This window comes from Narcine bancroftii, chromosome 4 (assembly GCF_036971445.1).
Source record: "Narcine bancroftii isolate sNarBan1 chromosome 4, sNarBan1.hap1, whole genome shotgun sequence".
NCBI lineage: Eukaryota > Metazoa > Chordata > Chondrichthyes > Torpediniformes > Narcinidae > Narcine > Narcine bancroftii.
Genome location: NC_091472.1, coordinates 110,943,244 through 111,231,601, shown reverse-complemented (window position 1 = coordinate 111,231,601; position 288,358 = coordinate 110,943,244). Strand labels below are relative to the sequence as shown.

The window sequence follows — 288,358 nt, the reverse complement described above, 5'->3', positions numbered from 1 at the left end:
GTTGCACCTTTCGATTGCTATTTTCTTTCCCAGCTTGATATCTCTTGGATCTTGATTCTTTCTCTGGGTCTGTCTCTGACCACCCCATCAGTCTAAACCAAAACACGCTTTCAAACTTCACAGTGCAAATGTATTGTCAAAACTCATGCATTACATCACATACAACTCTGAGATTCTTTGTCCTGTGGGCGTGGCAGAATTTCTACCTATTAGTACTGCAAAAAAACTGTATTCAAGAAAAGATACGTATAGAAGAGAGAGAACTGTAAATAAGAAATAATTGCAAAGAAACTGTGCAATGAAGAAAATAAATATTCACTAATAAATGATGTGCAAAGTAAGAGCCCTTAAATGAGTCTCTGATTGAGTTTGTGGTTTAGGAGTCTAATGGTGTGGATCCTTGATGATTGCTGCTGCTCTCTGATAGCAGATGTTCTCAATGGTGGGGAGAGTTTTGCCCGTGTCCACAACTTTTCGCAGGGTTTTCTACTCATAAATACATAAACATACAGTAATAAATAATGAGTCTTTCTGAGTATGGTTATTCCCTACTGTTTTAGATCACATGGGCCATTGTCAATTGTCCCCAGTGTATAGTGGAATGTAGACTTCCAAAAGAGTCTGGAAAAACAACCAACTGAAAAACCTCACAAAGATAAGCGTATACAGAGCCGTTTTCATACCCACACTCCTGTTCGGCTCCGAATCATGGGTCCTCTACCGGCATCACCTACGGCTCCTAGAACGCTTCCACCAGCGTTGTCTCCGCTCCATCCTCAACATCCATTGGAGCACTTTCATCCCTAACGTCGAAGTACTCGAGATGGCAGAGGTCGACAGCATCGAGTCCACGCTGCTGAAGATCCAGCTGCGCTGGGTAGGTCACGTCTCCAGAATGGAGGACCATCGCCTTCCCAAGATCGTGTTATATGGCGAGCTCTCCACTGGCCACCATGACAGAGGTGCACCAAAGAAAAGGTACAAGGACTGCCTAAAGAAATCTCTTGGTGCCTGCCACATTGACCACCGCCAGTGGGCTGATAACGCCTCAAACCGTGCATCTTGGCGCCTCACAGTTTGGCGGGCAGCAACCTCCTTTGAAGAAGACCGCAGAGCCCACCTCACTGACAAAAGGCAAAGGAGGAAAAACCCAACACCCAACCCCAACCAACCAATTTTCCCCTGCAGCCACTGCAACCGTGTCTGCCTGTCCCGCATCGGACTTGTCAGCCACAAACGAGCCTGCAGCTGACATGGACTTTTACCCCCTCCATAAATCTTCGTCCGCGAAGCCAAGCCAAAGACATAGTGGAATGTGAGGGAAGCAAGACCATAAGCAGAAATACGCTATTCAGCCCATTGAGTCTGCTTCGGCATTAAATCATGAACTGATCCATTTTCCCATTCAGCTTGACTGCCCAGTCTTCTCCCCATAACTGGCTAATCAAGAACCTATAAATCTCTCTCTTAAATACACCTAATAACCTGGTGGCATCAAACTCCACAGATTTACCACCCTCTAGCGAAAGAAACACCTACACATTTCTGTCCTAAGTAGACACTCTTCAATCCTTCTTGTCCTAGACTCTCCAACCTTGGGAAACAACCTTTCTACATTTACTCTGTCCATGCCATTCAACATTCAAATTGTTTCAATGAGATCCTTTTCATTCTCCTAAATTCCAATGAATACAAGCCAAGGGCTGTCAAATGATCCTCATACAATAACCCTTTCATTCCCAGACTCGTCGTAGTGAACTTCCTTTGAACCTTCTCCATCGTAAACACGTCTTTAATGAGGAACCTGTTGTGCTGGGAAGAGTATCACATTTGGTGGTTTCACAGAAAGACGTGTCTGGACACAAATGTAACAATCACACGTAACTTTTATTAACATATGGGAAACAAACGGGAGGACATTAAAGCGTATACAATCACTAATGATACAGACATTCACTTCAGACATCAGTTAGACTCCAACAACAGTAAACCTATACTCATCCCCACTCACACACTATAAACAAGGACTCGTACACACGCTCCCAGTTCCCTGATCAATGTAAGTGCTTCTTTACTGCAAGTATTGATCTATCGCAATACTACAGTTCAGCTTCAGGGTAGTGCAACCCCTCCAGCAACATCCACGGTAGTGACCTGGTATGGGGAGCAGTGTCCGAGGCTTGGACCACGAGACAAAGAGAGAGAATGTGCTCTGCACTGGTGCTAAATACAGTGCTAATCTGTGCTGCTAGACAATGATCACCCTAGGTGATTTAAATTAGCCAATGGTGAGGTGTGCACTAATTAGGTGATGTGAACTTCTGAATAAGTTTCAGACACGTGATCACCTGTAATACACACATTCCAGACAGGCAGGGAGGCCGCACCTCCTCCACACACAACAGAGCCTCTCACAATATTCCGAGAGAGGTCTCACTAGTGCCTTATAAAATCAATGTTAATGCTGACTGGTTGGAGAGTGCACAGCCAGAATATTAGGTGTCGTTCCTTCTAATTTCCTCAGTTTGTCAGTGCATGAAACTATAGGTAGACATGCTGGTATGAGAAAGGTGTGTGGAATAAAAATGATTAGCCACTGAAATGTCCTTGTTATTGCAGCAGAATAAGGGTGATCAATGAAGGCTGTAGGGACCTCCCAGCCATTTAAATCTCACACTCCATACCCTTCACTTCCTATAGGTGCTGCACTTTTGTATATTGCACAACAATCTCACTATCTGCAGACTTTCCTCTTTAACCAAGTGCAGTTGTAGATGTTCCTTAGGGCAGCAGGCCAGGCTGAACCCATCGTAAATGCTTCCCAACTTTCTTGTAAAGAAGTTGCTTATGGCAGCCTCCCAGATTTTCCTATCTTATTAACAGGCTTCACATCATCAGAGAGAAGGCTCTTTCAGGTAACCAGAATACTCTGATGTAAAGCCGCATATTCTACCCCTATGCAGTTGTCGGGAGGCCACCTGAAAGAGCAGGAGGCACCTCTGAGGCGCACTTTGCAACCCTCCTCCAAGAGGGATAATCGCCAGAGCAATGAAGTCCCCCTAGGCACCTGAATGCAGCCGCCTGAAAGAGGCTGCTAAGGGGCAGGCTGATGACAATCAGCTGGTGAGCGCCTGACAGCCCCCTTCCCCGCTGTCTCTGCCCCCTGACGTGGGACATCAGGGCAGGGGCAGCCGGCGCGGGACATCAGGGCTGGAGCAGCCAGCACAGGACTACAGGGCAGGGCGGCCGGCGTGGGACGTCAGGGCTGGAGCGGCCGGCGTGGGACTACAGGGCTAGGATGACCAGTGCAGGACGTCAGGGCTGTAGCCCTGTAGTCCCGAGCCTGCCACTCCAGCCCTGATGTCCCATGCCAGCTGCCCCTGCCTTGACGTCCCGAAGGGACAGGAGCCAGAGTGCGCTCCGTGGTGCCTCTCCTGCAGCTGTCCCTTTCAGGTGGACAGTGCAGCGCTTTCAGGGCTGCCACCTGAACAACCATTCCAAAGGTCTGCATCTGCTTCTGCAGGTACATTCTTGGCAGAGAATGCACCTGAAAGCAGCTAGAGAGAAGAGCAACCACTGAAAATCGCGGGCTCCTTTTTCAACAAATGAGGAAATTTAGTAGAGCAAAATTGCATCCAATCTAGGGTAAAGCAAGCATGTAATTGATTTTCAAGTGGGATGCAATTATTAAATTTTAAATATAAATTTTATTTATAACATGGTAGTAGCCAATTCTGACAATGTAAACCATGTCACCCTATTACACCCAATTAACCATACATTTTTTGGAGAGTGGGAGAAAACCAGAAAACTCAGGGAAAACCCATGCAGATACAGAGAGAATGTAAAAACTCCTTAGAGACAGTGCCGGATTTGTACCCAAGTCACTGGTGCTGTAACAGTGCTGCATTAACCACGTTTCAGTTTATTTGCCATATTATGCTGAGTACATAAGAAGGGTCCTTCTGCGAACAGGTCACCAGACATAAAGCTGTGTAGAAAGCTCAATTTACAGAATAACAAAAAGGAAAATCATTAAATACAAGACAAAGAAAGCATAATAATACTGTTGTAGGGTTCATTCAGGAGCCTGAGAAACAGTCTTAAAGCCTGTTGGCGTGAGCGAGAGATGGAATCTCAACAGTTGATTGATATTGGAACTGATGACGATCAGGTTAATCGAGATTTGATTACTTGAATTAATTTTTATGTCTTATTTTTTGTTGTTCTGATCAGGGGAGGTGGTTCAAGTACCGATCCTTCCAAAGTCATCAACCACATTGTGGCATTTGTCACTCCCATATAATTGAGGGGGGGGAGGGGTAATACTCTTCCAGTATTTTTTTAGGGTTTTTAATTTTTTTTATTTCTTCCTTTCCTTTCTTTGAGGAGATCTTTGGTTTCATTTGTGTTGGAGCCATGGGGAGGTGCTTCATCATTTATGGTGGGGTGCTTATAGATATGACTTAATGGCAAATTAAAATTTTGCTACTTTTAATGTTAACGGGCTTAAAAATCCGATTAAGAGAAAAAGGGTATTGCCATATATTCAAAAATTGAAGGTTGATGTTACTTTTTTGCAAGAGAACATCAGAAATCAAAATGAGATTGGGTTAGACAAGTTATAGCATCTTCTTTAAATTCTAAAGCAAGATTAATAAAAAGTTATCTTTTAAATTGGACTCAGTTTTTGAGTCAGCTGGTAGGCTTTTGATTGCTAATTGTAAAATCTTCTCTGAATCTTGGACTTTAATGAATGTTTACACTCCTAATATAGATGATGAGCAATTTATGGTGGACTCCTTTTTTAATTTAAGTCAGGCATATGATAAAATTATGGTAGGGGGTGATTTTAATTGTTGCTTAGATCCATTATTAGATAAATCTCCACAATTAATATTTAGAGCAAAAATGGCTAAATAATTAATGGTGTTAATGAAAGATATGAATTTTGTGGATACATGGAGAAAGCTAAATCCTAAAGAGAAATATTTCTCAACTTATTCATTCTGTCATGATTCTTATTCCAGAATAGATTTATTTTTCGTATCAGCACAATTACAAGGCCGAATTTTGAAGGCTGAATATAAAAGCATTCACACTCTTATGCCATCTTCCCAGTGGGAGGAAGGAGAAAAGAGTGTCTGGGGTGTGATGGGCCCTTCCAGTATGTTGGCTGCCTTTTCTAAGCAGTGAGAGATGTAGATGAAGTCTAGGAAGGGGAGGGAAGTTTGCATTATAATATGAGCTGCATTACCACCTTTATTTGGTCTTTTTTAAAATATTTTATTTTAGTTTTATAATCAAACAAGTATCAAGAATTAACCATCAAAAATAAATGAAATGGAATCATTGATACAGATTGTCCAAATTTCCAAAAAAGAAAAGACCCCATCAATCTTCCCCCAAACAAAAACCCCTTAAATAGAAAATAGAAATTAGAAGAAAAGAACAGAAAGAAAAGTAATAAAGAAATAGAATAAAGAAAAGTTAGAGGAAAGAAAGAAAGTAAAAGGAACTGTTGGGATCCAGAATCCAGTTCAGATAGTCCAATTCTTTTTTCTACCTAGATCTCAAATATGGGAGAAACGGGGGATAGAGAATTCAAAAATAGTATAAGTGTCTTAAGTATTCAACCTTGTATCTGTAAATATGGCTGCCATACCTGCAAAAACATATTGTATTTTTTCCTTAAATTGAGGGTAATTTTATTAACTATGCATTTCTGCATTTTATCAGGCTATGTCGAGAAGGAAATCAGATTTCCAGGTAGCTGCAATATATTTCCTGGCTCCTGCTAATGCAATTTTAAGAAATTCTAATTGGCACTTGGACAGCCTCATTTTAGGTCTCAAGACTATAATATTTCCAAGAAGCAACAATTCTGGACTTTCCAATAATCTGGTTTAATAAAATTCTTAAATGTTCCCAAAAAGGTTTCAGTTTAGAGCATGACCAGGTAGAATGTAAGAATGTACCTGTTTCATCCGCACATCTAAAACATATATCAGATATATTAGAATTTAATTTATGCAATTTCTGCAGGGTAAAATATAGCTGATGCAAAAAATTCTATTACACCTGTCTATGTCTTACATTAATTGTATTAGTCATGCAATCCTGACATAAATCAGACCAGGTCTTATCATTAATACTGATATTCGAGTCTGAGTCACAGCTTCGTTTTGATTTATATAACTCCTGCTTAGGAGTGCCCGATTGAAGTGGAAAGTACATTTCTGATGTAAATTTCTTTGTGATCCCCTTCGAATTAGAATCTCCATTTCACTGCACTCTGGTAAAATCATGGCTTGTCCTAATTCATCTCTAAAAAAAGATCTTAATTGAAAGTACCAGAATATTGTGTTATTATGGATATTGCATTTATTTTTTAATTGTTTGAATGACATTAATTGCCCTTGTACATACCAATCTTCTTCATATCTGATCCTTTTACGGGTCCAGGCATGCAGAATTAAATTATCCATAGTTAAAGGAATTACTCTATTTTGAATCAAGGGCATTTTTGGAGTATCTTTTTCTTTGATCCAATTAAATTGTTGAATTTGTGCCAAATATTCAAAATATGCTCTATTAATGGTGCCTCCTTTCCAGCAGAAATAAATTTAGTATCCCATTTGTATATAAAGTCTTCTCCCACTTTCTCTCCAACATTGTGCAGTCCAATTTCCACCCATGAAGGCTTGTCTTTTCCATCCAAGAGTGAAGAGACAAATTTCATCTGGGCCACCTACTAGTCATATTTAAAATTTGGGAGTTGTAAACCTCCCACATAATATTTCCAAGTTAATTTTTCTATGGAGATTCTAGCTAACTTACCTTTCCAAATAAATTTCCTAAATAATTTATGCAAGTTTTGAAAAAAATTCTGCAGTAATGGCATTGGAAGAGTCTGGAAAAGATATTGTAAATGTGGGAATACATTCATTTTGATACAGTTCACCCTTCCAATCAATGTTATTGGGAGAGTTACCCGTTAATTTAAATCTTTCTTCAGCTTTAAGCAAGGGGAGTTAGTTCAATTTATACGAGTTTTTAAAATCATTTTCTACTTTGATCCCCAAATATTTAATCCCATTTATCACCCATCTGAATTGTATGTTTCTTTTACACTCTGTATAAAGTCGATCCATTAAAGATATGATCTCACTCTTATTCTAATTTATTTTGTACCCAGAGACCCACCCATAATCTTCCAGTTGCAAATGCAGTCTTTGTAGATAAGTTACAGGTTCTGTCAAATATATTAATACATCATCTGCAAAGAGATTGATCTTAAGTTCATCTTGGTTCACTCTAAACCCCTTAATCTTTGGATCCAGCTGAATGTTTCTGCCAAATGTTCTACTACCAGTACAAAGAGGACTGAAGGTAGTGGACATCCTTGTCTACTGGATCTCAATAGTGGGAATGTTAAAGATATTTGACCATTGGCCACAACTCAAGCCTTTGGCCCATTATATAGAGCTCGAATCCCATTTATAAAATTTTGTTCCCATCCAAATTTCTCCAGTAATTTAAATAAAAAGACCCATTCCAATCTATCAAAGGCCTTTTCAGTATCCAAAGCAACTGCCACACTAAATTCACGTCTTTCCTGGGATTAATGAATTACACTAAGCGGTCTTGTTACATTATCTGCTGACTGCCTTTTCTTCACAAATCCAGTTTGATAATTATTTATCAATTTAGGCAAATATTTTGTCAATCTATTTACCAAGGCCTTAGCTAGTATTTTATAGTCTGTATTTAACAAAGAAATTGGCCTATATAATGACGGTTTCACTGGATTCCTTTCTTTCTTAGGAATCACCTTTATTTACCATATTTTGTTCATCAGACAGAACAAATGATAACAATAGAGGTGAATGGTCTGACAGGATCCTCGCCTTGTACTCAATTTCCATGATTCTACCCTGTAAATGTGCAAATAGTAAAAATAAATCTCTCCTGGAGTATGAATCATGTCTATTACAGTAAAAGGAGTAGTCTCTTTGTCTCAGATGTCATTTCCTCCAGGCATCCACTAAATTCAGTTTTCTCATTGAAACTAGGGTAGCTTTAGCCATCCTTGTTCTGCCCACAGCTCTTGTTGACTTATCCAAGACTGGATCCAAACAAGAATTGAAATCACCTGCAACTATTATATTTTGATATATCTGACAGTGTACCTTAACATATCTACCTGCCAGGTCAGTTATGACATTCTGAATAGCAACTGGAAGATTCTTCTTTATTAGGATTAGTTAAAGGGTAATGCTATGACCTGGCCCACCCAATCTCTTTTCAATTTCTGATGTTCATTATCAGTTAGATGTGTTTTCTGTAGGAAGCCCAGGTCTACCCCCATTTTCTTTATTTGAGAAAGTACCTTTTTACCTTTTAACATTTTCATTTAAGCCATTTATATTAATACTCACTGATTTTATCATTTTTACCATTACTACAAAATTTAATTGTATCCTTTTCTATTGTTTTGTTCACATCTGCAACAGCTCTTACAGAGAAAAAAAAATGAAGTCAAAAGATACATTAAAACAGAAAAGGGAATAGATACTATCATATCTACAACAAATAAACCAAACCAAAAGATAACCCCCCCCCCCCCACGATCATTAGAAAAAAAGTCAAAAACACCACCCAAAATACTAATATGGGCTGTGGCAAATCCACAGACACACATTTGATGTGATGCAGACAAATCCTGAACCACCCCCCCAAACCCCCACAGAAATCAATATAAGATATATGCAATTTATGATCCTTACTTACAAGAGGAATAATCCAGTACAATGCAAAAATTACCATCTTATACTAGAATAATTACATTGCCAACTTCTAAATTTTGTCAGCTATGACCTGGCCCACTTAAAGTCAATAGCACATTTAATGTCCATAAAAAATCTGTTTTCACCATTTGGCGGCATAATCGTGAGACAAAATCATAGCCCTTTCTCCACAAAGAGCTTGAGAAGTGATGCACTGATACCTGGGTAAAAGAAAACCTTTCCCCCTTCATATACAAGTGGTGCTCCCTTTTCCTTCATTCCTTTGGCCACCGTTCTAAGAATTTTCTCATGATCCTGAAATCTTAAATATCTAATCAGTATTGAATGCAGTTTTTGGCTAAAAGAGAGGGGGGGGGCATATATAATCTATAGGCTCTTTTATTTCAACATTATTTCACACTTCATCTTGTCCCAGTATTCTCAGGATCCATTCCTGAATAAAAGTTACGGCATCGACGCCTTCAGTTCCTTCCTTAAGGCCAACAATCTTGATATAATTTCTTCTGCTACAATTCTCCAAGGCATCAATTTTGACCCAGAATTTAGTTTTTTTCTTGATCCCAAGCATTAGAATCCTTATCAAGGCTAATAACCTTCATCCATAATTTCATACTTTTCTCCACAAACTTGATCCTTTCATTTAATGATTCTATAGCTCCTTCCATCTTTGACACTACTTTTATCAATATTATCATGTTTTTTTATTTGTACTCTTTTCTCTCTTATCTAAAGCTCTTAACACATCATCTATATTATGTTTGGCTGAACTTTCCTTGCCTTCTTTTCCATTGCGCTGGCAGCTTCTTCTGTTGAGGTTGAGTATGATGAATTTGCATTCAAGCTGCCATATTGCGAGGATTCATCTTCCCAACTGAGTCCAGAGTGTTGTAGTCAACTTGCCGAATCATGCATGCACATAGTTGTGTGCATGCACAGTGATCCAGAAGGTCCTCCAGTCGCTTGCTTCATCGATAGGGCAGCAGACATCAGAGCACTGGGGCCAGGAAGAGACGGTTCTAACTGGGAGGTAAGTAGAACTTCATCCCCAGGCTTTTTAGGTTGTTGAGGGCTTTGTTTGCAGGTACCTTCTCTCTGTTAGCATGCTGTTGTAGTTGCCAGTCGTGTCTTGTTTTTCTTTAAACCCATCTCTAGGTCGGTTCAAATATCAGATGGGCAAGTAAAGTTATTAAGATATATTGTTTTATTCCTCTTTTTTCTGGGAGAGCTGGGAACTTACATCCAATCCCTCACCACATCACATGACTCCTTCCTTTGGTCTTGAGCAGAGCAGCTCTGTTTCCACTCTCTGATGCATCCAGCAAGTATGCCTTCAATGGTGTTCCTGTGTGAGGGGCAATCAAACTTCCTCAGTCTTCTAAGAAAGTGAAGGTGTTAATGCACTTGTCAAATAGAATTGAATCAATTTCTTGGCAATAAAATATCTTTTAGCCCCTTGAAGCTGTTTCTGCTTGCAATGAGATTATGCATAATCTATCAATAAGCCCACAATTGTTTCTGGTAATCCTTGTGGTTCAAAAGATTCTACCAATCTACAACAGCATGGTTACAAGCCTTTCCTGCCCACAAGCATAACCCTGCCAAATACCCCAATTAACCTACAACCCAAGTATGTTTTGAAGGGGGTGGGAGGGCACCGAAGCAAACATACACAGACACGGTGAGAATGTATAAACTCCTTACAGGAGTTGAACTTTGTGTGCAGGATGTTTAAAGGGCAAGGCAAGATCAGAAGATCTTGAGAAGCAGTGGGAGAGGTGGGTCCTCTTTTAAATTTTTCCATTGGCTAATTAGCTGTAGCCAATAGAAAGAGGGGGTGCTCAAGCAGAGCAGCTAGTGTGTGAGTGACCCAGTGAAGCTTTGGCTCCAGAGGTTTTGGCAAGGAGGCACCGATGAGGTTCAGGTAAAGCTTTTTTTTAAGTGTTTATATAAATGTGAAATTAGAGATAATTAAATAAAGTTGGCATGCAGGATCTGGTGATGTATTGTAGCTGCATGATGTGGGAGCAGGTGGTCCCTGTTGTGGTTCCTGATGACTATATCTGCAGCAAGTGATGAGCTGGAAATTGAGCTTCAAACATTGTGATTCTTAAATTATGTTATTTTTTCCAATGGAATACATTTATTCATTTCTATGTACCATTGCTGTATTCTCAGGCCATCTTCTAATTTCCAGATTGACATAATACATTTTTTTTGCTGCAGCTAAGGCTATCATAATAAATCTTTTTTGTGCTCCATCCAAATCTAGTCCAAGTTCTTTACTTCTTATATTACTTAGAAGAAAGATCTCTGGATTTTTTGGTATGTTGCTTTTTATGATTTTATTTAATACCTGGTTTAGATCTTCCCAAAACTTTTCCACTTTCTCACATGCCCAAATTGCATGTACTGTTCGAACAAATTTGGGAACAGTACATGGAACACAACAGAGAAGTCCTACCGTGGACCTCCACCATCTAAAATGACAGAAGGAGAAGAAGACGAAATGAACTGACCCAGTATGTAAAAGTAGAAGACCCAAATTTCTTGTTTATTTTCATTGTGTGATGACACTGTTTAATGGGTTTAATGTATCATATAGGTTGAACATTGAGTGGGTGGGTGAAGGAGGGAGGGAAGGGAGGGGGGAAAAGGGGAGAAAATGACACTGTATATTCAAGAGGGAAATGTTTGTGTGAATTTTGGTTAGTATGGTTCACAGTGTGAAGAATAAAAAAATTATAAAAACATTGTGATTCTGCATACCTGGACACTTTGCTTCAGGAGGCAGTCAGACCATTAGAATAGATTCCTCAAATTTAGCCTGCAGTCAGGGAAAAGAGGGGATGGCTGTGAGTGAAGCAGTTAGTGGGATCCAAGAAAGAGTGTTGGAAGAGCCTTAGCCCTTGATCTTTTCTCACAGTCTGAGATTCTTGCTCCTTGTGTAGATAAGAATGTGGGGTGCATTCAAGTTGGGGGAAGAGCAGAGAAATGAAGTGGGAATCGGGGAAAGTATAGTTAGGGGAATAAACAAAGTTCTCTGTCACAGGGATCGAGCATCCCGAAGGTTGTGTTTCTTGGTTTGTGCTCGGATTCAGAACATCTTATCTGACCTGCAGAGGAACTGTTCAAAAGGGACAGGCTCCATCTGAACCATGATGGGACCTGGATCCCGTTAAATTGCATAACTAGAACTGTAGACCGGGCTTAAAACTAAATTGTTGGGGGGGGGGGGGTAAGTGCAACAGATTGGAGAGGGATGGATGAAGTAAAAGAGAAGAGTGTAGAAAATTTAAAAACAAAAGTTTAAAAAAAGCAAGAGTAGAAGAGATAAAAATTCAATTGCAAAAGAGGCAAGGATTACCAGATTTTAAAAGTACACTGGGTAAAGGGGCACTTTATCTGAATGCCCCAAGTGTTTGAAACAAGGACAATTAATTTATGGCATAAATCAGTATGAGGAAGCTTGATTTAGTGGCCAATACAGAAATGCAGTTGCAGAGTTGAGATGATTGGGAATTAAATATCCATGGATATCCGGTAATAAGCGAGGTGAGGTAGTGCTCTCGGCTAAGGATGAGATTAGGGCAATGGTGAGAAATTATGTAAGATCTAATGAGAAAAATGTTGCGTTTATTTGCATATAGATATTAGGAACAGAAAAGGGAAAAAAATCACTGGTGGGAGTTGTCTACAGGCCACACAATAATAACATTACAGTGGCACAGGCAATAAACCAAGAAATATCAGAGCCATGCAAGGATGGGTCAGCAGTTATTGTAGGGAACTTTAACATATCAATTGGATGAATTGGGTTGGTCAAGGCAACCTTGAGAAGAACTTCATAGAATTCATATGGGATGGTTTTCTTGAACAGCATGTTACTGAACTGACAAGGGAACATGTTATTTTGGATCTGGTCCTGTGCAATGAGAAAGGTAAAATTAGCAATCTTGTAGTTAGGGATCCTCTTGGAAAGAATGATCACAGTATGATTTAGTTTATCATACAAATGGAAGGTAGAAGTAGTTCAGTCTAAAACCCATGTGTTATGCCAAAAAAAGGGAACCACATGGGGATGAGGTAGACCGAGAACACAAGCTATATTGACAGATGGTTGAGGAACAGTGGAGGACTTTCAGAGATTGTTCCTGATGCTCAACAAAAATATCTTCCAATTAAAAGCAAGGACAGTAAGGGTGGGGACTGCCAGCCAACCTCGGATAACTAAGGAAATAAAGGAAGGCATCAAACAAAGTTGCCAAGAGCAGTGGAAAACTAGAAGATTAGAACATTGAACACTACAGCTGACCCATATATCCCTTGTACTAAACCTTCCCTACCCCATAACCCTCTATTTTTCTTTCTTCCATGTGTCTGTCAAAAAAAGAGTCTCTTAATTGCCCTTAATGTTTCAGCTTCCACCACCATCCCTGGCAAGGCATTCCAGGCACCCAAAACTCTATTTATTTTTTTAAAACTTACCACTGATGTCTCCCTTAAACTTGCCTCCCCTAACTTTGTGTATCAATGTCCTCTACTGTTTGCTACTCCTGTCCTGGGAAACAGGTTCTGGCTGTCCACCTATCTATGCCTCACAATCTTGTAGACATCTATTACATCTCCTCTCATACTTCTACACTCCAAAGAGAAATGTCCCAGCTCTGCCAACCTTGTCTATAAAATGTGTTTTCCAATCCAAGCAACATCCTCTGCACCATCTCCATGGCTTCCTTCCTATAATGAGGTGACCAGAACTGAACACAATATTCTGCCTCTTCATCTAAGTCATTTATAAAAATCACAAATAGCAGGGGTCCCAGATCAGATCCCTGTGGCACTCCACTAGTCACTGGCCAAGCAGAATACTTTCCTTCCACTACTACCCTCTGCTTTCTTCCTGCAAGCCAACTTTTTATCCACACAGCCAATGTTCCACTGATCCCAGGACTCATAACTTTCTGGATGAGTCTCTCATGGGGGATTTTGTCAAAATGCCTTGCTAAATCCATATAAACCATATCTACCACCCAACCCTCATCAAATTTTTTTGTTACCTCCTCAAAAAACTCAATTAGGCTGGTGAGGCACGACCATCCCTTCACAAAGCCATGCTGACTATCCTTGAGTAGACTGCACTTCTCCAAATGCTCATAGATCCTATCCTTAAGAATCCTCTCCAACATTTTGCATACCACTGACATAAGACTCACTGGTCTATAATTCCTAGAGTTCTCACTATATCTTTTTAAAACAAGGGGACTACATTTGCAATTCTCCAATCCTCCAGCACCTCCCCTGTGGCCAAATAGGATGCAAAGATCATAGCTATGCTTCTCTCAATTCCCACACCAGCCTGGGGTATATCACGTCTGTCCCTGGGGACTTATCAATCTTGATGCTTTTAAGAAGATCCAATACTTCACGTTATTTTTCCACTCAATGCCATCAGCAAACTACACTCTGTCCCCCTGAAAGTTCTCCTAAGTCCTTCCTGCCAACCTTGTGAGCCCTTTCTGCTTCCTATATTTAACATATGCTTCCTTCTTCCTCTTGTCCAGCTGTCTCACCTGTTTCATCAACCTTGGTTCCCTTTCCTTACCATTTTTTCCTTGACCCAGTGGGACAAACCTATCTTGAAACCTGCACATGTGGTCCCTAAACTTCTTCCACATTACTTCTGTGCTTTCACTCTTGAACATCTGTTTCCAATTTATTCTCATTAGTTCCTGCCTCATCTCTTCATAATTAGCCCTTCCCCAGTTGAGCACTTTCCTATTTTGTCTGTTTTTATCCTTTTCAATTGCTATGCTGAAGCTCAGGGGATTGTGGTCACTCTCACCAAAATTTTCCCCTACCGAGAGATCCGCCACCTGACCAGGTTCATGACCCAGAACTAGATCCAGTATAGCCTCTCCTCTCGTCAGCCGGACCTTATACTGTGCCAGGAATCCTTCTTGGACACACCTGACAAATTCAGCCCCATCTATCCCTCTTGCAGTAAGGAGGTGCCAGTCAATATTAGGGAAGTTAAAATCACCCATAACTACAACCCTGTATTTCCTGCACTATTCCAAGATCTGACTGTTTATCTGTTCCTTGGTGTCCCTTGGGTTATTTGGAGTGGTATATGGACTACTCCTAGCAAAGTGATAGCTCCCTTCCTATTTCTGTCTTCCACCCATACCGACTCAGTGGATACTCCGTCTACAGCCTCCTCCCTTACTACAGCCATGATACTATCCCTGACCAGTAATGCTGTTGTCTCCCTCTCTTATTTCACATCCTATTCCTTTTAAAATGCCTAAACCCCAGTACCTGCTTCAGCTAATCCTGCCTTTCCTCCAGCCATCACTGTAACAGCCACAACATTGTAATTTCACGTACTGATCCATGCTCTAAGCTCACCCCCTTAATTCCTAATACTCCTAGTGCTGAAATAGACATTTCAACCCCCCCCCCTCCCAAACTAGCTACATTGTTGTTTTGTCCCCTACCTGTCCTTCATCACCAACTCAAAGCACTCTAATCTCTGCACCCACTTTCTGATTCCCACCTAATAGGCTCTATCAATAACTCCAAAGCCATCAAGTGAGGAACAATAGGCTTTATTATACTTTAGACGTAGCTGGCCTGATTCCAAGTGCTCGACTGAGGACAGGGAGAGGGAGGTAGACCTTTATTCCTGGGTCACCGTGGGAGGAGTTACCAGGGAGCGAGTCACCAGTGGGGGACGGGCCAGCTATCCATCAGCAGTTATATATTCGTATCACCATATTCATCCCCTCTTTTAAAACAAAAACCCTGCCGGGTTAAAAGTCCTAGAGGCTCAGCCAATTGGGTGGTCTCTTTTGCCTCTGTGACCGGCGCAGTTCCGCCAGTGGTATAATGGTTGGCTCCATTGCCGATTTTATGTCTTGAGGCTGGGGAGGGAGGGAATGAGGGATGGCTCCATTAGAGGTGAGACTTGATTGTATGTGGGGGCAGTTATGGTGGTTGGTGCAGGATCTGGACTGTATGGTGTGGTGGGTGGGGGTGGGTCGCTGACCTGCACCAAGACCCTTATGAGGGCAATATGGGTGTAAGTAGGACCTGGGTTGAAGGGGCTGGGGAGTGGTAGTGGTCTCTGGCACACTCCAGGTACCAGATCGGGACTGTCCTCATGGCCATCTGGGTACGCCACAGAGGCATGCTGAGGGTTGGTGTGTAAGAGTTGCACCTCTTTGACCAATGGGTTGGACGTGACCTCTCACATGTTTCCACAGCAAGATGGATTCCAGGGATGAGAGGCAGTGTGGTTCCAGTTGCCAACTTCCTGGGGAAGGAAAATGTGTTTATGTGGGGTTGCATTGGTAGCGATGCATAACAGAGATCGGATGGTGTGGATTGCTTTCTGTGGGACTTCCTGCCAATGCGACCCTCTCAGGCCTTTTGATTTAAGAGCCAGGAGGACAGCTTTCTGAACTGTGGCGTTTTCTCTCTCTACCTGTGGGGTTGTAGCTGGTCGTCCTACAAGTGGCGATGCCTCTAGCTAAGAGGTACCTGCTTCAGTTTGTCACTCAGAAAAGAGGACTACCCGATCACTGTGGATGTCATTTAGGTACCTGAAGAGGGCAAATATACTGAGGTGTGCTGAGATCATGTCAGGACCGGGGATGTCGAAAGAGAACCTGGAGTACTCGTCAATGACGGTCAGGAAGTATATGTTCTTGTTTGACGAGGGCTGGGGTCCCTTGAAATCGATACTGAGTCATTTAAAGGGACGTGTGGCCTTTGAGGTGCAACTTGTCAGCCCGGAAGAACTATGGGTTTCATTCCGCACAGACCCAACAATGTCTGGTCAACAACCTGACATCTTCAATGAAGTAGATTCTGGGCTTTTACAAAGTGGAACAATCTCATGCTTCTGGGGTGCAAACATCGTCATGGAGGGACTGGTAGCGGCCGAGATATGCACTGGTGCACATCCCCCTGGGTGGGGTGGGAGGGGGGGGGGGGTCATTGACCTTGCCCAACTGGTATAGGATGTCATACTTGTAGGTAGAGAGCTTGATTCTCCACCTCAGGATTTTATCATTTTTGATCTTACCCTGCAATTTGATATTGAACATGAATGTAACGGTTCGTTGGTCAGTTAGCAGGGTAAATCTCTTCCCAGTAGGTAATGATGCCAGTGACATACTGTCTCAACGATGGCCTGTGCCTCCTACTCGACATAGGAGTGCTGTGTCTCAGGATGTGAAGGGTATGGGAGAGAAAAGGCTACTGGCCTGCCTGCCTGGTTGAGAATGGCGACCAATGCGAAGTCTGAGGCATCACATTCCACCTGAAACTGGATGGATTTGTCCACGGTATGCATTGTGGCTTTGGTGAAGGCTGCTCGGGCTTCTGCTGATAAGGAGAAGGTTGTGGATCCAACCAGGGGGGAAGGCTTCATCAGCATAGTTGGGCACCCATTGGGTGTAATAGGAAAAGAACCCCAGGCACCTTTCTAGCACCCTGAGGTTGTGTGAGATCATGAGTTCCATAAGGGGTCGCATGTGATCGGGGTCATGGTGATGACACCATGTGCCACAACGCATCCAAGGAGGGCCAGGCAAGTTGTGCTAAGCACACACATCCTTGTCATAGGTCAGATTGAGGGACTTAATGATGTGGAGGAATTTGGCAAGGTTTGTCTCGTTGTCTTGCTGCTCATGGCCGCAGATGGTGACATTATCTAGGTAGGAGAATGTGGCCGTCAGTTTGCTTGTCCACCATCTGATCCATTTCCCTCTGAAATACCAAGACACCATTGGTGACTCTGAAGGGTACCCAGAGGAAGTGGTAGAGCCTGCTATCCACTTCGATCACTGTGTACTGGTAGTCTCCTGGGCGTAGGGAGATTTGGTGGTACGCCGACTTTAGGTCAATGATGGAGAACACCCTATAATGGACGATCTTGTTGACCATTTGTTCATGTAAATGCCTTGTCCTTGTATGTTCAACCCTGTTCTCACTGGCTGGCTTGTGACTCTTTTTCTTCCCCCACCCCCCCCCCACCCCCGCACCTTTATTCCCCATAAAGGCTTTCATGCCACAATTCTGCTCCCAGTTCGAGTCCTGGTCAGCTGGTCAGTGTGAGCCAGCAACTCGAGGGATGGTGCCCATCTCTAGCTAATGAAAGCCTTCAGTTCCAGTACTTCAATCTTTGGGTTAAATGATCAGGCATCAATTTTATTAGCTAGATTTTTACTTCCTTGGAACATGGACAAGTATTGTTAAAGTTGAGCTCTTGTCAAGATACAAAAAGTGCAACCAAGCCACACAGTACAATTCACAAAGACTTTATTCGAATAACTAACAGGAATGAGCAGTCTATAGTGTTGGGTAGACAAGGTCACCTCACTAAGACTGTTTGGTCTCATTCAAAGAACACAGTCACAAGGTATAATATTTAAGGTATTTTCCTGCATAGAAATTGGATAACATTTCTTTGAAGGTATTGCTACAGCTTATTATGTTTTACATTATGCATATCCTCTTCCTAAAGATTTAATCTCACGTACCAGTTATAATTAAGAATATCCTGCTGGTATACAAAAAATCAACAGAAGTCTGGAAGGTTTGCTCACAGTACACATCAGTATCAATTCTCTGGCTGCCTGATTTCTGATTTCCAAGTTACACTTGTAAATGACTAGTTTCATAGTGATCACAGATTCTTGAAGTTTACAAAGGATGAACAAAACTTCAAAGCAGAAACAATGCCATTCAGGGACGGACTGAATGGTGTTGGATGCTTATTGCAGCCTTTAGATCCTGTCTAACAGGTAGTAGTCAGTCAGTTTGATTGTGTTCAAGATCAGGCAGGCATTTTATGGCGGCAAAACTCTGCATGCCAAACTGCATGAGTTTTTCAAGCTTTGTTGGGACCAAGGAAAACTGCCTCAGGACCTTCGTGATGCCATCATCATCACCCTGTACAAAAACAAAAGCGAGAAATCAGACTGCTCAAACTACAGGGGAATCACGCTGCTCTCCATTGCAGGCAAAATCTTTGCTAGGATTCACCTAAATAGAATAATACCTAGTGTCGCCGAGAATGTTCTCCCAGAATCACAGTGCAGCTTTCGCGCAAACAGAGGAACTACTGACATGGTCTTTGCCCTCAGACAGCTCCAAGAAAAGTGCAGAGAACAAAACAAAGGACTCTACATCACCTTCGTTGACCTCACCAAAGCCTTCGACACCGTGAGCAGGAATGGGCTTTGGCAAATACTAGAGCACATCGGATGCCCCCCAAAGTTCCTCAACATGGTTATCCAACTGCACGAAAACCAACAAGGTCGGGTCAGATACAGCAATGAGCTCTCTGAACCCTTCTCCATTAACAATGGCGTGAAGCAAGGCTGCGTTCTCGCACCAACCCTCTTTTCAATCTTCTTCAGCATGATGCTGAAACAAGCCATGAAAGACCTCAACAATGAGAACGCTGTTTACATCCGGTACCACACGGATGGCAGTCTCTTCAATCTGAGGCGCCTGCAAGCTCACACCAAGACACAAGAGCAACTTGTCCGTGAACTACTCTTTGCAGACGATGCCGCTTTAGTTGCCCATTCAGAGCCAGCTCTTCAGCGCTTGACGTCCTGTTTTGCGGAAACTGCCAAAATGTTTGGCCTGGAAGTCAGCCTGAAGAAAACTGTGGTCCTCCATCAGACAGCTCCCCACCATGACTACCAGCCCCCCCACATCTCCATCAGGCACACAAAACTCAAAACGGTCAACCAGTTTACCAATCTCGGCTGCACCATTTCATCAGATGCAAGGATCGACAACAAGATAGACAACAGACTTGCCAAGGCAAATAGCGCCTTTGGAAGACTACACAAAAGAGTCTGGAAAAACAACCAACTGAAAAACCTCACAAAGATAAGCGTATACAGAGCTGTTGTCATACCCAGACTCCTGTTCGGCTCCGAATCATGGGTCCTCTACCGGCATCACCTACGGCTCCTAGAACGCTTCCACCAGCGTTGTCTCCGCTCCATCCTCAACATTCATTGGAGCAACTTCATCCCTAACATCGAAGTACTCGATATGGCAGAGGCCGACAGCATCGAATCCACGCTGTTGAAGATCCAACTGCGCTGGGTAGGTCACGTCTCCAGAATGGAGGACCATCGCCTTCCCAAGATCGTGTTACATGGCGAGCTCTCTACTGGCCACCGTGACAGAGGTGCACCAAAGAAGAGGTACAAGGACTGCCTAAAGAAATCTCTTGGTGCCTGCCACATTGACCACCGCCAGTGGGCTGATATCGCCTCAAACCGTGCATCTTGGCGCCTCACAGTGCGGCGGACAGCAACCTCCTTTGAAGAAGACCGCAGAGCCCACCTCACTGACAAAAGACAAAGGAGGAAAAACCCAACACCCAACCCCAACCAACCAACTTTCCCCTGCAATTGCTGCAACCATGTCTGCCTGTCCCGCATCGGACTTGTCAGCCACAAACGAGCCTGCAGCTGACGTGGACATTTACCCCCTCCATAAATCTTCGTCCGCGAAGCCAAGCCAAAGAAAGAGAAGAGGTGAGAATTGATTCCTGCCTGGAATGCCCTTGGTCTCTGTTTCCCCCCCACCCCCCCTCTCCCTCTCCCCCCTCCCCCTCCCCCCCACCCTCTATCTGGTAATATTCTACATTCCCTCCTTTTTACAATGAGTATGATAACAAAAAAAGGTCTGTGGCAAAAAACAAGGGTAGCTGGGAGCAGGATAGGTGTGGCAGTCAGGCATTTTGCACCAAATTTTTGCAAGTCCTGCTTCTCTCATTCAGTTCACATATCAAGGTGACAAAAAGTCATAACAATAAAGTTCTTATGTTAGAATAAAAAGTCTTTAGGCTTCAGGTGGGCCTTTTTTCTTCATTCTGTTCGGTGTATACAGCAAGGGTGTCCTTCAAGCTTTACATATCAAGGTGACAAAAAGTCATAACAATAAAGTTCTTATGTTAGAATAAAAAGTCTTTAGGCTTCAGGTGGGCCTTTTTTCTTCATTCTGTTCGGTGTATCCAGCAAGGGTGTCCTTCAAGCTTTACTGCAATCAGTGTTGTTTAACAGCACCTGGAACGGTCGTTCCTCACTGACCTCTCGATTTCTTCAGATCTCATTTCCTCACGAGGATGCAATTTTCAGATTTGATGTTAGGATATTCACCACATTCTGTTGGATTACCCTCCTTTAGTTGGACTTGATGCACCTGTGAATGCACCGCTTGAAGAAGTCTTAGTTGGATTACTCAAATATTTTCTCATGTTATGGTCTGATGATAATAATTTCATCCCCACTGGCAGTGCAGGTTTTGCTCCCAAAGTGTCCAAATTGGCAGTCCGTGGACCATCTCTGCAGCAGATAGCCCCGACTTAACCTGCAGTGTCACTCACATTTTAAATAATGCTAGGGGTGGCACCTTTCGCCAACTTTAGCCCTATTTCCTTAGTCAATTTTGCCAGTTTAATTTTTTTAATGATCTTTCGCACATTCCACTATTCCGCTGCCTGGGTTTGATGGGAGCAGTGGAAATATTGCAGGATCACCAATTCCTTATTCAATTCTTTATTTATCTCAGTTACAAAGCGAGGACCATTATCGGAGTTCAGTACCTCAGGTAGTCCATAGCAAGGAATTATTTCCCTTGATAAATTTTAAACTAATTATGAAAGCACTATCATTTTAACAATTAAAGCAGCAATATTTACAGCAATGTACTCACGACAATTCAGTAAACTCAGATCACAAAAAGTGGCCTCGTGGCAAGAGAAAAATCTCTTTTGGCGTGGTGTCCTTTTGTCAACATTGTTTTATTGGCACACAGCATTTGGGTAAACAAGGTCACCTCACTAAGACTATTTGGTCTCATTCCCACTAGCATTATTTGAATAAAATCTGTTTGAATTGCATTGTGTGGCTTGGTTGTACTTTTTGAATCTTGACAGGAGCTCGATTTTAACAGTATCTGAAATTTGACCGCCTGGAAATCGACCCAAGAGAACCCAAAGCAGCTGACAAATTCACTCTCTGGCATCGCTGCTTTGAAAGATTCCTTGCAGTCTCTGCAGACGCGATCAAGGACAACGAGGCCAAGCTCCACCTACTGTTCTCGTACATCGCGCACCAAGTCTACTGGATGGAGACGTCACGGACATCCTAAAAGGCCAATACAAGGTATAGGTGAACGAGGTCCAAGGCACGTACTTCACTCTCACAGGCAGCGACCCGGGGAGACATTCAATGATTTTGTCAGGGCCCTGCAGGAGCTTGTAATGGATTGTAACTGCAAAGCTGTGAGTGCAGAACAGCAAGCACAGCTACTGATGAGAGACGCCTGTGGAGCGGGCACCTGGTCTGAATACGTGAGGCAAAGGCTTCTTAAGCAGAAACAACTGAGCCTACCTCAAACCATCAAATTGGCCAACACCCTGGAAGTTGCCATCCATAATGCTGAATTGTTCTCCAGCAAGCATGCAGCCACCTCGTGGGGGAACACAGGTACCACCATCTTGGGAGGCAGGATCACAAACCCCCTCCTGGACCAACCTGACCTCCCGGCGTGTTATTTCTCCAGGCAGGGCAAGCGTCCGAGGAAACAGTGCCCTGCCAAGGACACCACCTGCACCAAATACTGGAAAAAAGGACACTTTGTGAAGGTCTGTAAATCAAAGCAAAGCCCCAAGCATACGTGGAATGTCACTTTCGGGGGATGGGGATGCCTGTGCGTGCTATGGAGACCACCGACCCCAACTATGATGTCACTTCCGTCTTCTCCCTCGTCACTTCCAGTGATGACATCACCCCCACTTTCTCCTTCTTCACTTCCGGCGAGCGACGACAGGGCCACATGTGAAGGCCACCATCACCACTGCCATCTTGTCGAACTACTGAATGCTAACGGAACCCCTTGGATGATGAGCTGACGCTGGCATCGGTAACCCTGGATCAACACCAACCACATCAACTCTCCAGGGCCACAATGAGCATCAAGTAAATGGCCACCCTACCTCGTGCCTATTTGACAGTGGAAGCACTGAGAGCTTCATTCATCCTAACACAGTATAGCAATGCTCCCTGGAAATGCAGTTTGTGAAATACAGCATGTCCGTACCCTTACAAACCAAATCGGCAAAAGTGCATGGTAGCTGCGAAGTAACCTTGACGGTCCAAGGCACAGAATACATTGACTTTACGCTCCTTGTACTGCCACAGCTCTGTGCACCCATTCTCTTGGGATTGGACTTCCAATGTAATTTAAAGAGCGTCACCAGGGAGAATGTGGATAGATTAGCACAAAATATAAACATGGAGAGTAAAAGTTTAAAAAAAAAAATAATTGTATTAAAACAAAAAGGGTGGCTAAAGTGAAAGTTGGACTCTTGGAAGATGAGAAGAGAGAATTGATATTGGGTAATGAGAAAATGACTGAGGCTTTGAATTACTATTTTATGTCGTATTCATGGTGGAGAACATGCCAAGGACATATGTTATGGATGGGATGGGAGGTGAAGACCTGGATATAATAGCTATCTGAAGAGGTTGAATTCTGAAAACTTGAGAATCTAAAGATAGATAAATAAATCCCCTGGTCCTGATTGAGTGCACGCCAGAGTACTGAAAGAAATTGCAGAAGTTATAGTTGAGGCTTTAGTGATAATTTACCAAAATTCTCTGGACACTGGGCAGGCCCCGATGGATTGGAAGACAGTGAATGTCATGCCACTATTCAAAAAACAATGTAGGCAAAAGGCAAGGAGCTAAAGGCCAGTTAGATTAACAGCTGTTGTTAGAAAAATGCTTGAATCTATTATTAAAGAAGAAATGGTGAGGCATCTGGGGCAAAATGGATCCATCAGGCAGACAGCATGGATTCAGCCACTGCAGATCCTGTTGAACAAATTTACTCGAGTTCTTTGAGGATATAACAAACGCAGTAGACAGAGGGGAGCAAATGGATGTTATTTACCTGGATTGTCAGAAGGTGTTCGATAAGGTGCCACATAAAAAATATACAGAAGATAAGGATGCATGGAATTGGGGGTGATGTATTAGCATGGATAAAGGACTGATTGACCAATAGAAGAGCACATGGGGTTGAAGAGCACATGGGGTTGAAGAGCACATGGGGTTGAAGAGCACATGGGGTTGAAGAGCACATGGGGTTGAAGAGCACATGGGGTTGAAGAGCACATGGGGTTGAAGAGCACATGGGGTTGAAGAGCACATGGGGTTGAAGAGCACATGGGGTTGAAGAGCACATGGGGTTGAAGAGCACATGGGGTTGAAGAGCACATGGGGTTGAAGAGCACATGGGGTTGAAGAGCACATGGGGTTGAAGAGCACATGGGGTTGAAGAGCACATGGGGTTGAAGAGCACATGGGGTTGAAGAGCACATGGGGTTGAAGAGCACATGGGGTTGAAGAGCACATGGGGTTGAAGAGCACATGGGGTTGAAGAGCACATGGGGTTGAAGAGCACATGGGGTTGAAGAGCACATGGGGTTGAAGAGCACATGGGGTTGAAGAGCACATGGGGTTGAAGAGCACATGGGGTTGAAGAGCACATGGGGTTGAAGAGCACATGGGGTTGAAGAGCACATGGGGTTGAAGAGCACATGGGGTTGAAGAGCACATGGGGTTGAAGAGCACATGGGGTTGAAGAGCACATGGGGTTGAAGAGCACATGGGGTTGAAGAGCACATGGGGTTGAAGAGCACATGGGGTTGAAGAGCACATGGGGTTGAAGAGCACATGGGGTTGAAGAGCACATGGGGTTGAAGAGCACATGGGGTTGAAGAGCACATGGGGTTGAAGAGCACATGGGGTTGAAGAGCACATGGGGTTGAAGAGCACATGGGGTTGAAGAGCACATGGGGTTGAAGAGCACATGGGGTTGAAGAGCACATGGGGTTGAAGAGCACATGGGGTTGAAGAGCACATGGGGTTGAAGAGCACATGGGGTTGAAGAGCACATGGGGTTGAAGAGCACATGGGGTTGAAGAGCACATGGGGTTGAAGAGCACATGGGGTTGAAGAGCACATGGGGTTGAAGAGCACATGGGGTTGAAGAGCACATGGGGTTGAAGAGCACATGGGGTTGAAGAGCACATGGGGTTGAAGAGCACATGGGGTTGAAGAGCACATGGGGTTGAAGAGCACATGGGGTTGAAGAGCACATGGGGTTGAAGAGCACATGGGGTTGAAGAGCACATGGGGTTGAAGAGCACATGGGGTTGAAGAGCACATGGGGTTGAAGAGCACATGGGGTTGAAGAGCACATGGGGTTGAAGAGCACATGGGGTTGACGGCAGAGGGATATAGATATGTTAACTGAATAGGCAAGGGTGTGGCAGATGTAGTGCAATGTTGGTAAATGTGAGGTTATCCACTGGAAGGAAGAATGGAAGATCATAATATTATTTAAATAGCAAATGTTTGCAGCATGCTGATGTGCAGAAAGATTTAGGAGTGCTTGTGCATGAATTGTAAGGGTTGGTTTGCAGTTGCAGGAGGCTATCAAGAGGCAAATGGAAAGTTGGCCTTCGATGATAAAGGAATTGAATTTAGGAGCAGAGAGGTTAGGCTGCAACTGTACAAGATACTGGTGAGACCACATCTGGACTACTGTATGCAGTTCTTTAAAATTTAGATATACAGCACGGTAACAGGCCATTTTGGCCCTTGAGTCAGGGCTGTCCAATTTACACCAATTAACCTACAAACCCTACTATGTTTTGAATAGTGGGAGGAAATCCCGCAGGGAAAATCCACGCAGGCATGGGGAGAATGTACAAACCCCTTACAGACAAGTGCGGAATTCGAACCCCAGTCCAGAAACTTCCCCAGATATGGATTTGAAAAAGTTTGCTGACCGGCTGCATCATGGCCTGATATAGCAGCACCAATACCTTCAAGTGGAACTCCTGGCAAAAGGTAATGGACTCAGCCCAGTATATCGCAGGCAAAACTCTCCCCACAAATCTACATGGAATACTGCCGTTGGAGAGCAACAGCAATCATTAAGGATCCACACATCACAGGACATGCTTTGCGGCAGAGAAAGAGCTGTATACATGGCTGCATCCACGGAGCACTCATGGAGAGGTTTCTCTCCTGCACGCCATTCTGGGAGGTCGGGTCCACCTTCACTTTTTCCCACAGTCTATAAATTGCATGCTATAGCGCTACCAACTTTGCCACGCTGTATAAAAGTTGTCTGCTATTGCTATTAATTTCCCCTCTCTCTGCAACTTTCCCATGGCAAAATTTATACCTTCATTTTAATCCTGCACTCATGCAAAAACTTGAGTCATTTCTATCCCAGAATGCAATTGCCCATTCTACACTTGCCTGATTGTAATGCCAGCATCTGCATATGCTAGGGCTTGTATTAGGGGGTCAACGTGATGTCAAATCATGGCAGCATTGAGAAGATTTTCATTTTACACTAGACCCTTTTTAGGCTGAGTGGCCATTAATTCCTGGGACAACTTGCAAGTGTGAAAGGGGCTAGAGTTTATTGATAAACATTAAACCTTGCTCTATAGCCTCTCATCAAACTTTAAAACATCAAGTAAATCAGAGGTTTTTTTTTTAAAAAAAACATTCTCTCAATTCTATCAACCTTAAGGCTAATAAAGTAAAGGTTACCTGTCCTGGTACCACATGGAAAAGACAATGTTTTTCAAACTCAACCTTGTGCTATTTTAAGAAGTTCTTTATCAAAACCCAAATGGAGTTCACTAGTTTAAATTGGACAAAGCCATGAAGTACAGATTATCTTTGCAAATGAATCAAGCTTCATTAAATTGGCTGACCAAACCTTCCCATTAGCAAAATCCTGGGCTGAAGGGATTCTTAGTGAAGTTATAGAGTGATGGAGTCATACAGCACAGAATATGCCCTTTTGCCCATCCACACTGACCAAGTTGGCATTCTGCGATCATCCCATCTGCTTGTGTTTGGTCCAAGTCCTTCTAAATCCTTGCTATCCACATGTCTGTTCAAATATCTTTTGAACACTGAAATTGTACTTTCAAAGCTTCCTCTAGCAGTGTTTTCCAGATGCAGACCACTCTCTGAGTGAAAAAGTTTCTCCTCAGATCCCTCTTAATCCCTCTCACTTTGAACCTATGCCCTCCAGTTCGAGAATCATGTACCTAAGGAAAAAGATTACAATCACTCGTGCAATATCATCAAGGACCTCTTCCACCTGCTCACAGCATCTTTCAGCTGCTCCTGTCGGGGAAGAGATACAGGAATATCAGAGCCAGCACCACCAGCCTAAGGAACAGTTTCTTCCCACGGGCAGTGAGAATGCTGAATGTCCAAAGAGAGCAAAAAGGGCATATTCTGTGCTGTATGACTCCATCACTCTACAACTTCACTAAGAATCCCTTCAGCCCAGGATTTTGCTAATGGGAAGGTTTGGTCAGCCAATTTAATGAAGCTTGATTCATTTGCAAAGATAATCTGTACTTCATGGCTTTGTCCAATTTAAACTAGTGAACTCCATTTGGGTTTTGATAAACAACTATCCATCCGAGACTCTTGTATGTGCAAAACAATATTTATTTAATTGATTTATTTGTGCAGATGAAATACTTCAGGATGAGTCAGATTTATTGCCACAGACATCACATACAACCCAGAGATTCCTTTTTCCTGTGGTGCGGAAGAATTACCATTAATTGGTAGTGCAAAAATAAACCGTACATACTGTAAAACATGTAAACAAACAACTGTAAACCGATAATGAATGTAATCAAACTGACAGTGCAGTACAGAGAGAGCAAAACGAAAATCAATAAAATGCACAAGTTAGAGTCCTTAAATGATTCTGAGTTTGTCATTGAGGAATCTGATGGTGGAGGGGTCGCAACTGTTCCTGCATCTGTATGTGTGTTGTATCTGATTGTGTGTATTGAACCAAGAACTGGACACATCGTTTTGGCAGGTTGTACTTGGACAATTAGATGACAATAAACTTGATTTGACTTCTCTACCTTCCCTCATGATTTAGTAATGTCATCCCTCAGCCTCTTACACTCTAGGGAATAAAGACCTGGTCTATCCAACCTTTCCCCATAACTTAACCATCTCAAGTCCTTGCAACATCCAAGTGGGTCTTCTCTGCACCGCTTTCAAACTATTGACATCCCTTTTCCAGCTGGGTGACCAAAACTGCAGACACTACTCCGAGGTGGTCTCACCAACACCTTGTCAATCTGAGTCATGTGATCCCAACATGTATACTCAATAACCTGACCAACTGAAGCAAATTTGCCAAATGCCTTCACCACCTTGCCCATCTAAATCACCAATTTCAAGGATTGATGCCCTGTACTCTTGGGTCTTTCTGTTCTATAACACTCTTTTGGGCTCTACTATGTACTGTGCAAGCCCTTCCCTGCTTTAATTTCCCAAAGTACAACATCTCACGTTTCTGAGATTGAAATTCCTTTTTCCACTCTTTGGTCCAACCTTCCCAACCAATCTGGATTCCTGCTGAAAATGTAGAAAATCCTTCCTTGCTGTCCACTAAAACACAAATGTTGATGTCCTTTGCAAATTTATTAACCAGTTAATTACATTTTCAACCATATCATTAATCTAGATAACCAAAAAACAGTGGATGAAACATCAACCCACGGGCACATCTCTGGCCACAGGCTTCTCATCTGATAAACAGCCCTCCACAACTACCCTCTGACTTCTTCCACCAAGTCCATTTTGAATTTAATTTGCCATCTGACTCCTGGATTCCATGCAATCTAACCTTCCAGATTTGCCTCATCAAAGGTCTTGCTAAAGGCCTAAATACAATGTCCACTGCCTTGCCCTGTTCAAACCCCTTCCTCACCTCTTCAAAAATCTCATGGGATGTGATTTTCCATGCTGACCACTTCTGATAAATCACTGATTCAACTCATTCCTCCCCACATTCCTGTCAACCCCACAATCCCCACCCCGCCCACTTCCCAGATTCCCAGACTCTACACACACCTAGGGTCAAGAGCCATGGACAATTCACCCACCACTGCTTTTTGTAATGTGGGGGGGATGGGAGCAGGAGATCTTGTGTAGCGGCAGCTACACACTCTTCTCCTGAAAGAACACACACAACTAGATGGGTTGAGCTCAGTGAGCAGAACTGGTTTATTGTGGGCTGCACTTATACTCCCAGCCCGGATCTGGCTGAGAACCGCGCAGGAGGGTGCTGACGTCGCCCGGGCGTCACGTGGCCCCCCCAGTGCGGGCTTCTGAGCCTCCTGCTGGGAGGAAGGGAAAACCCATTTTGGCCGACTGCCCTGCCGCGTGGCTTACAAGTGGGGCCGGTTCGCCTGTCTAGTGGTGAGCCACCACACAGCCCCCTCCCCCCCCCAAAAAACTGGCACCAATGTCCTTTTTTGCCAGGCGTCCTCGCTTCTTGGACTGGGCTACGACCACGGGCTCGGTCAGATCGAAGTGCGCTGGCTTCAGCCTGTCCACAGTAAACAGCTCCCACCTGCTGCCAATGTCCAACATGAACGTAGAGGTGGAACGCTGTACAACCCTATATGGCCCCTCGTATGGTCGCTGCAGAGGTGCCGCAGTCAGGCCTCGCCGAACGAAAACTTACTCCGCGGAAAGCAGTTCACCAAGAACGTGAGATGGGCAGATGCCATGCCTGGGCGGCGGTGGGGGTTCAAAGGAGTCAAAGCGTGCCCTGAGGTGAGGAAGTAGTTCATGTAGCGACCGCTAGGAATTGTGAGGTGCATTGACGAACTCACCAGGTAGTGCCAGCAGCGCACCATAGACTAGCTCAGCTGATGGACCGCTGAGCCCTCCGGGCAACCCATAGCTCTTGGGCCTTCTGGGTGACCTTCCTCGAGTCAGTGAAGCTCTCCTGGACTAGCAGCGGCTGGATGTCCCCGAGCATATGGTCGAGGAAAATGCGCTCGAAGAGTGGGCCGTTGGTGTGATCACCCATGAGCGCGAGCATCTCATCCATCATTTCCATCGGGGACCTGTCCCCCAGAGCGGCAAGGTGCAGCATCCGAGCGGAACACTGGTGCTTGGATAGTCTGAGGGATCCGGTAAGCACTCGCTTGATGGTCTCGTATTTGTCTTCAGCAAGTGGGTGCTGAACGAGGTGCAGCACATGTCTGGCAGTGGCAAAATCTGGTGGAGGTGAAACTGGGCCTCCACATGGCCGAACCAGGTCTCCAGCTCCTGTACCCAGAATTCAGGCTGTTTCATGACTATAGCACTGATCCCGGGGTCACTCATGTTGGGTTCAAAGAGGTTGGAACCAGTCGGGGTCACCAATTGTAGCGGCAGCTACACTGCTCCTGCAATAACACACACAACCAGACGGGTTGAGCTCAGTGAGCAGACTGGTTTATTGCAGGCTGCTGGGCTGCACTTATACTCCCAGCCCAGACCTGGCTGAGAACCACGCTGGAGGGCGCTGACATCACCTGGGCGTCACGTGGCCCCCAGTGCGGGCTTCTGAGCCCCGTGCTGAGAGGAAGGGAAAAACCCCCAATGGCACCATTTTGGCCGGCTGCCCCGCTGCGTGGCTTACAAGCGGGGTCAGTTCGCCTGCCTAGTGGTGAGCCGCCACACTTGCACAATTACAGTGAGACTGTGCCAACTTCCAAAGACAGGATTGAATCCAGGTTCCTGAAATTCTGAAGCAGCATTTACACCAGCTTTACTGTCATTTGAAATGCTTATGTGGTATAGGCCATGCAGAAATAAGTTCAAAGTTCAAATTTATTGACAGAATACATTCATGACATCACATACATCCCTGAGGTTTTTTTTGTTGCAGGTCAGGCTCAGTAATTTCTACACCAGTAACTATATAAAAAAAGGTGCTAATGCAGATGTAAATATAAATATACACTGTACCATAAGTATCTCAAATGAATCTCTACATGAGTATTGTTATCCCTTACTATTCAAGAGTCTGATAGTTGAGGAGTTGTAACTATTCCTGAACCTGATGGTATGAGTCCTGTGGCACCCATACCTCCCTCCTGATTCCAGCAGCGAGAACACGGCCTGGCTGGTGTGGATCCCTGATCATTAATATTGCTCTCCAAACAACAACATTCCACATATATGCTCAACGGTGGGGAGAGTTTTGCCTCTGATGTGCTGGGCTGAGTCCGTTACGTTTTGTTGTAGGATTTTTCACTCAAGGGTATTGGTGGCCCCACACCAGGCTGTGATGCACCACACTTTCCACCATACATCTGTAGACGTTTGCTAAGGTTCCCGATGGCACACTGAATTACATCCGCAAACTACATTCAAAGTAGAGGTGCTGTCGTACTTTCTTTGTAATAACATTTAAATGAAGGATCCAGGGTAGATCCTCTGAGATAGTGACACCCAGGAATTTGAAGTTGTTGACCCTTTCTACCTCTGACTTCCACTGCCGACTATTAGGTCATATACCTCTGGATTTCCTCTCCTAAAGTCTGCTATCAGTTTCTTTGTCCTGTTTACAATGAGTTCGAGGTCATTGTTGATACACCATTTTGCCAAGTTTTCAATCTCCTTCCTATATGCTGACTCAGCACCCCCTTTTATACAGTCCACTCCAGTGGTATCAACAGCAAACATGCATATGGTGTTGGAGTCATTGTTCTTAGCTTCACAGTCATAGATTGAATGGAGCAGGTCTCAGTCACATTCAAACAGTTGTCATAGTAATTTTAAAACAGCATAATTCTAGGCATAAATAGGCAAATTTTGAGATTTAGAGGGGATGAAGATGAGATTTTTTTCACTCAGAGGGTGGTTGAAAACTGGAGCTTACTGGCCAAGTGCCAGTAGAGGCAAAGATTCTCAATGGCATTGAAGAAGTCTCGATCAACACATGAGTTGCCAAGGCAAGGGATTATCATCAACAGGTTGGCTGGCTTGGGCAGGATGGACCTGTGGTGCTTAAATCAGTTTGCTCCATTGCCATATTCTACAGCTAGTCCAACAACAGCATTCAAGGGATTACCCCAGTATTTTATGGGGAAATTGCACTGCAATGCATCAAAATGGACACAGGATGTGAGACCCTTTTGATTTCAATGTACTGCAAAGGGGAAGTGAGGTTATATTTTTAATATAAAATGGGCATCATGGGCTAATGTCTTCACTCCATTAAGGTCACCTTTAAGAGGCGGTGCCTCAAGAAAACAGCTTCTATCATCAAGGACACTCAGGCCATGCCTTTTTCTCACTGCTACCCTCAGGAAGGAGGTACAGGAGCACTCAGCACAGTGTCTTCCCCTGTCCATCTGATTTCTGAATGAACAATGATCCTATGGAGACTTCCTCACTTTTTCTCTTTTGTTTTGCATTAGTTGTTCATTTTTAAAATCTTGCATCTACAAAATGTGTAATTGATAGTTATTTGGTGCCTTTTCTTCACAATACTGCTGCCACAGAACAACAAATTTCATCACACTTTCTGATTCTGTTATTTTCATTTGAACATGTTTTTCCTGTGGTTTGTTTCTGCAGATTGTTAAAATTATCATTTCCCTTTTGAATTATTTAAAGTTTTTTTTCTAGATACCTTCAGGTCGGATGGTTTGAAAATCCATGACAATCTCCGACAGCTTTTGCAGCTGGCCAAGCCCCCCTTTAAGCTTGAACAGCACCCCAGGGCTTTTTTTATGGGGGGAGGGGGGTTGTTACCTGAGAAGCGCAGGGAGAGTGAGGTAGGTTTTCAGTCTGCAAAGGTGCGTTGGAGGTGCTGACTTCATGCGGGGGCCCCGAGTGAGCCAGGTTATACTTGAAGGATGTTTGAAGGTGCAAAACAAATTTCAACTTGGCCAGGTGAATGCATTGATGGGTGTCAACTGGCCGTGTCCTGCTTGGAAACAATTCAGATGCCAATACATTGGGATTAATAGCAATCTCTCTCTCTCTCTCTGCTTGCAGCTCAATAATGAACTAAACGGAGTTCCGGGATTTAAAGCATTAGGTGGATGGCAGGAAGTGAAAAATCTTTGCCTTGAGGGGGTATTGTTTGGTCTCGCCGCCCTTCGCTTGGTGGGTGTGCAGCCACTCCCGAGCGGCCAGGAATCCAACCTGGCTTGAAAGCTGGACTGCGTTCGGTGTGCCATTCTTGACATAGTCCACGAGAGGTATGCTTTAGTGGAAATACCTGGAGTTTTTCCCGCCTCCCACCCCCCTCCCTGAAGGTGAGTTAACGTTTTGTGGAGGGGAGGGAGTTGAAAAAGCAGTAAAAAAAATTAAAGAAGGGACGGGCGTCAGGAACAACGTGGGGAACAAAATCCATATGCCCAGGATTAGCCCCCCCCCCCCCCCCCCGACCTACCCCCTACCTACCTTCACCCTCCCGTAAACTTTGGCGACAGACAGATCACACGTGGCAACTTATTTAAAAACTTCTCCCCTTTCTTTCTCTTCCCTTCCCACCCCCCCCCCCCCCCCACTTTGCTGCCTTGAATCCCGTTCCTTTTAATCCTCAATGGTACCTTGCTCATTTTATGTGTTTTTCTCTCTCCATTCGCTGTTTTTCTATACCTCGTTTCTCTTTTTTTTAAAACTTGTCCTTCACAGCCTACCCTTCCTGCCCCACCTGTGTATTGGGATTGTTATCAGATAACGTGTTTGCTTGTTCAATAGAGCCATTGTTAATCTCAAGATTTAATGGTCTTTACTATTTTAACAGTGGAGTTTTTTATTCCCCGTAGGCTGAGATTTAAAAAAAACATGTAATCACTTGTTCAGAAGCTAAAGTTCATCTTTGGCAGGTGGTATGAAAGCTGGGGACCAAGCAGGTCGGCAGGAATGTGGGCCACCAGGTTTACTCGTGGTGGACGTCGCTGTTGTCATTCCTGGACGGGAGACTTGGATCGTCTCGCTTCTAATTCGTGTCCTGCTGCTCTGCCCATTTGTATCGACTCATCTAGGGATACTTGGCAATAAAATGCCTTTACTGATGTTCCTTTTTATGAGTTGGATCACTTGATCCCAGCGACCACCTACCTACTTGCTGTGTTCTTCCTTTTAAACTTTTACCATCTCTTTTTTAAAGGAACCTAGAGCTTGAGGTATTTGCTAGTTAATTGTCACATGTACCAAGGAGCAGTAACAGGTGTACGGTCCACCTGAGTTGCAAGAGAGATTTTACTGTTTTGGGGTTCATCCAGGTGGGAAGAAGCTGCCCTTGTATCTAGTGGTGTGTGATCTCACTGGTGAATTTTATACATGCTGGAAGTTGGGGGGTGAAGAAAGTGGGATGGGGGGGGGGGGGGAGATAAGTTGTTTAATCCATTGGATGTATTTTTTCATAGGGGGGAGGGGGTGGCGGCAGTAGTTTTCAAACCGCCCCCAAACTCGTATTCCACCTTAAGCAATTTCCATGCCATTGGTGCTCTGTGATTAGTAAGGGATTGATTAAGGTGGTAGGTGAGAGGAAAAAGTTTGAAAACCACTTTTAATCGTCCCGAATTGACTCGTTATGTGCACGGTCTCATAACTCCAAAGGAAATGGGCCGATGATCAGTTTTCTCAAGCAAAATATTTCAGTAGCAATTGGGCCTAGAGCAGTGATTCATTACCTTCTCTTCCCACTCATATATCACCTTAAGTAATCCTTTACTAATCATAGAGCACTTATGGAATAGAGATTACTTAAAATGGTATGCGAGTTGAGGGGGGCAGTTTGAAAACCACTGATTTTAGAATTACAATACAGTAACGGGTTCTCCTGGCCTATTAGTCCGATCAACCATCAAACCCATAGGTTTTTGGAGCCTGGGAGGATATGGGAGCAAACATGGAAGGGGAGAATGTACAAACTCTTTGCAGACAATGCTGGATTTCAACCCAGATCCCTGGCACTGTAATGGCGTTGCACTAGCTGCTACGTGAACCAAGCCATGATTTAAAGTCGGAGCTAGAAATGAAAACCTCGCTTGAAACCCTCACCAAGAAAGCAACATCGCTGGAAAGAGAAATAATCAAAGGATTGCAGACCTCAAATGCTAATGGTTTGTATCCACTGGAACTGCCTGTCCTACTGAGTGTTTCCAGCATTTACTGGTTTTTCAGATTGTCAGCATCTGCAGTGGCTAAAGATTTGAAGGAAGAGTTCCATAAAATGAAGAATTGAATTATTTTTCCCTCTAAGATCAGAGCTGGGGGGGTGGGGGGTGGAAGTGCTGAGATTTTGTTGAAAAGTCTTGGATTTGAGGATCTGAGAGTTTTGGAACCTTGTATTGCTGGAGCCAGGCAAGATATTGTTAGGCACCAACTTGAAGGGAGTTGGACATAAGGATGCAAATTTTAATGTTGGAGCATGAAAGGCCAGGCAGCTTCTGCTCATGTGTGAGGACAGTGGGCGGGGTCAGAAAGAATTGTATTTGGCTGTTTCAATGTATAGTTAGTTTATGCCTCATGCATCTTGGCCAGAACAGAGTGGGGTGGTGGGTTGGGCAGGTGGGCTAGTTGACAGAGGCCCAAGATTTTGAGGGGGGGCCTACTCCCCCTGGTAGAGATAAATGGGGTGGGGTGGGGGGGAGAAGGAAGAGGAGGAGAGAGAACCCTTTGTCTTGGTAAAGAATATTGATATTGTAAAGAGAGGCAAGGGGGATCCTTTAGCACAAAAATTAAAAAAAGATTCATAAGATTAATGAAGATAAAATATGAATAAATAAATGCAGAAAACTGAAACCAACCTGTTTTAAATTTATCATGTATCTTGTGGTGGCCACACATAAATAAAAATGCATCTTTTCCCACTCACAAACTCCACAACACTCCCCATGCACTCACATCATGTGGAAAGAAGTGACTGTGTCTGCCTTGCTATCAAGCGGTAGCTCAATACAGCCAGTCTTAACCATATAACCATTTACAAAGCGGAAACAGGCCATGTCGGCCTTTCGAGTCCGCACTGATTCACTAGTACAACTCCACTAGCTCAATCCTCCCGCTCTCCGCCAATTTCTTCCAACCCCCTCACCTCCATACACATCCAACCTTCTCTTAAATGACAGAAAGGACCCTGCCACAACTATCTCATTCGAAAGATCATTCCATTCTGCCACCACTCTCTGATGGTTTCTTTGTGTTCATATATTTGTGTGTAATTGGTTTATAAATAGATATGTTACAACATCCTTACCCACTCATGACACAACATATCTTTTTATTAAATTTCAGGAAACTTGGCTTTGAGAGTTGATAAATGCTATCACTTTGAGTAGTCAGGCCTGTGAGTATTTTCAATGCTTTTTGATAAAAATATACATTATTAGGTTTTAAATTACTGTATGTTTCAGCATAAAAGTTGAGGCATGAAAGCAAATATCTCTCAAAAAAAGGGAGGTTGACTTATGTGCTAGACATACTTTTGAGACCTTAATTTCAGCTTTAAATCCAATCCATGCCGATTGGGCGTATAAGTCAACCCATGAAAAACCAAAAAAAAAGCTGACTGCAACAGATTTTCATTCATTAAGAATTTTATGGAAAACAATAACACAATTAGCACCCTTCAAAATTTACCATCATTGTCTGAAAGTAACACATTTAGAACAGTTCAAAATCACTCTCGCTGTCATCTTCTCAGGCAAAGATGGGAGCAAGCACATCCATACTCCCACTATTTAAACAGTCTGTATCTGATGAGCAAATCATCTTCCATCAATTGCACAAGAGATACCACACTTCTTGAACTATTTTATCACAGTCTCTCCTTTAACTTTGTTCCATGCCTTGAGTATGAAGTTACACAGTAAATGATTTTTCTGCACTCAACACCCATGCATTCATTAATCGTGCTCATGGTCTTTGAATGGCTAGTTCAAGCAGACATCTTGAGAGGTTGCAATATAGACTTCAAACCACCTGGGATAATTGCCAAGTAATTATTATGTTGTGCTAATCTACTATTAGTGTTCTCAGTTGAGTGGCTATGAAACATATCCCAGACCAGCAAATTCCTTTCTTTGTGTAATCCACCTGGCCACCTGTTTCACACATTGTCTATCCACAGTTTTATGCCATTTTCATCCATCCATCCTTTTTCATGAAAATGTACAAAAATACCTGCAGGGAATATTATTTTAGGATTAATTTTGCGTTTGAAGCTTACCATAGGTCTTTGTCCCGTTGGCCCCACACGATAACACCACTGTAAACCTGGTCCTTTCATGGCCTGTATTTCTGGTTTGCACAGTTTTAATACCTTTCCATTCCACTGTTCTATTGCCTATCATGTCGAAATTCATAGGGGTTTTGTCCATGTTTATGATATTTGCCAATGCAAACTGGTGTTTCTGCCAGTAATGTATAATAAGTTGGTGAAAACTTACAACTTTATGATCAAGATCTTTTAGTAGTTTCTATGCAATTTTTGTTTTTTGGTATAATACCAGATTTTTCCTGTTCATGAAACGATTGCACCAGCCGACTGTAGCCTCAAAATCACCACTGAGGTCTAGGTGCAACTTGGCCCACTGCAGTGCAAATGTTTTTTTTTCGGGTGCCTATGTAGCAATCTTGCCTCTGTTCACGTACCCTTTCTGCAATGTGATTTTCCAACTCTGGCCAATGAGTGATTCCTTTCCTTAACGAACTTTGCCTTTTTGGTATTTTTCTTAATTTTTTTTTTCTCCAATCTCTTACCCACTTCTCATATACATCAAATTTTCATGCAATGCCACAGTTGTTGGTTTTCTTGGCCACTTCTGTGATTTTCAATGTAAAACATTTCATACTTTCATCGCGAGTTGCCTTGTTTTGATGGACCCTCCATGATAGCAATCACCTCCAGCCAATGCCCAGCAGATCAATCCACACGATCTTTAGGGGTCGACATGCAAAAGGCTAACTTGGGCATCGTGATCTTTAGGGGTTGAGTTATGCACTGGTCAATGGGCCAACTCGGGTATCCCGAAAATTGGGGTTGACTTGTATGCTGAATATACCATAAAGCCATTAAAATGAGGGCTGAGAAATGGAGGTTAACTTGTACGCTAAAATATACAGTAATTGTTTCATTATTAGCTTTGTTGTTTAGTGCTGTCTTTTGTGTTTTATACGTTCATTTTTATTTTTCTTAACTGTTAATGCAAAATCCTTTTTATGTTAATATGTTTGTGAAAATCTTCTACGTCAGTAATTTTGCTACCAATAGATTTTTACAATATTGGTAGTAATATTTTATTTTTAACCAATGATAAACAAGTAAAGGAACAAAAACATTTCACACTTACATTGATACTTTTATTGGTTAATATCAAAATATTACCACCAATGTTATATCTATTGGTCAGTGGGTGAAAGCAAAATTACTGATCTAGAAGATCTTCACAATGAAAAAATACAGAGGTGATGCAGCAAAGGGACAATGTTGCAAGCAGCAATTGCAAACTCCCTATCAATTGTTGACTTCTAGCTAGACATCACCATCAATGCGAATCAGAGAATGACCACACTGATCTTGATAACCAGGCTGTTGGACCAGGACTAGCAACAGATGGTAAACTGATAGAGCAAACAGTTGCCAACCAAAACTGATAATAATGAAAAAGGGTCCGGAGCTGGTAAAGCTTTCACGGCACAAATTGACATCGGACTTACTGATAAGAGGAATAGAATTTCCACTGAATCAAAAGTTCAGGACTTTGAAGTACCAACTGATGTTCCCAAGGATAAGGATTTCCAACTCTCCTTTTTACAGTAACACTAATACATGGAGAGAAATATAAACGAGACTGGTTGTGTTGAAGTCAAGTGAAGCAATCAAGTCAATTCACGCCACCTTTATTTGTCATTCATGCCATGCTCGTGTGGTAATGGTGAGATAGTGTTTCTCCAGGACCACAGAGTGTATTTACACAATATTGTATTGTGCAACTTTTTTTGTTTTCCAAGGGGAGTATGTCTTCTAATGTAAGTGTATTAACTAGCCATCTAGGATGGAGTATTGAGAAAGGCTGGAGAAAATTAAAGGATTGGCATTCCAAGTCATAAAAATTGTAACTGACACAAGGAAAACTATATTGCATAGAAAGAAGCAATGAGCGGGGCTTCAAACTCATTTGACAATTAAATTGTTGACCAGCTCAAGGCTGAAGTAATAAATGGAAGAAAATTCTTCATTGCATTCTTTATATCATCCTATTTATGTCAGAGATTGGGCTCACTTTCTGTGGTTCTTCTGGACAAATTGGTGATAGCTATAATAGAATTATTTTGGCGTTTTCTGAACTTCTGAACTAATATGGATCAATATTAGCAGAATGCACAGCAGAATGAACCATGGCTCCAAGTACACTACCTATCAAATAAAATACAAAATGAGTTCATTGAATTCAGTGGATTATTTGAGCAAAAGAGCATGAATGAAGAAGTGAAAGCTGCAAAGTATTTCGCAATTGCTGTTGATGAAGCACCTGACTGTTCTCACAAGGAACAGTCATCCTTCAGCTTCAGATATGTGAAGAGGGAAGATGCTAGTTTTTCAACTCAAAAATGCTTCCTTGCATTTCATGAATTTTCCAAAACAACGGGTGAAGAAATTGCTGAGAAAATCTTAGATTTCTCATTCTGAACTTTGAAGACTGTGTGGGTGGAGATGGCTCCAATATGGCAGGAAAGTACAGTGGTGTGCAGGCTATCTTAAAGGAGAAGAATGAGAAATGCATTTTCTCCACTTGTGAAAATCATACCCTGAATCTCATTGGTACGGATTGAGCTGAAGCCTGCAGTGAAGCTATAACGTTCTTTGGAATCATACAGAAAATGTTCAAGTCCCCATCAGTGAGAGATACTAAAAGAACCCCTTCATGCCTCATGGCTTAAAACGTCAAAGACAAGGTGGTCAGCGAGAACTGACTGGGTCAGATCAATTGCACGGCATTTGGATTGTGTTTGAAATGCACTGGCAGAGCTGAGTGAAGTTACTAATTTGGCAGTAGGGTGTAGGTCTGATCTTCAGGTTATCAAAAAGCTGGATAGCTTTGAATGTGCACTGATGTCAACCATTTGGATTAAAGTTTTCACAATGACCCATGAGGTCAACTTGGTAATAGAATCTCATGATACCACATTAGATGCAGGAAAGGACAACATGAATCAACTACAGAAGCATGGCATGTGTCCATCAAAATTGGTGTGCCAGATAGTTTTACTACTCGCAGGGGGTACTCAACTCAAAAGGATGCTGAAAATTACTTCAAGGTGAATGTGTTCTTCAACACAACTGACTTTGTTATCGATGGCCTTTCACGCCACTTTTCTGCAGTCAGGGACACTTGTGGATTTTTTTGGTGGCACTTCAAGCTGTTCGATGAATGAGTTGTTACAAAAAACTGATCAGTTTCATCTGCGATACCTAACTCATATTTCAAGTGACATTCAGAGTGAAGTGTTTCTCCTTAAAAGAACTTTTGATGTGAATTTCAAACTCTATACTGTTACCGAAGAAAATTTATGGTCAAATATTGAACTTGAAATTGGGCAATGTTTTCCCAAATGTCCTCATGGTGTTGCACATTTTACCGTTATTGCCAGCAAGTGACATTTAATGAGAGGCGCTTCAGTGTCCTAACACAAATTAAGTCATATTTTTGGTCCACAATGGTGCAAGAACATTTGAATGGATTAGCAATTTTGAATATCAACAGTGACAAGGCAAAATTGCTTGATTTTTCTGGTGTGCGACAGAGTATATAGATATGTTTTTGGGAGTTAAATTGGGAAAGGTTTGTTAGAGTAGGTTACATACAAACAGTTTAAAACAATCTTATTTGAAATACTGGAGCTCTGCTAATGCTAGACGTATCGGCTACACAGCTTTTATAAGAGCTATGAAGGGTGCTCAAGAGACTTCACTAATGGATTGTTGTTTCCCAAAGGCAACAGATGAAAGAAATGTTAGAGCCACATATTGACTGCAGGAGAGCTTGCTGTTGTAAGAAGGTCATGTGGTTTTGTAAGCAGGGAGAGTCAAACAGGCTTTCTCTCAGAGAGAAAGAGAGAGACACACACACACAGATCACTTGTACGGTGTTACAGCCAGCAAGAGCAGCTGGAACTGGAACAGGACAAGCTGGCAAGAAGCCCTATTTTTGAAGATGGCCAGGTCAAAGGCCTTGTGGTTCATGCAAGAGGAGAGGACTGGCTGTCTAATGTTTCACTTGGAATAAGAGAAACAAAAAGGAACTCTGTGGTGACCTGAAAGAAAGAGGTTATCATCTAGAGAACCCTGAAGGGGCAGGTTTCGTCACCAAGACATTGAAGTGGCTGATGGGAGTACATCAGTTGTGGATGTCCTGGAATAACAAATATCTCTCTGAAAACCTTCAAGAACCTTCCTGAGCAGTAACCATTTATCTTTCAAGCACCAAAGCTTGGTGAACTGTATAAATGTTAAATTCTGTGCAGAGTATAAGAATTGCCTGTGACCAGTGAACTTGGAGGAATGAGAAATGAGATTGGACTGTGAACCAAATAACTTTTCTGAACTTACACATGCATCACATACGTGTCCGTTTAGAATTAGAAGGGGTTAAGTAAGTTAGTGATAAGTTAAAGTTTGATTCTGTTTTCATGTATAAAGATAATTAAAAGCAACTTTTGTTTAAGTAACCATTTGTCTTGGTGAATATCTATTGCTGCTGGGTTTTGGGGTCCTCTGGGCTCGTAACAGGTGTAATTGACGAATTTGCCCAAAGAAAAGTACGTAAAGCTTTTCTGAATGTGAAGTAGTGATGACCATTTCTAATCTGAAATTCTGAATACAGAATAAACATGAATGTACGGTTGCATCTTATTATAGTTCTGTATTCGATTGTCTTTTATACATTTTTTGAAGAAAATTGCTTACCATTGTCTTTTTTTATGTCATTCTAGTTCTTTTATTCTGTTCTGTTATTTTTAAGTACATCATGTGCACTACATGTGAATCATATGTATTTGGCACTGATTACAAAAAATGAGAAGTTTGAAATAGGGCCTATATTTCCCATCTGGTCTGGCCATATTACCAGCTTTGCATGGGCCTAATCCACCAAGATGCAATGATAGTTTGTTTTGTGAGCAGTACAGCTCGATATCTCATACGTAGTACAAGTAATATGCAGTACAGAAGTGCAGAGTTGCAGAGAGAGATCAGATGGTACAGAGCAAAAGCAACACATTATTTGTCAAATTGGGACCAAGGTTCAAGATTTCATAAATGACATTAAATACAGCCCTGAGATTCTTTTTCCTGTGGGCAAAGCAGAACTACCACTTATTGGTAGGGCAACAAAACTGTATTCTACATTCACATGTAAACAACTCCAATACAGAGAAACAAAGTTCAATAAAGTGCAAAAGCAAGTCTTTGAATGAATCCCTGATTGAGTTATGTTTTTGATGACTCTGGAGAGTGGGTAGCAACTGTTCCTGAAGTTGAGGGCATGTCTTGTGACACCTATACCTTTTTTCTGATGGTACCAATGAAATCAGACCATATGCTGGGTGACATGTATCCTTGATGATTGCTACTCCTCTCCGATGGCAGCATTCCCTGTAGATGTTGTCGATGATGGGGAGAGTTTTGCCTGTGATGTCCAAGGCTGTGTTTACCCCCTCTTGTAGGGCTTTATGCCCAGGGGGATTGTGTCCCAATACCAGGCCATGATGTAGCCGGTCAGCACAGTGTGGCAGGTGCCTGGATTAGGCTGCTGGGAATGGTAGTGGAAGTAACCATGACTAGAGTATTGACGGCATGTCCAGGTACTCTCATGAATATGTGGAAGCAGTAAGATGCTAGTTTGATTTGGTGCAGACATCGTGGCTGAAGTCTCCTTTCCTCTCCTGTATAATTTTGTGTTCTCTGCTGCATTAGAGGCTATGTCACAACCCCATGGTATGAACATTTTCCATTTCTAGAGCTGTCATTAGACCCCGGGAAGATGACATCATCCAGTGATTGTGGAACCACTTCGTGGGAGCTTCATGTTCAAGTGGATCAGCCAAGTGAAGATTTTCCATTGGAGCTTAAGCTAAGAGTAACTGGAGACTTTCATGTTGGAGGGGTCATGCTTAAATTAGTGGAACAAATTCGTAAGTGACTTTTTCTCTGAATTGTATGCACTACATTAACTTGTCTCCCAAATGAAAAAGAAAATTGTACTGCAGTCCTTTTTAAACATTTAAGAAAAACTACTAACTTCAGCAATGTTTGAAAGATTAGTAAATGGTGAAGGGTAAATGTCATCCACTCTCCACAATCTAAGTTAAATCTCATTGTTAAAGGCTAAAAAAAAATATATTTTACCTATATAGGGGTGTAACTATAGGCTACAAGTAATGGTTGGGATAATCTCATCCACCTTTGCTACTAATGTCCTGAACCTTAGTGCCTGACCCTGGACTCAGTACCTTGTAGGATTTTGAAGTCTCAATCAAGCTGCTGGTGGTTTTGAAGCAGGACGGAGGTGGAGACTTTCAAAATGGTACAGAAGAGGTTCACCAGGATGTTGTCGGATTCAAGGGCATGCATGAGTTGTGGGGAGGGGTTGGAACAGCATGGGTTATTTTCTCTGGAGGGTCGAAGGCTGAGGGGGCAACCTGATAGAGGTTTCTAAAATAATGGGAGGTGTCGATGGGTTAGACAGTCAGAATATTTTCCCCAGGGTAAAAAGTATCACAGATTGGAGGGCATGCATTAAAGGCGAGGTGGAGGATGTTTCAGAGTGGGATGAATATTTTGCACAGATAATGATGGGTGCCTGGGTTGGGCTGCCAAGTGTAGTGGTGGGCGTAGGTATGATTGTAGCATTTAAAATGTTTTTCTATATTCATGTAAAAGGATGGAGGGATATCTATCAGGTGCAAGCAATAGTTTGTTTTATTTAGACATGATGTTTGGCACTGATAAATGGGTCTGTTTCGGTGCTGTACTGTTCTATATGATCTTTTGGCTAGAGCAGTACCTACAGTTATTATTAGAGAAATGAAGTTGAAAGTCAGCATGGTTTTTATTATTATGCTGTCATTACTTAGATTTGTTTAGTGAACTACCGTTTTTGCATGTGTTTAATTAGTATGCTGTTCAATATATGCATGCTCTCCCTGTTTCACTGCTCTCCCTCATCTCTTCATGCTGGCTATCATCCCTCTTCACTCTCAGTCCTGATGCAAGGGCTTGAACTGAAACATTGACCATTCCTTTGCCTCGCAGATGTGGCCTGCACTGCTGAGTTCCTCCCGACGCTTGTCATTTCACTCCAAATTCCTGTTTCTGTTCAAACGTCTACATGGACTTTAGTAAGGCTTTTGACAAGGTCCCACAGGGAGGTTAATCAAGAAGGTTCAGACACTCTGTATTCCTGGTGAAGTTGTGAACTGGATTTGACAATGGCTGAATGGGAGAAGCCACAGAGTAGTGATGGATGATTGCTGGAGGCCTGTGACTAGTAGTGTGCCTCAGGGATCGGTGCTCGGACTATTGTTGTTTGTCATCTAGATCCATGATCTGGATGATAATGTGGCAAATTGGATCAACAAGTTTGCAGATGACACTAAGATTGGAGACATTATGGATAGCAAGGAAGGGTTTCAAAGTTGCAGAGGGATCTGGACCAGCAGGAAAAATGGCAGATGGCGTTTAATGCAGGCAAGTGTGAGGTGTTGCATTTTGAAAGGACATACACGGTAAATGGTAGGGCACTGAGGAGTGTGGTAGAACAGAGGGATCTGGGAATACAGATACATAATTCCCTGAAAGTGGCATCACTGGTGGATAGGGTTGTAAAAAACTTTTGACATATTGCCCATAAGAAATCAAAGAATTGAGTATAGGAGTTGGGATGTTATGTTAAAGTTATATAAGGCATTGGTGAGGCCAAATTTGGAGTATTGTGCACTTCTGGTCACCTAACTACAGCAAAGATATCTGATAAAAGATGGAAAGCATGCGGAGAAGATTTACTGGGATGTTGCATGGATGTCAGGAGCTGAGCTAAACAGGTTAGGACTTTATTTCCTGGAGCATAGAAGAACGAGGAGAAATTTAATGGCGTTATTTAAAATTATGAGGGGGATGGACAGTAAATGTGGATAGGCTTTTCTGCGGAGGGTAGGTAAGTTACAAACCAGAGGATGTGGGCTAAGGGTAAAAGTTTAGGGAAAATCTCTAGACAGAGAGTGATGGGGTTGTGGAATGAGTTGCCAGCTGAGGAGGTGAATGCAGGTTCAATTTTAACATTTAAGAAAAATTTTGACAGGTATATGGATGGGAGAGGTATGGAGGGGTATGGACAGTGGGACTTGGCATAAAAATGGTTGGGCACAGACTAGATGGGCTGAAGGGGCCTGTTTCTGTACTGAAATAGTCTATGGTTCCAATCTTGCCTCCTTGTAATGAAGAGTCCTGAGGTTGGTAGTTTTTACTTCAAGGCTATATGTGTGTGTATGTTTTTTTTAAACCCTTCAACATGCATGTTGAATGTAAAGGTATACAAATTGTGTGACTGAATTCCTGATAACCTTTCTTGGCTAACCTCTGGTGGCCGTGTAGACTATCACAAGAGTGCAGATGTGTAATCAAATATCTCCTGAACAACTAGCAATGGAGTGATATGAACCTTGATGAATTTCAAGAGCGTGGCCAGTCATCACCTCTTAAAATCTGGTGCTAACAATAAATTGGAGTTTAACCAAGAATATATTTACAAGGAAAGCACTTCTTTGTTCTTCTTTACTTACTAACTCATTGACTGCAATCAATCTTAATAAAATGAAACTCAAAATGCAAAGATTATTGGCATAGTGGACAGCAAGGAAAGCTTTCCACACTTGCAGGAGGATCTGGACCAGCTGAAAAATTAGAGGTGAGGTGTTGCATTTTGGAAGGATAAACCAAAGTAGGACAGGCATGGTAAATGCTAGAGCACTGAGAATTGCAGTAGAACAGAGGGATCTGGCAATGTAGTTATATAATTCCCTAAAAGTGGTGTCACAGGTAGATACAGTTATAAAGAGAGCTTTTGGCATATTGCCCTTCATAAATCAAAGTATTGAGTATAGGAGTTAGGATATTATTGTAAAGTTGTATAAGATATTGGTGAGGTCAAATTTGGAGTATCGTGTGCTGTTTTGATCACCTAACTACAGAAAAGAAATCAATAAGGTTGAAAGAGTGCAGAGAAGATTTACTAGGATGTTGTCAAGACTTCAGGAATGGAGTTACAGAGAAAAATTAAACGAGTAAGGACTCTCTGGAGTGTAGAAGACTGAGGGGAGATTTGATAGAGGTATACAAAATTGAGGGGTGTAATCAGAGTGAAGTAGGCTTTTTCCACTGAGGTTAGGTGAGATACTAACCAGAGGTCATGGGTTAAGGGTGAAGGGGGAAACATTTAGGGAGAACATTAAGGGGAACTTCTTCAGGCAGAGTGGTGGGAGTGTGGAAAAAGTTGCCAACTGAATGCAGACTCAATTTTAACATTTAGGAAAAATTCAGACGTACATGCTAAGAGGCATATGGAGAGCCAAAGGCAGAGTGCAGGACAGTGGGACAAGGCAGAATAATAGTTCAGCACAAACTAGAAGGGCCTAAGAGCTTGTTTTCTGTGCTGTAATGTTCTAAGGTTCTTCATGTAATTAGACCTTTTTCTTGGTGACATTTAGATTATGAGGAATCCAAAGAACTGTTGGTGACTGAAGCTGGAGCACTTTGTCGTAAGATATCTTTGCAGAGGAGAAAACTTTAAATGTGAAAACAAGCTTTGAAAAGCTGTTTGGTTAGAGAGTTGGCAGCAGGCAGGATGAACCAAGAGTGATTATACCACATCCCTTCTCTGCACTCCTCATGACTTTTTGCTTCAGAAGAGCTTCTCCAACCTGATGGTAAATCTTGCACAAACTATCCTATGCTCTTAGAAGGCTATTTTCTGCACTAAGTCAAGTTGCTACAAATCCTGCAGAGAACGCCTTTGGTTTTCACTTGTTCACTTTGAAATATTTGGGTGAGAGCTACCTGGCCCTGAAGTGGAGGAAAGGCCAGAATTGGTGAAGGTCAGAAGACACAGACAGCAGCAACTTTAATATACTGAGAGCAAAACTGCTGTGCCAGAGGACAGTTGCATACCAATCTGCTTTTGGTTCTGTTGGAGCTCGGTTTGCTGATGAATCAAAGAGATCTGTGGAGCTATGGGGCACTGACTGTGAATCCACAGACACTTTAACTCTGAAAGGGCTCTTTTGCTTCTTTCTCTCGTACTGTGAGGCGTGACGGGGACTACTAATGGTGATTCTTTGTCTGCCTCGTGACAGGCTAAAGTTAAAGTTTATCAGGTGTGTTACATCTTTAATGTATTATTATGAGATAATTAAAAGAGCCTTGATGGTTTTTGGGCACAGCTAACATCTGGAAGCCAACCAAAGGCTGATTCAAGATCCTAACATTTGCTATCTCTCGTGTCAACAATTTTGAATCAATCACTTTATTGGCTTCCATATGTCCAGTGTGTGCCTTACACTATCCCTCAACAGAACCAAAAGCTGATTGATAAAGAACTGTTGTCCGACACACCACTTTTTATCAACATATTTAAGTGGATGTGAATAATGCTCTTCCCCCCAATGAAGCAAAAAAAATACAGACAATAACCTGAGAAAACACAGCATCCTCAAAAGGAGTTCAAGCTACAGGGTTAATATCAAATCAGAATATTAAGCAATCAGATGTTTCTCTAAGGCACCATGCCCAGTGTCTAAAACTGAGAAAGTATTCAATTTAATGAGTAATAATTTTTCTCCCCCAGAGGGGCCCGTTGCTTTATTCAAATCAGTCTGGTTTCTCCAGTTGACGACTTTTCTGATGGGCTGGGGATATTTTCTGCAATTTCATTTCAGCTGCATGTCACAACATGGAGAGATTAAATATTGAGCAGGTGAATTTAATACTCCTGGATCCAGAAATGTTGCCCATTTTAAAGCCAATATCTTTCTTCTTCTTCTTTGGCTTGGCTTCACGGACGAAGATTTATGGAGGGGGTAAAAGTCCACGTCAGCCGCAGGCTCGTTTGTGGCTGACAAGTCCGATGCGGGACAGGCAGACACGGTTGCAGCGATTGCAGGGGAAAATTGGTGGGTTGGGGTTGGGTGTTGGGTTTTTCCTCCTTTGCCTTTTGTCAGTGAGGTGGGCTCTGCGGTCTTCTTCAAAGGAGGTTGCTGCCCGCCAAACTGTGAGGCGCCAAGATGCACGGTCAATGTGGCAGGCACCAAGAGATTTCTTTTGGCAGTCCTTGTACCTTTTCTTTGGTGCACCTCTGTCACGGTGGCCAGTGGAGAGCTCGCCATTTACAGCACGGAAACAGGCCATGTCGGCCCTTCAAGTCCGTACCCAGTTCACTTGAACAACTCCACTAGCTCCTCTGCAAACTCCTGAGGAAGTAGAGGCTTTCTTCATGATGCCATTGGTGTGTTGGTTATGCTGTTTTAATTTTTTTTAAAATCAAACTGCTACACATAATTATCAGTTTAACCTGATATCAGCTTGACAGCTGTAAATGCCAGAAGAACCTAGCAGGTCTCTCAGCATTCATAAGAGTTAAAGATATATAACTGATGTTTCAGGCCTGAGTTTCCCTTCAGGATGTGAGCAAAAAGCAGGCAGGCACCTAAATAAAAAGGCTGGGGAGAGGGAAGAAAGGGCAGGGGGAGAAGCACAGGCCAACAGATAAGATGATAATTGGACATGGATAGAAGGGAAGGAGAGAAAAGGTGAGAATTGACTGGGAGAGGGGATGGCTCTGTGAATACAACTGGAGGATAGAGTCAATGAAATGGAGGAAATTAAGGAGTCTTGCTTGTAGTATTGATTGCTCCACATAGCCAACAAAAAGGAAGACAGACCTAGGACACATGCGGGTACCCGTAGCTATTCCTTTCACTTGGTGAAAGTGGGATGAGTCAAAGGAGTTGCTGTCAAGGGAATGGTGCTTTAGAGCTTGATAACATTTCTGTTTCTGTCAGGACCCCTACATCGTAACTTTACCTCAAAAGTCCACTCTAATGCAAACAGATCACTGCTCAGTCAGAAGATTTTTTTCCTTCTGCTTTCAAAATAGCATGAAACTGCATCTTTTGCTCAGGTGAGCATTCATTAATTTGGAGGCAGGTAAAGAGTTGAGAGCTATTCCATAGTGTTCTTCAGCATGGTGGCTTTCTCGCACCTGCAGTGCCCCAAGTCAATCCTGACCACCTGCATTCTCTTTGTATGGTGTTTGCATGTTTTACTCCTCCCCGCCCCCCCCCCCCCCACCCTCCACCCCATGCTGTGACCATGTGGGTTTCCATTTGCAGCTGTAAAGTGTTCCTTGTGAGTGACAGAAATTTGGAGTTGATGAGAATCCGGAATTGGTGTGAAAGAATGCTTCATGATCAGCATGGACTTTGAGGCCTGAAGGTTCTGACTCCATGCTGTATGTCTGATGACACCATGTGAATGTTCCTTCTCCTTTAAGAAACAAATATACAGATTACATAATCACATAAAAAAAGTTTTTAATGTGGAGATTCAGCACATTAACAGCCCACAGTGCCCAAATGTACCCATGTGACCAATCAACTTCTAAACATGTCAGCCTTTGGAGCATGGGAGGAAACTAAAGCATTCAGAAGACACCTACACATTCATGGGAAAAACTTTCAAAGCAGCAGATTCTAATCTGGGTTTCTGACCCTGTAATCATGTGGTGCTAACTGTGCCACCCGATTGAATGTATGTGAGAAGTGGGAGATGTAGAATAAGTTTCTATTTAACAATAGATCACCCACCTAAAACAACTGAATAAGGCATACCAAAGCCTCAACTTTCTAAGAAATCGGAGGATATTTGGCATGTTGACAAATACTGCATCAAACTTTTTTTAAACAGGTGTACTATGTAAGTATACTGACTGGTTTCATCTTTGATCTGGTTTGCAAACACCTATGTTCAGAAAGCAGTAGAAAGTGGCAAAACTAGCTGATGGCAGAGGGGAAGAAGGTGCCTTTGTGTCATTGAATGCTCGTCTTAGGCACTAACTGTAAATATTTACCTATGCTATATATTCTTTCTATACTGGGTAATTTAATGTATACTATTGTAGTTAGTGTTCTGTGTGCACTGTGGTTGCAGCAAGAATTTCCGACATACAATACATTGTACTTGTGTGTTTGACAATCAACTCAAATGTTTGGGAACATAAATGCCTTCCAAGTTCCCTTCCGTTCACTGATTTAATTTCAATAGTGGTGTCGCAAGAAGTGGCACTTTATTTATTCATGGAATACAGGGGACATTTATTGTTCATGAGACATGGAGTGGAACATTGGTTTGGTTTGTCTCCAGATCTGTGAAGTATTGCAAATTGTCTTCTAACCATTTCTATTCCATTAGAATGTTGATGTTTAATTTAAATATTAAATCAGAGCTGAAGTAAAGCAGCTTTGAGCAAACCATATAACAATGCTAACTTTTCAAAATAGCATGAAACTGCATCTTTTGCTCAGGTGAGCATTCATTAATTTGGAGGGAGGTAAAGAGTTGAGAGCTATACCATAGTGTTCTTCAGCATGGTGGCTTTCTCGCATCTGCAGTGCCCCAAGTCAATCCTGACCACCTGCATTCTCTGTGTATGGTGTTTGCATGTTTTACTCCTCCCCACCCCCCACCCCCCCCCCCCCCCCATGAACATCTTCTGCACTGTAATTTCAGCATGGGTAATATCACTGATCATTTAAAACATTACAGCACAGTACAGGCCTTTCCGCCCACGATGTTGTGCAACCAATGTAAACCTACTCCACAACAATACAATTTTTCCCTGCCTCACATCCATAATCTTCAATTTTTCTTGCATCAGTGTTCCTATCTAAGACTTTGAATGTCCCCATTGTACTGGCCTCCACCACCACTTCTGGCAATGCATTCCAGGCACCCACCCAACCCTCAGTCAATCACATACCTCTGACATCTCCACTAAACTTTACCCCACTCACCTTAAACTGGTGTCCTCTGGTACTTGCTATTGTCAACCAAGGAAAAAGGTGATAGCTCTCCACCAGACCTCCCATAATCTTATATAGCTATATTAAATCACGACTCATCCTTCGTCACTCCAAAGAGAAAATCCCTAGCTTTGTTAACCCTGCCTCATAAGATGTGTACTCCAATCCAGGTAACATCCTGTTAAAAGTAAAACGTGAAACTCTGCAGAAACAGTGGTTGAAGTAAAAACACTCCATGCTGGAGAAACTCAGCAGATCAAACAGTGAGATTTATATACCAAAGATAAAAATACATAACTGACATTTCAGGCTTGAGCCCTTCATCAAGGTATAGAAAAATGTTGGCAGGAATCTGAATAAAAGGGTAAGGGGGGAGGTGTGGTGGCAAAGGCAGGAGGTAATAGGTGGAGAAAGGAGGGAGGGCTCAGCAGCAAGCAAGGGGAAGAGGGATGGCTAGGTGAATAGAGGGATAAGGATGGAGAGCTGATGGGGGATGGGGGGGAAGAGAGCAGGTAAGCAGCAACCAGTAAGGCCATCCAACTGGAGAGTGACCAGATGGAAAATCAGTTGTTGGTGTTCCTCCAATTTACAGGTGGTCTTGGTGGAAATAGTACACGAGATCATGGGTAGGTACGTGATTCTGGGAGTGTGACGCAGAACTGAAATGATTGGCCACTGGGAAGTGTCTGTCACTGGTGCGGAGATGTGGTTGAGGGCTGATTTGATGGGGGTTGAGGAGAAGCCACGTTTGTAGAAGAAGGCAGATGTTTCAGGAGATCTTGTCTGGAAGATCTCATCTTGGGAACATGCAGCAGAGATAGAGAAATTGAGAGAATGGAATAGAATTCTTGCAGGGGACAGGGTGTGAGGAAGTGTAGTCAAGGTAGTTGTAGGAGTTGGTGGGCTTTTATATGTTGGTGGAAAGCTTTATTCACAAAATGGAGCATAGCATCAGAAAGGGGAGAGTGTTGTTGGAGATGGATCAGGTGATTTTTGAGATTGGGGTGGAAGTTGGCTGAAAAGTGAATGAAGTATACGAGCTCATCGCAAGTGCATGAGTCAGCCCTGATGTAGTCATCAGTATAACGGAGGAAGACTTGAGTGGCCTTTCTTGTGTAGGCTTGCTGCATGGATTTCTCCACAAAGCCCACAAACAGGCAGGTGTAGCTGGGACCTATGCAGGTACCTGTGTTAGTATTAACAAAGTTGATTTGGAGGAAGTGAGATGAGTTAAAGGAGAAGTTGTTTAGAATGAGGACAAGTTCTACCAGGTGGAGGATGGTGGTGGTTGAGGGTGACTGGTTGGGTCACTGGTCCAGAAAGAAGGAAAGTGCTTTAATACCTTCTGTATGGGGGGGATGGAAGTATAAAGGGACTGGTCATCCATTGTGAAGATGAGGTGGTCCAGTTCAGGGAATATGAAGTCATTGAAGAGATGAAGGGCATGTGAGGTATTGTGGATGTAGGTGGGGAGGGATTAGACCAGGTGAGAAAAGATAATCAAGGTAAGATTAAACTAGTTCCATGGGGCAAGAGTAAGTGGAAGCAATGGGTCGACTTGGATGGTTGGGTTATGTATTGTTATGAGCTAACAACCCTTTCAATTATTTTGGGATCTAAAGTGACTTTGTTAGCACAAACACAGGAACTGCAAATGAAAATTCACCAAAAAATGGTAAATTCAAAATAATAGTTTTATTTAATTAAACTACTAACATAACATTTCTTACTTATCTTTAAATTTACTTAACTCTAAATTTAACCTGACTGTGTGTGTGTGTGTGTGTGTCCCACTCAGAAAAATCGATCTTTAAAATTTCAGCATCATTTTAATCTTGCTTGAAGGTCTTAAATTCTCCGTTCAGAAATAATTATAAAGTGCTTTTAAACACCATATCTTCAGGCTTCTTTACTCGCAATGTGGCTATTTTCTTCCATGATTAATTCACAAACCCAGACAAGAGCCATCTTCCATGATGAAGTCACAAGGTTAAACAAAGTGGCCATACAAAAATATTCCTAGTAGATATCTATCCTCTTTTCCAAAGAGACAATGAAATGGTCTTCATTATTTCAAAAGCCGCTGATTCTGCATTCCCCTTTTCCCATGAATAGCACAACAACAGCACCAATTCTGGTTGCTATAACTCAACCCTGTCTTACACAAGGTTTTAACCCCTGTGTCACATGGATTTTGACTTCTGTACTCTCCAAACTGAACTCTTCCAAGACTGAACTCAAAATGTCTAAATTTGGTAATATATTTCTCCATATCATGCAACTGTTGTATCATCACCGAGGCAAGTCCCAATACTTGGAAACTGCATGAACATAAGTTTTATTTCTACCAAAATTCTGTTCCTTTTTCAAAATCATTTCATATCCATAACAACTTCTGGGCTCATCTCTGTTCAAGAGACTTAAGTAGCTTTGACTAAAAACAGATGGCTTCCTTCAGCAGTTCTTGAATAATTAAGACCCACTTGAATCCATTAGCTCTTTCTGTCCAAGATGGTGCAACTCTGTACTCAAAAGGATGTTCATTCTCAATGGTATATCTGTAAATGTGAGACTGCCATCCGTGCGGTACCGGATGTAAACAGCGTCTTCATTGTTGAGGTCTTTCAAGGCTTGGTTCAGCATCATGCTGAAGAAGATTGAAAAGAGGGTTGGTGCGAGAACGCAGCCTTGCTTCACGCCATTGTTAATGGAGAAGGCTTCAATCTGAGGCGCCTGCAAGCTCACACCAAGACACAAGAGCAACTTGTCCGTGAACTACTCTTTGCAGACAATGCTGCTTTAGTTGCCCTTTCAGAGCCAGCTCTTCAGTGCTTGACGTCCTGTTTTGCGGAAACTGCCAAAATGTTTCGCCTGGAAGTCAGCCTAAAGAAAACTGAGGTCCTCCATCAGCCAGCTCCCCACCATGACTACCAGCCCCCCCACATCTCCATCGGGCGCACAAAACTCAAAACGGTCAACCAGATAACCTATCTCGGCTGCACCATTTCATCAGATGCAAGGATCGACAACGAGATAGACAACTGACTCGCCAAGGCAAATAGGGCCTTTGGAAGACTACACAAAAGAGTCTGGAAAAACCACCAACTGAAAAACCTCACAAAGATAAGCGTATACAGAGCCGTTGTCATACCCACACTCCTGTGACACTCCTTCCACCAGCATTGTCTCCGCTCCATCCTCAACATTCATTGGAGCGACTTCATCCCTAACATCGAAGTACTCGAGATGGCAGAGGCTGACAGCATCGAATCCACGCTGTTGAAGATCAAACTGCGCTGGGTAGGTCACGTCTCCAGAATGGAGGACCATCACCTTCCCAAGATCGTGTTATATGGCGAGCTCTCCACTGGCCACCGTGACAGAGGTGCACCAAAGAAGAGGTACAAGGACTGCCTAAAGAAATCTCTTGGTGCCTGCCACATTGACCACCGCCAGTGGGGTGATATCGCCTCAAACCGTGCATATTGGCGCCTCACAGTTCGGCGGGCAGCAACCTCCTTTGAAGAAGACCGCAGAGCCTACCTCACTGACAAAAGACAAAGGAGGAAAAACCCAACACCCAACCCCAACCAACAAATTTTCCCCTGCAACCGTGTCTGCCTGTCCTGCATCGGACTTGTCAGCCACAAACGAGCCTGCAGCTGATGTGGACATTTACCCCCTCCATAAATCTTTGTCCGCGAAGCCAAGCCAAAGAAAAAAAGAAAAAAAAATCTTTAAATGTGCTGTGACCTGTCTGTGACCCTGTACCAACTCACAGCTAACTTACTAAGAATTCAGATACAGCATTTTAACTCTACAATTTACTTTATTAAGACATTTTTTATAAAATAAATATAGTTTGACTTTAAAGATTGACATAAGTCTGTTACTCTTCCTTTGGAGAAATTTTGAACTAAAAGGCCAAAATTTTAAACTCCAATCTACCATTAGTTTTTAATAGATTTCACAGCCTGAAACAATATAATGCAAACAAATATAGCAGAAGCATATAAATTCAACATCAAGATAAGCAAATCAACAATGACACTGTCTCATAATGTCATTATAATGTCTTATACCCAAGTCATATTCTTGCAAAATTAAACTCCAGTTTAATAATGATCTTATTTTTAATCTTACTCAAAAATTATGGTCAATGTAACAATATTTAATCCCATACCAATGCAAACATATATTTCAAAATGTTGTAAGCTAATATAATAGACAATAATTATTTTCCAATAGTGGAATAATTTTTTTTCCTGTGATCTTTAAACTTTGAAACATAATCCAACAAATTCAACTGTACCTCCTCATTAACTTACTGTTCTTTTATCAACATTAAAGGTCCTCTAACTTCATGTCCAAGTAACAATTCCCTTTCTTCATCCCAATTCTTTTCATTTTCACAACAATAAGCTCTCATCATAGTTTCGAAAGTTGAATGGAACATCTCCAAATCTCCCTGAGATTCTGGGTGATATACAGACTATGCAATTTGTTCATCTTTCTATTTGTAAGCTAACTGTTGAAATATACCTGACATAAAATTATTTCCTTGATCTGATTTTATTTCTTCAGGCAAATCAAATGAACTGATTTTCTTACTAGAGCCCCAGACACAGTTTTTGCTTTAATATTCCTGAGTGGTATGGCTTCTATAAACTTGGAAACGGCACACATAAGGGTCAACAGATATTTATTTCCAGCTTTTGTTTTGGGCATTGGTCCAACACAGTCCACAATTACTTTAGAAAAATGTTATCCAAAAGCAGGCTTGTGTTTCAAAGATGCTACTGTGGGACCTTGATTAGGTTTCCCCACAACTTGACAAGAGTGACATGTCTTACAGAACCTCTCAACATCTTTTTTTTTAATTAGGCCAGTAAAATTGTTTCATGATTCTGTAGGTAGTTTCCTTTATCCCAAGGTACCCACCTAACGGTGTTTTATGAGCCATGTTCAAAATCTCATCTCTATAGGCTTTAGGAGCTACAATTGGTGAACCACTGCCCATTCTTCATTAGCAATAATCTTTTGCAATATATTTTCTCATTAATAATCCTCCTTTGAAATAATAGCCAACTGGGACTTTTTTAAATTCCCTCACCAGAGAGTCATTTCTCTCTAACTTCAGCAAGATCACCATCTTTTTGTTTTTCTATTAATTTTGATCAGGATTCTGACAAATCCTTTTTCAGCACCTGTCACAGGCTTTTAAATCATTTTGTATATCACTATCTTAATTGACACTACTTTCAAGTTTAAAATCAGAATTCTGATTTAACAAAGAAATTTTTTAAATGACTGGTGATTCACAGTTATCTCTTTGATCTCACAATCAGTTTGCTTCTACACCTGAAGCTTGTTTGTTTTAATCTCACAGCCTGTTTCTTTCTGGACCTGACAGACTGCAGCTGTTTCTCGCAAACTTTCTTTAAATCAATTTGCCCAGTATTTTTTTCACTGGCCAAGGATTTGGACATTAACTTGGGGTTGCACAGCTTTTTCCACACTGGCGACAATTGGATACTTTACTGCAGAGACAACCTTATCTCTTAAAGCAAAAGATTTAAATTCCTTCCTACTTTTATCAGCAAATTCCTTTTTGCTTCCCTGTATTTCACTCTTTTAACAGAAGCTTCTGGTGCCACTTGTTCATGCTCTCTTTCTCTTAAAGAAAAAAACATTTAGCTACCACATGTCCAGCCACCCTACAATAATTACAAAATGAACCAAAATGTTTCCCCCATTTATTTTTTACCTTATTTTGGTACTTCATGTTTACCTTTTGAAAATGAATTTTGGGCTCAAATTTCACATTGTGATAATTGTCTGCCAATGTAGCAGGATTTTGTCCCTTTTGAAAAGTTTCACTTGGCTTTAATTTAAGATCTGGATTTAACACATCATAACCAGCTGGAACTTTAACTGAATTTTTCAAAATCTAATTTTCTCTGTCAAATTCCCTTTGTTTCTTGGCTTCCTCTACCTCAAATTTAAGTTTGTGTTTCTGCAATCCAAACTCCAGTTTCTCTTTTTCTTCATCTATCCTCCGTTTCACTACCTCTCTCTCCAAACTTTTTTTTTCTCTCTCTCTAGTTCAGTGTTCTCAACCTTTTTCTACTCGCGTACCACTTTAAGTATTCCCTGTGCCATAGGTGATTGGTAAGGGATTGTTTAAGGTAGGAATAGCAGCCAGGGTGGGGACCTGCTCCTTTTGTAGAATGTAGCCAGCAGTATCCCTGATAATTTCATCTGTAAGAAGTGCATACAACTGTAACGCTTACAGACCGTGTTAGGGAATTGGAGTTGGATGAACTCTGAATCATTTGGGAGGCTCGAAGGGGTGACCAACAGGAGTTACAGGGATGCAATAACACTTGGGGGTAGGAGGAAGGTAGCTGGATGACAGTCAGGAGAGGAGAAGGGAATAGGCAGGCAGTGTTGTGGCCATTCCCCTTATCTGGGCCAGGCAGCAGCCAGACCAATAGCACCGTGCTCCGCTCTGAGCCTCGGAAGGGTGAAGTCTGATATAGCAATAGTCATAGGGGACTCGATAGTAAGAAGAACAGATATGAGATTCTGCTGCCACAAAAGACACTTGAGAATAACGTGTTGCCTCCCAAGCGCTCGGGTCCAGGATTTCCCTGAGCAGGTGCAAAATATTATTGAGTGGGAGGGTGAGCAGCTAGAGATCATGGTACATATATGCACCAATTACATAGACAGGAGTGGGGTAGAGGTCTTGCAAGGTATGTTTGGGGAGTAAGGAAAGAGGCTGTAGAGCAGGACCTCCAAGATGGTAATCTCTGGATTACTCCTGGTGCCACAAACTAAGGAAGATGGTGCAGACAAATGTGTGGCTGAAGAGAAGGCATGGGGCATCAAGTTCTTGGATTATTGGAAAATTTTCTGGGGAAGGGGTGGCCTGGCAGGGAGCTTCGCTAATGCTATGGGGGGGTGTGGGGACTAGATTTGCAGGGCAGCGGAAACCAGAGTGAAGAAGCAGAGGAAGAGGTGAATGATGCACAAGTAGGGACAGCTGTTAGGGAGTTTATGTTGAAGGACAGGCAGATGGGGAAAAATTGTAGCCTGTAGGATGAGTTGAAATGCAACAGGGCCACAGTCAAAAGTAACAAATAAAAGGTTGAAGGTTTTGTTTTTAAATTCATGCAGCATACAACATAAAGTAGATGACCGTGTAGTACAGTTTTACATTGGCAGGTATGATGTTGTGGCCATCGTGGAGTCGTGCCTGATGAATGTCATTGACGTTCAAGGATACTCAGCGCATTAAAAAGATAGGCAGGTAAGCAGAGGAGGTGGGATGGCTCTGTTGATAACAAGCAACATTGTATTATTAGAAAGGAGTGACATGGGATCAGAAGATATAGAATCATTGTGGGTTAAGTTAAGGTTAAAGACACTTTTAGCAGTTACATACAGGTATACAGATGTAGACCACAAATTAGAACAGCAAACAGAAAGGCAATGGTATGGTAGTCATGGGTGATTTTAATATGTAAGTAGTTTGGGGGGGGGGGGGGAGGGGGGAACTAGGTTGGGACTGAATCTTGGGAAAGCCTATGAGAAAACTTTTTAGAGCAGCGTTTTGATAAGCTCACTAGAGGATCGGCTGGATTGGGTGTTGTGTAATACATTAGAAGTGATTAGATTGCTTGGAGTAATGGGACAATTACAGGGTAGTAATCACAGTATGAGTCCAGTTTGAGATTTATCAAAAAGAAACTAAAGTAAGATGTGTCAGTATTTGAATGAAGTAAAAGGAATTACAGTGGCATGAGAGAGGAACTGACCAAAGTGGATTGGAAGTGAGAAAGATGGCAGAGCAGCAATGGATGTAGTTTCTTCAAGGAATGAGAAAGGTGCAGGATTAATATATCCCCCAAAAAAGAGGAAATATTCAAATAGTTAAGTGTCACGCTGTGGCTAACAAGAGAAGTCAAAGCCACTGTAAATGCAAAAGAGAGGGGATGGAAGGAAGCCACAATTATTGGGAAGATGGAGGATTCGCAAGTTTTTAAAAACTTGCAGAAAGTAAATAAAAATGTCCAATGGTCAATGATACTGGAGAAATAATAAAGGAGGTGACAGAGGAACTGAATGGGTATTTTACATCTATCTTCACTTTGGAAGACGCAATGTGCCAGATGTTGAAGGATGTCAGGGAAGGGAAATGAGTGGAGTTACTCGTTCAAGGGAGAAGGTGCTCAAAGCGGAATGATCTAAGGGTGGATAAGTCTCCTTGGTCAGATGGATTGCACCCTCAAGTTCTGAAAGAAGTAGTGGTAGAGATTGTGCAGGTATTGGTAATGCCCCTTCAGGAATCAATAGATTCTCATGTGGTTTCAAATGAATGGAAAATCTCAAATGTCACCCCACTACTGTATTCAAGAATGGAAGGAGGCAACAGATATGAAATTGAACCAAGTAGCCTCACATCAGTGGTTGGAAGATATTGGAGTTGATTGTCAAGGATGAGCTTGCATAGTATGTGGAGGCACATGACAACATATGCCAAAATCAGCATGGTTTCCTGAGGGAACATCTTGCTTGAGAAACCTATTGGAATTCTTTGAAGAAGTAATGATGTTGTGTACATAGATTTTCAGAAGGCCTTTGACAAGGTACTGCACATAGGCTACTTAACAAGATGAGAGATCATGTTATAACAGGAAACTTACTAGGGTAATAGAGCATTGACTGAATGGCAGGAAGTACAGGGATCATATTCTGCTCATCAGCCAGTTGCTAGTGGTGCTCTATAGGGGTCTGTTGGGTTGTTTATTTTTGTTGTCTATTAATGATTTGGAATATAAAATGAATGGCTTTGTGGCCAAATTTGCAGATGGTTTGAAAGTAGGTAGAGGAGCAGGTAGTGTCAAGGAAATGGGGAGGCTGCAGAAAGACTTGGACAGATCGGGAGAATGAGTAGAGAAGTGGCAAATGAAATACAATGTCAGAATGTAGACAGTTGTGCATTTTGGTAGAAAAAATTACCAACTGGAAGATGCAGACAAATCTGACAGCACGTCTGAAACAGCAAGCAGAGAATGCAGTGATTTCATTCAAATTCAAGATCCTGCTGATGGTTCTTTAAGATTTTCAATGTCTTTCTTTTTTCAATATTTTTATTAACATTGAAATTCCACATCAAAAATACAGAGTACATCAGGATATAATCAAAAGTCAAAAAGATACATTACACTTAAATCATTTCACTTCATCCAAGGAACCCCACATTCTCAATCAAACAATTACATTGTTTTAATTTTTTTTTAAAAAGAAGCTGTTTGGCCAAAAAATAATCAGAATTCTTATCAGAGTGATTAATTACCTCATTAGTCAGCACATTCTGCGTTCATATCAAATCATTGATTATGAAAGTAATTCAAAAAGGGTCCCCACAGTGTTTGAAAATTTGAATTCAAATCAGAAATTGAGCACCCAATCTTCTCTGAATTTAAACATGACATGACATCACGTAGCCACTGAGCATGAATAGGCGGAGCCATGTCCCTCCATCTGAGCAACACCGCCCGCCTAACCATAAGAGAAATAAAGGCTAATACATGCAGATCAGATGCCATTAAAGTTATGCCATTCTCTCCAGCAATACCAAATATGGGAGTTAAGGGATTAAGTATTGGACTGTGTAGACTGTCCAGTATGGATAATTTTTGGAATCAAATTCTGTTATAAAATTCTCTCCTCTTGAATCCTCACTTGGCGTATCTTTAAATAAATTAACTAATAATCTGAGAGTTAAATATGCAATTTATAAAACATTTTGGTTGAATGAGATTTTCTCTTTCTAGTCCTATTTTCTCTAATTATTTCTTTAAACCTTCCGTGATTGATGTAACTTTTCAAGAATGGATTTTCAATGTCATAACACTGAATTCCTCCCACCCCCACTCCATGTGGAATGTAATAACGATGACAGTTCCACAGTTTGTGAAATCACAGCCTTACTGTGCCAGACGATCCAAAGTTAGGATTGGATGGGGTACTTCTCGGGTAGAGTTTGAAGGTTCTTCATGTGACCATGTGGATCCTCTCCATTTGCCATGGATTCCTCTCTCATCAAATCATGGTATATAGGACAAGCTTACAGGGGTGTGGGACTAGCTCAGGATGACACCTTGGAGACTGTGTACAAGTTAGGCCAAAGGGTCTGGCTAACTCCAGCTCTGACATATAGCTTGGTAGTTTAAGTGGTGAGTGCAACATGTCTCTCACATGTTGATGAGTTAAATAGATGATGATGAAAATTTTTTAAAAACTGGAAATGATGCAGAATTAATATAAATGGGTGGTTCATGGTCAGACAGAATCTCTAATTTCCATGCAGTTTCTGAATTATTCATGGATAGCTTTGCATCCCTTTTGGATATTGGTACTCAGGCCCCAACTGTACTTCTAAACCTACAACTCTCAGTTTAAAAAAAAAATATATTTTCAACTCTATCTTCAAATTTGATGATGCCCCAGTTGTGGGCTGGGTATCAACTAACCATGCCAAGATGACAAGCTGTCACTCCTTTAGATGAAGGAAATCCTCATTGATTTCAGGTCAGTGGTCAGAGTCTATGCCCTGACAAGATTAATGACACTGAAGTCAAAGAATAGTTTGCTTCAAGTTCAAAGGAATATACATCTCTAATGACCTGACCTGGGTTTAAGCACATTACGATGGTCCATAAAATTCACCAATGCCTCTCTCCTTAGAAGACTAAGAAAGTTTGGCATAACCCCACCCCTAAGCAACTTCTACAGGTGCATATTTGCTGGGTGCATCACAGTGTGGGACAGGAGGTGCTCTGTTCAAGATCAAAAAGCGACAGAAGGTGGAGGATGGAACCCACTACATCATGCAGACATCCCTCCCCTCCATGATCCTCATCCTGTGCTGCCTAGAAAAGGTAACTAACATACTGAAGTACCCTGGACCTAATCTCTCCTCCGTCCTCTCACCTGGGAGAAGGCTTAAGAGTGATATTATGCACCAAAAGGCTTAAATACAGTATTTTTTTTCCAGCAACCATCAGGTTCTTGAATGAATCTCACACCAGTACAATCATGCTGCCCTTGATGCTAACTCCTTTTCATTGTCACTCTATACTTTGAAATTGGGCTCTTTACATGATTTGATTTCATGAATGTTATATAACCCATTCGACTGATTGCAGAAGAATCCTTCTCGCTGTACTTGTTATTTTATAACAAATTAACAGGCTAGAATTCAACTGGACAGTTTTCTACTTGTCCACACAAAGTAGAATAGCTTATTCAGCCTGTTGATTTTATCTCGGAGTAATGCCATCCCCATCTTACTTCCACTTAATGCTACTTCTCACAAGTCTATCAACTTCCCTCCCTCCTGCCCTGGTTCTGCCACCCACCACATCAGGGGTAATATGCACTGGTCAATTAACCTATCTACTCATCCCATCGTGTCTTTGGATGGGATGTGGGAGGGAACCTGGGCTGAGGGAAAACGTGAGACTATTTCATTACCTACAGAACCAATTCAAGCCTTAAGTTGACTTCAGGGGTTGGGAGGGTGAAGCAGTTCTACTGTATTCCTCCTTTTTGCTTCCTTTTGGAGCCTGGCAATGAAATGAGAGCCACACAATGTGTGGTTGGGCAACTTTCCCCCCACCTCCCCCCCCCCCACCTCCACCCCTCCCCCCTACCACCACCATCACCATGTAACCTGATCCACCCAGTAATCGGTCTTTGCAGTTGGTGTGAGCAGGAAAAATGTGGGAGTTGTAAAGCCATTTGCTGACTGTCCATTTTGCACAATAACCCAAAGTTACAAGAGAAAGGTGAGAAGAGAAATCAGAGCTGAAGTTTTGGATCTTAAAGCCTGGTATATGAGAGAACTGTCTGATTAAGATCATTGATGGATTTATTAACAAGATTTTGTTTTACCAATAGCTGTACCCCAAGATTGGTCAGACCATTGTCTATGGTGGGAACAAAAGAAAAGCTGGCTTCTGAAAACTCATTGGACTTTGGACAAGTATGGAATCCAAGCTGATGCCAAGCTGTTTTACACACCACAGCACAAGTCATTAAAGCTACAACTGCCTAATATGAAGACAGTAAGATTAAAAGTTAGTTTCTCTTCGGTGGTCTTCAAGGCAGTGGTTGATATCTGCAAGGCTTTGAGTAAGTAGAATACTTTGTTTTTTTGTATTCTAACATTCATGGGTAGAAAAATATAAGCCAGAATTTGCTGGATATTGTTGATGGAATTAAAGTCTAGGTTGTATTTTCTTTAAATTTTAGCTTTGAATTATGCTATTTGCTGAAGTCGAAATATGTTAATAGTGTGAAAGGGGACTCCTGAGTATTTTGTCCAAGGGTTAAGTTCTTTGGCTATTTTTAAAATGTATGATTTAAATAAATCCAATAAGCATACAATAGAATGGACTTGAAAAACTTTTCTGGATGATGAGAAATTATTATTGTGGATCCTTGTCAGATTGAGACATGAGAAATTGGGAAACGAGGAAATGATAGGAAAATTAAATATTTTGCCTCTCCATGGGAGAAGACACAGTAGATTGAGAACCATAGGCTGAGAATGAATGAGAAGCTTCATGAAATTGCCATTGGTTCAGGAAAATAATTGGACCCATAGAGGAGTGAAATTGCCTGTTGGACGGACATACTGCATCCCAAGAATTTAAATATTGTGGATAGAACGAATATACTAGTTGTCATTTTCTAAATTTCCATTGATTCTGGATACAATTTAGGAAATGTACCCTTGATATTTAATAGCTGATGTAGAGGGGAAAAAAAAAACATGTCACAGGTTAACAATTAGCCTGATATCAGTAGCAGGAAAAATGTTAGAATGGTTATAGGATTGAGAAGTGTCGACGTGGATTTGTAAATGGGAAATCATGTTTGACATCTGTTTTTTAAATTGTTTCTAGTAAAATATGTGAGAAGGATCCAGTGCCATGGAGAGTTTAGGATTTCAGAAGGTCTTCAATAGATATTATTGAACTTAATTGGGAAGTGTGAGAATGGAGGAAATAAACAGAATCAGTATTATTTAATAGACAGAAAATAGAGAATAGGAACAAACTGATCTTTTTGGATTGGGAAGCTGTAATGAATGGAGTACAGAACTTTTTCTTAAATGATTTGGATGAGAGGGCTAAGTTATATTTGTGTTTGATTGGTAGTGTTGGTTGTGAGGAGGATACAGAAACTTCAGGAAAATATAGATAGGATAAATGAATGGCCAAAGACACGGTAAATAAAATATAATCTGAAAAAAAAATAGGTTATTCAGATTGGAGGGGAGGGGGGAAAGTGGAAAATTGAAGTATCTTTTCAGTGGTAAAGACTTAAAAGGTGCTGGATTTGAAGCTCATTGTAAACAAATCACTGAAAGTTAACATGCAGGTAGAGTGAGCAATTACGGGGCTGGAAATCTAAATCGGATGGAAGCACTGGAAACACTCAGCAGGTCAGGCTGCAGGGAGAAGGGGCATTGTCTCCTATAGATTAAAACCAACAGGACTGGAATTATGTGTAAATAAGGTTATCTGGTCAATGAGTAAATAGGAACAGTCAGAAAATGAGAATTTGAGAAGGTTGGAGTTGCAATAGGAGGACTTGCTTGGTCGATCAGGCTGCCTCCCATGGATGATTTTTAAAAAGTGTTTTTTATTGCAAGAGGATCTGAATACTTTCTTCTATTTATTGTTTTATGTAAATACATTATATATATTTACAACATTTTAGAAGTCGATTCCAGCCATTGAAAGAGTGTGAATGAACAGAGGGACTTGGGGGTCCAAATCCATACATCCCCCAAGGTCACCACTCAGGTTGACAGGATAGTTAAGAAGGCCCATGGGATGCTGGGATTCATTAACAGAGGGATTGAATTCCAGAGTAGAAAGGTCATGTTGCAACTCTACTAATCTCTGGTGAGACCACAGTTCTGGTCACCTCATTACAGGGAGGATGAGGAAGCTATGGAGAGGGTGCAGAGAAGATTTACCAGGATATTACCTGGATTGGAAAATAAATCTTATGAGGCAAGGTTAGGCAGAGCAGGGACTTATTTCTTTGGAGCGTAGAAGGAAGAGAGGAACCTTGATAGAGGTGTATACGATTATGAGAGGCATAGATCGGGTGGACAGCCAGTGCCTGTTTTCCAGTGCAGGAATAGCAAACACCAGAGGACATGAGTACAAAGTGAAGGGAGGGAAGTTTAGGGGAGAAACCAGGAGGGTTTTGTTTTTACACAGAATTGTTGGTGCCTGTGGTGGTACATCACCAGCCTACTGCAGGGGGCAACCTCTGTACCTGCAGAAGTGTAAGGGGACAGGACAACACCTGGCTGGCTGCCAATCAGTCGGCCTGAATGGATAAAGCCCCACCTGGTCGGGTGTCAATCACCCTCCGAGATATAAGCCTGTGCCGGCCTCCCGAGGCCTCACGCTGAGTTGCTGCAGCCACAGCCAGCCTGGTTCTGTGGAGGTTTTTGTGGATTAAAGCTTGTTGCTCAGTCTTTACCTTGTGTGTGTCTGATTCTGTCTAACAGTGCACCACAGTGCCTGGAATTCCTTGTCAGGGATGATGGTGGAGACTGAAACATTAGGGACATTTAAGAGACTCTTAAACAGCCATGTGGATGGAAGAAAAATAGAAGGTGAGGGGGTAGGGAAGGTTTAATACTTTAGTTTTAATGAATATATGGGTCGGCACAACATCAAGGGTGAAGGGCCTGTACTGTGCTGTAGTGTTCTATGTGCCACCCAATTAACCTACCAATCCTGTACATTTTTGGAGAGTAGGAGATAACAGGAGCATTCAGAGAAAACCCACACAGGACATGGGGAGAATTAGCAAACTCCTGACAGGGCCAGATTCGAACCCAGGCAGCTGGCATTGTATGTGTCAAATGAAAGCAAGTTGAATCAGATTATAATAGAGAAAGAAATAAAGTGGGAGGGAAAAAAACAATGGATAAATGACACAATTTTGAAAAACGCTTGGGGCTGCTTAAAACCTCACTGAAATGCTATAATTTTTTTTCAATCTGGTTTTTGGAATAAATTTTGCATCAGGGTGATGGATTTTTCCGTTACTGTGGAGAGGTTCACTTGGTTTGGCAAATTTGAGACAGGTAACCTTCAATTGCTGCGGTGCAGATTGGGTCTGAAAATCTCACCACCCCTCTTTCACTCAGTGGTAGTTTTGGTGAAAAGTTTGTGAAACAATATTACTTTTCATGTAATTCCAATTCTTTCAGTTATTTTTTTTTGTAACCATCTCATCATACCCTTTGCAAACTGTTTGAAATGTGGAACATTTGTTGCATTGGAAGTAGTGCATTGAGTTTGAATCCCTTGATTTTGAAATAATAGGAACTGCACAATATCTTGAATAATGCTTAAATAGAACATTACAGCACCACATAGGCCCTTTGGCTCACAGTGTTGTGCTGTACTAATAAACCTGCTCAACGATCTAAACCTTCTCTAATTATCTTGCATCCATGTCCCTGTCTGAGAGTTGCTATTGTACCAGCTTCAAACACCACTCCTATCAATACTTTTCAGCTGCTCACTTCTCTCTAACATCTCTCCTAAACATTCCTCCCCTCACCTTAATCTGTCCTCTGGTATTAGCCACCGTGACCCAGGAAAAAGGTGCTAGGTATATGTGCCTCTCATAAATTTTTTGGGCGTTTAAGTCATCTCTCACTCTAAAGAGAAAAGCCCTAGCTGTGCCTCCCCTGCCTCATAAGACACATTCCCCAATCCAGTCAATATCCTAGAAAATTTCTTCTGCACCTTCACCAAAAGCTTCCACATCCTTCCTGTTATGACCAGAACTGAACATAACATTCCAATTGAGGTCTAACCAGAGTTTTATAGAGTTACCACATTACCTCATGGATCTTGAACACAATCCCCCAACAAATGAAGGCCTGCATTCCGTAAGCCTTCTTAACCACCCTATCAACCTGCAGGGCAACCTTGAAAGATCTATGGGTTTGGACCCCCCCCCCTCCACCAAGTTTCCCTCTGTTCTTTCATACTTGTTCTGTCATTACTCCACCTTCAAGTTGGACCTTCCAAAAAATGCATCTCTTCACACTGATCTGGACTGAACTCAATTTGCCACCTCTCTGCCCAACTCTGCATTCAGACTCGACCCTGTTGCAACTTGTGACAATCATCTGCACTATCTGTAACACCCCTAACCTTTGTGTTATCTGTGAACTTAATGACCCATCCTTCCACTTCTTTGTCAGGTCATTTATGAAAATCACCAAGAGCAGGGGCCACAGAACAGATACCTGTGGAATGCCACTAGTCAGTCACTGGCCTCCTGGCAGAATGCACTCCATCCACTACTGCCCTCTGCTTTCTGCAGCCAAGCCAATTCTGAATCCTCGCAGTGAAGGTTCCATGGAACCCATGCCTCAACACTTTCTGATTGAATCTACTATAGGGGAAAATGGTGGAAGAGTGCTAAAATTGAATTGTACAATGCTTAATGAGGTTTGAATTTTGTTTTAAGATGGTGGTTTATGTGACTAATATGATGATAGATGTGAAGTTAGTTGATATTTGGTGAAGGTTTATCTCTATAGAGAAAGTTTTTTTTCATCTTTTTTTTTCTCATGCTACAATTTTTTTTTAAGAATTGATTATTGTTTAAGAATTTTTGATAGACAATGTTACTAACTTTACTAATTTTTTATATTAAGTTTGAGTTAAATATATGTTTCATCTTAACTCTGTTAAATATATGCATTTAAGTTTGATTTAAATATGTTTTTTAAGTCTGATATCTTAGTATTAATTACTTTTCTTTTTGTTAGTATTTTAATCGGTTATGTTTTTGTTTTTTTTGTAAGTGGGTTTTTTTTCTCACATATTATTAACTTTATTAATTCTTCACTCTTTATTTTGGGGGGGAAAGGTGGGGTTGGACTAATTTGAGTTGGGTTATTAATGTGTAATAATTATTGGGGAGGGTATAGTTTATTTAGATTACTGATACTGTATTGTAATTTTATTATTTTATTCTTAATTTTTTTAATGTAATCCTATATGTTATTCATGTTATAAAATCTTAAATAAAGTTTAAAAAAAATCTACTATAGGGGAACTTGTCAAACACCTTAATAAAATCCATATACACCAGATCTGCCACCCTACCTTCAATTTATTTTGTCACTTCTTCAAAAAATGCAATTAAGCTCATGAGATATGGTCTACCCCCCACAATGTCACGCTAACTAGCCTTGAGCAGACAAAACTCTTCTAAGTGCTCGTAAATCCTCTCCAGTAATTTACCAACCACTGATGCAAGAACTCGTTGGACTATAAGTCCTAAAATTCTCCCTGTTACCTTTTTTGAACAAAGGACTATATTTGCCATTCTCCAATCCTCTGGTACCTCCCCCATGGCCAGGGAGAATCCAAGGGTAATTTCCAATGATCCATCAATTTTTTTCTCTCACTTCTGCAGCAAGCTGGGGCATATCTCGTTCAATCCTGGGAACCTGTCGATCTGAATGTTTTAAAAAAGATCTAGCATTTCCTTTTTCTTAATCTCAATATGCTTCAGTAAATAAATTGATCTCACATTGAACAAGGTCTGTGTCTGTGGTGAACATTGAAACAAAGTATTAAGTTAGGACCTCCTCTGCCTCCAAGCATATGTTGCTTCCTTTATCCTGAAGCAGCCCTACCTTCACCCTATTCATCCTTCTGTCCTTCAAATATGCATAAACTGCTTTGGGGTGTTCGCCTTGGTCCAACTTGCCAAGGCCTTCTCGTGGCCTCTTCTATCTCCCCATAATCCTTAAATTCCTTCCTGGCTGCACCTATTAAAGGAACAGATACAAATGGACAATGATAAATGTGGCACAAATGTATCCGTCATTCTGCGCAACCACTGTTTTGTATCCTGCTGGTTACACCTCATCTGCAGGGTGTAAGAGGTTGAAAGGGGAAATAGGTGTAGGTGATTTGGGCCTAGCCCACAATTTGGTCAGATCATAGTTTTCACTGAATCTTGTTCTCAATGAGGCTGGAATCCATGAAGAGGGTTGGATTTGCTGGCCTTTGTGCAATATCCATTAATGCCTTTACCCAGCAAATGTCCTCATCGATCTCTAATCAATATTCAATTGACCAAGGCTTCGTTGGCTTTGTATTTGAATTTTAATGTCCACCACTTAAAAAGTGCCATTCACACAAAATCTCTTGCACCTGGCTTTCAAACCACAAGAGAATCAAGCCAAGTTTATGCAAACTATTTGTATTTAGTTCTGTAGGCTGTAGTCTTCCTATATTTCTAGTGAAATGATGGTGCCCAGTACAGCTTGATATAGAAATGGCACCTCTCCTGATGTGTTATTTCCTCCCTGTGAATCCCAGGCACATTTAGAATATAAGTGACATTGGAAGTTTATAAGAATGATCTTGGGGTTAAGATGGTTAATGCTTGAGGACCTGTACTCGCCAGTGCTTAAAAGGATGAGGGAGTAACTCGCTGAAACATACCAGATATTAAAAGGGTGAGATAGAGTGGACATGGACACCCTGTTTTCAGTAGCAGGAGAGTCTAGGACCAGAGGGCAGAGTTTAAAAAATAAAAGGACATCCCCTTTGATCAGAGATGACAAGAAATTTCTTCAGCCTGTAACTGGTGAATCTGTGGAATTCATTGCGGCAGACTGCTGTAGAGGCTGTCATTAGGTTGATTGAAAGCAGAGGCTTCCAATCAGGAATGTGAGAACTGGGCAAAAACACCAACCAGTGACTTGTTGTATAGCCATTTAGTAAATTCTGATTTGGTCCTGAAATGGGTTTGCGATCAGAGGTTTTGTGTACAGTAACTAACAGTTTGAATTGACTTAAAATTTCTGTGTACAGCCTTCACACAAGAGAAAAGACGAGTAATAACCTGTCCTGAACATCAGATATTTTGTTGCAGAACAATAATGGAAAAATGTAGCCTTCAATTCTCTGATCAAATGTGGTTTGTCATTTACAGTGATGCTCATCATAACATTTATAGAAATTGGATGAGAACACTTTATTAAAAAAATAGGAAGCCATTTGGAAGATGTTGCACAGTTCTTTAGATTGATCCCGGCATTACTCGACTTCCAGTGATAATCCTGAAGTACTGTAGTACGTCATCACTGCCAATGCAGTATTACCCCTTCAAATCCAAATCAGTGCTTAATTAATTATGATTGCCTTTCAATTTGCTGGCCTGGGCTTCCATTAATCTTTTTAATTTTGTGAGTCATCGCTTTCTTTTGCACAAAATTAACCGTGATTATTTATCTACCCTTTGATAAGATTATATTCTTTTTCTTGTGTAGTAATTTGATTTATACTTATTGTTTGTTAATGTGTTTGGTGTACTTGTGCAGCCACTGCAAGCAACAATTTTGGTGCATCTATACATTGTACCCATGCTTACGACAGTAAACTCTCATCTCAACTCTGACCATAAATACCTAATTACTGAAGGAAGAAAACAAAGATGTTAACTGCTGAGGGACAGCACCAATTTATTGTACATTTCCAGAATAAATTAGTGTCCCTTGGTGAAAGAAGCACTGCAGCTGTCGAAGGTCCAACAAAATGAATTGCAAAACAATTTCCCAAAGTCTTCAAATCTTACTGAAGATATTTTTTAAATCTCCAATGCAAGTGGCAGTTTAACATCAGCCCAGAATATATTGACATAGTGTTCACCAATGGAAATAATCTGCATTCAATACACATATCTGATCTGTAGTAGCTGCAAGATTTCTGAGGTTGCATTGTAATGACTGCAGGCCAGTAATTTGGGAGCACCTATTTGTTTTTGTTCTACTCTCCAAACCCTGTTCAGGACTCTAGCCATGTTGCAGACGTGTACTGAGAAAGAGTGTCATGTCTCTTGAGTTACTTGGGAGGCTTCTTAAATAACTTTTAGAGATGTGAGATTTCATTAACAAAAAAGACTTTACTTAGTGAACCGGTGCGGACTTGAAAGGCCAACATGGCCTGTTTCCGCTCCGTAAATGGTTATATGGTTACTGATGCCTTCTGCCATCTATGGAAACTGCACATATACACCACACAGTGGTGCACTACAGTTAATACAGTTAGAAGGGTGTACTCTTACACGGTTACAAAATAGTTCACATTATCCCGACTATATAACAGAGACCTCTGAAAAGGGTTGCTTTTTTGGGGGGGAGGGGGGAGGGGAGGGTGAGGGTGCTTGTGAGTAGACTGCATGCTGTTAAGTACCCAAGCTCAAGCCCAATTAATTGCAAGCCATTTTGAGGGTTTGGTAGGCATCCAAAGCAACAAATGCATGTAATCCTCTGAGAATGGGTTGTGTGTCTGTTTAATTTGTACTCAGATGGGTTATTTTACTCATGTTCTTGCAAGTATGTTTTTAATGTAATTTTCCTGCTGGTGATTTATTTGGTTTTTTTAATGGTTAGAATTTTAATCTCCCAAGCAATTGGCTTGTATCTTTCAATCTCAAACAGTGCTCCCACATGCCTCTTACTGTCTCCCAGTGCCATTAAAAGGCTTGGATATATCTTGCATAATTCTTTTAAGCAATGGGAATAGCTGTATAGACAAACAAATGTTACCCATTTGTTACATAAACATTATAATCTTGGTTTCGTACTAAAGACCGGAAAAACAAATGTTCACTCAATGGAAATGTTTGTACTAGAATCCTATTTGGTAATTTATCCATTTGGCTTCAGCAACTTCAGGGGAAAAGTTTCAGGAGAGCCTTTGTGGAGATTTCAGGTACAAGATTTTAAATCTCCCGACTTGATGATAACTACAAAACTTGATGTGCAAAACAATATACTGCACAATTCCCGCAAATTAATTTACTTATGATGCCATAGGCACTCTGTGGTTAGCAAGGGATTTACTTAAGGATGTATGTGAATGTGGGAAAGAAACTCCTTTCCTCCCCCCCCCCCCTCCCTTCCCTGTCTCCTTTCAACCAAACATGATAAATTCTTATCTTGTCCCTTATCCTATCCAATTAACACCTTTTGTTGGCCTGGATTCCTCTACCAGCCAGCATTGTCTGAATTCTGAGACTTTCTGAGATTTCCTGCTTCTGGCTAATTCTGCTCATTCCTTTGAAGAAGGGCTCAGGCCCAAAATATCATCAATATATCTTTATTACAGATACTGAAAAGACTGGCTGAGTTCCTCCAGCATTTCGTTTTTACTACAGTCGAAGCTTCTACAGACTTTTGTGTTTCACTTAACATCAATTTAAAGTTTATCAATGTCTGGTAACCTCCTAACATCTTTCCCCCACTCTTCCCCCCCCCCCCCCACTGTTTTCCTTTATCTCTCTGGCCCCTTTCCTTTTTTTTCTCCTGCCCACAACTTTATCCAGCTACCCACTCCTTACCTTTGCTCCTATCACTTCTCTCTTAGCCCCCTGCCTTTTCCCAGCCCCTTCATCACTTTTAGCTCCTTTTTTGCCCTCCCACCTGGAGAGGGTGCAGAGAAGATTTACAAGAATGTTTGTAGCTGCACTGCTTTATAACATCTTTCAAAGAATACTCACACTCATTTTTTTTCCAGCTCACCATGAATTGACTTGCTTTTATTCTACTAGACACAACAATGAATTTTTCAACTCCCCAAACACCACCCAGCCACACCCCTCTGACCTTCTCATTGGATCACTGCCACACGGGAGATACTGACGTAATCACTCTCATCCTCCTGTAGCTGCCCCACCCCACCCTTCAAGCCATGCAAGGAGGCAACTGATTGGCACTGCCCTGCTACATAACAGTCGGAGGGTTGACAGTTTGGCCAGACCTCATACGATGGTGCAAGACCAGCAATGCATGGTCCGACTGGTAAGGGTGCAACTGGTTCTCTGACTCTGGCTCCGATGCAGAATGTGGAACATCGATATGTGCCGACTTCAACCTGTCGATGGAAGCCATGTTGGCTTTTCCATTCCTGTTGATTACAAAAGTCTTTGGGTGGACAGCATCATGTCGAAGGAATACACAAGTACAGCAGTGTAAATCATTTGGCACTACACTACAGGTGATGCCTGCCACATAGGAGAAGGTTGGAGTAATCTCATGTTTTCAACATAACTAGCCAGATCATAGAGCATTGTGCTTGGACTCAGATTCACAAACTCGCCTAGTAAGGATAACATAGCGCCATATACTAGCTCTGCCAATGAACATCAAAGATCAGCCTTTTCAGCAGTACGCACTCCAAGGATAACCATGGGCAAACATTCGCTCCACATAGATGCATCACCACCTGTTGTCAATGCTGTTTTCAATTGCAGATGGAAGCGCTTAACGAGGCATTTGTCTTGCGGATGGTAAGCCATAGTGGAAATATGGGCTGTGTCTAGAAGATCAGCAAGAGCTCAGAACAACACAGACTTGAATTAAGACCCTCGATCCATTGTAATAGTGGCCAGAACATCGAAAGATGGAATCCAGTGATCCACAAAAGCCCTAGTCTCTGCAGAGATGTTAGTGATAGGAATGACCTCCTGCCACCTGGTGGTCTGGTCTTCACACATGAGCAGATAAGTGTATCCCTGAGATGATTGAAGTGAGCCTACTGAGTCTAGGTGCACATGCTGGAAATGGAAATCTGGAACAGCAAAATCTCCCAGCTTGGACTTCTTGTGTCTGGAGATTTTAGAGCATTGACCTGGCAAGCAAGTCCTTGCCCCTAATGCAACATCCCATTTAACATGAGGCCAGATAAAATGTTCCATAACTAGTTTGACTGATTCTCTTCTACCAGGATGTGATAGAGACTCAAAAATCTCCCACTCATAGCTGTCAGCACAAAAGGCCTAAGCCTTCCTGTGGAACAATTACAGGCGAGCTTTTCACCTGATTCATCCAGGGTCACATCTTGAGACCGAAATCCAAAATGAGTGACTTCTGACCATATGTTTGAAGACAAGAATCATTTGCAGCTGAAAGAACACATGGACATATGGTGGGGGGGGGGGGGTCTGCATTCTTCAGGGGTTGGAGGGACCTCTGAAATCTCTACACTGGAATCGACAGGAAATTGAACACTTGAGAGACGGTCTTTAGGAAAAAACGGCAGCTGACCTACCCATGGGCAGCATTTGCCTCTGCTGTCCGACCTGGTTGTTTTCCGACTGCTATTTGTAGACCATGATTCCAACCAGGTAGACAGAAGGAATTTGGTTGCTTGATGGTTTTGTCAATGCCAAATACAGGATGGTGCAGTATAACCTCCTGCACCAGTTGTACCTTACACCTCAGAAACTACACGGATCAATGTCTGAGATTTCAGAAATATGTTTTAGATGTGGTGTGGAGGTGGGACCTTTTGTCTATTCAATCAGGCTGTGCTTAAAGGTGAGACCTTTTTGGGAAGACCTAGGGTATATTCTAAAACAAAAATTACAAGAGTGGATTTTCCACAGGACCTGGAGCTGTTCCTCTTGGGGAATATTGGAGAAGTGCAGTTTACACTGACTAAATTCCAAATTTCATTTGTGAATATCGCTTTGGCAGTAGCCAGGAAGTGTAGAGCGGCTTCATGGAAGTCTGACTGCCAGCTAAATACCGCACGATGGAATATGGAAACGCAGAGTTGTATTCCCCTATAGAAAATCACATATAACCTACGGAGGAAATGGGACACATTTGTTAGAGTATAGCAGTACATTGGTTCACAGATAGATTGATTCCCCCCTTTAAAATAGGGATAAGGTTAAATTATCCCATTATGACCAGAGGTGTGATTATGGAAATAGGACTTGGCGCAGATGATGAACCTGCCCTTTTCTTTTCAGGTCCTTAGTTTTCTTTTTCTTTTGAGTTTCTTTTTAGTGTTTTTTTTAATGGTGTTGCCATTGTGATTTCTTTTCAATACAAGACTTATTAGGGGTCGTGTGCCCCATGATGAGTGGGATCAAGATAAGTTTTTGGAATGTATTCACTGTGATGGGTGGGTGGGTGTGTGGTGGTTGGGACAAATACAGACTTGGGGTATGAATATGTACATCAATGGCTTTGTTTATTGGGTTTTGTAAGTCTGTGAAAACTAAAATAAAATATTTTTAAAAAGTGATTTCCATTGCTTTGCCAAAGCCTGGACTTGCATATTCAGAGCCGCTGCTTGCAGCTCCAATGCGGTTATCTTAATTTGAGAAGGCACCGTAAGTAGATGTTCCAGTTCCCTTTGCTCCTGCTGACTAGGGAAAGAAGCCAATTCTTCTATCTTCATTGCGGAGGTTGTGGACATGGAGGTTGGCATGATCTGCCAACTGATCGAGGGTGGACATTCAAAAGACACTCACCCAATGCCCTTGAATATGATGAGGTAAACATCAAAGAAACTTCGGTTTCCAAAAATTGCCTTCAACAGAGTCTGTTCCCGTTAGCCTGCACCACCTCCTCAACTAAGGCTGTCATCAGCTGGTAGATGGGCAATACAAGTCTCCCTAGATGGCTAAGTATGCTGCTGAATAGCTGCCTTAAGCCTGTCGTATGGGAGATTTCCATCTGGATCCACCAAGTCAGCCTACACTTCACAAGCAATCTGCTCTGGAAGCACTCCACAAGTAAACCATACTTCATCTTCTGACTCCTAAGTCCAAGGGTAGAGAAGTGTGCTTCAAGAACCTCATCACTATTCATTTTAAATTAGAAGGTATTGTGAACTCACAAGATCACCACTTGTAGCTGCACTGCTTTATAACAGCTTACAACAAATAAAGAATGCACACATTCGTTTTTTTCCCCAGCGCACCATGAAATCAACTTTCTTTTATTCCACTAGACACAACTCCCCAAACACCACTCAGTCACACCCCTCTGACCATCTCATTGGGTCACCGCCACATGAGTAATCCTGACGTAATCGCTCTCCTCCTCCTGCATGTTGCCAGGACTCAGGGGCATGAGATATAGGGAGAGGATGAGCAGGCTAGGGGTTTATTCATTGGAGGGCATGGGGAATGAGGGGTGATCTCATCAAGGTGTACAAAATCATGAGTGGAATAGATTGGGATGAATGTGGAATCTTTTGCTTGGAGCAGGGGAATCCATAACCAGAGGACAAAGGTTTAGGGTGGGGTGGGGGGGGAGAGAGAGATGTAACAGGAACCTGAGGGGTAACTTCTTTTAAACAGAGGGTGGTGAGTTTAAGGAATGGGCTGGCAAAATAGGTGTTTGAGACAAATACTATTCCAACATTTATTCAGTCGCTGCACAATTCTTGGGATTCTGATGAGGCATTCTGGCTGACAGTCAATTTGTTTCCCTAACCTGCTGAATTCCTCCTCATTTCATGTGTTGGAACAAATCGCCCATCTTGGACTGGGTGGTGGGATGGAAAGAGCGTGTCAGACAGTTGAGTGAAACCCTGCAGATGCTGGGAATCAGAAAGAAAAACAAAAAAAAAGGTTGGAAACCTTCAGCATCCACAGGGAGAGGGAAAACTGAGTAACAAAGAATTAAAGGCAAGCCCAGAACAGAAGTACTCGCTCTTCCTGACTCCATAATATTTTAGGCTTTATTCTGGTGGGGGGGGGGGGGGGGGGAGATTTTATGAAGGTCCATCTCAGGAATCCTTTGAAAAGTTTGACTGCAAATATCCAAAAATACTGTTCAGGTTTTGCTAAGATTTGTCAATGTTGGATTTTGAATATGGATCCATTGAATAAGTGGTTGGCTCGGTCTGTACACTCTGAATGTGTTGATGTTCTGTCATATTTAGTTCTAATTTATTTAGTTCTAATTTGACACACATTTTTATCAAATTCTTTCAGATATCCGTAGGCCTGAAGAACTCTCCCTATTGAGACCGCCACATACCATTATAAGAAGGAAGAGTAAAAAGAACAATGAACTTCCAATTAGTGAAGATATTTTAGATTTGGATCAACTGCCATTATCCCCGGGATCAGTAGGTAATTAAAATGAGCGATATTTTACAATTTGGACCAAAAAAGCTGCAGTCACTGGAAACCCAAAGCAGAGGCAAACGAAGCTTTGAAATGGAGCCACCCATTTCGATTCCCACGACAACATGCTTGTCTGTGGTCTCATGCACTGCCCAACAGAGGCCATCTACAAATTGGAGGAACAACACCATATTCCATCGAGGCACCCCGGCCCTTCTTTCTCCCACCACCCCGGCCCTTCTTTCTCCCACCACCCCGGCCCTTCTTTCTCCCACCACCCCGGCCCTTCTTTCTCCCACCACCCCGGCCCTTCTTTCTCCCACCACCCCGGCCCTTCTTTCTCCCACCACCCCGGCCCTTCTTTCTCCCACCACCCCGGCCCTTCTTTCTCCCACCACCCCGGCCCTTCTTTCTCCCACCACCCCGGCCCTTCTTTCTCCCACCACCCCGGCCCTTCTTTCTCCCACCACCCCGGCCCTTCTTTCTCCCACCACCCCGGCCCTTCTTTCTCCCACCACCCCGGCCCTTCTTTCTCCCACCACCCCGGCCCTTCTTTCTCCCACCACCCCGGCCCTTCTTTCTCCCACCACCCCGGCCCTTCTTTCTCCCACCACCCCGGCCCTTCTTTTTATTCTCCCCCACCCCCCCTCCCCATCATTTTATTTGGGCACCTGCCTGCTTTTTGCTCATAACTTAAAAGTCCTGAAATCTTTGCCTCTGTATCTTTGCCTCCTATGGATGTTATGGGACCTGTTGAGTTTTTCCAGCCCTTTTGATTATTTACTACAATCACAATGTCTGCAGACTTTCTTATTTCTCAGCAGAGAAAAATGGAAGTAGTCAACCAGTTTAGAGCATTTATGAGGAAAAGAGTGGCAAGATTTCAAATCAAGGACCTGTTGATTCTTCACAGCATTTTCTGTTTGTTTGCATGTTTAAAAGTGACTTTCCATAGAAATGTAACTGCATTCAGGCAAAGCCATTGTTTAATTTTTGTTTCTATGCAGACTGCACCTTTCTCTGTGCAGTGGTTTGTTATTTTTAATAAAGCTTTTTTTTAACGTAGATCAGAGAACTCTGAATTGGAAGATTGTTAAATTTTGCCAGGTGGATTTTTTTTTTGTAACAGTGAAATTTACTTTAAGGGCAAAAGGAAATTCAACAACAGCTTGCAGCATGAGGTGTAATTATGGATTATTTCATTATTCCTTGAATACTGAGGGAGATTTGGGGCATGAATGTACAGGCATTGTGCTCTTTTGGGGAGAGAGGGAGGGGGTAAAATAGATTGAGGTTTCTGTGCCCTGTAGGCTTCAGGTTGGGATTGGAAATAGCTTTTGTAGTAGAAAAATTGTTTGAATGTATCTCCAGTCCCTTAATTACTCAAAGAAGCATGCTTTGTCTACAATGTCTTTCTGCCCAGTGTTTGAAACCTGTCCATCCAAACATGTCCCAGCACGATATGCAAGAATTTCTTATTGATAATTAGCTACCACTGTTCCCTTCTGAACTTACTGGCTCTGTCACTACTCTTGCTAGCACTAGGTAGTATTCATCTCTCAGGCGTGACAAAAAAAGGTCGAACCATAATTCATTCCCTACCCCTTACCTTCTATGCATCTGCCTGGATATAGTGCGAATACCGAGACAGGAGTACGTCCAGCCCTCTATCTATTGTTATGGTGTGTTTCCTGAGGACACTCAAAGCTGTTGCATCTTAATAGTGATGTCAAGAAGGCATATGTTAGCCTTCATTGACCATGGGATCGAGTTCAAGGGACGTGAGGTAATGTTACCTCTACACAAGACTTTGGTTAGATCACACTTGGAATATTGTGTTCAGTTCTGCTCATCTCGTTACAGGAAAAATTTGGACGCTATCGAGGAGATTTAGAAAGATGTTGCCTGGATTGTAGATCATGCCTTATGAGGATAGGTTGTGTGAACTTGGTCTTTTATCCTTGGAGGGATAGGATGAGGGGTGACCTGATAGAAGTCTACAAGATGATGAAAAGGATTGATTGTGTGGATGTCTTTTACTTAGGGCTGAAATTTCTAACATAAGGGGGCATATGTTAGGACTAAGAATAGGGTAGTTGTAAGAGTTAAGTTCTTCACACAGATAGAGGTGGGTACATTGGATGTGCTGTTGGCAGTGGTGGTGGAGGCAAGGACAACAGGGTTTTTAAAATACAATTGGCTAGACACATAGAACTGAAAAGAATGGAGGGTTATGCAGTGGGGAAATCCTAGGCAGCTCTTAGACTAGGTTATTAGGTTAGCACAACACTGTGGGCCGAAGAGCCTATACTATGCTATAGATTTCTGTGATGTGTGTTCCTCTTCCAATTACTATGAAATACTTGGGTGCTGGGCACCTGAAGAAATGGGAATAGACCTAGGTCTGAAAGGGTCCAGCAACAAGGAGGTGGAGGAAGCCAGAGAAATACCAATGCTGCACCTAAAAACTGACATTGTAAAATGTTTTCCTTTCTTCAGGACTGCTCTGATACATATCAGAATCAGTACTGACTATCCAACCTGCCCCCCGCCCCCCCCACCCCACCTCCATTCGTGTCTACTCTTGCCTTGTGTTTCTCGCCCTTTGCAGCATTGATAAGATCAGATGCAATGTGCTGTTTGTACCCTTGCAGTTATATTTCTTCTGATGCTTCAGCACTGAAACTGGCCCTGAACAAACTATTTATCCTGTTTAACAAATTGAAGTCTGATTATCCCTTCTCTACATCTTGTCGACCTTTACCATCTCACCTCCGGTATCCAGCTTGACATCACCATCCATACGTTTTCACATGCAATATATCTGATTGGAGCCTAAGATTCCCTTCTAATATATCTTCATCCTGACCCTGCATCAGTAATTTATCCTGAATAAAATATTAGATCTCACTAACCATGTCATATTTTAAACTGATAAGGAATACCACAATACAACCTATAAATTTTATTGATTATTTGGAAGGAACTGCTGTTGATCACTGCTGCCATTTGTAATAATACAGTTATATTGAAAACTTCCTGTCCCATCATGGACTCCATCTACATCTCCCACTGCTTTGGAAACATAGTCAACAAATTTAAGGACCTATCACACCCTAGTCACACCCTGGTCACAATCTCTTCTCCCTCCTCCCAGCTTCCTTTTCATTGTAAACCTATAGTCCTTAAGTTAGATTCATAGATTGCTGCACCATAGAAACAGGTCCTTTTGCCCCTTCAAGTCTATGCTGAATTATTATTATTATTCTGTCTAATCCCATTGACCTGCACCCAATCCATAACCCTCCATGCCCCTCCCATCCATCCAAACTTTTCTTAAATGACAATCTTCACCACTTCAGCTGGCAGCTTGTTCCTCACTCCCACTACTCTCTGACTGAATGAGTTCCCCCTCATGTTCCCCTTAACCTTTTACCCTTAACCCATGTACTCTGGTGTGTATTCTCACCCAACCTCAGTGGAAAAGGCCTATTTGCATTTACTCTATCTATACTCCTCATAATTTTGTATACCTCTGTCAAATCTCCCCTCATTTTTCCACTCTCCAGTGAATAAAATGCTGACCTAACCTGTTTAACCTTTCCCTGTAACTCAGTTCTTGAAGTCCGGGCAACTTCCTAGTAAATCTTTTCTACTCTCTTTCAATTTTATTGATAGCTTCCCTGTTACGTGACAAACAAAAACTCATGGATGAAGTACTTTTCCTTTACCTGGCTGTATGAATGTTGAAGGTGACCTGTCAGTCTGCTTGCAGAAGAACCCTTCTAGGTACTTTGTGCCAAATTAACTTAAAACCATTATCTCCTGCCTCTCTGTTGGGCAATATGCAGAAATTGGTCAAGCAACTCACTTTGAACAAGCGTCATTTTCACTCTGCCCATGTGGGCCCTTCAGTCTCCAGCAGCCCATGCAGGGCCTTCAGCTGCTGAGCCCCCTCACTGGTCTGCTGCCATGATCACCTTTTTTGTAAGGTCATCTCTTCACCAGGGGGAGGAGGGTGGCATATTCTCCTACTTTAGTGTCCTGCTGCCAAACATGGGTGCTGCAATCTTGTGCAGATGTTGTAAAAACACACACACCATTGGCTCCTTTCCAGGCCTTTTCAAGTCTGTAACTGATAGCATCCTTTCCTTCATGCATGCATCCTGGAGGATCACAGGATCAACATGTTCTCTAATTAGAGATGCTTTGCCTTCAATGGATGCTATTAAAAAAAAAGTTGAGATGAAAGGGTTGTTGGACAATTGCACCTTTCAATCCAGAATGCACTCAGAGGCACAGAACACTTAATAGTTATTGAATATGCTTGCTTAAGAATAAACTACAGTCTGATAATATTTTAACTAGTTAGATTGTAATAGTATGGGGCAGATTTAATATTGTAATTTTCTCATGTTTAGCAATTATTTGTAATTGCATGTTTATTTTTTAATTTGAGTGCCTTCAACTATACAGAAAACAATATTCATAAAAGCCATAAGACACAGAAGCAGAATTAGGCCATTTAGCCCATCGAGTCTGCTCCACCATTCGAATCATGGATGAGGTACTTTTCCTTTCAATCCAATTGTCCTTTGTTCTCCCCATGATCCTTGAAAACCTTAGAAATTAAGAACCTAAGAACCTATCAACTCCACTTAAATCTACTCATTGACTTGGCCTCCACTGCCATCTATGGCAACGAATTCCATAGATCCACCACCCTACAGCAGAAGAAACTTCTCATTTATGTACTAAAGTGACCTCCTTCAATTCTGAGGCTATGCCCTCTGGCCCTACACTCTCCCACTACTGGAAACATCTTCTCCACATCCACTCTATCCAGCCCTTTCAATATTTCAGTGTTTATCCTTCTAAACTCCAGCAAGTACAGGCACTGAACCATCAAACGCTCCTCATATATGAACCCTCTCATTTCCCAGGATCATTTTCATAAACCTCCTCTGGACTCTTTCCAACACCAACACATCCTTTCTTAGATATGAGGTCCAAAACTGCTCATAATGCTCCAAATATGGTCTGATCAGCACCTTATAAAGCCTCCCCATTACATTTTTGCTAATGCATTCTAGTCCATTCGAAATGAACGCCAACATTGCATTTGCCTTCCTTCGTACTGACTCAACCTGCAAGTTACCTTTCAGGGAATCCTGCTTGAGCACTCCCAAGTCCCTTTGAACCTCTGCTTTCTTAATTCTCTCTCCATTTGGAAAATGGGTTGCTTTTTTTGTTCTTTCCACAAAATCCATGACCCCATACTTTCCAAATTGTATTCCATCTGTCACTTGTTTGTCTGTTCTCCCAACCTGACCAAATCCCTCTGCAGACCCCTTGCTTTCTGAACACTACCCACCTCTTTCATCGTTGTCTAATAAATGCTGCCTTGAAATTGGAGTTGGTGTTTTCCTGATGCATTGAACTGGTTCCATGAGCAGCCTGTTGGGTGAGCTGCCAAACGTGATGGGAAGTTGGAAAAAATCTGATTTAAAACATCGTGGGTGTGATTTTCATCCTGAATTGTTCACAAGAACTAGGCCTGTTTGCTTCCTGATGGCAGATGCCAGTAGACCAATAACATGGCACCACCAGGTTGATGGTCCTCATGGAGTTGGTTGCTTCAAGCAAGGTCAGGATTGCTCAGTGAGCCAGAAATTTCAGCACCTAGTCTGAAGATGTTGTCATCTTTGTTAGTGAAACTTGTGAGGGTGGGGGGAAGGGAAAGTTGAGCACAGAAAAATTGTCATGACCATTAAAAAATTCCAGATGTACAAGAATTTGCTAAAGGGCGACATCAAGCAGAATGTTACCAACATGGGAAAGCAGATATGAAAGAGATCAATAAGACTACATCGCTGGAGAGAGAAAACATTTTGAGAAGTTGTGGTAAAGAGGTTTTGTGCCACTGTTGTAGTCATGCGCCTCATAAAGTAGATAGTGGGTTATATGGAATGAGCTGCTGTGGGAAGTGGCAGAGGCGGGTACGATTGTGACATTTTCAAATCATTTGGACAGCTGCATGGACAGGAGGTGCAGGGGCATCAAAATCAGGACTGCCAGGCTAAGAAATAAATTCTTCCCACAGGCTGTGAGATTGAACGGTATCCTGTAAACCAAGTAAATCATCCCAAAATATTTGTATATATTTGTATGTACCTTTTGAAGGCTGTGGATTGTGTGTGCACTGTGGTCGTGAGAAATGCTGTTTCGTCAGTTTGTATAGGGAAAGTCAGATGAAAATGAACTTGAAAGGTTTAGAGCAATGGTTTTCTTATAATAATTTTATTAAACACCATTAGATTTGTGATCAAGAAAATTACCTTGCAACATAAGCAAAGAAACTAGGTAATAGTTGAAAATATTTTAAACATGGTATATTTGGTATAATGCTTCTGTGTCTTATGGCTTTTATGAATATTGTTTTCTGTATAGTTGAAGGCACTCAAATTAAAAAAAAACATGCAATTACAAATAATTGCTAAACATGAGAAAATTACAATATTAAATCTGCCCCATACTATTACAATCTATAGTTAAAATATTATCAGACTGTAGTTTATTCTTAAGCAAGCATATTCAATAACTATTAAGTGTTCTGTGCCTCTGAGTGCATTCTGGATTGAAAGGTGCAATTGTCCAACAACCCTTTCATCTTTTTCTTCCCACTCACATACCCCCTTACGTAATCCCTTTGCTCTGTGATTCGTAAGGGATTACGTAAGGGGGTATGTGAGTGGGGAAAAGAAAACATTGAGAATCACCTCTCTAGACTCAATTGTTACTGAAATATTTTGCTGGAGAAAAATTGTCATTGGCCCAGTTTTGAAAATCTGCACAGAACAATTGGGTACGATTAAAACAGTGGTTTTCAAACGTTTTCTTTCCACCCACATACTCCCTTAAGCAATCCCTTACTAATCAAAGAGCACCTATGGCATAGGGAATAGTCATGGTGGTATGTGAGTGGCAAGAAAATGTTTGAAAACCATTGGTTTAGAGGGATATGGGCCAAAACTGCGCAATGGGTCTCACTATAACAGGGAACTTGGTCAGCGTGAATGCTTCTGTGCAGTTTAACTCCATGACTCGAGGACTGTCACTTCTATTTATTGGCAAAACTTTTCACACATTATACCAAATATACCATGTTTAAAATATTTTCAACTATTACCTAGTTTCTTTGCTTATGTTGCAAGGTAATTTTCTTGATCACAAATCTAATGGTGTTTAATAAAATTATTATAAGATTAACAATCAGGCTCGCTGAAACATTGCCCTGTTTTAGAATTCTTGGTTTGTTAATTATTATTAATGATTTGTATAGTAGAACAATGACCTGCTTTGTTTCAACATGTTTAATGAGATACTGCATATAAATGCCTCTGATTCTTTGTTTCATCGCTACCATCTGTTTCATTGTTCAGGAAGTCCTGGACTCTACAGCAAGACGATGACTCCCATATATGACCCCATCAATGGAACACCTGTTTCTTCTACAATTACTTGGTTCAGTGATAGTCCTCTAGCTGAACCTAATTGCAACATCCTGGCTGTGAGCCAGCCTAACCTTACACCAGAAGAACTGGCTAAAATGTACCGGCCGCAGAACCAAGTTGGCAAAGCAAAGTTGAATGCTGGGTAAGGATGTTTAAAATGACTTAATTGGAACCCATGTATGAAGTAGATTAAGCAAGAGCAGTACATTTATTTAATACCCTCACAACATGCTCTCTTAAGTATGATTATAATAGATATTATTTAATTTTCTTAAAGGAACAGTTGTTTGAAGTTTTCAAGCTGTATATTATTAAATCTAGATATATATATATATATATATATATATATATTCTCTGTGTGTGTATATATATATATATTCTGTGTGTGTGTGTGTGTGTGTATATATATATATATATATTCTCTGTGTGTGTATATATATATATATATATATATTCTCTGTGTATATGTGTATATATTTGAGGAACTTTGGGGGACATCCGATGCGCTCTAGTATTACTAGAGCGCAAATACTAGAGCGCATCGGATGTCCCCCAAAGTTCCTCAACATGATTATCCAACTGCATGAAAACCAACAAGGTCGGGTCAGATACAGCAATGAGCTCTCTGAACCCTTCTCCATTAACAATGGCGTGAAGCAAGGCTGTGTTCTCGCACCAACCCTCTTTTCAATCTTCTTCAGCATGATGCTGAACCAAGCCATGAAAGACCCCAACAATGAAGACGCTGTTTACATCCGGTACCGCACGGATGGCAGTCTCTTCAATCTGAGGCGCCTGCAAGCTCACACCAAGACACAAGAGAAACTTGTCCGTGAACTACTCTTTGCAGATGATGCCGCTTTAGTTGCCCATTCAGAGCCAGCTCTTCAGCGCTTGACGTCCTGCTTTGCGGAAACTGCCAAAATGTTTGGCCTGGAAGTCAGCCTGAAGAAAACTGAGGTCCTCCATCAGCCAGCTCCCCACCATGACTATCAGCCCCCCCACATCTCCATCGGGCACACAAAACTCAAAACGGTCAACCAGTTTACCTATCTCGGCTGCACCATTTCATCAGATGCAAGGATCGACAATGAGATAGACAACAGACTCGCCAAGGCAAATAGCGCCTTTGGAAGACTACACAAAAGAGTCTGGAAAAACAACCAACTGAAAAACCTCACAAAGATAAGCGTATACAGAGCCGTTGTCATACCCACACTCCTGTTCGGCTCCGAATCATGGGTCCTCTACCGGCACCACCTACGGCTCCTAGAACGCTTCCACCAGCGTTGTCTCCGCTCCATCCTCAACATCCATTGGAGCGCTCACACCCCTAACGTCGAGGTACTCGAGATGGCAGAGGTCGACAGCATCGAGTCCACGCTGCTGAAGATCCAGCTGCGCTGGATGGGTCACGTCTCCAGAATGGAGGACCATCGCCTTCCCAAGATCGTATTATATGGCGAGCTCTCCACTGGCCACCGTGACAGAGGTGCACCAAAGAAAAGGTACAAGGACTGCCTAAAGAAATCTCTTGGTGCCTGCCACATTGACCACCGCCAGTGGGCTGATAACGCCTCAAACCGTGCATCTTGGCGCCTCACAGTTTGGCGGGCAGCAGCCTCCTTTGAAGAAGACCGCAGAGCCCACCTCACTGACAAAAGGCAAAGGAGGAAAAACCCAACACCCAACCCCAACCAACCAATTTTCCCTTGCAACCGCTGCAATCGTGTCTGCCTGTCCCGCATCGGACTGGTCAGCCACAAACGAGCCTGCAGCTGACGTGGACTTTTTTACCCCCTCCATAAATCTTCGTCCGCGAAGCCAAGCCAAAGAAGAAAGATATATATATATACACAGAGAATATTCAATGTTCTAGAATATTGACCGAACTGTCAGCTTGCTACCAAAGGCAGTTCATAAGTTTAAGTAGGGATTCTTTGGCAAATTTGCAGCCAAAAGCAAAATGCTGAAAATGTTAGAAAATATGAAATAAATCAGAAAATTACTTTGTGTTTTCACCCAAAAAAATTATGAATTTGACACATGAACTCTTTCTTTCTACATCGGCTCCGCTTGACCTACTAAGTGCTTCCTGCACTCTCATTTCATCAACTGTATTTGTTGATTCATTTAAGTTTGAGCAGTCCAGCTTGTCAACCCATATGTAGCACAGCAGTTAAAAAGTAGAGTTAATGGATTGAGTATTGGTTTAAGAAAAAGTACCAGGGTGCAGGTTAATCGGATGTAAATTGGGTGACATGGATTCGTAGGGTCAAATTTGGCCTATAACAGTGCTGTATGTCTAAATTTTTTTTAATTAAAAAAAAATGTGTTTTTGAGGAAATTAATGCAGCAGATGAGTATAAAATTAAAGTACACCTTGATGGAAATACTTGGCATGTTATCAGCACCAGTGAAGAAGGAAGCGTTTAGTATTTCACATTTACGACTCATTTCCAGAATAGTTCAGGTTGGTCTTTTCTCCTTGGAGAAAGAGGGGTGATAGAAGCATACAAGATGGTGCAAGGTATTGATTGTGTGGATGGCCAGAGGCTTTTTCCAAGTGCTGAAATGGCTAACATGTGGGGGCATTGTTTTATGATGCTTTGGAGTAAGGTCAGGGGAGATGCAAGAGGTATGTTTTTCCACAGAGAGTGGTGGGTGCATGCAATGCGCTGCCAGCAAAGGTGGAGAAGCAGGTGCAAAAGGATATTTTAAGAGATTGTGGTCGTGAAATTAAGAGTCGTATTGAGTTGATGCAGAAAACAACAGTTTACTGTTGGACCCGAGCACTTTTTAAAACCCCAGGCTCCCAGCCACCCCACCCCCCCCCCCCCACCACCATCACCATGCATAGCTGAACGTGATGTCACCTCGCTGCCCGAGACTTCTCGAGCTGGTTCAATTTCCTGGCACAGACGAGCCACCACAAGACTATTAAATGGCACATGGAACTGAGAAAAATGTAGTTATGCAGAAAGGAAATTCTAGGTAGTTACAAGAGTAGATTATTGGGTCAGCACAGTTCTGTAGGCCAAAGACTGTATTGTGCTGCAGATTTCTATGCTTTATATTCAGGGTGAATCAAGTTTTAAGACGCAGACACCGATGTGGTGACATGGATAAAGAAAAGGTCTGTGATTGGGATGAACTGGCCAAATGGCTGCTGACTCAATGCAAAATGCTTCAGAGCTGCATTTGTCTCCGTCATGTTTTGATGAATTAAAGAACGTTGGTGTGAACCTTTGATGAATGTTCTTTTGACACTGCTTCTTCTCTGTGAGGAGCTCTGAATATTCTCCTGAATGAATATTTCTGCTGATTGAATAAAATTAAAATAAATTAAACGTGACACATAGTAAACGATGATAACGTTTTTCCATTGGCAAAACATCAGGATGGAGATGGGCCATCAGAGTGGTGGTGGGGGGAGTTATCTCAGACAAGATCGTGCCTTTTCCTGGAAAGTGACAAGACTGAATGCAAATATCCAAACACCAGAGGGTATAGGTCTCAGATGAGAGGAATCCATTTTAAAGGGGATTCTTTTTTACTCCAGGGGTGGCCAACCTTTTATATTCCGTGCATCAGTTTTTTCACGCCCTAGTTCAGATGCATGTACAAGTATGTGTCACTTAACATCTGTTTAGGCATCATTCAACTGCATACATGTCCGTGGTCCCATAATCAGTTACCGCGAGCAAGTCCACAGCAATTTAGAAAAAACAATCACTTGCTCTCAGAAATTGTATACTGTATACACAAACTGATCCAACTGCCCCGCTCTCTCCCCACAGTCCTGTATCAATCCCAACTAATTCCACAGCTCTATGTCAGTCCTCACACTGATCCCACTGCCCTGCTCTCTCCCCACATTCCCGTGTCTGTCCCCACACTCATCCCTACTTACAAATAAAACATTTACAGTTGCACTACATTATTGAGGCGGACCGAGCAACTGCGCAGTAAGACGGGCCAAATTGGCACCCCGGTCAGTTGGTACAAGATTCTGTGGACCCCCCTTCCCTTCTCAGGAGAAGCCTACATTTGTGGTTCTGCCAGCAGTAGCCGGAGCCAAACTGCAATGCAGCAAGTGCTCAGACAATTGGAATGATTACAGTTTCTCCCACACAGATGGGGCCACAACGCCGGGTGGTGCGTCCCTTTATGCTCGCTCCCCAATGCCAAGTTGAGACCAGCGACAGGAAACGAACCAGCCATCCGCCGATAGTGGCCTTGGCAGTTCGCACACATAAAGAAGTATTCTATTTAATGGACCCGCAGACAAGGAGGGATTTCCTAGTCGACATGGGTGCACAGATAAGCCTCATCCCGATGACGTTCTTCAAGCTCAAGTATAATCCCAAGGGCCTCTTCCTACAGGCAGCCAATGGTTCCTCCATTCCAAGCTTTGGTACCCGTCTGGTCACAATCCATGCCACGAGAACTGTTTTCCATTGGAATGTACGATTGAGACCACTGGGAAAGCCCTACTCGGAGCCAATTTCCTCCGGTCACACTAGCTCCTGGAAGACATGAACAGATGTCGCTTGGTCAATGCTACCATGTTCCAGTCATACCCCCTCGTACTATGGCAATGTTCCTTTTTGCCTTTGGGCATCCATGCTCTAGATCACAATGAATATGCCCTTTTACTGGCCAAGTATCCGTCACTGTTGGTACCCAATTTCCACGACGCTAAACCAGCACATGGTGTGGAGCACCACATGGAAACCACTGGACCACCAGTGTACACACAGTCACAGCACCTTACGCAGGACAAACTCTTCCAAGCCAAGACTACATTTTCTGCAATGGAGGAGTTGGCTATTGTCCTTCGTTCAAACAACCACTGGGTGTCCCTGATGCTTGTGGTCCAGAGGAACTCTCATGGTTGGTGTCCATGTGGTGACTCAATGATGTCACAGTCATAGATAGATACCCCATTCCACAAGTCCAAGACTTTGCTACGCGGCTCCAGGGCTGACGGATTTTTTAACCTCGTCAAGAGAGTACCATCAGATTCCAGTGCATCCTAACGGCGTCCCGAAAATGGCCATTATTACACCTTTCTGTCTTTACGAGTTCTTCCAGCTGCCTTTTGGATTCAAGAGCCCAGCCCAGATGTTTCAGCGCCTCATGGATGTGGTTGGCAGGGACCTCTATTTCATCCTCATCTGTCTGGATGACATCCTCATCGCCAGCCCTGATGCCAGCATACACAGTATGCACCTGACTCACCTTTTCGACAGATTGCAGGAGTTCAGACTCAGGGCGAAGCCCAGCTAAGTACCAATTCAGCCTTGTTTTCCTTGGACACCATATCACCCGCGAGGGTGCCAAGCTGCTGCCGGATAAGATAGAAGCCATCTAGCGATTTCCCCCAGGCCGAGCACCATCAAAGGCCTACAGGAATTCCTTGGGATGGTGAACTTTTATCATCATTTTCCTCCTGGGAGCAGCCACTGTCATGTAACCCCTATTCGACCTCATCAGACTTGGCAACAAGGTGCTCCAGTGGACATACAAAACCATCGAAGGATTCCAGACAACCAAAGCAACATTAGCGGAGGCCACATCTTTGGCTCATCCTGACTCTTCCTCCCCCCTGGCCCTTACAACAGATGCATCAGACAGAGCAGTCAGTGCAGTACTTGAGCAGTGGGCCGATGAACAGTGGCGCCCCTCCGGCTTTCTTCAGCAAACATTTCCAGACACCAAAACTCAAGCACAGTGCGTTCGACTGCGAACTGTTGGCCCTGTACCTCGCAATACGACATTTCCAGTACAGGTTAGAAGGAAGGGTTTTTCTAACCTACACAGACCACAAACCACTCATCCATGCACTCAGCAAGGTCTCAGGCATGTGGTCGGTGAGGCAACAATAACTCCTCACTAACATTTCCTAGAATACAACAGACATTTGCCACGTCGCAAGCAAATCCAACATGGTGGCTGGCGCTCTGTACAGACCAGCCATCTCCGCCACCTCAGGAGGACTCAATGTTGCTCAACTGGCCAAAGACCAGGCGGAGGATGTGGACGACCAGGCCTACCGAACCGCCATTACCAGCCTGAAGGTTAGCGATTTCTGTCCTTCACCAGGGAGCCCGACTTTATTGTGTGACATGTCCACAGACTTTCCCAGACCCATCCTACCTGCGACCTGACAACCAAATTGATGGCCTGTCACTTCCTTCAGTAAGGCCAATGGTCCGCCTGCTGTCCAACAAGTTCATGTGGCATGGGCTCCGCCGTGATGTAACACTGTGGGCTGAGACTTGCTTGGACTGCCAATGCACAGACACACCAAGGCCTCACTCCAGAGCTTCACTCTGGTGCAACGCCAGTTTGACCACGTACACGTGGACGTTGTCGGCCCATTCCATGTGAGCCAAGGTAGGCGGTATTGATTCACAATAGTTGACCGTTTTACCTGTTGGCCGGAAGCCATACCCCTGCCCACTTGCACCAGAGCTTTCTTGTCCACTTGGGTCGCACGCTTTGGAGTCCTGACCCACATCACCTTGGACTGAGGGGCCCAGTTCACATCCTAGCTCTGGTCCAACCTAGCCAAGTTCTGCGGTGGCCAGTTACCCCACACCACAGCCTACCATTCTCAGGCAAACAGCCTCATCGAACGTTTCCACTGCCACCTGAAAGCAGCCCTGAAAGCTTGACTACAAGGCCTGAATTGGATGGACAAACTCCCATGGGTGTTGTTAGGAATTCGCACAGCACCAAAAAAAGACCTGCCAGTGTCGTCTGCTGAGATAGTGAATGGCTCCCCACCTACCATCCCAGGGACATCCACTTCAACCCTCCCGATCCACAATGATCCTTAGACCTTGAGGGAACAAATAGGTAAGCCGAAACCACCGCCACCTTCCAAACATGGCTCTTTACCCTGCCACGTCCTTGCTGCAGTCCACCAACTTTGTTTTCGTTCGCAGTGGACGACAAGGAACATCCCTGCAATGCCCCTATGGAGGCCCATTCAAGGTGTTACAGAGCAATGGTGTCATTTTCACTCTGGATATTGGTGGGCGGCAGGACATGTTTAAGATTGATCACCTCAGGCAGCACATCTGAACTCAGGCCTGCCTCATCCTGGCACCCTAGGTCAGACACCGAGGCCACCCGCCTAAAGACTGTAGTGTAACTTGCTCAAAGGGTGGCAGCGATTCTGGGGGAGGGGTGGTGTAGCTGGCTGAGAGACAGTGCAATTAGATGGGCCGAATTGCCACCCCGGTCAGTTGGTACAAGATGGTGCGGGCCCCCTTTCCCTTCTCGGGAAAAGCCTGCATTTGGTGACACACATCGCATAGGAGATGTTGCCACTTCCTGTTTGTGCATCACTGGGCAGGCAGTGACTCCGCAACCCGCTGTCATCACTCCCTTAGACCAGGAAGTGGGTTGTCCCCTTAAAGCATCGTGGGAGATTCAAATAAAGTTCAGTTACTGGTTCACTCGTGTTGTGTGGTCGTACTTCATTTCAGTAGCGCTGCCGGTAGCAGCCGCTACAGTATCCCATATATTACAAAGTATTAACCGTTAATACTTTTTGCATGAGTAGTCTTACCTTTTTATTATTTTCACTTGGTGCATTGCACCACTTCTTATCATCCAATGCACCACTTTTGGCACATGCACCATAGGTTGGTCATCCCTGTTTTACACAGATTGATTGACATCTTTCTTTTCGACCCTCCCACCTGTACGAACATATTACCTTTACCTGTCAGCCTGTACTCCTCCCCATTCCTCTCTCCTCCTCCGTCCTCCTTCCCCTTTTTATCGTCCTCCACCTGCTTTTCCACATTTCCGTCAAAGTGCTCAGGCCTGAAACATCGCTGACCTTTTGATCTGCTGAGCTTCACTGGCACATTTGTGTATTGCACTTGACTCCAGCACCTTGTTTAACTCTAGGCTTGACACCTGGAGCACGCTACCAGAGGAGTTGCCAGAACCCAATGCAAAGTTTAAGAGGAGGAAGGGTGGGCAGAATGGGGCACTTGGAAATTGCTCTGGTGAGGCATCTGGAAGAGAGCCTATTAAGTGAACTTCTTTAAGGGAGCCCTGGTAATCCGACAGCTGCCTGTTGTGCTTGAACTGGAGTGAGACCTGCAGGATGTGCATGCAATGACTGTAGAGCTAGAAATTGTGGAAATCATGTCCTGATGTCAGAAACCTTTTTTTTTACACAGAGTGCTAGGTGTTTGCCTGCATTGCTGGAGGTGGTGGTGGGGGCTGGTACAATATGGGCACTGAGACTGGCACATGGACGTAAGGGAAATGGAGAGTTATGAACTGTGAGGTTGGGAAAGATTAGGATTTATTTAGGTTGGCACATTTGTGAGCTGACGGGGGTATACAGTTCCATTTAGACATTGGTTTTTGCCACAGCACAATCTGGGATACTTTGTGGGCTCAAGGGGGCTTGTACTTCAGGGTCAAGTGTATCGAACTTCTGAACGTAAGCATGGTTAGCTCAGCAGTTAGCACAACACTATTACAGCTCAATCAACCCAGGTCGGAGTCTGCCACTGTCTGTAAGGAGTTTGTACGTTCTCCCCATATCCGTGTGGGTTTCCCCCGGGTGCTCCAAAATGTTCAGGGTTTGTAGGTTCATTGGTGTAATTTTGGGCACGTGGGCTGGAAGGGCCTGTTACCATGCTGTATGATTTTTTTTTTATAAAAACCTTGAAGTCCACAGCCCCTCCAGTCCAGAGTTGCAAGCTGACATGTCACACTGTAGATTACAGACACATAAATCAGATTGATGGGATTGTTCTGGGAGCCAGGAAACACTTGATGTTTAATATGCATATTAATCACTCACAGAAAATATGAAAGGACATTAATGTAGTGATTGCCAAGGAACTAAATATGTATTTTTATCTGGTGTTGAGATTTTTTTTACAATGGGAGTCTCGAGTGAGGGGCTGCTTTCAAGAAAAATGTGTGGAAACTTATTTTCACAGCAGGCGGTGAAGCGCAGGAGCTGTGGAGGTGAGCTCATTCAAAGTATAGTGTTTAGAGTAGGGTAAGGGGAGGGGGGTTGGTTGATGGTTAATGGAATACTGACAGAGAAGAAGATATGTAGCCTGAGGCAGAACAGTGATAATCACATTGAATGGTGGGGCAGGCCTGAACAGCAAAGTGTACCTTTATTGTGTAAATAATAGAGAATTCAATGCAAGTTCCCAGAATTTACGAGATGGAGATGAATCCAATGGGGCAGGCGGGATAAGAAAGGATTGTCCTCCTGATGATATCAGGAAGAATGAGAGGCACGAAAGCCAGCAATGACAGCTTGGGTAAATAGCCTAATTCTTTGCTGCAACATTTTAGGTGATTCTGTGCAATATTTTATAGCCTCCACCCTAAATTGATTGATGCCTCTTAAGTGTGTCCATTTTTAGAGGGGTGCTGCACATGAGATTACTAACCTCTAAAGCACTCTGCTGGAGAAGTTCAGCAGGTCAGACAGTGTCCTTATGTAGCAAAGGCAAAGATACATAACTGGCGTTTTGGGCTTGAGCCCTTCATCAAAGTAGGAGAAAATGCCAGCAAGTGTCCAGGCAAAGGAGTAGAAAGGGGAAGGTGGGGGGAGGTGGCAAGGCAGGAGATGATGGGTGGAGAAAGAAGGGAGGGGATAGCAGCAAAAGGAGAGGGGGAAGAAAAGGTGAGCAGGTTCAATGGAAAGCAATAAAGTCAATCGGCACTTTCAAGCAGGGAAAACATCCGTCTGTAAAGGCGGAGGTTCTTCGCCTTTACGCCTAATGACACCTCTCTGAATGCACCGTGGCTGGCTCCGAGGTGCAGATTCCAACCTTTCTTGGGGAAGGATAATCGGTGGAGCACTATGTTCTGCTGCATGACCTGAATGTACAGCCACTGCAAGGGGCTAGTTAGGGGTGGGCTGATGATGCTGTCAGCCCGTGACCCATCTCCCCACTCACCCCTCTCTCCATGACGCCTTCAAGGCAGGGGCAGCGGACAGGAATAGTCAGGCAGCGGGGGCTGTCAGGGGCCAGTGGGAGCAGACAGGGCCGGCAGGAGCCATCATGGGGTGGCCAGTTTGGGCTATGACAGCCTCACCAGGCAGCTCTCTGCGGCTCAAAACATGGCAGAGTAATGGCCGTCTTCCCTATCTATAATTCCCCATGCAGCTGGAACTGTTCTGGAAACAGAGAATGGTTCTAGCTGTGTGGGGAATTATGGGTAGGGAAGATGGCCATTGCTCTACCGCGTATTTATGACGGGTCATCCCCACCCCTATCGGCTCCAGAGGGCACGATGAGCAACCTCTGGATATTAATGGGACACTGGACCTGCCTTTTAAGGCTGCTACCTGAAAGGTAAATTTTAAGTTTTTGATCCGTTCTTGTAGTCAACCTCCAGGCAAAGGGCTGATGTGAAATGGCCTAGTGTTAATGCCATGTGGCTGGAGGGTGCCCAAACAGAAAATAAAGTGTTCCTCCTCCAATCTGCAGGTGGTTAGGGTGGGATAGTGCATAAGGCTATGGACAGACATGTGAGTCTGAGACTGTGACCCAGAATTGAAATGGTTGGCCACTGGGAGGTTGCTGTAGTTGTAAACAGAGCAAATGTGCTCAGCAGTGATCTCCTTGTCTGCAACCAGTCTCCCTGATGTAGAGGTTGCCACAAAGGATGCTCTGGATACTGTAAATAAGTCCTGTGGATAGACAAGTGAAGTGTTGCTTCACGTGAAAGGCCTGATTTGGGCTCCAGACAATGGTGTGGGAGGAAGTGTGGGTGCAAGTGTAATACCTGCAGGCACAGGGGAAGGTGCCGGGGGTTCGATGGTTGAGGAGGGATGAGTGCACAAAGGAGTCGCGGAGGGAGCAGATGCTATGGAAGGCCAAGAGGGGAGGAGATGGAAAAATGTGTCTGCTGATGGGATTCTGTAGTAAGTACCAGAAATTCCAGGGGATAATGTGTTGGATGTGGAGACTGGTGGGTGGTAGGTGAAGATGAGGGGGATTCTATGTTTGTTGTGGGTGGGGGCAGAGGGGGTCAGGGCACATGAGCGGGAGATGGAGGAGATGTGCATGAGGGCTAAGATGATGGAGGTGGAGGGGAAGCCATGTTTGTGGAAGAAGGCAGACATTTTGGAAGTTCTGGACTGGAAGACCTCAGTAGAGACAGAGAAAATGAGAGAAGTGGATGGAATCCTTGTAGGGGGACAGGGTGTGAGGAAGTGTTGTCCAAGTAGTTGTGGGAGTTGGAGGGTTTGTAGTATATGTCGGTGGAAAGCTTGTCTCCTGTGATAGTACAGATTCTATCACCAATGTGTATATGTACAAATTGTAGTGTAGGATGACTGTGATTGGCTGAGAGCATAGCCACACCTACTGGTAGATCTTAAAGGATTGGTCCTAGCCAGACCAGGTCATTCTGGACTGGTCAACCTACTTGAGATATGCTCCAGTCTTTTAGTTAATAAAAGCCTTGGTTTGCATCAACAAGTCTTTGGTTCTTTCAACGTGCTCTACATCTCCCAAGATAGAAACAGAGAGATCCAGGAAGAGGAGAGTGTTATCGGAGATGGACCAGGTGAATTTGAGATTGGGGTGGAAGTTAGATGTGAAGTGGATGATGCATTTTTCCCCTCTTTTCCCATCTTCCACAAGGACCACTTCCTCTGTGATTCCCTCATGCACTTATCCCTCCCCACCCATCACAGTGCTAGAGGTTCAACACTGCGCCTACACCTCCTAACTCATCAGGGTCTAGGGCGCCAAACACGCCTTTCATGTAAACCAACACTTCACTTGTACAATCTAGAGGACTTATTTATTGCATCTGGAGCACCCTTTGTGGCATTCTCTACATCGGAGAGACCAATAGCAGACTGGGAGTTCGCTTCACTCAGCACCTCCGCTCTGCTTGCAACCACAGCGATCTCCCAATGGTCAACCACTTCAATTCTGAGTCGCACTTCTGTGCTCACATGTCTGCCCATGGCCTTATGAGCTGTCCCACCCTGACCACCTGCAGATTGGAGGAACAACACTTTATTTTCAGTCTGGGCACCCTCCAGCCACATGTCAAGAACATTGACTTTACTGCTTTCCATTAAACTGCTTGCCTTTTCTTTCCCCTCCCACCTTTTCCTGTCCTTCCAGTTCTTTCACCCACACAGCCCTACCTTCCCCCTCATTGCTGCTGTCCCCTCCCTCCTTTCCCCACCTATAATCTCCTGCTTTGCCACCCCCCCCCCCCCAAACTCTTTTGTTCGGACGTGCTCATGCTTTGATGAAGGGCTCAAGCCCGAAACATCTGTTATGTATCTTTGCCTTTGCTAGATAAAGGACTCTGTTTGACCTGCAGAGTTTCTCCAGCATTTTGTGTTTTACTTCAACCAACGTGTCTACAGAATTTTGTTATTTACTTCCAAATACTCTGTGAGCACAGTGAGCATTAGGAAAGCCTGCAGAAAATGTAGGGCCACATATTATGGCATCTTTGGTCAGATTGTGCAAACTGCCCCCCTGGGTTGAGATCTGATGTGCAGTTGTAGTTATTGTAACAAGTTTTATTACAATGCATTGAAAATAAATTGCAAAAATTCTAACTTGAAGATCTATGTAGATGCAAGCTCCCTGTCGAAAAATGTACACCTTTAAATAGAAGATACCAAAACGTAAAAGGAAAACTGAATTGGCATGATGGGAACTGAGATGAATCTAGTTTGTTTTGCATCTTTGCCATTTCCAAGCTCACATATATGAAGATGCAGCGATAGAGTTTGTTTTGCGAGCAGATCAGCAAGACATCTCATACACAGTGCAGAGTTACAGAGCAAAGTACAGAGCAAAAACAACATGGTTTCACTATTTTTAGGCTTCGTTCAAGTGTCTTATAAGGGTGAGAAAGAAACTAGACTTAAACTGGTGGAGTGTAATCTCACATTCGTGAATCTTCTCCCTGACAGGTGCAGTGGCAGGGTGGGGGTATTGGTTAAGAGAGTGTGGCCAGGGAGGTATATTTGCTGCTTTTTTCAAGTCAGTGGGAGTTGAGCATGGGGGATGGGGAGGGTGATAGCGTAAGCTACCCAGTGATGCACCCTGACAGGATTCTTTCCAATGGTGCATCTGTAGAAGTCAAGGAAGGGACGAGACAACCTACATTTCCTCAGGTAGTCAAGGTGCCGATGTACTTCCTTGACCATTGCATCAATGTGGGTGGAGCAGGACAGGTCAGTGGAGGTATTTACTCCTCAGCTTAAATCTGTCTACTATCCCCACCTCATTACTGTTGATGAGGTGTGGGAGAATCAGCTCTGTCCCTCCTTCAGAAATGTTACATGTCAAAAAGTCAATGAGCAGACTGTGGTTGATGTCTGGGAGAAAAGAGAGAAATGCCAGCCAAGGGGGTTTGGCTGATTGTATCACTCTCAGTGAAAGAAAACACAAGTTCAAAGAGCAAAAAATGTTAGATCTGTGATCATTTCTTTCTGGATCTGCTTTTTGTTTTGTCTCTCCAGATGGCTCGATTCATCACGTTCACTGATGGAACAAGGCATCCAGGAGGAAGATAAGCTGTTGCTGCGTTACAAGTACTACAGCTTCTTTGATCTGAATCCAAAGGTAAGCAATCAGCCAAATTTGACTGTTCTCTGCATCCTATCCCTGTCCTGGGATTGGGCAACGTGACAATCTTGAACTTGTGTTAATCACAGGATAGAATGTCTGACTTGCCATTGGCTGAAGGTTTTACCTCAAACCTTGCGAACCGATGACACCTCTAGCTTTCAACAAAGAGAAATTGCTGAAATACTCAATGTGGAGAAAGAAATGGATTTAACAAGTTGATGACTTTTCATCAGAACTGAACATTAATTCCATTTCTCCCTCTGCAGAAGCTGAATTCATCCTGCTGAGTTTCTGCATTTTCTGTTTATAATTTTGAATTCCATCATCTCAGTTGTTCTGCTTTAATTCCCAAATAACTCCAAACACTGGAATTCAGATGTTATTAACCACTGTTAGTTCCTTTTCACCAAGATGTTCACCTGAACATGCTTAGCAGACATAAGTGGTTGGAAGTTAACGTAGAACAGTCCAACTCAGTGCTACGAACTAATCGGCCTCTATTAGTAGTAATACAGGAACAGCAATGGAAGATTCACCAAACAGTGGTAAATTCAAAATAATAGCTTTATTAAACTATTAACAACAGAACAGTTCACTTAACTCTAAACTTAACGCCCACTATGTGTGAATGGAATTGTATAAATGAGTATGTATTAAAGTCCAAACTATTTCAGTTTAGACTCGAGTCTGAAAAGTTATTTTTAAGGCCCAATATTTTAAAGTCTTGTTGAACTTAAAGGTCTATTAAATTGTAGATCACAAGTGATTATGAAACATCAGGTTCTTTTAAATTGTTGCTTAAAGCAATAATGAAGTCTTTGTTAACACTAGTTCAATCCTTAGACTTTTCAAACTCAAATCATGTTGAGTTATTTCCCTAGGAAGAGATTTCTTCTTCAACTCCCTCTTAGCTTCCTAAGAGTTCTGGAGGTTGTTTCCACGATGAGGCTGCCGTCTAATAACAAAAAGAGACAGTCAGAAGTGGTCTGGCTTACTTAAAACAGCACCTCCTCTTTCTCCAGGGAATACTGTCAATTTAGTCCTTCTTCTTATGGGTTCTTCTGGGCTAAAGATGCCTCTGCCTTGTATACCCTTAGCATCATGTGAAATTACATCACCAATGAGATCTGTCTTAATTCTTGGAAAACATGATCAGTTATTGGAATTTTAAACAGTTGCCAATCCCAGTTCTTGTAAACCATGTGATTTTCATACCTCTGGCTTGTAGATCACACAACTCCAAAGATGACCTAATTTTTGTTTCAAAGGCTTAAGTATATCGCTCACATGGCTCTGAGTTTCATTTTTCTTCCTCAAGAGGCCTTAAGTAGTTTGGCTTAAAAACAGATCGCTTCCTTCAACATGTCTTAATGAGTTCTTAGATACTTCAGTTTTTAATAAAGCAAACACTCCATTGTTCTTGAATAATTGACACCCACTTCAGATCCATTAGCTCTGTCTTTCCAAGTAACATCGACTCTGAAAATCAACATTCTTTCTGATTTCAGTGGTGTATCTGTAAATGTGCTGACCCTGTATCAGCCCACAACTAACTAAGAATGTGTACAATCTTTTAAATCTATAATTTACTTTAATAAGACATCTTTATAAGAAATGTAATGTAGCCTTAATCTAAATATTACTATTAACACAGATCCAATACGTCTCCTTCCTTAGACGAAACTTTTGAATTTCTTAAAAGTCAAAATTTTAAATTACAATCCCCCACTTGTTTTTAATAGATTTCAATCTTAAACAATATATTACAAATATGGCAGAAACAATATATAAATTCAACACCTGCTGCAAGGATGTGTTCTTCCTATGTGTCATTCTCTTTAACCAGCTCATCTGTACATTTTAAATATTGGGTTTCATTCTCTGAAATTTTTCTGGAGCATTCATCATTCCAAATGGTAACATATTGTATCCATGTAAACCCAATAGGCTTACAAAGGCTGAAATTTCCCTTCCTTTTTTCTGTTAAAGGAACACACCAGTAACCTTTTAATTAATCTAGCTTTGTAAAGGATTTAGCTTTTCCAATTCTATCCAAATTTTTACTTCTGGTGAAGGCTACTTCTGGCTAACATCCAAATTCTCAACATAAAGTTTTAGCATGTTAACGTGACTACTCTGTCTTATGCCTTTCATCAGAAGTTTTAACCACATAATTGACCTCATTTACCTTATGTTCTCTCTCATATAGCCCTAAAAGTTTTGCCGTAAGAGGATTAGAAATTGTGGGGGAAAAAGAATTGACACTTTATTCCCTAGTTTGAAAATTCTCTCATGAGATTTCTTGTCATACCAATCTTTCATTTTGTCTTGACCCATTTTTAAATTCTCCTCAGCTACCTTATAGAACTTCTGTAAACGACCCTTAAGTTTTGAAACCTAATCCAACTGCACATCCTCATAAACTCACTGTTCTTTTAGCAACATGAAATGTCCTCTAACCTCGTATCCAAATTACTGCAAACAAAAGTAAAGGAGCACCTTCATCCCAATTCTTTGCATTTTCTTGACAATAAATCTTCATCACAGTTTTTAAAGTTGAATGGAACCTCTCCAAAGATTCTGGGTGACATGCAGACAATATAATTTGTTTAGCTCCCAATTTATAAACTAACTGTTGAAATACACCTGACATAAAATTATTTCCCTGATCTGATTGTATTTCTTTAGGCAAACGAAATGAAAAATTTTACAAGACCCCCGCCAGCATAGTTTTTCCTTTAATATTCCTGAGTGGGATTGCTTCCAGGAACCTGGAAATGGCACACATAACAGTCAACAGATATTCATTCAGTTTTTGGTTTTGGGCATTGGACCAACACAATCCACAATTACTTTAGAAGAAAGTTCTCCAAAAACAGGAATATGTTTTAAAAGTGCAAACTTTTAATGTGTGGGATGTTGGTTAGGTTTCTCTTCCCATTTTTTCTTAAAATTGTTTCATAATTTTGTAGGTAGTTTTCTTTACCCCAAGGCGCCCACATAAACGTTTTTTACAAGCCATGTTCAAAATCTCATCTCTATAGGCTCGAGGAAGTACAATCTGGTGAACCATTGCCCATTCTTCATGAGCAGTAATCTCACGTAGCCGCCATTTTCTCATCAATATACCTTCTTTGAAATGAAACCCCACTGGCATTTTCTTAATTCCCTCATCAGAGAGAGCATTACCTCTAACTTCACTTGGTTTTTCTATTAATTTTGCTCTGAATAGGGACACATTCATTTCCAATTGCTGTGCAGTGGCAGAGACTTTTAATCCTTTAAAATTATTTTGTACAGTGCTGTTTTCACTGGTGGTACTTTCTTCCATCACCTTCATTACTGCACACATTTGGATCTATCTCTAAATCCATCTCTGTTTCATCAATGACTGGTTTATCTGTTAATTTCACTGCAGGGCCAACTTCATTCCCTGCCAAATCATTTCCCACTAACAATAAACTACCATCTGCTGGCAAATTGATCCAATTCCCATTTTAACAAGTTCCCTATTTTCAAGTTTAGAATCAGCTGACCTAACAAAGAAATATTTAAATTAGTCAATGAGTCATCACAGGTTATCTCTTCTATCTCAATCTGTTTCTTGCTTTTGGATCTGTTTCTACTGCTGCATCTTTCATGCTTCCTGTTTGTCCAGTACTTTTTCCACTGGCAAGATTTTTAAACTTAAAATCAGTTTGTCCAACACTCTCGCTGGCAACGGTACGCCATTCATTTTCAAACATAATTGGATACTTTACTGCACAGACAACCTTATTTCCTGACCCAAAAGATTTCCTAATTTTACCAGCAAATCCTTTTCCACTTCTATGATTCACCTCTTTGAATATATGCTACTGGTTCCTGCTTGCTCCTTCTCTTTAAAAAAAATATTCACTACCACATATCCAGCCTTCTTACAATAATTTCAAAATGGATCAAAAGTGTTTCCCCCATTTATTTTCCACCTTATTTTGCTACTTCATGTTACTCTTTTTAAAAGGTATTTTAGGCGCAAATTTCACATTGTGATCATTTTCTGCCAATGTCGCAGAATTTTGTCTCTTTTGAAAAGTTTTTGCTTGGCTTTAATTTAGGCTCTGGATTGAAATCATACTCGTTTCTAAATTCTGCAAAATCTGACCAAGTTTGCATTTTTATCATCTTTCTTTGCTTTCCAGCTTCCTCAGCTCTGTCTAGCTTAAAATGCCTCTGCCTTTCAGCTTCCTGTAGCTCTATTTTCCTTATTTCAAACTCCATCTCCGTTATGCCTAGTTCAATTTCCATTCTTCTCCGCTTTAACTGCTGCTCAACAGATTTATGCTCAAGAAATGGTTTCAACAACTTATTCTTTATCACCCTCTGCAAATCTGCAAAGTTTGGTGATCCCAAACAATTATCAAATCCCATTTGGAAAGTTTCACTTGTTGCTTAAAGCAATAATGTAGTCTTTGTTAACACTGATTCAATCCTTTGACTTTTGAAACTCAAGTTTCCTAAGAAGAGATTTCATCTTCAACTCTCTCTTAGCTTCTTAAGAGTTCTGGAGGTTGATTCCACGATGAGGCTGCCTTCTAATAACAAAAAGACAGTCAGAGTGGTCTGTCTTACTTTAAAACCACTTAGAACAGCACCTCCTCCTTCTCCAGAGTCCTTCTTCTTGCGGCTTCTTCTGGTTTCTTCTTCTGGGCTAAAGATGCCTCTGAATTTGGATGTATATACCCTTAGACTCGTGTGAAATTACATTACCAATGAGGTCCATCTTAATTCTTGGAAAATATGATCAGTTATTGGAATTTTAAACAGTTGCCAACCCCAGTATCTTGTAAACCATGTGATTTTCATACCTCTGACTTGTAGACATCATGACTCCAAAAGATGACCTCATTTCTGTTTCAAAGACTTAAGTATATCACTCACATGGCTCTGAGTTTCAGTTCTCTTACTCAAGAGGCTTTAAGTGGTTTGGTTTTTAAAAAAAGACAGCTTCCTTCAACAGTTCATATTAAGTACTTAGATACTTCAGTTTTTATAAAGCAAACACTCCATTGAAAAATTGAGACCCACTTCAGATCCATTAGCTCTGACTCTTCAAGTAACATAGACTCCACAAATCAACATTTTTAAAAATTTCAATAGTGCATCTGTAAATGTGCTGATCTATGTGTGACCCTGTAACTTACTAAGAATACATCTACTGTGGTGGCTCACCACAAGGCAGGCGGATCAGCCCCGCTTGTAAGCCACGCGGCGGGGCAGCCGGCCAAAATGGTGCCGTCGGGGGTTTCCCTTCCTTCCAGCACGGGGCTCAAAAACCCTGCGTGATGCCAGGGTGACGTCAGCGCCCTCCAACGTGGTTCTCAGCCAGGTATGGGCTGGGAGTATAAGTGCAGCCCAGCAGCCTGCAATAAATCAGTCTGCTCACTGAGCTCAACCCGTCTGGTTGTGTGTGTGTGTTATTGCAGGAGCAGTGTAGCTGCTGCTACAATACAATATTTTAACTCTATAATTTACTAAGATATTTTTATAAGAAATATAACTTAACCTGAACCTAAACATTACTATCAACACAGATCCATTGCAACAGGAACTGACCTTTTGGCCCATATGTCTGTGCTAAACATGATGCCCAATCAAGCTAAAATTGCCCTCATTCTCCTCCTATTCATAGAAACAAAGAATACTATAGCACAGAAGTAGGCTCTTTGGCCCATCTAGGCTGTGCCAAACTATTCTGCCTAGTCGCAATGACCTGCACTGGTACATACCCCTCCCAACCATGTCCAAGTGTTCTATAAATGTCAAAAGTGAGCCCACATTCACTGCGTCATCTGACAGCTCGTTTCAAACTCCCATTGCCCTCTGCGTGGTTTCCCCTGTGTTCCCTTTAAACACTTCACCTATCACCTTTAACCCATGACCTCTGGTTCTTGTCTCACCTCACCTCAATGGAAAAAAAGCTTGCTTGCACTTATTCTGTCTGTACCTCTCATAATTTTGCATGCCTCTATTAAATTTCCTCTCATTCTTCTATGCTCCAGGGAATAAAATTCTAACCTTTTAATCTTTCCCTGTAACTTGGTTCCTCAAGTCCTGGCAACATCTGAGTAAATATTCTCTGCACTCTTTTTCAATTTTATTAATATATTTCCTGTAGTTGGATGATCAAAACCATACAAATTACACCCAATTTGTAATCAATGTCTTGGACAATTTCAACATAACATCCCAATCTATTCTCAATACAGTAAAACCCTGGGATTTGACACCTATGGGGATTGGTAGATGCTGGGTGTGAGTTTTACGGTTGCTTGAGACTCAGTCTTATAATACCTAACTTATACACCTGCTTTCGGAATAAACAGTTTAAAAGACAAAAATACCATACTGTATTTACACAGAACAAATGTAATTTTCATGAATATATAAAGCTTGAAGCATTTTACATGCTTTTTTTAAAAGCTCTCTTTATGACCCATCTATCTATGACACCATTTTAAGGTAATTATGTATCTGTATTCCCAAATGCCTTTGTACTACTGCACTCCGGGCCCTACTGTTTACCGTGCTTGTCCTTCCAAGGCACAACCCCTCACATTTGTCTGCATTAAATTCCATCTGCCATTTTGAATCCCATTTTTCCAGCTGGTCCAGATCCTGCAAGCTTTGAAAGCCTTCATTGCTGTCCATGCCGACGCTAATCTTTGTGCCATCTGCCAACTTGCTGATCCAATTTACCACATTATCATCCAGATCATTAATATAGATGACAAACAACAATGGTCCCAGTATTGATCCCTGACACACTGTGATAGTACAGATCTATCACCAATGTATATAGTGTATATAGTTACTGTATCTAGACTGTGCTCACAGCGATTGGCTGAGAGCGAAGCCACCCCTATTGTCTGGGCCTTAAAGGGTTGTGTCCCTAGCCAGGTCGGATCATTCCGGACTGGTCGGCCACCTGTGAAGAGCTCCTGTCTTTTGCTAATAAAAGCCTTGGTTTGGATCAACAAGTCTTTGGTTCTTTCGACGAGCTCTACAGGCACATCACTTGTCACAGGCCTCCACTCTGAAAGACAATTCTTCACTACCACTCTCTGGCTTCTCCTCTAAAGTCAGTTTTGAATACCATTTACCTCAACTTAAATCCGAGCGACTGAACCTTCTAGACCAACGGTACTCAACCTTTTTCTTTCCATTCACATACCACTTTAAGTATTCCCTATGCCATCGGTGCTCTGTGATTGGTAAGGGATTGCTTAAGGTGGTATGTGGGTAGAAAGAAAAAGTTTGAAAATCACTGTTTCAATTGTACCTGATTGACTCGTTATGTGCAAAGGAAATGGGCCAATGACAATTTTTTTCAAGCAAAATATTTCAGTAAAAATTGGGTCGAGGTCAGTGATTCTCAACCTTTCCTTCCCATTCACGTACCACCTTAAGCAATCCCTTACTAATCACAGAGCACCGATGGCATAGGGAATACTTAAAGTGGTACGTGAGTGGAAAGAAAAAGGTTGAGAACCACTGTTCTAGACCAATGTCCCATGTGGGACCTTGTCACAAGCCATACTAAAGTCTATGTAGACAATATTCACTGCCTTCATCAGCTCTCCTGGTAACCACCTCAAAAACACAAAGATTGGATAACACGATCTACCACACAAAAGCCTGTTGTCTGTCCCTCATTAGTCCCTTTCTATCCAAATACTGTCTATCTAATGTCTTAGAGTACCTTCTAATAACTTCCCCACTACTTACGTCAGGGTCACCAGCCTGTAATTTCCTGGGTTATTCTTAGATAGTTTTTTTTTAAACAGCAGAACAATATGAGCCTCTGGCATCTCACCAGAGGCTAATAACATTTAAAATTTATCTGTCAGGGCTCATACAGTTTTTCTCTACTAGTTTCCCTCGGGTCTGAGGGAATATCTTGTCAGGTTCTGGGGATTTATCCACTCTTATTTGCCTCAAGACAGCAAGCACACCCTCTTCTTTAATCTCTCTCGGTTCTTTGACCTCTCTGCTTGTTTGCCTCACGTTTATAGACCATCTGTCCATATCCTGAGTAAACACAAATGCAAAAAAACCCCATTTAAGATCTTTCCAATCTCTTTTGGCTCCATACACCACTGAACACTCTGATCTTCAAGAGGATCAATTTTGTCGCTTGCTATCTTCTTGCTCTTAATTAATATGGCGAAACCCTTAGGATTTTTCTTCGTGTCTGCCAAAGCAAGCTTGTCTTTTTTTTTAGCCCTTCTGATGTCCTTCTTGAGATTTTTCATGTGCCGATCCAGGAGCCACTTAAATGCTTTCAGAGTATCAGCTTCCACCACTACTCCTGGCAGTCCATTCCAGGAGCCTACCACTGATGTGGTGTGGAAAAACTGGACAATGATGGGGGCCAGAATCAAAACTACTGAACAGCACCCCACCATGGGAATTCTGTAATATACTGGGACATTAAAAATAGTTTCTTTTAATGTTAGGAATATTTTAAGCAAATGTATATTAACTTCAAAAGGAACCTATACAGTACAGTGAGTGTGCATTTAAAAAAAAAGTCTCATCAGTCTGGAAACAGTGTGCAGTGAATTTCCTCCAGGTCATTGTAAAATATGTTACTGTCCAGGAAGATTTTGTCCTCCCCGCAGGGATATGGGAACACAAAGAGCCAAGTCTGCACAGCAGCAGAGAAACCTGACCTCTAGAAGTGGGAAGAGTAACTAGTTTATCATTCTGCTAGTCCAAGTGAATCTAATCAGAATCCCAGTGGAGATTTTACTTTTTCTTATTAAATAGTATTTAAATCCAGCATGGTGATTAAATTACATTTTTGGAGACTGTCTATCCTGCAAAATCTATTTACAATGGCACACTAAAATATTAATTAGTTATGAAATAAATATGCTTGTAATGTGCAAAAAAAAAACAAGTGAATCCAATGACAAATATTAAACCAGCTTGCAAAATAAAACACAATAATTATACACTGAGTCCAGTGTGCCTTACCCAGAAGCCTTGGATGAATCAATTGATATTTCTGGACTTTTAAAATTTAATTTATTAAGATGCTGTTTTCCCTTCCTTGCCCTCTTGGTGCTACAGGAGGTCAAGTCAATATGCTGCTAGGGTTCCTTAATTATCTCCCAAGTCGATCTGTAGTCAGCATAAAGCAAACAAATATGTTTAGGAAGCAAAACATGAAAATCTGCTGACATCATGATTGAAGTAAATGCACAACGCTGCAGAAACTCAGCAGATCAAACAGTGAACTTTAAAGAGCAAATATAAAGATATATAACCAACATTTCATGCTTGATCTTTTCACAAGGTATGAACAAAATGTTGACAGGTGCCCAAACACAATGGTGGGGGGGGAGGAGCACAGTCCATAAGGCAGGAGGTATAATCGATGAATCAGGGAGGGAGAGCACATCAGCAAGCCAAGGAAGGAGGGATGGCTCTGTGAATGGAGAAGGGAGGGGGTGGAGAGCTGGAGGAAAGAAGACAGAGGAAAGGAGGGGAAACAAAGAGTAGGCCAGCAGAAGCTGGAGAAGTCGAGGTGAATGCCATCCAGTTGGAGAGTGCCCAGAGGGAAAATTAGGTGTTGTTCCTCCAATTTACAAGGGATCTTGATGGACAGTACATGAGGCCATGTTCAGACATGTCAGCTTGGGAGTGGGGCGCGGAATTGAAGTGGTTAGCCACTGGTAGATCCCTGTCACAAATGTTAAGCAAAGTGATCTCCCAGTTTGCATTCAGTCTTTCTGATGTAGAGAAGGTCACAATGAGAGCACTGGATGTAGTAGATATCTCCTGTGGATAGAAAAGTGCAGTGTTGCTTCACCTGGAAGGTCAGTTTGGGGCCCTGAGTGGTGGTGAGGGAGGAGGTGTGGGTGCAAGAATGGCACTACCTGCAGGGGAACATGCCAAGGGGGCGATTGGTGGGAAGAGATGAGGGAGTGTCTGATGGTGAAATCATGGAATTTATGGAGATAATGTGTTGGAATGTGCAGGCTAGGGTAGGTGAGGACAAGGGGAATCTTTTGTTTGTAATGTCTGGGGGCAGAGGAGGCCAGGGCAGATGAGTGGGAAATGGAGGAGTTGTGGGTTAGAGCTGAGTAAGATGGCGATGGAGCAGAAACCACGTTTTGTGGAAGAAGGAGGGCATTTTAGATGATCTGGACTGGAAGACCTCAACTTGGGAACAGATATGGCATAGATGGAGAAATTGAGAGAAAGAAATAGAATCCTTGCAAGGGATTTAATGTGAAGAAGTGTGGTCAAGGTAGTGGTGGGATTTAGTAGGTTTGTAAACTATGTCTATGGAAAGCTGGTCTCCTGAGATGGAGACAGATATCAAGAAAGGGGAGAGTGTCATCAGAGATGGACCAACTGAATTTAAGATCGTGGTGGGAGTTGGCAGCAAAGTGAATGAAGTTGATGACCTCTCATCAAGGGTATATGAGACAGCCCTGATGTAGTCATCAATATAGCAAAGGAAGAGTTGAAGGGCCTCGCTTGTGTAGGCCTGCAGCATTGATTGCTCATAAACAGAGTTGCCTTTGTAATGTTATCTTTCCCTTGAAAAGAGTGAATACTAGTTCATGGCTAAATTCCTCCAGTTGTTGATGGTTCAAGTTCATTGTCACACATCAAAAATGCTGCAATAGAGGTTGTTTTGCAAGCAGACCAGTAGATGTTTCATACATAGGACAACAAGAAAGACAGTACAGAATTGCAGAGAGATCAGTTAGTACAGAGCAAAGCAATATAATTTTACTATTTTGAGGTTTGTTCAGGAGTTGGCGAATGGTGAGATAGAAACTGTCCTTGAATCAGGTTCTACGTGATCTTGCACTCATGAATCTTCTTCCTGGTTGGGGGTGGGGGGGGGAGGAGTTGAAGAGAGATTGACTGAGGTGAGATGGGTCCTTTGATGCATTGGCTGTTTTTCCAAGACAGCAAGAGGTGTACACGGATGGGAGTATGTGTGATGACCTGAAATGACATTGATCATTGTAATATGAATATATTAAATAATTGACATTCGTTTTAGTAGAATGAAACTAGGTTTTATATTTGACGTGGCAGTAAGGGTTCTACATAACCCGTGGCAGAATAGTCAACAATAAAGAACCAAAACACTTTAATTCCCATTTCTCAAAATGAAATTGATTAAAGCAATGCCACATTAATTGAGACATTTTAACAGTGAGTTACCATCATGTTGATGCATTCTGGGGAAAAGATGTGCAAGTTAGTTCATTCTCTCCAAAAGGAACAGGATGAACATTTCCACTTGCAATGAACCTGCATCCATCTGCTATTGACTAACTTGGACTTTACTGCTTAACTTACTTTATAAGAGATGAAAGGGCATGGAGAGTCTGCTGTAGAATGTTGCAACCAAAATCTGGAAAATACTTGGAACTCTATCACGTTTTTGCTGTGCCCCATAGGTCTTGAGTCTTCTCTACCCATGCCTCCTTCCTCCAACCCCCTCCATCCTCCCTCTCTCTTTCCCTCCTCTTTATCACTGCCTCATCTAAAAGCCCTAGATCTGGAACATCAACTCTCTTTCTCTCCCCACAGATGCTGCATGACCTGCGAGGTGTCTTGCAAATTAGTTTTTTTTCTTTCAAATATCCAATACAAGCATTTTTTTTCTTGGTGCAGAGTTTAATTTATTTCAGTTGCCTAATATCAAAAGTTTCCCGAAATGAGGTGTGAAGCTTTTTCCACATTGAAACATCTCTGTACAGTACAGAATTTGGGTTAATGCTGATATTTTCTCTCCACTGGTTGCAGTATGATGCAGTTCGGGTAAATCAGCTGTACGAGCAAGCACGGTGGGCAATCCTGTTAGAAGAAATTGACTGCACTGAAGAAGAAATGTTGATGTTTGCAGCTTTACAGGTATGTACTATTGTTATAAAACCTGCTTCAGCAAGATGAAGAACATGCCCCAACGGGTTTGAAGAGAACAGGCAGACCTCCAATACTCTCTGCTTTGTTCAGTCAGGATCCTGGCTCATGTTCCTATTTCAGAATTAGCTTGAATTGTCTTGCATTTTTGTTTCCAATAATGGCCATGATTTGACATGATTCATTAAATAGAAGGATTAGCCTAGTAGTTCACACAATGCCAGGGTATGAATCTAGTGCTGTCTGTAAGAAGTTTGTACATTCTCTCCTTGACCTGCGTGGGTTTTCTCCAGATGCTCGTTTCCTCCCACCCTCCAAAAATGTACAGGGATTGTAGGTTAATTGGTGTAATTTGGCTGCATGGACTTAATGGTCCAGAATGGCCATCTACCATTCTGTAATGTTAAAAAATAACCAAAATGCCTTGATCTTCTGCTGTTCTGGTTGTATTTTGCAGACCCACATCCACCCTATGTACTGCACATCAGGTACTTAGTCTAAACACACGGCGATATCCGTACGCAGGTTATTCTGTGTGAATGGCTACTCTGGAAGGTAGTGTGAAAATTGACAATGGAAAAATGACATTATTTCTATGTAAAAAAAGAGACAATGAACTAAATTGCAAAGAAGCTGTGACTCCTGAATATTGCCAGTATTCCCTGACTTCATTGTCAACATCTAGTGCACAAAGAATGAATTCCATCAAGCTGAGCAATTTACACTTGAATTGAAATGTTTAATAATTGGTTCAGAGAACAGCAGTGCCTCTTACACATGTTGTAGTCTGTGGGAAAGCTGCATCTTTTCACCTTTCATACAAATTTCATTCAAAGTTGAAATATGCAGCTTTCACTTGTTATGTGGTTAAAGAATTGGACTTGAATTTTCTTGAGCTGCTCACGATGACCCAAGTACTCAGAGTCCTGCCATTAAAAACAAAAACTACTGAACATACTTAGCAGGTCAGATCAACCCCTTCAGCAAAACATAAAAGGAGGATTTGACATGTACAAGACCAAGGGCCCTTTCCTAATAACACCTTGCTGTCCCTGGCAATAAGTCATAGCCATAGAGTTTTACAGGCCCTTCAGCCCATCTTGTCCATGCTAACCAATTTAGTCCCATTTGCCTGTGTACAGCCCATATTTCCCTCAACCTTCCAATCCATGTACAGTCAAACCCCTGGTATCCGGCACCTATGGAGATTGGTAGATGCCAGAAATATGAATTTTCTGGTTGCTTGGGACTCACTCTTCTAATGCCTAACAAATATACCTGCATTAAGAATAAACAGGTTCCGCCCCCCCCCCCCTCAAGTTTACAGATAAAGCCTTAATACACTAATAAGGACTCTTACTAAGCAGGGATAAGGAGACACTTAGAGTCACCCAAACGTCGAGCAATATCAACGAGCTCTTCATCCTAACTGACATAATTTTATCCAAACAGTTGCTACAAGAAAAGTACAACCATGCCACTCACGGGCTGAATATTTGCTCCCATTTTCACCAAAGGTATTGTGTTACTTCAGAGAACATTACATTTTACAATTTTAAACTTTTATTTACAATTTTATTTATTCATGCATTTTAATTCTGTCAATTTATTTATTTGCTGGTTGCTTGAAATCCTGATTACAGGGATTTTACTGTACCTGTCCAAATGTCTTTAAAACATTTCAATTCACCCCACCTCTGCAGATTCCTCTGGCTGCACATTTATGACCATCACCCTCTGTGTGGGGGGAAAAAAAGTTGCCCTCAGGCTCACTTTTAAATCTTTGCGCTCTCACGTAAGATCTATACTTTAAAAAAAAAAGGTTTGTGGCACAGTCCCGGAAAAGGTGAACCACTGTCCACGCGTTGCGAGCTGCCTCTTAGTACAACATTGTAATCCAACATTGCCTTCAATGCACCAACTCAGCCTTTGGTTGACTGAGGAAGAGCATATTTGAGTGAGCAAGTATAACACCTGGCACAAGTCTTGTGGTGTACCAGGTAGCAGTGATCCCTGCACTCCTCAGCACTTCTGAGAATGTGACTACCAACAGCACTGGATATATAGTAGCAACGTTGTCTCTGCAAAATCTTACAAATTCTTTGGCAGGATAGCTGAACAAATAAATTCCAAAAATTTATTGTTCTTGTTGTGTGATTGACTATAAAAATAGAACTCTTGGAACTACAGAACTTCACTCGTTCAATTTTCTGGATTCTTTTGTATCTTCTTTAGCTGTGTATTTGGAGGGCTCTTCCCTAGGTTTCAGGAGATTTCCAACATAGATGCATTGAATTGCATTTCCCATTCCTGATGACTTTCCATCTGCACAGAAAGGGATAAGCAGTGATTGTGGGGGGGGGGGGGGGGGGGGGGGTTTAAAAAAAAACTCTGAGAGAAAGGATTAACCATTAGAGGAATTATGTTGTCTGACCAATTAGAATTTTCTTTTGGAGGTAACAAATATGTTAACAAGGGCAGTGCAATGATTTAAAGTATGAGAATTTCAGCCTGGCTGTAAACATGGGGGGTTAGTCAAAAAGAGTCCATGCCAAGTTGGCAAAGTGCATTCCAAATGTCCTAGTATTTGGTATCAGAGAGCACTGGTGGAGTGGTGCTCTAGTGGCTGGAAGTCTTTGTCCAGGGATCTCTTGGATTTTTTTTTAAAATATGAACGTGCAGGCTGTGATTCATAACTGGAATTCATGACTGGAAGATCAGTGGTTTTGTGCCACATTACTTAATTGCGTTTAAATCTCTGGTCTGTCTTGAACCAACGACCCTCTGCAGGAGAGAGTGCGAGCGAGCTGAGTTATGAATCGCAACAGGCACAATCAGTGTTTTTAGATACGTTTCTTGTTTGATTTAAACTTTAAAATTGATGAGCATTGCTACAAGAACACAGTGCCAAATTAAGTTTGAGGAATAGGCAATAAGTGTTGCAACTACATTCTCAGCCGTACTTTCATTTCATACACACATGTCAAAACCTAAAATATTGAGATGTTGCAAGCAGAGTGCTGCAATAAATTTAACAGCTGATAAAATCAGGTATTCATTCTTAAAATATTATGGCAGGGAGAGTTCTGGGGAAAATGTCATTTAAAAATTTCAGAAAATATTAACATGTCATTTCAGTATCACATAAGCAAGTTATCGCTATTATCCGAACCGCAAGACTACACAAATGAGCAAGATGTAGATGAAATTGAGGCTGCTCTAACCAGTCTCGAGGTGACACTGGAAGGTGGAAAAACGGACAACATTTTGGTAAATTTTTTTTCTTGCTTCTCTACTTTTTCTGAAAGGTATTTCATTTATCGGTCAAATAATTCCAGGCGTTGGTACTTATAGTGGCTCAGTTGCTGGTACTGCTTTAAAATGGGTCTAGTATTTGCAGCAAAGTGCAATTTTGGAAACCTGTCATAAATGAACTTGTTATAAAAGACAGATTTGGATTGTTTAGGCTTCTTTCGCTTCCCTGACACACTACTTTGTGCAATTCTGTTTGCTGGACTCGACAGTAAAATTTGCATTTGTTGAGTGTCTTGGATGATTTCTCAAAAGCTTTTTGTGCATTGGATTAATTGTAAAGGCGAATTTCATTCTGTGGCTAAGTGGGGAAACATTGAATGTCTGTGCCATGTTAAGATCCTAACACAATGCAGGCACAGCATTGAGGTTACTGTGAATAACACGCATCCATCCGCATTTAGTTAAAATCAGGGAGGAGTGCCTCCACCTTCATATCCATTTACTGGGTCAACAGTTGGCTATCCATTGTGGAAAAGTTTATCCAGATAAACACTTTTGACCTCAAGTCCATCAGGGAGTGCTCAGCAAAGTCATACTGCAGGCACTGAGGAACAAGGTGGTTCCCTGAGCAGACTGTCCAGACCATCTAGTGGAATGCCTCATTGCCAGGGCTCACAAACAAGCTTAAGGACTTAGTCTGATTGGCAGTGACAGACGCCCCCCAGTACAACAGGATTATCACCCAACATGAGATGGAGACAGTCACCTGCCTTTTTGCATACTTTTTATTTGCTAAGACAGTGTGGAGAAGGACGTGAGGGTCCTTGTCATGGTTCATCGCCACCAGCAGCATGACAGAGGACTCTGATTTGCGGGCTGTTCCCAGGGACGCATATAGAGACAGACCTGCAAAGCTGGTGGAAGATCATCAACTCGGTGAAGGACACACTTTGGTCTGCCCAAAACCTGTTGGTCTTCCAGTGCACTGAGATGTTGGTGAGGGAATGCTGCTGGCTGACACATTCCAGGCTGCAGAAGTACATGCTGACTACACACAGGCTTGTCACAGCCAACTGAGGGAGCTTTGGAGAAGGACCTCAGCCTGGAGTCCTTGGCATCCTTCCATTCCTGGGCATTGAGGGGCTGAGACTGAGGCCCCATTGCAGTTACTTCCTCCTCAAACAACAGAGGAGGAAGTAACTACAATGGGGCCTCAGAAGTGGCAACGTAGTAATTTAGAGGATGGCTGTTACAATGTACAGGGATGGAAAGTATGAATCTAACATCAAGGATGCGGAAAGACTTTTCAGATAACATTACTGTGAAACTTTATTTTGGAACTGGCTAAAATGGAAAACTCGTTGTTCCAAAATTTGAATTTGGCCTTAACACAAAACTTGCAAACTGGATCTTGTCCACTAATAATTTTAGCAGGTTGTTGCTAGCACAAACACCCATGCTTAAGTGACTGTCAAGGAGAGGAGATGTGTGCAAGTTACAATCAAACTACATTATTAATTGTATACATGGGGTTCTTGACCACATTTGACTAGCATTAATAAAATGTTTCAGCTTGAAACATTACTCATTCTTTTTTCCCCACTGATGCTGCTCAATCCACTGAGTTCATCCAGCAGATTGTGTATTGTTACCAAAAGGATAAGTTTCCTTTCAATTTGACTCGCCCATTATATTTCCATCACCTGTCCGTCTTTCTATTTCCGCGCACGTTATCTTCAGTGTCCCTGATGACATTGGCACATCACTCTCAGAACAGAATCCTGGGCTTTTCCAAGTGGTCCCACCTTTTTTCCTTTTCAAAGAAGTTTTAATAGCCAAAATACCATCAACAAAAAAAAAATAGGGGAAGATAAAGATCCTAGAGTGAGATTTGCTGGAAGCAGCTGGCAAAATATCGCGTCTTTCCAACACCACCATCAAACAGAGTAGCAGAGAAGAGCAGCATTCACAGAGACGATGCAAAATCTAGAAACATCAAGAAAGAAGTTGGAGATGGTACAAGTATATATTTAAAAAAAAAATGTTTCCACTGTATGAAGTTTGTTTGGTGAAGGGCAAAATAATCTTATCCTCAATCCGACTACCTGGCAAGATACAGCTCCTTTATACAATGATAAATATGAGTTTGAGTTGAACAAGAATTACTTAAATATTTTTTCTTGGTATTTTCTAAAAATCATTCAGTCTGTTTATATTCCCTCTTACATAAATAATTCTTAATTTAAAAGTGACAGTACTTTTTCTTATTCCAGGAGGACATCACAGACATCCCAAAGTTAGCAGACTATCTTAAAATGTTTAGGTAACTATGTACATACTTTGATTATGGTATCTCAATCCTATACAATGTAAAAATATTTAATTATTCACTGTTTACTTTAAAAATTGGAGGTTGTTTGTAATTTGCCATTAGATTTTTGTGGGTGGGTAAGATGTTTTCCATCTGCAAGAGTTACAATCCAATTACTAAATATTCACTCTTTTCAAATACAGATGGAGCACTAATCTATTTATAATCTATTTAGACAAACAATCTTGCAAATGAGGTTAATGTTTATTTGGAACATCACAGTACTGGAATCTGGAGTGAAAAACAGTGGCTGGTAGAACTTTGTTGACTTATTTACAATGAATGAAGGGAGATCCCACTGAAACCAACCGAATACTGAAATGGCTTTATCGTTTAAATGTGGAAAAAAAAAGTTTACTGTCGTGCAAGAGTAATAATAATGTAATAAAAGGATGTCCCTTGAGAAGAGAAAGGGGGAGACATTTCTTCATCCAGAGGTTGATGAACGCATAGAATTTGTTACCACAGACAGCTATGGAAGGCAAGTCATTGGGTATATTTAGAGCAGAGATAGGTTAAGTGAGTGGGCAAGGGTCTGGCAGATGGCGTACATTTTGGTAAATGTGAGGTAATCCACTTTGGAAGGAAAAATGGAAGGTCAGATGGAGTGCAAACCAAAGTTGGTTTGCAGGTGCAGCAGGCTATCAAGAGGGCAAATGGAATGTTGGCCTTTATTGCTAGAGGGATTAAATTTAGGAGTGGGGGAGATTATGCTGCAACTGTACAAGGTGAGGCCAAATCTAGAGTGCTGTGTGCAGTTCTGCTCTTGTTACTTGAGGAAAGATGAACTGGTTTTGGACGTGGTGCAAAGGAGATTCACCAGTTGATTCCAGAGATGAGGGGGGTTAACCTATGCGGAAAGATTAAATCATCTGGGACTGTACTCACTGGAATTTAGAAGAATTAGAGAAGATCATAGAAATGTATAAAATTATGCATAGATAAGATGGAGGTAGGTAAGTTGTTTCCATTGGTAGGGGAGACTAGAACTTGGAGACATTGCCTTAAGATTTAACATAATAGATTTAGGTCAGAAATGAGGAGGAACTTTTTTTCAGAGGGGGGTGAATCGATGGAATTTACTGCCCATTGAAGTAGTGTAAATGACCTCGGGAGATGTATTTAAGACAAGGTTGGATAGATGTTTACATAGTCGAGGAATTAAGTAAAATGGGGGGAAAAAGCATGTAGGTGGAGATAAGCCTATCATCCGTTAAGCCATGATCTCATTGAATGGCGGAGCAGACTCGATGGGCCAGATGGACTATTCCTGCTTCTATTTCTTATGTTTGTGTGAAAAGTAGAGGCTGACAAGGGTGTCAGGAAGGAGAATGGGCTTGAGAGGAAAAATACATCAACCACAATTCTGTTCCTACGTATTATGGTATGGTCAATTGGATTTTTAAATTTTAACCATTTAAGTTTGTGTCGCAGAATACCCCATACAGTGAGAAGGGTTCTTCTGCAAACAGAAAATCCCAAATAACTTAACAATGCTTCATGAATGCTGCAGTTTGTAGTGTTGGATTTAAGTTACCATAAGACAGAGGAGCAGAAATAGGCTATTCAGCCCATTTTCCCACTCAGCCTCACTGCCCTGCCTTCTCCCCTTAACATTTGATGTCCTGGCTGATCAAGAACCTATCTATCTCTACCTTAAAATACCCATTGACTTGGCCACCACAGCAGCCTGTGGCAACAAATTCGATGGATTTACCATCCTCTAGCTGAAGAAATTCTTACATATCTCCATTCTAAGTGGATGTCCTTCAGTTTTACTCTAGATTCTCCTGCCATGGGAAACAACCTTTCTACATCTATCGGTCTGTGCCTTTCAACATCCAAAATGTTTCAATGAGATCTCCCTTCATTCTCCTAAATTTCAATGAATACAGGCCAAGAGCTGTCAAACACACCTCATATTATAACTTCCTCTGAACCCTTTCCAACATCAACACATCCTTTCTTAAATGAGCCCGAAACTGCTCACAGTTCTTGTCACCAGTGCTTTTTAAAACATCAACATCACATCCCTGCTCTCCATTTCTATTCTTCTTAAAACAAAGCCAGCATTGAATTTACCTTCTTCACCAACTGAACATGCAAGTTTACCTTCAGACTGTCCTGCACAAGGACTCCCAGGTCCATTTGCATCAGGGTATTTTTAGTTTTATCCCCATTTAAAAAAAAAAATAGTCCTTCTTGTCAAGCAGCCAATGCTCTACCTATCCTAGTATGTTTCCTGTTATACCATGGGGCTCTTATCTTGTTAAGTAGCCTCAAGTCCAGCATCTTATCAAAAGCCTTCTGAAAATCCAAGTCATCCACTGCATCTTGTTTATCTAGCCTGCTTGTTACTTCAAAGAATTCCAACAGGTTTGCCAGGCAAGATTTTCCCTTGTGGAAGCCATACTGGCTTTGGCCTATCATGCCATGTACCTCCAAGTATTTCATAACCCTATCCTTGACAATGGACTCCAACAATTTTTCCATCCCTCCAAGACCATACTAGAAAGATCATTACCAATGCCTGCCAAATTTCTACAGCTACTTTCAGAACCCCAAAAAAAGGCAATCCATCTGGTCCAGGAGACTTATCCAGCCTTAAATCATTCAGTTTTCTAAGCAACTTCTCCCTTGAAATAGTTACTGAACAAACTTCCCTGATTTCCTTTGATATCTGGCACACTGTTAATGTCTTCCATGGTGAAGACTGATGAGAAATACTCATTTAGTTCCCCTGCCATCTCCTTGTCTCCCATTATTATTTCTACAGTGTCATTTTTTAGTGGTCCTGTATCTACTTTCACCTCTCTTCTACTCTATATATACTTGAAGAAGCCTTTTGTATCCTCTTTGATATTATTTGCCCTCTTTATGAGTTTTTTTAATTACCTTCTACATGTTTTTAAAAACTTCTTAATCCTCTATCTTCCTACCAATTTCTGCTTTCTTGTCTGCCCTCTCTTTTGCTTTTACATTGGTTTTGATTTCCCTTCTCAGCCACAGTTGTGACAATTTTCAATTCAAACATTTCCTTTTTTTGGTATTTATTTTTCCTGCACCTTGCTCATTTCTTGCAGAAACTCCATCCATTGCTGCTCTGGCATCTTCGCTACTCGAGCCTCCTTCCAATCTACTTTGGCCAGTTTCTCTCTCATGCATCTGTAATTCTCTTTAATCCACTAAAATACCATTGCATCTGACTTTAGTTTCTTCCAGATAAATCTCAAATTGAACTCAATATTATTGTAGTCACTGCCCCCTAATGTTTCTTTACTCTAGGCTCTCTAAACAACTCTGGTGGATTATGCAACACCCTATCGAGTACAGCCAATTTCTCATGGGCTCCCAAAAAGCCATCTCATAGGCTTTGTGCAAATTCTCTCTCTTAAGATCCAGTCCCAACCTAGTTTTCCCCAATCTACTTCCAGGTTAAAATTACTATAACATTGCCCTTCTGACACTCCTTTTCTATTTCCTGTTGTCATTTGTTGTCCACATCCCAGCTACTGTTTGGAGATCTGTATGTAATGCTAACAGTGTGTATTTTTACCCTTGCCATTTCATAACTCCACCCACAATTTTTCAGTATCTTCTGATCTAGGTCCATCTCATTCTATTGATTTAATGTTATTCCTTAATAACTGAGCCATCCCCTCTGCTTATCTGTCTATTCTTTCAATATACTGTATCTTTGGACAGTCAGCTCTTAATCACGTCCATCCTTTAGTAATGATTCCATCATGGCCTCAACATCATACCTACCAATATGTAGCGGTACTTACAAGGTCATCCATTTTATTTCTTATGTTGTGTGCATTTAAATCCAAGTTTTTGTTCCTTTTGTCTCCGCCCGTTGCATTGCAACTCCTATCACTGGCTGAAATTTTGTCCTATCTGCCTGTCCTTCCACATAAACCCCCTACCAGCTATTTCTATTTGTGCACCAGCAATCTCTTCACTTTGGTTCACATCCCCCTGAGAAGTTAGTTTAAACTGCTCAAACAGCATTAGCAAGCCTCTCTCCCAAGAGATTTGTTCCCCTTGAGTTTGAGTGTGACCCATCCCACTTCTACAGGTCAGCCCCTTACCCAGAAAATGTTCCAGTGATCCAAGAACTTGAAACACTGCCTCCTGCACATTTTCTTCCTGTTCTGACCTTCCCTAGCTTGTGGCACCATAAGTAATAGAAAGATTACCTCCCAACCCCGCCCTTGCAGGTCCTGCTCTTCAGCCTCTTTCCTAACTCCCTCAATCCCACTCCTGCCTATGTGCATCATGACCTCTGGCTGCTCACCCTCCGCCTTAAGAATATTCTGCACCCACTCAGTGATATTCTGGACCTGAGCACCCAGGAGACAACACACTATCCTGGAGTGTCCTTTGCTGCAGAATCTCCTGTCGGTTCCCCTAACTATTGAATATCCTATGGCTATCACTCTACCTGACTTCACCCTTCTGAGGGTCATCATTGACCACAGTGCTATTGGTCTGGCTGCTGCTTGGCTCAGATGGTTCATTCCCCTCAGCAGCATCCAAAGGGGTATACTTGTTGCTGAGAACCATTGGGATACCTGCACTGCCTATCCTTTCCACCTCCTGACTGCCACCCAGATACCTTCCTCCTGCCTTTAGGTGTGATTGCATCCCTGTAACTCCTGTCTATCACTCCCCTCAGCCTTCAGAATGATCCAGAGTTCATCCATATGCAGCTTCAATTCCCTGACGCTATCTGTAGGGAGCTGCAGTTGGCTGCAATTCTTGTAAATGAAGACATCAGGGGCACTGTCAACTTCCCTGATGATCCACATTTTGCTTGAAGAGTAAAGGTAATTCCCGTCTTACGACCATAATGAAGACTGAAGAATCAGTCATATCTTGGAATAGATGCAAGTTGGAATTGTGCCTGCGTGCATGATAACAACTTAAAGCTTTCTGAATTTATCAATCAATCCTGGTGCATCTTTCCACATCCTGGTCCATGCTTACCTTGGGCTGGGCGCGGCCATCTTGATTCCTGTGCGAATATGCGAGTCTTCGGTTGGTGTGTGAGTAGTGGGTTCACATAGCGGAGTTTGGTTGGTGCACACACGAGAGCACCCTGGTGATATTGAATTTGCGTCTTTTAACTCTCACGTGTGCACCAACTGAACTTCAATACGCAAACCCACCATGCATCCGCCAATCGAAGACTCATGCATTTGCACAAGAATCAAGATGCCCAGGGCCAGCTCTGGGACCTTGGAATGCTGACTAACAAGGTAAGCACACACATTTTGGCTCTTACATGCCATGTATTCCTGAAATACAGCAAAAACTACGTAAATTTTATGTTTTTAAAAATATGGTCGTATGTGTGGATGGTCATGTCGGGGACTCTCTTCCCTAGCTGCCGTTCCCACTGTCTATTAAAGAGTGAAGAATTAGAAAAACCTGTCTTTACCTTACCTTTACTCCTACACCTCTACCTCAGCTTCTGCTCACCGAGGCCTCTCAAACCAAAGCCTCCACTTGACCTTACCTTTCTTTTATTGGCTATAGTTACTTAGCCAATGGAAAAATGTAAGCAAGCACCTAATTCTCCCATTGCTTTTTAAACACTTCTCTCGTTCACACTCTCGCAACCCCCAATGACACCCGCAAAGCATCCCTTTTTAATCTTTTTTTCCCGACCTGAGTGTAGCTCACTTGCTCCTCAAATCGATTAGTCGGCTGCTCAAGCTCCGAGATCCACAAAACGCTCCTTTTTTAAACTCTTCTCGCCGACCCGAGTGCAGCTTCCCTTGCTCTGTGAATCGATTGGTCTATTTACTATTTTGATTAATGCAGTGCCTTATTTGTTCCAAAGCAATATTTTCAAAGTTTTTTGACTGATGAAATTTGGCCACATTTAATATTAACCTTGCGAAGAGAATTCAAAATGTTTGTGTATTGTTCAAGTTTTGTTCAAAGTGACAATGCTTTCGCACAAGAACCAAAAGGCATTTAGTCAATATGTAAAAACCCAACACCCAACCCCAACCAACCAATTTTCCCTTGCAACCGCTGCAACCGTGCCTGCCTGTCCCGCATCGGACTTGTCAGTCACCAACGAGCCTGCAGCAGTCGTGGACATACCCCTTCATAAATCTTCGTCCGCGAAGCCAAGCCAAAGAAAGAAAGAAATAAATTGATAGTGCCTCAAGTGAAGATGGTAATCCGTGTAATCTACACCTGCAAGCAACAAATCTTGAATCACAATTCTTCTCGGTTTGTTTGCTGCTTAATCAGTGACCAGTACAATTGATGTGCTTTGTTTTATTAAAATTGGATGGATGCAATTCATTAGGTAATGGGTTGGATTAATTTAGAAATAATTTTCAAGAATTTAATGAAAGTATTGTGATCTTCAAGTTGATATAATGGTTGCAATTATACAAGTTTTTCCTTATGATTTAAAAAAAATATTTTAGGTCCAAAAAACTGATGCTGAAAGCCTACAAGCAATACTACTTTATTTTTAAAGATACTTGTCTGTCATACTTCAAGAACAAAGAGGCTTCTCAAGGAGAACCAATTGAACAATTCAACCTGAGAGGTGAGAAACTTATTTACAAGCCAACGTAAACAAAGTAACAAAAAAAATCAGCCGAATACTCTTAAAGAAGAATCCCAAATATTGCTATAACCATATAACCATTTACAGCACAGAAACAAGCCAGTTCAGCCCTACTAGTCCGTGCCAAACATTTTCTCCCACCTAGTCCCACTGACCCGCATTTGGCTCATAATCCTCCACACCTCTCCTGTCCATATACCTATCCAACTGTTCCTTTAATATTAACATTGAGCTCGTTTCTACCACCTCTGTTGGAAATTCATTCCACACCCCCACCACCCTCTGTGTGAAGAAATTCCCCCTCACGTTTCCCCTAAACTTTACCCCTTCAATCTCAATCCATGACCCCTTGAATGAATCTCACCTATTCTCAATGGAAAAAGCCTATCCACATTGACTTTACGATTTGAATGAATAGAATGGTATGAGGTACTTTATAAATATATTCCAATTGTTCATTGAATTTCTGTTGACATCTTTCTATAGTGGCTAAAAATTTGATCCATTGATTCACTAAAATGAAGAAATAGTTGCAGAGTTTTGGTCTGCAGGACACCAATAGAAATTTGTTGAGAATGTGATGTTACCTATGGGCATTTCACTGATTTCTATGAAGATTGTTGTGAAGGAAAAACACTTGCCTTTCAGTGCTCAGTATTGAAGACAACTTGGTAATGTCTTTGAGGCAAAGACATTTAAAAATGAAATAGAAGTAAATTTTGGGGAGTGGGGCGGGTAGAGGGGAGGAGGAGCAGGCTGCTATATAATGAATTCTCTCTGACATTTCTGCTCACTGTCTCCAAGTCTCATTCAAATTTCATCATAGTTGAAAACATTTTTTTGCATGTATGGAGCTCAAATACTGAATACCCGAAAGTGCTTTACAGCTAACTGATCACTTTGGAAATGGCAGGAGTTAATCTATGCTAACACTCCATACTAATCTGGCCACTCCACAGATCCTTTTTGAAAGCTAGCATTTGAAGGCTGAGCTCTTCAAATAATTGGATCAAGGTACTTCCAACACACAAAGCCTTACACGGAAACCAATAGATTGTCATTCTTTTGGACCTAAATCCCTTCCTCAGAACTGTCCTTAACAAAGAGGTTTGGCCCGAAATGCCTTCCATGGCCTGCTGCCTGACCTGCTGAGTTTTTCCAAAATTTTGTGCGTTGCTCGAGCTGGCCAGCATCTCCATCTCTCATTTGCCTCAAAGTGCTTGCCTCTGTTGTCTGAAAAGTAGTTTCCAAGGCAAAAGAGACTTTTTTCCCCACTTTCATTTATAATCAGCACCTCCACATTTTTTTTAGATTAGTTTTTTTCTTTAAATTCATTAATTTGCAACCATGCACTGAATGTTTTCCCATTGTATCTCAATGAAAAGGCTCCACTCGAATTAAAACAACTCCGAGAGCACCGTACCCTGGAAACTCGCATGCATGTTGTCAGATGCATGAAAAGAAGTTGGGGGGGGGTGCTGCTAGTGTCATTTTTAATGGACCTGTGCGGTCTCCTTCGCAGCTGCAACTGTTAAAGCAGCTATGTTCAATTACAACTGCCAAGAGCACCCTGCATCCTTGATAGAGGTCATAGTAGCTGAAATGCCTACCCAGAAGAGATCAAATAACTCACTGGAGGGAGGGGGAAAAATAAAGGAAGTTTGCAACTCCTCAACCCAAATAGTGATCACAAATCTGGTCCATCATTACAGCTGAAGTGATCAATGCCATCCATGAAGAAATCCTCAAAGATAGATTAAAGCCATTTTTTTTGGATCCCAGATTAATGGGTCTGGCTTTCAATACAAGGGTCACTTTTTTTTTATTTTTGTGTGCCCAACAAATTGTCTGTTGTGACAGCAGTACCATCAAACCTGCCTTGCATGACAATTGATGTACTTTGTTTTTCATGCTCAGAGTACATGGATACATTGAAAAGCAACAGTGACTGAAGGGTGCTCCACCCTCTACTGAAGTAATGACAGACTATCTATTATAATCCCATATTCTTGTACTGCTTGATTCCGTTCTGAGTACAGACACTTTAATAGATTCTGTGACTTGTCTTCCAGCCTTAGATGTAGTGAATTCCCACCCTCTGAATAAAGACATTTATTAATCCTTGACATCTATCTATGGGCCCTAAGACTGTTCCCCCTTGACATCCAACAAGGAGTTCCCTCCTCACATCCAGTCTCTCTTTACCAATCTGAATGCTTCAGTTTGAATTGGATCCCTTTTCATTCTTACCTATATATACTAGCCTGTGACAGTTCTACCAGCCCAGAAATTAGTTGGGTGAATTTTCACCACAATACCTTGATAGCAACAATATCATGTTCAAGATAAGGATGCCAAACGACGCAGCATTCCAGGTGTAAACTCACCAAGAGAATGAATTGAATTGTTTATTGTCATATGAACATACAGTGAAAATCTTTGTTTTGTGTACTATTCACATAAATATCAGAATCTAGCCATGGAAACAGGCCTTTCAGCCAACTTGCCTATGCCTACCAAAATATCCTACTGACACTCGTGTTATCTGCATGCATGTTGGCTTATGTCCCTCTAAACCTATCCTATCCCTATATCTATTCAAATGTTGCAATAGTATCTGCTTCAACCATCTCCTCCAATATGCGTGTGGGTGATACATAATTTACTTCAACTTTTGTCTGCCATAAGGCAGAGTCTCCATGACTATTCCCCGGCACCCTTAACAGATGAAAGAGGAGCAAAAGAGGGTTCTTCAGAGGGACTCTCCTCCAGTGCTCCCACGGCCTCCACAGCTGCACAGACTCCAGTCGAAACCATTGACAACCCGAGCTCCAGATCCAAACGTCCGATCTGATCAGGAAGTCTTCAGCTCCCAAGGACCTCCACCAGCCCTTCTTGCCTCAGTACCTTCACGAATCTTGGTTCTGGTACCATGTCACTAGTAGCCTGTGTGAATCCTTCAATCTCAAGTCACAACAGCCCACATCCTATGTGGATCCTTCAGCCGCTGAGCTTCTCACTGTTGGGTTTACCTTCATTGTAGGGTCATCTCCTGTGCTTCTCTCAACAGTGGGAGTTCTGCCCATTTCTGGAGTCTTGTGCTGGTCCACTCTCTCCCAGTCTGCCACCCCTTGTGGTGCATTGCCCAGCATAGGCCCCATTTTCTTGGTCATGAGAGTAAAAAAAAACACACCATCAGCTCCTGTAACAGGCCGTTTAAAGCCTGTATGGAGCTGTCAGCATCAGGACCAGGTAGTAGGATGCTACAGAGCAGTGCCGTGGTAGGTAGTGCAGGGTGTAGTGTTGTAGGAAGTCAAAAAGTGCACATAATTCAGGGTATAGGGGAAATTACAGTTAAAGCAGTGAATGTGCATCAACTTTTATTAATGAGAGAATCATTTCAAAGTCTGATAACAGCAGGTAAGGTATAACTAACTGTTCATTGCTCAAATATTTGTATCACCTTGCTATGAAGACTATTGTACCACTTGATGTTTTAGCTGCTTTCTGCAACTGCGGTGACTGGTGTAAAGACACCCAATCCCTATATGCATCAGCACTTCCCATTAAGATATCTACCTTTTGGTGTTTCTTGTTGATCTAGATATTTTCAGATTTCAGACATCACATTCAGCCCCGAGATTCCTTTTTCCTGCGGTTGTGGCAGAATTACCATTAACTGGTAGTACAACAAAAACTACACATAGCGTAAACATGTAAACAATCAAAAGATCTGTAAAATATAATGAATGTAAACAAACTGACTGCAATACAGAAAATCAATAAAATGCGCAAGTAAGAGTCCTTTAATGAGTCTTTGAGTTTCGTGTTGAGGAGTCTGATGATGGAGGGGTAGCAGCTGTTCATGAATGTGGTGGTGCGTGTCTTTTGGCACCTATGCCTCTTTCCTGATGGCAGCAGCGAGAACAGAACATGTGTTGGGTGGTGAGGGTCTTTTATGATTGCTGCTTCTTTTTTTTTTTTTTTTAAATTTTTTATTTTTCACACCATAAATCACAATAGCCATGATATACACTTTTTCTTTTCCACACATTTACAGTGACTTTTTCTCCCTCCCCCCTCCCTCCTCCCAAGCCACCCCCCCACCACCCCCCCTCTCATCCATTTTAGGTATACAATCTAGGTTGCATTAATTCAGTTAGACAATGTTGTCATTCAACAGAAATACACCAGAAATTCTACTGAGTCCATTCTTTTCTTTTCTTCTCCTTCCATCAACTTAGGTAATGTTTGTTCCCGGTAGGTTTTCGCTATTGTATTTAATGTAAGGCTCCCATACTTGTTCGAATATTTCAATATTATTTCTTAAACTATATGTTATTTTTTCTAATGGAATACATTTATTCATTTCTATATACCATTGTTGTATTTTCAAATTATCTTCCAATTTCCAGGTTGACATAATACATTTTTTTGCTACGGCTAGGGCTATCTTGACAAATCTTTTTTGTGCATCTTCCAAGTCAATTCCAAATTCTTTATTTTTTATGTTACTTAGGAGAAAGATCTCTGGATTCTTTGGTATATTGTTTTCTGTTATTTTATTTAATATCTGATTGAGATCATCCCAAAATTTTTCTACTCTCTCACATGTCCAGATTGCATGAATTGTTGTTCCCCTTTCTTTTTTACATCGAAAACATCTATCAGATACTGTTGGGTCCCATTTATTTAACTTTTGCGGTGTAATGTTTAGTCTGTGTAACCAATTATATTGTATCATACGCAGCCTCGTATTTATTGTATTTCTCATCGTTCCAGAGCATAACTTCTCCCATGTTTCCTTTTTTATCTTTATATTTAAATCTTGTTCCCATTTTTGTTTAGTTTTACCATTTGTTTCCTCATTCTCCTTTTCTTGCAGTTTAATATACATATTTTTTATAAATCTTTTGATTAACATTGTATCTGTAATCACATATTCAAGGTTACTTCCCTCTGGTAAACTCAAGTTGTTTCCTAATTTATCTTTCAAGTAGGATCTCAGTTGGTAATATGCCAGCGCTGTATCTCCAGTTATATTGTACTTATCTCTCATTTGTTCAAAGGATAAGAATCTACTTCCTGAAAAACAATTTTCTATTCTTTTAATCCCTTTTTTTTCCCATTTTCGAAAGGCAAGGTTGTCTATTGTAAAAGGGAGTAGCTTATTTTGCGTCAATATTAGTTTTGGTATTTGGTAATTTATTTTATTTCTTTCTACATGAATCTTCTTCCATATATTGAGGAGATGGTGTAATACTGGAGAAGTTCTATGTTGTACCAATTTTTCGTCCCATTTATATAATATGTGTTCAGGTATCTTTTCCCCTATTTTATCTAATTCTAGTCTCGTCCAGTCTGGTTTTTCCCTTGTTTGATAAAAATCTGATAGGTACCTTAATTGTGCGGCTCTATAATAATTTTTGAAGTTTGGCAATTGTAAGCCTCCTTGTTTATACCATTCTGTTAATTTATCTAGTGCTATCCTCGGTTTCCCCCCTCTCCATAAAAATCTCCTTATTATTTTCTTTAACTCTTTGAAGAATTTTTCTGTCAGTTGTATTGGCAATGCCTGAAATAAGTATAGTATCCTTGGAAAAATGTTCATTTTAATACAGTTTATCCTTCCTATCAGTGTTAGTGGTAGCTCTTTCCAATGCTCTAAATCGTCCTGTAATTTTTTCATTAGTGGATTGTAATTGAGTTTATATAATTGGCCTAGATTTTTGTTTATTTGCACACCTAGGTATCTTATTGCCTGCGTTTGCCATCTGAATGGGGATTCCTCCTTAAATTTTGAGAAATCCGCGTTATTCATAGGCATTGCTTCACTTTTATTTACGTTTATCTTGTATCCCGACACTTCTCCATATTCCTTCAATTTCTTATATAGTTCTTTTATTGATAGTTCTGGTTCTGTTAAGTACACTATCACATCATCCGCAAACAGACTGATTTTATATTCCCTGTCTTTTATTTTTATTCCTTTTATATTATTATCTCTTCTTATCGATTCTGCTAGTGGTTCTATAGCTAGCGCAAACAATAATGGTGATAGTGGGCATCCCTGCCGCGTTGACCTGCTTAAGTTAAATTGCTTTGATACATGTCCATTTACTGTCACTTTCGCTAACGGTCCCTTATATAATGCTTTAATCCAATTAATATACTTCTCCGGTAAACTGAATTTTTGCAATACTTTGAACAAGTAATTCCATTCTACTCTGTCGAAGGCCTTCTCTGCGTCTAAAGAAACTGCTACTGCCGGTGCTTTATTTCCTTCTACTGCATGAATTAAGTTAATAAATTTACAAATATTGTCTGTTGTGCGTCTTTTTTTGATAAATCCAGTTTGGTCTAAATTTACCATTTTCGGTACCTGTTCTGCTAATCAGTTCGCTAATAGTTTAGCTATTATCTTATAATCTGTGTTTAGCAGAGATATTGGTCTATATGACGCTGGTGAGAGTGGATCTTTCCCTTGTTTTAGTATCACTGTAATTTACATCCGGTACCGCACGGATGGCAGTCTCTTCAATCTGAGGCGCCTGCAAGCTCACACCAAGACACAAGAGAAACTTGTCCGTGAACTACTCTTTGCAGATGATGCCGCTTTAGTTGCCCATTCAGAGCCAGCTCTTCAGCGCTTGACGTCCTGCTTTGCGGAAACTGCCAAAATGTTTGGCCTGGAAGTCAGCCTGAAGAAAACTGAGGTCCTCCATCAGCCAGCTCCCCACCATGACTACCAGCCCCCCCACATCTCCATCGGGCACACAAAACTCAAAACGGTCAACCAGTTTACCTATCTCGGCTGCACCATTTCATCAGATGCAAGGATCGACAATGAGATAGACAACAGACTCGCCAAGGCAAATAGCGCCTTTGGAAGACTACACAAAAGAGTCTGGAAAAACAACCAACTGAAAAACCTCACAAAGATAAGCGTATACAGAGCCGTTGTCATACCCACACTCCTGTTCGGCTCCGAATCATGGGTCCTCTACCGGCACCACCTACGGCTCCTAGAACGCTTCCACCAGCGTTGTCTCCGCTCCATCCTCAACATCCATTGGAGCGCTCACACCCCTAACGTTGAGGTACTCGAGATGGCAGAGGTCGACAGCATCGAGTCCACGCTGCTGAAGATCCAGCTGCGCTGGATGGGTCACGTCTCCAGAATGGAGGACCATCGCCTTCCCAAGATCGTATTATATGGCGAGCTCTCCACTGGCCACCGTGACAGAGGTGCACCAAAGAAAAGGTACAAGGACTGCCTAAAGAAATCTCTTGGTGCCTGCCACATTGACCACCGCCAGTGGGCTGATAACGCCTCAAACCGTGCATCTTGGCGCCTCACAGTTTGGCGGGCAGCAGCCTCCTTTGAAGAAGACCGCAGAGCCCACCTCACTGACAAAAGGCAAAGGAGGAAAAACCCAACACCCAACCCCAACCAACCAATTTTCCCTTGCAACCGCTGCAATCGTGTCTGCCTGTCCCGCATCTGACTGGTCAGCCACAAACGAGCCTGCAGCTGACGTGGACTTTTTACCCCCTCCATAAATCTTCGTCCGCGAAGCCAAGCCAAAGAAGAAAGAAGAATTATTGCTGTTTTACATGAATCTGGTAAGTTTTGTGTCTCATCAATCTGGTTGATTACATCCAGGAGGGGCGGTATTATTAGGTCTTTAAATGTTTTGTAGAATTCTATTGGGAGTCCATCCTCTCCTGGTGTCTTATTATTTGGTAAATTTTTTATTATCTCTTGTATTTCTACTGTTCCAAATGGTTCTGTTAATTTATTTTGTTCCTCTATTTGTAGTTTTGGTAGTTCAATTTTAGTCAAAAATTCATCTATTTTCCCTTCTTTCCCTTCGTTTTCGGTTCGGTATAATTGTTCATAGAATTCTCTGAAGTTTTCCTTAATTTCTTTTGGATTATATGTAATTTGTTTGTCTTTTTTCCTTGTTGCCAATACCATTTTCTTAGTTTGCTCTGTCTTAAGCTGCCATGCTAAGATTTTGTGTGTTTTTTCACCTAGTTCATAATATTTCTGTTTTGTCTTCATTATATTCTTCTCCACCTTATATGTTTGTAATGTTTCATATTTTATTTTTTTATCCGCCAATTCTCTTCTTTTGGTTGTATCTTCCTTTATTGCTAATTTTTTTTCTATGTTTATTATTTCCCTTTCCAACTGCTCTGTTTCCTGGTTATAGTCCTTCTTCATCTTGGTTGCATAACTTATTATTTGCCCTCTAATGAATGCTTTCATTGCGTCCCATAGTATAAACTTATCTTCCACTGATTCCGTATTTACTTCAAAGTACATTTTTAATTGTTTTTCAATAAATTCTCTAAAATCCTGTCTTTTAAGTAGCATGGGGTTTAATCTCCATCTATACATTCTTGGAGGGATGTCCTCTAGCTCTATTGCCAATAACAGGGGTGAGTGGTCCGATAATAGTCTAGCTTTATATTCCGTTTTCCTAACTCTCCCTTGAATGTGGGCTGATAACAGGAATAGGTCTATCCTTGAGTAGGTTTTATGTCTAGTCGAGTAGTATGAGTATTCCTTTTCTTTTGGGTTTTGTTTCCTCCATATGTCCACAAGTTTCATTTCTTGCATTGATTTAATTATAAATTTGGTTACTTTGTTCTTCCTGTTAATTTTTTTCCCCGTTTTATCCATATTTGGATCCAAATTCAGATTGAAATCCCCTCCTATTAGTATGTTCCCTTGCGTATTAGCTACCTTCAAAAAGATATCTTGCATAAACTTTTGATCTTCTTCGTTAGGTGAATATATATTAAGTAGATTCCAAAGCTCTGAATATATCCGACATTTTATCATAACATATCTCCCTGCTGGATCTATTATTTCCTCTTCTATTTTAAATGGCACATTTTTGCTAATTAATATAGCCACTCCTCTTGCTTTTGAATTATACGATGCTGCTGTTACATGTCCTACCCAATCTCTCTTTAATTTCTTGTGCTCCAATTCAGTTAAGTGTGTTTCTTGGACAAATGCTATATCTATTTTTTCCTTTTTCAGTAAATTTAGTAGTTTCTTCCTTTTAATTTGGTTATGTATTCCATTAATATTTAGAGTCATATAGTTCAGCGTAGCCATTTTATATTTTGTTTATCTTCTCTTTCCGTTTTTCCATCATTACCTTTCCTCCTTTTCCATTTCTGTTTTCTTATTTTCAACTCTTTACCAGACAACATTCCTACAACATCCAACATTTTCCTTATTCTCCTATTTCTATCTTCTTTATCCCCAATCTCCCCTTCCCCTCCTGAGTTGCCCTTTATCCCTTGTCGGACAACCACATCTCCCCTCTCCATTTGGATTTGCGAATCCACTCGCAAGCGTCAACTGATTTTGCAGTGACCGCTCTTTTCCCCCACCCAGCCCCCCCCAGAAAAGATTTCGCTTTTTATATGTCACAAAGGTCACTCTTTTAATTCCCTCCTTATTCTCTCTATTCCATTACCTGCCCTTATTAATTCTTGTCTATACTCTCTATGTTTTCCTCTAATTACAGATACTTTCACATATGCCCATTGTCTCTATTCACTCTTATACCTCTTTACCCGCATACATATCAATCGTGGTCATTTTTACCCTCCTTACCCTTCTTCATCCCTCAGTCTATTTTTGTCTTTACCCACATACATATCAATCGTGATAATTTTTGCTCTCATTACCCGTCTTCATCCCTCAGTCTATTTTTGTAATTGTTCTGCAAATTTTCGTGCTTCTTCTGGATCCGAGAATAGTCTGTTTTGTTGTCCTGGAATAAATATTTTCAATACCGCAGGATGCTTCAGTGTAAATTTATATCCTTTCTTCCATAAAATCGCTTTTGCTGTATTGAACTCTTTTCTCTTCTTTAGGAGTTCAAAGCTTATATCTGGATAAATGAAGATTTTTTGCCCTTTATACTCCAGTGGTTTGTTGCCCTCTCTTACTTTTTCCATTGTCTTCTCCAGTACCTTTTCTCTTGTAGTATATCTTAGGAATTTTACTACAATAGATCTTGGTTTTTGTTGTGGTTGTGGTTTAGGGGCCAATGCTCTATGTGCCCTTTCTATTTCCATTTCTTGCTGTAGTTCTGGACATCCTAGGGCCTTAGGGATCCATTCTTTTATAAACTCCCTCATATTCTTGCCTTCTTCATCTTCCTTAAGGCCCACTATCTTTATGTTATTTCTTCTGTTATAATTTTCCATTATATCTATTTTTTGGGCTAATAATTCTTGTGTCTCTTTAGTTTTTTTATTAGATTCCTCCAATTTCTTTTTTAAGTCTTCTACCTCCATTTCTGCTGCTATTGCCCGTTCTTCCATCTTGTCCATTTTTTTCCCCATTTCTGTTAAGGTCATATCCATTTTATTTATTTTCTTTTCTGTGTTGTTTATTCTTCTTCTTAAATCATTGAATTCCTGTGTTTGCCATTCTTTAAATGACTCCATGTATCCTCTAACAAGAGCAAGTATATCCTTTACCTTGCCTTTCCCTTTATCTATTTCACTGTACTCTTCCTCTTCTTCTTCCTCTGGGTTGACCATCTGTTGTTTCTTTGCTGCCCTTTCCTCCTCTTCTTTCTTGTTTCCATTGTCTTCTGTGGTCTCTTCTTGCTGCAGGTGTTCTGCAGCTGTCGTTGCCGGCTGTGGAGATCGACTCCCCAGCTGGTCCCCCCTCCCGTCGGTGTGTTTTTTTGCATGCGCGGTTGCGCACTTTTACTCGGCTCTGTGAGCCATTGTTGTAGTTCTTTTTCTACCGACCTGAGGTAGTGGGGCCCTCTCTCCACAGCGGGCCTCTTCGGACAGGTAAGGCCTTCACCTTTTTCCTCCGTTGTCTTCTCTTCCTCTCTTCTTTCCGTTGATTTTGATTTTTCTCCTTTTGTCTCCATCTTCTTTCCACCTTTATACTCACTTTTCTTTAACTTGTATTTCTGTGCCTTTGTATTTTCTCTTGTTTTTCCCGACTTTTCTGGAGAGGGCTGGAGTTCACCGTCCGGCCACTACTCCATCACGTGACTCCCCATTGCTGCTTCTTTCTGACGTCAGGTGTACTCAATAGTGGGGAGGGTTTGCCCTTGTTGTCCTGGGCTGTGTCCACAACCATTTGGAGGGCTTTATGCTCAGGGGTATTGGTGTTCCCATACCAGACTGTGATACAACCAGTCAGCACACTTTCCACCACGTGCCTGTAGAAATTTGCTAGGGTTTCTGATGTCATACCAAACCTCCGCAACCTCCTGTGGAAGCAGAGGCACTGACCTGCTTTCTTCACGATGCCATTGGTGTGTTGGGCCCAGGAATGATCTTCCGAGATAGTGACTCCCATGAACCTAAATTTGATCACCCTCTCTGATCCGTCAATGATCACTGGATTGTAAATCTCTGGCTTTCCTTTTCTGATCAACTCCTGAGTTTTGGTGGACATTGAGTGCAAGGTTATTACTGATGGACCATTCAGCCAAGTTTTCAATTTCCATCCCCTTCTTTATAAAACCCACTATTGTGTTATTGTCATAAAATTTGTAGATATTTTCACATTATACAATGTTGGAATGGGTGCAATGAAATGTTATTGTGCTTTAAAGTATCTTTACCACTTAATTCAACTCCATAATTGATTTATCCCATGAAGTACAAAAGCATGCAATTATTGTTTTCATTGCCTCAGAAGATGCAACGCACAAACTTTTAATGTCTGTCACTGAACTGTTTGGTTTGAAACTTTGCTTACTGCAGGATGTGAAGTTGTACCGGATGTGAACATATCAGGGCAGAAATTTGGGATCAAGCTGTTGATTCCTGTACCTGACGGCATGAATGAAATATATCTAAAATGTCAAAATGTAAGTATTTAATTTGTGCACATTAACACTGATGAAATGTTACCTTTTATGAAGCAGAGATGTTTCACAGCACCAGCCAGTAAATAGCAATGGTTAGAGACTGCCCAGATGGAATATAGCAACTATCACATCCTCAAGTCCAAGGCCATGATTTATCATCCTTCCAAAATTACTTTTGAAAAGATGGTGTTATTATGAAATATTGTTTGTAAAAGTGTATGCACTTTTGCCTTAAGGTCAATATATCAGTTTGCAAAATTTAACATAATACAATTCAAACATTAGCTTTTGTAGTTTTTCTTTATTCATTAGGCATAGTTTCTATAGGATTTTTAACTAAAAGTATCGGGATAAATATCTCAACAATTTACAGTAGATTTATTTTAAAGGGTTTGAGCTATTCGCCATTCCCAATCTGAGTTAGATGATGTTTTGACTACAAACTTGCTGACATTGTGGAGATCCACACTGATGTACCCCTGTATGACAGGGAAAGCCTTTCAGGTTAATCTGGATGTGATAGAGCAGTAAGTAGGCGGTTTGGTTGATTAACCACTCAGACACTGAGATTCAACCTCTACTCTTGGCTCCCTTTTACATAAGAAGTCCACAACAGTCAAGGCTCATGGTTGTGTGCACTAGATCTGCAAAAGCTAATGCAACTTGACTTTTACTGCTGTTGCTAACTAGGTTCAGGGGGCACAGCTGATAGAACAACAGCCTGGCAGCACCAAGGAACAAGGTTCAATCCTGATCTTGAGTGATGTTTGCTCATTCTCCCTCTACTTTCCACCTATAAATGTTTCAAGTTTACTTGTATCAAGATGTAGTGATGAGAAATTTTGTGAGCAGTTCATCTGGATATTTCGTACATAGTACAACAAATAAGTTACAGTACAAAAGTGCAGAATTATGGAGAGAGATCAGATGTTATAGAGTAAAGGCAGCATCATTTTACTATTCTAGGGTTCATTCAGGAGTCTAAAAACAGCAAGAAAGAAACTTATCGTTGAATCTGGTTGTGTTTGATTTCACACTGGTGAATATTCCAGATCACTATCTTTATGTGCCGAGGGGGGGGGGGGGGGGGTCCTTTTTTAACATGATGGCTACTTTTCCAAGGCAGGAAGAGGTATGAATAGAGTCGAATGAGGGGTGGGGGGGGGGGGTGTGATGGCCTAAGCCATGTTCACAACCATGTGGAACAGCTGACATCCCACACAGTGATGTACCCTGACAAGATTCTTACAGTGGTAGAACATATGGATCTGGATGCTATTTCTCCCTTTTGTGTTGTTGAGTGGAGGAGGGGGAAAAGTTGATGAGAATGTGAGGAGAATATAAAATGCGATTAATCTAGGGTTAGTGTGAATGGAGGACTTGTGGTCAGTGCAAACCCAGTGGGGTGACGGAGTTAAAGAAGCACGTCTGCTGACGCTGGGGTCAAGTGCAGTACACAAACATGCTGGAGACCATCGGCACGTCACAAAGTAAGGGGTAATCAACGTTTTGGAGCTGGGCCTTTCGTTAGGGTTTGAGCAAAATCTGACAGGCACCTGAATAAAAATGATGGTGGGGGGAGGGGGCTGGGGGATGAAAGGAAAGGGCAGAGCGAGGAGTACAGGCTAACTGGTGCATATTGGTGGGAGGGTAGAAGAGGAAAAAAGCTGAGAAGTGATGGGGTGAGGGAAGAGGAAAGGAGAACAGAGGCATGGGGATTCAGGGGAGGGGTTTAATGGAGATTGAAGTAGTTGACGTCAATGCTGTCTGGTTAGAGACTGCCCAGATGGAATATTATAAAGTGTTGTTCCTCCAATTTGTGGGTTTCCTCGGTTAGACATGAATGGTGGGTAGTCTGTTACCATATTGTGTACCTGACTTTATGGTAAATTCAAAATCAATGGTGCTTTCTTTCTACCTTGTCTGTTCTGAATGATTCACATTAATAGAGTATTTATTTTTGGCTATAGGAAATACAATACGCCAAGTGGATGGCTGCCTGTCGACTGGCTTCAAAGGGCAAGACGATGGCTGATAGTTCATACCCCCCGGAGATCAATAACATTCTGACTTTCTTACATATGAAGAGTGTAAATTCGGCACCTCAGGTTATAGACAATCTGAGTACCATGGACATGAACCCAGAATCACTGGTCTCACCCAGATATTTGAAAAAGTTCAAAACCAAACAGGTACTGAAAGATAGTCAACCACTTCATGTTACGCTGTTGGTAAATCTTCCCTTTCAGTCCGCATTGATCTTGATAAAATTTTGGGCTCTATTGTACCAAATGTCAGATGAAATAATGATATTATTTTAATAGACAAGATCCCTTGTGGCAGGTTGATCCAGAAGGTATAGGGTCCACATGAATTGATGGTGTGGATTCAGACAAAGTCGTGGTGAAGGGACTTATTCAGGTTGGAGGTCTGTGACTGGTGGTGTTCCCCAAAAATCAATGTTGAAACCCCTGTTGCTTGTAATTTGTATAAATGACTTGGATACAAACACAGGTTAACACATGTGACGACGACACTAAGTTTGGTGGAGTTGTGGATCCTGTGGAGGGTTGTCAAAGAATACAGCAGGATAGAGAAGTAGCAGATGGAGTTTAATCCAGACAATTATTAGGTGTTGCATTTTGGGTGGTCAAATATACAGTGCCGTCCAAAACATTTGGGAAAAAGTCATTTTTTCATTTATTTTGGCCCTGTGCTCTGCATTTTTAAATTTGTAATCAAACAATTCACATGTAGTTAAAGTGCCCATTCTATATTTTATTCAAGGTTACTTGTATACATTTTGGTTTCACCATGTAGAAATTACAGCACTTTTCATACATAGTTCCCCCATTTCAGGGCACCATACTGTTTGGGATGTTTGGCAAGCTACTAGTTAGCCGCAGAAAGGACGTCCAGATTATAGTTTCCCAAGAAGTATTTAAAAGAGCCTGCAGAATTCTGGAAAAAGGTCTTGTGGACAGATGATACCAAGATTAACCTGTATCAGAGTGATGGCAGGAGCAAAGTGTGGAGGTGTAAAGGAACTGCCCAAGATCCAAAGCGTACCACCTTTGCCATGGTTTGTATCTTGCACTGTAGCATCTGTATTTCTGCTCATGAATTTTTCTACGGACACTAGTTATTGACAAACCCGTACTTTCCTCCTGAAGAGTTTTTCTGCTCTGTTGGACATGCATTTAGGGATTTTCTTCATTATGATGAGAACTCTTTTGTCATCAGCTGTGGTAGTCTTCCTTGGAATACCAGTCTCTTTGCGGTTACTGAACTCACCAGTACGCTCTTTCTTCTTAATGATGTTTCCAACTGTTGATTTTAGCAATCCTATGGTTTGGGCAATGTCTCTTACTGTTTTATTCTTGTTTTTCCAGCCTCATAATGGCTTCTTTCACTTTCATTGGCACAACTCTGGTCCTCATGTTGAAAAATGGCAACTACAGACTCAAAAGGTGATCAAAAGCTTAGAAGCAAGCCAAGTTCTCTTATACTTGCACCAATGAAGCAAACATCAGTGAAGCCAAAATTCCCAAATATTATGGTGCCTGTAAACAAGGGGACTATGTATCAAACCAAAGTGCATACAATTAACCTTGAATAAAATCTAGAATGTGCACTTTAATTACATTTGATCTGTTTAATTACAAATTTAAAAGTATGAAACACAGTGACAAATAAAATTGAAAAAAATATCTTTGTCCTGGGCACTGTATTGATGCAGCTCTGACAGGATTGGAATCTGAGGGTCCAAGTACATAGCTTTCTGGAAGTGGTCACACAAGTTGAAAAGTGTATAAAGGTGTATGGTATGCTTGGCTTCATTGGTCGCTACATTGAGTAGAGTGCAAGAATTTCTTGATGCACAGGTATAAAACTTTGGTCAGGCCACACTTGCAGTATTGTGTCCAATTCCAGTTGCCCCCTTATAGGATGGATGTAGAGACTTTAGAAAGGGTACTGGAGACCAAAAGAAGGATGCTGTCTGGAATAGAGGGTGTGAATTATAAGATTGGACAAATGGGTTGTTTTCCCTGGAGGGTCAGAGACTGAAAGGATACCTGATAGAGGTGTATAAAATTGAGAGGCAGTGATAGTGTGGACAGTCAGAATCATTTTTTCCTCCCAAAATAAAACCTCAAATTCTTGAGCGTATGCATTTAAGGTGAGAGGGAGAAAGTTTAAAAGGAACTATGTTGGGCAAATGTTTTATTCTCTTGACTAGTTCTGACAAAGCCTCTTCAACCTGAAACATTAATTGTCTTACTACCCTCAGATGTTGCCTGACATACTGAATATTTCCATTTGTTTGATTTTGTATGCCACTTGTCTGAAAAGCCTTCTTTTAGGTCTATTTGCCAGTCTTCTGACTGACCACCCTCCAACCAGATGGCATTAATATCAACTTCTACTCTCCCCCCAACTCTGTTGTTCTCCCTTTTCCCTGTCTCCTTTAGCACAAACATGATAAATTCTTACCTCGTCTTTCATCCTAACCAATTAACACCTTTTGTTGGTCTGGATCCCTCCCCCAGCCAGCATTTTCTGAATTCTGAGACTTTCTGAGATTTCCTGCTTCTGGCTTATTCCTTGAAGAAGAGCTCAGGCCCAAAACAACGGCAATATATCTTTGCTTTTTATGGATGCTGAAAAGACCGGCCGAGTACCTCCAGCACTTCAGTGTGTTGTCTGTTTGTACCCTTCTGTATATTGCTGCTTCTATCTACATTGTCCTTTCAAACAGCCTTCTAAAAGCATGGATAAAGAGCAGTCTTTCTTCATTCAAAGCTAACACAATGATAAATTAAGGTCCTATGCCTGCCATATCCTTGTGTGGAACTATATCATATGCCACTAACTGTCATCAGTAGATTCAGTGGACAAAAGAAAAGGAAGGATATGAAATCAAAAACAAGTAGGTATAGAATTTGCGTGATGCCTATTCTTCATCTGGTCAACATATTAAGAAATTTATCATATACTTTACAATGTGAACATATGAAAAGTTGCATTTTACTACTGTTTTACAGTAAGGAAACTAGCCCTTCAGCCCACTCATCTATACCAATCAGGTTGTCTACCTGAGGTTATCACATTTGCCTGCATTTGGTTCATTATCCCTATAACCATGTGCCGGCCTAAGCGTCTTTCAAATATTGGAATTGGACTCTCCTTCTATCACTTCCTCTAGCAGCTTGTTCCACATACCCACCACCCTCTCTGTGGCAAAATTGCCCCTCAGGACCCTAGTAAACCCTTCCCCTCTCACTTCTAGTTTTAGACTCCCCAATTCTGGGGAAAATACTGTCACCTTATCTATCTGTTATCTATAAGATAATTTTTAAAAGATTAAAATATTTGAAAATTAAATTAATGTAAAAGGGTAATCTTTCAACAAGAATTTTATCTTAAACTGCAGGGACATCCACAGAATCACTGTAGCCAAGACAAGAGTGACAAAATGTTAACTTGCTTTTCGTTCTATCTATACTTTTATGTACAAAGTGGGTGACACGTTTACACAACTTAACAGCTCCCTTGATCAAACTGGACTCACCGTCCTGGAAATTCATTTAGTGGCAGGAATGCTGAACTTCCTACGTGACTGCACACAGTTTGTACTCAAGGGCAGAATAAATTTGAAGGGCAGAGTGCAAGGGTACCTCTATTTGGTTCATTTTAGTGCTGCCAGTGGCAACGGTTACTGATCCAGAGATTCTAAATGCCATTTGTTTTCAGTTGACCACACGCATCCTGGAAGCATATCAAAATGTCGCACAGATGACTTTGGTAGAAGCCAAGATGAGGTTCATCCAAGCATGGCAATCGCTTCCAGAGTTTGGAGTTTCTTATTTTATTGTCAGGTGAGTGATACTGGACCATAGAGACTTCAGGGATATGACCTCTATCCTCCTATCGGAACAAACAATCCATTTTACATGTTCAGGAAAAAGAATCCTAAAGATATGAATGTAATTAATCATTAGATTTCTGCAAGTGACTAAACACTACCACTTTATAGATACAGATGTCAAGAAAGTAGCAAAGCTTCATTTAAAGCCAACACAATTGTTTCCACAGATTCAGGGGAAACAAAAAGGATGAACTGTTGGGCATTTCCTACAACCGGTTAATGAGAATTGATATGGCAACAGGAGATCCTATCATAACTTGGAGATATAGCAACATAAAACAGTGGAATGTCAATTGGGAAATCAGACAGGTGAGTTACAGCCAATTCTACTGTCTCTCAATCTCATAACAGGCTTGTCTTTACATGTAACCTCCAACCAAGAATCTTTTTAAAACCAGGTTTTTGTTATTGAAAGGTATTGACTCAATACATCACATTTTGACTCTAATCCCCTTCCTCAATTTTCATAGATTTTCTTTTTAAGAAACATTTTTTCTGCTTAGACTAATCTACAAGTTGAATAATATTACAACTGTTATTTATTTTTCACCATCATTAAATTTAATAGTTTGCATCGTTTCCTTTCAAAGTGCTAATGTTGTTAAATCCCTCTTTCCAAAACTGGAATTTTAAAAATATTTGTTTCATATTAATGTAACTTAGGAAGTACTGCACCAAAAGTATCATAGAATACTATAGCATGGAAACAGGCCTAACTTGTCCATGCCAAACAATGTGCCCTTCTGCTTTAGTATTGATTCCTTGCATTTGGCCCATTCCCTTCCCATCCATAGTTATCCAAGTGTTTCTTAAAGGAAGCTAATGGACCTGCCTCCTCCACTTTGTCTCACTGCTCATTTCATGTGCCTACCATTCTCTGAATGAAAAACTATCCCCTCCTGTTCATTTAAATTTGCACCCTCTCTTGTATTAGAATCTGCTACTCTTAGAAACAGACTGACAATTCACTTTATCAATGCCCCTCACTGTGTTATAGACATCAATAAGATCTCCTCTCTAAGGGAAACAGGCCAAGTTTTTCCAGTCTCACGTCAACTCAACCTCCCTAATCCTGACAATTTTGTTATCCTCTTCTGTACTCTTTCCAGCTTTATCATAACTTTTGTATAGCTAGGAGTCCAAAACTGTATGAAATGTTTCAAGTATGGCGTAACCAAAATTTTGTATTCAATAGCCTGACTGATGAAGGCAAGTGTCCCAAACACTCTCTTCACTACTCTTTATACCTGTGCTGCTATCTTTAAAGAGCTCTGTACCTCCATGCCTTGATCCTTCTGCTCCATAACATTTTTTAGGCACTGCTAGTAACTGAGAAAGTTCAGTTCTTATTTGATTTACCCAAATGCAGCACCTCACACTTCTCCCAGTTGTACTGCATATGTCATTTCTTAGCCCAGTTCCCCCATCTGATCTTTATCTCATTGCAAACCCAGGAGATCATCTTCACTGTCCACTGTGGCATAGACTTTCATGTCATTAGCAAAATTGCTCACCTTGCCACAAACATTCTTGTCCAAATCATTTGCGTACATTTGCAAAAAGCAAGTATCCTAGTACTGGATGCAAAGGCATTCCATGGGTTATGGTCTTCCAGTCTAGCTAAAATGGCTCAGGCCTGAAACATCAGTAATAATCTTTAACTCCTATGGATGGTGAGTACCTCCAGCATGTGTTTTTTCACTGCCATTAACAACCATTCTTTTTTTAAAATATTTTATTTACAAATTTTAAACCACAAAAGTAAACACATTTCATTCAACAATTGTAGGTGGTATACAACACCCCTCTCCAACCCCCCCCCTCCCCACCAAACAAGGAAAAAGCTAGAAGGACTGGGGCATGTCAAGGGAATAAACTATTTATCATAAAACTTTAATACTGGAAGTTACCAAGAAATTAGGTCTTCAGAGTCTGTTAAACATGCATACCCACATTTTCGAAAAGATATTTATTTCATAAACTGTAAGTGATCTTCTTAAGTGATGCAGCTACAAAGTTCCACATGCCATCTCTCCATTTCCAAGTTGTTGCTATACACTTCCTAAAAACTGCACAGCAATTTGTACAAATTTAGTTTGATACATAGTTAATTTCAATTTGAGTGTTATAATCCTAATATTACCCAACAAAAATAGCATCAGATCCTGTGGGAACAACCCCCATTACTCATAGTTGATCAGCTGGCCTCCTATCCCATACCAACCTACCATTTGGGACCTTATCAAATACTTGACTAAAATCCATACAAATAACATTGATGGCCTTGCTCTCATCAACCCTCTTTTTTTTCATCTTTATAAAAAAAAACTATCAAGTTCGTGAGACACTATTTCCCACACACATACCAATGCGAGCTCTCCTTAATTTTTCTCTGCCATTCAAATGTTGATAGTTTCTAACTCTCAGAATCCCCTCCAGCAGTTTTCCTACCACTAATGTCAGACTAGCAGGTCTGAAGTCATCCAGATTATCCTTACAATCCTTTCTAAATTAAAGCACTATATATCCCATGATTCAGTCCTCTGCAATGAGTCAAAAATGACTGTCAAGGTACCAACAATTTATTTCCTGCCTTCCCACAATGTTCTGCAATTCACCTGGTCTCGATCCAGAGATTAATCCCTCTCGATGTACTCCAAAATTGCTAACATCTCGGGCATGTCCCTAATTACCACCCTCACTCCTGCTCCACAGTAAACACATACACAAAACATTCATTTATGATCTTCACCATCTCCTCTGGCTTCATGCAGTGATGCGCCTCCTGATCCATAAAGGAATCTATTTTTTCCCCCTCATGATTCCACACCCTAAGCTCATCTGCTTTTCCAATCAGGTTTCCTGTGTTAAAATAAACAGAATAAACTTCACCTATCTTCTGTGGAGAGCATTTTGTCCAATTGCAACACTGTCTGGTATGGAGGTGCCAATGCACAGGATAGGAAAAAACTTCAGAGGGTTGTTAACTTGGCCAGCAGCATCACAGACACCAGTCTTCACTCCATCGGAGATATCTACAAGAGGCGGTGTCTTCAGAAAACAGCCTTTATTCTCAAGCACCCACTACCCAAGGCCATGCTTTCTTCACACTGCTACCATCAGAAAAAAAGGTACAGGAGCCTGGAGTTGAACACCCAAAGACAAGGACAGCTTCTTCCCCTCTGCAATCGGATTTCTGAATGGACAATGAACTACAGATACTACCTCACTTTCTCCACTTTTCTTGCACTATTTATTTTTGAGATATAATTGATAGCAATATTTGTACTGTAATACTGCTGCAAAACAACAAATTCTGATTCTGGATGCAACAAAGTCTACAGATGCTGTGATTGTGGTTAATACACAAAAGTGCTGGAGAAACTCAGCAGGTCCTGCAGTGACCATAGGAGGCCAAGATAAATAACCAGTTTGGAGCCTGAACCCTTTGTCAAGGTATGAGGGAAAAGGTGGGGGGGAAAGAGGGAACACAGGCAAGCAGCCAAGAGGCTATAGCTGGACGTGGATAGGAGGGCAGAGGAGAAAAGCTCAGAATTGATTGGGGGAAGGAGGTGGCTCTGTGAATGAAGAGCTGGAAGAAAGGAGACGGAAAAAGAGGCTAACAGAAACCAGTCAATGTTGCGGCACATTTGGCGTAGCAGTTAGCACAGTCTTTGCAGCGTCAGTAATCGGGGTTTGAATCCCACGCTGTCTGTAAGGTGTTTGTACGAGTGAGTTGCAAATAACTTTTCAGAGCGAGAAAGTATGTTGTAGCAAAACAGGATGGAGGACAGACATTGAAGTAAGTTAATACACAAAAGTGTATTACACAAAAGTGCTGGAGAAACTCAGGAGGTCCTTCAGCGGCCATAGGATGCCAAGATGTATAACTAAAACATTTCGGATCTGAAGCCTTTGTCAAGGTATGAGCAAAAAATACAGGCTGTGCCTGTATGGATTTTTCCCATGCTGTAGGTCTAAATTTTAAAAAAATATTAAATTTAAATTAATGCCATTTGGTTGGAGGGTGCCCAGATAGAATACAAGGTGCTCCTCCAATTTGCAAATAGTTCCAGTTTGGCAGTCCATTCATCCCTTTTCACCAATCGCCCCCTTGGTACCTACCTCTGTGACCACACCACTATATTGGGGCCCCAAAAAGTCCTTCCAAGTGAAGCAACAATTCACTTGTGAATCTGCAAGATTCATCAAGTGCTCCTGTTGTAGCTTCCTCTACAGAGAGACTGGACGCAGACTAAGAGATAGCTTCATTGAAGAGCTTCGCTCTGTCTGCTGTAATAGTGGGGATCTCCCTGTGGCAACTTATTTCAATTCCCCACCCCATGCTGACATATTTGTCTATGGTTCATATTCCATCTGGTCACCCCCAAATGGATGGCATTAGCATTGACCTTATTTCCATAAGACCCCTCCCCACCATCTCTCTCTACCTATGTGTCCTTTCCTCCAGCTTCCCATCCCTTCTCAGCTCTCTCCCTTCCTCCAGCTCTGCATTCACAGAGCCACCCTCCTGTTCTGATCAGTTTTCAGCTATTCACTCCAGGCTTCCGATCCATGTCCACCAGTGCCCTCTTGGCTTGTGCTCCTCCCTCTGCCCGTTCTTCCCTCCGACCCACCTTTTTTATTCAGGCTGTTTTTTTGCTCATACCTTGACAAAGGCTTCAGATCCGAAATGTTTTAGTTATCCTATGGACGCTGAAGGACCTCCTGAGTTTCTCCAGCACTTTTGTGTATTAACTTACTTCAATACCTGTCCTCCATCCTGTTTTGCTTCAACATACTTTCTCGCTCTCCTTAACACTTTCAGTCCCTCTCTCTGATCCCAACCCCCTTGCCATATTGTCTCACCATAGTACCAAACAAGTCAATACCTTATTAAGCAAAATGGGAGGCATGACATTATTTTAAAAAAAAATAATTGCTACAGAAGGATGCTAAACTACATCTTAGTTGCAAATAACCATTCAGGTAATTAGAGCTAAAGGCTATCTCAAAACACATGAGTGTTAAAAAAATTTACATAGAATCCTTATCTTTACAAACAGAGGATACCATAGAATATTAGAACACAGGAACAGGCCCTTCAGGTCTGTGCCAAACTATTATTCTATCTAGTCCCATTGAACTGCACCCAGCCCATACCCCTCCCATCCATGTACCTGTTCAAATTTTTCGTAAATGTTAAAATTGAGCCAGTTCACCAGTTCAGATGGCAGCTTGTTCACACTCCCACCGCTGTGTAAAGAAGTTCCCCTGAATGTACTCACCTAACTTAAGAGGAAAAAACCTACTTGCATTTACTCTATTTATACCCCTCAATTTTAAATACTCCATCAAATCTGCCCTCATTCTTCTATGTTCCAGGGAATAAAGTCCTAACCAGTTTAACCTTTCCCTGCAACTCAGCTCATCAAGCCCTGGCAACATCCTAATAAATCTTCTCTGCACTCTTTCAATCTTAATGACATCTTTCATGTAGAAAGGTAACTGCATACAACATTCCAAATTTTGCCTCACCAATGTCTTATACAACTTAAAGTAATTACAAAAGCAAGTTTGAACCTTCAGAAATCACATGTTCCAGCCCACTTATGATGACAGCAATTGGGAAGGATAACCAGGGTTTGCTGGGGCACAGGCCACTGTTCAGCCCATCTGGCCCACTTCTCTGCCTCTTCCTTTCTCGTGCCACCAAGTCGTCTTTGCTTCCTTTACAAATTAACATGGGGCAACGTTGGAGCAAACAATGAACTTACCAGCTTGTGCTGCGGACAAGTGGAGGGGTGGCAAGCAGCAGTCACACAAAGAACATGCAACTGCCACATGGACAGCATCTGAAGTATGTGAGCCTGGAGTCGTGATCCAATGACACTAACTGCCGCTCCACCATTGGCCTCCTTTGAGAGGGCACTGTATTAGTGTCCATAATGTAGAACAGGACTGCAAAAGTTGGGCTTATTGTCAACCTAATTACTTTAAAAGTAAAATTGATAATGAACATACAACATTGCTCTGAATACTTTGGCATTCCAGATTACAAAACATGAAGAATAATTGGAAAGTAAACCTCAGTAAAAATAAATCAAAAATAGTCACCTTCAGCATTCTGTCAATGTACGATCATTTCAATTTTTCTTGAAAGCATAAAATACTTGCCTCATTTTCCATTTAATTTGTGGTCATAATTGAACATCAACTCATGGAAGCAGACCTAGGATTCCATCCCTGACTTGGCACCATGGATACTTAATTTATTCTAGAGGAGACAGTGCCACCTAGGGGAAAGCTACTAAATCTAAGTTCTAGTTAATGAAACTAATGGGGTCCCAAAATAAAGTTGTTGTCTCTTAATTTCAGGTTGAAATTGAGTTTGATCAAAATATGGCCATAGCACTCACCTGTCTCGATGCAGACTGCAAGATCGTCCATGAATACATTGGAGGATACATATTTCTGTCAACACGTTCCAAGGATCAGAATGAAACACTGGATGAAGAACTGTTTCACAAACTTACTGGGGGTCAGGATTAATGTCAAAGGCTCCCTGAACTGTGGTACAACCTTAGAACATAGGACAGTACAGGCCCTTCAGCCCTTGATGTTGTGCCAACCCATATATTCCTTTAAAAAAATACTTAATCCTCTTATTTTTCTTCCATCCATGTGCCTAAGAGTCTCTTAAACACCCCTAATGTTTCAGTGTCCACCACCATCTCTGGCAAGGCATTCCAGACACCCACAATTCTGCCTAAAAAAACACCCTTGGTGTCTCCCCAAAATTTCCCTCCCTTCACTTTGTACACATGTCCTCTGACATTTTCTATTCCTGCCCTGGGAAACGGGCACTGTCTGTCCACCCTATCTAGGCTTCTCATAATCTTGTAGAGCTCAATTAAGACTCCTTTTATCCTTCTGCACTCCAAAGAAAAAAAGTCCTAGGTCTGCTAGTCTTGCCTCATAGGACTTATTTTCCAATCCAGGTAATATCCTGGTAAATCTCCTCTGCACCCTCTCCATGGCTTCTACATGCTTCTTATAATGAGGTGACCAGAACTGACCACAATACTCTAAGTGTGGTCTTACCAGAGATTTGGGGAGTTTCAACATGACCTCTCTGCTCTTGAACTCTATCCCCCATTAATGAAGCCCAGCATCCCATGGGCCTTCTTAACTATCCTATCAACCTGTGCGGCGACCTTGAGGGTTGTATGAATTTAAACTCCAAGATCTCTCTGTTCATCCACACTCTTAAGTAACCGACCATTAACCCTGTACTCAGCCTTCTGGTTTGTCCTTCCAAATTGCATCTCCTCACACTTATCCAGATTGAACTCCATCTGCCACTTCTCCAACCAAATCTGAATCCTGTCTATATCCTTATGTACCCTTCGACAACCTTCAGCTCCATCCACAAACTTATTGACCCATCCATCCGCCTCTTCATCCAGGTTATTTAGAAAAATCACAAAGAGCCAGAACAGATCCGTGTGGCACTCCACTAGTCACTGACCTCCAGGCAGAATACTTCCCTTCCACTACTACTTTCTACCTGCAAGCCAATATTTTATCCACACAGGTTCCACTGATCCCATGCCTCATGACTTTCTGAACGAGTCTCTCATGTGGGTCCTTGATAAAATCCATATAGATCACATCTACTGCTCTCCCCTCATCATTTTGTTACCTTAAATATATTTCAGGGAAAGGGCAGATATTTAAAAAAATGCAATATGCAAATATTACTATACCTTTTAATGATAGGTAGTAGCTATTTATCAAAAGCTACATGTAGGAAAGACTAAGTTCTATTTACACATTATAACTTCAATGTGATTATCATGGAATTTGCTCCATGGAACTGTTATGAACAAGTAAACCATCACTATTTAATCTTTGCATATTATCCTCAAAATGTATTCATTGAATGGACGGGCATTCAAAATGTAATAAATAAATAGCCATAAAGAAACCACAGTGCACTTTTTCTGGTTGTGATTATCAACAGCACACAAAATGTCACACAATGATAGGATTTTCACTAGTGCAATAGCCCGCTGGCCTTCACCTAAGAAGATGGACACCCGATTTTCTACAGCTCATACCAATTGTTTCATCAACAACAATAGGAGAAAGCGGCTCATTTCCATCATCCTCTTCCCTTCTAGCAATTTCTCCATCTCCGCCTCACCTGTTCCCAAGATGAGGTTTTCCAGTCCAGATACGACCAAGATCTTCATCGTTAAGTGTAGTCCAACCACATAAGCAATTATTGTCTCAGTCCCTACTACAAGTTATTTAGTGACAGTGGAAAACATTGCGATTCAGATGCTCACAGAGCATACTCCAGCTCTGCCCTGAAACCCGTGGGAGAAGCAGAATAATTTCTCAAGATGTGCTTTTTCTTAAACCCCACCCCCCTTGCTATTTATAGCTGATCCACTTTGAGAATTTGTGCAGATTTGTAACAGTTCTACATTTTTAAATTTTTCTTTTGCTATGTCTTTCTGGAAACTAAAACCAAATGACTAATTAAGTGGGGTATCAAGTGATTGATGAGTTTTTTGTTATGCAAGCACACTTCTGTGTTTTCAAAGAGAAAGCTCCTGGCCACTTGTCAGAGAGACCCACAAGAAATGATGGGAGAGGGTAATGTAGCAGCCTACTAACCTGCAAGGGGCACAGATATTCTCAAAGGTGGACCTCATCAGGGGTATCACCAGATCCCAGCAGAGTAGTGAAACTGGCCAATCGGGTCCCGGGTATCTGAGGTAACCAATCGTCAGCCAGCTTGACTATAAAAGGCAGAGCTGCCACTGAATAAACTCAGTGTCAAATATACTCTTCTGGTATGTGTGTGTCTTTCTTCTCCTGTGGATTCGAGCTACAGTCTTAAGTCTATAACCTAGCTGGTTCAAATGGTGCTTTGGACCCGAAGATGGAAGAGCAACCTCCGATCAACGTCGTAGTCTTGAAGCTGCCCAGCTTCTGACGTTGTAACCACAGGTGTGTTTCCAGTAAGCCGAGATGTAGTTCACCATTTGACGGATATTCGCCAATGACACGTGCTACTACCATGTGGTCAGCGCCCTCAATCAGTACACCGCAGCCTGCATCATTGACTTCATCCAGTGGCCCCCAGAACAAGAAAAGTATGTGGCCATCAAAGAACTGTTAACCCACACTTTGAGGCTCTCAGCACTGCCCATCTGTTGCATACTAATTGTTTGGTGAACAGGGCCCCTTCCGCCCTCATGAGCATTATGCTCACCCTCAACGATGGCTGCACCACCTGCCCACTGTTCCAGCAGATCTTCCTAGAAAGGCAGCCCAAGAACATCCAGCTGCTCATCGTGGAGGAAGACTTTGATGACCCCAGGAAGTGGCTGCCCGCACAGACCTGCTATGGGTGGTGAAGAGGGACACCTGCGCTTTGGTCGAGCAGGTGACAGCACCACGTCATGAGTACCCAGCCAGGAAGACCAAGGACTGACCGAACACCATGCCCCACCGGTGAGCAGTACTGTTTCTATCACCAATAATGGAGTTCCGAGGCCCGTCGATGCCTTTCCCCCTATGCCCCAAGGAAATGCCCAGGCCGGACCTCGTTAATGGCTGCGATGACTGGCCAATTGCATATCCTGCTACATACTCAAGACTCCCTGTCGGGCCAATGTTTCTTGGTGGACACTGGGGCACAATACAGTGTTAATCCAGCCTGGAGGCCTGCTGCGGCAAAGTGGGCCAGGAGCTCCAAGCAGAAATCAGCACCAACATCCAAACATTTGGCACCCACACAATTCCCCTACGCTTCAAAGACAGACAATTCACTTGGAAGTTTATGGTGGAGGCCATGCAACAACCATTACTGGGTGCATATTTCCTGCGGGCCAACTCACTCTTGGTGAATATCAAGGGGCGCCGACTGGTGCATGCCAGACATTTCAGTCACTCTTGATCAAGGGCACCAAACTCCCCAGCCCACAGTGAGTACTGCCAACATCAAATTCACTCAGGTTCTAGCACAATTCCTCTCCATCACCATGCCTCATTTCCATTCGGCAGAATCCAAATATGGGGTGAGGCACCAAATCATTACAGAGGGCCCTCCCCTCCATGCCAGGGCGCAGATCCCCCCTTGAGAAACCCAACCTAGCCAGGGACAAGTTCAAAAAGATGAAGGAACTCGGCAATGTGTGCCACTCTGATACTCCTTGGGCCTCCTCTCTCCACATGGTCTGAAGGCAGCGAGTGGTTGGAGGCCATATAGAAACTACCACTGCCTCAATGAGGCCACCATACTGAACAGATATCCTGTGCCCCATATCCAAGACTTCATCGTTAACCTCCAAGGGGCACGGATATTCTCAAAGGTGGACCTCATCAGGGTTTAATCACCAGATCCCAGTACATCCCAAAAACATCCATCATAACCCCCTTTGGATTGTTTGAATTTCTCCGCATGCCCTTCGGGCTAAAAAATACAGCTCAGACTTTCCAGAGGCTGATGGATGCAGTGGGCCGGGATCTACATTTTGCCTTCATCTACCTCGACGACATTTTAATTGCCAGTTACACCCGCACCGAGCACGCCACCCACTTAAAATAATTATTCTCCAGGCTGAATAATTTCGGCATAACCATAAACCTGGCAAAGTGTCAGTTTGGCCAAGTGACTTTTGATTCCTGGGTCATCGTATGGACCAACATGGTTCCAGACCATTACCCACTAAGGTGCACCCATGTCATTGATGATGAAGGGACTACAAGAGTTTCCAGGTACGGTCAACTTTTATCACTGCTTCATACCTGCAACAGCCCGCATCATGAGCCCACTCTTTCCCCTCATGGCAGGACCCAGTAAAAACATACAATGAAACCAGGAGGCGACTGGGGCCTTCCAGGCCACCAAAAACACCCTAGCTAACACCACCCTCCTTGTGCACCCGTGGACAGGCAACCCAACTACCCTCACGACAGATGTCTCCAGCACACTAGTCAGGTGTGTACTTGAGCAACTGGTGAATGGACAATGGCAACCACTGGCCTTTTTCAGTAAACACCTTAGGCCACCAGAGCTCAGTACCGTGCCTTTAATACAGAATTGTTAGCCTTATACCTGACAATTCTGTACTTTTGTTACTTCCTGGAGGGCAGGAAGTTCAAAATTTACATGGACCACAAACCCCTGACATTTGCTTTCAGTAAGGTGTCAGCGCCACCTGTCCTACATTTCTGAATTTACAATGGACATTGAACACATAACTGGCAAATCCACCGTGGTGGCCGACGCCCTATCCCGTCCGGCTATCTTGACGGTACATGACCCTACCCCTGGCGTAGACTACGTGGCCCTGGCTGATGAACTGCAAGCAGACCTGACATTCCAGTGTACCAGACAGCACTCATCAGCTTACAACTGGAGGACATCCTGATCACCCCGAGCAATCGCACGCTGCTCTGCGACACCTCGACGGGTAAACCTCGCCCTGTCATTCCAGCTGTATGGAAGAGGTGGGTTTACGACTTGGCTCACCCTGCCACAAGGACTACAGTCAAAATGGTGGTGAACAGGTATGTCTGGCACGGCCTCTGCAAAGAGGTCGCCCTGAGGAGTTGTACTCAGTGCCAGTCATCCAAAATCCAGACTCATATCAAAGATCCACAACAGACATTTGAGCCAGCATGTCGCAGGTTCAGTCACATGCACATTGATATTGTAGGGTCCCTAACCGTATCCAAAGGTGTGTGTTACCTTCTCACAATGGTTGACTGGATGGCTAGAGGTGGTGCCACTATCATTGGCTTCCATATAAGCATTCGCACGGGCTTTACTCAACACTTGGGTAGCATGTTTCAGAGTCCCCGAACACCTTACAATTTGACGGGGGGGGCCCAATTCGCTTCCAGTCTATGGTCTGCCCTAGCCCACGCCCTGGGAACCCAACTCTACCACACCACGGTGTATCACCCACAGGCCAACAGGTTGATGGAGAGGTTCCACAGACACCTTAATGGCATGGCTTACTGGACGTAAATGGGCCAACAAACTCTCTTGGGTCCTGTTGGTCATTTGCACTGCACCCAAGGAGGACTTCGAGGCATCCTCTGCTGAGTTAGTCTACGGTGCACCCCTAGTTATTCTGGGTGAATTTGTGGCGTCCCCTGAGGACTTGGGGAAACCCCGGAGACCTGACTACGCGACCGCCTAGGCACCCTGGCCCCCACTAAACCTAGACCCCACGGCCAACCCTGTACTTACATCCCAAAGAACTTTACTGACTGTAAATATGTGTTCGTTCAGCACAGGGCTCACCGGCTATGTCTACAGTGGCTTTACGAGGGGCCATACCATGTCCTCAGACACAACGGCTCCACCTGTGTTTTGGACATTGGCAGCAGGGAAGAGACTTTCACAGCTGATTGAAACCAGCCTCCTTGGACTTTGACCAGCCCATCACTCACCCAAATCCACGGCGCAGGGGTCAGCCTCCTAAAAATCAGTGCCCCGATTGCCAGTTCTGGGATAGAGAGGGAGGGTCATGTAGCGGCCCGCACCTCAGGCTGACATAGGAAATAGCCATCGAACGCGGCGACCGGCAAAGCATCATCTGGGCTGAAATACCAGTTTCCATAGACCACTGGCAGAGCGGCAAAACTGGCTAATCACCACCAGTGGATCGCAGGGGGTCCAATCGGGGTCTGGGCATCCAAGGTAACCAATCAGCAGCCAGCTCACTCAAACCACACTCTAATGGTGACGCAGCCGAGCTGACTATAAAAGGCAGAGCTGCCACTGAATAAGCTCAGTGTCGAATACACTCAACTGGTGTGTGTGTCTTTCTTCTGCAGATTCGAGCTACAGCTATAGGTCTATAACTGAGAACTATAATCTAGCTGTAGCCGTAGCAACCTCGCTACAGTAAGGCATTTCAATTGCTAGGGGGAAGCTTGCAGAAAAATCCATTTGCTGAGAGAAAGCTGCTGTGCTGGTTTTGGAGTATGGCTTATGCTTAATTGGAAGGGCACAAGACCAGATGGTTGGCTGTGGACTAGAGAAAGTGATCTAATGTCGCAAATTAATCTGCTGATGAGGGAGTGGGGGAGGGGAAAGAAATAGATTACTGAAGAACCTAAAAGCCTAAGCTGTGTTCACTGCAACCCAAAATTAAATGGGCCACAGGGAGGAACATGGGAAAACAAGTCAAAGATTACACCCCAAACCAGAACAGCAATTTTACCTGTAAGGAATGGTTGCAACTCTCTGCTATACATCAAACAAACATCCTGCAGCACTATATTTAATGTCCACCATTATTTCAAGGGCAGACCTCAGATAAAATCATGGAAACACCCAGCAGTGTGTTGAAATGGGAATAGTGGCTATTTCAATAACACTTTCAAACAACCAACTCCCGCACAATGAGTCAAATGGTCTCCCTGCTTGCTGAGAGAACGATGGTGGCCCAAAATATGCTTGGTCTCAACAGGTCATACTTTAAAAGCTAATAATCTAACAGCAGTGACAAATTAACTATTTTGGATACATTTCCTCTCATCAATATCATTCAAGGAACAGATCATTTTACTTTCTGACCACATTTATTCCAAAACTCTCTTATTCCCTGCGTTAGGCCAATCATCCAATCTCTCAAACATTTTTATGACTTCTTGCAGTTACCCATCTATTGACAAAACACTTTTTTTAAGCACCATCTGTCAACTGTGAATATTCATTATCTATTTTCTCTTCCTTTAATATGTAGCTTCCCCCACCTCTCCCTGTGCTGTCTTAATTATACACAAGTTGTGTTTTACCTAACTGGGAAGCTGCAGAAACTAAGACTTTCTTTGCATCTGTCCTTTTTAAGAGTTTATTGTCAGACACAAGTACATTCAACTCTCACTTTTCGCCCTGTTCTCTTTGGTTTTGCACACGTTCTTTTTCCTTCACCGTCCAAGTTCAAGTATTATCATATTCCTCCTTCCTCTGTTACTTCCTGGGAAGCAACTACAGGGACGGGAAGACTGCACGTTTCTAAAATAAAAGTGTGAGCTGGCACAGAGAACATTTGAGTAAACATAAAGGGCAGCAAGGACCACAGTTTGTCAGAGGCAAAACACAGGAGCTAACCTTTACAGATGTTAAAATAGCCTGGCAAGAGGAAAGCAGAGCAAGCTCCGAATGCACTGTACAGAGGCCCTGTGGTTTTGGCCAAACAGCAGTCAACTGGAAAGAAGGCAATCTGTCTCATCCTTCCTGTACCAGGATCACTCCAGTTTGGTTGGTTATTTTTAAAAGAACATTCAACACATGACAAATTTGAAAACTCAAAAATGTTAGTTTTTAACAGGATGAAGAGCCTTGATGAGGATCTCTGGTTATAACATTGGCTTCCTGTGGAGGAAAAATCGTTCCTGTCATCAGCATCAATTTGCAAGTATTGTACATGAATAGGACTATTAATACACTGCAAGCTACTCTTTGAAACAGAGTCTTGTACCACAGATATAAAGCACAATTGTTTACACTTGAAGGTTACATTGCCCAAAATTTACTGGACAAAGCAGAGTGGAAAATAGACTCAGTGGAAAGTTTTATTTTGGTTACGAGATAAAAATAAATAATAAAGATTTATTTCAACACCAGACCAATACTGGAAAAAGTAGTAAAAACCAACTATACCTTTGAGAATCACATGAAACCACAAAAGGTCATCCTATCTGGAAGCTCAACAAGCGAGTGAGAAGTGAAAATAACAGACTAATGCCATTGCCTGTGTCCAAGGAACTAACTCAGCCTGTCACAGGTTAGAGTAAATCTTTTATCTCGCCTCCAGTTGTGAACAATTTTAAACTCAGTTAATTTAGAACTCCGGTTTAATAAAAGTTTGACTTAGCTTATGTGCATCAATATCTTCTTTGGCTTGGCTTCGCGGACGAAGATTTATGGAGGGGGTAAAAGTCCACGTCAGCTGCAGGCTCGTTTGTGGCTGACAAGTCCGATGCGGGACAGGCAGACACGGTTGCAGCGGTTGCAGGGGACACTTCATTTGCTTTGGGTTTGAAATATGTGTGACTGCGCAGAGTCCTGTTACATTTATCCCTCACCAATTGTTACTTTTGGAGGGGGAGAAGAGTTTGGCTGGTGGGTTGATGAAAAATGCAAAAATCAAAAAAAGGGTTGGTTGAGAATTTTGTTTCAAAATCTCCTTTTTGTATATCCAAGAGCAATTGTATTATTCTAAGAGGATACCTTAAAGTAATGACAAAGTACTAGGTTCAAAAAATTATATTGTGGTTTGCCAGCTCACTCTCGATATTTTCACTACAGTCACAAGTGCACAAACTTGGCAGGTCTCAGGCTCTTGTATAAAAACAACCATTCTATCATCAGATGCTCCACTTAATTAGTCATTAGGTTCTAGTTTCCAGAAGGGCATCACTAAAGAAACATTTCTGATTTAAAACCGTCACAAATCTGCACAAATTCTGGAAAATTAGGTCATATGCAAGCATCATAGGGAAAAAAAATTGAAGGACATAAATACGTTGGAAAATTACAGTTCTGGTTGAATAGCAAGGCACTATGCTTGACGTCCTGCTTTGCGGAAACTGCCAAAATGTTTGGCCTGGAAGTCAGCCTGAAGAAAACGGAGGTCCTCCATCAGCCAGCTCCCCACCATGACTACCAGCCCCCCCACATCTCCATAGGGCACACAAAACTCAAAACGGCCAACCAGTTTACCTATCTCGGCTGCACCATTTCATCAGATGCAAGGATCGACAATGAGATAGACAACAGACTCGCCAAGGCAAATAGTGCCTTTGGAAGACTACACAAAAGAGTCTGGAAAATCAACCAACTGAAAAACCTCACAAAGATAAGCGTATACAGAGCCGTTGTCATACCCACACTCCTGTTCGGCTCCGAATCATGGGTCCTCTACCGGCATCACCTACGGCTCCTAGAACGCTTCCACCAGCGTTGTCTCCACTCCATCCTCAACATCCATTGGAGCGCTTTCATCCCTAACGTCGAAGTACTCGAGATGGCAGAGGTCGATAGCATCGAGTCCACGCTGCTGAAGATCCAGCTGCGCTGGATGGGTCACATCTCCAGAATGGAGGACCATCGCCTTCCCAAGATTGTGTTATATGGCGAGCTCTCCACTGGCCACCGTGACAGAGGTGCACCAAAGAAAAGGTACAAGGACTGCCTAAAGAAATCTTTTGGTGCCTGCCACATTGACCACCGCCAGTGGGCTGATATCGCCTCAAACCGTACATCTTGGCGCCTCACAGTTTGGCGGGCAGCAACCTCCTTTGAAGAAGACCGCAGAGCCCACCTCACTGACAAAAGGCAAAGGAGGAAAAACCCAACACCCAACCCCAACCAACCAATTTTCCCCTGCAGCCGCTGCAACCGTGTCTGCCTGTCCCGCATCGGACTTGTCAGCCACAAACGAGCCTGCAGCTGACGTGGACTTTTACCCCCTCCATAAATCTTCGTCCGCGAAGCCAAGCCAAAGAAAGAAGAAGATGCATCTTAATCAATACATTATCAATGTATTTTAAACCTAGCCAGCAACCTTTTAAAGTATTATGATTCAGATTTCATCAGACAGCTTCATGAAGTGCATCTTAATTTTTTAACCAGACCTGTACCTTTGGTATTTGATGGTTTCTGGGTGTACAGAAAAAAAATGCACCATGAAGTCAGAAACTGGCTCAAAACAAAAAAAGTTACAGATGCTGGAGACCTGCATAGTAAGCAATCACCCAAAAATATTATTTTTAACAATTTCTTGGGGGGTGGGGGTGGGAAGAAGGAGAATTCTGAACAGCTAAATGGACGTAACAATTACTTAAAAATGATATTTTGTTCAAAGATCCTTTTATAGCTATGTAATAAGACATAAAAATATATTTAACTTTTGTCTGCTGTTATGGCAAACTAAGTCGCTATGAGCTTTGCTCAGTGTCACTAACCTTAAAGAAAAAGAAGCGAAAGAGAGTCCCTTCAGAGATACTGAGGGTCCATGGGTTCACCTCCAGCACCCCCACAGCCTCTGTGGCCGCACAGACTCCTGTTCAATTCTTTGGCAACCCGATCTTCAGGTCCAAAGCTCCGATACAATCATGAAGCCTTCCGCTCCTGAGGCCCTTCGGAAGTCCTCGATGACCTCAACGTCCTCTTCATTTGGTTGTCAGTAATTAGAAGCTTTCTTATCACTGGGTTAGAATGTAGATTGGAGTTCCACCATGGGGCTGGAATGGGTTGTCACATCGGTCCTGTAGTGAGGAGGTCTTTTGATGAGATTCTAAGCCCCATTTGCCCATTCTAGTGGTTCAGAAGACGTGTTAAAAACCGAGCTTAGATCTAATACCATGGCAAACATTGCTCAGCTGCAAGGCAGATACACTGGATGTTCACGAATCTCATATTACAACACACTCATTCTCAAGGATTTGAAACAATTGTTCAGTAACAGTTTAGCAACTCTGGGTTACATCAATATCTGGCAAAAGGAATCATTAATCTTCAGCTGTCAGAAGCCGTTACCTTATTTTCAAATTAACATTTGTAATTTTTAAATTTAGACATACAGAACAGTAACAGGCCCTTCCAGCCCACAAGCTTGTGCAGCCCAAATATGCCAATTAACCTACAAACCCCATATGTTTTTGGAAGGTGAGAGGAAACTGGAATACACCGAGGAAACCACGCTGACATGGGGAAATGTACAAGCTCCTTACAGACAGCACCAGATTCAAACCTGGGTTACAGGTATTGTGTTAACGGCTACTCTTTCTTTTTCAACCTTTCTATTAACATTTCATAATATACACAGGATGAGAATAGAAATAACACAATTAAAATGCTGTGTCCAAGTCTACATAGTGTAAGTATATAAAATTCCAAAGAGTGAAAATGTGACAAATTAGAAACAATTGTCGTAACAAAAGCAGAGATAAATAAATATTATATATAAAAACCTCAACTAATCTATGAGCACCCTATCAGCCTCGGGAGAGCTACCAACATCTTATGAGGACCCATCTCACCCCGGTCACCTTCTCTCCTCCCTCATTCCATTGAGCAGAAAATACTTCCAGATTCAAGGACTGTTATCAGATGCTTAGATTAATAATCCTATAAAGGATGATGCCCTTTCACTACTTGACTGATCTTTTCTCTACACTCTGTACTTTTACTATGTGACACGTCACCGAATGCTTTGACTTACTATAAGACTACAGCCTGGTTTCATTTTATTATTGCACTACCTGATGTATTCAAGATTGGATCAACTTACCTGAAGAGCACAGAGCTTCCTACCGTATCTTGGTACGTGCGACAATAAATAATTCAATGCAATAGAGATTCTGCACTTTTATACATTAGTTTACATTTGTCAAACAATTGCAGGTAAATTTATCCTAAGGAAAGGTTTTTCTAATTCCACGTCAGTTTTAGTCAACCTTCACTGAATTTGAAAAACTGAACACAAATAAAACATTAGTACCTATCATTAAAACTTTGGAGAAGCACAATTTTTTTTTTAAGTGATATTTATTTCAGGTTCAACTCATGAGTGACCACAGTTTAGAGTTGATCCTGTAGAGATTTTAGTTGTAACACCTTTGCACTCCGTGAACCAGATGAATGGTTGCCCCTGAATTCCTTTATCCTGTTGTCTGAAACTCCCACATGATCATAAACTGATGCCATTTTCTAAAATATGACTCACCATCAAATGGGGGCACGGTTAGTTCAATGCTATTACAGCACCAGTGAACCGGATACAAATCTGCCACTGCCTGTAAGCAGTTATTGCATTCACCCCCCCCCCCCCCCCGTGTCTGTATTGGTTTCCTCTGGATGCTCCAATTTCCTCCCATGCTCCAAAGATGTAAGGGTCAGCCATGTGTATTTGGGTGGCGCAGAATCGTGGGCCGGAAGGGCCTGTTACTATGCTGTATTTCCAAATTTAAAATATATTTGTTAATTAATTTTAATGCCCCCTGCAACCGTGAACAAAATAATTCAAATGATTCAATGCAGGATGCCATTTGGCCAATTAGACATCTCATTAAAATATCTCATTCCTCAGTCTTTTTCAAAGATTCCTGCAAATGATTCATTTTCCAAGTTTTTTACTGAATTCCCTTTTAAAATTTATTACCAAATCTATTTTCACCATGAGTTTAAGCAATGAAATCTTGATAATAATGAAAAAAAATTTCCATCCACCAGTGGGATTTTTCAGCTGTACGAATTAAAATTTAATTGCAATTCCCTAAAATTTTCAAAATGAATGCACCAGCTCATCTGATCCTCCCCTGATAAAATTCAGAGATCAAAAATGTTGCATTGAAAGAAAACGGAAAACAGCACAAAGCATCATCCCACAGTATTCAACAAATAATTTCCACGTGCAAAATCTACAGCAAGGCTCAAAGGGAAAAGAATATAAAGAACAATAGCAAAGGTTAGAAAGGATGCAACGGATGCTATGATAAAAGAGCAGGCAGGGAAGTGGGGTTGAGTGGGAGAATGAATCAGCTCATGATGCAATGGTGGAGCACTCGAGGTGATGAATGCCTACTTCTGCTCCTATATCTTATGACCTTTTTCCCATGGGAAAGCAGGCTCACCAGAACAGTGACCCTAATTCAAGTTCTCCCATTGCGAGGCAGTGCATGTATCAATGCAGAACTTACCTTTTAGAGCATGGGGTCTTGCTTCTGTGTGAAAATTTCATGTTGCTTAAAATAGATGGGAAAAGGCACGGATTGATGATTGCACAAGGTCAGAGCTCTTGCCCGTGGCGATAAAAGCAAAGGCCAAGGCAGCAGCTGGAACAACCTTGTGTGGAACTACGCTTGGCTGAGCTCAAGCGACAACTTGTTTTGTGGCTAAAAACATCAATGACACAAAATGCAAAGGGAGAAAAAAAGATATTTGCTTGGGGACTGAGATATCAGAGATCAGGAACAGACTTGGATGATTAGTTGCTAAGAGGCACTAACCTCTTTTAAACTGCAGCACATGGGTAGCCCTCCTGGGACCCAGGTGTGATAACTGGGGCAAAGATGCTGGAAGCACCTTTTAAATCTCAGGGGGATCTTGCTATTAAATTGCCAATCTGGCAATGACGCGTCATTCACTCACCGAAAGAACTGCGGATGTTCAGATGCTGGCTGCCCGGTGACACACGCACGCAAGCGCTGACATCACTGGAATAATCGGGTCAGTCATTTTTGTTTTCAGATCGCCTGTTGATGAGACCTAGGATAGTTTAACTGGGTTCCCTGATTACCTCTGAGGTAGGTCAGGGACCCGGTTGGATTCTGACAGGGTCAGACCCTTTCTAACTGCCACATAACTGGGGCGCTAATTGGGCAAATTGGCCTGTCAACCTCATTTTACATGGCAGTTTGAAAGGGCCTAATGAAGAGTGCCATGAACTGGTGGTAACAGAGCAAAGAGGAGACTGTGCAGAGCAGGGAATTGGGCGACTCAGAAAGGCAGAGAAGTGAACAGAGCGGGTCAGTGTTATGCACGCACGCACTTGTCCAGGGATGAGCACGCACACTCAGACACAGACAAACCCTCAGTGATGTGCACTCAGACAAACAGAGACACAAGGCATGCAGTATGTGGAACAAAAAATACAAATATGGGGTATCAGCACAAACTAATCAATCGTGTTGAGCTGCATAGACTTTGATAAAATCATTGCATAAAATGCAATGTCTGCAGCAATCTCAAAATTGTACAGTGCAATATAGTATTTTGCATCATTTGCCTTACTGTTTGGGAAACAACCCACATCCACTCTATGTTAAAGGTCTCCAATGTGGATACCATGATATGAAGATACACGCAACAGCAATACAATGTTCAGGAATAACTGGAGCTCACCTTTTAGCAGCTTGACTGCATCAGCGGGATCACGTACCATTAATTACATGATTAATGCCTGAACCACAAATAAGAAGCAAACCATCAAATGGATGAAATCCACAGATTTGTTTTTAAATTTTATTACTAAATTTGCATGTTCTACCAAAAAAAATCTACATATATATCCACATTATTCCAATGTCTCTTCAGCATAAAAATCAAGATCCAATTCCTGCTTCATTTGTTGTACTGATTCTAGATATCATTGATCAGCTGTGCATTTATATTTACTTCATCCGATTCAAAACTTTCACAGTATTTTTGCCGTGGAGGAAATAGCTGTACCCCGAGGCAATCGTTGTCAAGGCCGTGACATACCTGGAATAACCAGACAAGAATCAGCATTAGATTACCAGGTTGAATTACCATGCTTCACTTCAGTTCAGGTATTATCAGTCTTGAATTCAAACAAGTTTTCCTTGATTAGTAATAATCACATAGTGCATTTAGAGAGCACAAGTTACAAAGTGAAATGCTTTGAAGTATGTGTTGTGGGATAAACACTAGCATTAGACCAAAGAAACTGGGAAATAAGCAGGAGGGCAAATGAGGTGCATTGGAAAGAACATCTTGAAAGGAGAAGAATGCACATGCAAGTGGTAATTAGAACATCGATCATTAGTGCACAGTACAGGCCCTTCAACCCATGATGCTGTGTTGACCTATGGAAACCCACTCCACAACAATCTAATTTTCCACCACCTCGCAACCATAACCCTCTTATCTTCCTACATCCAAGTTTATCAAAGAATCTTTTATAACTATGGGGAAAGCACAGAGATTTAGGAAAGGATGACACCGTTTATGGTCGTGGCTTTGTTATCATAAAGAAGGTGGAAGTTTGAAGTTGGAAGATATTGCACAGATTGGAAGGGGCAATGGCAAGGGGCTGAGAGTTGTAGAATCGAGCCAGTGTTTGCTGGATATTGAGCCAGTGTTGGTTAATGCACACAACTGTTTTTACACACAGAAACCCTAACCATCAGGTTAATTAGAGATAAATTTTAATCGAAGACTGAAGTTACAGAGTCAATGATAATATTTTTACATGAGATGTTAAACTGCCAGCCTCATCTGCACACATGAAACCACATACAAATTTAATATCTCCTTCCTGACATGGTATATTATCCAGTACTTGGTTGTCAATTTTATAATCTTATCAATTTACCTTGTCATTTACACTATCACTACATTTAATATTTTTATTAATCATCCCCAAGCACAAATTATCCCTGGGTGCTGCACAAGCACACCACACAACATTTGACAGTCATGAGTACAGATGGCTAATGCTTGGTCAGGTGTGATAGGTTAACTCTTCACACTACCCCCTCTTAATACTATTCTCCCTGCTTCATGCTGAACCATTAGCAGGTCCAGTGTCAACGTAGTTAACCCTTCAGGGTCTGCCAGACCTTCACCCTTTCAGGTCTGCTTGAGATGTGCCCAGTGTGGTCCCTTTCAGGTCCACAGAGGATCAGCCCTTCCTCAGGATGGCTTAAGTTCCTCAATTCAAGCATAATTTCATATCCATTTCAGCTTGCAATTTCCCTGTCAAGTCTGCCCTGCAATGCTCCTCTCAGGCCTTGCTGCTCCCTCTGCGCTTGGAAACACAATCTGCTGCAGGACCACAGTGGGTCCAGCAGCGTCAGTGCTGTCCTGCTGCCACTGACTCATGGTGCCCTCTATCACATTCTCCCGCCTTGCCACCTTACTTAGGATTCACCTGGCCGGGAGCGCTGACTCATCACCATAGCCCTCTTCACCATACTCCTTTTCATGTGGCCCGCTCTGCTTCCTAACCTCTACCTGCTGCATCCTGAGGCTGGGTAATATTAGGCCTTAATCATCTCCTCAAAAGGTATCGTTCTACAAATGGTAACCTTAAAACGGCAAAACTCTAAATCGGGGTTTGGGGATGGTGGTGGGGTAGAAGGAGGGCAAATTTTAAAATTTACATCGACAATAAGGGAAACTGGATATCCAAATGCAGATTTGTGGGGAATAATGATTCACACATTTCACTGTAATATATCAGCTGTTACATAGAACAGTACAGAATAGTACAGGCCCTTCAGCCCATGATGTTGTGCTAAGCTATATAAACCTACTCCTCAATAATCTAACCCATCCCTCCCTATCTCTCACCCATAGCTCTCTATTTTTCTTGTATCCATGTGCCTTTCGAAGTATCCTTTAAATGCTCCTATTGTACCAGCCTCCATCGCCACACCACACTCTCACTGCAATTATGTGCTCCACCACAAGGTAATGTATTTTGGAAGACCAAACCAGAAGGCTGAGTACAGGATTAATGTTTGGATACTTATCAATGTGGAGGAACAGATAGATAGAGGGATCTTTGAGTTCAAATTCATACATCACTCAAGGTTGCCACACAGGTTGATACGATAGTGAAGGCCAGTGAGATGCTGGGCTTCATTAGTCGGGGGATTGAGTTCAAGAGTCAAGAGGTCATGTTGGAACTCTGCAAATCTCTGGTGCGACCACACTTGAGTACTGTGTTCATTTCTGGTCACTTCAATACAGGAAGGATGTGCAAGTTTTGGAGAGAGTGCAGAAGAGTTTTACCAGGATGTTGCCTGGTTTGGAAAATAAGGCAAGGTCAGCAGAGCTAGGACTTTTCTTTTTGGAGTGTAGGAGGATGAGAGGAGACTTAACAGTTTACAAGATTCTGAGAGGCATAGATAAGGTGAACAGCCAGCACCTTTTTCCCAGGGCAAGAATAGCAAACATCAAAGGTTATCTGTACAAAGTGAAGGGAGGAAAGTTTAGGGGAGACATCAGGGGTAAGTTTTTTTTTATACACAGAGTTGTGGGTGCCTGGAATGTCTTGCCAGGAGTGGTGGTAGAGGGTGAAACATTGGAGACATTTGAGAGGCTTAGACAGGCATATGGATGAATGAAAAATAGAGGGTTATGAAGTAGGAAGGGTTTAGTATTTTTATAGTAGAAATATATTGGTCGGCATAATGTTCTATGATTGTTGAAATACATTGATCTACATTAATGCATATTCTAAGTTTATTCGGCTCTGCATCAGATTTTAAAATTGTATTTTGTGTTTTGAATAGGTATGCCATTTGTTACAATTAAATATAAAAGTCACACCCAAGGAAGTTTCCCCATTTCTAAAAAAAAATGACCTGCGATTTTTTAAGGATATAGAATTCTGTCCTTGAGATTTGTTTTTGCAAGTACTTTCAATATAAACAGACCATTGGCAACAGTTTTAACTACACATGAGATGCTCTCTGTGCATCTACCATAAAGAATTATGCAGCACAAATAAATCCACCAATATAGTTAATTTGTTTTTTGATTGAAAAAACATGAGCTGTACTGGGTCAGAGCTTTAGTTGCACAAGTTCTGTTCCCACGCAGCAAAAAAACTTTTCAAAATATAAAATTCTAATTAAGTAGATGAAACCATTACATCAATAAGGAGTAACATTCAAGATCTGCTCTCTCATCCATCTCTCCCACTCAAAAAGCTGACTAATTTGGCCCCTTTCAGCCACAGCTTGCACTCTCAATTTTGCTCACCTCCAGCCAGTGATCATCGATGGCTCGAGACACACGAGAGAATGCTGTCGATGGAGTATGGAGTAAAAAAAACAGGTTGAGCAGCTTCAGCAGGAAAAGGATGGTCGACGTTTTGGGCCAGAACCTTTCATCAGTCTCTAACCTGAAATGTCCATCCTTCTTCTTTTCCTGCTGAAGCTGCTCAACCTGCTGAGTTCCTCAAGCAGTTGCTGTTTTGCTCTGTATCGTTAATCATTTGCTCATTTTCAGATACTTTCCATCTTGCCACCCCTCTCTCATTTGACAACCTCAGTTAACACAGAAAAGCAGTACATTTTCAAGCAACACTCCTGGGAATGCTGTAGCCCAGATGCAGTGAATGACCCTCTGCACAGCAAGAGTAATTAATACTACCTACCATGAGCACCACCACTCCATAGAGCAATTTGCTACAAAGACCAGATACCTCCTGATCTGTCTTGTATTTTCACCATTTGTTTGTATCCCTGTATATAACAGTAATGGAGGATGACAAAACCAAGCTTAATTAAGACCCCATTTAATTTTACCTCTAACCATTAATCCAATAAGTGGGAAGTAATAAGATACAAAGAAAATAAAGGACATTCAATTATTGAGCATCCTGTATAACTGCAGGATAGTCCCAGACAAAATCAATTTTGAATCAGGAAACCAAACCTAAACTTTATCTGTCCCATTAATACAAGGCCAATTATTCAATTTTATTTGGTTAATTCAGCACAAACTGGACACAATCACAGATTTTTAGTCCCAGTCAGGCCATTAATAAAACCCCAAGCTAATGTCAAGCACATACAAAGACAAGGAGACAAAACTAGAGTGTCTGTTCATAATGCTCCCTGGATACAGGTTCCAAAATAGAAATAACTGAGACTTTGATAGTTATTGACGACAAAGATGGTCAATGGCAGTAAAGAAATGTTGAGAAAATATATTTAAAGGATAATGGTGAAATCTTTGCCAGTTTTTTTTTGTTGCAAGGAATAACATACAATTAGCAATTAGCATAATTAGCATTAACAATGAGCATAATCCATCTTACTTTGAGAATTACTTCAATGTACAATGCTATTGCATCCAAAAGTATTATTTACATGGAGTAAAACACAAATTGTGGTTGAAGACACAAGGCCAAAAATATCAATCTGTCAACATTTTTTTTAATTAAAAAAGGGCTTAAATGTTTTCAAAATCAACAACTCATGAAGCTTGGATTCTGTAAAACAGATGAACAATATCAAAGAAATAACAACGTCAGCTAAATTTAAAGCAACAAGACAGAAAGAGAAATAGGCTATTCAGCCCATTGAGTCTGCCCCCCCATTTAATCATGAGGTGATCCATATCCCCACTCAGCCCCACTTTCTCCCAATAATCTTTGATGCCCTGGGTAATCACAAACCTATCAATCTCGGTCTTAAATACACCCAGAGACCTGGCCTCCACAAATGCCTGTGGCAACAAAGTCCACAGATTTATCACCTTCTGGCTGAATAAATTCCTTAGCATCTCTGTTCCAAGCAGATGCATTTCAATCTTGATGTGGTGCTCTCTTGTCAGTGATGCTTTGATCATGGAAAATAACCTTTCTACATCTACTCTGTCCATGCCTTTCAACATTTGAAAAATTTCAATGACATCCCCCCCCCCATTCTCATAAATTCCAACAAAACAGGCCAACAGCTGTCAAACACTCATTTGATAATCCTTTCATTCCCAAAATTTTCCTAGTGAACCTTCTTTGAACCCTTTCCCACAACAGCACATCTTTTCTTAAACGAGGAGCCCAAACTGCTCACAATTCTCCAAGTGAGGTCTTACCAGTGCCTTATAAAACCTGAATAGCACAGCCCTGCTTTTACATTCTATTCCTCTTGAAATGAATGCGAGCATTGCATTTGCCTTCTTTACTGACTGAGCATTACAAGTTTACCTTCAGGCTATCCTGCATGAGGACTCCCAAATCCTATTGCATCTGAGTATTTTTAATTTTATCCCCATTTAAAAAATAGTCTGACCCTTTTTTTTCTTAAGTCCATAACCGTACACCTTCCAACATTATATTTCATTTGCCACTTATCTGCCCATTTTCCTAATCTTTCTAAGTCCTTCTGCAGCCTCAGCATTTCCTTTACATTGCCTGCTCCTCCACCTACCTTCATGTTATCAGCAAACTTGGCCACAAAGCCAGTCATAGACAATATGAAAGGAAGCGCCCCCCAACACTGATCCCTGTGGAACACCACGAGCAACTGGCAGCCAATCAGAATACTATCCTTGTATAGTACACTCTGCTTCCTGCCAATCAGGCATACCCTACCCATATGACTATGTTTCCTGATACACCAAGGTCTCTTCTCTTGTTGAGCATGATCATGTGTGGAATTTTACCAGATGCTCTCTAAAAATCCAAATGCACAACATTCACTACATCTCCCTTATCCAGCCTTCTTGTCACTTCCTCAAAGAATTTCAATAGGTTTGTTAAGCAAGATTTCCCCTTTAGGAAACCACGCTGGCTTCGGCCTATCCTGTCATGTATCTCCAAGTACTCCATAACCTCATCATAGAACCATAGAATATTACAGCACAGAAACAGGCCCTTTAGCCCTTCTAGTCTGTGCTGAACTATCATTCTGCCAAGTCCCATTCGACTTGCACCTGTCCATAGCCCTTCATACTCTTCCCATCCAAATTCTTCAACTCCAACATCTTCCCAACCACGGATATCAGCTTGCTGCTGCCTTCTTCCCTTCTTGAATAGTGGGATGACATCTGCGCATCTGCAGTTCTCTAGGACCATGCGAGAACGTAATGACTTTGGAAAGATCATGACCAATGTCTCCACCGTCTTTACAGTTACTTCTTTCATAACCCAAGGGTGCAATCTTTCAGGTCCAGGAGACCTATCCACCCTTAGACCTTTCAGCTTTCTGAGTACTTTCTCCCTTGAAATAGTGAAGACGAATGCAAAATACTCTTTGTATCCCATTATTTCTCCAGTGTCATTTTCTAGTGGTCCTATATTTACTCTCAGCTCTCCTTTATTCTTTATATATTGCAGAAGCTTTGTATCCTCTTTGATATTATTTGCCAGCCTACTTTCATACTTCATCTTTCCCCTTCGTATCAGTTTTATAGTTAACTTCTGTAAGTTTTAAAAAAAACTCAATCCTCTACCTTCCCACAAATTTTTGCTTCTTCTCTTTTGCTTTCATGTTGGCTTTGGCTGTAACATTTTTTCATTTGAATATTTCCTCCTTTTTTGGTTTGTATGCATTTTGTACCTTTCCCATTTCTTGCAGAAACTCCATCCATTGCCACTCTGCCACCTTCCCTACTAGTGCCCCCTTCAAATCAACCTTCACTAGTTCCTCTCTCATGCTCCCTTTGCTCCAACGAAAAACCATCACATCTGAATTTATTTTCTCCTTGTTAAATCTCAAATTGAACTCAGTCATTATTGTCATCACTGCCCCCTAATGGTTCTTTTATCTAACCCCACTAATCACCTCTGGTACATTGCACAACACCCAATCCAGTCCAGCTGATCCCGTAGTGGGCTCATCAACAAGCTGCTCTAAAAAGCTATCTCATCGGCTTTCTACAAAATTTCTCTCTTGAGATTCAGTCCCAACCTAGTTTTCCCAATCTACTTGCATGTTAAAATTCCCCATGACTATGACAATATTACCCTTCTGTCAAGCCCTTTCTATCTGCTGTTGCAATTTATTGTCTGTATCCTGACCACTGTTTGGAGATCTGTATATAACAGCCAACAGAGTCTTTTTACCCTTGCCCTTTCTTAACTCAACCCACAATGATTCTATGTCTACTGATCCTATGTCACACCTTTCTAATGATTTAATGTTGTCCTCACCAACAGAGCCACACCATCCCCTCTCCTTACCTGCCTATCCTTTTAATACACTGTATCTGTAGACATCGAATTTCCAATTACATCCATCCTTTAGCCACGACTCCATGATGGCCACAACATCATACCTGCCAATGTGCAGGTGCACTCCAGTTTACTTCTTATGCTGTGTGCATTTAAATGCACAACCTTTAGCTCTGTGTCCCTGTTGCATTGCAATGCATTCCCATGGCTGCAATTTTGCCCTATCTGCCTGTCCTTCCACACAAACACTCTACCAGCTGTCCCGATTGTGTGCCAACTATCTCTTCAGAGCTTTGGTTTCTACCCCACCCCCCTCCCCCCACAAATCCCCCTCAACAGCATTAACAGATCTCCCTGTCAGGATATTGGGTTCCCTCTGAAAGTAATCCAGTGATTACCACCTTGGAGTTCCTGCTCTTCACCCCATTTTCTAACTCCCTAAACTTATTTTGCTTGACCTTTACCCCACTCCTGCCTATGTCATTGATACTATTATGTACCAATACTTTTGGCTGATCAACCTTCCCCTTAAGAATTGTTTTAAATACACAAACCTGACTACAGGAAGAAGATCTGTTTCAATCGTTAAAAAAAATCTCTGGCCAAGTGGATATTCGCTGTTTAGATCAGGGCAATAATTCAAAGCAAAATAGTTAATTGTACCTCTCTCCAAAGGGCAGAATTCTATCCTTACCCCATCTAGGAGGAGGGAGTGAGGGTACAGCAGCAGGAAATAGATGAGATGATCAAGGGCTATATCAACAATGAAGGAAGGCGGGGGGAGTCACGTGATGGAGTAGTGGCCGGACGGTGAACTCCAGCCCTCTCCAGAAAAGTCGGAAAAAACAAAGGAAAACACAAAGGCACAAAAATAAAAATTAAAGAAAAGTGAGTATAAAGGTGGAAAGAAGATGGCGACGAAAAAAGAAAAATCGAAATCAACGGTAAGAAGAGAGGAAGAGAAGACAACGGAAGAAGAAGGAGAAGGCCTTACCTGTTCGAAGAGGCCCGCGGTGGAGAGAGAAACCCGCTCCCTCAGGTCGGTAGAAAGTGGACTACAAAAATGGCTCGCTGAGCCGAGTAAAAGTGCGCAACCGCGCATGCGCGATGCGGATGCAAAAAAATCACACCGACGGGAGGGGTGACCAGTTGGGGAGTCGATCTCCACAGCCGGCAATGACAGCTGCAGAACACCTGCAGCAAGAGGAGAACATAGAAGACAACGAAAACAAGAAAGAAGAGAAGAAAAGGGCAACAAAGAAACAATAGATGGCCAACCCAGAGGAAGAAGAAGAGGAAGAGGAAGAGTACAGTGAAATAGAAGAAGAAGGGAAAGGCAAGACAAAGGATATACTTTCTCTCATTAAAGAAATCATGGAGTCATTTAAAGAATGGCAAGCGCAAGAATTTAATGATTTAAGAAGAAGAATAAACAATACAGAAGAGAAAATGAATAAAATAGATATGACAACAGAAATGGGAAAGAGAATGGACAAGATGGAAGAGCGAGAAGCAGCAGTAGAAATGGAGGTAGAGGACTTAAAAAAGAAACTAGAGGAAGCTAATAAAAAAGTTATAGAGACACAAGAACTGTTAGCTCAGAAAATAGATATAATGGAAAATTATAACAGAAGAAATAAATTAAAGATAGTGGGCCTTAAGGAAGATGAAGAAGGCAAGAATATGAGAGAGTTTATAAAAGATTGGATCCCCAGGATCCTAGGATGTCCAGAACTACAGCAAGAAATGGAAATAGAAAGGGCACATAGAGCAGTGGCCTTTAAACCACAACCACAACAAAAGCCAAGATCTATTTTAGTAAAATTCCTAAGATATACTACAAGAGAAAAGGTACTGGAGAAGACAATGGAAAAAGTAAGAGAGGGCAACAAGCCACTGGAGTATAAAGGGCAAAAAATCTTCATTTATCCAGATATAAGTTTTGAACTCCTAAAGAAGAGAAAGGAGTTCAATACAGCAAAGGCGATTTTATGGAAGAAAGGCTATAAATTTATACTAAAGCATCCAGCGGTATTGAAAATATTTATTCCAGGACAACAAAACAGACTATTCTCGGATCCAGAGGAAGCACGAAAATTTGCAGAACAATTACAAAATAGACTGAGGGATGAAGACGTGTAACGAGAGTACAAAAGACTGCGAACTAAAAAGACACATAAGTTTTGAACTCCTGAAGAAGAGAACGAAGTTCAATACATCGAAAACGATCTTATGAAAAAAAAAACTATTCTCGGATCCAGAGGAAGCAAGGAAATTTGCAGAACAACTACAAAACAACCAGAGAGATGAAGATATGTAATAAGAGTAAAAATGACCACGATTTATATGTATGTGGGTAAAGAGGTATATGTGTGTATATGTATAATGTGCATACATGAATGTATCCGTATTTAGAGGAAAATATAGATAGTATAGACAAGAATTAATAAGGGAAGGAAATGGAATAGAGGGAATAAGGAGGGAACTAAAAGAGTGACCCTTGTTACATATGAAAAGTGAAATCTTTTCTGGGGGGGGCTGGGTGGGGAGGAGTTGCGGTCACTGCAAAATCAGCTGACGCTTGCGAGTGAATTCGGAAATCCAAATGGAGAGGGGAGATGTGGTTGTCCGACAAGGGATAAAGGACAACTCAGGAGGGAAAGGGGAGATTGGGGCTAAAGAAGTTTTAAATAGGAGAATAAGGAAAATGTTTGATGTTTTAGGAACGTTGTCTTATAAAGGGTTCAAAACAAGAAAACAGAAATGGATAAGAAGGAAAGGTAATGATGGAGAAACGGAAAGGGAAGATAAACAAAGTATAAAATGGCTACGTTGAACTATATGACTTTAAATATTAATGGAATACATAACCAAATTAAAAGGAAGAAACTGCTAAATTTACTGAAAAAAGAAAAAAATTGATATAGCATTTGTGCAAGAAACACATTTAACTGAATTGGAGCACAAGAAATTAAAGGGAGATTGGGTAGGACACGTAACAGCAGCATCGTATAATTCAAAAGCAAGAGGAGTAGCTATATTAATTAGTAAAAATGTGCCATTTAAAATAGAAGAGGAAATAATAGATCCAGCAGGGAGATATGTAATGATAAAATGTCAGATACATTCGGAGTTTTGGAATCTACTCAATGTATATTCACCTAACGAAGAAGATCAAAAGTTTATGCAAGATATTTTTTTGAAGGTAGCAGATACGCAAGGGAACATATTAATAGGAGGGGATTTCAACCTGAATTTGGATTCAAATATGGACAAAAGTGGGAAAAAAATTAACAGAAAGAACAAAGTAACCAAATTTATAATTAAATCGATTGAAGAAATGCAACTTTTGGATATATGGAGGAAACAACACCCAAAGGAAAAGGAATATTCATATTACTCGGCTAGACATAAAACATACTCAAGAATAGACCTATTTTTGTTATCAGCTCGTATGCAAGATAGAGTAAGAAAAACAGAATATAAAGCGAGAATGCTATCGGATCATTCACCCTTAATATTGACAGTAAAGTTAGAGGACATCCCTCCAAGAATGTATTTTCTTTTTTTTTTCTTCTTCTTTGGCTTGGCTTCGCGGACGAAGATTTATGGAGGGGGTAAAAGTCCACGTCAGCTGCAGGCTCGTTTGTGGCTGACAAGTCCGATGCGGGACAGGCAGACACGGTTGCAGCGGTTGCAGGGGAAAATTGGTTGGTTGGGGTTGGGTGTTGGGTTTTTCCTCCTTTGCCTTTTGTCAGTGAGGTGGGCTCTGCGGTCTTCTTCAAAGGAGGTTGCTGCCCGCCAAACTGTGAGGCGCCAAGATGCACGGTTTGAGGCGTTATCAGCCCACTGGCGGTGGTCAATGTGGCAGGCACCAAGAGATTTCTTTAGGCAGTCCTTGTACCTTTTCTTTGGTGCACCTCTGTCACGGTGGCCAGTGGAGAGCTCGCCATATAACACGATCTTGGGAAGGCGATGGTCCTCCATTCTGGAGACGTGACCCATCCAGCGCAGCTGGATCTTCAGCAGCGTGGACTCGATGCTGTCGACCTCTGCCATCTCGAGTACAAGAATGTATAGATGGAGATTAAACCCCATGTTACTTAAAAAGCAGGATTTTAGAGAATTTATTGAAAAACAAATAAAAATGTATTTTGAAATAAATACGGAATCAGTGGAAGATAAGTTTATACTATGGGATGCAATGAAAGCATTCATTAGAGGGCAAATAATAAGTTATGTAACCAAGATGAAGAAGGACTATAATCAGGAAACAGAGCAGTTGGAAAGGGAAATAGTAAATATAGAAAAAGAATTAGCAATGAAGGAAGATACAACTAAAAGAAGAGAATTGGCGGATAAAAAAATAAAATATGAAACACTACAAACATATAAGGTGGAGAAGAATATAATGGAGACAAAACAGAAATATTATGAACTAGGTGAAAAAACACACAAAATCCTAACATGGCAGCTTAAGACAGAACAAGCTAAGAAAATGGTATTGGCATCAAGGAAAAAAGACAAACAAATTACATTTAATCCAAAAGAAATTAAGGAAAACTTTACAGAATTCTATGAACAATTATACCGAACTGAAAACGAAGGGAAAGAAGGGAAAATAGATGAATTTCTGACTAAAATTGAACTACCAAAACTACAAATAGAGGAACAAAATAAATTAACAGAGCCATTTGGAATAGTAGAAATACAAGAGATAATAAAAAAATTACCAAATAATAAGACACCAGGAGAGGATGGATTCCCAATAGAATTCTACAAAACATTTAAAGACTTATTAATTCCGCCCCTCCTGGAAGTAATGAACCAGATTGATAAAACACAAAGCTTACCAGATTCATGTAAAACAGCAATAATTACAGTAATACTAAAGCAAGGGAAAGATCCACTCACACCAGCGTCATATAGACCAATATCTTTACTTAACACAGATTATAAGATAATAGCTAAACTATTAGCAAACAGATTAGCAGAGTATGTACCGAAAATGGTAAATTTAGACCAAACTGGATTTATCAAAAAAAGACGCACAACAGACAATATTTGTAAATTTATTAACTTAATTCATGCAGTAGAAGGGAATAAAGCACCTACAGTAGCAGTTGCTTTAGACGCAGAGAAGGCCTTTGACAGAGTAGAATGGAATTATTTGTTCAAAGTATTGCAAAAATTCAGTTTACCGGAGAAGTATGTTAATTGGATTAAAGCATTCTATAAGGGACCGTCAGCGAAAGTGACAGTAAATGGACATGTATCAAAGCAATTTAACTTAAGCAGGTCAACACGGCAGGGATGCCCACTATCACCTTTATTGTTTGCGTTAGCTATAGAACCACTAGCAGAATTGATAAGAACAGAAAATAATATAAAAGGAATAAAAATAAAAGACAAGGAATATAAAATCAGTTTATTTGCGGATGATGTTATAGTGTACTTAACAGAACCAGAACTATCAATAAAAGAATTATATAAGAAATTGAAGGAATATGGAGAAGTCTCGGGTTACAAGATAAACGTAAATAAAAGTGAAGCAATGCCTATGAATAATGCGGATTTCTCAAAATTTAAGAAGGAATCACCATTTAGATGGCAAATGCAAGTAATAAGATACCTAGGTGTACAAATAAACAAAAATCTCGGCCAACTATATAAACTCAATTATTATCCACTAATGAAAAAATTACAGGACGATTTAGAGCATTGGAAAGATTTACCACTAACACTAATAGGAAGGATAAACTGTATTAAAATGAACATTTTTCCAAGGATATTATACTTATTTCAGGCATTGCCAATACAACTGACAGAGAAATTCTTCAAGGAGTTAAAGAAAATAATAAGGAAATTTTTATGGAGAGGGGGGAAACCGAGGATAGCACTAAATAAATTAACAGAATGGTATAAACAAGGAGGCTTACAACTGCCAAACTTTAAAAATTATTATAGAGCCGCACAATTAAGATACCTATCAGATTTTTATCAAACAAGGGAAAAGCCAGATTGGACGAGATTAGAATTAGATAAAATAGGGGAAAAGATACCTGAACACATATTATATAAATGGGATGAAAAATTGGTACATCATAGAAGTTCTCCAGTATTACATCATCTCCTCAATATTTGGAAGAAGATTCATGTAGAAAGAAATACAACAAATTATCAATTACCAAAACTAATATTGACACAAAACAAGTTACTCCCTTTTACAATAGATAACCTTTCCTTTAGAGAATGGGAAAAAAAGGGATTAAAAGAATAGAAAATTGTTTTTCAGGAAATAGATTCTTATCCTTTGAACAAATGAAAGATAAGTACAATATAACTCAAGATACAGCGCTGGCATATTACCAATTGAGATCCTACTTGAAGGATAAATTAGGAAGCAGTTTGAGTTTGCCAGAGGGAAGTAACCTTGAATATGTGATTACAGATACAATGATAATCAAAAGATTTATAACAAATATGTATATTAAACTGCAAGAAAAGGAGAATGAGGAAACAAATGGTAAAACTAAACAAAAATGGGAACAAGATTTAAATATAAAGATAAAAGAGGAAACATGGGAGAAGTTATGCTCCGGAACAATGAGAAATACAATAAATACGAGGTTACGTATGATACAATATAACTGGATTACACAGGCTATACATTACACCTCAAAAGTTAAATAAATGGGACCCAACAGTATCTGATAGATGTTTTCGATGTAAAAAAGAAATGGGAACAACAATTCATGCAATCTGGACATGTGAGAAAGTAGAAAAATTTTGGGAAGATCTAAATCAGATATTAAATAAAATAACAGAAAGCAATATACCAAAGAATCCAGAGATCTTCCTCCTAAGTAACATAAAAAACAAAGAATTTGGAATTGATTTGGAGGATGCACAAAAAAGATTTGTTAAGATAGCTCTAGCCGTAGCAAAAAAAATGTATTATGTCAACCTGGAAATTGGAAGGTAATTTCAAAATACAACAATGGTATATAGAAATGAATAAATGTATTCCATTAGAAAAAATAACATATAGTTTAAGAAATAATATTGAAATATTCGAACAAATATGGGAGCCTTACATTAAATACAATAGCGAAAACCTACCGGGGACAATCATTACCTAAGTTAACGGAAGGAAAAGGAAATGAAAAGAATGGACTCAGTAGAATTTCTGGTGTATTTTTATTGAATGACAACATTGTCTGACTGGTTTAATGTATCCTAGATTTTATACCTTAAATGGATGGGAGGGGGGAGGTAGGGAGGGTGGGATGGGAGGAGGGGGGGGAAGGTGGGAGAAAATGGCACTGTATATGTGTGAAAAGGAAAAAGTGTGTACCATGGTTAATGTGATTTATGGTGTGAAAAATAAAAAATTTAAAAAAAAAACAATGAAGGAAGGCTGATTCAGGACATCTCAGAAGTACCCTTACGTAAAGTCTCAATGTCAGAATAAATAGAGCGAAGACGGATTAACTGGAAGAATGGATTTGAGTTCCGAAGGACGGGAGGATGGGATAAAGTATGGTTGAGGTAGTTGTGGGATTCTTTGGGCTTGAAAGTGATATTTGCTTTGCATCTCCCCTGAGATGGAAGAGAGATCCAGAAAGGAAAAATGGGTTGGAGAAGGACCATGGGGTGGCGAGCGCAGGAAGGAAATGTGCAGAAAAAAAACCCAACATTTGAAGTTTATTTGAGTGCAGGAATCTGCACCAATACAGTCATCGAGGCATGGGCCCATGTTACTTACCATATTTTTGTTCTGGAGGAAGTGATTATTGAGAACATTGCTCAATGCAAGAACATTATATACAGACCAGTTTGCAGTAAGTTAGCAGAGTAAATGCAATAGATTCACACAACAGATCGCGTTACAAGTATTGCTCATCAGAACTCTACATGTTTTCCATTCTCTCCCTGTCAATGGCTTTTTAAAAAAAACGCTCCTACTGATTTACATGTCCCATTATTCTAAATCTGATCCTGTAGCTTCAGCTCACAAGTTTGGAGAAATGCTTTTATCCTACTTATATTTGAAACCTCTTTAGCAGCTTGCAACTCTCAGCGCCTCCAAAATTCTCCTCGCAATTTGCTGTCTGTACATAACTCTGGCCATGCACTCAAGCTTGCCCCAATTTCTGCATGACATTGACCTGTCCTTTTGCGAGCTGCCATGAGACCATTCATTGGAGTTAAAGGAGCAGTGTAACAACAAGCTGCCTTAAGGTTGTCCTTCATTTGGGAGAAGAATGTTTCCTGCCAATCTCACCATAAAGTATGAAGGAACACGCTGTCCACAAAGTGAAAAACTGGAGCTGCTAGTGATGCAGCCACGAGTACAAGTTGAACTGCTGTGTTAACCTGCAACATAAAAAGAATGTTTGCAAATTAAAACCATCATATCTAGACATAATGTAGCAATTATCTCCTTTCCTTTTCCAGGTTTCTAACATTATGCTCTAGCCTTATATAAGTATTTCTCAATCTGTGGCCTGTTGGTTGACGCAGGTTTTTTTAAAAATATAGGTGGTCCATGGTAAGCAAAGTAATACTTAAGTTGATCTGTGAGTGAAAAAAGGAGTGAGGACAATGGCTTTATAATATGCTATCCAGCCATACTTTTTTGATGAATGTTGGAAATACATGAAATAGCTCAGAAAAAGCCAGGCATAGATTTTTTTTTGGAAACTTAGAAGAACATAACAGTCTTAATAAGAAGTACATGAGAAAATGCAGATGCTGGTACCTGCAGCAAAACCATCTGCTAGAGGAACTCAGACAGTCGAGCTGCATCAGTGGGAGAAAAAGAATGATCAACATTTGGGGTCAGAATGCTTTATTGAGCCTGTCTTAACAGTCTGAAACCAGAGTTTGTTTTGTTTCTAATTTTGAACTCTCATTCCGAAATGTTTCAATTACATTGGTCAATATATTTTTCCCCAAGCTTTTATGTATTTTATTATTTGCCAAAAAATACATCTCTTGAAGACTGAAGAGATAAATCGATGAAAGTGATTACAGGGTTGTAGAACAACAGCTAATAAGAGTTAAGAGTTAAGGATACAACTGAATTATAGAACAATCTCAGGGGATTAAATGGTGAAGGGCTCAAGCCCAAAACATTGGTTATGTATTTTTTTCTTTGCTATAAAAAGTACACTGTTTGACTTGCTGAACTTCACCAGCATTGTGTTTTTACTTCAACCATGGTGTCTGAAGAATTTTGTGCTCTACTCAGGGGATTAAATGGTCAATACCAAATCTTATTTGAAAATTAAAAGGTAATCAAGTGGCTTTTATTTAAGCTGACAAGAGAAAGTTACATGTCAAAAAAAAACTTTTCCTTTTTATAAGCTCATGTAAAATATTCAGTGAAAATTCCAACCCAGAGAATTTGTGGATGCAACACTGTTTAAAAACCTGACACATTTTCGAGAAAAGATGTTAATCAAAAACAAACCCTTAGATTCGTCTGTTCTTCCAGTTTAGTGTACAGCATTTGGTGCTCGAGGAAACCAATTCCAAATTGTAAAGATCATTCCGCAAACATAAGCTGAACTTTGGTCCCTTCAATCAATCAGCCACTCCAATTTTTACTGCACATTTCAAGTGCACTTTTTTCCTCCTTTGGTCAGATTTCATTATCTTCCCTTATTTAAACTTCCCACCTCTGCTTCATCCACCACCCCACTGACGTTCCTTTCCATTTCCCTTCATCAAAAAATGGCAGCACTGCCAGAGCAGCTGAAACAGCAGTGCTGCTGGTGTGGATCTGGGAGAGCGGAGACACAGTGCTGCACTGAAGGGTTCAAAAGCCCGGTCCAAATGCTGGTGGCTCCATACAGGTATTGTAATGGTATGGATTGTATGTTCTTGTTGGCCGGTAAAGGCTTGGGCTGGTCCACCCCCTGATGACACTCTCCTGTGGACTCCTCCCATGACCCAGGCCATAGAGGTCGAGTCACCTCTCCCTTCCCTGCACTTCCCTAGCTTGGATCCGGGCCAGCTCAAGTCTTATGTACAATAAAGCCTATCGCTCCCCTCAGTCTTTGTCCTTGTGATTATTAGGGCAACTGGTAGTGCCCAACAGGTATTAAACAGCTTGTTAGTGGAGTTGAAGGTGTAATTAAACTAAAATCCTGCAACCATGAGTCTGTGCCCCAGATGGTGGTGCCTTTGCTCAGCAGCGGCCATGAGGGGTTGCAGACTCTGGGGGAACAGCGGACTGGCGCAGGGCTACAGAAATGGAGAGAACACCCTCCATTGAGGAGACGACCCTACAGGACACTAACCGTGGAGGCGGACCAGCAAGGTGCTCAGCAGCTGAAGGACCCTACAGGATGGTAACCACGCCTGGCCGCAGCAGCTTTGAGACCCACACAGGCTGTGGGTGACTTGCAGTCGGTACCCCCACACGGGCTATGGGCTCATGGGATCCAGTATCAGAGCGAGAATTCAATAGAGTGTGAGGGAAAGTAGAGTTCCCAAAGGACCACAGGTGCTGAAGGCTTCCTGATCGTGTCAGAGGATTAAATCTGGAGCTTGGGTTGCCAATGTCTTGAAAAGGAGTTTGTGCAGCTGCAGAGGGTGCAGGGCCATTGGAGACAAGTCCACAAGCGCTCAATGTCTCTGAAGGGACTCTCTTTTGCTTCTCTTTCTCTCCAACTGTAATGGGTGCCAGGCAACACTAATAGTGTCTCTTTGTCTGTCTTGTGGCAGGCAGATGACAATTTTGTGTAATATTACCTGTAGGAAATCTTGATCTTTTCCTTTGTAACCCCAAATCCTTTTCCTTTGTAACTTTTTCCAGTTCTGATGAAATGGTATGAACCTGAACTATTATTTTTTTTCTCTCTCCAAAGATGCTTCCTGGTTGACTGAACATTTTCCGTTTTAAACAAGCAAAAGGCAACGCTACAAAGAGATCTATAACCTTCACTCAGACTTATGGTAATCAAGGTCACTAATATATTCATAACACAGAATTTCAGGATTTTTGCTACCGTTTCAAATTCCTGGGAGTCAACCTCTCTGAGGATTTGTCCTGGAGCATCCATCTTGAAGCAATCGCAAAGACAGCTCGCCAGCAGCTAAAACTTGTGAGGTGTCTGAGGCGGTTCGGTACGTCACCAAACACTATCGTAAACTTCTGCAGGTGTATTGTGGAGAGCATTCTGGCTGGTTGCATCACTGTCTGGTATGGAGGTGCCAACTCTCAGGACAAGAATAAACTCCAGAGGGTTGTTAACTCGGCCTGCGACATCACATGTACCAGACTTCACTTCAACGAGGACATCTACACGAGGGGGTGTCTTAAAAAGCAGCCTCTATCCTTAAAGACTCTCAGCACCCAGGCCATGCCCTCTTCACTCTACTACCATCAGGGAAAAAGTACAGGAGCCTAAAGACAAGCACTCAGCGGCACAAGGACAGCTTCTTCCCCACTACCATCAGATTCCTGAATAATCAATGAACCAAAGACACTACCTTACTTTACTTGCAATTTTTTAATATTATTGTTGCAAGATGGTTATAACATGAATGTTTACACTACGATGCTGCCACAAAACACCAAATTCCATGACTTGTTCATGACAAAAATTCTGATCCTGATTCATTTTCTGGATCACATTTGGGATTTGAACTCTGAAAACAGAAACCTGTAGGTCTTACCAAATAACAGACAAAAATTTGAGTTGAAAAGGATAAAAAAGGATGTTATGTTCCCTGCAAAAGACTAATTTTTACAGGAGCAAAATCAATGATTTCCAGAAATGGACACAAGCACTCCAGGATCAAAGATTTATTTCTAAACATTACAAGGAATTTACATCCTCTTGTCACATTTAAAAATAAATGTTGTTGAAATTCCGAAGATACTGCATTGTCATATAGAATAAAAGAACACTAGGATCAGGTATTTTAATTATTTCAATTAAAATCTGTCATATTGCAATCATCTCCATATTGATAAAGATTTGTGGATATGCTGCTACCATATCTTGGTAAGGTGATAATGTTAAGTAAGGGCGATCCTGATATCACACCTAACTAAAACGGATCCATTTAACTGACAATTCAGTGGCTTGTAGAAATCAATAGGAAAATTAGTCTTACCTTGCTGATAAAGGTTGGTTTTAATTGGGCAGTAGCATAACATGGATTGAAATATTTGCTCAATGTCCTCTGTGGGAGTGAGGAGAGAAATTATTTAGTTGTTTATAATTACTATTTATGTTGCACAAACTGCGTGTAAAAGACTGCAAACGAGCAAGGGGATGGATCAGTGGGAAATCATGGGGAATCAGAGATTTGAGTCTACATTCAAGCCACTGTACACAAGCACAGTATTACACAAAAGTAGTTGGTTCACTTAAGCATAACATATGCAAAAATACTGATACGCGAGCCATCGCAATAGAGGATGAAAAAGAAGACAGGACTTGAGGGGAAAAGGAGAGGGTAGTCATGGGTTTATTACTTACTGGTGCTGGAACCGTTCGGTATCTAATATAGAAACCAGCTGCAATCAAAATGACATCTCGCAAAAGAACCATCACAGTAAGAGGAGCTGAAAAAAGGGCAAATTATAATGGTGAGTGAAATCAATGGTGAATAAAGTGAAATTAAAAATGAAGCCACAAGCATAATTCACATTAATTCCTGGGCTTTTTTTTGTTCTACATTGGAAGAAATACCCACGTCATTAAGATTTCTCTAATTTCTGAATTAGTGCCTTTAAACTACATATTTATTTATATCTTCTTTTCCCTTAACCAGTACACAAAGTTCTACAGAATCGCAAATAAAAAAAGATGATTATTAAAGACATTTATGTACAAAATCCAAGCATGAAAACTCCAGTAAACCCAATGTTAAGCTCTTTCACAATTGCAAAGCATTAAAAGTAGTTGCAAAGATGTGCATAGACAATTGGCCATGTATCAAATCCTTTGCTATCTTCAAGTTCAGTCAATATAGTCCAGTAACAATTTTATGTTGTATAATATAAATCCCTTCAAAAATCACACCGACTAAAGTTCATCATCCCAATTTGTTATGCACCAACATATGTACTAAAAGACTCATCCCACTCCAGCCACACTCTCTTTAACCCCTCCTGACAAGAAGACAATTGACAAGCATGAGATCAAGCACCACCAGATTTAAGGATTAGTTTCTTTCCTTCCATTATCAAACTGTAAGACAGTAAAATTACAATGTCTTCTCTCCTTCACAACTGATCTCTCTCTGTAGCTCTACACTCCAGCACTGTGTCTTACTTGCTGCACTATGAATGAGATGGCTTTTGGGTGCCCATACTTATTTGGTGAAAGACCGGGGCCTGAAACTTTGGTTGCCCTTTACTTCCTGTGGATGCTCTGTGATCTAATGAATTTCTCCAGTCCATTTGTGTATTGCACTCTACCCAACATTCTTATTTAACGATATGTCTATAAAAAAAAAACACTAGCAATGGATTGATTCGGAGGCTCTGTCCACTGAACGCTTTGATGACCTACCTTTGAACAATTTCTCAATTTCTCTCCTATTCATATGAATTGATTTAAAACAATTCATCCCCAATGTGTTAAGTAATGAAAACATTTAAAATAGTTCATTTTTTTTAATTTATTTTGAGGACAAGATTCATTGCAGATGCTGGAATCTGGAGCACAAAAAAGAAACTACTGAAGGTGTTCAGGCAGTATTTGTTGAGAGAAATCGTCAAAGTTCCAGGTTAAACCCCTGCTTCAGGATTTTTAAAAATTTTACTTTCAGTTCAAGGTTAGCAATCTTATTCAAATCAATGGGATTACTTTTTCTTTTACCAACCACAGCTGAGGGGCATCCAGCTCCTCAGCCTCAGTGTGTGTCAGTGGCATCCGTGGACTCTACAGTGAGGGAACAGAGCATAGGAAATCAACCTGCCCGACTTCTACATGAGTTCACTGCACTGCAGAAGTCTCACAAGCTGATGAACTAAGGAGGCCATGACCAGTGGTTCTCCGCCAGTGATCTGCCTGCTCAAAAGCTAAATTAACCCAGACCATTTCTCCCTGCCTCCTCCCAAGGAGAGCCACTTCTGATTGAAATTCTCGCCCAATACTATATAATAGACTCAGCCGACATAAGTGCTCCAGTCTGCAGACCAGGACTTGCATCCATAACCTTGCCTCAGAAGTAGACAATGGACAGGACAGGTGAACCTGAGCATTTTGTGCAGTGGGGTTGGCTGCTCGGAGTAAATGCAGCAGAATAAATTGTTTCATCCATTAAAGGTAGTTCTTAATCTTAACACTGAAAAAAATTAGTTTAATTGAAGTTGAACTACCAGTACGTAAAACAAAGAAATACTTGTAAATTCAATATACTTTACAATGTGCTTCAAACAAAATTCTAATACATCTATGAAAAGTATCTTTGTTTTAAGGCCACAGAAATTACAAACAGTAATAATTAAAAATAAGCTTATCCCTCATGCAACAATGTGTTAAATTTTGGGATATTGCATGGCAAGAATAATCAGATCACCTGATTTCTCAGATTATGCTGAAGGCTATAAAATAGATCATGATGTGGAGAAGAAAGGGAACTCTGAAGTTCCAGGATTTCAGCCGTTATCCTCTCATGTCAGTATTCCAGAGGTTGCTGGCAGTTTTACTGCAACAACAGCCATACCTTAAGCAGTTTTTCTTTTATTTTAATGCTCAATGACTGAAGGATCTGGCCCCAAGATGGTTGCATCTATGTTTAACAGTGGCTTCACAAGGGGTTGCAGACTGCGGGAAAGCAGAGGACTGGCACAGGGCACCAGAAAGCAGGGAGAGCACCCTCCCATTTGAGCAGGAGAAGCAGAGGAGTTGGCCTAGGGGACGGTGACTACAGTGGCTGACCAGTGAGGGGCTGAGGCTGAAGACACACAGGCAGCGGGCTTTTGGTGACTCAAGGCGGGGTACCTACTCAGGCTGGGGGCTGCTGGGGGCTGCAGTCAAGGAACTTGCACTGGCTGTAGACTGCTGGAAACTGGCTTAAGACTGGCTGAAGGGGTACCAGGTATCGGAACTGGGATGTGAGAGGGCACTGAAGGCTTCCACATTGAGTCAGAGGTTTGAATCTGGAGCTTGGGTTGCTGATGGCTTGGATTGAAGGTGGAGGCTGCGGGAGTGCTGGGGGTGAATCTATGGACACTCAGTGACTGGCGGACTCTCTCTCTTGCTTCTCTTTCTCTGACTGTAAGGGGTGCCAGGTAATTTCTGCTGATGGCGAATCTTTGTCTGCTTTATGGTAAAATAAAGGAAATTTTGTGCAAAATTACATTTTCTGTTTTATGATATGACAATCAACTAATCTTGAAATGAATAAATTAGTTTATATAATAGGACATAATAAGAAACAAAGAATCCATCATCAATGCAGATAAGACTGTAAAAATAGAACATGAAAATATCACAGATAAGACATATAAATGCAAAAGCTACTTCTGATCTAGAAATTAAATATCATAGAGTACAAAAGAATTGAACTACATTTCCACTTAGGTTCCTTATCACTAATTCTGTCTATCTGAAACCGAGAATGGCTGAAGATTTAGTTTTCCATTTTCTCATCAGCACCCAATACATCAGTTCATGTTGTCCTGGAATGTCATTCTTGACCCTTCACCATTAATAAATCTACTTTGGACACAAAGCAGCAATGATTTGTCAGTGCTATTCCTGCAGGCCTAATCTACTTGTTTGATTGATTGACCGAGATGTAGTTTGTTACTGGCAAGACCTGGAAAAGATGGTTACGAGTCACCTTCTTAAATCGCAACAATCTTTTTTATGAAAGTACTCTCATGTTGCTATTAGGTAAGGAACTCTAGCACTTTGACCCAACAATGGAGAAGTTAGGATGGTGAGTGACATTGAAAAGAATGTGTTCGCATCAGTCTGCTGCCCTTGAACATCTTGGTCCTAGCAGCTTTTAAATTTGGAAGGGAATCTTGTCAATGTGAACCAAGTGGAGTACAGTAACTGGAGTACATTTGGAAACAGTACACTGTACAGACACCTTCAACTTGCAGCAGAGAACATTTAGACAGGTGGTTGTGTTATAAAACAAGTACAAACCACTGTTCTGGAATTACATAAAGCTTCTTGAATGTTGGAATTGCATTCATCCAAGCAAATGGAAACTGTTTCATCCCTCTCTTTCCTTGTTGTTTGCAGACTGTGAAAAGGCTCGGAGTGTCAAGATGTGGATACCTGGCCTCTGGCCTACAATTATAACTGGTATTTCTCTGGTTAATCCAAGTGATCTTCAGATTAATGACAACGTCCAGGAAGCTGATCTTAGGGGGATTCAGCAAGGTAATGCCATCGATTGTCAAGGATCAGTGGCAAAACTCTATTGTGGAAAATAGTCTTTGCTTGAACTTTCAGATGGCAGCCAACTGTATTTAAATGGTTAAAATCCTTCATAGAATTTAGAATTTCTTTTCATAATATTTAAAGTTACTGACCTTTTAAGAAGGAAAAAAACTCAACTTCACTTTCCAAGTGCTTAAAATAAATGCCTAAACAGTCAACCTGACTGAAAGAAAACCTGATGTTAAGTTGCGGCCAGAATACCAAGTACATCATCTAGATCTAGCTTTGTCACTGTATAAATTTTAATAGCTTCATTATTAGTGACTTATTGGAACTTGTAAATTATTTCTTGTGTAAACATAGGTTTAATTTTACTTTTTAATTTCTTGGCCTGCCCCCTGTGTTTCATTTAAAGATTTATATCAAAATAGTCCAAGACATGCTGACAAAGTGTTCTTCCAAGGTAAGTTGGAAACTTTTCACGATGTTGACGTCCAATGGGACAAACACAAAGGTAGCCCAATTTCTGAAACCAGTTTGTACAAAGAAAACTGCATCTATTGGTTGATGATCAACCATGATCATATTGAGTGGCAGGCCTGATTTGTTGGGCCTCCAGGTCTCCTTCCTTCATTTTTCTTGTGTGGGTATTTGAAACTGTGCAGGTAATTTCCCCACAGTGATCAGATCAATGTTTTTCCCACACAGAAAAAGGCTGTGTCTTGCGATCTTTCCCATGAGTAATCAGCTGGCTAAGAAACTGCAAGGAATGATCAGAAATTGAATGTGTTAAACAACCTTTACTATCAAGTAGATTTAGTCAACCCACATGATCCATTTTGTCCTGCAATCACAGAAGCAACAAGAAAGTCTTGCAGGCACTCCATCCTAGCCATCAAGTGACAGAAGAAGGGGAATAGTAACTAGTTTTTTTTTTAACAGTACCTGGAATGAGCTCAGCACAGGTGAGACTGATGTACAGCACACTGATCAGAATTTTATCTGCCAGTGGGTCCAAGGCACTTCCCAAAGCCGATTTCTGATTGGCCCAGTTTCGTGCAATGTAACCGTCCAACTGCAAAACAGGAAGAAAAAGAGTGTTGAGTGTTAGACACAACTAATCATGCATCAAAGCCCGCTACTGCTCAAGGTGCTGACTCACAACTGCGCTGACAGATTCTGCTTAATCATCACTTGCGGATGATACAACAACCTTTGGCCTTATCAACAATGATGATAAGTCAGCTTACAGAGACAAGGTTGGGTGGCTCATAAAATGATCCGAGAACAACAATCCAAGTCTCAATGGAAAAAAGACAAAGGAGATGATTGTGGACTATTGGTGGACGAAGGTCAAATATTCTCCACTACAATTCAATGGTTCTGTCATGGAGGGGAGACCGTAAGGTTCCTTGGTACAGCAGCGCCTACACTTCCTAAGCAGGTTGAGGTGGGAAAGGCAACCAGCCTTGACAACTTTTATAGGAGCATTATTGAGAGCGTCCTGTCTGGCTGTATCATTTTGTGGTATCGTAGCTGTAAAGCATTGGATTGTAAGTCTATACAGAAGATTGTTAAAAAGGCTGAGAAGATCACTGGGGTCTCCCTTTCCTCTATTGACCTTAACTGGGTGCATGGCAAAACAGGACTCAAAGAATTATAGTAGACCCTTTCCATCCTGTGCACAGCATGTTTGACCCACTAACATCAGGAAGGAGATACAGGAGCATCAAAATCAGGACTGCCAGCCAGGGAAATAGCTTGTTACTGCAGGATGTGAAATTGATGAACAATACCTTGTGACCAAGTAAATCATCCCAAAATATTTACATATTTATTTATGAAGGTTGGTTTCTTGGAGGATGAGAAGAGGGAATTGATATTGGGTAATGAGGAAATGGATGAGGCTTTAAATGACTCTTTTGTGTTGATCTTCATGGTGGAGGACATATCTACAATGCCAAAGACATGTTGTGGATGTGATGGGACATGAGGACCTGGAGGTAATTGAAGTGCCAGTTGATGAACACTAACACTAACCTGGATGCCTACCCCCTGCCACGCATCAATGAAATGATTAATCAGATAGCGCAATACAAAGTGTACTCCACTATTGACCTCAAAGCAGCTTAGGACCAAATCCCCATTAAGAAAAGGGAACGGTCTTATACGGCTTCTGAGTACTAAACACAAAAGTAAAATCAAGAACGATAAGATAGCACGTTGGCAAATAGAACTCTCAACATATAATTATGAGATCCAGTACAGACCGGGCAGGTTAAATGATCCCTCTGACGCATTGTCACGATCTGCTGCTGGTGCTCAGCTGGAGGGACTAAAAGAGATCCATAGCAGACCAGGAGTCATGAGGTTCTTCCTCGACATAAGGGCTAACAACCTTCCTTACTCTCTGGAAGATGTCAGGAAACTGACTAAAAGCTGTCCTGTTTGCGCAGAATGCAAACCGCAATACTTCAAAGCTCCGGAGGCCAATCTCATCAAGGCAACCCGACCTTTTGAGATGATTAGCTTATATTTTAAAGGGCCGTTACCTTCCAACAACAAAAATGTATATTTCCTTGCTGTAGTTGATGAATATTCCAGGTTTCCCTTTGTGATACCCTGCCCTGACGTCTTGTCAGCATCTGTCATTAAGTCACTTGACAGAATTTTCAGCATTTTTGGTTTTCCCAATTACATTCATACCGATAGGAGCTCAGCATTCACGAGTGCTGAACTGTGGCGAGCCCTGCTATGAAAGGGGATTGCCACCAGCCGTACCACGAGCTATAACCCGCAGGGCAATGGACAGGTCGAAAGGGCTAATGCTTCAGTCTGGAAGACTGTTAATCTTGCTTTAAAAACACATGGTTACCCTGTTACCCGGTGGCAGGAGGTGCTGCTAGAGGCGCTACATTCTATTCGGTCTTTATTGTGTACTGCAACAAATCAAACACGTCATGAAAGTATGTTTGCCTTTCCTAGGAAATCAGGAACTGTGATGGACTGGCCAGCCTGTTTATCTGAGCATGGAACCGTGCTGCTGAAGAGCCACGCTCGGGCACGTAAAACAGACCCCCTAGTCCAACCAGTTCAGCTATTGCATACCAACCCCAACTATGCTCATGTTAAATTCCCAGACGGGAGTACTGACACTGTACCCCTAAGAGATCTGGCCTTGCCTGCTTCGCCCCTTCCTCGCACCCCTACTCAGAGTGAGCCTGAGAGGTTGGACTCACCCCCCCAGCCTGTGACCCCCTAGTAAGCTTTCCTTAAGATGGCCATGCTGAGGCTCCACTGTCCAGAAGTCAGTCCTTCTCACACTACAGACCCAGGACCTGTACCAGTTCCCAAGGTTTCAAAGGGGCCACCTGTTTTGAGACGAAGCACCAGAATTCGTAAACAACCTAATAGGCCGACATATTCATAAAACATCTCATTATATTTCGATTGCTTGCTAGATACTGGTGTATTTTGGCTGTTAGAGTATTCTCAATGCCAAACATGGTATCCATGTATTGCTTGCTTCAGTCTTTCCTAGCAGCTGTCCTTTTGATTTTAACCCTTCTTCTGCTGGGGGGAGACTGTGGTGAATGTCTGCCAAACTGCCTGTCTCCCCTCTGGCGAGCCTTGCTGTACTAACATTGGCTGTGCTTTATCTCTACTGTTAAGGACACTCCCCTTGGATATAACTGTATATGCATCTATTGTCTTTCATTAATGTACCATGAGTTTCTGCTATTAAAATTGAAGAGCCAGTTGATGAAGTAGACAAAGACAATGTGGTCAAACAATAATCATGGCTTTTATTAGCAGAAACTCATGGTACAATAATGAAAGACAATAGGTGCATATACAGTTATATCCAAGGGGAGTGTCCTTAACAGTAGAGATAATCCACAGCCAATGTTAGTACAGCAAGGCTCGCCAGAGGGGAGATAGGCAGCTTGGCAGATATTCACCACAGTAATAGCTATCAATGAAGGAGTAGTACTCAGAAAACATGAGGGTCTAAAGATAGAGAAGTCCCCTGGTCCTGATGGAATACACCTCAGGGTACTGAAACAAATGGCAGAAGTTATAGTCGAGGCTTTGGTCATAATTTTCCTAAACTCTCTGGGCACTGGGCAGATCCCGGTGGATTGGAAAGCAGTGAATGTCACACCACTATTCAAAAAACAATGTTGGCAAAAGCCAGGGAACTGCAGGCTGTTGGTAAAATGCTTGAATCTATCAATAAAGAAGAAATATTGAGGCAGCTGGAGCAAAATGGATCCATCAGGCAGATGCCCCAAAGGCAAGTCCTGTTTGACAATTTTTCTGAAGTTCTTTGAGGATATAACAAGTGCGCTAGATAGAAGGGATCAGATGGACATTGTTGACCTAGATTTCCAGAAGACGCTCGATAAGGTGCCACAATAAAGACTTGAACAGAAATAATGATGCATTGAGCTGGGGCTCATGTATTAGTATGAATAGAGGATTAGTTAACCAGAGAGTTGGGATACAGGGATGTTTTTCTGGTTGGCAATCAGTCGTAAGCGGGGTATCGCAGGGATCGGTGCTGAGCCAGCAACTGTTGACGATATACATTAACGATCTGTAAGAGGGAACAGTGTATCTAAGTTTGCTGATTACATTAAAATGACTGGAAAAGCAAAGTGTACAGAGCATATGGAGAGTCTGCAGAGAGATATAGATTGGTTAAATGAGAGGGCAAGAATCTGGCAGATGGGAGTCTTTGGCTTGGCTTCGTGGACGAAGTTTTATGGAAATGTGAGGTTATCACTTTGGAAGGAAAAATGGAAGAAAATAACAGCAGCACGTTGCCATGCAGAAAGACTTGGGAGTGCTCGTGCATGAATCACAAAAGGTTGGTTTGTAGGTGTAGCAGGTTATCAAGAAGGCAAATGGAACGTTGGCCTTCATTGCTAGAGGGATTAAATTTAGAAGCAGGACAGTTTTGCTGCAACTGTACAAGATACTGATGAGGCCACAGCTGGAGTACTGTGCGCGCTTCTGGTCTCCATACTTGAGGAAGGATGTACTGGGTTTGGAGGTGGTAAAGAGGAGGTTTACCAGGTTAATTCCAGAGATAAAGAGGTTAGCCATTGAGGAGAGATTGAGTTGTCTGAGACTTTACTCAAAGGAATTTAGAATAATGAGAGGGGATCTTATAGAAACAACTCAAATTATGAAAGCCATAGTTAAGATAGAGGTAGGTAAGTTGTTTCCATTGGTGGGGGAGATCAGAATTAGGGGTCATAGCCTTAAGGTTCAGGGTAGTAGATTTAGGACGAAGATGGGGAGGAACTGCTTTTCCCTGAGGGTGGTGAAACTAGATTCGCTGCCCACTGAAGCAGTGGAGGGTACATCAGTAAATATATTTAGGCAAGGTTGGATAGATTTTTACATAGTAGGTGAATTAAGGGATATGGGGAAAAGGCAGGTAGGTGGAGATGAGTCAATCATCAGATCAGCCATTGAATGGTGGAGCAGGCTTCCCAAGCCAGATGGCCTACTCCTGCTCCTATAGCTTATGTTCGAAGAGTTAAATCACCATTGATGAGATTATAACTAAAGTACAGCATACACCTTTGGTTGCCTGGCTCAAGAAAGAATATCATACATCAGAAAAATTTCCAAAAAACGATTCTCAAGGATGTTATTGGGGTTGGAGGGCTTGAGCTATAAAATGAGCCTTCTTGGAGTGCAGAGCACTGAAGGGTGACGTTATAGAGGTAAACAAAATCATCACGGCATCGAAGAGGTGAGTAGCCAGTATATTTTTCAGAGTAGAGGAACCTGAAACAAGAGGGCCAAGATTTAAGTTGAGAAGGGAAAGATTTGAAAAGGATCTGAAGGGCAACTTTTTCTACACAGAGGGTGGTGGGTATATATAGAATGAGCTGCCACATGAATTAGCAGAAGCAATTATAATATTTAAAAGACATTTAGACAGATATATGTAGAGGAAATTAAATCCTTGACAAACCAAATTAACATAACGTCTTCAGGAAATTGAACCTTTACCACAACCTGCTCAACCTGATGTTGTTTATTCAAATTTTGTGTTTTATCTCCTGTGATCCGCTGTGAAAATATTGACCAAAATTCCTTGGATAACAAGCAAGGCCATCACTCTATTTCAACAGGATGATTGAATCTCTCAACCTTTGGTCCATGGACTACCAGGGGATAAGAGGTTCATTATAGGTGGTCTGCTGAATGTGGCAAAAGTTATTGAGATAATGAGTGATAGGTAAAGCAAGGATATCGATTTGATGATGATGGGAGGGCGGGTGGGTGGGGGGGAAAGATGTCTTAAAAGATTTTCCCACCCAAAATGCTCACTTCCCAGCAAACCCCTCACCACTGTCATCACTGGTGATTGGTGGGATTGTTATTGGTTGGTCTGTGGTCAGAAAAAAGACAGGAGATGATCTATAGGTGTAAGAAGGTTAAGGACAACTGGTTTAGATGAAAGATCATCTATAACTGGACAGTGTACTCTTGAGCATTCAGGACACAAGCAAAGCCAATAAGGATTCCCTTCGTGGACACTTCGGGGAGATGCCTGGATTTTACAAGTGGGTCCTCATAGTGGCAAGCAGGATCTGGAATAATATATAATATAGAATAAAAGGGTAGCACTTATAACGTAGTTGTTAGCTCGGCAGCATGAGAGTGGTAGTGATTCAGGTTCAAATCTGGCACTGTCTTTATGGAGTTTGTACGTTCTCCCCAAGACCACATGGGTTTCCTCGAGGTACTCCAGTTTCCTCCCACTTTCCAAAGATGCATGGGATTACTAGGTTCATTGGTGACATTGATGTACTTGGGCAGCACAGGATCAGGGGCAGGAAGGGCCTGCTAACGTGAGGGATCTCTAAATTTACAGTACAACTCCAATTATCCAAAATCGGATTATCCAAAATCCTCAGTTATCCAAAACTTTTTGGACCCAGAAGTGACCTGGATAAATGAAGATATCCAAAACAATCATCAGTTATCCAAAATTTTCTTTAGAGTTGAAATGACATCACAGGTTGAAAAAATTTTAGAATTATGGAAAAACCTCAGAGTAGAATTTTTAATGTTATTTTGTTCAGGTTGACTTTTGATGAGAATTAAACATTATTTCCATGTGTAAAACGTCTTCGCTTATTGTTTGAACAGTGTTACAAATGATTTGCTTGCTACTGGGCGATTAAAAAAAAACAGTTATCCAAAAATATCGTTTATTTCAGATAATCGGAGTTGTACTGTAATTTAAGAAAGAACTGAGGCCTCAACCACAATATATCGGGGTTAAAATTATTATTGCAAACACAAGACAAGTGAATAAAAACAGACAATGCTGGAGATAGGCAATTGGTCTTGCAGAACCAGCAAAGTTATGAAGATTTTTAGATCAGGAGAGCAACCTCTTTTTATCTTATAAAATGAATTAAAAAAAGAACTATGTATATGGAGTACTTGGCTTTCATTTGTGGTTTCAACCATTGTTTATTGTGATATTTAAAAAGAATAAAACAAATCCATTTCACCACTGGACCTGCTTGGGTTTAAATCAAACTTTCAGATGTTAGAAAGAAAATGGTGATAACAAAGATGAAACTTTAAACCGCTAAGCACATCCCTAATGAAAGAAGTCCTAGTCAACAATGCTTTATTATCTATTTCACCTGATGCGATATTAATGGTCAAAATATCCATTGTCGTCACCCTAATCTCATCAGCAGAAGTAATTGCGGCTGTTCAAAAAAAATCAAAATCAGTCATTTTCTTTTAAGGACTTGCAAACAGCTGGGATAGATCGCTGTCTTCCATGCACCACATTCCCAGGGAGGGAATGTGTTTTTCTAGCCCCATCCCTGGCTGGTACAACTCCTACAAACAGTTTATCATCACTGTTTATCTTAATAATGGCACTGGAATTTCAGAAGCCCACCCTACCCCCATTCCCATAAGCCATGTTTCCACAACAGAAATCTTCATTGTAAGAATTATCTCTTAACATTGTAAATAGTTTTGACATTTCCCCAGTGATTAAATGCACTGCTCATAGCAATACTCAGCCAAACCAACTGAGGAATTTTCATATTTCGGAAAATATTCAAAATCTGGGAAATGGCCAATTAGGTGGATCACTTGGAGGTCTGCATCTAAGCAACACTTTGCAGGAGAATTTTAAAGAAAAACCAGGTGAATTGATAATCAGAAAATTAATTTTCCTGTGAAGTGGGATCAATGCAGGGTGTTAGGACAAGTGGGTGGTCCACACATTGATGTTGCTTTGCATCCAGTAACATTCATTTTGTTCCTATCCAAGGCACTCCCTTCAAATACAAAAAAAAATGACCTTTCCCTATTTGGAACTCAGCATATGCCATTTGATTACTCTTGTAGATCCAAGTCCATGGATCTTTCAAAGTTGCCATGGATATTGATAGGGTGGTTAAGAATGCACATGGTGTGCTTGCCTTCATTAGTTGGGGGGTTGAGTTCAAGAGCCACAAAATATAGTTGCAGCTCAATAAAACACTGGTTAGCGTACACTTAAGAGTTGTGTTTGCAACTCTGGTGCCTCATTACAGGAAGGGTAGAACACAGAATAGCTCAGAACATGCTTTTTGGCCCACAACATTGCACTGACCTACATAAGCCTAGTCCACAACCAATTTTTAAAAAAATTTAGACATACAGCATGGTAACAGGCCATTTCGGTGCATGAGTTACCTCCAACCACTGGTATGTTTCAAACGGTGGGAGGAAACCGGAGCTCCCGGGGAAAACCCAAGCTGACATGGGGAGAACTCCCTACAGTCAGTGTGGGATTCGAACCCTGGTCCTGATTGCTGGCACTGTAAAGGCATTGCCCTAACCATTACGCCAACCATGCCGCCCTTCCTTCTAACCCTTCCTTCCCTCACAAACCATAACCTATTTTTCTTACATGCAAATGTCTATTTAGGAATCTTTTAAATGTCCCTATTGTAACAGTCTCCCCACCACCACTGGCAGTACATTGCAGATACCCACCACTCTACATGTAAAAAGAATCTCCCCTAAACCACTCACTTTAAACAGATGCCCTCTGGTATGGGCCACTGCTGCACTAGGGAAAAAAAATAATGCTGTACGCCACTATTAAGTCTCCTTTCATTCACTGTCACTCTAAGGGGAAAAAAAACTAATTCACTTAACCTTTCCTCCGAAGATGTTCTCCAATTCAGGCAGCATTCTGGTAAATCTCTGCATCTTCTCTAAAGCTTCCATATCCATCCTTACCCGCTGTTGGATGGATTGAAAATTGTTTATTTTAATGCAAGAAGTATGAAGAATAATGGTGATGAATTTAGGGCATGGACAAATAAATGGAATTACGAAAGGGTGGCCGTCACAGAAGACTTACTGACACTGGGTTTTATATGATTCAAAAGTAACAGGGAAGGAGGTAAAAGAAGGGGGTTGGGAAATGGCATTGCTAATCAGGGATAGTATCACTCCTGCAGAAAGGGAGGATGTCAAGGATGGATCGTTCACAGTCAGTGCGGTGCTAGTCTGAAACAGGAAGGGAGCAATCACTATAGTCCCTCAAATTACTACTAGGCCACGGAGGAGCAGACAAGTAGTTTTTTTTGGCAAAGGCGCAAAAATAATATGGTTGATATCAAACCCTAATATCAATTGGCACCTCCTTAATGCAAGGGGTTTGGATGCTCAAGGGAAAATGTGTCTGGAGGCAGATAGGGGAAGTCCTTCATGAATATTTTGCTTCAGTGTTTACCAAAGAAAGGGACCTTGACAAATGTGAGGCTAATGTGTTGCAGCAGTGGAGCTCCTCAAAAACATCAAGATAGATAAATTCCCAAGTCCCGACAGCATATACCCCAGTTTAGTATGGAATTGAGGAAAGAGATTACTGGGGTGTTGGTGATGATCATTGCATCATTCCTGGCCACAGGACTGGTACCAGAGGATTGGAGGAAGGCAAATGTTGTTCAGTTATTCAAGAAATGTAAAAAAGGAGAATCCGGGGCATTATATATCAGTGAGTCTTGCATCAACGGAAGGCAAACTGGAACATATTGCTTAGGTGGTGGTTGTGGCTCGGACAATAGCGATATTTAAAAGCCTCTTAGATTGGCACATGGATGCAAGAAAAACAGAGGGGGGTAGTTTATGGGCTGTGAGGGACAGAAGGGTCGATTCATGTGGAATAGGTTTATATAGGGCAGCGCAACATCATGGGCTTAAAGGCTTGTACTGTGCTGTTCTGTTCTGTATTCTATTATGAAGTTACACGATCAGCCATGATTATATTGAAAGGTGGTGCAGGCTCAAATGGCTGAATGGCCTCCTCTTCCTCCTATTCACTATGATTCTGTGAACATGTTGGTGTCCACTTCAGTTTAGTCTCAAACACCACAGCCATTCAATCTTTTACCATTTTACTTCTCAATGATGTCCTTTGTTCCATGTTACTTAAAGAACCATTACGAGATGAAAAGTACATTTAATTGAAGAGTAGAATAAAATTTGGCAATGATTAGCCTCCTTTTCTGCCTTTGTACATCGTCTTACAAAAGTACAACACAAACTTGACCGTTTTGAACAAGGCATCTTATCAACTGCTGCAATGCATTTAACTTCAGAACCTTATCACTATGTAATCAGTCAAATATCAATTATAGATGAGGTGTTTGGTCAAGCAAGACAGGTCTGTGAAGGATTATAAAATTCTTCGAGAACTTTAAAGAGTTGGTGCTAAGTGGTTGTTCCCTCAGCAGAATGAAGCAATTCTGTTCCTCTGATAAATGGTTCACTATTTACAATTGAGATAAGAAAAAAAAAGAACGTTTCTCTGGGAAGTTGTGAAACTGAAAACATTATCCCAGAAGAATGTGAAAAGTATTTCATTGAGGTTACTCAGGAAAAGGTAACACTGCAGTGAATGCAGGATTTCAAATAGTTAATTCTGCTTTATAAAATATTATCGGAGCAAGTACAGAAGTACATTCTCTGACACATAGAATGTAAGGAGATGAAGCAAGTCATCATGTTACTTATAGGACATTGGGAAAAGTCAGAGAGAAGGGAGGGTGAACCATGCTTGACTTACTTCCACCCCCTCACAAGATCTACAGCAGAAACTTTCCACAAATCTCTTACTTCAGCCTGTTTATGTGTGTCACAGAACTTATTTCTTCAGAACCTGAACCCTGTTCTTTTACCCCTCCTACATTCTCTTCTTGCTGCATCTACAAACACTGCCCTTCGCCGGCTTGACAGCTTTGTGTTTCCTGATATCCCAACTAGCTCACCTTCATTATGAACGCTTTAACCCTTTGGATCTCCAACCAGACCATGAATTAAGATCCTGTCCCATACTACCACCATCATCACCTAAAAGAATGAGTTCTCATGCCAAACAACTTTACCTCCTCTCACTTCCTCTAAATATGTAGTTATCAGAACCTACGTGGGCCCATCTCTGTTTTAGCCTTACCCAGACCCAGTCTCACACCCTTTTCCCCCAGTTCAAAGTCTGTAATGGTGACGCTTCCTATTCAAAAATATCAAAACCAATGCTGCCAATTCCCACCCCAGTTCTTATTTTAAAATGATCCATCTCTGGCTCTTCCCCTCCCAGCTTGACTTCTTTATTTCTAACTCAGAAAATAAAGCAGCATGCAGTATCAACTGAAAGCGCAACAGCTCTCAAAGTTATCACCTTTCTCCTCCCTGTCAGGACTCAACCTCCATTGCAACTCTTCTGACCACACCATTCTCCACATCTATCTTTATTTTTTTTCCCTTATTAGCATAGCTGACAAGGGTCTCAATCATGTGTTCCATTTCTCCTATATCTTCTTTCATCCTGTCTCCACTCTATCTGTCTCCACATTCAGTATCTTCAAGGTGGAGCCTGCTGCAACCTATCCTCCCTTCTCAAAATTCCAAAGAAACCACCCTTTTGTGAGCCAATACACTAGAGAAACTCAGCATCTATAGGAAGTAAAGGGTGACCAAAGTTTTGGGCCTGAGCCCTTTGTCAAGGAATGATCAAAGAACAGGCAGATATCTGAATGAAAGGTTGGGAGGCACCTTTTTAAGCTGCTGGCAGTCTCCACTTTCCATCTCACTTGATCTTCACCAGGTAAAGGGCTTTCCCTTTCGCTCCCCCCTTTTTTTTATATAGTTCAAGATTTGTTTTATTTCTAACTTCAGTCAGAAGTTCAGTCATCGACCCTAAAGATTGCTTTTCTTTCTCCACAGACACCCAATATTTCCAGCATTTTCTATTTCAGGACAGCAAGTGATTGGACTATTAATAATGAGCTCATTTCAGGGTATGATTAATTGTTCATCAACCCAGCAAATATTTTTGCAGGGAAGCTCTCAGGAATGACCATGGGTTAATTGGATGGGTCTTCATACTGGACAAAGACAGTGTATCCTTTGAAAGATTGAATTCCTTGGTGACTTCAACAGGCACTGCAATGCTCCCAGTCATCTGGTCAATTTTCTCTACAAACATAGTGTGAAGTAAAAGGCAATTAAGAAGAGTTTAATTTTTGAATTCAGTTTATTCCTAAATACTTTTTAGTGCTTACTTTTACCTCTACAACTGGCAATCAGACTGAATGGACAAGCATTCACAGGTATGTTTCCTAGACATTCATGTATTACTCTGGTCGAATTCTTATCCATAAGGCTAATGTCATTGACAAAGTAAATATTAACCTTTCAGTAACATTGTAAAAAGTTACCTGGCCATGACATTGGAGCAGAATATGGCCTACCCAAAAAAGGGTAGTGTTTTCCTTCCGAAAATGCTTTTGACAAATTCTAGGGACAGTTAGAGCCATTAAAAAAATATCAGTGTGTCAATTTTAAAATAACTTCAAATTAAATACAGTATCTCAACTTGAGCAATTATAAACAATAATGAAATGCAGTCCCTGTATTATCTTTTTCCAAATCATACTGGTAAAATTCCATTCCTGGCAATATGTAGCTCCTGGTCTCCAAGTGGAGTCCATGAGTGGACTACAGCCAAATTAAGGCACACAACTCTCAATCCCCTTGTGTAAGACTTTGATAAAAGCATCTGAAGGTATAATTTAGTCACCAAGTCATAAAGCATGAAACAAGTACTAAGAGCAACTTGTCCACACCAATCAAAATGTACCACCCACACTTGTTCTACTGGCCTCCATTTGGCCCATATCCCTCTAAACCAATCTTATCCATGTATCCATCCAAAGGTTTCTTGAATGTCATAGTAGTATTGCCTCAACAGCCTCCTTTGGCAAACCATTCCATACACCCACCACCCTCTGTGTAAAAAAAGTTCCCCTCATATTTCTGTTAAATCTCTCCCAATTATATTTGAATAAACAATGTAACTCATCTCTTAAATTATAAATGCATACACACCATATTTAAAAACACCAATGCTAAAATAGCCACTTTGCTGGCCAAAAAAGTTAACTGTTTCTCAATATCACCAGCTTGGATGATCTTTCCTTGTCCCAACACACTAAAGGTATCATGAAGAAAGCACATCAACACCTCTATATCCTCAGGAGTTTGTGGAGGTTTGGAATGATTCCAGAAATCCTAGCAAATTTTCACAGATATGTGGTGGAAAGCGTGATGACCGCGTCTGATATGGGGACACCAATACCCCAGAGTGAAAAGCCCTCCTAAAGGTAGTGGATACAGCCCAGGACATTACAGGCAAAACCCTCCCCACCATTGAGAATATCTACAAGGAACGCTGCTGTTGAGAGTAGCAGCAATCATCGATGATCGACACCACCCAGCACGTGCTGTGTTCTTGCTGCTGCCATCAGGAAAGAGGTGCCACAATACTCGCACCACCATGCTCAGGAACAGCTGCTACCCCTCCACCATCAGACTCCTCAACCACAAACTCATTTAAGGACTCATTTATTGATTTTTAAAAATTCTCTCTGCATTGTACAGTCAGTTTGTTTACATTCATTGTCTGTGTACTTCTTTATTTGTTTACATGTATACTTTGTTTTGCACTGCCAATAAATGGTAATTCTGCCTGGCCTTCAGGAATAAAGAATCCCAGCATTGTATGTGATGTCATATATCTACTCTGACAATAAATCTAAAATCTAATAAAAAGAGCTCATTCCCTCCCCCACCTCAACTAAAGAAATTAATCCTAATGCAAGTAACTGGAAAATAGATAGTCCATTCTGTCACTGATTTTAACTACTGTATTTCTTATTTTCCATTAAGATCATTATTAATCTGTAGATCATCCACAAATCCAATTAGAATATTTCTTGTTACTTAAAGTCTGCTAACCCTCACTGTCTGAGACATTCTACTATCAAAGCAGGTTACATTCCAAGAGCTCTGACGGAGGAATGTACATCCACTGCAAAAGAAACAAAGCAGTCACATGAATGACACAGACTATGTGACCAGAGTTTGCAAGGTCTTGGTAATGCATCGACTTGCGCACGTCTAACAGATCTTGCTTTACACCACATGCAAATACTTCTAGAAAATCAAGCGGCATTAAAAGTCACAGTTGATTCAAATGCCCCATACAACTGGGACGTCTAAGCAGCTATCTGAAAAGTGTTTGCTTCAAGCAGCCTGACATCCAGTTTGGTAAGTGAAACAGATATTTTACCTTCAGAGAGTACTGCTACAACTATTATGAGGAGGCTTTGAACATATTACTTTGTTAATGCTGGGAAATTTTCTGCAACATATTACATTAAGGCTGGATAAAACTAAAAAGATGCATCTTTTTATATTTATGGAAATAGCACTTAGTCATTAGGACCTGTGCACCATTTAATATTTACCCAAATTCTCTGTATAATTAATAAAACAATTCAAGTTTAAACAATTACCAACTTTTTAATTAAACAAGGATATCTGTTTTGATTTAACAAGGATTCTAGGAAGAAATTCATGCATTTTTATGCAGTTTGGTTATGCAAATGATAAACCGGTAATAGGTAAAATGTATTAAATTGAATGTATTTTCAGTTCAGGATTAAAGCAAAGTTAAAAATATCATCTTCTTTCCCCTCCCTCCCTCTCATGCACGCAAATACAAATGGCACACCCAATATTTCCCTGGGTTGAAATAGACAAAAGCAAACATCGGAAGACTGGATATTTAGGATTCAAGATACCAGCTTCTTATCTACATATCTGTATCATGGAGTCACATTTAATGTTAAAATTACACTAATGTGTAAGAAGATGCATAAACCTTGGCATAAATAGATAATATATCCAATTAGCTATTTTAAAAGTTAATAAACCTGTTCTTTACAAGTCAATCAGTCCAATAAAACAATTTATATAAACCAATTCAATCTGTTGTGCAAAGAAAATCAAAGTACTATTCTATAATTAACTCTTTCAACATTTGTGGACATAACAAGTGCTCAAAATTCTCAATTTTAAGATTGAGTGACATATATACAGATCAATTGTGAATTTCTATTCAAGTAGATTTTTGTTGAATTGAATGAAAGCAGGCTAGATGAAAGGGATAAGCAATTAACTAAATAATTTCTCTAGTTGAAGTGTACAAATCAACTCCCCAAAGTAGAGTGAAGTATAAAATGGAATCATATATGGGACTGCTCAAGCACTCTTGAAATACTATTGGTTCTTGTTGACCTACACTGGTTTGCTGAACTCGGCTCACTTACCCACATCCAGCAAAGGAGAACTTCTATAAGAAACTAATAGTTTTATGGTTTTATTCAAAACACTTTTAAAGACCACTGAAAAGTTGACTGCTCAGCAGATTTTGTCAAGTTAAATCTCATCCTCGACAAGATTTATTCTGAAGTTGGACAGTAAGTGTTACAAAAACTGTAAATTTACCTTATAAAATATAGTAGAAATAAGTATATGTAAATGTACAAAACTGATTAAATAATAGTCTGGTGGAAATGCATTTCAAAATTAAACATATTAAAGAGCAATACCCATTCACTTCAAATGTACTTTCTTTCTCTTCAGGAACCTGAGTTCGATATTTTTTAAAAAAATGAAACTGGTGGCTCTTTTCCTTCTGGCGGAGGCTATGCTTTTTCATCCAAGAATTAATGGTTTACAAGCTACTAACTCTAAGCATATTTTACTCCATCTTACGTCAACCTATTCACAAAATGACACTCAGCTCAATTTGTCAAGAAAAAACATCAGTAGCATACCAGTTAAAGCCTTCCAAAGTTTCAAGGCTCTGGAAATACTCGAGCTGTCACACAACAATCTGACTTTTGACAGTTTGCCCTGTGGTTCCCTTACCATAACAACATTAAGGCATTTGAATATAGCCAGCAATCAACTTGAACATGCCCCATCTTGTCTTCCCACAGCTCTCGAATTTCTTGATTTGAGCAAGAACATCATTCAGCAGATTGAGTTTTCAGTGTTTGTGGATCTTCACAACTTGAGTGTATTACTTTTAAATCATAATAAAATCACAGAAATCGCCACTTTAGGGATTGCAGTCCCTCAGCTTGTTTCACTAGATCTCAGTTATAATAACCTGACAAGGTTACAATGGAAATTTCAAGGGCCCAATCTCACCATGCTTAGACTTGAAGGAAATCCTTTGCAAGAACTCAACCCATTTGAATTTGGTCCTTTCCCCAAGCTTCATTACTTAAACCTGTCCTCAACATCTTTGGAATCTTGCAGTTACAAAGCATTTGCCTCCGAAACAGAACATATTAAAATACTTGATCTGAGTGAGAACTTCTTCAAAACCCGTAAGTATCATTTGGCTTTTACTTATGTTTTTTATACTTCAGTGCTACAAAAGATGGTCTCTTGCCTCTTTGAAAATAAATGAACTTGTTTAATCCAGAGAATCTGCTCAATTCCACTTGCATTTCTAGCAGAAAACACCTGAAATCAGTGCAATCTGAAAAGGCCTGCGGATCTTGAACGACAAAATGCATGCAAAGCTTATGGAAACTCAAATTTCTTCAGCACTGGTTTAAAAATCACTGCCCATCCCATAAAACTATCCCAAATAGAACCAGCCATCTCTTAGATGTCCTTAACTGTGCTGATACAGCATAATATAAAAAATATTATGATGCCACTTTTTGGTAGACGTGCTAATTCATGAATTTCTGAAGGGCAATTCGTTTCAGAAAAAAAAACATGAATATTGAACAATATATCAAAATAATCAGAAAATAGTTTTGGATTTATACAAGCAACAGACTGCCTGATTTACAGTTAATTTGTGATATATATAAAAAAACTATTTCAACTGTATTCAAATTTAAGATTACTACATTAATCCAAGGACAAAACAGTCCTTTCAAGTGGGCAGTTTTTCAGCCACCTCATGCAACTGAGCCCACTGCATTCGGTGTTCTCGACATGGTCCCTTTGGCATTGGCCAAAAGCAGCAGATGGAGTGACATTTTACCCAACACCTGCACCATGTGCGCTGGGGCACGTTTGACAGCCTCTTTAGTTCACTTCACCATTCTCACACAGACAGGTTGGTCTTGCCCTCATCCATGGGTAAGCTGAGGCTAAATGTAAACTTGATGAATGGCTCATCACATTCCACCTGGTTAACCCAATCAAACACAGAAGATCTCCAGGTTCATTCTCCATCTATTCTTTATTAGCTCCCATACTCACTTTTCTCTCAACACCACTCATCTTCCTACACTATCTCTCTCATCTTCATTTGCCTAGCACCCTATTACTTCTTGGCCCCTCACCAGCTCTCCCCCCTCCCCAATTTCCTTTGATATTTCCCCTTCCAACCCAGCCTTTAAAAAGAGTCTAACCTGAAACAATGACCATTCATTTCTCTCCATAATTGCTGCCGGACCTATCGAGATTACCAAAGACAGAGCAAGGTAAGGAATGGCAGAATTTACCATGCATTTGCTAAAGAAGATGGGACTTGTATTTACAATGACTTTGCGTATAAAACAATGGAGAAATTAGGGACTAAATACAAAACAATATAAAACAAAAAATTACCACTGAAGCAAATGTGGGTTGCAAGATGGTTAATGGGCAAACAGACACAGGAAAAGGTCAATTAAAATATTCAAAGGTATGCATGGAGAATGCTTAATGTCTTAATTCTTGTATCCTATAATCAAATAAAAGCATTATGTCCAAATCAACAACACAGTTTAAAAGTAATTGTGGCTTTATCAAATATGCTACATATACCAGAATGAATAAATAGTTATCTTTTTTTGTAGATGACATGCTTAATTAAGCATTCAAAAATATCAACATTTATTTCCACAAAATAAAAAAGTTTTTCCTTCCTATCCTACTAAAGGCATCCCTGAAATAGTTCTTCGAATTTATTATAGTTTGTTAAGACAAGTTCTTCAATTATTTTTTAAAAACCCATAATGATTGAAAACTGGATATGATACAAGTTAAATGCATGCTTTCCTTAATGTTTATTTTTTATGGCGAGAATGTCATTGAGTGTCATCTACATTGAATACTTTATCGTAACATGCTTTCTGAAGGGGGCAGCAGATATATTAAAAAATTAAGGGGGGGAAAAACCTGTTAATCATTTTTATTCAAAACTTGTTTACTCCGAATGGATAAGCTCAAAGGGGAAAAAAAAAATTCTTGCAAAGGACCAGCTAATAAATATGACCATGAACACAAGAGGCCTGAGGCTTTGGGAACGACGGCGCTGCTGTATGACAGCACTGGCGCTGGTGTGGTATCAGGAGAATGGGGAGCAGAGACAGTGCTCCTACTGCCCAGTCATGATGCTGATAGCCCTATATAGGCTGTTAAAGGAGCCAGTGTTTTTTAACATCTTGAAACCATGGAGGTCCATGCCTAAGATGCCAGTGCACATGCTTGGCAGTGGAGCATGATGGTTGAGGGCTCTGTGCATCACCAATGCAGGAGAACACCCCCTCCCTTTCTCACCCCCCCCCCAACTAAACCCCACCACACTCTACCTGCTGAGAAGGAGAAGCTTGGGAGATGGAGACTTGGTTTCCTCGGGCGCTGAAAGCGTCCTGATAATATCAGAGGTTCAGATCTGAAACACAGGTTGCCAATGGATCGGACAGGAGGCTATGGGGCTGCTGGAGTACTGGAAGTGAATCCATCGACACTATGTGTCTGAAGGGACTCTATTATGTTTCTTTTCCTCTTATTGGTGGGAGTGTCGCCCCTTTATATGCCTTTACGGCAGGAAAAAGTTGACATATGTAAAAACATTTACGTTAATGTTACCAAGACAATTTTCAATAATTTACAAGGATAGGGAGATATTAGAGATACATGAGCTCACTTTTGGAGTGGCCATAATCACTGAAGGTCTGGTAATTTGTTGGGTCACACCCATTTGGTGGCACACAATATCTTTGTGTACTTGTCTTCAAAGAAGCACTCTAATTAACTTTTAATTTACGATTACAGTTGACCCACAGTGCTTTGAAGGATTAAGCAATCTGCAAATCCTTTGGATGAGGCGCATGCCCTTTCTTCATTCTTTGCCTGTCGATCTATTTCTCTACACATCACGTCTTATTCACCTGAACTTGGCAGAAAATTCACAGCTACACCTGGTGAACAGCAGTATGTTTGAACAACTCCAGTATTTGCAGACACTTTCTCTCAAAAGGTAAACTATTCAGCCTTCCTACAAGAAGGATTCCTGTGATGTGCTTTGTTAAGATATAATGCAAGGTTTCCTATCTTTTTAATGACATTTATTAAACACATTCAGTATTTTCATTGTGGAAAATGTAATACATTAAAAACAACATGTAACATAAAACCAACATACTGAAGCATGTACCTGTTTAGCTCTATGAAATTATGTTTTGTGAACTGTTCAGTATTAGTGACAGTCTAAAGTTAACTCTGAACTTATTATCATTTCCCCTTTGCCTTTTCCAACACCAAACTCGCTCCCCAACTAAAAACTTGATTTATTTCAAACTTCTATCAAAGAGCCTTTGACCAAAAATGTGAATTCTTTTTGTTCCATAGATGCTATCTGACCTGCGTTTTCTCTGCTTTTATTAGCCCCAAAAGACCCCATGTTCATTCAAATGCTTGTTTAAATCCATTAAAAAGGATGCAAGAACATCATCATTCAATTTAACTGACTAGCATGAAACAATAGTGGAGGAACCTTTAGCCAACCTTTGACAACGTTGAGCACTTTACATTCTAAATGCCACAATAACAGTCGCAGCCATAAAGAACAAATTTAACTGTCTAAAACTAGCATTGAATTTCTCAATAAAGAACAATTTGTGCCACAATATTAGAAACAATAGACTTTTTTAAAAAAGCAACACAGACACACAAAAAGCACTGTACTGTATATCATGTTACAATGAAGAGTTTATAGATACAAAAGTCTGCAAGGTATCATGCATCTGCACAAAGTTACTATGGCCAAAGAAGTCAAGGGCATACTTGGCCTGGATCCTGAATGACCCAAAAAATTATTTAAGAGGACAATAAAAAAGGAGTAAATCAGCCAAAAGTAACAATTAAAATGTTGTCATTTGCCATTGTAGTTGCAACTTAACAGAATTCAGACCCTGGAAATACTTCCCTAATTCAACTGTAACAGTAACCCTCTCTGAAAACCACCTGGGTTGTAGGTGTGAGCTCGCCTGGCTGATAAGGGAACCGGAAAAGCTATTACTCAGCAGGTAAGGGGCATCTTTACCTTTTTGCAGCCTTATCTTCAAATATATTTCGGCAGCTCAAGTAAGTCAGCACAACATGTACAATAACTTCGTTTTAATCGCAGTTTTTACTGTAAATTTGGTGGTTATAATGAAAAAAAACACCAATCCCTTTAAAAAAAAATCTCGTAAGTATAAAGCAACCAAAGCATCAAATACTACTTCCCAATGGATGCATTTCTCATTTAGAATACCATTCTGAATTCCTGCAATTCATAAATCTCACCTCAGTATAGAAATATATTTAACAATAACATCAATGTGACTGTGATAAAGGTACCCTGCGCTTCTACATTTTCCAATATACTGCATGGATGAGATAATAAGCATTCTTTCCTGTCTAATTGTTGCCAGAGAATTGACTGTAAAGACTTCTCGTCATACTCTTTGTTACTTCATATCCCTCCCCAAGGATCAATCCTTAGTCAGCAACCATTTCTCAATTTCATCTAAAAGCCTTTTCCCACGGTAAAATGCCACAAACTAGTTGAATACACTCAAAATAGAGAAGGGGAAAATTTAAAGGAGATTTTAGGGTCAAATGTCTTTTCTTACAGAGAGTGGTGGGTGCCTGGAATGGGTTGCCAGGAAAAGCAGTGGAAGCAGATACATTTAAGTGACTTTGCGATAGACTCATGAATATGCAAGGTATAGAGGGCTATATCATATGCAAACAGAAAAGTTTTAGGATAAGTTGGGCATCATGTTCAGCATAGACACATGGACTGAATGGCCTCTCCCATGCTGTACAGTTCCATAAAACAGTGACATTTCCACATATAACTGACCACACCCAATTCTCAATCCTTCTATCGTTCCAAATTGTCAGACTGTTCATCCAGAGAATGGAAAGAAATTTTCTCCAAATAATTATTGGGAACATTGCAATTTTCACTGTCACAAACAAGATGCCCCTAAGTACCAACTTCAACCTTCATCCAAGAACGGTCAAAGAATTAATTAGATTTTTTTTTGCTGCAGCGTTAGATGTACTTCAGACTATCCAACTCAATCCCTGCCTCACCCAATTAAGAGTGTTGCTCAACTAGTTGACAATCCCAATTATTTTTAATGGTTCTGTGCCTCCTTTAGTCCTACAACCCATGGAAATATATTCTCCAGTTCCCAACCCCACTTCTTTCCCTTAAACTCACTTCAGGCTCTACTTCTGTTTATGTAATATGCTCCTGAAGCTTATTATGACATAGCACACATAGAATTTGTCTAATATTTACAGTTAGTGGGCAACTGTTGACTGCAGTAGTCCCAGAAGTCTTCAAACTATAAAATATGATTTCAGAGGTTTACAGAGAACGAGGTGACTGACTTCTATAATTTTATTTACTAAAAATTCACTTAAACAGTCCATAAACCTCACACCAGTTATTGTGCACAAATTACTGATGGAATTTACATCAATAATTATTATACATGATGTCTACATACATACGGAAGTGAAAAATAGACAATGAAATCAAATGTAAATTTTGATTGAATTATTTGCATGTTTTTCTTGCATTCATTCTTTCCTTCCTGCATGTGAAACAGAGCAAATTATACCAGATGTGAAGAAAGTGGTTCACAAAGAAAGATTTTATTGGTAGACTTCATTGATGAATGTGAAGGAAGCAGGAACTACAATAAACTGCAAGATTTACAGACTAGTGCCAAAATTGCACAAAATCAACAGCTGGGTTCAACAACAGCAATATATCACAATCCTACAGCAGTCAATGTCAAGACAAACAACAAATTGCCAATACAAAATTCAAATGAGTTTCAACATGGCATCACGATTTCATCTTCTTCAAGGAGTATGAACTTGCCGAACGCATCTTCAGATTCAAACTCTGGTACTCTACAACCTAAAGAAAGACTTAAACAAAATGATCAAACTTGGAATAAAATTAAATCATGGGTAAAATCTTCAACCCTACTGCCCACTACAACCAGAGATCAAATGGGATCTGAAGTTTACCCAGTAAATGCCAGAGATCTTCCAGAAACCAGTCCTTACCCAACCAATGTAGGTCAAACAGAGGCTAAAATCTATCTGACAAATAGAATCGTGAGCATATCCCACCCATTACCAATAGTTAGAAGTCAAATTACAACCCTACCCAACCTGGAAATCAGAGATCAAATCAAGTCCAAAACTTTTCCAACCACTGGAGAACAAATGGTGTCTGAACCTTGCCTTACAGCCAAAGCAGGTCAAAGAGAGAGCAAAACTTATCCAGTAACCAGGAATCAGACAGTAACTGGGCCTCACCCACTGACAACCAGAGATCAGACGGTGACCGGACCTCTCCCACCGACAACCAGAGATCAGACAGTGATTGAACCTCACCCACCAACAACCAGAGATCAGACAGTGACCAGGCCTCACCCTCTGATAACCAGAGATCAGACAGTGACCAGGCCTCACCCACCGACAACCAGAGATCAGACGGTGACTGAACCTCACCCACAGACAACCAGAGATCAGACGGTGACTGAACCTCACCAACCGACAACCAGAGATCAGACGGTGATTGAACCTCACCCACCGACAACCAGATATCAGACAGTGACCGGGCCTCACCCACCGACAACCAGAGATCAGATAGTGACCGGGCCTCACACACTGACAACCAGAGATCAGACGGTGACCGGGCCTCACACACCGACAACCAGAGATCAGACGGTGACCGGGCCACACCCACCGACAACCAGAGATCAGACGGTGATCGGGCCACACCCACCGACAACCAGAGATCAGATGGTGACCGGGCCACACCCACCGACAACCAGAGATCAGACGGTGACCGGGCCACACCCACCGACAACCAGAGATCAGATGGTGACCGGGCCTCACACATCGACAACCAGAGATCAGATGGTGACTGGGCCACACCCACCGACAACCAGAGATCAGACGGTGACCGGGCCACACCCACCGACAACCAGAGATCAGACGGTGACCAGGCCTCACACACCGACAACCAGAGATCAGACAGTGACCGGGCCTCACACACCGACAACCAGAGATCAGACGGTGACCAGGCCACACCCACCGACAACCAGAGATCAGACGGTGACCGGACCTCACCCACCGACAACCAGAGATCAGACAGTGACTGAACCTCACCCACCGACAACCAGGGATCAGACGGTGACTAAACCTTACCAGACAATTGAAGACCAAACTGAGATTGAACCTAACTTAACCATTACCAGGGAGCAAAGTGGTGACAAACATTATCCAATAATTACTAGAGAACCATCTGGCAGTAAAATAACACTGCAGACAACATTACCAGAATTCTCCTCGATCTCCACCACCAAAAGGAAGGGACCAATATTTATACAAATTGAAGATGATGAAATAGAGTCACTGGAAAAAGAAGAAATTACAAGCCCAACACTGGGTGACTGTAATTATGATCCTTGCAGACACTGGCAAGTACCTTGTCATGACTTGCAACGTTTGACAGGGTGTCTTTGCCCTGCCACAACTGGGGAAGATGTCATCCCAGATCCAGTGAAGATACAGAAGGTTATCAAGATTTCAGACAACTCAGCAGAAATCTACTGGTGTGCCCCAAGCTCTACAGTATTGTACTACTATATAATCTATCAATCAGACGACAACAGGCGTTTGTACAAGACGGACACCATCAAACCTACATATCGAAGATATACTTTACGTGATCTGACTTCAGACAGTACCTATCACACGTGTGTAGTGGCTGTAAATAAAGCAGGATCAAGTATTGCAAGCAGCATCTGGCCTTCAAAAGGCCTCTGCTACATATTCAAGACTAAACCGAACTACAATAATATATTTTACATAGCTTCTACTCTCATTATTGCCATTCTCTTCATACTTGTCATCATACTATCAGTCTGCTTGTGCAAAATCCATCAAAAGGGAAGATTAACACATTTATCTCGCTTAAGCTTGGATCCCCTAAGTTTGCAAAATCCAGCATTTGACGACCATTTGGAGCTGGCAGACCCAAGAGCAATTCGCTCAAGAACTCCAGACTCTGAACAGATTCTCTAACACTAAAACAAACTCTAAAGGAATACCTGCCTTAAAGTAACAAAGGAACCATTTGTAGCAATTTAATTTAAATGTCATCAAAGCATTCAAACTCGGCTGTAATTTATAAAAGGACCCTTTCAGAAAATGTAGAAGGTACAGATTTTCAAAGGATCATTTAATCAAATTGCTATACTAAGAAAATTAAATACTGTATGTTGTATTTCCTCCTTGGGAGAATGAAAAGATATGGAAACGTGTCTCCAGTGTTATGCTGGTCTTTAAAACAACAATGCCCAATACTAATTCACATGTTTCTCAATTCCGAAGCAGACCTTAAGATCTGCATAGAGTAAATCACAAACTCAGAAAACAGCAAGTCTGGGGGGACAAACCAGTGAATATTTATTAATGTAAACCTCTTCCAAACTGAAAAATAATCATACTGATCCTTCCAAACAAAACAGCTGGTCAAGATATTTGAGTTTTGAACCATGCTACAGCATCAGAAATGTTAACTATTCTACTCTTCCACTTAATTATTTCAGGATTTTATTTTCTTGAGAGCACAGGTTTGGGGATATATTGGTCAGGATATGCAGTATTTTACTCTTTGTTTATGTTCCCTTATCCATCTTTGTTCAAATACATCCAACCTCACACCCAAGGAGTTTTCATGCTTTGGATTCAAGGATATCTCTGAACAAAACTCAGAGAACTGCCCTGGAGATCTCACTGAAACAAATAAAATTCTGACACGACAAGTTAGAAGCTGGAAGAATGTTCCCATTATTGGGGGAAAGTCAAGTACAAGGGGTCACAGTGTGAGGATAAGGGGTCAACCATTTATGGCTGAAATGAGGAGACACTTCTTCACTCAGAATCATGAACCAGTGGAACATCCTACGACAGAATGTTGTTGAGGCCAGTTCATTAGATATATTCAAAAGGGAGTTGGATGTGGCTCTGATGGCTGAAGGAATCGAGGGGTATGAAGGGAAAGAAGGAATCAAGGAGTATGAAGGGAAAGAAGGAATCAAGGAGTATGAAGGGAAAGAAGGAATCAAGGAGTATGAAGGGAAAGAAGGAATCAAGGAGTATGAAGGGAAAGAAGGAATCAAGGAGTATGAAGGGAAAGAAGGAATCAAGGAGTATGAAGGGAAAGAAGGAATCAAGGAGTATGAAGGGAAAGAAGGAATCAAGGAGTATGAAGGGAAAGAAGGAATCAAGGAGTATGAAGGGAAAGAAGGAATCAAGGAGTATGAAGGGAAAGAAGGAATCAAGGAGTATGAAGGGAAAGAAGGAATCAAGGAGTATGAAGGGAAAGAAAGAATCAAAGAGTATGAAGGGAAAGAAGGAATCAAGGAGTATGAAGGGAAAGAAGGAATCAAGGAGTATGAAGGGAAAGAAGGAATTGGGTACTAAATCACTTAATCAGCCACGATTGTATTGAATGCTGGTACAAGCTTGAATGGACCGCTGCTGGTCCTATTTTCTACATGATTGTGACTTTCATAAACTAGAAGAGGATTGATTACCCAAAGTATTTGCATTTTACACTGTTTTAGGTTTTAAATACAAAATAACATCTTTAGGTAAAAATTTATACCCTTTTCTTTCCACTCACATACCACTGAAGTATTTCCTATGTCATAAGGATTGCTTAAGGTGGTATGTGGGTGGAAAGAAAAAGGTTGAAAACTACTGTTTTAATCATACCTAATTAACTCGTTATGTGCATGGTTTCATAACTCCAAAGGAAATGGGTCAATGATAATTTATTTCAGTAACAATTGGGTCTAGAGCAGTGATTCTCAACCTTCCCTTCCCACTCCCGTCCCACCTTAAGCAATCCCTTACTAATCACAGAGCATCAATTGCACAAGGATTACTTAAGGTGGTATGTGAATGGAAAGAAAAAAGGTTGAGAACCACTGCTTTATACTCTTAATATAATTTCTAATACCAAAATGGCCAATATCCTATGCCTCCTTCCTTATCTGAATAGTTTCCCAATCCAGGTATCCAGCATCTGTTCCCCTTAAATGTATTACATTTAATAATTGGTCTTATTGCCATCCAACACTGCAACCATTCTCTGCCTAGACTCTCACTTCACCCCACCCTCAAACCTTGTTGTTCCCATATCCAACTTTGTTCAAATGTCCACAGTGCCATACAGTCCTAGGTCTATTTATGAGTTCAGACACCTGCACTCACTTCTATTTGACCTGAGAGTCATTTCCATCAGTGCCCCACAGTTCATGCTGTCACATCCACAGTCATTAATGAAAACACATCTTCCAAGTATTCATTTCCCAAAATATTCAGTAATCTTCAAAATATCTAGTTGCTATTTTCATCATCATAATCCAGATCTTGCACACCCTTCTTCTCCACCCTTCACCACCTCAAACACACCCTAGATTCAAGCCCAGTAGCACAACCTAACCTCCTCTGAACAACCACTCTCTCTCTCCCTTGAATGGATTGTTACCTCATTACAATCCTCCAGGTAGGCAGATGCTGCCCATTACCTCCTCAATCTATTCATCACCTATCTTCTGACTTGCACTCATTCCTGCTATCCAAAATCCTCAACATAGTTTTTCCCAAGCTACTCCTCAAACCAATAAAACCAATGTACTCTGTGACACTGCTTTTACCGTCGCATTGCCACCAAACCCTGACCTAGTTCCTCACAAAAGAAACATTCAGAATTCTCTTTGACAAAAAGTATTCTCTTCATCATTAAGCAAACTCTTTACTTCCTGACGTGCAGTTCAGCTCCAATTATCCCAATGCACCCACTTCCCAAAGCAGCCTTCAAGATGGCTGTTCAAACTCTTGAGCTCCATTTGTACATTTTCTCATAATACCCTTTTACCAACAATGCCAATGGTACATTTACATTTATGCATACTGTACTTTCAATAGGCATTGGACTTTGTTGATTTGATGGATGAGTATTTACTATTGTCTGAATTCTTCAAGTGGGAATGGAAACCATCCACTGTACGTCTACATTTTATTGCTATAAAGACCTTCCCCAACTCATCCATGGCAGCTCTGTAGAAAATCCACTAAAAAAGTTTCAGGATATATTACATCTAAGTTTAATGCATGACTTTAAAAACAATGTCGATATTCCTTAAAATTCAACATTTAAAAAAAGCATATTAATGATGTTTTGCATTGGACCCAAGTAAAATCATTTTGTAATGGCATAAGATGTTTGTGGAGTGAAACACAGAAGTGTACAGACACCATGATTGTAGTAAAAACACAAGAATGTTGGAGGAACTCAGCAAGTCAAGCTGTCAATCCATAGGAGATGAAGATGTATAATCAACTTTTCAGGTCTGAGCCCTTCTTCACACCTTTAAGAGCATTCTTGTGTTTTTATTAAAATATTTTACAGCCATTTTGGCATAAAATGGTGCAAAAAGCATTTATCAATGGAACAAATTTGTTTTAATATCTTTGCACTCATCCCTGGAGGATTAGTTTGAGATATTGAATGAATGATATTTGCCTGAATATTTCTTCATACAAATGGCTGTAACCATCATTATATCATCCAAAAGAGGGAATAAATACTACAGAGTAGGACTATTTTTCAGGGTTCTGCATCTTATACAATGAGGAAAGCATCCATTCAATGGATGCCAACCAAATATATGGAGATCAGAGTAACGAAGAGAAGATTTTAAACGCTACACTTGCTAACTTGGTCATGAGAAGACCAAAGGTTGATAACAATGCCAATGAGTTTATTATCAAATACAAAAGTACAATGTACATAAGAACCAAAATTCGTACTTGCTACAGCTAAACAGGTGAGTAGGATCTTACAATTCGGTAAGATAATACAAAAGGACAGATAGATAGTAAATATTCACAGTTACAGTTAGTTTTCAATAGTGCAGGCAAGGGTTCTCAGAGGAGTTTAATGTACAGGTGCCTAACCTTTGATCCAGGATCCTGAACACCAGCAACCTCAAAAAAGCAGCACTTTTTCGGTCAATGACATTATACATAAGTAACTTTAATTTCCAATAAGAAATTCTCCATTTTCAGAAGGAAACCCCCCCCCCCCCCCCTCCACACAGTCCCCATCCCTGTTGTCACCCTCTCTTAGGTTCAGTGGAAAGATGACTCTCGCCCTCAGCACCCAGTGGGAGAGAAGTAGGCAGCGGCTGGCTCAATGTGGAGCAATAGACTTCTTCCAGCTGTATGAGGGATTATGGGTAACAAAGACAGCCATTACTCCCACATTGAGCTGTCGCCGGAATCCGGTGCAGCACTCCGTAAACTCCAGGCTCAGCAGCACTGCACCCCTGCTGCTGCTTCAGGAGTTAGATAGGGGGCGGTGGTGAAAACTAATGGCGCTGAACTGGTGGAGCACCTGAAAGCACCTGAAAGCCACCAGCGCCAGCTCCACTGCCCCAACAGTCCACTCCTCCTGTGGCTCTGCCTTTTGTCCGGCCTTTTGCCTCGCTTGGCTGTCGGCTCTGAGCAGCCGATGCTGGCCACCTTTTTGGCCGAGCTCCCGGGCCACCCTATTGCCGCCTACCTCCACCTGACCGACGCACTGGTCGAGAGCCGCCTGTACGCCGCACTTCAATCCACCTAGCCAGCAAACCCCCTGCGCTCAGCCTTTCCAGCATAAACCGCACCCCCCCCACCCCCCCACACTCAGCCCTGCCTACATTCTCCCTCCCCGCTCCCCAAAATCACACAGCCAGGCCAGCATCCTTCCCCAACCGTCCTCAACCTGACAGGATGCAAAATAGTCTGGGCCCGGTTGTGGCCGGTGGTGGGGGGGGGGGGTGGGGGGCAATGGACAGAGGAAGGGGCTAGGAGAGACCAAAAGAGGGACTAAAATCAAAATGATTCTGAAATCCAGAAGATTCCGAACAACGCAGATGTCCAGTCCTGACAATCCTGGATAAAAGATTAAACACCTGTACAAGGGAGAGTCTCAAAATACTGATAGCTGTTGGATAAAAAATGTTCTTGAATCCAGAAATGCTGGACTTTAAGCTTCTGTAGCTTCTGTCTGAAGAGTTGTGACCAGAGTGATGGGGATCCTGTTCGATATTGGCTGCCTTCTTGAGGCAGGGTGTCAATGCACGGCATGTCTGAACTTGGACAGGTTTACCACCTTCTACAACATTTTACATTCCTGAGCACTCAAGTTCCCAAACCAGGCTATGATGCAACCAGCAGCTTTCCACAGTGAACCTGCAGAGGTTAAATAGAGTATTCGATAACATGCCAAATATCCTCAGAGCTGTGAGAAAGTAAAGGTGTTAGTGTGCATTCTTCACAGTTGCCTCTATGTGCTGGCTCCAAAAGAGGTATTTCGATATATTGACTTCCAAGAACTTAAAAATACTCATCCTCTCTGCCACCATCCCATCAAATCGGACAGGTGTGTGTTCCCACATCCTCCCCTTCACAAAATCCATTATAAGCTCCTTGGTCTTGTTGACATTGAGAGCAAGATTATTGATATGGCACCACCCAACCAAGTTCTCTATCTCCATCCTGTATTTTGACATCACTTCCTTTAACTCAGCCAACAAAAGTGGTGTTGTTAGCAAATTTATGCATTACATTGGAGACAAACTGGGCTACATAATTATAAGTACATAGGAAATAAAGTACCCAGCCTTGAGGTGCCCCAGTGTTGATGGCCAATGAGGAGAGGTGATTTTGCCATTCTGCACTGAGAAGGTTTTGCCAACAAGGATGCCAAGGGTCCAGTTGCAGAGGGATGAAGAGAGTCCCAGTTCCTTCAGTTTGATTATGTTTTTCAGACTTGATTGTGCTAAACACCAAGCTGTCGTCAATGAACATCAAGTCAATTTCAGTTCATTATGAAGGCAAGAATGTAATGTACACCCAATTGAAAATGCCAGTTACAGAACCGCCAATAAACCAAAACAGGAACATCAAGGGAAGTAAAATAATCTGACTGTCAATAAATTGGATCCATCTAACTGAGACAAGGTAGCAGAGGAAACCATTCTAAAAGCTGCAATCAATTTTGAAATGAGCATGTGAGTTTGAACAGCCATCTTGGAGGCTGGGTCTGTGATGTGGGGTGCACTGGAATAATTGGAAATGTACCACAGATTAATAAGTAAAGTACTTGCTCAGGATAAAGAGAACTATATTTTGCATGAGGAGTTAATGTAAGAAATCTGGGGGCCAAATCAAATAGTTTTGCTTCCAAGTATCAACAAGTGGGAAGAAAAGATGAAGTACAAAAGTAGACTTCCACTTTGTTAATGAAATAATGCATCCAGTCTTTAAAAAAAAACTGCAAATACAATACCACTCCAATTATCCAAAATCAGATTATCCAAAATCCTTATTTATTCAAATTTTTTTGGACCCAGGAGTGATGTCTCTTTTTACCTTTGAAAAATTCTGGATAAATGAAGATATCCGAAACAATCAGAAATCCTCATTTATCTGAAATTTTTTTGGAGCCGAACTGACCTCACAGGTTGAAATTTAAAAAAAATCATCCAACATGAAATTAGAACAATGATTGTCCTTGTTTCAGTAACTCACTCCCCTCTCTATTTCTTTTTTTACCTTCCCCTATTGACTTTTCTGTCCAACTCTCCCTCTCAAATTGCATGCCACTGTCTCCCAATCTTAAGCGGTCGGAAGAATCCCTTGTCCCGGTGTTGACAAGGAGACTGGCCTCCCAGGCAGGAGCAGGGATCTTGGTGGGGAGGTGTGCGTGGTCAGTGGTGGCGGTTGGGAGGGAGAGAGTGCACAGGCGAGAAAAGGGTCTGTGTTGGGTACAACATCAAGAACCAGGACACAGAGCTGGAACAGCCCACCCGGAACCACGGGGAGACACGAGCCCACTGACTCACCAATGAGGGTTCCACCGGCCCGGGAAGCCTCCCTGGGGATCGGTGGCAGTGGTGCGGACGTGTCGGGGATTAGCGGTTGGGAGGTCTCGGTGGCCTTTGATGCCCCTAAGTTAACAATTTCCAGATGGCGCACAAAATCAGTGAACCGGTGCGGACTCGAAAGGCCTGTTTCCGCTCCATAAATGGTTATATGATTGGCAGTGGTGTTAGGGATATGTCAGTGATCAGTCGTGGCCAGCAATTTTTTTCGTGAGAATTAAACACTATTTTAATGCTTAAGAAAACCTTCTCTTGTTGTTTGTTGTTGTTTAAACATTTGATACAAGTGATTTGTTCTTGCTACTTAGTTGTTTTTTTTTAAAAAGACCATCATCCAAAATGGGTCTGGTCCCTATTATTTTGGATAATCAGAGTTGTACTGTAAGTGAATTGTAAACAAAAAAGAGGAAATTATTAATCCAAACAAGCATAACAACCAACTTTAAACAAAATACACCAACTGGCACATTTCTGATAGTAAAAATCATAATTTAGACATACTCACACTTGAATTGAATGGTGAATTCATAGGACAGGTTTCACATTTTCTATACAGCCCTAATATTGCAACTGCTGGAAAAAAAAAACCTAGCCTCTTGGATGTATTAATGATCAGAGACAACAGTTAATTTTCTCATCTTGGTTTAGTATTCTTACAAATCATTCAAACAAATTAGATCCCTGTGTTGAGTGCCATGGTGACTGAGAAATAATATAGTACAAGAAACCTTTTAGGCCAATTTGAGCTTTAAAAATAGCTACTTTTCCGAATGCTCAGTTCCATACATATTAAAATAGGTTACCATTTATGGAAAATAATACTGGTAATTGCAAGGGATATTTTCTAAATGTTAACAGAGAAAAGTTAAAAGGCTCCCATTTATTAATGACCATATAGAGAATAAAATTAAAAGGAGTTAAAATCTGCTCAATGCACAAAGCCACAAGTCATTGCTTGAAAGCTAGGAACTGAATGACTGGCATTTTTTTTCAACTATAGTTTCTGGAACATACTTGTACAAAAAAATCTCAATCAATCAATAAGCAGTATATTATCTTCAAAGTAGGTGCCCTAGAGGATTACAGTGAGATTCATAACTTGAAAGCATGCACATTCCACCGTTTGATATCCTATCCTCCTTAAGGCCAGCTAAAAGCAACATCACTTTAACAACAAGTATAACCAGTCAACTTTCCTTGATCGTGGGTTATTTTTAATCAACACTGAGACACAAAAAGCTGCAACAGTGTGAAAGAGACAAGAAATACAAGAAATTTGATCAAAACAGAAGTTTTCAATAAACTTCTCAATTTTGACTTGAAGAACAATCACATAATATAAACCAAATCCCAACACACTGAAACAGTGTGATGGAGATACGTGTACATGGGACTAACTTTTATAAATTTAAAAACTTGGATACAAAAGCTTCTGGAAATCAACTGACCAACTAAACAGATTGCATGCATTTTAAAAAGAACCAAAACTGCAGAGTGAAAACCAGCTAGGTGATGATTGATCAGCAGGAATCAAGATCAGGACAGGGGATTCCCCAGATTAATAAATGGCCTGAATTGCAGAAATCTGACTTTATGCATATTATTCCATACCTCTTTAAAACATTTTTAAGCAAATAAGCCTAAAAAATAATAATAGTTTAATTCATTAATGACCTGATACAGAATATATACCTTGATGAAGGGCTCAAGCCCAAAACATTGGACATAATCACACTTGAATGGTCATGTATCTTTTTCTTTGCTGACCTACTGACTTTCTCCTGCACTGTATTTTTACTTTAATCACTGTGTCTGCAGGCTTTTGTGTTTTACTCAGTATATATTGCATGAGCTTATTTTAGTATTGTATTACAGCAATTATTCAATGAAGTTAAGGAATTATAGTACGTGCATGAACAGTGATATAATAGGGGTAGAAAACGGGTATTTTATAAAAAATTGATTTCTCGGTCTTTGAGAAATCAGCTTTCGGACAATTCTCAGGAACACCATCCTGAGTAATCTGGGGACTTCCTGCACTTCGACCTCAGCAAATAAACAATATTCATATGATACATATTATCTTAAATTTTGGAGGGGAAGACAAACATATGGAAATAAATATTTTGAAAAGCTAACACGTATTAGAAATGTACAAAAACCCATCAGCTGCTCATTTACACTAGCCAACTTAATCTGGCATCCACATTTGAAGTTGCCCATCATTAAATGAAAACACATGTTCTCAATGAAGTTTTCACTAGGGTTCTGAAGTTTCACTCTTCAAATGAGACATTAAGCACAACTTCCATTAGCCTTGCAAGTGGCTACAGATTTCTTGACAGGACATTGAATATATTATCTGGCCATGACCTCATTATTTTGTGTCTAAAACTACTTTTGTTGGCAGTAAATTCTTCGGGTGTCTACTATTAAATTAATCTTGCATCACAGAACTGATCTTTTTTAAAAACATTACACAGCTTTGATGAGATTTTTATTGCATTGGGTACAAAATAAGCTTCTACTAATTCAACCCCGAACCAAATGCCGGGGGCCAAAACAGCTGTGAACATGTGAATGGAATGCACATTTTGAAATATTTGAAGTTTAAAAAAAACCCTTTCTGTCCTTGACAACAAGAGGTGCAAGATCATTACTGATTTTTGTTTCCAAATTAGCGCACAAAGGTACAGGCACAATATTTCAATGGAAAATAGTGAACCTTGCCTGTTCTACAGCTTTAATGGAATAAATGGAATTATTCCAAATACTTCCGACAAAGTTTCAATGTCCAAAATTAACTTAACTTGCTTGTATTCTCTTAGAGGTATAAGCATGGTGATAAATGTATAATAGTGAAGTAGCAAATTGGTAACTCCAAATTTTTTTGAAACTTCGCTTGGAGATTTTTTTTCCCCCCCTCAAGCTTTAATATTTCCAGCTTACTGTAAAATGTAAGGCAGACAAGAAATACAGCTTGTTCCTTTAAACTTGGATTGTCCATTAAAGAAGTAATCAGCACAGCACAACATAAGAAAGGTAATAATTAATGATGAAAACAATGTGGCCTCAACCAGAACAGTTGTCAAACAATGATCAAAATAAACCATGTGAGGTATTTTTCTGTAAAATATTCACATGATTTTTGCTAATAAGCTTAATGACAAAATAAAATTCTGAAACATAAAGATGTTTTCATGACTGAAAGTCTTAGATAGTTTTCAAAAATTATATTATAAATTTGATGAACATATAGTCCTTGTAGTGACTATATATCAACTTAATTGCAGAGTTAGTCACTTACCAGATCAGTAATGCCGGCGAATGTAAAAAGACCAAGAGCAAAATTGAACTTTTCTTCTACAATGAGGTAGCCCAAATATGGTGACAAGCCAATCCTGGCCATACAGAGTAAGTTTGGAATTGTCCATGGATTTTCATACTACAACCAAATAAAACAAAAGCATTATATTCATATAATGAAAACACATGTTCTCAATGAAGTTTTGACTAAGGTCACCAAAAAAAATATTATTTTGATAGGTTAAGATGCTAAGCCAGGTATCTGACATATGTAGAGACTAATGGCTTTATTATTTCCAGATTGTTGAGAAATTCACTGAACTCCTTTATTTTCTTCAATATTGATGCCAACATCATACTAAGACTAAGCATTTTCTTCCAAGTATCATATGAGGCGCATGACAGAAATTCAGAATAAGCTATTTTCTATTTTACATCATTGCAACGTTCAATTCCATTTGCAACACCACACAAAAAAGCTACCCAATATCTCTATACAGCAAGCCCTAGATAAAAGTCAAGCAGTACAGCTAAAAGGCCAGTAGCATTCACAATTATGCAAGGCAACTAACCAATTGCCATTGGGATTTATCACACTGCAAAATCCCTGACCATCGAGGTATCAGGTTGATATTGGAAAAGAATCCCAACAAGACCACCACGGAAATACTCTGGATATAACAGCAGATCCAAGATATGCAGATGGTAAGTACGGTAGTTAACTCCCAACACTACAAAACCTTTCCATTAAATGGCAGAGATTAAATTATGAGTGGTTCCGACAGAATGGACAGACAGATACAGATCCAACGTGAAGGATCAAGTATCAGGTTACACACCTTGAAGGCAAATAGGAAGCATGGAATAGTCATAGGAGTCTACAGTGAGGAAAACAGATACGAGATTGTGAGCCTGATAAAGGCACCCAGATGATGTGTTGCCTCCCTGATGCCAGGGTATGGGATATCTCCAACTGGGTCCAGAGCATTATGAGGGGAATAGTACCGATGACATGCAGTGTCCACCATAATGTTTGAGACAACGACACTTTTTTTCCCTTTATTTGCCCCTGTGCTCCACAATTTTAAATTTGCTATCAACTAATTCACATAATTAAAGTGTACATTCCAGATTTTATTCAAGGTTATTTGTCCTTATTTTAGTTTGACCATGTAGAAATAACAGCACTTTTTATACAAAATCCTGCTCATTTCAGGGCACCATAATATTTTGGACATTTGGCTTCACAGGTTTTTGAGAGCACTCAGTATGTTAATTGCTTCATTGATACAGGTATAAGAGAGTTTGACACAGGTATAAGAGAGTTAGGCTTGCTTCTAAGCTTTAAATCACTTTCAAGTCTGTAGTTGCCACTTTTCAACATGAGGAACAGAGTTGTACCAATGAAAGTCAAAGAAGACAATGATGAGGCTGAAGAACAAGAATAAAACCGTAAGAGACATCTGCCAAACCTTAGGATTACCTAAATGTAGCGATTAGTACAAGTGCCAGCAATCAGGACTGGGGTTCGAATCCCGTACTGATTGTAAGGAGTTTGTACGTTCTTCCCATGTACGCGTGAGTTTTCCCCAGGGCTCTGGTTTCCTCCCACCATTCAAAACATACTGGGGGTTGAAGATTAATTGGGTGTAACTGGGCAGCTGAGACTCATGGGCTGAAAAAGGCCTGTTACTGTTCTGTATATACAAATGTTTTTTTTTTAATTAAATTTAAAATTAACAGTTTGAAACAACATTAAGCTCAATGAGCTCAGTATTCACCAAGGGACTGGTATTCCAAGGAAAGACTCCACTGCTCTAATGACAGAATTGTCAGCACAATGAAGAAAAATCGCTAAACGTATGTGCGACAGCTCTGGTGACCCAGTGGTCAGAAACTCTTCAGGAGGCAGGTGTAGCTATGCAAATGACTACTGTCTGCAGATAACTTCATGAAAATATATACAGAGGCTACAAGATGCAAATCACTCATTAGCCACAGGCCAGATTACAGTTTGCAAAGAAGTATTTAAAAGAGCCTGAAAAATTCTGGAAAAATATCTTGTGGGCAGATGAGACCAAGATCAACTTCTATCAGAGTCATGGCAGGAGCAAAGTTTGGAGGCGTGAAGGAACCGCCCAAGATCCAAGCATACCACCTTTGCATGGTTTGCGTCTTGCAGTGTAGCCTTTGTATTTCTGTTTATGAAGTCTTCTGTGGACAATATTCATTGCCTCAAGAGAGAGTGAGCGAAAGCGAGAGCGCAAGGGAGAGACAAAGAGAAAGACAATGTCATGAACTCAGAGGTCCCCAAAACCCAGCAACAGAAATTCACCAAGACAAATAGTTACTTAAACAAAAGGTGCTTTTAATTATCTTTAAACATGAAAACAGGATCAAACTTTAACTTATTACTATTAACGTAACCTCCTTCTAATTCTTAAGCGCACGTGTATGTAATGTGTATACAAGTTCAAAAAAAGTTCTTTGATTCACAGTCCAATCTCACTTCTCACTCCTCCACGTTCACTGGTTGCAGGCAATTCTTATACTGTGAACAGAATTTAACATTTATGACTTTCACTAAGCTTTGCTGCTTGAAAGGTAAATGGTTACCGGTCAGGAAGGTTCTTGTCGTTTTTCAGAGAGATATGTTGCTCGTTGGACACCCACCACTGATCCCTTCCGATCAGCCACTTCAGTGTCTTGTTGAAGAAACTTGCCCCATCAGGGTTTTCCAGATGATAAACCTCTTTCTTTCAGGTCACCACAGAATTCCTTTTCTGTTTCCTTTATTTCAAGTGAAACATTATGCAGCCAGCCTTCTCCTCTTGTATGGACCACAAGGGCTTTGACCTCACAACCAGTCTTCAAAATGGGGTTTTTCCACAAGTTTGCCAGCTTGTCCTGTTCCAGTCCCAGCTGCTGCTGCTGAACTGTAGAACTGAATTCTCTCTCACACACGCACACGCACACAAAACCACATGATCCTCTGAGAACAGCAAACTGCACTCAGACTGCAGCACCGGACCAAATCTTCTGAGTTCGTTCATCTGTTACTTTCCAAAACAATAATGCATTACTCCACACCATGTCCAATTAACACCTACTTGTGAAGTCCTTATAGGCCTTCTTCAAAGTTTTTGCAAATGCACCGGAGCCTGGATTGTTTGGCTTGAGCAAAGCTCTGGCATTTTAAATGAGATCTGTTTTGAAGTGTTCGTATGTGACCTACACTAAAAAAACCTGCCACAATTTATCTCCTTTAAAACATATATATATATATATATATATACAATATAAAATATAACATAATTGGTCACAACAGAGAGACAGAGACAAAGAGAGGGCATACATGGAAGCAAAAATTAGTGGGAAATTACAGGACCAGTAAGGTTATTAAAAACAAGACAACTAAGAAGGTAATTAGGAGGGAAAAAATTAATTAAGAAAGGAGGTTAGCAAATAATAAGAGGATACTAACATCTTTTTTTAAATAGCTAAAGAGACTAGAGTAGACATAGGACCTATACATAATGACACTGGAGCAATTGTAATGGGAGACAAGGAGATGGCAGAGGAACTGAAAGAATATTTTAAGCTCATTCTTCCCTGTGGAAGACATTAGTAGCATACTGGTCTCTCAAGGGTCTCTGGGAAGAGAAGTGAGTGAAATCAACATCATGAGATAGATCGTACTTGTGAAACTAAAAGGTCTAATAGTAGATATATCTCCCAGACTGGATGGAATGCACCCTTGGTTCTGAAGGAGGTAGCTGTAGAGATTGTGAAGGCCTTGATAATATTCTTCCAGGAATCAATGGATTCTGTCATGGTTCCAGTGGACTGGAGGATCGCAAATGTCACTCCGCTGTTTAAAAAGGGAGGGAGGCAGCGGAAAGGATAGACCTATTAGCCTGACGTTTGTGGTTGGGAAGCTGTTGGGAGTTGATTATCAAATTTAAAATTTAAATTTAGACATACAGCACAGTAACAGACCATTTCAAGGTGTATATAGAGGTGCATGAAAAGATAGGCACAAGTCAGCAAGGTTTCTTGAAAGTAAAATCATGCCTAACAAATCTACTGCAGTTTTTTGAAGAGATTACAAGTAGGATAGAGAGGGATGCAGTGGAAGTATTTGGCCCTTCAAAAGGCCTTTGATAAGGTGCCACACACAAGGCTGCTAAACAAGATTAGAGCTCATGGAATTGCAGGAAAGATACTAGCATGGGTAGAGCATTGGCTGATAGGTAGGAAACAGAGAGTAAGAATAAAGGGATCCTATTCTGGTTGACTACTGGTTACCAGTGGTGTTCCACAGGGGTCGGTGTTGGGGCCACTTTATTTTACATTGTACATAAATAATTTGGATTATGGAATAGATGGCTGTGTCTAAATTTGCAGATGATAACGAAATAGGTGGTAGGACAAATCGTGCTAAGGATAAGGACGGGCTGCAGAGAGTTTTGGATAGATTAAGAGAATGGGCAAAGAGGTGGCAGATGAAATAGTGTTGGAAAGTGTATGGCCATACACTTTGGTAGAAGAAATAGATGGGCAGACTATTATTTAGATGAGGAGAAAATTCAAAATTCCGAGATGCAAAGGGGCTTGGGAGTCCTCGTGCAATATACCCTAGTGGTTGGCCTCATTGAGTCGATGGTGAATGCAAAGTTGGCATTCATTTCTCAAGGAATAGCAGATAAGAGCAGGGATGTAATGTTGAGACTCTTTAAACCATTGGTGTGACCTCACTTGGAGTACTGTTTTGGGTCCCTTATTTGAGAAAAGACATGCTGGCATTGAAGAAGATTCAGAGAAGATTTGCTGGAATGATATCAGGAATGAAAGGAATATGAGGAACATTGTACTCCCTGGAGTTTAGAAGATTGAGAGGGGATCTCATAGAGACCTATAAAATTCTGGCAGGACTGGACAGAATGGATGCAGATGGGATGTTTCCAATGATGGGAAAATCCAGAACCCGAGTCCATGGTTTGAGGATAATAGGCAAACCATTTAGGACCGAGATGAGGAGAATTTCTTTACCCAGAGGGTGGTGAATCTGTGGAATTCATTGCCACAGAGGGCAGTGGAGGCAGGTTCATTAAATATATTTAAGAGGGAATTAGATCTATTTCTTCAGTATAAGGGTATTAAAGGTTACGGAGAGAAGGCGGGATGGGGTACTGAACTTTAAAATCAGCCATGATCTCATTGAATGGCGGAGCAAGCTCGAAGGGTCGAATGACCTACTCCTGCTCCTATCTTCTATATTTCTATGTTTTCTATGTTCCTATTTGTCAGCTCTTAGACTGTACTCGTTGGAGTACAGAAGGACGAGGGGGATCTCAAATGCTGAAAGGCCTGGACAGAGTAGATGTGGCATGGTTGTTTCCCATGGTAAGGGAGTCTGGGAAAAGAAGATGCATCTTCAGTATGAAAGGACGTTGGGTGCATTTAAGGCAGAGATTTGATTAATTAGGACATCAAGGGTATAGGGAGAAGGCCAGAGAGTGGGGCTGAGTGGAAGGATGGATCAGCTCATGATAGAATGGCGGAGCAGACTCAATGGACTACTTCTGCTCCTATATCTTGTGAACAAAAGTGGCACAAGGAAAAGTTAAAATGGTGAGAGGTTAGAAACTGGAATGCACAACCAAGCTGGTGAAAGAAGATGCAATTATGGCATTTCCATATCGCACATTTCTGGCCATCATATTCTAGAAAAAAAAAGGACATAGAGGCAAAAGCACCATATGTAATAAAACAGTGACCAATCTGTAATAGGATGAAAAAATGGGATGCCTGTCCACGAGGCAGGCGAACCGGCCCCGCTTGTAATCCACGCGGCGCCGTCGGGGGTTACCCCTTCTTCTCAGCACCGCCCTGGGGGACCACATGACGCCGGAGCCCCCCCCCCCCAGCGCGGTGCTCAGCCAGGTCCGGGCTGAGAGTACAAGTGCAGCCCGGCAGCCTGCAATAAACCAGCCTTTCTGCTCACTGAGCTCAACCCGTCTGGTTGTGTGTTCTTTCAGGAGGTGGCCGCCACATCCCCTTCATGTTGAACTAAACTGAGGGGACTTTTAAAAAGATGGAAACCTTGGACAGGGTGGCTCCCTGTTGAATGTGACGTCGCACAAGTCGACGCTGCCAATAGTAGACGGTCAGCAAGACCGCCAATGGGAATGTGGAGGCGAGGTTGCTCAAGCACACCAGGGAGGTGCTGACGAGTGAGGGGCGTGCATGGAAGAGTTGGGCCGAATACCGCGGGCGGGGTTGCTTGAGCCCGGACTCACCAGCTCCGGTGACCCAGAGGCGGCGGCTTCTTCCTCTCCGGCCCTCGGGTGCGAGCAGGACTCGGCAGCTGGTCTCTCGGGGGCGGGTTTCCCGGCACCGTCACAGCGGACGGGCCCGGCCTCTTGTCGGAGGAAGCGGCAGCAGCACGGCCGTCGGCCGGCTCTGAGGAGGGCGGCCGAGGCCAGCCGCTGATGGAGGTGCAGGCCCAGGCCTGGCCGCAGCTCCCTGCTGCCTCCTCTCCCCAGCCGGCTCAGCGCCCGGGCCACGCCGCCGATCGCCCAGCGGCTTCTGCGGAGGAACATGCTCCAGGCCCCTGAGGGCCGTCAGGGCGAGATCCGCCTCGCCTTCCCAGTGACCATCCCCCTGCCTTCCCCGACCCGGGACCCCCTGAGCCTGATGCTGGAGGGCAGCACCTTGCCTCGAGGCACGGGCCACACGTTTCGGCGACCTCTCCGATCTCCCTTCAAAGCCGTCAGCGGCCGCTAGATGGGGTTTCCTGCACAATGAGAGTCGGGGGACGTGCCTCGTCCCAGTCCTGGCAACTCCTGGCTCTGTGACCAGTCCTTTCTCTGTCGTGGCTAACGTTTAATTCAATGTACGTGCACCAGGGCGACTTCTTCCACCAAGTGCAAGCCTCAAATGTCTATTCCTTGTTCCTATTTAGTTTACAGTCGGAGCCTTGTGCGTGTGGGTGCCCTCCGGGGAGTGTGTCCGCTGAGTCCATGCGAGTTCACCCTCCCAATTGGGAGGGTCAAATCGCAGGAATAGTGCGGTGTGGAAAGAAACAAGCGGGCAGGGCGAGTCTCCCGCAGAGTTAAGAGCCCAGCCGAGTTCACTCACCCATCGCCTTCTGATGGTGTGAAACGACAACTCGTGCCTGCATCAGTCTGGCAGGTGAATTACACAGCATGCCGGCCACACTCGGACAGCCCCTCCACTCCGCTGCCTGAGTCCTGCTCTGACAGCCCCTCCACTCCGCTGCCTGAGTCCTGCTCTGGACAGCCCCTCCACTCCGCTGCCCGAGTCCTGCTCTGACAGCCCCTCCACTCCGCTGCCTGAGTCCTGCTCTGACAGCCCCTCCACCTCGCTGCCCGAGTCCTGCTCTGACAGCCCCTCCACTCCGCTGCCCGAGTCCTGCTCTGACAGCCCCTCCACCTCGCTGCCCGAGTCCTGCTCTGGACAGCCCCTCCACTCCGCTGCCCGAGTCCTGCTCTGGACAGCCCCTCCACTCCGCTGCCTGAGTCCTGCTCTGACAGCCCCCCACCTCGTTGCCTGAGTCCTGCTGACAGCCCCCCACCACGTTGCCTGAGTCCTGCTCTGACAGCCCCTCCATCTCGCTGCCTGAGTCCTGATCTGACAGCCCCTCCACCTCGCTGCCCGAGTCCTGCTCTGACAGCCCCCCACCTCGCTGCCTGAGCTCTTTCCCACACTATCCAAGAACGAACTAAAAATCCCTTCCATGGTTTCCCCCAAAAGTCGCATGACCCAGGGGGAGTGTGAGGGGAGCGGACCTGGCATGAGGTGCTCTGGGCACTGGTGACACGGTGGCCGTGGCAGCCTGCTTGCAGGAACCAGGGAGCTCGCCCACTATGATAGACCTCGAGCACCATCAGGAAGGGTGGCCACTCTGGCTGGAGCCGTGGTCTCTCACACCAAACCCCACCGGACCTTGATGTCCGCCTTTTGACCCGCTTGGCCACCAGCTCCGAGCAGCCAACGATGGCTGCTCACTCATTCACTGGCAGCCCAGGGCGAACTATTGATCAGTATTTCGAAAACTTTCCATTGAAAATCGACACAAAAAAGTATTTTTTGTTAAGTGTACAGACATCATTAACATTTCAACAATAAAGATCTCACAAATTAATCTGATTGTGGTTTTGTGTTTATGAAGATCAATCTTAAGTTCTCTGACAGCTGCAATGAGCTGGCTGTCAGCGCAGTCCACAATACATCACTCACGACGTCACTGCTAGAGACAGACCCCCCCCCCCCCCACTTAAAATCCCAAGTAGCAGAATTATCTGCAAATAACGATGCAGTGTGAAACACTGCCAGGTTCCGCTTGCCCTGCATGAGAAAAGTAGTTGCAATCAGCTACGATAAGATTCAGGACCATTCTAAGCACCCTCCATCCATTGTCATCTACTCATCTCTTGTATTTTTCCATCATCTTACTATTGCTGGCAATTCAACAAACCGATTTTTAATGTTAAGAATCCTCAACAAGAAACTCAGTCAGAAACTCATTTAAGGACTCTTATTTGTGCACTCGAGTGATTTTCTTTTTGTTCTCTCTGTATTGCAGTTTGTTTACATTCATTATCTGTTTACAGTTGTTTGTTTTCCTATTTATGCTTAGTTTTTTTATTAGTAGTAATTCTGCCTCACCCACAGGAAAAAGGAATGTCAGGATTGTATGTGATGTCATGTATGTACTCCGACAATAAATCTGAAATCTGAAGAATTATCTTTTATAAATTCCTAAACAATGCTTGAAGGACGCAGTTTGATATCTCAGACCTCCTAAGATCAGAAATATTATACAGTACATTCAGTTTGTAATGGAGAGGAAGAGGATATCATTCTCACTTCCCATGCTTAAGACTCTTCCTGGATGATGTTACTGATTTCTGCCATGTGTTGCTAATTGTTGCTTTAGGGAAGCCAAACAAACTCCAGCATCAAGGAGTGGAAACTCATCTAATTTTCCCCTCAGCCCATTGCAGAAATTTGAGTGGACTTGGTTGTAGATTGCACATATATTCTTGGTGACCTCTGCTAACACACTGAGGGTCAGTCATCCTCATGCACAAGGAATGCTCTCTGTCAGCTATCTGACCTTCCAGGTACACTCTTATATCCTACTTCAAATATTACAACATCTATTTGTTCAATACCAACAGGCTCCTGTAGATTAAAAAAAAATGTTCCTTTGAAGTTGTTTGGGAAGATTACACCCACCATATTAACAATCATGAGAATTTCCGACATATCAAAGGAAATACATTTGCTGAAATCAATGGTCAGCTTCAACAGACAAAGCCAACAGACAATTTGTAACTTTCACAAACACTCTAAGCCAGGATGCTGTTTAAACTTTATACACAAAGATTGATCAATTTCCAAGCCAAGATTTTTAGCAGGCTAAACAATGCTGTTTTTCTAGCTTTGAAGTAAATTCCTCTTATGTTCTCTGATGAACTGTGGAAAAAAAAGGCAAAAATGTGGCTCAAGTCATCCCCATAAATAAAAAGCCGGTAATCAAGATTTATGTTGTCAAGTAAAGCAACTTTACACCTAATCTCAAGAGTGTTACAAGCACTAAATAATTATCAGAATACAAGTTCTACAGAGGTAATTCATGAACAGAAAGAATTGTGATGATGCCTATATGTTGAATTAAAGTTATGTCTGGTTGGAGAAAGTTTTGTTCCAGTTCTGGTCAGTCTATTTCCACAAACACAATAAAATATCTGTATTCCAATGAAATCCAGATCATATTTTCTAAATAAAAGGAACACAAAAGTCAACAAATTTATTTCTTCAAAAAGGTGTAAACAATATATTTACTTTGTGACCGTCAGAATTTTAGTAGTATTTGTTAATTACAATTTCAAAATACAATTCTAAGATTAGAAACTTTATTCTGTACATTTGTAAAAATTATAATCATGCAGTATGTTTTAATCAACTAAAAGCCATTTGTATAAATGACAATTCATTCTACTAAAAATAAAAGTAAATTCCTGCAGAAATTAGAAGACTTATTTCTGTCGTGTTGATGTGATATATTGCCACTTTGCATAACCCATTTAATATTTACATTTTTTAAACTAGGAAAAATTGGTTACCGAAAAAATTCCTTCCTTCTTGCTTTACATCTGAGAAAATTTGGGCAGAAACTTCTCCAAATGCTTCATATGTACATACAACCCACACTTCCACATGGACTCCGACATATGGGTGATCACAGATAAAATTCAGTTGAATAAGTGGTCTGACAAATTTTATTTCTGAATTTCAGACACTCAACGTTAAAGGTGAATAGATCTGCATACTTCTTTATTGTTCCCATGTGATCATAAACTATTTAGACTTAAGTCATTATGCTCCTCTAGAAATGTTTCACTTTATATTTCTAATGGGCTGGTGCCACAATTGGAGTATGCAGTTACAATGAGACAGGTTTAAATTTGAAGTTTCTACCATACATTTAAATACATTATAGTAAATACAAGTTAATTTAATGTTAAACTGGCAACTAACTGCACAACCTTAATTTCATCTGTGTTCTATCACCACTTTAAGTAAGATCTCTGTAGGTAAACTTCGCTTTTTTAAATTTTACAGAGATTAGCTTATAGATTCCTATTTTCTATCATCTTCTCAGCAACGTGAAATGGTAAACATTTTAACTTCATTAGCCATTGCTAATACGTGTTGAAGTAGTCCAGTGCAATTTTCCAGTGCCATTTGTGTCTCTAAACCCTCCTTATACAGCATTTTCCTTAAAAATACAAATAACATCAGAACTTGTCCTCAGGGTGCAAAAGGTTGTAGATTCAAACCTACATGGCTGAGTGAAAAAAAATCATCCTATTTTAGATCAATTCCCTTTCTGTAAAATTGAGATAAGAAAAATAACCTATTCAGTCCCCCTTCTCATACAGTCAAAAAGAGGTGTTTCATGTTTTTTCCCCCAGAAGCTAAAAAGTTACAAGTAATTAAGTACTTAAAACATCCATACAATTCTACTGATTTATGAGGACATACCTGACAATAGTAATGTCATTTAAGTTTCTATTGCCTTTGTTTTCCTTTAACAGGGTGAAAACAATTTTAAAGGCTCTGAATGTGTTATGCACGACAGACTTTTGATCTGCCTGCAATCACATGGTTTGGAGTTGATAAATCCTCGGACCCTTTTTTAATAAGTAGCCCTGATCATTCAGTGAGTGGATAAATCCCTCAAAGTCAGATACCTGCATAATTTAAAACAAAAGATTAATGGATTTTTTTTTCAACTTGTGTTACAAGCACTGCAGGACAAAAATATCTAAAACATACAAAGCATCCCACGGCATTTTACAGTGAAATAACACTATCAGAATACATATTAAGGGATAAAAAGAGTTTTAAAAAATATTCAAAATTAGGTGGAAAATGGGTTTGCAAGAGGTTTAGGTGGAAAATTGAGTTGGGGCAGTAGTTTATAAATAGAAATAACTGCAAGTTTCCCCAAATGTAAGATGAGAGATGAAGTGTTGAATGGAGGTGAGGTGAGATGGTATCATTAATGGAATGTAAAAACAAAAGCAGAGAGGAAAGAAAAGAAGCTGAAGTGAAATCAAAAGGTACAAAACAACATACAGCTCTTCTATCATATTTTTATCCTCAGGACATCTAAAATTACTTCCCAGGAACATTGGTAATTATAGATCTCAAAAGAGATTTACCTGCATTTGTATTTCTCTTGCTATTTCTTTGAGTTGTTGAAATTCAAAAATAGTTTTATAAGTCTGTTCTGCTATTTTGTTCAAAGCAGCAACAAATCGTTTTGCCTGCGATCGCTTACTCATACCAGATCCATGTTGAGAACGCTGGAAGTCTAATCTGCCAAACTCATCAGAGAAGGTATCCAGTAAGCTGTGAAAACAATGAAGGAGATTTAATAAGAAGGGGGGGGGGGGGGGGGGGTGGAAAGAGAGAGCGAGAGAGAACAAGAAAGAGTGAGGGGAAAGGTGTGAGTAAGTTGTGCAAGAAGTGGGGAAGGGGGAAGGAGGGGGGGGTGAAGGGAGCAGAGGGGGACAGTGGGGAGGCTGGCAGAGGAGGCTGGAAGCCACCAAATTTGGAACTCATTGCTAGCTTCCATGCATTTCTAATTTTATTCTCTCTCCTGACTGGGAAATGCCTTTTTTTTTTAAGTCATCAATTTTTATCAATCTACCAACTCATCATTTCTCCAAAATTTTAGATAATTAAAAATCAGACAAATTTTGGAAAATACCTTCAAATACAGTATATATATTTCTGTCACATCTGATACCTCTCACTGGGTATTTTCAGCATTTTGTTTTTACTTCACATTTCTAGGAACTGAAGTATTTAAAAAAAAATTTTTTTTTTTTTTAATATATAAACTATTCAACCCTGTAGTGACTGCTGCTCCAGTGCCACAAAATGAAGACACATCCACACAGCACAAAGGTGAACCTAAAACCGACTTCCGGTGACATATGTGCCAGCTTCCAGAAGTTACGTCAGCGCGTCGCTGCGTCACTCCTCGGCCAGCAGTGCGCCACATGGAAGCAGGGGGTTCCCTGAGCTCATGCACTGCGTCAACCTCAGGCTTCATCTCGGTAGTGAAGGAGGGCTTGTGACATCTTGGAATGGCCAACTGTTGCGACGATTCGGTCCATCCACCCGCGCAGTTGCTCAGCCTGCTACACCACCCTCCCCAGAATCGCCGCCGCTCCCCGAGTAGTTTAACTTATAGTCTCTGTGCTGTCAGCCTCTGCATCTGACCTTGGGGTCTGGGCAAGCAGGTCAGAGTCCAGGTGCATGGCTTTGAGGCAGTTGACTGTGAACCTGTCCAGTTGGCCACCAATGTCCAGTGGAAACACTGTTTCTCTGTAGTACCTTTAACGGGCCTTTGTACGGGCACTGTAGAAGGGGTTCCTTGCTGACTTCTTACGAAAACGTAGTGGGTGGACTGCAGGGATGTATCTGGGCAGTGAGCCGTGTCACAACAGTGGCGATGGGAGGGAGGGGGGGTTCACCCACTTGCGCCCTCAACCTCTGGAGTATGTCTACGGCACTAGGCTGTGGGCCAGGGGGATTGAAATGGATGTTCCCGGGAATGGTGAATGGGAAACCGTACACTATCTCTGCGGATGAGGCTGGCAGGTCCTCCTTAGGTGCCGTGCGAATGCCAGAGTACACACGGGAGCTCATCCACCCAGTTCAGGTCATGCAGCCGGGCTTTCAAGGCAGCCTTCAGGTGGCAGTGGAAACACTCAACCAGGCTGTTTGCTTGGGGATGGTAGGCCATGGTGCGATGTACTTTAACGCTGCAGAATTTAGTCAGGTTGGACCAGAGCAAGGAGGTGAACTGTGCCCCTCGATCTGAGGTGATGTAGGTCAGAACTCCGAAGCATGTGACCCAGGTGGATAGGAAAGCCCTGGCACACGTCTCCATGTCGCATACAGGCATAGGTATTGTTTCCAGCCAGCAGGTAAAACGGTTAATTTTTATGAACAAGTAACGCATTCCTTGGCTCACGGGGAGTAGGCTGATGATGTCTATGTGGACATGCTTGAACCAGTGTTGCGCCGACTTGAAAGTCTGGAGTGGAGCTTTTGTGTGCCAGTGTACCTTGACGCTCTGGCACTGTAAGCAGGTTCGGGCCCACAGGGTCACATTTCGGTGGAGGCCATGCCACATGAACTTGTCGGACAGCAGGCGGACTGTGGACCTTATGGAGGGCTGGAATTGGCTGTGGATCTGGTCAAAAACCCACCGATGCCAAGTCACGAGTAGGGATAGTCTGAGAAAACCTGTGGCGACATTGCACAGCAGGGATGGGCCTTCTGGTGAGGGGCAGAAATTGCTGACCTACAGGCTAGTGATGGCCGACCAGTATGTCTGGACATCCACATCCTCCGGCTGGTCCTTAGCAAGCTGGGCAACATTGAGCCCTCCTGAGGTTGCGGAGATCGTGTGTCTGGAGAGCACATCAGCCACCACATTGGATTTGTCTGCGACATGGCGAATGTCTGTTGTGTACTCTGAGATGTAGCAGAGGTGCCGCTGTTGTCCTGCCGACTACGGGTCCGAGACCTTGCCGAGTGAGTGGTTACCAGTTTGTGGCCTGTGTAGGTGGTGAAAACCCTTCCCTCTAGTATGTACCGGAAATGCTGTATCGTTAGGTACAGTGCCAATAGTTCGCAGTCGAGCACGCTGTATTTTAGCTCTGGCATTCGAAGGTGCTTACTGAAGAAAGCAAGGGGGTGCCAGTGCTCATTGACCCATTGCTCTAGCACTGTGCCCACTGCTCTGACGCGTCTGATGTAAGGACCAGGTGGGAGGTCGAGTCAGAGTGTGCCAGCACCATGGCCCTGTTTTCGTGGGGTGGAAGGCTCCTGTGGCATCCAGCATTAGGCAATGGTAGAAGTTAACCATCCCCAGGAACTCCTGCAGGACTTTGGTCATGTTTGGCTTGGGGAAATTTTGAGTGGCCTTTACCTTGACAGGCAGGGGTGTGGCTCCCTCTGGGGTGATGCAGTGTTCCAAGTCTCTAAGCCGAACTGGCACTTGGCTGGGTTCACCGTGAACCCAAACTGCTGCAGTCTATAGAACAGGAGGCTCAGATGCATCCTATGAGTGCTGGCATCAGAGTCAACAATGAGGATGTCGTCTAAGTAAACAAATAAAATCTGCCGATCACGTCCATAAGTCGGTGGAATGTCTGGGCCATGATTTTTTTAGACCGAAGGGCATCCGAAGGAACTCGATAAAGCCGAAGGATGTGATGACTGCCATGTTCAGAATGTCACTGGGGTGTACCATCTAATTGTATCCTTTGACGAGGTCCAACTTAGAGAAAACTCCACAGCCTTGTAGCCTAATGGCGAAGTCCTGGATGTGTGGGATGGGTTATTTGTCACTGTTGCCTTGTTCAGCCATCTGTAGTCACCACATGGGCGCCAACAGTAGGAGCTCTTCTGCACCATGTGGAGTGGGGAGGCTGCTTGAATGGCGGACGATCCCCAGCTCCTCCATGGCAGCGAACTCAGCCTTAGCTTCTTGAAGCTTGTCTTGTGGGAGGCGCTGGGCCCATACGTGCTCTGGGGGTCCGGAGGTCTCTATATGATGCTCAACGCCATCTGGCGGGTTAGAGCCATGGAAGTTTGAGGCCAGTAAGGCTGGGTACCTGGCCAGTAGGTAGGCATACTCATCTCAGTCCAGGGCATATGACCCAAACGGCAGGAATGAACATTGCTGCAGGGTGAGGGGGAAAGACTGGAGCATGGTAGCATTCACTAACCGGCACTTTGTCATGTCCACCAGCAGTTTGTGTGCCTGTAGAAGTCTGCTCTGAGTAGTGCCTGTCTCATGGTCGCAATTGCGCACTCCCACTGGAAGATTGTGTTTGCGACGTGGATGATGACCAGACAGGCCCCATAGCTCGAGATGGAGGATCCATTGGCTGCTTGCAGGTGGAGGCTCTTAGGGTTGTGTCTGGTCTTGAAATACATCAGCGGGATGAGGCTGATTCCTGCACCCGTGGACTAGGAAGTCCCTCTTCATCCATTGGTTTCAGAGGTAGAGCAGGCCTTTCAGAGCGCCAACCACTGAGGCCACGATTGGTGGCCGGCTTGTCTGTTTCCTGTCGTATTAAGTTTGGTAGCAGGGTATGAGCAATGGGGGTGGTGGGCTGCACCATCGAGCATTCCAATCCCATCAGCAGTGGTAGAAACAGTATTCATTGTGCTTCTGGTGCCTGTCACTTTGCTGCTCTGCCGCAACCACTGTTGGGGTTTGCAGCAGGCTGGTCGCAATGGCAGCGCCGATGGCATAAACGGGCTGAACGTGGAGGGAGCACTGCTATGGGATGCGGAAGAACCTGCCTGCTTCCTTGGCTACCAGGTGCAGGGCACTAAAATCCATGACCGAAACCGCCGAGGAAACATACCAGCAGCTTGGAGAAGAACAGGGCATCGAAGAGGAAACAGTCTGTATGCCCATCCACTAGGGCCACCATCTCATGCATGAACTCAGAGGGATTCCTGTCGCCTAGGCCCTGCATGTTTAAGATCCAAGCGGCGCGCTGCTGGCTGAGTTCTAGGGAGTCAAGGAGGAACCACTGGAACTGCTCGTACTTGCACTCCATTAGCACATTCTCCACGAAGGAGCTTACTTTGGCAGCGGTGGCAGTGACCAGACTGCTGACGATGTGCCAGAACTTCATGTCCTCTGAGACAATTCACCTGATGTGGAAATGGGATTCAGCCAGTTCCTGGGCTGGTTAGTCCAGAAGTGCAGTAAATGCTGTTGCGACTGTAGTAGTAGCGGATTCTTGCGTTCTGATGCTTTCGATACGTGTTCCAAGACTTTGAAGCCGTCGAGGTCTCTGCTGTGGTGACTGCTATGGCATCACTACGAAATGAAGAACTAAAAACTGACTTCATTATTTGAATTTGCGACGTTGCCCCGTCGCCCACTTCTGGTGATGTATGCGCCAGCTTCTGGAAATGACATTAGAGCATCGCTGTGTCATTCCTAGGCCGGCGGTGCACCGCAAAGAACTGGGGGGGGGTTCCCTCAGCTCACATGGTAGTGAAGGAAGGCCTGTCCACCCACACAGTCGCTCAACCCGCTACAATACCAACATTAAATACAATGAGAAAGAATGAATTAATGACCCTGCATTCATTATGTACTGTGATTCATTTGAAGCTATTCATATTTTGTTCATTATACTTTTTAATTACCAGTTCCCATCCTGTAAAATTTCTGAAAGATTACCTGTGTTTCATGATATCCACAACATCCTCTGCATCACTTTTTGTTGCATTTTCCCGAAGTTCTAATCTTGCTCTTGCCTTTAAAAAAAAATTAAAATAAGATTTTATTTCCTTAATTTTTATACATGACAAATTGAACCGAATAATAATGTATGCCCTGATGGGATTGTGGTATAGCAAGGTTTGAACTAAGGCTATCGATGGAAAATCAGCTCGGTTTCCAAATATTTCATAAGAGCATGTACTTTGGTGTCATTAACTTCCGACAACCACCACTGATTTCATAATTAAGATATTGCAAGGTGCTTCACCAAAATAATTTTAAGAAACTCGTGATTAAAATAACCTGATTTCCAATTCCAATGAGACAACTGAAGGCAAGGTTGGGAAAGATATTTTATAAGAAAATGCCCTAAAACTAGAGCAAAGCAGCTGAAGGGCCATCAATAATGGCATATGGAGGAGCCTCAAAAGACCATCAGTTTTCCCTCCCCAAAGCACTTTGGGCCAGCGTGTCAGTTTTGCCACGACATCTCACCAACACACATTTGTAAATCCAGAAGAGTAATATTCAATAAACCTGTCTTCAAAATAATTTTTAAATTATCACCATAATTTTTCAAATCAGTCAGTGCATTAACAATCATTAGGGAACTTTTGCAGGTTAGAGATGACACAGCATGCTGAAAATAAAATTTTGAAAGGGTTGGAATTTGACAGCTAGCAGCTCTAGAGGCCAGAATCTTAAATAGTGCCATATTATATATCCACTCATCTCTGAACACAAAAAAAACTTGGAATAGGAAATGAACCTATATATTGGACATTAAAAAATGCACATAATTTATTTATTTGAAATAATATTTTTATATTTGACAACCAGATGACTGGGCATTCCAAGCCTCAAATCTGGCAGCTGAAACTAGGGAAAAGGGATGAATCCACAAGATAAGTGACTTTTCAACATTGCTTCTGGTCCAATTAAGAGCACAAGCATTGCTGAAGCTTACAAATAGATATCACTCCACCATCTACTTTCTTGTTTTTACCCATTATGGTAATCCACACCCCACCCAACCATTGGAATCTGGAGCCAAAATCTGAAGTTTTCTCCTCCATGATTTTTCCACCCCAACCCTGCTGCTCTTTCAAATTGCCTTGTAAAATGGGGTTAACTGGGAAATTTACTCAATTGAAGACCCAGGTACAGGGCTATTTGAAAAGGCCAAACAGGATAAGCCTGGTCAAAATCTACCCGGGTCCCAGATCTACCTCAGAGGTGGTCAGGGAATCCAGTAAAACTTACCCAGGCGCCTTTCTCCACCGATTTGAAAGGGGAAATGGCGCATTCTGTTACTCTGGTGACATCAGCGCTTGTATGCATGTGACAACCCCTGGCTGGTTCAATGCAGGATGATGTCACGGGTCTGCCTCAACATGCCACTGCTGTGAACCAGTTGGGGGAAAGGGGCTCTGTTGTGATTTGGTGGGGGGTGGGGGGAGGTGGAGTGATACTCCGCTGCCACGAATGGTGAAGTGGGGGAGGCCAATATGGTACTGCCACAAACAGGAGTGGTAGGGGTGCTGCAATGTGCCGCAGCCATGAACGGGGGGGGCGGGTAAGGTTACTGACCTGACATTTCAGTTCGCGGCGACAGCTCAATGCAGGAGCAATGGCCGTCATCCTTACTCATAATCCCCCACACCACAAACCAGAGCGGCACGTTACAGCAGCAAACCCTCTCCCACCCCCGTTCGTGGCAGCGGTATGTCGCAGCACCCAACCCCCACCAATTGTGGCAGCAGCACATCACTTGGGGAGGAGGGGGCAACGAATGACAATGGGGAGCGGGGGTGAGGGCAACTAATGGCCAGGAACCTGGGTTTGGAATGCGGGTGAGGGGGGGGGGCGTTGGCATGTTTAGGAAAACTTGCTTTAAACAGGAAAGGAACAGAAATAACACAGGGAACAGGGGATTCCCTGTGGGAGTGCCTGTGACTGCATGACACGTCACACACATCATTGCAGGGTGGGATCCCCCTTAAATCACCAGGTTCACGATTTAACAGGTAGGTTAGGCTGCTGTTTGAAAGGAGCAGGAGGCACACACTACCCAGTCATCTCACCTGGGCCCAAGAGGGCTACCCAGGGGCTGCAATTAGAAAGTGTCTAATGTCTTATTTGGTAAAAGTTCGAGCCCCAAAGGCCTCAACTTTGTAAAAAAGGGCTTCACGTTTAAAGGAACCCTGCAAGTGTGCAGGACATTTCAGGAAAGAAACACTCACCACCATTCCTAAAGGGGAGAATTTACTCAAGTGAGTCAAACCTTTAGGCTTTAAACAATAATCCAAAATATGACCGATTTAAAGAACAAAATAGAGAACAAGGAAATGGAACATTCTCTGCAATAGTGTTTGGAAGAGATACAGAAATATCAGAGCCAGCACCACCAGGTTGAGGAACAGCTTCTTCCCATGGGCAGTGAGAATGCTGAATGACCAAAGGAACTGCTTGCACTAACCATCTGAGACTCTCATTTGTACAAAACAATATTTATTTAGTTTTATAGATATAATACTTGTCCTGTATGTGTACTATTTTACTATATGTGTTATGTCTGGTAGTATGTCTACATGTTTTTGCACTGAGGACCAGAGAATGCTGTTTCGTCATGTTGTACTTGTACAAGCAGATGACAATAAATTTGATTTGATTTATGGTAAATGTAAATTAATTATACAAGATGCCCAAGAACATTTGTGTGTACTTTAATTAAAATTAGAAACTTATTTGTCAATTGCAAAGCCTACACTTTTCCTCCCAATTCTTTCCTGCATTGGGAAGCTATCACTTGAAAATACATCAGAGAAACAACCTTCCCAAGAAATATGAACCATGTTTTGGCATAACTACAGCATGGAATCTAGTCCAGAAAACCAACTTTCCATTGGGTTTACTCTTCCATTTAAAAAGTAACTTTCATAGTGACTCCTGCTCAATGACCCCAAACCAATCCCCAGAAACATTGACACCCTCCCTCCACAATTTTCAAGTTCCCCATCTCATCTTGATCATCCCCCTTCTTCACAGTCCTTTCTTCCTGATGGTAAAGAATATCTAGTTTTGTCCATTGGAAAGGATTGTAGAGATTTGAGAGGTTAACAGGAAAATTGATGAAGGCCTTGGATGCATTTTAGTTAGCCCTTTGATAAGGTCCTGCATGGGAGAGGAGTCAGGGAGGTTAAATCACTCTGTGTTCATGGTGAGGTCATGAATTGAATAAGACATTGGCTTTATGGGAGTAGCCAGAGAGTGGTGGTGGATGATTGGCTCTGACTGGAGGCCTGTTGCTAGGAATGAGGGCTGGGCCATTGTTATATGCCATCTATAATGTTGAATGATAATATGGTAAATTTGCAGATGACACAAAGATCGGAGGTATAATGAACAGCAAAGAAGGGTTTCAAAACTTGCAGAGGACCAGCTGGAAAAATGGACAGCAAAGTGGCAGATGGAATTTAATGCAGACAAATGCGAGATGTTGCACTGAGGAGGAGGACATATGCATTTAACTTTAGGGGCACTGAGGAGTGCAGTGGAACAAAGGGATCTGGGAATACAGATAAACAAATCCCCGAGAAGTATCGTCACAGGCAGATAGAGTCGTAAAGACAGCTTTTGGCATATTGGCCTTCATAAATCAAAGCACTGAGTAGAGGATGTCATGGTGAAGTTGTACAAGACATTGGTGAGGCCATATTTGGAGTATTGGGTGCAGTTTTGGTCATCTAACTGATTGAAAGAGTGCAGAGGAGATTTACAAGGATGTTGCTGGAACTTGAAGAATCCAGGGAAAGTTAGACAGGTTATTTCCTAGCGCGCATGGGTATAGACTGAGTAAATGCAAGCAGGCTTTTTTCACTGAGGTTAGGTGAGATAAATACTGGAGGTCATTGGTTAAGGGTAAAAGCTTAAAGGGAATATGGGGGAAACTTTACACAGAGTGGTGGGAGTGTGCCAACTGAATTGGTGAATGCAGGCTCAATTCTGACTTTTCAGAAAAATTTGGATATTACGTGGATGGGGTGGGGGGGTGGTGGTATTGAGGGCGATGGACTGGGAGCAGGTCAGGAGGATTAAGCAGAATAATAGTTTGGCATGAACTGGAAGGACCAAAGGCCTTATTCCTGTGCTGTAATGTAGCATGGTACCAAGGGTTCCACAGTTGGTGTAGCAGTTAGTGACCAGGACCAGACCTGGGTTTGAGTCCCATGCTGTTTGTAAGGAGTTGGTATGTTCTCCCCCTGTCTACGTGGGTTTTCTCCGGGGACTCCGGTTTCCTCCCACCCTTTAAAAAAGTACCTGGGTGGAGGTTAATGGGGTGTAAATTGGGCAGCATGGACTCATAGGGCCGAATTGGCCTGTTACAGTGCTGTATGTCTAAATTTAAAAATATATATTTTTTTTTAAATGGTTCATATACACAAAATAATTTTTAAATTTGAAGTTATCATACGGGATAGGGGGGGTGCGGCATTTTATTGTCTGTTGAATGCTTTCCATTTCACACATTTTGAGAAGGCATCAAGGAAATCGTTAACCTTTGAAAATACATGCATATTTACCTCTGTGAGTCTTATAAGAGACTCTAGCTGTCTTGTGGTGATTGGAGTGCTGTCTGGACCTTGATTTTGTTTTCTCAATTCAAGATAAAATTCTTGAAGTACCTGAGCTGCCTCAGCTGATAGCTTTGGACATACATAATGACGTGCATATCCTACATATTTTCTTAGTAACTGATGAGGTACAGGAGCAAAATGTTCTCCAGGGGAAACCTTTCAAACACAAACACTTGAGATGAGGATACTGTACTGTGACGAAAACAAATATTAGATATCTGTTTGCAGTTAATTATGGTAAAAGACATCTCCAGTCAAGAGCACTAAATGCAGTAACTTTAGCTTCAGCGCATTATTCTGCTTCTCAAATTCAACTTTGATGCATTCCACAATGTTACTCTACAGCATTTATTGTTGCTGACAGGAAATTAATACACCTACCTACAAATTATTGAAAAAGGTTTAGACATGTTTCAAATTTACAACACCAGCCTAGAATCAACATAAAAACAACAAAGATGAATTAAAATTGTATGCTAATCTTATGAACCCACGTTCAATTACCAATCTCTAATATATTGCATTCACATCGTCTCCCACCTCTTTCTTGGTCAGTAGTGCTGGAACACTATTGTCCTCTCAGCTTTGACTGAGAAGCAGGCATAGGAATCGCATGAGTACTGAGAAAGCACCCTTTATTCCACTTTAGTTGCAACTTAAACATCAGTTTTAGAAGCACATTGTGAAGCTCTTTTAAGTTTCCCATTTATCTCATGCCCACCCAAAGGTATTCAAACATACTCATCGAGAAGTTTTTTTTGTGTGCCTCCACATGTCATCAAATGTATACCCAGTAACCATTACTGATACTCTCTATCTAATGTAATGCACACTTTTGCAGAAATGTCTTCATTTTTAGAGTCTCCGTGGTATTTTAACCTTGTCTGAATAACAAGCAGAAAATTGCATTTCAATTGGATGCCAGTTTAATACTTTAATGCCAGTTCCATCAAGATGTTATCTTTTAAATGACTATCACCATCTAAGCATATAGCAATAACACAAATATCTATGGTTTCACTATTTTTGTACCTTTAATCTGTCAGACAAAGGTCTATCAGATGCAATTTCAAGAAATGAACCATTAATATCTTGTGTCCTTTGACGTGAAACGGTGGCACTGCTGAAGACCGTCCTCTTGCCAGCATGCAAGGCCATCACATGCTCTGAAAGAAGGTTGTCATGGTCTTCGTTTGGAGTGTCAAGCAGAATAAACACCAAATCGAACCTTGAAAGAAGAGCACTACCCATTCTGTAGCACAAGGGATAAAAATCAGGTTGACTGCTTTTTAGTTATTTCTGTATAATCTCATTCTGTAGAAATGGTACAAAATATAATTCATTCTAATTGCTAATGACATGCTTAAAATTCTTCTTGTACACAAAAAAGATCAAATGGACAGCATTTTTAAAAAATGTTTGTAAAACATCAGAGAATTTCATTTAACAAACCTATTTTTATTGGTTTTAGGGAACAAAAACAACTGCATACCCCTTCTACACCCTAAATTTAATTCCCTAGCTACCAAGGATTATAAAGATATTATAATAAAGGTTTTTTTGGATAACTGGAACCTTTTCTGAGGAAGATGTTACCTGTACAAGTGGTATGGGAGGGGAACCAATATCCAGTCAGAGGTTTGCTAATGCTGTTGGGGGGATGGGGGTTTAAACTAGATTCACAGGGGTGTAGGAACTAAAAAGAGGCAGAGGAAGAGGTGGTTGGCGCACAGGAAGGGACAGCAGGTCGGCAGTTTGTGTGGAAGGACAGGCAGATAGGGCAAAATTGCAGCCAATAAGAGGAGTTGCAATGCAACAGGGACACAGAGTCAAAAGTTACAATAAAGGGTTAAAGCGCGCAGCACAAGTAATAAAGTGGATGATTTTGTACTACAGCTGCATATTAGCAGGTATGATGTTATGGCCATCACAGAGTTGTGGCTAAAGGATGGATGTCTTTGGGAGTTGAGCGTCAAAGGATATACAGTGTATTGAAAGGATGGGCAGGTAAGGAGAGGGGGTGGCTCTTTTGGTAATTAACAACATTAAAACAGTAGAAAGAGGTGACAAAGAATCAGAAGTTAATCATTGGGGTTAAGTTAAGAAATGGCAAGGGCAAAAATACACTGTTGGCTGTTATATAGAGACCACCAAACAGTAGCTGGAATGTAGACAACAAATTACAACAGCAATAGAAAGTGCATGCCAGAAGGGTAATGTTGTGGTAGTCATGGGTGATTTTAACATGCCAGTAGATAGAGAAAACTGAGTTGGGACAGGATCTCAAGAGAGAGAATTTATAGAAAGCTTACGAGATGGCATTTTAAGCAGCTTGTTGATGAGCCGACTCGGGGATTGGCTACACTGGATTGGGTGTTGTGTAATGCACCAGAGGTGATTAGAGAGCTTAATCAAGGAACTATTAGGGGGCAGTGATCACAATATGATTGAGTTGAATGAGATTTAACAAGGAGAAACTAAAATCAAATGTGTCAATATTTCAGTGGAGTAAAGGGAATTACACTGACACAAGAGAGGAACTAGTCAAAGTAAATTAGAAGGAGACACGAGTAGGGAAGAGAGTAGAGCAGCAATGGATCGAGTTTCTGCAAGAAATGAGGAAGGGGCAGGAGAAATACATACAAAAAAAAAGAGGAAATATTCGAATGGAAAAATGTCACAAGGGAAGTCAAAGGCAATGCAAAAGCAAAGGAGAGGGCAGACAAGGAAGCAAAAATGAGTGGGAAGATCGAGGAGTGGGAGTTTTTTTTTTAAAAAAACTTGCAAAAGGTAGCAAAAAAATTAAAAGGAGGAAAAAGTTGAAGTAAGAATGTAGGCTAGCAAATAATATCAAAAAGCATACAAGTATATAAAGCATTAAAGAGAGGTGAGATTAGATATAGGACCACTAAAAATGACTGTTGAAATAATGGGAGACAAGGTGATGGTAGAAGAACTGACGGAGTATTTTGCATCAGTCTTCACTGTGGAAAATAAGAACAGTGTGCCACTGTCGAAGGGTATCAGGAAAGGAAAGTGGGTGCAGTTACAATTTCGAGAGAAGGTGCTCAGAAAGCTGAACCTGTACAGCATATTTTTCTTGTTCTTATGCTTTTTGTTGCGTATATATGGTAGGAAAAATCTTAGCTAATTTATCTTTAGATAAATGTGCTTTATGAATTCAATAAATGAACGATGTCCATAAATGGAAGAGGAATACACCAATTTTAAACACTTGTCTATATATCCCAGATCAGATGAATTGCACCCTCATGTTCTGGAAGAAGTAATGGTAGAGATTGTGGAGCCATTTGTAGTGATTTTTTTAATATATAATTTTCATTAAATGTTATATTTTTTATATATTATATACACACAAAACAAAAAGTGCAAGAAGAATATGCTGTACTGGTACAAAGTAATTACACTGTATTCTAAAATAAAAATGAACATCACAACTAATAATAAACAAACAGACAGAAATCAATATTATATTTCTTGCTCCTGTAGAAAACAAAAGAAAAAGACTGCAACTAACTAATCCTAAATCTATACCCCTAAACTGAAAAAAGAGAGAAAAAGCTGTGGGGTAACAGTAATAGTACATTAGTGAATTGCCTTTTATTTAAATAAGTAAGTTCAGGAAGAGACTACAAATGCTTCGTATGTAATAGATAAAACAGTAAACCACTGTCATTTTCATTAAACATTAAAATGTTCCATAAAAGTGTGTCACATTTTATCAAACTTCAGTTTTCAAAATATTATATCTAATCTTTGAGGTTCAAGCATGATCAGGTTTGGGTCATGCACTGAGTATTACTGGAAGGATTAGAGTCCTTTCATCTTAGCAAAATACATCTTCTAGCCAAAAGCTATCACATGGCAATCCAATACTGATAATCAACTGATTTCTAGCACCACACCAAATACAGCTGTATGGGATGAGGTTGAACAGTTTCCAAGAAAATATGGAAAAATGCATTAAAAATTTCCTTCCAATAGTGATCTAATGCTGAACAAGACCAAAACATATGAAATAAAGAAGCAACCCATTATGACATCTGTCACATACAGTGTTGATAGTAGGAAAAATCTTAGCTAATTTATCTTCGGATGAATGTGCTCTATGAATTGGATAAGTGAATGATGTGCAGAAATAGAAGAGGAATGGCCTAATTTTAAACACTTGGTTCATATATCCTTAGAAAGAAAAGTTTGTAAATCACTCTTAATTTTATTCATAGAAACGCAACATATTTTAGAAATTAATTCATAAATGAATCTTTATTAAACCCTTTTGACAAGGATTTAACTGAAAAAAATGAATCAATACAATTACTATTATGGGAAAATGGAAAAGTAGTAACTTGGTTTCTCAGAAAATCTCTAACCTGTAGATATCTAAAAAAATGGAAATTAGGGAGATTAAATTGATGTGACAAATGTTCAAAGGTCATGAAACAACCGTCTACAAATAAATTAAAAATGAAGTGATTGTAGTACTCACGCTATGCGAGCATGAAGAACAACACATACCCACACAGCAAAGCCTTATTGCGCTGGTCTGGGATTGCCGGTGTTCCCGCCAGAGTCCCCCATCTTCCCGCCGTGCGAGACGTCACCTGGGATAATGGCCGGTGTCTCCCCCCCCGGGTCCGCACGTTCGTCAAGTTTGTCAGCCATCCTGTGGGTCGGTCAGCATCTCTGTTCAAAATACTACACGGCTCCCCATCCCAGAACTGGCGATCGGGCCATTGTCCATTGCCATGGGTGGTCTGCCCCTGCATCACTGGGGAGGAGTGGAGGACCGGCTCATCGCAGACAAGATACGCTGGTTTCATGCAGACGATGGTAAAGTCTCATCCTTACTGCCGACGTTGAAGACAAAATTAGAGCTATTGTCCCTGATGACTCTATAGGGTGCCAGTGTGCACCCCTTCTCACAAAAATGTACTGGCAAGTCTTTAAGTCCCTGGCGACATTATGTTTGGGCTGGCTGTGTGGTGGAGGTTGCCACGGGACCAGGGATCCCAGTTTTCGCTGCAGGTTCTTGAGTGTTGCCGCAGGGTCTTCTGGTCGTTTGTCAGGAGCCAGGAACTCCCCTGAAATGGTTAAGGGTGTGCCATAGACCATCTCTGCCGCTGAGGCATTGAAGCCTTCCTTCAGCACAGTATGAATCTCCAGCAGGACCCAGTTGGGATCCTTGAGACAGGCCATCAAGGCTGCCTTGAGGTGCCTGTGAAACTGTTCCACCAACCCATTGGCCAGAGGGTAATATGCCTTGGTGTGGTAAAGCTAATGTCCCCAGGAAGTTAGCTAGCACTGTCTAAAGCCTAGAGGTAAATTGTGCCCCTTGTCCAAGGTTAGGTGCTCTGGGACCCCAAAGCTGGACAGCAATGTGTCGATGAGTGCCCTGACATAGGTTTCTGTGGTGCTAGCAGCCAGCAAGACCACTTCAGGCCACTTTGTGGAGCAGTCAACAATGGGCAAGAGGCATCTTGCCCCACGGGAAACAGGAAACAGCCCCACTATGTCAATATATACATGGGTGAACCTGCACCATGTTGGTTCATTGGTCTGTTTGGGTGTTCTCATGTGAACCTGTACTTTGGAGAACTGACAGTTCATGCAGGTTTTGGCTCACTGGCTGACCTGCTTACAGAGGTTGTGCCAAACAAACCTGCTAGCCACTATCTCAACCTTGGCTCAGATTGCAGGATCTGCCAGGTTGTGAACTGCGTCAAAAACCTGGCGCCTCCATGTGGCCAGAATGATGGGGAGAAGGCTGCCAGTAGAAATGTCACACAGCAGTGCCAAATTACCTAGGTCGACGGGGATGTCTTCTACCATGAGGCCAGAGATGGCTGTCCTATACGCCAGGATCTCATGGTCCTGCTGCTGTGCTCTGGCAAGGGCCATATAGTCAACCCCCTGGGACAGGGCGTGTATGGACTTGGTCGCAGGGCATGACAGAGCGTCGGCTACCACATTGCTTTTCCCCACAGAGGTACTTGTTTTACGTGTCCAACTTTACTACAAATTTACTCTGGCTACACTACTTTATGTTTCCCTTCCTTTTTCTTTGGTAAAGGCGATTCAATTAATAGGCAGTTACAAATTTGGTTTCCATTCAGGCACTGTTTTGAACTGAAAATTCTTTAACTGTTCCCATTATTAATAATTTATTTTTCCATTCATCTTGCCTTGATCATGTTTTTCATAAATGGAGAGAAAAGAGTATCATGCAGCGACCCGCACATGGAGACAGCACTGATGGCATAGGGATTACTTAAAGTGGTATGGGAGTGGAAAGAAAATGGCTGAGAACCACTGGATTAGGAGAATGGGCAAATGAAATATAATGTTGGAACATGTACGGTCATGCACTTTGGTAGAATAAATAAGTAGGCGGACTATTTTTTTTTTTAAAATGGGGAGAAAACTGAAAATACCCAGATACAAAGGGATTTGGGAGTGCTCATGCAAGATAGCAAAATCCTAAAGGTAAACTTGCATACATGAAGGCAAATGCAATACTGGCATTTATTTCAAGAGGAATAGAATACAAGAGCAGGGATATGATATTGAGGCTTCATAAGGCAATGACAAGGCTTCACTTGGCATATAGTGAGCAGTTTTGGGCTTCTCATTTAAGAAAAGATTTGTTGCCGTTGGTGAGGGTTCAGAGGAGGTTCACGAGGATAATTCTGGGAAGGAAAGGATGATCATATGAGTAGCGCTTGACAGCTCTTGGCCTGTACTCGCCAGAATTTAGGAAAATGAGGGGAGATCTCATTGAAACATTTTGAACGTTAAAGGTGTGGACAGAGTAAATGTTGAAAGGTTGTTTCTCATTGTGGGAGTGTTTAGGACAAGAGGGCACAACTTCAGGTTTGAAGGGCATTTGCTTAGAACTGAGATGTTAGAAGTTTCTTCAGCCACAGGGTGTTAATCTGTGGAATTTGTTGTCACAGGCAGTTGTATAGGCCAGGACACTGGATATTGATGGGTTCTTGATTAGCCAGGGCATCAAAGGTTATAGGCCAAGCAGTGAGGTGCAGTGGGAAAATGGATCAGCCCATGATTAAATGGCAGAGCAGACTCAATGCACTGAATAACATATTTCTGCTCTTATGTCTTAAGGTCTTAAATACTTATTATACAAAACTGAATTATATAAATTACATATATGTATATAATGTAATACAGAATGTTGGAAGGACTGCCTTCACGGCATTTGAATTGGTAATGGATAAAAATGCTACTTACTTCAAGTTCTCAGACACTGTTTTAGCTTTACTGTAGTGACCTCCTACTGGATTAGCAGCTGCAAGGATTGAAGTTCTAGCTGGCAAACTGCAAACAATTCCAGCTTTAGCTAGACTTATACTCTGTTGTTCCATAGCTTCCAACAATGCCTGATGTTGGTTTCCCATTTTATCAAATTCATCAATACAGCAAATGCCTGAAATTTTGTCAGATAAAATTCAGTTAAATATTCTATCATAGGATTAGAAATTCAATTATACCAAAATATTTAAATAATACTAGTAGTTTACAGCAAACTGATAAGCCTAGAATAACATTTAAAGTACCTGCTGAGTCTCTCCAACTTGTATTTTTACTTTTTATCATTTTGGAACAAGGTGAAAAGAAAGTGAAACTTAAAATTGCTGAAATATCTGCTGAAATATCACAATTTAAATCTGAGTGATTATGAACTTCATTGTCTTTTCCCAGTAACTAGTCTTTCAATTCACTCGGTCATCTATAACAAAACTCTCCTCTTTCTCAATCTCTCTGTCTCCATCTCAGGAGGCAAACTCTCTACAAACATTTTCAACAAATCCATCGACTCCCAGTTACCTCAACTACACCTCTTCACACCATATCCAACCTCTTCACACCATGTCCCCTGTAAGGATTCTATTCACTTCTCTCAATTCCTCCACCTCCATCGCATCCGTTCCCAGGATGAGATCTTCCTTCAAAAAACGTGGCTTCCCTTCTCCTGCCATCCTCTTGGCCATTAACTGCATCTCCTCTATTTCCCACATATCTTCCCCCTCCCCTCTCCACAGGGACCACTCCGGGACCCTCGTCCACTCATCGACCCTATGCTTCCTGCACTTGTGCCACACCTCTGCCCTCAACATCATTCAGAGCCACAGTCTTTCCAAGTGAAACAGTACTTCACTTGTGAATCCGATAATGGCCTCCTCTTCACCAGAGAGACTGGACATTGATTGGGCCATAGTTTCATTGAGCTCCTTCGTTCTGTCCATTTCAATTCCACTTCCATTCCCTCATTGATATGTCTGTCCATGTTCTCATGCGTTGCCAAATCTAGGACACCAGCAAATTAAAGGAGCACCCAAAATTGTCTCGGCACTGAACAACCAGATGGCATTAACATTGACTTCTCTAGTTTCTGTTAGGCCCCTCCTCTGTCTCTCACTCTCTCTTTCCCTGTCCCTCCAACTTCTTTCCTCCTGCTCCCTAGCTCCTTCCTTCACCATTCAGACAGCTACCCCCTCTACAATCACCAAAGCTTTTTCATTTTCTGCCCTTCCACCCATATCCTCTTATGACCTCTTGCCTGTTGGCCTATGCACCTTTGTCTGCCCCTTCTTCCCTCCTCTTCTCTCCCCACCCTTTTATCAAGTACCTACCTGCTTTTTGCTTATAACTTGAGGAGGGGCTCAGGCACGAAATATTGGTCACACTTTGCTTCCTTTAGATATTGCGTGGCTTGCTAAGTTTCTCCAGCACTTTTGTGTATTGCATTTTTAAATGGGATACCAGCTCTTTAAAGGAACAATCCAATTTTGTCCTATTCTCGAAAATTTCTCTCATAGCCCAGCGGATTAGTACTCTTCAATTACACATGCAATTTGCCTTCAAAAATTAAGGTTTTCAAATTTTATGTTCCAAATCTTAATAACTCTTGATACATGGAATCATCTCTTGATTTTCCCTTAAGTTCTTTGGCCACCTTTATCAGAAAGATTAAAGGTGCAGAAAAATCAATAATAATGAAACTGAAAAGCCAGAAAACTAACTTCATAATTTTGAATGCCTCTATCTGTTTTCTCCTCTTCGGAAATGAATCTCACCATTTATCCAATCTTTATTCATAAATGAAATTCCTCATCCCAAATAGACTTTCTCTATACAATTTCCAACATCTTTTTAAAACACTGAATTTTTCGCCGAATCAGTCGTAAAGTACAGAAACATATTTTTGGCCCTCCGTGTGTACACTGATAATCTAACACCCATTCACACTCATCCTAGACTATTTTAAAAAAAAGTCTCCCCATATTGCCATTCGCTACATCGGAGCAAATGACAATGGCCATTTAATCCTACCAACTGTACAACTATGAGATGAAAGGAAAATGGAGTACCCAGAGCAATCATATAAAATACCTTGATCACCAAGGACTAAGGCTCCTGCTTCCAATGCAAAGTCTCCTGATCCACTGTCCCGAGACAAAGTTACAGTAAGCCCCGAAGTGGTGGTGGTGTTGCCACAGACATACACTCCCCGTGGAGCAATATTGCATACTGCCTAAGAATTGAAAGAATATATTATTATTAAAGCATATTCAGCATCAAGCTTTTGCAATCGTTAGGATCAAAACTGCAAACATGCCACCAAAGTATTTAAAAATCAAATATTCTAGTATTAAATCTTAAAGTTTATGATGTTCTTAATGCTGCGTGTAATTATTTTCAATAAGCATTCTCAAATTAAATTTTAAATTTAGACATACAGCATGGTAACAGGCCCTTATGATCCACAAGCCCGTGCCATCCAATTACACCTAATTAACTTACAACACCTGTATATTTTTTGAAGGGTGGATTGAAACCAGAGCCCCCAGGGAAAATCTACACAGACATGGGAGAATATACAAACTCCTTAAAAAAATGAACGTCTTGCACCACCTGCCACACTAATTGTGCCACAACCAAATACTCAACCATAGATTTTTTCAACAATAAATTTTATCCTGCTGGGAATGTCTGACTGCATGGAAACTAAAGAAATTGAAGGTGCAAACAACTCCATTTAATAGTGGTCCAAGATTTTAATGATATAGTCCACAAGAATGACATGCAAATTACAGTATAATCTTTTAAAACATTTTCATTCATTTACCAGTCAGGGATGTAATTTTCCAAGAAAATCAAAAGATATTAAATTATTCTGAAATACTACCATATGAGGATTCAACACATGAAATTACATCATCTCTTTTCTCTCTACATAAATTACTTCATAATTCATATGCGGTATCAGATTGGTTCAATGTATTCTGCTTCATAAGCAAAGCCAATAATGCAGAGAAAAAAAAAGAACTTCCAGGAATGGATCTTTCTTTCCCTCCCAATGTTTGCCTAGTTTGCCCACCCTAAGCTGTCTTACAGTCAGCCCGTTTCACTTGCACACTGAACTTGAACTAGTGGAAGCAAGTTCAAATTCAAGTTTAAATTTATTGTCCTAGCTAAACAGTATGAAAAAGTAAGGTGTCCACAATACAATAGTATTATCAGACACAGCAATTTAGAATTCAACAGAGAATCAAGGAACTACAATTACATCCAACATATGTAAAAATACTAGCCCTCTTTTCAATACCCCATTCCAGCTTCAATTCAGTTGCAAAATATCAATTTCAGAAAAATCAATTAGATATCCTCATTATCTAAAAATATACCAAACCTCAAAAGTTTGTATTTAACACTATAAGAGATGATAGCTGACACTCCAGCCACTGTGCCTTAGAAAGAAAAAGCATTATATTTTGCTATTTTTAAAAAAAGTTATGCAAGTTTGAAAATAAACACATTTTGCTTCGATAGATTTTCATACTTAATTACTTGCCTGTAAAAGCTGACTTTTTCCAAGACCAGGATCACCAACTATCAGCACGTGAGGATCACCTCGAACAGGAATACGATTTTTATCATCTACATATTTTTGGCATCCTCCAAAGAGTGCCAATGCCAATCCTGCTTTGACAAGCTGCAAATAATAAAACAACTATTTATCTGGAGCTTTTGTTCAGTTTAAAAAGCAAAATAAAACATTTGTGAGCATGGGAAAAGGATGTTCTACTCACCTCATGACCATATATAGCAGGGCACAATGAACTATAAAAATATAAATACATGTCCTCAAAATTTGTAGAACCATTCAGAAAAGAAATTAAAGAAATAGGAAACAACATACTTAACAAATAATTTGAGAAGATTTTCTTCAGCTTGAATCTCTTGAATTGCATAAAGATCTTTAAGTGTAAACTCCAAGGAAGACGAATCACCAGAAACCTCTACAGAACTTGCATTCCTCCTTCCTTTACCATTACTTATAGAGTTGGCCTCAATATAGAGGAGGAACATGCATTTGTCATCTTTGTTTCTAGATTTTCCTAAAAAGACAATAAACAGAAAAAATTAGTGCATCGAACACTATTGAACTTTCTCTGAACCCAATTATAAACTAATTAATAAATTTCCAGATGGGAAACTTCTGGAATATGATGTAGTAAAATTCAAGTAATTGTGATGACAGGCACGATGGCCACTAATTACATCAAATCCTTTTTTGAAATCCACATCCAACCAAATATGCAGCCACATGAACTCAACATAAAAATATCTAGCACAAGTTGCAACATACCTCAAAACGACAACTCAATGATTCATTTTAGGGTTAAATAGAAACTTCTTCGGGCACTGTGGTTGCATTGCAACGATTGAGGATATACTGCAAACTGGATGTGAAACACAGGATTTACTGCCTTGAAACAAACCTCATTTAAATCAATGTTTTGATATTAAGGAGACTCAGCACCACCTAATTAAGACTGTCCTTTCTTTGCTTTGATATATCCAGAGCAGCATTCAGAGTGCGATATGGAATGTTATATGTTAATTAAACCTACATAATCATTCATGGATACATCAGTAACCTCTGTCATTTGAAATATGTGACAGAATCTATTTGTAAAATTCCACAATGTCTGAAGGATGGATAAAATTGAAAGCATTTCATTACATACTTATTATCAATGCTAATCCACTTTTTCTACTGATATGAAAGGAGGAGAAAAACCAATAGCAACAATGCAATGCAATGTTGGAGGCTGGATTAAATAATTTTAATGTATGAATAACAACACTGAGAGAGAGGGATTGAGCCTGAAGCAAAGGTACAAGCACACAGAGAGAATGGTTAATTTAGATCCAGGTGAGAAGTCAGCATCAGTCAGAATGGGGAAAAATGATGGCATGTCGGACTGTCAACAAAATTTTCATGTGTTCAACCAGTGGTCAGCCACTATACAGCCTGGTGCAGGATATGAACTGCACCTTCTCCAGTCTGAATCTGGATGACAGTGAAGCAATCCCACCTTTCAGGTCATTAGTGCTAAATACTATCCCGTTCAATTCCAAGTCCTTCTTGGTGTATGGTGGCTGAGGAAGGACTACACATGGATCTCAACAGGACAATTAAGACAAGTTTGCATAAAATATATTTTTAGATGTATAGTCAGTCTACAAGATGTCCTCCTCACAAATACACCCCCCAGAAAAAAAATCCAGTGTCTTTTGCAATTACTAGTATTGTTAAAATAATTATATTACTTTTCCAGTTTTGTGTATTTTGTCCACAACTAGGGAACTATTTATTTTGTTGTTCATTCAACAATTTAGACAGGTCCTCATGCACAAGATTATTATTACCAATGGTTGGATTTTTTGCATAAGAAGCCACAAAATATTAAATTTACTTGGTAGCAAGGAAAAAAAATATACAAATTACTTGAACTTCAGTCATACCTTCACTACTATTTGCCACCTTGACAATCCCTGTGACAGTTATAATATCTCCTGGAACACAACTGTCCACCAAGTCCTGAATAAGCTCACATTCAATAGTTCGAGGAATTCTCCCAGCCTCTCGCTTTTCATCCGATGCTAGTTCCTGGAGCCTGTTTCACAAATACAATACTTTACCGAAATTGTAAATGAGCATTCAACACTGAACTTTCAAAATGTCTCCCTGAGGGCAAATCAATTCCACAGCATTTCAATTCCAAACTGCAACTCTCCAACCACAAATGTTAAGTTTTACATCATTGATGCAACTCAAACTGGAAGATGAATTCTGGACCCACAAATCACCAGTACCATTAACATATTAAATGTTGAAAAGGTATAATGTAGCAAGAATGAAGCTGATTACTTACTGCTTGAGGAGAAAAGTCCATGCTAAAATATGGGAAGCTATCTTGGATTTAAGAAAGATTTTTGGAAGAAAAAAAATCTGCAAACTTTAAAAAAAAATCTTAAATCAAACATTTCACTATCTATATTTATCATCCTTTCCTTGCCATGGCCAAACCATACCCTTCATATTACAGATTTTAAAAAATTCTAACCTGGCACTGTGCTAATTTAATTATCTCAAATGTTGCTATGTTAGAAAGTACCTCCAACTTAACAAAGGAAACAAAAAAGAGCTTCAATTCTCTGAATTCCAAATTTTCTTTACAATGCATCTAATGATAAGAAAAAAACCAAAATTATTTTAAATATGTTCTACTACATAACTCACTTGCTGATGCCATATATTGAATCACAATTCAACCCTAATAGAATAATTAATTTCTGACAATTGCAAATACAGAAAGTCAATAATTTACGTACTTGATAGATTGCCAGTCTACAGTAACTGTCAATGAAGAACTTCTATTTGGCGTGAATGATCGACTGCGACAATCTGGTGCTAAACACTGAAGAAATTATTTAAAATTAATCTACACATTTAATTGTAAATTCATCAGTCTGTTTTCTCTGCAATATCATACTACAATACCTTTGTAGGGACTGTGTATTTCCCATCAGGAAGAGGTAGACTTTGAGCATGTCCACATGTATTGCATGTAAAGGCCATTCTAGTACAGAATGGTTTGACATTGCTGACACGGACAACTGTTCCACGCAACGAAATATACTTTCCATAGCAATTAGCTCGTAAATTCTTCAACAATGTCAAAGGCTCATAGTTATAGACCCTACAAATGTACACATATTGCATGAGCTTTATACCTTTTTAATTAAAGTAAATGTACATTTTGAATACATTTTTGTCTTACACTTTTTATACAAATTATGAATACAAAATTTGAGATAACATTACAATTGTAGAGAAACATGATCAGCCAACAAGAATAAACAAAATCATACTTACATATCCCATTCAAATAGCAAGTGTTGCACCAAAAAAAACCCACCAGGTAGTTTAACATTTGACACAAAATGTACATCATCATAAGAATGATACAACTATAATCGAACTTCAAAATTTATGCTACATTGATTATCCAATGTTCTCTCTTTAGGTTCTGAGGTTTCAGTCTTTTTTCTGACTAAACTTCTAATTGAACCAGATTGTACAGGATGTCAGAATTCTTTTCCATCCAAAATTAAGCTTCAAATGCTAACAGTTCTCATCACAAAATACTTACTTGTACCTTTTCAACATATTACATCTTACCTCCATAAATTCCCAATGAACTAGCCAAATTCTGCACATATTTCATTCTACTTCCAATTCCTCTCACCACCCCTCCCCCACCCCCTCCTGAGTTTTTGAGACAAAAAAAGTTAATACTTTACACATGAAGAAAATTACAGGATATGCGTACAAATAGATAGGAGTAAAATTATGATGGAGCAGCAAAGGTATGTTGAACAATGCCAAGATCAACAATATCAAGTGCGATAAGGGACAAAGAAAGACTGCAACAATTTGCTATCAGATCTCTCAATGCTGCATGACAGCCAAATGCCAAGGAAGAAATTTCAACAGCAGCTTTGAGAAAGAAGCACCATGATGATCACCTTTAAACTGGTTTGGCAAGGGGATGGGAATCAGAATAGTGAGTGCAGAAGTTAGGGTAGAGGACAAAAGCATGACGCTAGGTGCTCTGAGTTGGTGAGGAAGGACAGGCAGGGGGAAAAAACAAAGGTAGCCAGTTAGAGGATTTGAAATGTGCCCATTTCAATGCTAGGAGTATTAAGAACAAAGTGGGTGGACTTAAAACTTGGATCAGTATATGGAATTACAATGTTGTGGCCGTTACTGAAACTTGGCTGAAGGAAGGACAAGATTAGCTGATGCAGGTACCCAGGATTTAGGTGTTTTAAAAAGAATAAGATGGGATGTAGAAAGGGGTGGGGGGGGGGCGTATCACTACTGGGGTTAGGGATAGTATTACAGCAATAGAAGGGAGGATGCTGCAGGATGCATTAATTTTAAATATTTTCTTCAGTGTTTAGCACCAGAGCGAGGGGTGGAAGTCAGAAATAGGAAGGGAGCCATCACTGTGCTGGGAGAAATCTATAGGTGCCCAAATCGCCTTTGGGACACCGAGGAGCAGATAAGCATGGAGATTTTGAAATGGTGCAGGAAATACAGGGTTGTAGTTATGGGTGATTTCAACTTCCCTAATATTGACGGGCACCAACTGACTGCAAGAGGGGCAGATGGGGCTGAATTTGACAGGTTTATTCAAGAAGGATTCCCGACCCAGTATGTGGACCAGCTGACTAGAGGAGAGGCCAGACTGGATCTGCTTCTGGGGAATGAACCTAGTCAGGTGGCAGACCTTTTGGTGGGGAAAACATTTTGGTGAGTGACCACAATTCCCTTAGCTTCAACATAGCTATGGAAAAGGATAAAAACAGAATTTGTGGAGTCTAAAATCAGTAATTAATCAGTAATCCATAATTTGGGATCAGAGATGAACTTAGTATGAAACTGGTCTGAAAGATCAAAGATTCAGCACAGTAATAAATATTTACTTTTCTCACACTGCACAATTGTATAATGATTACATACAAAAGGTATTAAACAAAGAAACATTAATGGTGTCCTATCTCTCTGGTATAAATAACTCAGTTCATAAAATATATTTGAAATGTTCTAACTATTGTTAATAATCATATGTATTTACTGGCAAATTGTTTCTGTTACAGATGCCTTGGAAGTTGGATCAATGAACTAGCAATCTGCACCAGGCATGGTTTGACCTGATCCTTTTCATGTCATTAAAAGATACAAGATTTCATAAGATAGATTTTAATTTCAAGATTCTTGTTTTAAACATACCGTACATGAATGAAAGGAACATTTATAATTGCAGTATCTTCACAGGGAAGCCCTTGTTCCAACTCAGCCGCCTGTTTTTCAAGATCTCTCGTTATTACCTGAATAAAATTAATATAAAAACAATGTAAGTTGTAATCTTTACACTAAAGCTCAGTTTGATTTTGAAAGATGTTCTGTACAATGAGACTTTCAGAAAAGTATTTTCACAAGAGGAGAACTGCTGCAAAACAAAGAACTGTAATCCTTCTTAACCTTAGCTTCAGAAGAAATAAAAATACCCATTTTAATCTTGTAAAATAAAAAAAATTGCTACCCAACATATGAAAATGGGAAGTTATAAGATACTTAACCTGATGAACTGCCAGTCCCAAGCAATCCAACAATTTTTCTGGCGTATCTCTCAGTTCAGTGGTTAAATTAGGGATGTGAACATTTAGCTCCTTATCATTCACAAGTTCCTTAAAGTCAACAAGGATGCTTCCTTTTCTTTCTATTTCATCCTTTGGAAAGAAATATTTTATATTTTCAAGGATCTTTCTGTTTTACTTTTATTACTATTTGCATCAGTACTGACACAGCCAGACAGCAACAATAGATTTAATTTTATTTTGATTACATGATATAAAAAAAGTTCTGCTTGTCATTGATAATTTGCACTGATATCTGCAACATTTTAAAATGTTTGACAAGAAAGTCTTTCCAAAAGTGAATGAACATTTGTGATGTTTTGTAAAGACAAATAGTGTAACACTTTTTTCCATATTCCTAACTCTATCAAATAAACATTTTACATTCATTTATTAAAATGAAATCAGGTTTAATAAAAAATAAATTAGTGCCCATTTTCCCAGCATCACCCCCAACCACTTTGCAAATCAAACTACTTATCATGAAAGACAGCCCATCAACAGTAAACACTAAAATTCGAAAAGAACATAAAAATAGAGCAAAATTTCTTACTTTGTCATACAAGTCAATTTGATTTTTGAAGAACTTTTCAAATGCTTTTATCTTCTGTACAAAACAGGAGTTCTCAACATAAGCTTTAAAATAAATTTCAAAATCAGAATTCTCAACATTTACCCCAACCAAAAATGAATGAAGTCCAGTCAGTTCTTTAACAAATTCTTTAATAATTCTTTATACGTTTAAGGTAAGAGTAAAGAAATTTAAGAGGGATTGAGGGGCAACTTTTTCCACTTCAGAGGGTAGTCCATATCTGGAATGAGCTCCAATGGAAGCAGGTGCAATTCATTGTTTAAAAGAACAGATAGGAAGGGTTCAGAGGATATGGACCAAATGCAAGGAAATGAGGCCTACAGTGTCATTTTGGAAGGCCCGTTCCATATTATACAACTCCATGGAATTTAACAGATAGTAACATATCTGTTTATCCAGTACTCCAGCCTTAAAATTGCCTGATGTATGATGGACTCCATCGCCTTCTTGGAGCTCATTTCAGAAACAGAATCATTATATGCATCTTTTTAAAGAATGTCCAGGATTCAGGGCTTTTTCTAAGCAATGTTTAAATGCTAAAAAGCAAATTATTTCACAACATAAATTAATCTTAAACACTGCTTTATGATGTTATTAGCATTGCTGGCGCAGTGTTCAGATTACCATTTTACAAGGAAAAAGTTACATTAACATTTGTGATACAAATGTTCAGTTCACAGAAATAAAAACTGCTGTTTTTCTGGAAAGTGTTGATCTTCAAATAAAATACTTCACACCGATGGACAATAGCATATTTACATTGAAAACAAGCAATACACAAACTCTAGGTTTGCAGATATTTTGACACATTAGCCTTACAGGGAAGCCCAAAATTATTTACAATGTAATAAATAAATTCCTTAATCAACTTTAAACTTACAAATACATTATAGCTCAATGGCATTGAGAAGGCTTCTAACATTTCACTGTGTATCCAGTTCTTTTTTTACCTTGATTTCCATCTCTCATTTATCTTTTAATTAGGCATTTACAATTATACAATTTACACTTAAACACAAGTTTTTGCAAATGAGCTTTGAGAAAAGCTCTATTTTTTTAAAAAAAGAGTTTAAAGTGACAACATATTGTCTGTGTCCTGCTCTTTCATCCACAATATTGACAAAACTATCCCAGTTAAACTTCTAGACAAAAATCAATTAACAAAATTACCCTACACCAGAACATATGGTGAACTCATGAAACCAGAACATTTTTGTTGAAGATCATGAAAATTTGGTTCAGCTTTCTCCTGCTGAAGGAGATCAAAATTTGATTATTGCTATATTAATTCTATCTATAGTCAGTTCAGCTCCTGCACAGGATGGCATTATCATAGGTGGCAAGAATGGATCTAAACAATTACATTTCTAAAAATTACCAGGACTACCAGGTGGAGTTGAGGTTATAATTGAAATAGCTATTATATTAATGAATGGTAGAAATGGCTCGGGGGGGTGGGGTAGTGCCACATCAATCTGCTCCTGTCATGTTGCCAACCAGACAACCCTACATACATTTGATAATTTCAAAAATGTAAAACTTTAAAACAGGCACTTACAATGGTCTATAACACATAATTCCTTTGGAAACTCTTACCTTCTGAAAAATAAAGTTTCCAACCCTTATAGGGTATAAACTCATTCAAAGTTCCTTGAATTTGGGTGGAATGATGTTTTGGCTGTTGAAAATCTAAAATAAATTATATTCTTCATTTATCAGAATTGTTTGAAAGATGAAAATGTATTAACCATATAACCACTTACAGCACAGAACAGGCCAGTTTGGCCCTACTAGTCCATGCCGTAACAAATCCCCACCCTCCTAGTCCCACTGACCAGCACCCGGTCCATACCTCTCCAGTTCTCTCCTATCCATGTAACTATCCAGTCTTTCCTTCAATGTAACCAATGATCCCGCCTCGACCACGTCTGTCAGAAGCTCATTCCACATCCCTACCACCCTTTGACTAAAGAAATTTCCCCTCATGTTCCCCTTATAATTTTCCCCCTTCAATCTTAAACCATGCCCTCTAGTTTGAATCTCCCCCACTCTTAATTGAAAAAGCCTATCCACGTTTACTCTGTCTGTCCCTTTTAAAATCTTAAACACCTCTATCAAGTCCCCTCTCAATCTTCTATGCTCCAGAGAAAAAACCCAGTCTGCACAACCTTTCCCTGTAACTCAAACCTTGAAATCCTGTCAACATTCTCGTTAAGGTTCTCTGCACTCTCTCTATTTTGTTTATATCTTTCCTATAATTTGGTGACCAAAACTGTACACAGTACTCCAAATTTGGCCTCACCAATGCCTTGTACAATTTCATCATAACCTCCCTATTCTTTAATTTAATACTCCGATTTATGAAGGCCAACATTCCAAATGCCTTCTTCACCACACCATCTACCTGAGTATTAGCCTGGAGGGTACTATTTACCACCACTCCTAAATCCCTTTGTTGCTCTGCACATCTCAATAGCCTACCATTTAATGCATATGACCTATTTAGATTTGCCTTTCCAAAATGTAACATCTCACACTTATCTGTATAAAATTCCATCAGCCATTTCTCAGCCCACACCTCCAGCCTTCCTAAATCACCTTTTAGTCTATGGTAATCTTCCTCACTGTCCACAACACCACCAATCTTTGTATCATCTGCAAACTTGCTTATCCAATTCTCCACCCCTACTTCCAAATCATTAATATATATATAACAAACAATAGTGGACCCGGGACCAATCCCTGAGGAACTCCACTAGTCACCGGCCTCCAATTGGACAAACAATTTTCTACCACTACTCTCTGACACCTTCCATCCAACCACTGCTGAATCTGTTTCACTATCTCCTCATTTATACCTAATGCCTCCACCTTTTTTCCTAACCTCCTGTGGGGAACTTTGTCAAAAGCTTTACTAAAGTCTAAATAAACAATATCCACTACTTTCCCTTCATCAACCTTTTTTGTTACCCCCTCGAAAAACTCAATCAGGTTTGTCAAGCATGATCTACCCCTGACAAAACCATGCTGATTACTCCCTATCAATCCCTGTACCTCCAAATATTTGTAAATACCATCCCTCAGAACACTTTCCATCAACTTGCCCACCACAGACGTCAGACTCACGGGCCTATAATTCCCAGGTATTATCAAAATATTTTCAAATAACTAATAAATATGATTCTTGGAATAAATTACAACAGCATTAATAGTTAGTTTACAACACCTAACTAGCTGAAAAATACAGACAAATGTTGGAAACAATCAAAATCAGTTTATGTACATAAACCTGATTTCAATCATCAACAATTTCAATAACATCTAATGATTAACTCATGCCTGAGCAGCGACATGGATCCATTCCAATTTGCCTACCGCAGCAACAGGTCTACAATGGATGCCATCTGACTGGCTCTAATCAAAACCCTAGAAAACAGACAGCAAAGATACATACATCAGGATCCTCTTTATTGACAACAGTTCAGGATTCAACACCATCATCCCCTCAAAAATGATCAGCAAACTCCAAGACCTGGGCCTCAATACCCCATTGTGTAATTGGATCCTGGATTTCCTCACCCCCAGACCCCAATCAGTGAGAAAAGGCAAGAACATCTCCTCCACAATCTCCACGGGGTTGTGTTCTTCATCCCTTGCTCTATTTGTTTTATAGTATGACTGTCTGGCATGGTTCAACAACACCACCTTCTACAAATTCACTGATGATACCACAATGGTGGGTTGTATAAGGAGGGGTGATGAGTCAACAGACAGGAGGAAAATTGATAACTTGGCTGAAAAACCAAGGAGCTGATTCTCAACTTTAGGCAGGGAAAACCAGAAGATTACAATCTAGTGATGATTGCATGGATAGGGTGGGAAAATTTAAATAAAAGTTCAATACTGAAGATTCTCAGCAGGTCACACTCATGCTAGCATGTACTCCTTCATCCTTCCTCTTCCCCCACCTTTCTATGGTAAAGATAAAAATACATAACCAACTTTTCAGGCCTATGATTCCCAGAACAGTTCCAGGTGCGTTGGGGATTACGAGTAGGGAAGACAGCCATGGCTTTGCCGCATTTTGAGCCGCAGAGAGCGACTCCACCCCCCCCGACTTGGAGGGAGAGGGGGCGAGTGGGGATGACGGCTTCATCAGCCCGCCCATAAACACACTCAGATTGATCGGCGGAGGGCTGCACTGCGGAGATTATCCCTCTCAGAGAGGGGTTAGCATATGCTGCTCGGAGACCGCCTCCTCACGTTCAGAAAGGAAGGGGATTATGAGTTTGGGCGGAGTTTCTCCATCTTCACAGCCAGACTTTTGGGCAATCTTTAACCACATAACCATAACCCAGGATCACAATGCGGCTTTTGCGCAAACAGAGGAACTACTGACATGGTCTTTGCCCTCAGACAGCTCCAAAAAAAGTGCAGAGAACAAAACAAAGGACTGTACATCATCTTTGTTGACCTCACCAAAGCCTTCGACACCGTGAGTAGGAAAGGGCTTTGACAAGAGCGCCTCGGATGCCCCCCAAAGTTCCTCAACATGGTTATCCAACTGCACGAAAACCAACAAGGTCGGGTCAGATACAGCAATGAGCTCTCTGAACCCTTCTCCATTAACAATGGCATGAAGCAAGGCTGCATTCTCGCACCAATCCTCTTTTCAATCTTCTTCAGCATGATGCTGAAACAAGCCATGAAAGACCTCAACAATGAAGACGCTGTTTACATCCGGTACCGCACAGATGGCAGTCTCTTCAATCTGAGGCGCCTGCAAGCTCACACCAAGACACAAGAGCAACTCGTCCGTGAACTACTCTTTGCAGACGATGCCGCTTTTGTTGCCCATTCAGAGCCAGCTCTTCAGCGCTTGACGTCCTGTTTTGCGGAAACTGCCAAAATGTTTGGCCTGGAAGTCAGCCTGAAGAAAACTGAGGTCCTCCATCAGTGAGCTCCCCACCAAGACTACCAGCCCCCCCACATCTCCATCAGACACACAAAACTCAAAACGGTCAACCAGTTTACCTATCTCGGCTGCACCATTTCATCGGATGCAAGGATTGACAACGAGATAGACAACAGACTCGCCAAGGCAAATAGCGCCTTTGGAAGGCTACACAAAAGAGTCTGGAAAAACAACCAACTGAAAGACCTCACAAAGATTAGCGTATACAGAGCCATTGTCATACCCACACTCCTGTTTGGCTCCGAATCATGGGTGCTTTACCGGCATCACCTACGGCTCCTAGAACGCTTCTACCAGCATTGTCTCCGCTCCATCCTCAACATTCATTGGAGCGACTTCATCACCAACATCGAAGTACTCAAGATGGCAGCGGCTGACAGCATCGAATCCACGCTGCTGAAGATCCAACTGCGCTGGGTAGGTCACGTCTCCAGAATGGAGGACCATCGCCTTCCCAAGATCGTGTTATATGGCGAGCTCTCCACTGGCCACCGTGACAGAGGTGCACCAAAGAAGAGGTACAAGGACTGCCTAAAGAAATCTCTTGGTGCCTACCACACTGATCACCGCCAGTGGGCTGATCTCGCCTCACAGTTCGGCAGGCAGCAACCTCCTTTGAAGAAGACTGCAGAGCCCACCTCACTGACAAAAGACAAAGGAGGAAAAACCCAACACCCAACCAACCAATTTTCCCTTGCAACCACTGCAACTGTGTCTGCCTGTCCCGCATCGGACTTGTCAGTCACCAACGAGCCTGCAGCAGACATGGACATACCCCTCCATAAATCTTCGTCCGCGAGGCCAAGCCAAAGAATAGCCATATAACAATCACAGCACAGAAACAGGCCAATTTGGCCCTTCTCGTCTGCACTGATCCAAGTCCCCTCCTCTAATCCCACTTACCAGCTCTCTGCCCATATCCCTCCATCCCCCTCCCACCATATACTCAACCAACTCTTTCTTAAATGACAAAACTGACCATGCCTCCACCACCTTTCCCGGAAGTCCATTCCACACAGTAACCACTCTCTGAGTAAAGAAGTTCGCCCTCATGTTACTCCTAAACCTCTGCCCGTCAACTCTCAACCCATGACCTCTTGTATCTCCCCCCTTCTTCCCCTCCCCCCCTTCTTCCCCTCCCCCCCTTCTTCCCCTCCCCCCCTTCTTCCCCTCCCCCCCTTCTTCCCCTCCCCCCCTTCTTCCCCTCCCCCCCTTCTTCCCCTCCCCCCCCTTCCTCCCCTCCCCCCCTTCTTCCCCTCCCCCCCCTCCCCCCCCTCCCCCCCCCCCTTCTTCCCCTCCCCCCCCTCCCCCCCCTCCCCCCCCTCCCCCCCCCCCTTCTTCCCCTCCCCCCCCTCCCCCCCCTCCCCCCCCTCCCCCCCCTCCCCCCCTTCCCCTTCTCCCCAGATGTTTCCTCCATCTGCAGTGTTCGCTTGACTTTCGCCAGGCTTACTCGCTTCGCCTCGCTTGGACTTGTTCCAGTTCCCTCTGCCTCGCCATGGTCTGCCACTCCACGCACCCCGCCACCTACTGCCGCCTCTCCAGCTGGACGACATGGCCGACCTCGCCCCCCACCCACGCCCGCCGTTCCCGAGCGCCACGTGACCCGTTGCCCACGCTCCCGGGCCGCCGTTTGACGACTCGGCAGGGTTCGAACCAGCTTGCCCGCGCGCGCTGCCCGTCGTCACTTCCGCTTCCGCTGGCGAGCTGGGCGGCCTGCTGGGACGCGGGGAAGAGCGGCTAGTTTGCGGTCTGTTTTAGCGATCACCAAAGATCCTGGTTCGTCGGCCTTCCTTCTCGGAGCGATGCTCGAGAATGGCAGTGGAGTGAACGTCCCTGACCCCGGGGAGGAGGGTGACGAGGCTGGAGCCGTGGCAGAAGGGCCGAGTCCCGACACGGTCGGTGAGGGGCACCGCGTGGTCCTAAAGAAAGACGAGGTGTTTAAAGCCGTGCTCGTGCAAAGGAGGAGGTATTTCAGCTTCACTATCTGGGAAGGGGTGAGATAATGAATATAGTGTCTTGTACATTGTACACGTGCACTGAAATTCTTTCTTGTTGCAACTGTAAGGGGGACTTTTATATGTTGGAAAAACTACATTGAATTAAAAAGAGATAATAAAACAATAGTCATATATAAATAATAATTGGGTCAAGTAGGAGGAACCTTGGTGGGGGAAAAAAGTTCATGACTTCTGTCAGGGCATTGTAAATAATGTGTGTAATGTTTCTTCGAGTGTAGTTGACTTTAGAAAGGCCTACTCACACAAATTCCCGGAGGAAATGCATGCCATTCATATTTGAAGATGACGACTATAATCAGTTTCCTTGTGTATTGTCCAGGAAACACGCCAGGGCACGCAGGTCGAGGCCTTCCATTCCAGAACATCAGAAGTGTCCCCAGAAAATGTCTAGATTGCCACCCTCACCTGCATGATCCGCATCTCCTTTATTTCCTGCATAACTGGCTGGCCCCTCCCCATACCTCTAACAGGGACTGGGTTCTCCTTGTCCTTGCCTACCACTCCACCAACCTCTGCATCCAATTTATTATTCTCTGCAGTTTCTGTTATGCACTCTCAGACACCTGTTGCTCTCCTCTCTGCACTTTCTGAAGGGATCACTCCCTCCACGACTCTCATTTACTCCTCCCTTCCCACTCGTTGCCCCCTTGGTATCTGCCCCTATGACTGTTACCTCTCACCACACTACCTCTCCCATTGTAGTCCTTCCAAGTGAAACAACACTCTTGGGGGTCATTTACTGCATTCGGTTCTTCATGCTTCACATCGGGGAGGCTGGACACATTACGAAATTGTTTGGTTGAGCTTGTTCACTTTTGCTGCAACAGCAAGGACCTCCCAGTGACCAACCATTTTAATTTCACCTATCATTGCCACACCAACTTGTCTGTCCATGGTCTTGAGTACTGTGAAATCGAGGCCACTCATATTGAAGGAATAACACCTTTGATACTATCTCCAACCAGATGTTAATTCCCCCACCCTCTCTCTCTACCCCTCTGTCCCCTTTCCTCCAACTCCTAACCCCTTTCTCTTTCTTCTCTCTGAGAACTACCCTTATCCCTCCCCCTGGCACTTCTCAGCTTTTCTACCTTGTCATCTGTTCTCATGTCTTACCTGCTAGCATGTACTCCTTCATCCTTCCTCTTCCCCCACCTTTTTATGCTGGCATCTACCTGTTTGTCCATATTCTGAAGGGCTCAGGCCTGAAACATTAATTGCCTTTTAATTCCTATGGATGTTGTGTGATCTGCTGAGTTCCTCCAGCGCTTTTGTGTATTGCATACAGACCCCAGCATCTGCAGATTTTCTTGTTTAACAAGAAATATCCTTGTTACCAGCCTGCCCCTGCCTCATAATGCCACCCCCCTCCTCTGACCTTGACCATCAAGATCCATAAAAAGACTCTGGGAACACGAATAAAAACAGAAAATGCTTCAGGTATTCAACAGGTCAGACAGCATAACATTTCAAGTCTGAACTGAAACTGAGAAAGCATACTTTTGTGATTCTGTTTTATGGTGCTGTTATTTCCTGCTTTTGTCCCAAAATGAAAGTGCCTTATTTGCCTCATCAACTTGAGTGGTTGAATTATTTTGTGCTCCACTACTCTTAATCTTCAAAAGCAAAAGATTTATGTAACTACTACTGGGAGATTTCTTTGGACCACAGCCATTCCTCATGACAAGCTGAAATTAGCTCTCAAGGTTTTGAGAATATCTTGGTTATTTCATTGAGATTTGAGATAATTAATGTGGAACTCAGTAGATCTCAAGATATTTTCCTCTCTAGAAAAATCATCTTTGAGAAGCAGTGGTTTTACTTGGACAATGCAATTGGACATAAATATGGCACGACTTTTGAGGTTTCCATTGGTGGGGCACTCCATCCACTTAAAGCAAAATCTCAAGAAATTGAAGGTAATGCCACAAACTCTTGGTTTGAAATCTGGATCTATGAATTGTATCCTCTAGTTTAGTATCTGTGTTGATAACCTAGTAATTGCTGAACTGGAAAGGAAAATGTTAATTTGTTTCAAAATTCGGTTATTTATTTGATTTGAGATAATAATGGTCAAATTTACTTTATTTTTTTCTGAGGGTTCGTAAGAGACCCACTAGCAAGGTTCTCCTTGCAGATTAGCATGTTCAGCTATGAAGTACGGAGCATGAAACAAAATAGAATTTGCTGGAGCAACATCAGAGGGAGGGGGAAAAAAGTCAATGTTTCAAACTGGAACCCTTCATTGAGATTCTCCCACTGATTCTGTTTGACCTGCTGAGTTCATCCAGCAGATTGATTTTTGCTCCAGATTCCACCACCTGAAATCTCTTGTTTGTCTGAAGTATGGAACATGCTGCTCAACTTAGCCCTGAGTCCAGGAAGGAGCAAATGCATGGGGATCTTGGGGACTAGTTCACTAGACATTTAAAGTCAGATAAATTATTGCCTCATCTCCCTCTTGAGCAGCTTGTTCCATCCTCTCTTTGTAAAATGGGGAAAGGTCTCTTGGAGCCCTTTCCCCTCTCACCCCAAATCTTTTCTTCTAGTTTTAGATTACCCTACCCTGAGAATTTACCTCATTTTATAAACCTCCATAAGGTTCCTGCTTATCCTCCTATGCTCCAGAGAGAATCCCTGCTTATGTAGCCTATCCTTATAAATCAAACCTGCCAGTCCAGGTAACATTGTCATGAATCTTTTTAGCACCCTTTTCTGCTTAAATTATAACTTTCCTATACCCGAGCATCCAGAACTGCACACAAAAGTCCAAAATGCAGTTTCACCAATGCCTTATACTGTTGTGACATGACATGCTGCTATACTCATTGCCAAATACCACCCTCACCTGCGAGCCAGGATTTCCTTCATGGAATTAAATCTGTCATCTTTCCTGGTCTGGCCTTTGTGTGACCTCCAGACTCGCCAATATAATGGTTCATTCCTTCCTCAGTTCTGGGCAATTGGGAATGGACAATAAATATCAATATTTTGCCTTGGTTATCTGTGTCCTTTGAATGTATAAAAACAAACTTTATTTGATCATGTGGTTTTATGATAGTCATTAATGGAAAAGTTGAGTAAAGTGCCTTACAGGTACTCCCTGACTTTCGACCATAATTGAGACTGAAGAATCAGTCGTATCTCAAAATGGACGCAAGTCAGAATTTGGCCTGCGCACATGGAGTACCGAAGTCTTAATAAATCAAATGTTGTATTTGAGAAACTATAATAAGGATACAGGGCATGTAATAGCCAAGATGTGCATACTCACTTTGTTAGTCATCATCTTGGGGTTCATAGGCTGGATGCGGCCATCTTGGTTCCTGTGCACATGCGCGAGTCCTCGGTTGCCGCATGCGTGGTGAGTTCACGTATTGAAGTTTGGTTGGCACATGCACAAAAGTTAAGCGCCCTGATGATATTAAATTCCTGCCCTTAACTTTTATGCATACCCACCACGTATGCACCAACCGAAGACTCCCTTAACTTTTGTGCATGTGCCAACCAACTCCAATACATGAACTCACCACGCATGCGCCAACTGAAGACTCGCGCAAGCACACAGGAATTAAGTTGGCTGCGCCCAGCCTACGGACCTCAGGGCACTGACTAACAAAGTAAGTGCGCACATCTTGGCTTTTACATGCCCTGTATCCCTGTTTATAGTTTGTCAAATACAACATAAACTGTAAATTTTACATTTTTTAAACATTCGGTTGTACGTGCGAATAGATGCAAGTTGGATAGGCCGTAAGTCGGGAAGGACCTGTATTTATTCAATTGATGTCAAAGTTTAATGTAATTTACAGCTGAAAACTGATCTTGAATTTGTTTACTGTTGTATACCGTAAATATCTTCCACTGGGATTTCAATGCTTCAGATTACCAAAGATATAAAGAACAGGTTGGTATTTAGAGATCTGTCACACCTAGTCTCTGCTTTTCATAGATGGCCAGGGCAATGAAGCTTCAAGATCAGTTAGACCTTAAGGGCAGGAAAAGGCTAATGTAGCCAGGAAAAAGCAGAGTTGAGGTTGCAATCAATCAGCCATGACTGTATTGAATAGCAAGGACCATGAGGGCTTCCCTTTAATTCCTATGTGCTTTACCCAAACGTAGTCCATCACTGGGCCCGGGTTCTTTTCCACATTCTCATTTGTTTAGTTTATAGATATTGTTAAACTAGGGTCATTATTGTCAAGACTTTGTTTAAAATTGAGTGGTTTTTTTTGAGAAATGAAACAACACAAGAATAGGACAGGGTAACGCTTCTGCTCAGACCTGGTGCCTTTATTCTCTAGAAAGCACAAACAACATTGTTTTTGCAAATTACTTGAGGGAAGTTGAATATTGTGCTTCTTACTCAGGAAGCAATGATTTGAGTTGATATTAATTTCACTTGGAATACTTGAACCTTGAGATCTTTCAAACAAATAAGTGAGGATAATTTTTAGCCTTGGCAATGCAATGAGAGTTTTCATTTTTGAACATTACATTTTTTTGTCAACAGAACCCAATGAAGCAGGTGTTGATAACCGAAATATAATTGATGATGGCAAGTCTCAAAAGCTCAGCAGAGATGATATTGAGGCACTAAAAGAGCAAGGGTTGAAAGGGCAGGTAGGGATGCATTTTGTATTATTGAGGACGGGTATTTACGAAGTGTTGAACTCTGCAGAAATTGTATCTATTAATAGTGAAAAATAACATTTCGTTCTTTAAAGCTGTTTTTATGTTTACAGGTTATAGTTCAAAGATTGATAGAAAACAGTACAACATTTAGAGATAAAACTGAATTTTCTCAAGAAAAATACATCAAGAGGAAAAAGAAAAAGTAAGTGGACTGTTCGTTGGCGACGATGGGCAAACATTCCTTTTTTCGTGAACATATTTTTGCCCGTTTTCTTCCTGGGTATAATCTATGAATTATTAATGGATGGTGATCCAAGGTGCAAACATTTTATTTCTTTAATTGCATTAAATATTAGCCACTGTGTTTCAGGTTAAATTCTTGGTGCAGTGGCAGTACTATTCCACTCCACTGGAGTGAGTATATGTGGTTAACTGATGCATTCAGACAATGCATGAGCACATTTCTGAGCTCCTTCAGTGACAAACCTGGCTATCTTTAAAACCGACTTGGCTACCTGTGCATGTGAAAGCAAGAAATACGACTGACGAATAATTATGTAGCTACTTTTGTAATTTAGAAGTTTTATTTTTCTTCAAAGTTGGGGGGGTGGGGTGGGGGGGGGGGAATCGTACCTACATCATCAGCAATATTTTAATTTGGTTTTATCATGTTCACAGGTATGAAGCATTTATAACCATCCTGAAACCCACTGCAAGAATAATGGCCATGATGTATCATTGCCGTGAGCCAGGAAAGATTTGGTAAGTGTTCATCCTTTTTTTTCACTCACAGTTTAAAATGTTTAGAACAGTGGTTCTCGACCTTTTTCTTTCCACTCACATACCACTTTAAGTATTCCATCTGCCATAGGTGCTTTGTGATTAGTAAGAAATTGCTTAACGTAATAAGTGAGTGGAAAGAAAAAGGTTGCGAACCACTGGTTTAGACATACTTCAGACCAGCTGCATTTTAGATTTCAGATAGGAGTGCCATGTTTTCTTTCCTGGTTTCAATTTAACTAAGATTCTCATTAGTTCTCTTGGATATTAAGTTGGTGGAGGGTCCTTTTTGCTTTCCTCAATGCACTTAGTACTACTAAGGATTTTAGTTCTCTGAATATTTCTCCTATTTGACTCAATTCATGGAATATTTTTGTTTTCCTCTTGTCCAAGCTCTTGTTACTATTCAATACAAACAAAATCAGCTGTTCTCTCCTTGATTTATGGATGTCCACTTCTACAGCTGAAACGCTGAGTTGTTTTGCAGAAAGATTGTACTCTGTTTTTTTCCACATATGGAAATAGGTTCCATGTATCTTGGTCCACATGAAGTAGTTTAAAAACCAAGCATATCATCAGTAAGATATTAATACTGTTGTGACATCAGTCCAATAAGCATAATTTGTTAAACAAATGCCAGCACTGGATAATGGAATTTACTGTTTAGCCAAAGTACAACCACTCACGGGCAGCACAGAGATCAAAATATCATGGAGTGGACATTTTTAATAGCTTTCTTGTTGCTAACCACAGCAGATGCAAGAATAAAACAAGACCTGAAAATTGAATCCAGTAGAAGTATCTTCATTTTTCCATCTTACGAGAGGGCACAAAGAAAAGTATTGCATTTAATTCAGTGAATTTGGTCTGTTGATTTGTCTTCCTCAATGACTGTCGCCCAGTAGCACTAACATCTACTGTGATGGTCATGGCCAGAATTAACATGTACCTCAGCAAAGGACTAGACCCACTGCAATTCACCCATCGTCACAATCACTCCACAGCAGATGCAACATCACTGGGTCTCCACTTAGTTCTGGATCACCTCAGTTCAGCCTTCAACACCATTATTCCCTCAGTGCTAGTCAACAAGCTCCGAACCCTAGGCCTCTGCATCCCCTTCTGTAACTGAATCCTTGATGTCCTCATCAGAAGAACACAGTCGTATGAATTGGGAACAATGTTGACTCACTGACTTTCTACACAGGCACACTTCAAGGATGTGTGCTTTGCCCACTGGTTACTCACTAAACAGCCATGACTGCATGGCCAAGCACATTTACAATGCTATCTACAAATTTGTCGATGACACCACGGTTGTCGACAAAATCACAAACGGCAGTGAGGAAGTGTACAGGATGGAGGGAGATAGGTCGTTGAGTGGTGTCACACCAACAACCTTGCACTCAACATTAGGAGAACCAAGGAAATGATTGTGGACTTCAGGAGGAAGGCAGGAGAACAGAACCAAGTCATCATTGAGGGTTCGTTAATGGAGAGGGTCAAGAACTTCAAATGCCTGGGTGTCAACATCTCTGAGGACCCGTTCTGGAGTATCTACGTCGATGCAATCATGAAAAAAGCTTGTCAGCGGCTATACTTTGTTAAGTGTTTGAGGAGATTTGGTATGTCACCAAAGACTCTGACAGGTGTACCGTGGAGACCATTCTGTCTGGTTTGGAGGTGCCAACGCTCAGGACAAGAAAAAGCTCCCAATTGGTTGTTAACTTGCCCCACGATATCACCGGCACCAATATCACTCCATCGAGGACATGTACAAGAAGCGGTGTCTTAAGAAAATAGCCTCTATCCTCAAAGCCCCCCCACCACCCAGGCCACACCCTCTTCACACTGCTACCATCGGGAAAAAGGTACAGGAGCCTAAAGACGAGCACTCAGTGGCACAAAGGCAGCTTCTTCCCTCTGCCATCAGATTCCTGAATGATCAATGAACCAAAGACATTGCCTTACTTTGACTTTTCGTGCACTTTTTTTTAAAAAAGGTGGTTATATGAATGTTTCCACTGTAATGCTTTCGCAAAACTAATTTTGTAACTTGTTAATGACAAATTCTGATTCTAACCTTTAAAATTACTATAGTTTTGAATTATTTCAATGACTGCCTTTTGACCATGTTTGACAGTTTGATTTCTCATGAAAATGCCAGGTGTCATTAATGAGAGATTTCTTCTTGTCTGAAGTGGATATGTAGGTGAAGGTACAGTATTAAATCTAGGGGGTGTTTAAATTGGTTTATTGTGTAGCCAGATTCTGCTCTCTCACGTTATTTTGTATGCAAAGATTAGCTTTAGTTTGGAAGTGAAGGAGTGTAATGCTATGTGTAATGAAAAGTGATTCTTATTTTGGGGAAGGCACAAGGAAGAGAGAAGTGATCTGTTTTGTTTGCTCTATAAAACTCTTTTCAAATCTATTATTTTAGTTCCATCTCTACCATTTAACGAGAGAAAGTTAAGCTCATTTTGCTAATGTTGCAGTATTTTTAAATTATTTAATTGTCTAACTACACCATTATTACTGCTATTAACTAAGCACTTTCTTGCAGCCATTTACGATATGACACCCTTGCTCAGATGCTCGCCTTTGGGAATATCCATGCTGGCTGCAAAGTAATTGTAGTGGAAACCTGTGCTGGTCTGGTACTAGGCTCTGTAATGGAGAGGTTAGGAGGTAAAGAAATCTAAATTTGCAGACTTCTGATATGAACATTTCTAAAGTTGCCTATTTAATTCTTTTACTCCCATCCTGAGAATTTTATTGGAAAAAGCTGTCTTCATTCATTTTGCAGTCCTAAACTGTGGCATGAAACACCACACTCTCATCCCATCACATTTGGTAAGCTGTGGCTTGAAAAGCTCTTCTCATCAAAATCTGTGATAGCTGACTAAGACATCAAAGTACAAATCCGTTCTTCCATTCTTAAAACAAAATTAAATTTCGAGAAATTAGTTCTTAAATTAATCATTTAAGAAAACAACTCAAACAATTTAGAACTGAAAAATCTAATTTTTATTTTAAATGCAAAAACTTCCCTAAATATCTTGATCATTCCAGGTTATTCCATTCCCAAATAGCAAAGAATTCTCAGTGCCAATGAAAGTTGTTCAAGCTGATTTTCCAAGTGGAACTGCTTGCATTTCCCTGCAAAATCTTGCCTACTTAGTCTCATGGCCAAAATTAATCTACACTTGGAAAGGTAGGGATGAATCAAAGAAGGTCAACGTGGATGTGTTCAGAGGAGATCCTGTCTATTCGATTTGATGTAATTTTTTAAAGAAATAACGAAATGTATTAATGAGAACTGGACAATTGATGTATTCATTATGGACTTCAAATGGGAGTCTGTTTAAAAAAAAATCAAAAGTCATGAAATCTGAGGTTAGATGACACATTGGAGCCAAAATTGGCTTGGTAATAAGAGGATGATGGTGGGTTGCTCTTTTGAAACTGATGTTGAGGCCTTGACTTTTTGTTATATACATTAACAATTAAGTACATATATGTGAGCTAAGTTTATAAAAGACATGAAAATTGGTGGAGTGAAACACGAAAGTCTGAAGATGCTGTGATTGTAGTAAAAGCACACCAAAATGCTGGAGGAACTCAGCTAATCTTTTAGCATCCATAAAAGACAAAGATATATTGCTGAAGTTTCAGGCCTGAGCCCTTCTTCAAGGAATAAGCAGAATGAGCCAGAAGCGAGAAATCTCAGAATTCAGTCATTGCCGGCTGGAGAAGGAATCAAGACCAACAAAAGGTGTTAATTGGATACGATAAGGGGAGAGGTGAGAATTTATCATGTCTATACGAAAGGAGACCGGGAAAGAGAGAGAGAGACAAAGCTGGGGGAAGAAGTGACGTGGTGGGAGGGTTGAGGGGTTTTTAGCGAAAGCCAGAGAAGTTGATATTAATGTCATCCGTTTGCAGAGTGAGTCAGAAAATGGGGTGTTGTTCCTCCAATTTGCGGGTGGTTCAGTCTGGCCAGTGCATGAGACCATGGACAGGCATGTCAGTAAGGGAATGGATGGGAAATTGAAATGGTTATCAATATCATGGATCTCCCAGTGGCCACCCATTTCAATTCTCCATCCCATTCCCTTGATGATGTGTCTGTCCAGACTGAGACAACCCATAAATTGGAGGAACACCTCATTTTCTGACTCCGCAACCTCCAACTGGATGGTATTAATATCATCTTCTCTGGATTTCGTTAAACACCCCAAACCCTTCCCCCCCCCGCCCCCCCAACTTCCTCCATTACCTTCTCCCAGCTCTTGTCTCTCTCTTCCCGGTCTCCTTTCACACAGACATGATAAATACTCACCTCTCCCCTTATCATAACCAATTAACATCTTTTGTTGGTCTGGATTCCTTCCCCTGCCAGTATTGTCTGATTTTTCTGGGATTTCCTGCATTTGGCTTCTTCCTTGAAGAAGGGCTCAGGCCAGAAACATCAGCAATATATCTTTGTCTTTTATGAATGCTGAAAGACCAGCTGAGTTCCTCCAGTATATCGGTGTGTTTTTATGAAAATTGGTGGTATTGTTAATAGTGAGAAAGATGGTTTTGGACAATTGGTAGAAATTGATTGGTTGATAAGATAATCAGAACCATAGCAGGGGTGTTCAGTCCTCATGGAAGTGAGGTGATGAACTTTCAAAGGTCTTGAAATGGTAGGACATAATGAATGGTAGAGTCCTACTGAATACTGAAGAACGAAGGACCTTGATGTCCAAGTGTAAGGATCTCTTAAGATGGTATGCATCTTAAGAGTCCTGATGTGGGGTCTGGACCAAAAATGTTGCCCATATCTTTGCTTTCACAAATGTCGTGTGAGCCATTGATTTCCTCCACCTTGATGAAGGAACTCAGTGCATCAGGCAGGATCCATTAATTGAAATGGTCAGTCAACGTTTTGGATCTGGGCCCTGTATTAAGACTGAGTTCTTTCAGCAGTTTATTTTTTACACAAGTCAATAAGGTGGTAAAGAAAGCATATGGAATTCTTGCCTTCATTAGCCAGGGTGTATCATATCAGAACAACCTCCTTTGAAGAAGACCGCAGAGCCCACCTCACTGACAAAAGACAAAGGAGGAAAAACCCAACCCCAACCAACCAATTTTCCTTTGCAACCATGCCTGCCTGTCCTGCATCGGACTTGTCAGTCACCAACGAGCCTGCAGCAGATGTGGACATACCCCTCCATAAATCTTCGTCTGCGAAGCCAAGCCAAAAAAGATATGAAGTACCAGTTAAACCATATCTGGATTATTATTCTGGTTTGCCACACTGTAGGAATTATATAGTTGCACTAGATAGAAAGGGTGCAGTGGAGATTTGCCACCGTGTTTCCTGGGTTGGAGTTATGAGGAGGTGCTAGATTTGTTTTCCTTGTGGAAGAGCCTGAGTTGGGACCAAATACAAGTACCTGTATACAAAATCATAAAGGGCATTGATAGGATGGAGAGTAGGAAGCTTTTTCCCATAGTAGAGTTATCTACAATTGGAGAGTATAGATTTACAGTAAGGGATTTAGAGGGAATCTGAGGAAATACAGCCAGGTCTGGCATGTGCTGCTTAAGTACATGGTGGAAACTGGTTTAAGAAGTATTTTGACAAGTACTTTAATTAGCAAGGCATAGAAAGTTGTGGATTAAATGCTGATAAATTGGATTATAGATGTGCTCCAGTTTCCAGTGCTCTGATGGGTTTTTTTAGAAAATGTGAGTCCCTTGGTCTGTGCCTTAGTTGATGTCAACATGATGACTAACAGCCCTTCTTCCATGATGCCTACCTTTTGATCTCAACATTAGAAAATTTCAACCAAAGTGGATGACATTTTTACCATCTGCCATGTCCTAACCACTTAACCTGTCTATATCCCCCTGTAAGCTTCACCACAGCCTCCTAGCAATATACTTAGCCACCCCTGCTCTGTATTATCAGCAAACTTCGATATATAAATTGTGGTGCTTTATCAATCACTAATGATAATTGTGACTGGACCAAAGCACCATTTCATGAGTCCCTTATTATTTACAACCTCCTAAGATGGAAATTACCTTTATTGACTTTTGCTATTCCACCTATTTGCAAAGTTAAATTTTTCTTAATAATTTATGTTTGTTTTCTATCTTCTCCATTTTTATAAATGTCTTAGTCATCTGTTCCAGCTTCCAAAAACTCCAGCACTCAGGTTCACTATCTTGGCAACTTTCAGCTTTTTATTTTAAATTACATTTTCTCTATAATCTCATAGCTTCTCACAATGGAATGTATATTTCTTGAGAATTTAAGTAGTTACATGTTTGCCATTATTTATTTGCTAAACAACCTTGTAATCTGATTTCCCAGTTGATCTGACACAACTTGCTGCTTGTTCCAATGTTTAATTGCTTCTTGATTTAAATAGTTTCTGAAGTAATAGTATTCAATTAACTGAAAATTAATGTGTGAATGATCGTGAAAATGAATTGTATACATTGTGATCAATTTTCCCTTGTGGGTCCTTTTAATAATAAATTAAAATAAATTAATAAAATAAATAATAATTTATTTTATTTTGTTGAGGAAGGGGACGGGGAGGACATGGCCCTGCTGCAGTTGGCGGGCGGAGGCGTCCTGCGGCTCGGTCAGTGCCGGTGGCTGGGATAAAAAAAAGAAAAAATAATAATTTACTTTGTTATTGCAAGATCAGACCAAAAGTGTATGTTCCCTTACTGAAATAAGTATTTTGTTCCAGAATAATATTTAAAATGTATCCTGATTCTCTGCTTGACCAAACTGCTCTTCGATTTAAACTGGAAAATGCAGACCCTGTGATTGTAGTGTTCTACACGAGTGCTAGAGAAACTCAGCAGATCATGCAGCATCCATGGGAAGCAAAGATAATACACCCAATGTTTTAGGCCAGAGCCCTTCGTCGAGGTGTGAGCAAAAAGCAGGCAGGCTCTTGAATAAAAAAAAGTGGGGGGGAGGGGGTAAGAGAGAAGAAGGATTTGGGGAAGGATGGCATTAACATCAACTTCTCTGGTTTCTGTTAGGCCCCTCCCTCCTCTCTCTTTCCTTGTCCCTCTGTCTCCTTTCCTCCAGCTCCCCACCCCTCTTCCATCCCCATTCAGAGAGCTGTACCCTTCCCCCATCACTTCTCAGCTTTTTTTCTCCTCTGCCCTCCCACCCATATCTACCTATAACCTCTTGCTGTTGGCCTGTATTCCTCTCCTGCCCCTTCATCCCTCATCCCCCACCCTTTTATTCCAACACCTGCCTGCCTTTTGCTCGTACTTTGACGAAGGTCTCAGGCCCGAAATGTTGGATATGTATCTTTGCTTCCCATGGATGCTGCGTGGACTGCTGACTTTCTCCGGCACTTCTCTACAATTAAACAAAAAGTCAACTCTAATCCCTTGTTTCTTCACCTCTACCAAAAATCTCCTTATGCCCCTTTTTTTGTTTTGAACCTCTTAGACTGATTGCTGATAACTTTGGAATGTTGTGAATCCCTCTGCCACCAAAATGAGGTCTGTTTGATTCCCTTTATCTTTCCTGCCTAACCCAACTTGCACAAAGAATGAGCAAAATATTCTATTGAAATTTTAGTTTCACATTCATCTGCAACATGGCCTCAAACCAAGTAGCAAACATGTATGCAATTAGCATTCAATATTGTATTCATCATAACCTGTTGAATTTCTTTTTTTCAGGTTATGGCTCTGTTGTCCACATGTATCCAGGTAGCATGCCTATTAGAGCTGCAATGGAAAACTTTGGATTTCCAAACTCATTTTACAAACACCTGTATGACTTTCCCATCAACAAATTGAACAGTCTTCTTTCTGGAAGTATTTCAGCTGAGAATGAAGCATTACAGAATCAAACTGAACTGGTGTTGGGAGAAGTTGACGGGAGCCCACTAAACACACAACAGGGTGATGGGGTGCCTTGTGTCGAGACAGTGATGGATAACAATCAAGCTGGGGAAACTGAGGCTGAAGATGTTGCTTGTGAGGAGACAGAAAATAAAGAGAGAAAATCCAATGTAAGACCTGTATAGAGGATATAGTTGTAGAATTTTAAATTCCAACACCTCTTCATTCTGGGTGATTTATACATTTATTGTATATATGTGCCATAACTGTTTCTTCAGATTGACTTTTTATCTATTGGTAATCACTTTGATTGAATCATAGAAAATAGATGCAGGAGTAGGCATCCCTTCAAGCCTGCGCCACATTTCAAAGAACATGGTGTTTGACAAGTTGATGGTTGAGACAGAAACTGGTGCCCTGTCCGCACTAACTTCTGAAAACTTCTGAACAATAATGTTCAGTATTTGTCATTTTCACCAAGAGAATTTGGGGGGGGGGGGGCTTTCCATTTTATCATTGAAATTTTGTTTATATGTAACTTATTTGTCTTCCCTCCAAATATTTATAATTTTGGATTAATTGTTTATGCAAATTTGATCTCTCGAGTTGGGGGAGGTTGGGGAGTCAGAGTCCACACATTTTAGTTGTTTAATGGTACATCTTGGTCATCTTAATTCTTTAATCCATGTCTTTGTTGTTATGAGAGATATTAGGCAAGTCACTGATGGTGTGGCTAAAATTACTTGACATGTTGAAGACTAACTCCCATGATCAAGGTGTTCAGGGTATTTTATAAGTTTCCACACTGCTTGTGATGCTTGAGTTTCAGCCTTCAGGAATTCCAAAACTGAATGTTTCTTGGCAATTGTGCAAATGATCCCTGACCTAGAGCTACACCTAACAACTCCTTGTGTTAATTTCAATGGGAGAAGGATCAGAATAAATGATTACTTCCTACTTTGTTTGAAATTAGAAAATGAATGTTGGTGTGACATTTCAAAATGCTTTGGATTAACGATATTCAACAAAACTAATGAGTGTTATGTCAAAAATTAATCTGTTAAATAAATGCTCTCCCTTGGATCATCTGAGTATCCTATGTAATTGGGTAATTGTCAGGTCTTGGTTTTCAATGCTCTCCTGTTGATTAAAATTGGTGATTAGGGTGGGGGGGGGGGGGGAAATCTCAATGTATTTCTTTCTGAAAGTCCCTACATCTGCCATCTTATTCAACCTGTGTTGTCAGTTTATAGGAGTTTCTTTGATCAATTTCCTGTAAAGTGAGATTTATTTTAATATCTTTTTTAAAAAAAAACACAAAAAGAGAATGCTTTTGATCAGCAGCCAGACCCTTTTTCTTAAATTTGATTGTTCTTGAACAGCATTGTACAGATTTTTCAAAGCAAATTTGTTTGTTTTTTAATACAAATGAAAACATTCTCCATCTTGACATGTCTCGTGACAGGTTGAAGAAAGAAAAAGCAAGCAAGGAGATCGACTGAAGAAACTACAGGCTGCTGTGGCTGTACTTGAAAAGAAAAATGCAGATGGGTGTGGTTTTTAAATTGTTGAATTTCTTTTGAAGAATGATAACTAATTTTTAAAAAATTGTCCATTTGATCATTTCTTAAGGTTTCTATATTATTGGTTTATGGAGATTCAGCCCAAAGAAGGAATCTCATTGGCATACTGACTGCCTTTCACTACTTGGGCTGTTCATTCCCTGAAATAATAGCAGGAAATCACTGGCCTTGCTGTTTTTCCCAGACTCTGGGCGCACACTATACAGGAAGTGTTGGATTTCCTGTATGATCTCTTCCTCTCACTCCCTTCTTCCCCTGTTGTTGGGTATGATGCACAAAGAATCTGCATTATGAGGCCTTGGCTGCCATATGCATTAAAACACTGTCCCCAATTTGTGCAGTCTTTCAGTTAATGATGCTTTGAACTGCTCGTGTATCTGACCAGAGGTATTTACGATATTGCTGTGAATATCCCTGTAAGTAAGGGATGCTGACTTCTGAGGGATTTGCCATATTTATCACTTTTCAGTGTGTAATCATGAGTTGAAATATTTTGTTATGGAATTATGTTCTATTGTGATACCAGAACAATTGCTTACATTAAGGTATTTTTCTATCAGTCCGTGTAATGGAGTAAAGGAAGGGTGAAATAGTGGAAGCTATGTTTCTGGCATCATTAAGTATTAATTCCATCCTAAAATACCTTAATTTGAACAGATGAATTGGGGTCATAGGTAATGTAATTGTGGTCTTCCTTCCTCTATTTGCAGTAACTTTTCTCCTTGTTTATGAATAATTTATCTGCCTCTGTTTTAAAAAACAGAATGATTCTTATTCCTCCATTTGAGCATGAGAGACCCAAAGGTTCAAGTTTATTGGCATCTGAATCTGACATCTACAACCTGATAAAACAGTGTTTCTCAAGATCTCAGTGCACACACATCCACAAACAATATACACCATATAATAATCACACATGTACATAAAGCTATCATTTAAAATAAATATTTTGAGATGATTTGCTCAATTATATGATACTGTTCATCAATCTCAGCCTGCAGGAAGAAGCTATTTCACAGCCTTTCAGTCCTGATTTTGATACTGTGTGCTGGTTGAAAAGGGTCTTCATTCATTCTTTGAGCCCTATTTAAGCAACACTCCTGGTAAATGTCCTCAGTGGAGGAAAGGGAGACCCCAGTATCAGCTCAACTGTTTTGATGATCCTCTGTATTCACTTTGGATTGATGCCTCGCAGCTACCTTGCCACACAATGAGCCAGCTGGGCAGGACAATCTCAGTGGTGCTCCTGTAAAATAATTGGCTTGCCCTCCTCAACAGGAAGTGTAGTTGGTACTGCGCCTTCCTGACTAGTGAGGCGGTATTGTGGGTCCAGGGTTGGTCATCCTTTATATGAAAACCAAGAAACTTTGCTCTCTACAATGGATCGATTGGTGTGAAATGGAGTGTGGTTGACCCTCTGACCACTGAGAGAAATAAAAAGTCATCCCATTCTGTCTGAAGTAGGGTACCCCTTTTAAAATGGTGTATATTCCATAAAGACCCATCCTCTTGGTATCCACCTTGTCATTACAGCAGATTCTCATTTAACTTTGTGATATGTTCTTGGAAAGTGCTACTTTAGGTGAAACAGCATTAAATGAAACCAATTTTATATCGCAGTAAAATACTTTTTTTTTCTCACCCACATAATAACAAAACGAAGTTGAACAAAACGACGTTATTCACGGACTTGCTGAACTCTTATACGATACTAGCTAGTACACAGCAATAGTCATAAAGTCACAGCCAAAGTTAGTTATGTGTCAGAAATAATTGAAATGATGCTGCCACACCAATGTGGCAATTACCAGCATATTCCAAAAGCAATCACAGTGAGCAACAAGTCTGGGCAGCATCCTACATTCTCATTGTTGCAGTCTGGTCAGCTTGGGCCATCCATGTCATGTTGTGCAAATGTTTCAAAATGATTGTTCTGAGAAATTTGTATTTCCAACAAGCTCATTCATTCAAATACTCTCCATCTGAGCTCCCATCTTCTATCCTACAGATAATTAAGCACATACAAAACTCTTTGTAGAGCATTCCATTCCATTCACTCAATATCTCCAAAATTTCAAGAAAGTTGGAATTTTCCAACTCTAACCTCATCGATTTTTCACTTTTCATCCCATTTTGATTAAAACTGAAATTTACTTCGCAAGTCTTTCTTTTTTTAAAAAAAATTGTTCCTTGAAATCCATTTCTAACTAAGCTGTTAGTCACCTGATCTAACATCACTATTGCACGCTGTGATGGTGGTGGAATTGTGCTTTTGAGTAATTCAAATAGAATTTGCTGGTGATGGCAGCTCGCGCAAATGCTTCATGCACATTGTGCTTTGGTATAGAACAAGTCTCGTAACCAACTTACCTAATTTAAGTGAAAATTCTTATTGTTTATTATTTTTTAGGTTAATTATTGCAAGTCGGCTTTATCCTAGCCCCCTACTGCTTTCTCTCCTTGAGTTTGTAGCACCATCCAGACCATTTGTCGTCTATAGCCAATACAAAGAGGTAAAACTAGATATTTGGTACATGGTTACTTTGAATATTTGAGATTGCACCTCATTTCATTCTGTTTTCTCACCCTGTTTAGCCATTGCTCACATGCTATGCTGAGCTGCGAGAAAGAGGTGGAGTTGTTAACTTGAGACTATCTGAAACATGGCTGAGAGGTTATCAGGTAAATTTGAGTAACTTCATGCTGATTAAATGTGCCCCCCCCCCCCCTTAAATAAATTTCATAGGCAGAGATTCAGCATCTTCATATTTCAATAAATCTTAAATTGCTTTGTGGTATATCCTAGTAACTAACTAAGTTATTTTTAAATATTACTGTACTTATGTAAATTTAAATTTAGACATGCAGGCCCTTTTGGCCCATAAGCTTGTCCGTGCTGCGTAGATACTCCCAATTCATCTACAATCCTGGTAAGGTTTGAACGGTGGGAGGAAACCCCAAAGACTCGGGGAGAACGTACAAACTCCTAACAGCAGAATCCAAACCCCGGTCACTGGCGCTGCGACAGCGTTGCGCTGATCGTGCCACCCTGTCATGGTTCTTTCAGTAACACTGAGATTATGGTAAAGTAAAATAGACAAGTTGCCTCTTCATATTTAATGCAAAGCATTTGCATAACAGCCTATTTTGCAAATGTTTCCTGTCAGTTTTATCATGGAAGAACTTTGTAAAAGTTCAGAATAATTATATATTGATGGTGCTCTTGTGAGGCATGAATGTAATCAAAAATCCATCTTTTTTAGCTGCTACAGCAGTGGATATTGTAATACATACTGAATATATCATGATAAGCTGCAAATGCTGGAGACTGGAATGTTAATCGATGCAACATTATTTTATTGGTCCAAATAATATTTTGTGTGACAACTCAACAAATTTTCTATTTTATCTCGGTAACTCCAACCTTTTTTGCCCTATTTTTTCAGATCCTCCAAATGTTATTGTATTGGTTGCTAGTACTCCAGATATAATTCAGTACTAGTTTTCTTTGCTTCATGTGCAAGCATCCGAAGTCCTAGTGTGCTGTTGCACTGAAATTTTTCTCAATTTAAGTACAGTACAACTCTGATTATCATAAATGGTCAGGACCGGGCCAATGTCAAGATAAACAGTTGTTTTTGGAGAACTGGTCATTTTTAAAAAAAAAAAACAGCCCAGTAGCAATAGCAAATCACTTCTAACAGTATTTAAACAACAAGGGAAAGCCTTTTAAGTATTAAAATAATGTTTAATTCTAACCAAAAAAAGTGCTGGCCGTAACGCCGCCGCCAATCACTGACAGCTCTCCACCAAGATCCTTGTTGCCACTGGCAGCCGAGGTCCCCAGTCAGTTCAGCTTTGAAAAGAATTTGGATAAATGAAGGTTTCTGATTTGCTTTGAATTTCCTCATTTATCCAAAAATTTTTAAATTTGGAAAAATGAGGATTTTGGAGAATCCAATTTCGGATAATCAGTGTTGTACTGAAGTACTGTTCCAAAATAGTATTCTGCCTTCCAAATATAAATCTCACATCTTCACATGTTTTGTCAATATTTTTTGCCCACTCACCCTATCAACATCATTCTGTAAAGTGTTCGATCCTTGCCATTTGTCTTCCAACCTATTTTTGAATTGTCTGCTAATTTGGCTATCCTACATTAGCTTCTTTCCTCTAAATCATATTAGTGTCATAGAGTCAGGCATCCAATCAAATGGATGTTTCCTTTGAACAGATAAATAGATAGAAATGGTTTGGAAGGATATGGATGAAATCAGGCAAATTTGACCAGCCCAGAAGGCCAGCTCTGAATGGATGAGTTGGGCCAGTTCCATGCTGTAAGATTCTGATTCTTAAGTCTGTGCTATCTATCAAATAACCACTTGCAGTATTTCTCCACTGGTTCTATTTTATTGTCTCAGATCGTTCCACTGACTTGCACACTAGGAGCAATTTGCAGTAACTAATTAACCTTGTACCTGCGCTGCTTGTATCAGAAAGACTGATGCAAAATATGTTGAACTCAGTCATTTTGTGGTCTCATTCTTCAGAGATCCAATGTCTCTTGGACAACAAACTTCCCTTTACATTTAATGTCTACTTTTCTTTGCTTGTTTATCCAAATGGCTCATTTTCTCTCCATCTTATATTTTTCCTCTTTTTTTGATTCTGAATTTACCTCCATCGCTGATCCATTAGTAATTTTAGGCTCCATGTACATTTCCCTTTTTGATTACATTAAGCATAATTCAATCCTCTCTTGGAACCTTTTCTCCTTGTTGAGATGCGTTGTTTGATGAATATCATGGATCACTTCCTTAAATGTCTATCACATGCCTATTTTCCAGCTATTCTTTTAGCCAACTCTGTCCTCCCTTCAGTGTTCTGGATTTTCTAACCCACGTTTCACCTCCTCAAAGTTACTGGGTGATCCTCTTGAATGTGTGTGCCAGGTTGAATCTGATGTAAAGGCCTGTGTAATGAAATGGATTTTAATTATTTCAATTTATTTTAAAATAGCTTTAATTATAGTTCTAATTTTCAAAACTTTTAATAGTTTGAACAGTTCTAAATTAAATTTTGTTTTCAAATGCATCTTGGGAATATTCCTAAAATTTATCAGCTTTTTACACTCCTAGATAAAGCTAGGGGATGTGGTTTTGTGTATGTCAGACTTACATAAGGAAATAAATGACAGGAGTCGGTCAAGTGGCTTTTTTTTTTAAACTGTTTTGTGTGTAATTCTTGGCTGTCCTTAATGCTCAGAAACCCCCCCCCCCCCTCCTTCCTTGTAATGCCATTTATATGATGCCTTCACTACAGGTTCCTGATGAACATTGTATTACAAACTGACCAAGTGATGATCACTGTGAGGAATAATTATTTGAAACATCTAATTTTAAAGAAAGTACATCAAATGAATTTCTAACACCAACGTGCAAATGATTTGTCCAAATTTTTCAGGTGTTGCCAAACCGAACTCATCCCAAACTGACAATGAGTGGAGGTGGTGGTTACATCCTGACTGGTATCACGGTTGCAGTGGACAAAGACAAATCTGTTGCCAGTATTCCTGCACAACAGAGGTGTGAAGAATCTAGAGCTAAACGACAAAAAGTAGAAGAATCTATCAGTTAATTTTAATCATTCCTTCAAGCATTGCTGATTATCCTGAGGCTGTTCAATATTGGAACAGGTTTTTCAAACAGCTGCAACTTCTTGTGTTGATGTAAAATGGCATTTGTGCTTCTTCAGAGGAAAATGCAAAAGGTTCTCTCAATGCTGTGAAATGTATAAATGTATATCTTTGTAAAATGCTTAATTTTTTTTGTGGATTAAATTAGAGAAAGGAATTGAAAATTTCTGAAACTGCACGTATGTTGAAGTTTAGTTCAAGAAGGGAACATTAGAGAGCTCTTATACTGTTCAATTCCTCCATTTGTCTTGTCCTGCTGAGGGATCGCCAATCGTAGAAATGAAGATCTCAATCAGGATTTGTAGATTCATAGAGAGATACAACATGGAAGTCAGCCCTTCAACCCATTGAGTCATGCTGACCATTAGCCAATCATTCACCAGAACCATTTTTTTGATTTTCACACATCTTCATCAAACCCCTTCTCTTCCAAAACCCCTGTACATTCTACCACTCGTTTGCATTTCGTGGGCAATTTGTAGTTATCGATCATTCTATACAGGAAAGACTGCAGACACTGCAATTGTAGCGTAATAAACAAAAATGCTGGAGAAATTTAGCAGGTCACAATCTCTAAAGGAAGTATAGGGATATAACCAATGTTTGAGCCTGAGCACCTTGTCAGAATATGACAAGCAGGCATCTGGATAAAAAAGATGGGGGGGGGGGGAGTGGGAGGATAAAGGGACAGGGAGAAGCATGAGCCAACAGGCAAGAGATCGTAAAAACACAATGGTGAAGAAACTCAGCAGGTCGAACAGTGTATTTTATATAGCAAAGATAAAAACACATAACCAACGGTTTGGACCTGAGCCCTTCATCAAGGCAAGAAAACTTGGTTAGAGATAGGTAAGAGGCAGAAAAGAAAAAGGCTGCCGTGGTAGGGGGAAGTAGCTCTTTGAATGGAGAGGGAAGGAGGTGGGGTGCTGAAGTAAGGAGACCAAGCTAAGAGAGAGACAGACGCACAGTTGTGAGCCTAACAGAAATTTAAGAAGCCGACATTAATGCCATCGAGTTGGAGGGTGCCCAGATGGAATATTGGTGGTGTTCCTCCAATTTGCAGGTAGCCTCAATTTGGTAGTTCATGAGGCCATGGACAGACATGTTGGTATAGGAGTAGGGTTTAGAATTGAAATGTTTTTTTTCTCTCTCATGTCTTTGGGATGACACAGACAGCATCAAGATCAGGACTGAACACAAATCTCTGGTACTGTGAGCAGCTGCTCCACAAGTTATGCCAATGTTCTGCCATCTGTAATTTATTTTAAGTATTTATGTAACCTACTGTAATTAACTGCACTGAACTTTTTTCGCTCAGTATTTTTAAAATATTTTATTGATTAAACTTATCATTTGTTTCCAAGAGCAAATTAACCACTTTGTCTCATTGCTGGTTTTAAAAAAAATTTAATCAAAACAATTACCATTTTTATTTTCTCTAAGTGTATCTGAAAATTAATTTATTTACCATTTCTTTTTAATGCAAGCTTTGCATTCAGTAGCTGTATGCATTTCTTAGAAAACACATTGTGCCATAAAATTTAACGTGAATTGAAGACTTTATTAAGTTGATTTCTGGTTGAAGCCAAATTGTAATAAAATTTAAAATATTCAGTTTAAATTGCAAAAAAAATTAATTTGCTTCTGAAAATCACTTGTAACACATTTGAACATATTTTGAGAGTTTTTTTAAAATAAAATGTCATGGATGAAAATGGATCTTCCACCCCATTGAAGTTTAATCTTGCAAACACATTTTGGATTCAGTTGGATGATTCCATGTATTTTTGGTATTATTTTGTGTTGGGGATTAGCCTTTGCAAGTTACGTCGCCAGCATTCTGTTTGCCTGTGCTGATTTATTAAATAGCATTGCTTATATTCTTGTTGCATTTAAAATGAAACTTTTTCCCATTTTCCTGCTTTCATTGTGTTAGCTCATGTAACATTGTTAAAGTGTTTTCCTCCAATTAACAGTGAAAATTTACAGCATGAAAATTAGCACCTGATATGTAAAATATACAAACATTTATTAATGTATTCCTGATTGTAAAATCAGAAAATGAGTAAAGAAAAGATAGAGGGGAACTGACTTGCCTGATCAGAAGCCCTGAAATTTCTGCATTGCTCCTTCCTGCTAACTCAGCAGGCCAC

General features: G+C 41.3%; 5 protein-coding genes and 1 long non-coding RNA gene across 14 annotated transcripts; 3 read left to right on the top strand and 3 right to left on the bottom strand.

The window, feature by feature from the left end:
- Positions 1–32,587: 32,587 nt before the first annotated feature.
- On the top strand, positions 32,588–148,005 carry fermt1 (FERM domain containing kindlin 1). Of its 7 annotated transcripts, none has more exons than XM_069932429.1 (18): positions 32,588–32,674; positions 32,780–32,985; positions 36,035–36,086; positions 42,761–42,934; positions 62,846–63,079; positions 65,484–65,591; positions 76,769–76,909; positions 84,346–84,559; positions 97,937–98,039; positions 109,869–109,976; positions 113,124–113,255; positions 115,514–115,563; positions 122,067–122,191; positions 133,985–134,091; positions 136,062–136,283; positions 139,846–139,970; positions 140,188–140,329; positions 146,399–148,005. In XM_069932429.1, exons 4-18 carry the CDS (start codon positions 42,784–42,786, stop codon positions 146,570–146,572), a joined length of 2,136 nt encoding a protein of 711 aa, XP_069788530.1. In that variant the 5' UTR covers positions 32,588–32,674; positions 32,780–32,985; positions 36,035–36,086; positions 42,761–42,783; the 3' UTR covers positions 146,573–148,005. The 7 variants fall into 7 exon arrangements, with proteins under 7 accessions (XP_069788530.1, XP_069788528.1, XP_069788532.1 ...); XM_069932427.1 differs by having other exon boundaries at positions 32,780–33,042; XM_069932431.1 differs by lacking the exon at positions 36,035–36,086.
- Positions 98,592–157,479, bottom strand: LOC138760997 (uncharacterized). The gene is made up of 3 exons (XR_011356056.1): positions 157,031–157,479; positions 107,067–107,213; positions 98,592–99,000 (listed from the first exon to the last, which is right to left on the bottom strand). It is a non-coding gene; the product is annotated as an uncharacterized lncRNA (long non-coding RNA).
- A 3,597-nt stretch (positions 157,480–161,076) lies between these two features.
- crls1 (cardiolipin synthase 1) lies at positions 161,077–226,746 on the bottom strand. Its single transcript, XM_069932426.1, has 7 exons — positions 226,228–226,746; positions 219,927–220,064; positions 185,826–185,955; positions 181,008–181,093; positions 180,640–180,708; positions 176,792–176,883; positions 161,077–161,330 (listed from the first exon to the last, which is right to left on the bottom strand). Exons 1-7 carry the CDS (start codon positions 226,528–226,530, stop codon positions 161,240–161,242), a joined length of 909 nt encoding a protein of 302 aa, XP_069788527.1. The 5' UTR covers positions 226,531–226,746; the 3' UTR covers positions 161,077–161,239.
- LOC138760994 (uncharacterized) lies at positions 199,354–210,449 on the top strand. The gene is made up of 5 exons (XM_069932425.1): positions 199,354–199,550; positions 200,931–201,685; positions 204,363–204,567; positions 205,478–205,615; positions 207,200–210,449. The coding sequence occupies exons 2-5, from the start codon at positions 200,959–200,961 to the stop codon at positions 209,697–209,699; spliced, it is 3,570 nt and encodes a 1,189-aa protein (XP_069788526.1). The 5' UTR covers positions 199,354–199,550; positions 200,931–200,958; the 3' UTR covers positions 209,700–210,449.
- A 1,493-nt stretch (positions 226,747–228,239) lies between the features above and the next one.
- Positions 228,240–265,244, bottom strand: mcm8 (minichromosome maintenance 8 homologous recombination repair factor). 3 transcript variants are annotated; one of them, XR_011356055.1, is made up of 19 exons: positions 265,058–265,244; positions 260,229–260,321; positions 258,594–258,676; positions 257,984–258,133; positions 257,634–257,731; positions 255,336–255,534; positions 255,167–255,252; positions 254,297–254,448; positions 252,684–252,882; positions 252,574–252,604; positions 252,332–252,476; positions 250,874–251,011; positions 248,711–248,906; positions 242,471–242,690; positions 241,385–241,594; positions 236,760–236,836; positions 231,688–231,877; positions 231,005–231,213; positions 228,240–229,432 (listed from the first exon to the last, which is right to left on the bottom strand). XR_011356055.1 is itself a non-coding variant. In XM_069932422.1 (18 exons), the coding sequence occupies exons 1-18, from the start codon at positions 265,158–265,160 to the stop codon at positions 231,121–231,123; spliced, it is 2,463 nt and encodes an 820-aa protein (XP_069788523.1). In that variant the 5' UTR covers positions 265,161–265,244; the 3' UTR covers positions 230,277–231,120. The 3 variants fall into 3 exon arrangements, 1 of the variants encoding a protein (XP_069788523.1); XR_011356054.1 differs by lacking the exon at positions 228,240–229,432 and adding an exon at positions 229,439–229,735; XM_069932422.1 differs by lacking the exon at positions 228,240–229,432 and having other exon boundaries at positions 230,277–231,213.
- Positions 265,245–265,280: 36 nt separating this feature from the next.
- On the top strand, positions 265,281–287,579 carry trmt6 (tRNA methyltransferase 6 non-catalytic subunit). Its single transcript, XM_069932423.1, has 11 exons — positions 265,281–265,573; positions 267,417–267,544; positions 270,139–270,248; positions 270,371–270,462; positions 270,939–271,022; positions 273,604–273,728; positions 278,763–279,097; positions 280,393–280,478; positions 282,921–283,023; positions 283,106–283,192; positions 285,974–287,579. The coding sequence occupies exons 1-11, from the start codon at positions 265,410–265,412 to the stop codon at positions 286,145–286,147; spliced, it is 1,488 nt and encodes a 495-aa protein (XP_069788524.1). The 5' UTR covers positions 265,281–265,409; the 3' UTR covers positions 286,148–287,579.
- Positions 287,580–288,358: the final 779 nt, after the last annotated feature.

What these genes read in the sequence shown, in the direction of transcription:
- trmt6 (XM_069932423.1), top strand. Translation starts at nt 265,410, where the DNA reads ATGCTCGAGAATGGCAGTGGAGTGAACGTCCCTGACCCCGGGGAGGAG. An exon ending in GTGCTCGTGCAAAGGAGGAG is followed by an intron (nt 265,574 to 267,416) that starts GTATTTCAGCTT and finishes TTTCCTCTCTAG; the next exon opens with AAAAATCATCTTTGAGAAGC. An exon ending in AGCAAGGGTTGAAAGGGCAG is followed by an intron (nt 270,249 to 270,370) that starts GTAGGGATGCAT and finishes TTATGTTTACAG; the next exon opens with GTTATAGTTCAAAGATTGAT.
- LOC138760994 (XM_069932425.1), top strand. Translation starts at nt 200,959, where the DNA reads ATGAAACTGGTGGCTCTTTTCCTTCTGGCGGAGGCTATGCTTTTTCAT. An exon ending in TGAGAACTTCTTCAAAACCC is followed by an intron (nt 201,686 to 204,362) that starts GTAAGTATCATT and finishes TTACGATTACAG; the next exon opens with TTGACCCACAGTGCTTTGAA. An exon ending in CAGACACTTTCTCTCAAAAG is followed by an intron (nt 204,568 to 205,477) that starts GTAAACTATTCA and finishes TTGCCATTGTAG; the next exon opens with TTGCAACTTAACAGAATTCA.
- mcm8 (XM_069932422.1), bottom strand. Translation starts at nt 265,160, where the DNA reads ATGTCGTCCAGCTGGAGAGGCGGCAGTAGGTGGCGGGGTGCGTGGAGT. An exon ending in AATACACAGTCCCTACAAAG is followed by an intron (nt 255,253 to 255,335) that starts GTATTGTAGTAT and finishes TAATTTCTTCAG; the next exon opens with TGTTTAGCACCAGATTGTCG. An exon ending in CTTTGTCTGACAGATTAAAG is followed by an intron (nt 241,595 to 242,470) that starts GTACAAAAATAG and finishes TGTGTTTGAAAG; the next exon opens with GTTTCCCCTGGAGAACATTT.
- fermt1 (XM_069932431.1), top strand. Translation starts at nt 42,784, where the DNA reads ATGACATCATCCAGTGATTGTGGAACCACTTCGTGGGAGCTTCATGTT. An exon ending in GAAAAACGGACAACATTTTG is followed by an intron (nt 113,256 to 115,513) that starts GTAAATTTTTTT and finishes TTCTTATTCCAG; the next exon opens with GAGGACATCACAGACATCCC. An exon ending in TCAATTGGGAAATCAGACAG is followed by an intron (nt 140,330 to 146,398) that starts GTGAGTTACAGC and finishes TCTTAATTTCAG; the next exon opens with GTTGAAATTGAGTTTGATCA.
- crls1 (XM_069932426.1), bottom strand. Translation starts at nt 226,530, where the DNA reads ATGTTCCTCCGCAGAAGCCGCTGGGCGATCGGCGGCGTGGCCCGGGCG. An exon ending in CCTCTGGGTCACCGGAGCTG is followed by an intron (nt 220,065 to 226,227) that starts GTGAGTCCGGGC and finishes ATTTGGTTGTAG; the next exon opens with TATGAAAATCCATGGACAAT. An exon ending in AACCAACCTTTATCAGCAAG is followed by an intron (nt 176,884 to 180,639) that starts GTAAGACTAATT and finishes TTTATGTTGCAG; the next exon opens with GTTAACACAGCAGTTCAACT.